General features: G+C 51.0%; 2 protein-coding genes and 2 long non-coding RNA genes across 14 annotated transcripts; 2 read left to right on the top strand and 2 right to left on the bottom strand.

Moving 5' to 3' along the window:
- Positions 1–9,708: 9,708 nt before the first annotated feature.
- LOC147360417 (uncharacterized) lies at positions 9,709–15,523 on the bottom strand. Its single transcript, XR_015139143.1, has 3 exons — positions 15,053–15,523; positions 14,182–14,774; positions 9,709–10,213 (listed from the first exon to the last, which is right to left on the bottom strand). It is a non-coding gene; the product is annotated as an uncharacterized LOC147360417 (long non-coding RNA).
- On the top strand, positions 15,281–79,668 carry ASXL1 (ASXL transcriptional regulator 1). Its single transcript, XM_086332433.1, has 13 exons — positions 15,281–15,789; positions 21,598–21,680; positions 22,654–22,656; positions 24,191–24,299; positions 68,775–68,895; positions 68,974–69,071; positions 69,633–69,726; positions 70,190–70,342; positions 71,569–71,732; positions 71,843–71,939; positions 73,291–73,396; positions 73,696–74,326; positions 74,812–79,668. Exons 1-13 carry the CDS (start codon positions 15,733–15,735, stop codon positions 77,704–77,706), a joined length of 4,611 nt encoding a protein of 1,536 aa, XP_086188559.1. The 5' UTR covers positions 15,281–15,732; the 3' UTR covers positions 77,707–79,668.
- Positions 79,669–86,717: 7,049 nt separating this feature from the next.
- Positions 86,718–214,170, bottom strand: NOL4L (nucleolar protein 4 like). Of its 10 annotated transcripts, XM_086332422.1 has the most exons (12): positions 213,710–214,170; positions 163,797–163,952; positions 157,023–157,134; positions 148,132–148,241; positions 110,419–110,560; positions 94,438–94,715; positions 91,914–92,099; positions 91,648–91,839; positions 91,354–91,476; positions 90,720–90,918; positions 90,131–90,232; positions 86,718–87,401 (listed from the first exon to the last, which is right to left on the bottom strand). In XM_086332422.1, the coding sequence occupies exons 1-12, from the start codon at positions 214,028–214,030 to the stop codon at positions 87,181–87,183; spliced, it is 2,142 nt and encodes a 713-aa protein (XP_086188548.1). In that variant the 5' UTR covers positions 214,031–214,170; the 3' UTR covers positions 86,718–87,180. The 10 variants fall into 10 exon arrangements, with proteins under 10 accessions (XP_086188548.1, XP_086188549.1, XP_086188558.1 ...); XM_086332423.1 differs by lacking the exon at positions 90,131–90,232 and having other exon boundaries at positions 213,710–214,166; XM_086332432.1 differs by lacking the exons at positions 148,132–148,241; positions 157,023–157,134; positions 163,797–163,952; positions 213,710–214,170 and adding an exon at positions 118,866–119,028.
- LOC147360415 (uncharacterized) lies at positions 147,326–150,429 on the top strand. Of its 2 annotated transcripts, XR_015139142.1 has the most exons (3): positions 147,326–147,443; positions 147,983–148,085; positions 148,174–149,257. It is a non-coding gene; the product is annotated as an uncharacterized LOC147360415 (long non-coding RNA). The 2 variants fall into 2 exon arrangements; XR_015139141.1 differs by lacking the exon at positions 147,326–147,443 and having other exon boundaries at positions 147,811–148,085; positions 148,174–150,429.
- Positions 214,171–246,109: the final 31,939 nt, after the last annotated feature.

The raw sequence follows: 246,109 nt of genomic DNA, 5'->3' as shown, positions 1-246,109 counted from the left end.
GGTGCTCCTGCAGAAGGGGCAGGGTAGCACCCCACTCCGAGGAGGAGGGAAGGGCGTGGCAGACAAAGACAACAACGTGGACAGCACAGGGAGGGTGTGCTGGAGTGAGGGAGCAGACTGCGGGAAGGGGCCAACTCCATGGCACAGCCTGAAGACAGAGGGCCGGCCCTTGGAGGCTTTTTTGGTGGGTGTTGTCTGTGTGTGAGGGGGTGACGCCCAGTCCTACCTACACTCCAGGCGTTTTCTCCTTAAGCCAGCCTCTCCTGCTCCTGTTTCTCCCCGAGATAACAGGAAGCAGTTTCACCAAGCGCTGCTTTAAGTGTGCCTGCTGTTCACACAGGTTTTCTGGGCTCAGTCGGCAAACTCCATTCTGCAAGGAGCTTTCCCTGGCACAGCTCAGAACCCAAGGAATTTCAAGGGTTGACTGTGACTCAGTTCCCTTGGAAATGGGGCTGAGGCATTTTTCAAAGCAGTAGAATGGAAGATGGTGCCTTTGCTACGTTTAGGAACAGAAATTAAACTTCTGCCATTGGTTTTGAAATTTATCTTCTTTGGCCAGTGACCAAAAGATTTACCAAATGCTGTTCAACACTCTATGCCAGATGTCAAGGGCTACATATGACTCAGGGCCCTGCCCTTCTGGAGCTCCCAGTCTGGTAGGGAATTATCATCCCACACAAATGCATACATTTCAAAGTGATCAGTGGTTCAGACACAGCACTCACGGGGTTGTAGACTTTTCAGTGCGCAGTGTGTTAAATGTGGTGATGAGTCGTCTTGCTTGATCTGGGGCAGTGAGAGGAGCCAGCACTTTGGTGTCAGATCCTTTCTCATTTTTTGAGTGTCTACTATGTGGGGGCAATTTTCTAGTCGCAGGGACCCAGGATGAAGCTCCTGCTCCCAGGGATGGCCCCGCAGGACAAGGCAGGGCAGGAGTGAGAGAGAGACAAGCAGGGGTTGGTGGCTGGCTCAGGCTGGGAGGCCAGCCAGGGCTTCTGTGTAGCATGTTTTCCATTTGAGCAGAGCCCCGAATGAAACTGGGGAACAAGCATGGGTTTCCGGCACCAGGACCAAGAGTATTCCAGGGAAGAGGAACCAAGGTGCAGAGGCCTGGAGGCTGGGGTGTGTTTGAGGACAAGTGTGGCTGGCAGGCAGGGACAGGTGGTGGGGGTGGGGGTGGGGGGGCAATGCCGAATTGTAAATGAATTTTATTTTTAGATCACTGGAGGCTTTTAAGCAAAAGAGGGAAATCTGACAGGAATGCTTTAATAGGATCCCTCTGGCTGCTCTGTGGAGAACAGAGGAGCGAGAGCAAGGGGAGAGGAAAGAGACTGCGTAGAAGGGGTGTGGTGGTTTGGAGAAGAGGGGGTGGCTTGGACCAGGCAGTGGGAGCCAGTGGGGAGAAGTGGGAACACGCCTTAGGATACGTGCTGATTGCTGATAATTGTATGTGAGAAGTGAGAGACAAAGAAGAGGCAACAGCGGTTCCAAAGTTTTCCAAAGTTTTTGATCTGAAGCCGGTGGAAATTCCACCCCTGCCACTTGCTTCCATGCTCCCCCACTTTAAGATAAAAGGCGATATTAAGATATAATCCCCCTACCGTGCATTTTACCCATTAAAGTGCATATAATTCATTGGTTTTTAGTATATTCACAGTTGTGTAATCATCAACCCCTATCAATTTTAAAACATTTTCATCACCCCCAAAATACCCATTAACTGCCCCTCCCCGTTTCCTCCCCACCACACAAGCCGTAGGCAACCACTAATTGACTCTGTCTCATCTGTCCGGTGCTCAGAGCTCCAGTTTCCTCCTCTGTAACTTCACAGGGTGATTGTGAGGTTGAAAAGAGAGCATGAAGAGAAACAGGACAGCATGCCTAATAGTTACCAGGCAGAGTGGCCTTGGCCTTCATAAGTGCTCTGGAAGTCCCAGCTCTCCCCCACTGCTCGCCATCTTGCTGAGGCATCGTGGCCAGGGGTGAAAAGCATGGGCGCTGGGCCCAGACTGCTGGATTCTGAATTCTGAACCCACCACTGACAGGTTGTATGATTATTGCAAGGTTTTTAACCTCCCTGGGGCTTCAGATTCCTCAACTGCCATAAAGGCATCATAGCAAGTACTTCCTAAGTTGCTCGGAGTCAAACCATGCGAAGCACTGGGAAGAGCGCCTGGTGTGTAGCAGCAAGCGCTCAGGGAGGGGTCAGTGTTGCGAGGCTGTTATCATTATTAAGTGAGGAGCAGGCAGGTGGCAGCTCCCAACATTGAGGCCAACTGGACATTTCTGAGTCCAGGCAGTTGCAGTGGTAATGGAGAGAGACCATAGATTTATTTTTAGTCTTGTCCTCATGTGGGATGGATCTCTACTTTTGGAAAAGTCACTTGTCCCCTCTGAGCCTCAGGTTGCCCATCTGTAAAATGGGGGCGAAAGATCTTACCTCGTGGGTCTCTGTGGAGGATTCAGTAACCTGTTCAGTACTAAGCACTGTTTTGAACACAACAGGGAAAAAAAGCATGCTTCCCTAGAGCTTGTGTGGAGCTAGTAGAGAGAGACAGCAAGTAAATATTAATCATAAAGACAATAGTAATCATAATACATTAAAAATACATGAATAAGAAAGCAGAGATGTAACGCACCTGGCGCCGGGCATGAGGCAAGCCTTCTGTCCACGGAAGCTGTTGTCATTATTATAGGAAAGCACTTTGAAACCGTGGACAGCGCTGTATAGAAGTGGTTCTCCAGGTGACTGCAAGCATGTTGCCTTCATCCAAGCCTACCCTCATCTCTGCTCAATTAAATTTCGCTCAGCCTCCAAGGCCCCTTTCGAGTTGCCTGGTTGAAATGTCTCTCATGGCAGAGCGTTCTTTATCCCTCCCTTCAGCTGGCATTAACTGAATGCCACTTTGGGCCAGTCCCGATGCTCAGGCTTTTGCGATGAAAACCCTGGGAGAGGTGTGGGCAGCAGCGTGGAAGGAAAGGCCCACGGCACTCTGTGCTACACCGTGTTGAAGCCTGGCGCCTTGGTTTTCGTCCGCCAGGGGAGAGCCCAAGGCTTCTGAACTCAGTGATCAGATTAGCAGATAAATTCAGACTTCTCAACATTTTTGTTTAAATACTTCATTGTAAAAGTAAACACCTGCAATATGGTCAAATGCATAATCTCTATTTAAGCACCAAGTGTGAAAGTGTTAGTTGCTAAATCGTGTCCCAGTCTTTGTGATCCCTGTAACCCACTAGGTTCCTCTGTCCATGGGATTCTCCAGGCAAGAATACTGGAGTGGGTAGCTATTCCCTTCTCCAGGGGATCTTCCTGACCTGGGGATCGAAGGGTCTCCTGAATTGCAGGCATATTCTTTACCATCTGAGCCACCAGTGAAGCCCCATTTAGGCATGATGATCTAACCAAAGAGCTACAAGATAGAGATGTAAGGACCTGTGGAGGAGCAAAGACTTCAGGGCAAAAGATTTCTCAAGGTGTAGACAGTATTTATTCTACCAGATAAGCAGGAAATGTGGCAAACTGGAACAGAGAAGTTTTGGAGCTGGGCTTCCCAGGCAACGCAGGGATAAAGAATCTACTGGCCAGTGTAGGAAATGCAAGAGATGTGGGTTTGAACCCTGTGACAGGAAGATCCCCTGGAGCAGGAAATGGCAACCCATTCCATTATTCTTGCCTGGAAAATTCCATGGACAGGCCATTTCCTTCTCCAGGGCATCTTTCTGACCCAGGAACCAAACCCCAGTCTCCTGCATTGCAGGCAGATTCAAGAGTCATATATAATTAAAATATTAATAACTATTAATTATTAGTAACAGTATAGCATTATGGAAAGAGCTCTTGTGTCAGCCAAGCTCTTGTGTCAACGCAAGAGACTTGTGTTCAGATTCTGACATTCCCATTTCAAGTTGCTTAAACTTTCTGAGCACTGGATTGTCTCCCTTTTCTGTAAAATGAATAATACCTTCCTTGTAGGATTGACATAAATGTGATAATAAGTTCCTAGGTTGTATAATAAGTGCTAAGTGCCATTTTAAAATCAAAATACAGAAAGCTTTATTGAATATTCTGATTATAAAAATCATATATTCTGATGATAAAACATTGAAACAATACAAAAACATTTAAGAAAATACTTACATATCACTGGAAATTCCATTTCCTATAGCTGATGGCGAATTTTTTAGGTATCTCTTTATGCAAACTCTTAGTTTGACCTTTATAATATACATGGGTCCACAGTACACACCTGTCCTGTTTTCACTCAATAATATGTTGTACACATATGTTCAGTTGGTAAATATAGATTTCTATTTTCATTTTTAATCGCTTCCTAGTAATCTATTGTGTGAATCACCAGAATTTATTTAATACTATAGATGATCATCGGAGAAGGCAATGGCACCCCACTCCAGTACTCTTGCCTGGAAAATCCCATGGACGGAGGAGCCTGGAAGGCTGCAGTCCATGGGGTTGCTAAGAGTCGGACACGACTGAGCGACTTCACTTTCACTTTTCACTTTCATGCATTGGAGAAGGAAATGGCAACCCACTCCAGTGTTCTTGCCTGGAGAATCCCAGGGACGGGGGAGCCTGGTGGGCTTCTGTCTATGGGGTCGCACAGAGTTGGACACGACTGAAGTGACTTAGCAGTAGCAGCATAGATGATTATTGAAGTAATTTCCGGATTATTTTCTGTTTTATATAACACTGTATTTTTTTTTTGGCTGCACCATGCAGCACATGGGATCTTAGTTCTCCAACCAGGGATCAAACCCTACAGTAGAAGCAAGGAGTCCGAAGCACTGGACTGCCAGGGAAGTCCCGATACAATACTGTGGTAAGCAACCTCATACGTAGATGGTTGTTCACTTGTTTAACGTCCTACCTGGGATAAATCACTGTAAATGAATGACTAGCCAAGAATTTTCCCATTATAATTTTGTTCCATTTTGGTAAACTGCCTCCCAAAGTAGACTATATGAATTTGTGCTTCCACCAGCATAAATTGTGCCCACTTCCATACAGCCTTGTTAACACTAGGTTCTGCCAATCTTTTTGATTTTTGCCAGTCTGACCTGTTGAAAAACGGTGTCTCAATTTTGTTTCTATCTGTGGTTACTAATGAAGTGGAATATATTTTCAAGTATTCATTTCCATTTGTGATTCTCCTTTTGTTAATTGCCTGTTTAGGCCATTGTTATTTGACGATTTTTCTATTCAGGTGTTTCCTATTGACTTTTTAAGAACTCTTTGTCATGAATATGACAGATATTTTCCTCCACTGCATTGGTTGTCTTTAACCTTGTCTGTGGTGTATTATTGCTGAATACAAATTTTTAATTTTATGAAGTCAAATCTTTTTTTTAAGTCAAATCTTGACTTGATTTTACTTGATGGATTAAAAAAAAAAAGTTTTAAACATGTTGAGAAATACTTCCATTTCCAGATTATAAAAATAGTCACTTGTTTATTTCTACCCAAAAAAGAAATAAATTTCATTGTTTACATACACCTCTTTGATCTAGGAGGTGAAATTTAGATTTAAGGAAGAGAGATGGAGCTCCAACTTAATTTTTCTCCAAATGGCTACCCAAACGTCCTGTTCTGTTTATTGACTTCCATCTTTTCTCCACCAATATGACATGTTACTTTTACTGTGCACTGCAATTCCTTATACATTTGGCTCTATTCCTATACTCTGTTCAGTTTAATGGGTCTGTCAATTCATTTTTCAAAATGGCACTGTTTTAGTTGGTGTCGTAGTAGTAGTGAAAGTCACTCAGTCATGTCTGACTCTTTCGACCCCATGGACTGTAGCCCGCAAGGTTCCTCTGTCCATGGGATTCTCCAGGCAAGAATACTGGAGTGGGTTGCCATTTCCTTCTCTAGTTGGTGTAGGTACATTTTAATATTTGGTAGAACAAGTCCCAACTCATCCTCAAACCTTTCTTGGCAATAGGGCAGTGGAGTGGGGTGGTTAAATTCACGGAGTTTGTGTTCATTCAGCCAGCCTGAGCTTTATAATTTACTCATTTATTTATTTATGGCTGAGCTGGGTCTTTGTTGCTGCACATGCTTTTCTCTAGTTGTGGCGAGCAGGGGCTACTCTCCAGTTGCAGTATGTGGGCTTCTCCTTGCAGTGGCTTCTTTTGTTGCAGAGCACAGGCTCTAGGGTGCTCGGGCTTCAGTGGTTTCAGCACGTGGGCTCAGTAATTGAGGCTCCCAGGCTCTAGCACACAGGCTCAGTAGTTGTGGCGCACCATCACGTGGGATCTTCTAGGGAACAGGGATTGAACCTGTGTCTCCTGCATTGGCAGGTGGATTCTTTACCACTGAGCCACCAGGGACAACCCAGCCAGAGCTTTAATCCCAGGTCAATCACCCACAAGCTGTGTAATCTCAGGCAATTTTTTTTTTCTCTCTGAAACTCTGCTTCTTCATCTGTCCAAAGTTAATTCTAACAGTATCTACTGTGTTTTTGTGAGGATAAGATGAAATGATGCATAGCAAGTCTGGCACATGGTAAATGGTCAGTAAATGTTCAGTCTTTTTGTTATGAAAAAGACGCATCTGTTTTTCCAGTTGAATTTTAGGATCACTTTAACAATAAAATCTTCCCGGGATCTTGATTGGGATGACATTTACTTGATATGCTAATTTTCAGATAACGAATGTCGACATGTTATAGCGTTTTCCAGTCCGAGGCAAGTTGTGCTCTTTATGGGTACGAGACTTTATGCTCCTTGGAAGAGTTTATAGTTTTCTTCATATAAGAGGTGCGATTTTATGTTAACTTTATTTCCAGGTGATATAAGTTTTGTTGTCATTTTGGTGAACGTGAATTCTTTAGTACATAAGAAAGTTATTCCCTTTTTAAATTGAGAGGTAATTGACATATAACATCTCTCACCATATGAGGGTCTAGTTAACATCTCTCACTATATGATTCATCTTTTTTCTTGTGATGAGAACTTTTAAGACCTATTCTCTTAGCAACTTCCAAATATACAATACAGTATTATTAACTATCGTCGCCATGCTGTGCCTTATATCCCCAGGACTTACTTTATTGGAACTTTGTACTTTTTGATCACTTTTACCCATTTTGTCTACCCTGCCTCTGGCAACCACTGGTCTGTTTTCTATATCTGGTCATTCATTTTTAAATGTTTATGTTGCACCCAAAGTAGCTATAATTGTTGATGTGGGGGATAATTTCTCCCTGCACAGTATCATTCCCTTCTCTCAGCTCTGGGAGCACCCCAGGTTTCCATCCCTTGGTTTTCTGTCACTTGAAATCCATCTCTCTGATGCAGAAACTGTGTCTAATTGGGCTGTTAGTCCCCAGGGCTCAGCACAGGGCTTGTATCAGTACAGACTTACCAATGCCACTTAAAGAAGGTGCCCCATGCTGTATTACTCTTTTCTGGAATAGAAGAGCCTCTCTTCTAGGACACAGGGCAGGGCAGCAAATAGTCCAGCAGTCCCTGACCTCATCTGGCTGACAGTCTAATTTGGGAGCAGACATTGAGGAAGTCATCATTTGGGTCAAGAGTGAATTACATTAAATATTTTTCCTCATTACATTTTGAAGGGAGTTTTGGGTGCTATAGGAGTGTAAAGGACTTAGTTGAGTACAGAGCAGCAGGAAAAGCCTTGCTGAAGAAATATTCCAGGAGCAGCCCAGGATGACTCTGCACCCAACATGTTCCCTCTCCAGGGCAGACTAGTGTTAGCACCCAGGCCTCCTTGAATAAATCCATTCAGCAAAGAGCATCTGCTCTGTGTCAGGTCCTATGCTGTTGGGTCTGGGGCCACAGGGTTGGGTAAGAGCCAGTATCTGAGCTCTAATCAGAGCTCTGTTGATTCTTGGGAGTTACAGGAGACAATTAGAACTCCTCAGCATGGGCATCTATCTCCTGTCTCTCCCTCCTGCCCCCTACTAGGTCCCAGCCCACCTCTTTGACCTCGTCTTCTCCTGCCCCACTGAACTGCTAGGCCCCCTGGCCAACTGAACACACTTGCACTTTCACACATGTGGAGGCTGCCATCCCCTGCGCCCATCATATTCACTGTCACTTCTACAAAGAATTCCCTTGAGCCTCTCCTTTTTTCTCTCGGCATTCAAGAACCAGAGTATCACCACCTCTGTGAAGTCTGCCCTCCCAGAGTTTGTTACTGAATCCTTTTCCAAAATTGATGGTCGTGTATAGTTATGTTTCCATGTGTATGATCCCATCAGACCAGGGGGCCCTCAGAGTCAGTGACCTTGACTCTTGTCTCTCTGGTGGGAACTAATATACAATGGATCACTTAGGAACTGCAATTAAAATGGGGTCAGAGAAAGGCAACTTCTATAAATAAAAGGGCAGAGTACAGAAAGAAGAGAAGGGGTGGGGTTAGTTAGCTTAGAGCAGTGGTTCTGAACCTAGGGCTCTGAGAGCAGAGGAGCAAGCTGGCAGAGTGTGAGCCATGTGCAAAGCTGGGCTGTGCTCAGTCGCTCAGTCATGTTGGACTCTGCGACCCCATGAACTGTAGCCCGCCAGGCTCCTCTGTCCATGGAATTTTCCAGGCAAGAATAATGGAGTGGGTTGCCATTTCCTTCTCCAGGGAAAGCTGGGTTACTTGGGTTTCAATCCTGGCTCTGGCATGTTAGCAGCTCCAGAGGTGGGACAAGTGTTTTATTTCTCTGAGCCTTCAGGGAAAGGTGAATACTGTGATTAGTATCACCATGTTGGCTTCAGAGGGTCTGGACACATGTTAAAATTCTATAAAGAATTTTGTTTAAATAGGTATAAGTTTTTCTGAAAGGATGGTTCCTTGATTTTTAAATTTCACAAAATGTACAAGCTAAGCAGGAGGAAGACATTTTCTGAGTTGTCTATTGCTATGTATTGCTGTGTATCAGATGACCTCAGAATTTAGGGAGTTAAGACAATGAACATTATCTGACCAAAACAATGTACATTATCTGACTGTTTCTGTGGGTCAGGAATCCAGGAGAAGCTTGTTTGGGTTATCCTGGCTGTGGATCTTTTATGAGATTGATCTCTCGAGATGTTAGTCAGGGCTGAAGTCATTTGAAAGCTTGTCTGGGGCTACCTGCGGTGTAGACGTCACCTCTCCGTATGGCTGCCTGAGTGTCCTCATGACACTGTGCCTGGCCTCCCCTAGAGCTTATGATCTGAGCGAACAAGGCAGAAGCTGCAGTGTCTTTTATGACCGAACCCCAGAAGCCACACACGGCCGTTTCCAAAGCACCTAGTTGGTTTCACAGTTCAGCCCTATTCAGAATAGGAGGGACTAAAACAGATGTGAATGTCAGGGCTGGGAATCACTGGGGGCCATTCTGGAGGCTGGCTACCACAGTGCCTTAGAAGGAATTTGGAATGAGGAGCTGTCGGTTTAAATCTTGACTCCACTGACAACTGTGTGATCTTGGGAAAGTTCCTTCACTTTACTGGCCCTGCCAGTTTTCTCACTCAGCTCACATGGTAATTGTGCTACTCAAGAGTTAAGGCCTGTGAAAGCCATTTATCCAAGCCCTGGACTTCACATTCGATTATTAGCAATCAATAAAGAGGAGGAGGAAGAAAAGCCATTTGGTGCAGTGTGTAAGTTAATGTTTTCAGTACAAAATAATAGCAAATGAAGAACTAACCAGCTCATCTACCAGTCTCAACAAATTAGCACCACTCTGACAATTTTGGTGTCAAAATGCACTTTAAAGTTTATTTTCCTTTTTCACAGAGGAAAGAATGGAGGAAATGGCTTAAATTAAGATGAAAAAGATTTATGGTAAATATGGGCACAACTCTCTGGCATTAAAGAGACTGAAAACTGGGATGGGTTCCTTCGTGGGGTCCTGAAATCTCCACCTGAAAATTTTAAAGAATTAGGCAGTATGCTGTTCTTATCTACAATTTTGGTATAAAATCACTCAGGTCATCCTTTGAAGCCATTTTAGGAGGGGATCCCAAAGATCTTTTAAAGCAAAGTAATGGTGGTTTAGCTGCTCAATTGTGTCAGACTCTTATGACCACGCGGACTGTAACCCACCAGGCTCCTCTGTCCACAGGATTTTCCAGGCAAGGATACTGGACTGGGTTGCCATTTCCTTCTTCAGGGGATCTTCCCGACTCAGGGATCGAACCCAGGTCTCTTGCATTGCAGGTGAATTCTTTACCAACTGAGCCATCAGGAAAGTCCCTAAAGTAAAATGGAAAGATGTATTATTGGGAGTTCCCTGTCAGTTCACTGGTTAGGACTCTGTGTTTCCACTGCAGGGGCCTGGGTCCAATCCCTGGTCAGGAAACCGAGATCCCAAATCCTATAAGTTGCACAGCTCGGCCAAAAAAAAAAAAAAAAAAAGTGTTCTTACATTGTTAAGCATGAAAAACTTTACTTTTTCATCATACTCAAATGAGTATGAGTACCACATACTCATTCTAGAAGATTTGGAAACTACAGACAACTGTAAGGAAGTGAAAAACATGAGATCTGCCACCTTAATCTAAATGCTCTGTTTTGTGGTTTAGATGAGAAATAGTTTTTTTCGGGAGTTCCCCTGGTGGTCTAGTGATTAAGACTCTGCCTTCCAATGCATGCCGCAGGTTCAATCCCTAGATGGGGAACTAAGATCCCAAATGCCTCAGAGCAACTGAGCCCAGGCACTCTGGAGCCCAAGTTTGGCAAATAGAGAGCCTGCCAGCAGCAATAAAGATCCCACATGCCGCAACTAAGACTCAACACAGCCAAATACATTTAAAAAAATTTTTTTTTCAAGTAAAAAAAATGTAATACTTTGTAAAACCCACTCTCCCCCCAGTTGAATGTAGTCTTACAAACCAGAAGTAACCAATATTAACAATTGGGATTTAAACACCTTTTTCAGCTTCATGGGAGACTGAAAAACAGGAATGGATTTAAATGATGGTGAAAGGCAGGTAAGCTGAATTGGTGTGGTGATGAAGTCCCCATCTCTAAGCATCTTTACAGCTTGCATAGATATGTTTGGGTGAATCCTGCCTGTTTACCAGTTCTGCTTGGGCAGATTCCAAATACTGTACAGGGCTCATAAATAGTACTTAGGGATTTTGTCCAATACAGTAATTATTGAGTAAGGTCATTAATTCCACAGATTAAGTGCCTACCACATGCCAAGACTGTGCCAGGTGTTGAAAGTGTGATGATGAACCCAAGAAGATGCTAACAAGAGCAGAGACACTAAACCAAAAATCATACAAAGAAATGAACTGGCTGGGGGGAAACCAGGAGGGGTGCACGTTTGTGAATCATCTGCTGTGTTGGAAGTTTAGCCAGTGTTATCTCCCTGGGACTTGAAGGAGATAATACGACCTCTCTGAACTTGATTTGAAAATGGGGATAGAATCACTAGGAGAGAACATGTGTCAGTGTGGCAAACTCTGTTCCAGGGCTTGGTTCACTGAAGTATAAAAATGAGGCACTTTTTACACTTCTGACTCAAACCTTCTTGATGGCCTTTAGTGAGTCTGCTGTGTTCCAGTGAGTCCGTTGTGATCTCTCTACAAAGATCCCACTTAATCCCAATTCTACCCATTTGAGTTTATGTACCCCATTATCCAAATGATGACTCGAGTCATTGAGAGGTTTCACAGCTTGACCAAGACCACACAGCTGTGGAGAATGACTACAAGAAGATTCAAACCCAGGCCTGCCAAAATCCAAAGTCAGTGGCAATGCATTATCTCTTAGTGAGGTTCCTAGGGTATATGTGTCCTCTTGAGAATGCTTAGGTTTGCTGGTGGTATGTTTGCTATTCGGATTCCTGAATGTGTGCTTCGCTCATAACTGTGCAGTTTGAAAACACTGACTCATCCCCAAACAGGGCAGGGCTGAATATCAGACCTGTTTATCTTATACTGCCCTGTGGCACCTGTGTTGACTTCAAAGAAACTTTGTAATAAAAGTACTGTGATAAAACAGAAAAACACCCCCCCCCCAAAAAAAATATATAGGCTTGTTTTTGGTGTTTCTGACAATAGAATATACTCATGAGTCTCATTAACTTTTAAAAAAATGACAGCTACTTAAGGTTTAATGACTAAAGCCAATTCTCTAACACACATCTTGCAGTCCTCTGAACATACTCCTTTCACATTTAACTATGATGTTGTCATTAGTTTCTGTTTGATTCTGCAAGGGCAGAGACCTTGAAACATTCACATCTGGATTCCCCTGTGGCTTGACTCAACTGAGCCAGGAAAAAAATTAGGTATCTCCACAGTCCCTGCATTAGCTTTCTAAAAAGCTACTAGGTTTAGTGGTTTAAAACAACATTCTGTCTTACACTTTCTATGGGTCACAAGTCTGGACTGTGTGGGTCAGCTGGTTCTCTGATCTGGCTAAAATCAGCCTGTTAGCAGGACTGGACTTCTCTCTGCAGGATGAGAGATGGGAGGTGGGGAAAACATGTTTCCAGGCTCATTCAGGTTATGAAATCTCAGTCCCCCACGACTGTTGAACTGAGGTCCCATTACTTGTGGACAGAGCTTTGTTCTCTGCTTCTAAAGGCTTCTGACATTCCCTGGCTCATGACCCCTTCAGCAACAGTGGGTTGACTTCCTCTCAAGCTTCCAATCTGATTCTTTTCTGCCATTTCTCTCCAAGGCATCTGTTTTGCCTACAAGGGTCCATGTGATTACACTGGGTTCACCAATATAATCCAGGATAATCTCCCTATTTTACGGTCCTTAATTCCATCCGCAATGTCCTGTTTACCATGGAATATAACATATTCACAGGTTCCAGGGACTGAGCATAGTTTTTCTTTTTTTCGGCAGGCAGGCAACAAGAGCATTATTCTGCCAACCACAGTGCCTATACTAAACATGTACATTTTAGAATAAATCTTCTCTAGTGGCTCCCTCGGAGAAGGCAATGGCACCCCACTCCAGTACTCTTGCCTGGAAAATCCCATGGACGGAGGAGCATGGTGGGCTGCAGTCCATGGGGTCGCTGAGGGTCAGGCACGACTGAGTGATTTCACTTTCACTTTCATGCATTGGAGAAGGAAATGGCAACCCACTCCAGTGTTCTTGCCTGGAGAATCCCAGGGACAGCAGAGCCTGGTGGGCTGCCATCTTTGGGGTTGCACAGAGTCGGACACGACTGAAGCGACTTAGCAGCAGCAGCAGCAGCAGCAGCAGCGACTCCCTGGAGATCAGGGGCGCAGGGGTGGTAGTGGGATGAAGCTACTCAAGAAAAGATTTTAAACACGCCAAATGACCTGTCAAAGGTTATACATTAAACCACTACCACCACCATCACCCTTTTGTGAAAACTTGGGTCAAACACTTTTTTTATCATGGAAGTGGGGTTCTTCTTTCCCCCCATTGGGGTGAAGTTAGAAGGGGACAGAAGATTAGAAAACACGCTTAGGAATTCCCTGGCAGTCTAGTGATTAGGACTCTGTGCTTCCACTTCAAGGTGCACAGGTTCCATAGTCAGGGAACTAAGATCCCACATGCCATGTGGTGCAGCCAAAACACCCCCAACAAAACCATGCCTTATTTTACCTTGCAGGATTTTGTTTGCTGCTGCTGCTGCTAAGTCGCTTCAGTCGTGTCCGACTCTGTGCGACCCCATAGACGGAAGCCCACCAGGCTCCCCCGTCCCTGGGATTCTCCAGGCAAGAACACTGGAGTGGGTTGCCATTTCCTTCTCCAATGCATGAAAGTGAAAAGTGAAAGTGAAGTCTCTCAGTTGTGTCCGACTGGACCTGAAAGCCTCCTGTGTGATGAGAATTTGAAGGAGGAGCACTGAACTCCATGGTGTTCCACGTGGGCAGCACCCTGTTTATCTTCCCTCATCACTGGCTCTCCCATGTGCTAACACCAGGGAGTGGAAGGTGTGCTTCCTCACTGCGGGAATCCTTTCAAATGTGACCAGTGACACCTCCTCTCTAATTTTAAAGAATTGGTCATTATCCAGTTTAGGACTGATTTTAGTGACGTTTCTGGACAGTTGACTGATTCAATAAATAGGCACAGAGAACCTATGTGTTGGGTACTCTGAACCTCATTTCATTTCATGCTTCTGCAACCAAAGCTTGGAGAGGGTAAGTATGTTGCTCATTGTCTCTTAGCCTGTACCAGTTATTAAACACTCTGTGCCAGGAGCCAAATTATACGTACCTAAGATGGCTGGATGGCATCACTGACTCGATGGACTTGAGTCTGGGTGAACTCCGGGAGTTGGTGATGGACAGGGAGGCCTGGCGTGCTGTGATTCATGGGGTCGCAGAGTCGGACACGACTGAGCGACTGAACTGAACTGAACTGAATGTCAGGGTTCCCCCTGCACGCCCTCTTCCAACCTGCCAGGTGTTTTGCGCTGATTCTCATCTCAAAAATACTGTGATAGCCACGGAAAGGTTCAGCCAGGATTCGGCTCAAGGTTCTTTTGACTCCATGTTCTGTGTTCCCTCTGGGATAGTGCTTCTAAAAAGGTCTCAGGTGCATTCTGGTAAGTATGGCCCCAAAGTCCAAGTTCTTTACACTACCAGTAATCTTATCATCAAGTTCACCAGGTGGTAAGAATGCTGTAGGCTGCGGGTGCAGCTTCTGCAAACGTAGAGCGGCATGAAAGCACAGGAGGAAATGGGGAACTGTTTAAGTCCATCAATCGTGCAATAACCGTTTTACTGGTATAAGTCTTCTGTCTCATTATTATGCGGCGGTGAGTCATTTAGGGGAGGACCAAAAGGGAAAGTCCTGTGTCTAGTCACCTACAAGAAGTGTCAGTGAGAACAGCTTAGGCGGAGAGGGGGAAAAGTGGGCGCTGGGAGTCGAGCTACCAGTTCTCTATTCCCACCCTTAGCCGCGCGTCGGCCCGAAGACGAGACGCGCCGAAGGGGTTAAACGTAGCTCGGAGTAGGAGGGCAGCGGGCCACCGCCCCTTCCCAGCATCACCTCCCACAATGCCTCGGGCCCCCAACCAGTTCCCGCACCTCGCGAGACTCGCCCAGCCCCTTCCCCGAACGACTGCCCGTCCCCCATTCCCTACCGAGCTCTGCGCGGGGAGGAGGAAAGGAGGGGAGGGCGGAAAAGACGGGACGCGGGGCACGTCGGGAAGTGTGGTCCAAGAGTTTCCTGCAGCCATATTCTTCCGGAGCGGGGGAGGCCAGAGAGGCAGCCGGGACTACGACTCCCAGCCGCCCTTTCGGTTTGTTTTTGTTCAAAAAAAAAAAAAAAAAAAACCCCACACTCCCCCTCCTCACTCTTCACACACACTCACACACACCCACGGCAGACACGCATACACCCGGGCGCCGAGGGGAAAGCCGATTCTCGCCTTCCCGCCCCGCCGCCAGTCGGGTCTTGTCCTCTTAGCAGAGCGGGAAAGCGGAGGCCGGAGCCGTGACCTCTGACCCCGTGGTTATGCGGAGCCGCCGCATTCCTTAGCGATCGCGGGGCTACTGCCTTCGTCGCCGCCGCCGCCGCCGCGGGCGACTGACGCAGCGCGGGCGCGTGGAGCAGCCACCCCTCCCCCACCGCCGCCCTCGCGCCGGGTCTCGCGCCAGCCGGTACTCGCGCGCCCGCCCCCTCTCCCCGGCCGCACCCGAGTCCTCGCGCGTCGCCGCCGCCACGCGCCCCCCGCCGCTGCCGCCGCCCCAGCCCCGCGCCGCCGCCCGCCCCGCCCGGAGGTCCCGCGTGGAGCTGCCGCCGCCGCCGGGGAGGAAGAGGATGAAGGACAAACAGAAGAGGAAGAAGGAGCGCACGTGGGCCGAGGCCGCGCGCCTGGTGAGGCTAGCCGCCGAGGGGGGCTCGGTGGGGGTTGTGAGGGGTGGGCTCGCCGAGCACCCCCCACAGGGAGGGGGAGGGGCGAAGCCCTGCCCACTGCAGGAGGGGGCGGGCCACCTTCCTCCCGGAACGGGACAACCCCGTAAGGCATTTGGTGGGGAGAGGTCCCCCGCCGGGTCGGATGTGGCGCCTTTTTCTGCACGCCCCCCCCCACCCCCCCCAAATTCCTGCGGAGGGGCGAGCCGGCGGGCCGGCTCCTCCTCCTCTGGGCGGCGGGGCCCCAGCCTCCCCTCCCCCACTATTTGGCAGCGTCTAGGGGGTCTGGGGAAGCTTCGTTTGTGCACTCGGGGGAGTTAGGTTTCCGGGAAGGGTCGGAAGCTCCTCCCTCGCTTCCTGGTGGGCAATGGGGTGGTGCGTTTGACTAGGGATGGGAAAGAGCCCCCTCAGTCTGAAGGACGCGAGTGGCATTTTGAGCTTTCGCAATCTAAACCGGTGTGTGGAGGGAAGCAAAGGCTCACTCCCAGCCTGAACCCTGAGCCTTGGTTCTCAAACTTTAGTGTCCTGTGGGGGCACCTGGGGGGGTTGTTAAGAATGTTCATCCTAGGGCCCTACTTAAAGACCTACTGAGTCTGATGAAATTCTGGAGTAGAACCTGAGTATCTTCATTTTGACCAGCTTCTCAAGTTGGTTGTAATGCAGGTGACCCACGGACCACACTTTGAGATCTGCTGACCCGAGTCCACAAGCTAGCTCGAAGATAGGCAGTCTGCAGACAGCTAACTACACTTTGTAAAGAATGTTTGTGTGTGTTCTCTATTCTTTAGTGTCCTCTTGCATGTATACATGAAGTGTTGGACAAAGACCAGGTGTCTGTTTGAAGATACTGCTCACTGAGGATTTAGCAAAGGAGAGAGTAATTTGAGTATTTGAAGCTGCCTGGTAATGCGGTTGTTGTGAATCTTCTGTTGTCCCAAAATGTCAGAGGACTTGCAAGTGAAATATATTCCTCTGGATTTGCACCCAAAAAGTGAAGACACTTCGAGACATGTTCTTATAAAATCTTGCTGGTGACAGTAGTAACAGGTTAAACTTGTCTCAGAGATGTCACTTCTTAGAACTGTCACAAAGCAGGGTTATAGTGCAGATAGCATCCTTGTGTCTTGACACCCTGTAGTTTATATGTAATTGCTGTAATTCACTTTTAATGATGAATGAAGCTCAGCCTTCTAATCTTTAATTTTATTGGGAAGTGAGGTTCCTGCCTCAGAGGTGTTGAGCAAAAAAGATGAATATGTGTTGGAGGTTTTTACAAATCTGTGGTACACTCTCCTTTCTTGGAGCCTTAAAACTCAGTTTTTGACTTAAAAGAGGGAATGCTGTTTGGTGTGTAGGAGAAATTTCACTGGTGTACCTGATCGTCTTTCTCAGACCTTTTTTGCCAAAGAAATGGAAGTAGCAATTAGTTTGTATGTTGAAGTTTTGTGCTTCAGTTACTTTGTTTGGGTTTGGCATATTTTGAAGTACTTAAGTATGTTTTTCAGATGCAGTCAAATTTGGAACCTTTGGTTAGCTTTCAGGATCTCTTCGAAGTTTGAGGATTTCTCCAGCATTGCTTCACCTGGAAACAGATTTAGGCCTAGAGGAGAGTAGTGGGACGTGCTCGTTTTCTCCTGGAGGTTGAGGCTGGCTGTTCATTGAAATTCTCCTCTGAGTTTCTGTTCTGCAGGTGTTTATGACTCTGGGCACCAAAAGGAAATTTGCTTGCCAGAGTTTTTACTTGTTAGAGGTAGGTGAAAGTACCTTTAAATCCTGTGTTATTTATGTCCTGACAGAATTCTAAAATCTGCCTGTCTTAAAGCTCCGTTGGCTCTTCCTAGTTGAAGGACTCTGGGAATTCAGGGGTCCACTATTATGCCTCTTTATAGTCTTGAGTTTACTGTGATCTACAGTCCAGTTCCAGGTTGCTATTTCTGTTTTATCATTGGCTCAGTTCATGCCAGTTTGTCCCCAGTAAGTTCTTTTTCTTTTATGATTCTTCGTTAAAAAATAGTATTTCCTACTGGGAATTACTTATGCTCTAAAACTCTTGCAAGATGACTTGTGGGAATATGGTGTGTAGTTTTATATATCTTTTATTGTTTTTTGTTTAGGATTTTCTGTCCCTTTGGATGGACCAGTTGGTGGGTGAGGGAGAGCTCTTAAGATTTCTCTGCTCATTTGGAAAAAAAAATTTGCTTTAACAAACCATGTGCTGGAGAGTTTGTGAGTGCTTACACTGGATAGGGAGTAGAGTGAGCTGTAATGGTAGGAGGGTAGATTAGTTCTAAGTACTCTTTGGACAGGTGAATTTGGAGTGCTTGCTGTGGCAATCAAGATGCACTCGCTTGGGGGCGGTTACATATTGCTCCCGACCTTGCTCAGTTTGGTGGTTAAAATGATACCAGGAACCCTTTTTAAGCTATACTGGTAGGAAAGAAGAGACTTCTGGACTATTTCAGTAGTGTAGTAAATCCCAGGAGATTGATTTTTGCAGCTGTTAATTATGTTGTTGAGAAGTAGATATTCTTTCTAACACTTGCTAGTATTGTTTTTCCTAGATGTAGGGAGTAGACTTTAGGTGGTTGGGTGGGTCTAAATTCTCCTGCTTGTTAGAAACAATTTGTTTGGGAGAAATAGCTGAGTGGATTTCCCTGTAGATTGAATGCCTTTAAATGGATTCTCCCTGGCTTTGAGAAACTTCATTGCATGTTTTATCTTTCACTTTGATTCATGACTGACCATTCTTACATCAAACATTTTTTCCCCCTTTGAAGTTGGAGAAGAGATACTTTTTGTATGCTCTAGAAAGACAGGGTGGGGATAGAACACTGCTGAATTGTTCTTACACTAAAAGCTGAAGGCATATAGTTTTAATAAAAGTGAATACCCTGTATCTTTTGATGTAACTTCCCTATAGAGATTCTGTTTCCTCTGTCTTAAGAGTCTCAGGCTCTTCCTGACTGCTGTTTAAATAATTGTTAACTAATTTTTGAGTCATGCTTCTTAATACTGTGAAAAAATTTACTAGCTCATCTCACAATTAGTATCAAAGAAGTCCTATCTGTGGCAGTGAACATTAGTAGCTTGTATTGTGGGTTTGTTCATCAGTGCTGCTTAACTTGGCAGTTAGGTTCTTGGAATTAAAGAGATGGATAAGGTCTGCCCTTGAGGAGCTTATGGTTTTTCTTGGGTTAGAGAAGGTCCAACCCTTCTCTAACAGGTGGGTAGAATTTCATTACAAGCATGGTAAGTGCCAGCATAGACGTATAAATGGTAATAGACATCCTGATTTCTGCTTACTGTCTAGGCATAATTATGAATTGTTCCTCCTTTTACTCTCAAGTGTCCTGCTTTGGAAGATGAATTATATGTGTTGTGCAACTATGGGGCACTGAAACAAGATGCTTAACTATCTGGCAGAGGGTAGAGAAGCCTTCCTGGAGGAAGGTGCTTTCCGAACTGAATCTTGAAGGGTGAGTAGGAGTTAGACTCCTCACAGAGGACATAAGCAGGAGCTGGAAACAAAAAATAGGAGAGTGTGTGTGTGTGTTTATCTGCAGGGTGGAGAGTGTGGGAATTGGGTAGAGCTGCACGTAGTTACTGGAACATAAAGTTTGTGGAGTATCAGAGAGCCAGGCAGAGACCAGATTGTGAGGGTCTGGCCAGCACACACTTCCTTTGTGTCTGGCACTGTAGGCACTTAACTCTGTTATCTCTGCAACAACTCTGAGAAGAAGGCCTCAGTATCCTTCCTTCACAAGTGAGGAAACCTAGACTCAGGGCGGGTAGGTAACTTGCCCAGGTTTTTTTGTTGTTCAGTCGCCAAGTTGTGTCCAACTCTTTGCCGCACAACTCTTTGCCCAGGTTTAGAAGACCAGAATTTGAATTTTAAAAACCATGTCTGTTTGCTTTTAAAACCCATGCTTTTCTAGTGGGCCAGTGGCCTCTCTGGAGCTTCAGCTTTCGCTGTATGGAAATAGGTTGCTGTCGAAGGACTTTAATGCGGAAAGTGATGAGGGCCCGTTTATTTTGTTGGACTGACCTCAGGCTATATAGCAGGTTAAGTTCTGCAGAGCTGTGGTCTTTTTTACTGATGAATGTCTAAAACTGTTCCTAGCACAGAGTAGTTCATGTATTTGTTGAATGAAGGATGGCAGCGGAGTAAGAATGAATTTGAGGAAAGCAGGGATGTTAGAGAAGAGGCTGCTGTGTCAAGTCGGGTCAGAAACTGGCTGGGGGTACTTCCCTGGTGGTCCAGTGGCTCCAAGACCTCGCACTCGCAATGCAGGTGGCCCAGTTTCGGCTCCTGGTCAGGGAACTTGATCACACATGCTGCAGTTAAGAGTGTGCATGCTGCAACTCAAGATCTAGAGTGCTGCTACTAAGACTTGGTGAAGCCAAATAAATAAAGTAAAAAAAAATTTTTTTTTTTAAAGGAAAGAAACTGGCTGGGAGAACTGGGGGACAGGTGAGCGTGAAGGATGATGCCTTGGTTTCCAAATTAGATGATGAGACAGACTGCCAACCAAGGAGAGGAATATCAGAAGAGAGGAGATGATCATGAGGGATGTCCAGTTCCGAACTGAATATCTGGGGCCTGAAGCTTAGGGAGAAATCCAGGCAAGAGGTCGAGATTTGGGAGTTAATTCAGTATTTTGGTAGTGTTGAAACTGTGAGAGATGATAATGATACCCAAGGAGAATGTAAACACTGAACAGAGAGATTAAGAATGGGACCAGAGGAAATAGGGGTTTTATATCAGCACCTGCTTCTCCAAAACTTGGCTTCTTTATCACGTCGAACTCGTGTTCTTCCACAGAGAGAACCTTCGCAGCAGTCCTGTTAGGCTTCTTGCTTTGCATTTTATCTGTGACACAGCCATGCAGTACTTTGTTAGGGCCGTTAAATGACTGTAAGATGTTGGTGTGGTTTGGTGTAACCTCAGCAGCTGCATTGCTAGAGATGGTACAGAGATACTGACAGCCTGTCTTTTTTCCTCCCTGAAAAGGATAACATTTCTAAAACAACTCAGCTTGTTCAAGTGAGAGAGCTCTGGTTGCTCACTAAGACATTGTTGCTGGGGCTTAATTATAGATGTCACTAATATAAATGGGATGTTCCATTTCTCCTTGTTTTGGTTGCACCAGTCATAAAGAATCGTAGCATTGTATTGCTGAAAGGCAAATTGTCCTGTACTAGTTAACACCAGAATTCCACAACCCAGTGGCAAAAGTCATCATTGAAAAAATACAGGTACCTGGACTTCTCTGGCGGTCCAGTGGTTAGGGCTCCATCATTTCACTGCTGAGTGTCCAGATTCAATCCCTGGTTGGGAAACTAATCCTGCAAGCCAAGCCGCGCCCACCCCCCGAAAGATAAAAATATTGTAACTAATCAAACTTACTTGGGAAGGAAAGCCTGAATGCAGTTCTGTCTTACAATTTATAGTGCTATGTATTCTCTAGTTTAGCTGTATTAAGAGCATCAGGTTAAGTGGCAATTAAAAGTTGGGAAGGCCCCACATACCATAACATGGATGCTAAAAGGATGTGTATTTTCAGAATTGAAAATTAGAGTATTTCTTCTAATTGCAGTCACTTTCAGCACCTAGTTAGATATATGTGTAATTTGGTTTCAGAAGTAATTTTGACTGTGGAAAAACTAAGATGTCAGCAGTGGTACCTCATAGCAGAATTGTAGCCCATGTTATATAGTGATGAATATAAATGGGAACTGCACACTGAAATCAGAACATTTATATTTCTTCAGGTACTGGAAAACTATTCAGATGCTCCAATGACACCCAAACAGATTCTGCAGGTCATAGAGGCAGAAGGACTAAAGGAAATGAGGTTTGTATGGCTCTTGTTGCTTAATGTGAGGGTTTTAGAGAACATGTGTCTTCCTGCAGTTGGGTAGTGAATGAGAAAGTCCACAAATGCATATATGTGTGCGCACACACACACACACATACACACTCGTGTTTGATGGTAGTGTGGAGCTGTCTCCGTGTCGTTTGTCCTCTGGCTGGAGGGCGGGAGTGGCTCCAATTCCGTTGGTTTTCGTCAGAGGTGCAGCAGGTTCCCCATTCTTGCTCTACTATACATTTCAACGTGGAGCTTCTCTTTTGCATAAGGAGTCAGCACATTTTCTCTTGTATTCCGTTTTGCAGGTTTCAGTAGTAGAGAAGGAACAGACTGATCTGCTCCATCATGTCTAAAACTATCCTTCTCTCTGTACCATGTCTCTGAAGTTCTTTGTTTTAGGCTCAGAGAAGGGTGATCCAGTCATCATAAAACTCACTAATTTTTTTTCCCCTACTGATTCTAGCCATTCCTGCTATGAGCATGCTAAATTTGGCGATGACCTTGATTTTCTTATCCTATATTTTTCCTAGAGAAGCAACAAATTGGAAACACAAAAAGAATTACAGGCACAAATAAAAACCAGGGACTGTCCTGAATCCTTTCTCTGCTCACCCCAACCTTTTTTTCAAAATTTAAGTGGGAGAGGAGAGCACAACACAGTTCCTTCTTGGGATTCAGAACAGTCCGCATATATTTTGCTGGTTAAGCTTTAGCTACTTAAATTGATCTTTTAGAATCAAAAGATCCTCACTTTCCAGTTGTCAGTTCACACATTCTCAAACTGACATTTTGTGGGAAGGGAAGGTCAGGGTTGTCTGGATCATGTTCTGGTGCTTCATTTAAATACTACCTATGCACGGTGTAGTGTTGTAACTGCATCTTTTGTTTTCTTTTGTTTTTATGGGCTATTTCCCGTCGTGCTGCTGTCTGCACTGCTGTTGGACCACTATGCCTATAGAAGGTAAATTAGTCCTTTTGGGACAGATGGAATCGAGAAGCTAACTTGTTTCTGCTTCTGGCTCTTACAGGAATTATGAAGTGGTCATGGTGGCTCGTGATGAGTGAGCAGCTCTATAATTTGTAGACAGAGGGATAGTGTGTAGGAGTCACGCTGTTGGAAGAAAGACTGCCAGCATGCTTTCCCCTGTAGCGGAGATGTTAGCACACCCACTTGACACTCCAGATTCTGCACAAGGTTTCTTACAGAGATTGGTCCTTGGTGAAATTTTTTTTTTCTTAAGCATCCGGGGTGTTCCAAAGCCGAATAAGTAATAGTTTTTTTTTTTGATGACTTTTTTAGACTCAAAATTTATTTTTAACGTGACATAAATTAGGGCCTCTAATTTTGAAAAATGCTGAGGGGTATTACTTAAGATATTGATATTTATATATCGTGCTGGGGAGAGGGACAAGAAGGTGCTAGCATGCTAGTGGCAAACTCTGCTGCTAAGTCACTTCAGTCGTGTCCAACTCTGTGCGACCCCATAGACGGCAGCCCACCAGGCTCCCCGGTCCCTGGGATTCTCCAGGCAAGAACACTGGAGTGGGTTGCCATTTCCTTCTCCAGTGCATGAAAGTGAAAAGTGAAAGTGAAGTCGCTCAGTCGTGTCCGACTCTTAGCGACCCCATGGCAGACTCAGTTAATATTAATAACGGGCATCTGTCTGTATTTTTGCCAGTTTTGCTTTTTGAGATTAAATAAGTAGTCTCTAACTCACTCGAGTTGTCATTGTTTTGCAACCTTCTGTTGTGGCATGGACAGTGAAACAATTTAAGATGCTGTCTCTTTTTTTTTGGTTTAATGGTTGAGCATTATTGCATACTAAATTCGTTTGACTTTTTATATTCAAATTTAAAGAATTGCTCCTGGGTAGATATAAAATAAAACGCATCTTTCCGCCTTCCCAACTGAGAAAAAGCAAATGACATACTATTCCTTTTGTGTGTGTATTAAAAAATAATTTAACTGGAAAAAAAAAGTATGCTTATTTTCTCGGGACAGCATCACTGATGCTTGGTCTTTGTGTTAAAAATGTTATGTGGCAGTTTCTGGGCGTGATGTGCAGGTTGAAAGATAGGGGCTAGGGAATCCTGGTTTTGTTTCTAATTAGCACTAAAATTTAATTTTAAAATTTTGAGTAGATAAAAATATTGGGTAATTTTTTTTTTTTCCAAAACTCCTGAGTGTACCTGAAAAATATGTGCAGTGTTTCTAAATTTCTTAAGAGTTTGGTTCATATTGTCAAAAGGCACTTAAGAATCATCAGGTGTGGAGTAGAGACATCGCGTAACCTGTTATCCCAGAGCTCTCTGGGTGGATTTATGTGAATTTCATGTGCTACTCCTTTGCCACTTTCAGAACAGAATTCTTGTCATGGGATGTTTTATATTTCTTCCTGTTCTTGATTTAAGAATGAGTTGAAGGGTAAGAGATCTTTGAGTAAGTAGATATCTTGGTTTGTATGACCTTTTTCCATCCTTGTATGTTTTTACAGTGGGACATCCCCTCTCGCATGTCTTAATGCCATGCTACATTCCAATTCCAGAGGAGGAGAGGGGTTATTTTATAAACTACCTGGCCGAATCAGCCTTTTTACACTCAAGGTAAGTCATGTAAATTCTCCTTTGTGCAGTGGTTCTTAAAATTTTAGTGTTTATAAGGATTACCTGGTAGGTCTGGAATGAGGCCCACGAATTTGCATTTCTCATAGGCAGGCAAGGGATGCTGCTGTTGTTCTGAAATGGCACATTGAGAGATGATCTAGTGTGAACAGGGTATTAGGAATTATTAAATATTTAGTTATATCAGCTATTGTGTCTATAATGTTTTTCCTTGTCTGTATCTTTGCAGATTATATGCAGTAGCGGGATAAGTATATGTGTGGGTAATTGCAAGTGTGCTTAATTATGAATTTGTTTGTAATAATGTTGTGAAGGATAAATTACCGGACAGCTGAGTAAGACCTACTCTATGGAAAATAACTGAAATTTGAAAATACTTGTGGAAATTCAAAAACTCATTAGCATTTACCAAGTGACACTAATTACTACCGGAGAGAAATCAGGTAGAATTCACAATAAAGCTTAAGTAGAGTGAATTGAACAGGCTAAGTGCCTTTCTACTGTTTGTGATATGTATCATTTAAACCAGGAGTAGGCAGATTTTTTTCTGTGAAGGACCAGATAATAATATTTTAGGTTTTTTGGGCCACACTGTCTCTATCATAACTATTCAACTTTACTGTTGAAGCGGGAAAGCAGCCACAGGTAATGCACAAATGAATGGGCATAGGTGCGTTTCAATAAAACTTTATTTATGAAAACAGACAGTGTGCTAGATTTGGCTTGGTGGTGGTGTTTGCTGACTCCTAATTTAGACATAGTTGACCTGTTGATGGCAACCCACTCCAGTGTTCTTGCCTGGAGAATCCCAGGGACGGGGGAGCCTGGCGGGCTGCCGTCTATGCGGTCGCGCAGAGTCGGACACGACTGAAGCGACTTGGCAGCAGCAGACGTGTTGATGGTGAAGGATGAAACTGAAAATCTGATGCTAATCCTTCTAATCATCCATAATGTAGTTATAAACTGCAGTAGTCCATAAAATTTTCTGTTTTAGTTTTGTTTTGATAGACTTGTTTATTAAAAATGAAGATTTGAACAAACAACAGCTGTATAACCTGTGGTCATAAATCTTGATCTGTAGATACACATGTGTATCTTATGTTCCTGTGTCTGTGCTATTTTCTATATTTTTATTTGTAATATTTCAGACTTTAAAAGACAGCATAATGTAATGTCAGAAACTGAGCCTTGAAAGAGATAGCCCTGAGTTCAATATCTAACTCTGTAATCTGGGACATATATAACCCTTCTTTATGGTTGTGTATGCATACCTGACACAGTTACTCCTTAATAAGTGGTAGCCTTTAAAGGATAGTCCTTTAGGTTCTTTAATCTTAATTGCTTGTTAATGGCATTTTTCTATTATATGTTATGTATTATAATTATATGTAATTTTGTATAGTTACAATTGTATGTATTACAAATGTGCTTGTTAATGGAATGTTTCTCTTTTAAGTAGAAGGAGAAATACCTATTTCTATGGACACCTAAGGGAAAGGAATTGAGTTTCATTTGTCTTTGTAATTTGACTCGGCAGAATTCTTGGCATAGTCCATGCTTAATAAATATTTGAACTGAGTTCAGTATCTTAATTTTCTGAGTGAACTCCGTTGTATGGATTTGCTGTGAGCTTGGGGGTGTTCTGTTAGTCTGCAGCCCATGTCCTTCATGCATTGATTGTTGTGCTCGGCACGTTCTCTGACCTGCATGTGCCTTTATGTTGCCCAGTCTTCCTAGCAGCTTGCTCATTGGAGTTGTACATCACCTCCCTAATATTTTTGAGTTCATGGTTTGCTTGTCTGGTTCCCCCAGTGAGACTGTATACTTGAGGGTGGAGAGTGGGTCTTATTCATTTCATTATCCACTTGGATAATGTACAAAGAGACTGTCAATAAGTGCATATTTAATGAATGAATTAGTGAATAATGGCTGGATTCTGGTACTTCATTATTATCCTTTGCTTTTGACATTTGGTAGTAGATACTACTTATAATCTTGATGAAACTATCAATAGACCTGCCTCTGGCATCTCACTCACAGCCAAAATGAAAGATGCTTATTCCTGTGGCTTTGGTAGACTTGTAGCTTGGTTGATTATCCATGCTGTCTCTTAACATTTTGACCTATCATAAAGTGATACATGGAAATGTAACAGAAAGTAAAATGCAACAGAGAAAGTGAAGGTAGCCTGCAAATTCTGCTACTTGTAACCTGATAATAATTTATATAAATAATATTTGAAAAAACTAGATTGTAATTTCTTTATGGCTTTGGTGCTTGTTTAGTTAATATGTTTGCTGTCTTGGTACATAGGGACACACCTTCTTCTCCCCCCGACCTCTACCCCCTTGGGCTTCTTGAGAGTGAATCATTGATTAGTCTTACTAGTTGCCTCATTGTCACCACGCTGTCTTCTAGAAGTTGTGCAGACATTTACTTTATTGTTATTTGGGAATGGATAAGAAAGGATACCAAAAATCTGAACCAACTGATTACCATCCCGATCACCTGAGGACCTAGGCCTGCTGACTAAAGTCCACGGTGGTGCATTTTTTCCCTTTCTTATCTCAAAAAAAATTTTTTTTTTTTTTTGGAAAAAATTTCAGACCTACAGAAAAATGGGAGTACTGCAGCCAGCTTGCTTTCTTCCTGATTGCTATAAGTTTGCTTCATTTGCTTTATCTCTCTATACATATGTATGCGTTTTTCCCCAGAACCATTTAAAGGTGTTAAACTAGTACTGGTATTTCACCACTACGTATCTCAGAATGTATTCTTAAGAACAAGGACATTATGTTAGATAACTATAGTATCATTAGTATGTAATATCATTAATTTTCTTGACTATAATAATGATTCTATAGTTATCTAACATAATGTCCTTGTTCTTAAGACATACATTCTGAGATACGTAGTGGTGAAATACCAGTACTAGTTTAACACCTTTAAATGGTTCTGGGGAAAAACGCATACATATGTATATAGTAATATAGTAGTATGTAATATCGGAGAAGGCAATGGCAACCCACTCCAGTACTCTTGCCTGGAAAATCCCATGGACGGAGGGGCCTGGTGGGCTGCAGTCCGTGGGGTTGCTAGGAGTCGGACATGACTGAGCGACTTCACTTTCACTTTTCACTTTCATGCATTGGAGAAGGAAATGGCAACCCACTCCAGTGTTCTTGCCTGGAGAATCCCAGGGACGGGGAGCCTGGTGGGCTGCGGTCTATGGGGTCGCACAGAGTCGGATACGACTGAAGTGACTTAGCAGCAGCAGCAGCAGCAGTATGTAATATAAGTTTATATTCACATCTTTTCTGGTTTTAAAAATATTCTTTATGGCTTATTTTTTAAGTCAGTCATTCAGTCAAGAATCATACATTCCGTTTGGTTGGAGATCGTATCTCTATGATCTCCTTTAGTGTGGGACAGTTCCTTTACCTTATTTTGTTTTTCATGGCATTGGTATTTTTGAACACTCCAGGTCAGTTACCTTATAGAATTAAGTACATTTTTCAGGGACTAATAAGCATGTAGAAATCTTGGTTATTTCCAGATGCCTTTACGTTTGTACTGCTACATCATGTCTCCTGTTCCAGGTTGTCACCCAGAGCCACTCAGCAGTGAAAGATGGAAGTGATGGGATGTTTTGTATGGTGTCTGTCTAAGGGTAGTTTCCTCCAAGTCTTGCTTGTAATAAGGGACAGGAAGGCACAAGTTATTTAACTCATACACTTGTTTTTCATTTTGAGGGTGTAGTGACACCTGTGAAATCCTGTGGTGTTTTTCCTGCCTAAGTGTTTTTCATATTGTTGAGGACAAGCACATGCAGAAAGGTTTGGTTTCTTTCTCCCTGCTGCTTGAAACTCTCTTCTAGAGGACCATAAAGGTCAGAAAGCATGGGATTTTGCTACTTAGTTGAAAATAGGAGTTTTTTTCAGTTCTAAATACGTTTGTGTAGCTTTATCTATGATTACCAAAGCTTTACTGATAAGCCAGAGTCTTCTGGGGCTTGCCAAAGGATTCCTTCTCGGATAAAATTTGTTCTAGGTAATGTGATGGTACATTTGACACTTCATACATAAATGCTTGCATCAGGCCTTAGAGCTAGTCCTCAGGGATGGATGGGGCAGATGAAATCTGTCCATGCTTTGAATTCTTGATTTGAGTTGCTTTCCTTAAGCTTTCTCTGAAGTTGGCTATCAGTGTCCATCATTGCCTGGTTAGAGATGGGATTTATATTGTCTTTTACACTTGGGATTTCCCATCCTTGTAAACCAGTGAGAGCACCTTTGTAGTGCTCCGTGTTTTTAAGAGTTTCATGCTGAACAGCTTTGCTTCTGTGACAAGGTGCTTCTGTGTCATTGGTGAGGTTAATCTGGTTTGGTGAGTGGCCATTCCGGCACTCACTGTGAGGCATGACTGCAGTCATCTGAACATTGTAAAGTTTTATTGTGAAATGATGTTCAAGTGAAGATGTCATGGCTTTTTGCACCTTATTATACCTCACGTGGTGATGCAGGGCTCAGCCTTAGGGGTCCTTTAATTCAAGTCTAGCTGAATCTTTTTAATTTGTAGAATATATAAATTTAAAGCACTAAAAAAATCTTCCTGGTAAAAGAAATAGATGTCTGCACTTGAAATATTCATCCATTAAAATTCACAGTTTGCAAATAAAAGCAAATGGAGGAAGAGAGGGAGGTGAGTTTTACAGTTTCACAATGTTATTTATAGAACAACAATTAAATTTTTCTTGTACAACTCCACAATTACATCAATTCTAGAGCTATTTACATTACCATTAAATATCAGGGAGACTTTGATACAATAAATTATAGAGTCATTTGAAAGGCAGTACCAGAATCCATTTTGATTTTTGATAGGTGTATATCAAGCAAAGTGGTCTTTTAAAAACACAAATCATATCATACCACTATCCTGCCTGGTCCTTGCCTACCTCTCTGATTTGCTCTCCTGATACCTTCTCCGTGGTTATTATACTTCAGCCACCTTGGCCTTCACTCAGTTTCTCAAAAGCCCCAAACTTGTGTCCACTTTAGGGCTCTTAGACTTGCTAGCCACTCTGTCCGGAAAACTCTGGAGTAACTTCTTGTCGTTTGGTTGTTAGTCCAAGAGTATCTTCCCAGTGAGGCTTTCTCTAAATACCGATTCTAGTTACACAGCGTTGACAGGGTTTTGGTTGTTTCAAAGTCCTGCCTTGTCTGTTTGGTTACTTGGTTATCACTAGCCTACCTCCACTAGAATATCAGTGCAGGGGCTTGTTTTCACTGTATCTCCTCTGTCTGGCAAATAATACATATGTAATAAGTAGTGGCTGAATGAAAAGTAGAGGATAGCATCATTAAAATCTTAAGCCAGATAGTTCTCCTGGTAATCTAGTCTTGTTTTATATGTTTTATTACAGAATACACATATTCTGGGTTATTTTTCCTTCTCAGCAAGTTGACTTCTTAGAATCCTGTTTTTTTCTTGCCCTCTTTAGTGCAGTTCTGCATTAATCTGTGAAAGAATCTGCTGACACTAGAAATAAATCTTTCCCAGGCTATGGCCATAATCTGCTTCCTCCAATTGCTGAAGGCAGAAACTGACATTACAGTTTAAATATTTTAGGTATGTTTTAGATATCATGTTGATCTTTTTAGAGTTTTGAACTTTGATCATCTTTCTTAGAATTTCTTTTATATAAAATGGTAATGATGTTTTTAGATATCTTTTATAATTTGTGTTAGCTTTATCAAATATATGATTTTTTAATGTGTAGAATCCTAGAATTTCAGTGTGGAAGAGCCTCTGAATCATCTAGTTTATTTGTATTTTGCAAACAGAAAATCGAGCTTCTAACAGTTTAAGTGACCATGTATCCTGCATGACCATGTATCCTATTCAAGACCGTGTATCCTTGTGACAAATGCATATGGCCTAGTTGAGACTAGAATCCACGTTTTGAGTTTGAGTTCTTACAGTTCAGTTGGTAAAGAATCCGCCTGCAATGCAGGAGACCCCAGTTTGATTACTGTGTTGGGAAGATCCGCTGGAGAAGGGATAGGCTACCCACTCCAGTATTCTTGGGCTTCCCTGGTGGCTCAGCTGGTAAAGAATCCGCCTGCAATGCAGGAGACCTGGGTTTGATCCCTGGTTTGGGAAGATCCCCTGGAGAAGGGAAAGGCTACCCACTCCAGTATTCTGGCCTGGAGAATTCCATGGACTGTTTAATCCATGGAGTCACAAAGAGTTGGACACGACTGAGTGATTTTCACTTTTCATTATGCCAATTTAAAATAGTTTTTCTTCAGGTTTTAAGACCTTTGGTTACTTCATCTTTTTGAAGTGTCTTAAGAGTTCCTTGATATTTCTCAAAATGTTAGTTTTATTCTCTTTAATGAAAGTTCTTATAATTGTTAAGCACAAGTGACTTTTCACATCCTTAAAAGTGCAGTCTTTAGTTATGGACAGTTGGTTTCCTTTTCTGCACTCTGCATTAATTGCATCAACATTTCTGATGGTGGTGGTCCTTTTCTGTACCAGAGTGAGTGGTAGATGGTGGCAGTGAGAGCACTGGACTGGAATGGAGCTCTGGGTTTCACACAGTGCCGCAGGTCCTATGGAGTGTCTTCACTTACACTGCTTTGTCTCCCACACTGAGAAGTTGAAATAGGTTGGTTGTTTAAAAAACTTCAGGTGTAAAACCTTTTTTCTCGTGAAACGGAGCTGCATGGTATAGATGATTGTGAAACTGCTCTGGTAGAAACAAGCATCTCTGGTGGACTCTACTATCCCCATCCTATGCCCCAAGCATCCAGGACATCTTTCCCAGACCCTGAAGCTCTGTTGAAAACCTCCTGGAGTCAGAATTCAGTGAAGGTCCTTTCTGTGCTCACATTCTAGCATCTAGACTACGTTGTGTGAACAGTTAAGTCAGCTCTGGATATTTTTCTTTTGTGGTGCATTTGGAATTTACTAGAGGCTGACTGTTTTATTGTAAACCTTCTCCACTCTGTACTGCATAGAAGATCTCTTGGTAGAGTGGTACCATTTGCTGTGGTTAATGGTAGTAATAGTTTGGTTTTGATGGAGGTTTTGACCCCTCAGTTGGTAAAAGTTTTCTTATTGGAGTAATTCTCAAGGGCTGCCTGGATCCACCTTTGAAAACTGGGGTATTCTATTGTCTGACAGAAGGTTCAACTCGCTCAGGGAGAAAAGAGAACTTGCTTGTCAGTGGAGCCCTGGTCTGACTCTGGTTTGATGCCTAAAAGATGACAAGCGGCCTTTTGTCCTGCTACCTCCTGAAGTTCCAAGCCGTGTAAGAATGAAGTAGTAAATGGTAAAGGTCAGGGAACAGAGGTTTGGAAAGCACCACCACTGAAATGATTTTGTGCAGTTCAGAGGGCTGGGCAGGATGATAATTTTTTTAAGGGTGATTTTTAAAGCACCAGCATTGTAGGAAAATGAAGACCTTGTCCAGGCTTTAGCCTTCCTTGGGACTGTGTGTGAAAAAATGCTTAAACTTTTTTGGTCAGCCAGTATGAAAACTACATTTGATCTCTTCTCAGTCCTACACATCAGACTATTTGGGATTGTTTGAGGAACTTGTTTAGTCTAAGGAAGTTTCTTCTTCTAGTTTAGTTAAATCTGGTAGAAAAGATGGAAACTGATGCTTGAGTACTGACTATATTCCAGACAGACATCATACTGCTCACATTGGTCTTTTGAAAACAAATATGTTTTCCTATTCCTGTACTAATGGGGGAAACAGCCTGAGAGAGTTTAAGTACAGTACATCAAGGCTGTATATTGTCACCCTGCTTATTTAACTTCTATGCAGAGTACATCATGAGAAAGGCTGGGCTGGAAGAAGCACAAGCTGGAATCAAGATTGCCGGGAGAAATATCAATAACCTCAGATATGCAGATGACACCACCCTTATGGCAGAAGGTGAAGAGGAACTAAAGAGCCTCTTGATAAAAAGTGAAAGAGGAGAGTAAAAAAGTTGGCTTAAAGCTCAACATTCAGAAAACTAAGATCATGGCATCTGGTCCCATCACTTCATGGGAAACAGATGGGGAAACAGTGTCAGACTTTATTTTTTTGGGCTCCAAAATCACTGCAGATGGTGATTGCAGCCATGAAATTAAAAGACGCTTATTCCTTGGAAGGAAAATTATGACCAACCTAGATAGCATATTCAAAAGCAGAGACATTACTTTGTCAACAAAGGTCAGTCTGGTCAAGACTATGGTTTTTCCAGTAGTCACATATGGATGTGAGAGTTGGACAATAAAGAAAGCTGAGTGCCGAAGAATTGATGCTTTGAACTGTGGTATTGGAGAAGACTGTTCAGAATCCCATGGACTGCAAGGAGATCCAACCAGTCCATCCTAAAGGAGATCAGTCCTGGGTGTTCATTGGAAGGACTGATGTTGAAGCTCAAACTCCAATACTTTGGCCACCTCATATGAAGAGCTGATTCATTTGAAATGACCCTGATGCTGGGAGGGATTGGGGGCAGGAGGAGAAGGGGCCGAGGATGAGAGGATGAGATGGTTGGATGGCATCACGAACTCAATGGACATGAGTTTGGGTAAACTCCAGAAGTTAGTGATGGACAGGGAGGCCTGGCGTGCTGCGGTTCATGGGGTTGCAAAGAGTCGGAGAGGAATGAGTGACTGAACTGAACTGAAGTCTCCTTGGTATGAATCTTCAAGTTGTGAACTTTCAAAGATGCAATGTGCATCCCATCAATGTCAGGCGTGAATGAATGAAACTGCAGCTTGCCCTCCATCTCCTACTGCTGAGTCTTTCATCTCTACCACCTTCCACCTTCTCTCTTCCAGTCAGTAACTCATTTTGCCTGTTCACTCGATGCCAGCCCCTGTGTGCCAGCTGTTGTACAGTGCTACTATAATTTTCAAGGCACTGTAAAGTTAAAATTGTTTTTTTTTTGTTTTTTATGTATTATTTGTATGAAAAGTATTATAAATCTATTACAGTACTAAATTCTACTAGTGTTAGTTGTACCTAGGCTAACTTTGTTGGACTTATGTACAAATTGGATATAGGAATGCACTCTTAGAACAGAACTTGCTCGTATGTAGGGGACTTAATGTAAATGATATGAAGTCACATTTTGGGTTATTTGAGACTGGTATTTAACACATGGAGGACAGGTTAGAATATTCTGCCAAATGAGTTGGTTCTCAAATGTTTGCAATGCATTCTCATGGTTCTGAAAGAATAGCTTCAAATTCTTTGTGCAGCATGAGGCAGGAGATGAATAGGAAGTCACAAAGGTGTCCATTTTCTTCTGGAAGATGCTGTTGTCTTTGATTCACGTGTAGTAGATGGGCTTTGAAGTGTGCATCTTTCAGTCAGGTAATCCTTTTATTTTAGTCTTCTCTTTATGCCAGCTTTTCTTTAGTAAATTAGCTCCTGACATTTCTTTTAGAATTGGTTTTTTTTGGTCTGCATTTCCACTGCCGCCTTTAAGTTGTCCTCATATGCCAGCTGCTGAAACAGCTCCTGCCTGGTCTACTTGCTTTCCCTTGTGCTTCCTTAGAATCCAGTTTCCTCTTGTGTGATCCGTAAAGCAGCTAGAGAGATTATTTTAAAAAACATCATTTGATCACGACACATTTCTGTTTGACTCCTGGCAATAGTTTCTTTTTTTATACTGTTCATGGGGTTCTCAAGGCAAGAATACTGAAGTGGTTTGCCATTCCCTTCTCCAGTGGACCATGTTTTGTCAGAACTCTCCACTATGACCCATCTGTCTTGGGTGGCCCTACACTGCATGGCTCATAGTTTCACTGAGTTAGACAAGGCTGTGGTCCATGTGATCTGTTTGATTAGGTTGTAGTCCATGTGATCCGCTTGCTCCTTGGAAGAAAAGCTATGACCAACCTAGACAGCATATTCAAAAGCAGAGACGTTACTTTGCCAACAAAGGTCTGTCTAGTGAAAGCTGTGGTTTTTCCAGTGGTCATGTATGAAAGTGAGAGTTGGACTATAAAGAAAGCTGAGCACCAAAGAATTGATGCTTTTGAACTGTGGTGTTGGAGAAGACTCTTGAGTCCCTTGGATGCAAGGAGATCCAACCAGTCCATCCTAAAGGAAATCAGTCCTGAATACTCATTGGAAGTACTGATGTCTTAATACTTTGACTACCTGATGGGGAGAATTGACTCACTGGAAAAGACCCTGATGCTGGGAAGGATTGAATGTAGGAGAAGGGGACACCAGAGGATGAGATGGTTGGATGGCATCACCAACTCAATGGACATGAATTTGAGCAAGTTCCGGGAGTTGGTGATGGACAGGGAACCCTAGTGTGTTGCGGTCCGTGGGGTCGCAAAGAGTCAGACACGACTGAGCAACTGAACTGAATAGTTTCCCTTGGTGTTTACCAAAAAATTCAAACTTTGCTCAGCCACACTGCCCTTCTTTCAGTTGTTGTAATTCCATAAGCTCTTTTCAGTTTTAGGGTCTTCTATTTGGAAGTATCTTCTCTCCACTTCTTGCCTGGCTCAACTAAGTGGGTCTCAACTTAATTGTCAGGCCCTCAGAGGAGCCTTCTCTAAGTTGGGTTTTCCTGTTGTGCCCTGAACTTCTTTTCACTTGTAAGTTTGTAATTATTATTATTTGGGTGATTGTTTGGTGTGTTTTCTCCTGACTAGGCCCTAGGGTCAGAGAATCTTTTATTTTGTTCTGGGTTATATCCTCAGTGCCTATCATAGTAGGTTTGTTAGACAAATGCAGTGGGAAAACACATAGAAAGAGGTTGTTCTGATTTGATTGGTAGCAGCTCTCTTTGCCAGACGGTTAAATTGATTCAGAATAGTAATTGTCAGTATTAAAACTGAAATATGTGGTACAGAATGTTTATCAGGATCTTTTTTTCATGGAATGGAGTGTTTGAAAACCTCCAAAGTATAAGCTTTGTTTTCTCAAAAAAGAAAAAAAGTGATAACGTCCAGTGTTACTGTTGAGCTCTAGTGACATACTGATCCCTAACATTGTGTGTGTGCCCCTCTTCTTTTTTTCTTCTGCCTTTCTCTGAAAGTGTTTAAGGTCTTATTGCCACGATTACATACTTTAGTGTTGGTCTTTTTTTTTGCTCCACATGCCTTGTTCAGATGTCTGATGGTTTTTGTTGAGGACCTATTCTGAGAGCCAGGCTTTTAAGTGCTGGCGGCAGATTTCAGTGCACTGTGGTTCTGTGGCTTCACTCGTCTTCTGCAGTGGTGGTGGTGGTCACTTAGATGCTTGCTGTTGGAGTAGGGGTGTCTTATCTCCTGATGCAGACTGAACAGTCATGATTTTCCCACCTCAAACCCGTTTCACCCTTACCTTGGATACGTCAATTAGTGAGAATTCCATCTTTTTAGTTGCTTAGGTAGAAACTTTGGCGTTCTCTTTGAGCTTTCTTTTTCCTTCACGGCACATCTAATCATCAATAAATCCTATTGGCTTAAGTTTCAGGATACACCCTATCTTACCATTCCCCCACCACCATTCTGGTTTAAGTCACCATCATCTTTCTCCTAGATTGTTGTAGTAACTTCCTAACTGGTCTCCATACCTCACTTTTACCACCCTCCTTAGCACTGGAGCCAGGAAATTTTATTCAAAAGGTCGTGTCAGATTGTGTCATTCCTCAGTGCTCAGCCCCCCAGACCCCCTTCACTCAGGGTAAAGGCCGAAGTCCTTTGAGTTGCTTGCAGTGTGCCCTTTCACCATCTGCCTGCCTCACTCCCATCTCTCTTCCTCTTGCTCTGGCCCCTCTCACTCATTCTGGTTGATGACACAGTGGCTTCCTTGGTGACCCTTAAATGTGCTGCCAGTGTTCGTCTCAGGGATTTTGCCCCTTTGCTTCAGCTGTCTGAAATGCTTCTCTCCCCAAACACCTTCATGGCTTGCTTCCACACCTCCTTCCAGTCTGCTCAGATTGGACCCTGACCTCCTCACACTGCATAGCTCTCCTAATACTCCCTGTTGCCTTAGATTTTTTTCTTGGTATTTATCACTGTCTGATATACTACATTATATATACATTGTTGTTATTTTCTGTCTCCTTTGACTGGAACTAGTCCACTAGGGAGAAGGCAGTGGCACCCCACTCCAGTACTCTTGCCTGGAGGATCCCATGGATGGAGGAGCCTGGAGAGCCGCAGTCCATGGGGTCGCTGGGGGTCAGACGTGACTAAGCGACTTCACTTTCACTTTTCACTTTCATGCATTGGAGGAGATGGCAGCCCACTCCAGTGTTCTTGCCTGGAGAATCTGAGGGACAGGGGAGCCTGGTGGGCTGCCATCTATGGGGTCACACAGAGTCTGACACGACTGAAGCGACTTAGCAGCAGCAGTCCACTAGGGAAGAATTTTAATTTTAGTTAATGTTGTTTCTTCAGCCCCTAGGAAAAAGGTAGGTACTCAGTAAGTATTTGTGTGAGTAAATGAATCATAGTTCATTTCTTTTATTTATTTATTTATTTTTTTGTTTTTTTTTTTTTAGTTCATTTCTTTTAATTTGGTAATACAGTGAATTATGTCAATATATTTTTTTTCCAGTGTTCAAGCATCCTTGTATTCCTAGGATAAACGTCACTTTGACCTGGTTTCCTTTTAAATACCACATAGTTGGTTTAGAGTATTTAGGATTTACATCTGTGTTCATGAGTGACCTATCTACATTTGATATTTTGGTTTAAACCTTGCCCTGTTTTGGCATCAAAACAAGCTGTGCTGTTTTCCCTGTCTTGATTCTTTGCAGTAGTGTCTTTAAGACAGTTTTCTTTTTTTGTAAAATTTGCCATGAAACCTACCAGACATGATGTATCTTTCTTTGAGAACATGTCTTTACTTTTAAGATTGTGAAATATATAAATTATGCAAAAGAGAATATATGCAAGTTGAGTGTTATTTTAAGTAATAATAACTAAGAAATAAACTGCACACTTCTGTATCCACTAGCCAGCTCAGGAACAGAACATCCTCTGTACTCTTTGAAGCCTCTGCTCAGATGCGTCTCTATCCCTGTAAGATAACCACTGTTCTCATTTTCATATTAATCATTGCCTTCCTTTATTTCCAGGTTTATCCACATGTGTATATATTGTAGAACATGCCTTTTAAAAATACCTTTATGTGAATGGAATCAAACTGTATGTGTCTTTCTCAGACCTGCTGTTTTTGCGCTTACTATTTCTGAGCTTGATCTGTGTTGGTGCATTTAATTGAAATACATCATGTTTTCTGCTGTGTGCTGTCTTAGGGTTTGAATAGTCCGTGATTTCTTTATCCATCCTGCTTTCGATGTGCACTTGGGTTGTTGCTGGTTCTCGCTGTAGCAAACACCGCAGCACTGATCCCTCCTGTGCCTCTCCTGGCGCCTGTGTGTGGTAGCTCCTGCAGGGTGTGTACATTGCTGGGATGGGGCTGGCTAGTCAGTCTTACACCTGAGCATCATTACTAGGCAGTACAGCTGATTTTCAAAGTAATTGTATGAATTTACATTCCTGTCATAGTATATGAGAATTCCTGTTGCCCCACACCTTGTGGAGGTAAAATAGTTTATTTCCCCCCGTTTTTAAATTATGATTTACATACAGTAGAATTGACTCATTTTGATGTACTACTGTACAGTTCTGTGAGTTTCAGAAAAAATTCATTTGAATTTTTTTTTTAGTTCACATTTGTTTTGACATTTTCTTTGGCATTTTAATAGTGCTATTTAAAAGTATGCCTTACGTGGCTTGAATGCGGTTGCTCCAGTAAATGTTGGTGCTAACTTGCTTCTCCCTCCCCTGAAAATTCGCTTTTACATTTATGGACAGTAAAATTCACCCTTTTCAGGTTACAGTCCTTTGAGTTTTGGCAGACAGAGAGAGATGTGTATTTGCCACCACCATTAAGCTATAGAGCGATTTCATCACCCTAGAATTCTCCCAGGCTTTTTTTCCTCCCCATGCTCTTTGGTAGTCACTTCTTCCCACCTCAGCTCCTGCCCAGCCATTGATTTGTTTTCTATCCTTGAAGTTCTGCCTTTTCCGGAATGTCATATAAATGGGCTTATCATTATGTAGCCCTTCAAGTCTGGCTTCCTTCGCTTTGTGTGAGGTGTTTGAGACTTAGCCATCTTGTAATGTATAGTATAGTCCCCCCTTATCCAAGGTTTCACTTTCTGGGGTTTCAGTAACTGTTGGTCAACTGCAGTCTGAAAATATTAAATGAAAAATTCCAGAAGTCAACAATTCATAAATGTTGAATTACACACTGATCTGAATAGTGTGAAATCTTGAGCCATCCTGTGCCCTCCCACCCGGATCCCCAGCCATTGACATTGTGTGCTCCTGGCATCCAACCGTTGATGCTGTCATGGCTCAGTGACGTAGGGTCACCCGAAGCAGATGATCTTCCTCTGGTAGCCTACCACTACGTCACAGTGCCTGTGTCATTCGCCTCCCTTCATCTCACATTGTCACAGGAAGGGTGAGTGCTGTCTAATAAGGTGATTTTGAGATAGAGACTACATCTACATAACTTTTGTTACAGTTCTCTTTATTATTGTTGTTAATCACTGTGCCTAATTAGTAAATTAAACACAACTATCACTGGTGTGTATGTGCAAGAAAAAACATAGTATACATAGAGTTTGACACTACAGCAATAGTTTGTTCCTTTTTATTGCTGAATAATATCTTGTTGTATGGATCTACCATGTTTTACTTATCCATTCCTTAGCTGATAGACATTTGGATTATTTTCTTTTGATAACCAATATTTTATTTTTATTTAAACAATTTAAGACTTTTTATTGACGTATCAGTTCAGTTCAGTCGCTCAGTCGTGTCCGACTCTTTGCGACCCCATGAATCGCAGCGCGCCAGGCCTCCCTGTCCATCACCAACTCCTGGAGTTCACTCAGACTCACGTCTATTGAGTCAGTGATGCCATCCAGCCATCTCATCCTCTGTCGTCCCCTTCTCCTCCTGCCCCCAATCCCTCCCAGCATCAGAGTCTTTTCCAACGAGTCAACTCTTCGCATGAGGTGGCCAAAGTACTGGAGTTTCAACTTGAGCATCATTCCTTCCAAAGAAATCCCAGGGCTGATCTTCTTCAGAATGGACTGGTTGGGTCTCCTTGCAGTCCAAGGGACTCTCAAGAGTCTTCTCCAACACCACAGTTCAAAAGCATCAATTCTTCGGCGCTCAGCCTTCTTCACAGTCCAACTCTCACATCCATACATGACCACTGGAAAAACCATCGCCTTGACTAGCCGGATCTTTGTTGGCAAAGTAATATCTCTGCTTTTGAATATGCTATCTACGTCGGACATAACTTTCCTTCCAAGGAGTAAGCGTCTTTTAATTTCATGGCTGAAGTCACCATCTGCAGTGATTTTGGAGCCCAAAAAAATAGTCTGACACTAGTATAGTTGCTATATAATATTATATGTTGAAGGTATACAGTATAGTAATTCACAATTTTTGAAGGTTATACTCCATTTGTAGATGTTACGAAATTCTGGCTGTATTCCCTGTGTTGCACAATATATCCTTGTAGCTTATTTTACACATAATACTGAATTGGCCAAAAAGTTTGTTCAGGTTCCTCTGTAATATCATATGAAAAACCTGAATGAATTTTTTGGCCAACTCAATAGTTTGTACTTTTTTTTAAATTGAAGGATAATTGCTTTACAGTGTTGTGGTGGTCTTTGCCATACATCAATGCCAATAAGTCATAATTATATATTTTTTTATATATATCTCTGTCTCCCCTCCTTCTTGGTCTCCCTCTCTCCCACTTCCCCAGGACATTTGGATTATTTTCTTGTTTGGACTATTAAGAGTAGTGCTATGAATATTTGTATACAAGTCTTTGTGGATAAACGTTTTAATTCCTTTCGGGTAGATACCGAGCAGTAGAGTTGCTGAGTTATAATTCCTGTTTACTAAGAAACAGCCCCTGTTTTCCAAAGTGACTGTATAACCTTACATTCAAGTTTATTGTTTCTTAGTAAAATTTTTTCTTCCCTATGCCCTAGCAATATTATTTTTTCCCTGAAATTATTTTGTTACTGGATACAGCGCATCCAGCTCTCTTATCATTAGTTTTTGCATGGCATGTTTTTTCCATCTTTTTGCTGTTAACCTATCTATATCTTTTCTCTTTAAAGTTTCTTTATATTTCTAGTTGGGCTCTTATTTATTTTTAACCAGTCTAATAATTCCTACATTTTAATTAGGATGCTTGAACCATGTACATTTAGTGTAATTACTGATAAGGTTGGATTAAGTCTTCCATCTAGTTCTTCATTTTCTCTTTTTCTGTTGAATTTCTATTTTTCTTTTCCTGCCTTCTTTTGAAAAAGTATTGTTAGTTTTACGTTTCTTTGAGACATTTATTTATTAAATTTTTTTTATGAAGAATAGTTGATTTACAGTGTTTCAGGTTTATAGTAAAGTGATTCAGGTATACATATACATATATGTATCTATTCCTTTTCAGATTCTTTTCCATTACTGGTTATTACAAGATACTGAATATATTTCCTTGTGCTATGCAGTAGATCCTTGTTCATTTTATATATAGCAGTGTGTATTTGTTAACTCCAGGTTCCTAATTTATCCCCCCCACCCCCGCTTAACCCTGGATTGAGTGTTTTTAATATTCCTTTTATCATCACAGCTTGTTAACTAAACCTGTTTTTTTTTCTTCAGAGGTTGCTTTATTGTTAACAAAGTGCACCTTTGATTTTACGTTGACTACCTTGAATAGTATGACACGTTTCACATGAACTGTAGGCTCCTCATGATGCTTCCATTTACTTCCTCCTAGCCCTTGTGCTAGTCTTTTTTTTTAATTGAAGGATAATTGCTTTACAGTGTTGCATTGGTTTCTACCAAACATCAGCATGAAACAGCCATGTTTATTCTTTTTATATATATGTGTGTGTGTGTGTGTGTGTGTATGTGTAGAATTTTATTTATTTATTTTTGGCTGTGCTGGGTCCTCGTTGCTGTGCAGGCTTTTTCTCTAGTTATATGCGGGCTGCTCATTGCAGTGGCTTCTCTCTTTGGAGAGAGTGGGCTCCAGGTGTGCAGGCTTAAGTAGTTGCGGTACATGGGCACAGTGGTCGTGGCTCACTGGCTCTAGGGCACAGGTTTAGTTGCTCCCAAGCATGTGGGGTCTTTCTGGACCAGGGGTCAAATCTCTGTCTCCTCTATTGGCACCACATTGTTTACTGCTGAGCCAACAGGGAAGCCCTGTGCTCTTCTTTTCATACATTCTACTTCTCCATAGGTTATACACTTCACAGAGCATTGTTACTTTTGCTTTAAACAATTCTTTTAGAGAAATGAGGGGAAGTCTTATTTTACCCACATATTTACTATTTCTAGTGTTCTTCATTTCTTTGTGGAAGTCCAGGTTTCCATTTGTTACTATTCTTCCTTCTGAAGGACTTTTAACAGTTCTGTGGTGCAGATCTGCTATTACACATTCTCTCAGCTCACAGTCTTTATTTTGCCTTAAAGACTATTTTATCTAGACACATTGAAAGGTTTTTTCTTTTCACCCCTCTCAGCATTTTAAAGATGCCCATCCTTTGTTTTCCGTAGTTTCTGATGAAAAGTTTGTGATAATTCTTACATGTGTTCCTCTGTTTTTTTCTGTTGCAGGTTTGAAGAATTTTTTCTGTAGTATAGGTTTTGACAGTTTGATTATGGACTGCAGTGGTGAACTTCTCAAGTCTGTGGGTCAAATTTGAAATATTTTCAGCCATTATTTAATCTTTTTCTTGTTATCCTATTTCTTCTGGGATGACATATGTATTTGGCCACTTTATATTATACCACAGATTACTGATGCTCTGTTAATTTTTGCCAGTCCTTTTTTTTTTTTTTCTGTGCTTCATTTTGAATATATTCTGTTGTCACTGGTCTTTTTTCCTGCACTATCTGTTTTTAATCTGATTAAGTTAATTTTTCATTGCAAATAATGTACTTTTCATCTTTAGAAATTCTTCAATTTTATACCTTCATTTGTCTTACTGTGTTCATGCTTTTAATCCTTGATCATAGTGCATGCATTAAAAGTAGCTGTTTTAAGTCTTTATCTACTAATTCCATCTCTGTCATTTCTGAGTCTTTTGCTCTTGACTCTTCTGCTTATGAGTCACATTTTCCTGCTTCTTGGCGTATCTAGTAGTTCTGTTTGGATGCTGACAATGTGAATTTCACGTTGTTGGGTGCTACAGTTTATCTCCCTTTCAATAGTGTTGGGCTTTATTTTGGCAAGTCATTGGGTTACTCCCTTTGGATTAGTTTACTCCCTTTGAGGCTAGTTTTTAAGCTTTGTTAGGGCTGGAGAAGGCAATGGCCACCCACTCCAGTACTCTTGCCTGGAAAATCTCATGGATGGAGGAGCCTGATGGGCTGCAGTCCATGGGGTCGCCAAGAGTCGGACATGACTGAGCAACTTAACTTTCACTTTTCACTTTCATGCATTGGAGAAGGAAATGGCAACTCACTCCAGTGTTCTTGCCTGGAGAATCCCAGGGACGGGGGAGCCTGGTGGGCTGCCGTCTATGGGGTCGCACAGAGTCTGACACAAGGAAGTGACTTGGCAGCAGCAGCAGCAGCAACAGGGCAGGTCAGAGTAGCCTTTTCTCTAAGAATGAATTTAATTCTCCTACTAAGTTTCTTCCCTTCTGAGGTCTCTACCAAATGCCTCAAATGATTAACTGTGTCCCTCCCCTCCTCTCTGGCTGGTTGTAACTCCTAAGTCCCCAGTCCTTATGTTTGGGGGAGTTTCCTCTGGGAATTACTCAGCCATTCATTGCCCAGCCTAATGGAGTTTCACCCCATACATGTGCAGAGACCCCATGCAGATTTTTCTGCAAAGCTTCCTTCTTTTTGGAATTCTGTTGTACAACCTCTAGCCATCTCTGCCAGCCAGAACTTTGATCTCTGTCTCAGCTCAGGAAACTGCTTGGGATGCCCTGTGTGTGTATGTGTTTTTAAAGATAAACTATTTCCTGAATTCTCTTTGGTAATTCACATTCAAGACTTTAGGTTTTTGGCCTGATCTTTTCTAATTTTGCATATATGCCTTCTTTGTGGAAATTTTGACTCTCATTAAAACCACATAATTATTCATTTGCTTTTCCCTATTAATAGTCTTCTCAGAATAACAATAGCAACGGCACCATCACCAATAAAAGTAAAGTGAAAGTCACTCAGTCGTGTCCAACTCTTTGCGAGTCCATGGAATTCTCCAGGCCAGAATACTGGAGTGGGTAACCTTTTCCTTTCTCTAGGGGATCTTCCCAACCCAGGGATCAAACCCAGGTCTCCCACATTGCAGGTGGAGTCCTTACCAGCTGAGCCACCAGGGAAGCCCTCTAAAGGGATTTTGTTGTTGTTGTTGGCCTTAGGGTGTATCTTACTAGGGATTTAACACATCATTGCAATTTAAAAATCACTTGAAATAATTTGTTTGTGGCCATTTCATTAACTTGATACACAGTTCAGTGTATTAATTTTATTCACATTTTAAAAATAGATTGCATGTGTAAATTTTAACTTTGCTTTATAATAATATAAGGGCTTCTCTGGTGGCTCAGAGGGTAAAGCGTCTGCCTGCAGTGTAGGAGACCTGGGTTTGATCCCTGGGTTGGGAAGATGCCCTGGAAAAGGAAATGGCAACCCACTCCTGTACTCTTGTCTGGAAAATCCCATGGATGGAGAAGCCTGGTAGGCTACAGTCCACGGAGTTGCAAAGAGTTGGACACGACTGAGTGACTTCACTTTCACTTTCATATTAATAAAAATATGTATGGTTAAATATACAACACAATATTTAGTGAATTTTATCTCCTTTCTGATATCCTTTATCTGCTCCTTCTTTTCCCTATGGGTAAGCATTTTATTTTATTTTTGTTATTTTCCTTTCTTCTCAGAAATATAAACAAATAACATACTTGGATTTATGTCTTCCTCCTGTCTTAGAATGGCACCATACTCTTTGCCACCTTTTTTTTTTTTTTACTTAGCAATATGGCCATGAGATCTTGTAGCTATGTTATGGAGATTGTTTGTTCCTCTTTACAGCTGTTTAGCACTGTATTTTGTGGATTTACCATTGTCAGTACTAATCAAAGTGTGATCCACAGATTGTTGTCAGTTTGTGAACTACTGTTCTTGTCTGTGATAAGTACAGAAATTAGGAATGTTTAGAAACTTACTGCAGCTTGGCATTGCCACAACATCTGAGCGTGATCGGTGGACTCATCCCCACTCTAGAGCAGAGTGTAGATCAGCTTGCGTGTCTTCAGGCTTGCACAGGGAGTAACGTGTACTAGTCGTGTGCAGTAGGACCACATACTGGTCTTCGATGGGTTGAGGCAAAAACAACAAAACTGGTTCTTTAACCCAGATAGAGTATTTTAATTTGTGTACCCTTTTGGTGTACATGGCCTCATAAGTTTTGACATGTATACTTTTTTTTTTGACATGCATACTTTTAAATTATTTCTTTAGTTCTAAATATTTTGGGAGTTCTGTTATGAAATTTTATTTAATTAATGAAGTGGTTTTTTTTTAAAGTTTCCAAATATATGTATTGTGTTCCCCTCCTTCCATTTTATTCGTTGTATTAAATCAGTGTCAAAAAAGTGATAATGTGTATTTTGGATCCTGTTGAGACTTCTTTTCTGGTTTAATATTATGGGCAGTTTTTTTTAATGTTTACGGTGTGCTTTGACTGTATATTTTTTACTTGTCTGTTTATGTTTACTATATTAGTGTTTATATATTACCTGTCAAATTTTAAATTAAGTTTTAAAAGGTATATCTTTAATTTTTAAGTCAAACTTTATGTATCAGTTTGAGAAATATTCTCATTTAACTCTAGATTTCTCCATTTCTCCTTGAGATCAGACAGTTCTTCCTTTATGTAGTTTGATTCTCTGGTATTTGTGTTTTTAGTTACATATTATGGTGGTGTAAGAAAGCACTGCAAAGCTTATCGTTTTAAAACAGCAACCACTTCAATCATGTCTCATGAATCTCTGGGTTGATTGGGCTTAGTAGAGTGGTTCTTCAGCTGTACTTGAGCTGAGGTTGCAGACATGTGGGGCCTCTGTTAGACTGAAAGGTCCAAGATGACAGTTTTGGCAGTGTGGCAGGGATGGCTGAAAGGCAGGGCTTAGCTTGGATGGTGCTGGAATGACTAGCTTTCTTTTCATGTGGTCTTGGGGTTTTCCCCTTTTCACAGTCCTTCCTATGCTGTTTCTCTGGCAAGGCTATCCAGCTCAGGGCTCTAAGAAGTGCAGACGTGGGACTTGCCAGGCATTCTTAAGGCTCAGGACTGGCACGGGGCCACCTCTTCCACACTGTGTTGTGCAAAGCAAGTCAAGAGATGAGGCCAGATTCAGTGGGAGGGAACTGTACAAGGATAGAATACCAGGCGGCTTCACTCATCTGGGCCAGCTTTAGAGACTGGCTGGTTACTGCAGTGTGCATTCAGGTTTCTGATTGTTAGAACCTTCAGACTGCCTAGATGGCCTCTTTCATGTCCCTCTTTATCTGTATAAATGCTTTTTGCTTTGGATTCTTTTGTCTTTTGGGTGGGATATGGTTGCTGTATTCTCTTCAAGTCTTTTACTTTGAACCTTTCTGTTAGTGTTTTTGCTGTTGCTGATGAATAGTTTATAGCTGGATTGTTTTTTAATATTTAAAGTTTCTACACTTTAATAAGTGAATTAAATCTATTTACATTTATTGTGATTACTAATATATTTTTGATCTTTTTTTAGAAACACCTTTAGCATGCTTTTTCTTGTTGCTCCTTTTCTGGCTTTTATTCAACTGATTTAAATAATTCCTCTTTTTTCCCCCTCTCTTACTGTGGTAAAATATACATAACAAAGTTTACCATTTTAACCATTTGAGAACGTACAGTTCTGTGGCGTTGGTAAGGGCACTCACGCTGTGCGTGTGCTGTGGTGTGTCACCACTGCCCACCTCCAGACCCTCCGCAGCTAAAACTCTGCCCATCAACCGCTCACTCTGTTTCTTCCTCCTCCGAATCCTGCTTTCTGTCTCTGTGAACCTGATTACCCTAGTAGTTACGTAAGTCAAATCATACAGTATTTATGTTTGTGACTGCGTTATTTCACTTAGTATAATATCTTCAGGGTTCATCCATGTTGTAGCATGGACTCACTTTTATAGTTCCTCTTTTTTTACTCTTGTTGACTTTTAAGTTATTTATTCTATCATACAGATTGCTTTTACAGTTTTCAACATGAACACTTAACAGCCTAAACTGAGTATGTGTCCCTCCTCATGAACAATAATTGCATTTTACAATATTTTAATTCTGAATGTTTCATCTCTCCCATGCTCTTCTCTAATTCCACCTTACTTCAGCTCTCTTGAAGACAGGCATTAAAAAAATGTTTAAAAGTTAATATTTATGTTGAGCTATTACAAATTTATTGGCTTACCATGGCTCCTGGCATCCTGTCCCTTCAGTTCTATGTTTCATTCCTTTCGTATTAATGTACACTGTTTATATAGCACTTTCAGTTTGGATCTGTAAGTAATAAACTACCTTTGTATATCTTAAGGCCGCTTTTGTCCTTACTCTTAGATGGCATTTTACCTGTGTGATTTTGTAGTTGACTGTTATTTTTCCCTGTAGGAAGAGGTCATTCGCTTGTTTTCTGGCATCCGTTGTTGCATTTGAGAAGTCTGGGATCTACTGCTGCTTGTAATAGTTCTTTCCTTCTGGTTGCATCTTACTACTTTTTGCTTGCCTTTATTTTGCAGTCTTGCTATAGTGTATACTATGAGTAAATTACCCTGGCAATCTGAAAACTTAAGTGTTCAATTTTGTTCAGTGTCCTTTTTTTTTCTTTCTCTAATTTTATTTATCTGTTTTTGTCCGTGTTGGGGGTCTTAGTTGCGGCACACGGGGTCTTCATTGCTGGGTGTGGGCCCTTGTCGCTCACGGGAGCGCAGGCTTAATAGTTGCCCCGTGGCATGTGGGATCTCAGTTCTCCAACCAGGAATTGAACCCACGACCCCTGCCCTGGAAGGTGCATTCTTAACTGCTGGACCACTAGGAAGTCCCCAGTACATCTTTGAATATCATCTTTCTTGCTTCCTCTTCGGAGATTGATACTTAACTGATATTTCAGTGTGTTAAAACTTCTCATTATGCCTTCAATGCTTTCATATTTTCTGTCTCTATTTTTTCGTGCTACATTCTGTGAGGTTGTTTCAGATCAAGAATACTAATTTCAGATAAAGTTTACTAATTTAGTTTTGACTGAGCATTCTGCTTTATAATCACATTTTCATTTCTAGATTTTCTATCTGATTCTTTTTGAAATTCGTGTAATGCTCATTCTGCCCTGTTCTTTTTAACTTTATTTCTGTACTTTGATCTGGAGGCCTGAATTTGCCTACTTGTGTCTACTGAAGATCCTTCCTGTCTTGGATGGCTCATTTCTTTATATAGTTTTAAATTTTGACTTATAAGCTTATCATTTGTGGAATTTTCTTTTTTTTTTGGTGGAGGTGTCGGTGTAAGGAAGTTTTGAGCCTCTCCTGAACCTGGCAGGTTTCTGTAGCATGATTCCTGTGGTTAGGCGAATTTCTTGGCATGGGGCTCCTGGACTGTTTGGGTACAGTGATTTTTGGAACTCATACTTGAGATGATGGGGTTTCATTTTCTCAGAGGTTATTTTTCACCTCTTGACTTCTGGCGAATGGGAGACTTCTATTTCAGGGACTGGAAATGAGAGTTCATGTTATTCCTGTGTAGTATTTTGGTGGCTTTGGTATATTATGCATTTGACTCATTTTCAGTTTCTTGTCTCTTAGTCTCTTTCAGGAACACCAGCTCCAAACCCTGAGTCCTGTATCTGGTTTTAGTAGCCCTGTGAGTTCTTTGGCCCAGTAGCTTGTATCTAGCCTCAGGGAATTTCCTGTCTTGCTTTGGGACTTGCCAATTTGTATGTGTTGTATTTTGCACAGTTTTTCTACGTATCTGGATTGGGAGATAAGTGCTGCTGTGTCAGGCCTGTCTGCCGTGTTCGCTGGAAGATCCACGACACATTTGCTCACTTGTTACATCCTGTAAAACAAGTGTAACTCACTAAAACATAGACGTTTCTGAGTTCTGTCGGAATCATACTACTGATGATGCAGCTGTGGTGTCGTCGGGATTTTTCACCTCACTCACAAAGCACTGTGTCAGATATACATCAGGGATATATCAGTTGACATCATTAATGGCCCTTTGCAGTTGTTTTGATTGCCTTGTGCTCCAGCACAGTTCTTCCTCATCACTCGTTCTTATGGGAAAGAATCACTGCAGTGGCCCAGTGTTGTTTTCTGAGTTTAAACATGTCTTCGGATAGAGAAAAGATCCTCATCTTTTCCTTTTTTTATCTTTTTAATTCTGCCACACCACATGGCTTATGGGGGTCTTCGTTCCCCAACCAGGGATTGAACCTGGGCAGTGACAGAGCCAAGTCTTGACCACTGGACTTCCGGGGAATTCCCAAGATTTTCTTCTTCTTTTTTTGTTAAGTGATCTAATCTGTGCCCCTTTGCACGTGGGATCTTAGTTCCCACATGCCTGGGGATCAGGGATTGGACCCACGCCCCCTGATTCAAAGCACAGTCTTAACACTGGACTGCCAGCGAAGTCGCTAGTGATCTAATCTTCAGCTATCACAGCCAAGTGGGCACATGCCCAAAGTTTTGTCTGTAATTCAAGAACTCCAGATCGCATGCCTAAAAGGACATTTCCATGTAAAGATTCCACTGTTAACACAGCCTCGCCTGTGTCTTTATCTAGCGTCCTCTTTCTGGCATCACAGATCAGCCTTCCTCTTAGGCTTCCTGCTTCTGTCTGTGCCCTCACCGTCTTCTCAGTAACCCAGACTCAGAAGCTGAGTTACTCCTGACTTCTTTTTCTTCTTTTACATGCAGTCAGCTGCTAGATCACGTTACCACTTTTTCATAGTAATCCTGTCTTTTCTCTTACCCTGACAGAATCAGGGTATATATTCTAGTTCACAGTCTCTCATTATCTTTCCTAATTTTCCTCTCTGATCACTCTGTTTATCTTATCCATTTAACTCAGACCAAGGTCTCACCTTCTTCTTCTCCTTTCTTATCCTAAACGTTTGGTGAAGTTCCACAAAATGGCTTGTTTGTATGGTGGAGATATTTTTCCTTTAGGCATATTACGACATAATAGAAAAAGAACCAGAAATGTATTTCCCATTTTTGTTCTGTTTTAAACAAGTTAGTGAGTCATTATGAAATTGTGTCTGTGGTGGTCAGGGAGTAGGGGAAAGGCTGAACCTAGAGACTGGACTTTTAGTCATTAACTAATAGAATGACTTTGGATAAATTACTTATTCTCTGAGCCTCAGTTTCATCATCTATAAGATGAGGAGTTGAATTAGGTGATTATATTATAGTTAGCATTTATTGAGCTCTTAATTTGTTCCAGGAACTGGGCTAATAGTATTTTCATGTATTGTTATTTGTTTAAAAAAAAAAAAAAAACTTTTTATTTGGAAATAATTCTCAACTCACAGAAAAGTTGCAAGGAGAAAATAAATACTACAAAAATACCCTTGTATCATTTACCCAGATTCAACTCTTGTTAACATTTGTTAGCAATGAAAATACATGCATTTATGTTTATGAGGTGTGTTGGACGGCCGTTTTCTTTTCACGTGAGAATAATGCTGTTCTTACAGAATGAGTTAGTGTCTTTGGGTTGCTATAGCAAAATAACCGCAGATGGTGTAGCTTATAAACAGCAGAAATTTATTTCTCACCATTTTGGAAGCTAGAAGATCCAAGGGTCCCCCATGGTAGGATGAGGGCCCTCTTCTGAGTTGCAGACTTTTTTTCCCCACCTTGGCTTTGCCGCATATCATGTGGGATCTTAGTTCCCCAACCAGAGATTGAGCTTGTGTCCCCTGCACTGGAAGTACAGAGTCTTAACCACTGGACTGCCAGAGAAGTCCCCTAAGTTGCGGACTTATTATACCATCACATGGTTGTAAGAGTGCTGATTCCATTCATGAGGGCACTAATAATCTACCTCATGCCTTAATCACAGCTCAAAGGTCCCACCTTTGAATACTGTCACATTGGACATAAGGATTCCAGTATTTGAATTTGGAAGAGGATGTGGGGGACACATTCAGATTATAGCAATTGAAAACTATTCCTTTTAGATTTTCTGAAAGAGTTTTTATAGAATTGCTATTATTTCTTCCTTAAATAGAGTTCACCTGAGGAGCCATCTGAAGTTGGAGATTTTTAATTATAAATTCAATTTCTTTTATAGATATAGAGCTGTTTAGGTTATCTCTTTCTTCCTGGGTGAGTTTTAGTAGTTTGTGTCCTTTTCATCCAGATTGTCAAAATTATTGTCATAAGGCTTTTATAATGTTTATTTCCTTATCTTTTTAACATTTGTAGGATCTGTAATAATGTCATTGCTGTCCTCCTGATACTGGTAATTTGTGTCTCTGTCTTTATTAATCTGCCTAGTGGTTCATCAGTTTTAATAATTACCTGAAAAATCAGCTTTTAGTTTCTTTAGCTCTTCTCTATGGTTTTTCTGTTTTGTTGATCTCTGCTTGTTTTTTATTATTTTCTTTCTTACGCTTAATTTTGGTTTAATTTGCTCCCTTCTCCCCATTTTTCTCATGATGGAAGCTGAGGTATTTATTTGAGATGTCCCTCTTTCCTAACGTAAGCATTTAATGTGTACAGCAAAATTTGATGTGTTTTTATTCTGTTCAAAATACCTTTATAATTTTTCTATTGCTTCTTTAAATTACTGGTTATTTGGAGGTTGATACTTAGTATATTTGGGAAATATCTAGCGATCTTTCTGTTACTGATTTTTAATGTAATTATTGTTGTGGTAAGAGAACACACCTTGTATGATTTGAATCCTTTTACTGAGGCTTGTATTGTGGCCCAGGATACAATTGGTCTGGATAAGTGTTCCACGTGTACTTGAAAACAGCGTGTGTTGTGCTGTGGAGTGGTGTGTTCTGTAAATGTTGATTAGCTTGTTGGTGGATAGTGCTTTTCAGATCTACGTATTTTCTTACTCATCTTACTGATTTTCTATCCACTTACGCTAGCATTATAATTGTATATAAGGAGGGGATATTGAAATCTCTAATTGTGGATTTATGTATTTCTTTTAGTTTTACCAGTTTTTACTTTAGGTATTTTAAAATTCACTTTAAAAGGCACAAAAACATTTAGGTTCCTCTTGATGAAGTGATTCCTCTGTCATTTTGAAATGATCATCTTTATCATTTATGGAGCAAAGGTAATATTCTTTGCTCCAGAATCTGCTCTATCTCATAATAATATAACCACTCCTTTCTTTTGATTAGTGTTTGCGTGGTATGTATTTTTTCCTTTTTCTTTTAGCCTGTGTCTTTGTATTATGTGAGTATCTTGGTAGGTTTGTTTATAGTTGGATCTTGCTTTTATGCTGTCTGTTAATGTCTGCCTTTTTGTTGCATGTGTAGACCGTTTACATTTAGTATGATTACTGATGTTATAGAGTTTAAATCTACTATCTTGTTAGGTGTTTTCTATTTGTGTCATCAAATTCTTTGTTCCTTTTTTCTTATTCTGCCTTCTTTTGCATTATGGATTTGAAAAAAATATAATTTTTCTTCTTCTGTCTCTTAGTTTTAGTGGTTACTTTAGTATTTATTGTATAGATATTTAACATCACAGTTTGTCTTCAAGTAATACTATACCACTTTACCTGTAGTTTAGGAACCTTATAGCAGTCTCCTTCCACTCCCCACCCCCCAAGTTTCTCTACTGCTGTGGTCATACGCTCTTCTTCCACAGATGTTATAAACGCCACACTACATTGTTATTATTTTTCATTTAAACAGTCCTTTTAAGAGTCTTTTTAAGAGATTTAAGAAATGTCTGGTGTTCTTTATCGCCTATGTGAAATTTTCATTCTGATAGAAGGACTTTCTTTAATGTTTCTTGTAGTGCAAGTCTGCTGGTGATGGTATTTTAAAGCATTTGTGCGTCTGAAAAATTATTTCTCCTTCTTTCTTGAAGGGTATTTTTCACTTGTTACAGAATTCTTCATTGATAAATTTTTTCTTTCTGTACTTTGAGGATTTACTCCTCTGTTTCTGGCTTCCATTATTTCTGATGAGATGTGTACTCGTATTTTAATCTTTGTTCCTAAGTATCTTTTTCTTCTCCTTTTTAAGATTTTCTTAAAATTTTTTTTCGTATTATTTATTACTTATAAAATAATTTATAAATTATTTATCTTATTGTTTATAATTTATCGTATTGTTTATTGCTGTGCTAGGTCTTAGTTGTAGCAGGCATGATCTTTTAGTCACGTCACTTGGGATCTTTAGAGTGTCCTGAGCAGAGAGCAAACCCGGACCCACAGCAGTCAACGTGTGGAGTCCTAGATTGTCAGCAGTTTCCTAAGATTTTCTTTCCGTTTCTGCTTTTCAGCAGTTTCATTACAATGTGCCTTAACACGATTCGATTCATGTTTCCTGTTGCCTGGGTTTTGTTACATTTCTTGGGTCAAATTTGATAAATATTCAGCCATTATTTCTTCAAATATTTTTCTCTGACTTCTACCCTCCCCCTTTGGGGCCTATAATTTATAGTTTGATCACTTGAGATTGTTTCAAAACTTACTGATGTGCTGTTTCTGTTTTTTTCTGGTTTCGTTTTGGATAGTTTCTGCTTCTACGTCCTCATTGTCACCAATCTTTTTTTTTCTGTAGTGTTAGATCTGTTTGGGTGGTGTTTATATTTTACATGTCTCTGCCTAATGTGCTTAATTTTCATCACATGAAGTATATAGACATACCTTGTGCTTTGCGTGGAATGTGTTTTGTTTTGTTTTACTTGAAAGTTTATGGCAACTCTTCTTGAGCAAGTCTGTTGGCATCGTTTTTCCAACAGCGTTTGCTCCCATCATATCTCTGTGTCACATTTTGCTAATTTTAGCAATATTTTAAACTTTCTCATTACTGTTATTTGTTATGGTGATCAGTGATCTTTGATGTTACTGTTATAATTGTTGTCGGGTGCCATGAACTGTGCCCAGATAAAACTGCAAACTTAGTGAGTTTTCTGTGTGTTCTGACTGTTCCACTGACTAGCTGTTCCCCCATCTCTTTTCCTCCTCCTTGGGACTCCTTGTTCCTGAGACATAACAGTATTGAAATTAGGCCAATTAATAATCCTACAATGGCCTCTTCTGTGTTTCTCACTTTAAGTCAAAAACTTGAAATGATTAAGCTTAGTGAAGAAGGCATGTTAAAACCCAAGATAAGCTAAAAACTAGACCTCTTGTGCCAAATAATTAGCCAGGTTATGAATGCAAAAGAATAGTTCTTGAAGGAATTAAAAGTTCTACTCCAGTGAACACAGAAATGATAAGAAAACAAAGCAGCCTTATTGCTGATGTGGAGAAAGTCTTAAGTGGTCTGGATAGAAGAACAAACCAGCCACAACATTCCCTTAAGTCAAAGCCTCATCCAGGATGTGGCCCAGCTCTCTTTAGTTCTCTGAAGACTGAGAGAGATGAGGAAGCTGCAGAAGAGAAGTCTGAAGCTAGCAGAGGTTGGTTTATTAAGTTAGAGAAGAGAAGCCGATCTCTGTAAGATAAAAATGCAAGGTGAAGCCACAAGTGCTGATACAGAAGCTGCAGCAAGTTATCCAGAAGATCTCGCTGAGATAAGTAAGAAGGTGGCTATACACTGTGGCCTTCTGTTGGAAGAAAATGCCATCTAGGACTTCCATAGCTAGAGAGGAGAAGTCAAAGCTCAGCTTTAAAAGGATAGGCTGACTCTTATTAGGGGCTAATGCAGCTAGTGACTTTAAGTTGAAGTCAGTGCTCATTTACCATTCTGAAAATCATGAGGCCCTGAAGAATTAATGGTAAATCTATTTGTGTTCTAGAAATAGAACAACAAAGCCTGGGTGAGAGTAGATCTATTTATAACACAGTTTGCTGAATACTTTAAATCCACTACTGCTCAGGAAAAGAAAACTCAGAATATTACAGCTTATTGACAACGCACCTGGTCACCCAAGAGCTTTGATGGAGATGAACAACACGATTAGTGTTTTCATGCTCATTAACACAACATCTGTTCTATAGCCGTGGATGAAGGAGTTATTTCAACTTTCAAATCTTGCTGTTTAAGAAATAGATTTTGTAAGGATAAAGCTGCCATAGATAGTTATCACTCTGATGGGTCCTGGCAAAGTAAATTGTAAAGGATTAGCAAAGTAAACTGGAAAGGATGAACCATTCTAGATGCCATTCAGAACATTCATGATTCATGTGAAGAGGTCAAAATACTGCCATTAAATAAGCAGGAGTTTAAAAGAAGAAGTTGATTCCAACACTCATGAATGACTTTGAATGATTCAAGACATTAGTGGAGGAAATAAATGCAGATGTGATGGAAATAGCAAGAGAACTAGAATTAGAAGTGCAGCTTGAAGATGGAACTGAATTGCTTTAATCTCATGATAAAACTTGAACAAATGAAGAGTTGATTCTTATGGATGAGCAGAGAAAGTGATTTCTTGAGGTGGTTTCTTTTCCTGGAAAAGATACTGTGAAGACTGTTGAAATGACAGCAAAGGATTTAGAATATTACATAAACTTAGTTGGTAAAGCAGTGGGAGGGTTTGAGAGGATTGACTCCAGTTTTGAAAGAAGTTCCGCTGTGGGTAAAATGCTATCCAATAGCATTACCTGCTATGGATAAATTTTTCATGAAAGAATCTTTTGATTTGGCATATTTTATTGTCTTATTTTAAGAAATTGCAGTGGCCACTCTAGGCTTTAACCACCATCCTGACCAGTCTAGCTATAAACATCAAGGTGAGACCCTCCACCAGCAAAAAAGATGATGACTTGATGAAGTCTTAGGTGATGGGTAGCATTTTTTAAACAGTAAAGTTTTTTTTAATTAAGATATGTACATTATTTTTTTAGTCGTAATGCTATCACACAGTTAATAGACTACAGTGTAGCATAAACAACATATGCGTTGGGAAACCAAAAACCTGGTGACTTGCTTTATTGTGGTAATCACTTTATTGCAGTGGTCTGGAACTGAACCCACACTCACAGTGTCTTCAAGGTTTGCTTGTAATAACTTTCTGTAGACTCTTCAATAGTCCAGCCATGTGTCATTTTGGGGTCTGTTTCTATTTATTTTTCTTGTCATTATAGGTTAAATTCCTCTGGTTTGCATTCCTAATAATTTTTTATTGGATGACAGACATTGTGAGTTGAACCTTGGATTCTGGATATTTTTGTATTCATATTAATATTTTTGAACTTTGTTCTGAAATGCAGATAAAGTTACTTAGAAATGTATCCTTTTGAGTCTTGCTTTTAAGTTGTTCAGTTCAGTTGGTCAGTCATGTCCCACTCTTTGCAACCCCATGGACTGCAGCACGCCAGGCTTCCCTGTCCATCACCAACTCCTGGAGCCTATTCAAACTCATGTCCATCATGTTGGTGATACCATCCAACCATCTCATGGTTCATCCTCTGTTGTCCCCTTCTCCTTCCACCTTTAATCTTTCCCAGCATCTGGGTCTTTTCCAGTGAGTCAATTCTTTGCATCACGTGGCCAAAGAACTGGAGTTTCAGCTTCAGCATCAGTCCTTCCAGTAAATATTTAGGACTGATTTCCTTGAGGATGGACTGGTTGGATCTCCTTGCAGTCCAAGGGACTCTGAAGAGTCTTCTCCAGCACCACAGTTCAAAAGCATCAATTCTTTGGTGCTCAGCTTTCTTTATAGTCCAACTGTCACATTCATACATGACTACTGGAAAAACCACAGCTTTGACTAGACTGAACTTTGTTGGCAAAGTAATGTCTCTGCTTTTGTATATGCTGTCTAGGTTGGTCATAGCTTTTCTTCCAAGGAGCAAGTGTCTTTTAATTTCCTGGCTGCAGTCACCATCTGCAGTGATTTGGAGGTGGAGTTTATCGTTCCTGTGTTTATTTTTAGAAAGATAACACAGATATATGTTTTCTTATTTCCTTTTCTTTCTTTTACAGAAATGGCCTATATGTGTTCTTTCATTCATTCTTCCTTAATGCTCATAACAGTCTTTTCCCTTACAGTTCTAACATTCTTACTCAGGAAGTAATTACCCTTGGCCTAACAATTGCATTAGTTTTTTAATTAGTGCTCTCTGGTATTCAGACTCTTTGCCATCTGTAATGCAGTGTTCAGATTCCTCTCAGAACGATTCTAAAATACAACTCTGATAATGTTTGTTGTTGTTGTTTAGTTGCTAAGTCGTGTCTGACTGTTTGCAACCCCATGGACTGTAGCTTGCCAGGCCCCTCTGTCCGTGGGATTTCCCAGGCAAGAATACTGGAATGGCTTACCATCTTCTTCTCCAGGGGATCTTCCTGACCAGGAGACTGAACCTGTGTCTTCTGCATTGGCATGTGGATTCTTTACCACTGAGCCACCTTGGAGGCCCTTAAGTTGTTTTATACCTCTGTAAAAATCAGTTGGCTGTATTTTGTATATGGTTCTGCTTTTGGTCTCTGTTCCATTTATACCTGTATGCCTTTTCCTCTGGCTGATTACTGTTGTATAGCCATATGGTAAGTTTTTAAAATTAGGTGATGTGATTTCTCCAATTTTATTCTTCTTCAGAACTGTTTTACCTATTATGGTATCTTTGCTTTTCCATATAGAACTGTCTTAACTACATCTATAAAATATTTTGAGATTTTAGTAGTAAATATATTAAACTAATAGATCACTTTGGGGAGAAATGGCAGCTATGTTGACTCTTCCATTTTATGGATGGTATGACTTTTCATTTACTTAAAATTGTTTTTGATATTTTCGTCAACAGTTTTGGGTTTTAGCATCCAGAGTCTATATATGACTTGTTAGATACATACCTTAATTTGTAAATAGTATGGTGCTTTTAATTTTGGTTTCTAATGGTTGATTGCTTTTTTTTGGTTTTTTGTTTTTTTTTTTTTAATGTTGGCCTATATCCTGTGAATGTGATAAATTCACCTATTCTAGGAGTTTTTCCTTTAGATTCCTTGGGATTTTCTATGTAGATTGTCATGTTATCTGTGAATAGGGCCAGTTATGTATATATTCTTTTTGATGTGTGTGCCTTTTATTTCCTTTCCTTGTTTGATTTCACTGGCTAGGATTTCAGGTGTACGTTAAATAGGAGTGGTGAGTGTGGACATCCTTGCCTTCTTCTCAGTCTTAGTGGGAAAGCAATGTAGCAGATACTGGTTTGACCCCTGGTTGGGAAGATATCCTAGAGAAGGAAATGGCAACCCACTCCAGTATCCTTGCCTGGAAAGTCTAATGGACAGATGAGCCTGGCAGACTGCAGTCCATGTCACAAAAAGCTGGGCACCACTGAGTGACTGAGCATACTCAGTCTTTTATCATTAGTGTGTTTGTTAGCCTATAGGTACTAGTAGGTGCTCTTTATCGAGTTGAGAAGGTTCTATTTTCTATTCTGTTCCTAGTTTGCAGAAAGTTTTTGTCATGAATGTATATTGAATTTTGTGAAAATTATACTGTGTTGATGAATATATGATTTTTTTTACACATACCTCATTTTAATTGATACTTTTCATGATAAATGTTGTTGAGTACCTTTTCTTCATGTTCTTACTGATCATTCGTGTCATAAAAGTTGTCTATTAAAGTTTTTCCCATTTAAAAAAGAATTTATTTTTATTTTTTAACAATGATAAGCTTTCAAAAAAATTTTAAGTACGATGCAAAAATTATCGCTTTTCCAGAACCATATTAGAGCCTTGTTATAATACTTAAATGTATAACTTTACAATTAAGGACATGTACTACATGTTCTTAGTACATGTATCAAATTAAAAAAATTACATTGTGGCATTTTTGCTATCTATTCTTTGGATTCTGTTTAAGCTTTTCTGAATTGTCCCTGTAATGTCCTTTATGCCTAAAGAGTCTAGTTCAGAATTTACATGTTGTATGTAGTTGCTATAAATCTTTGGTCTCCTTCAGTCTAGAAAAGTTCCTTTATCTTTCTTTGACTTTCATGACCTTGACTCTTTCGAAGATTATTTCATACTTACTTCATAAAATGTGGTCCATTTTGGGTTTTCTTAGGTTTACTCATGAGTCAAGTTATGCATCTGTATCAGGCACGTCAGAGAAGTGACGCTTCTTAGTGCGTCTTCTCAGTTTGCTCATTATTTCAACTTGTCCTTTTACTAGGGATGTCACTTGGTTAAGGAGCATCTGCCAGATTTCATAGCTGTAAAGTTCCTCTCTGCCACCGCCCCCGCTTTGAATAACTATTTTGTGGGAGGGGCTTTGAAACTGTGATACACGATTCTAAATTTTGGGTTGTTTATATGGATGTGATACCCTAGTTTACTGTTTCATTCAGTGTGTTACAACTTATTTATTTATGACTGCACTGGGTCCTCTACTGCTGTGTATGGGCTTTCTCTAGTTGCGGGGAGTGGGGGCTACTCTAGTGGCTGATGTTCATGTTGTCCCTGATTTGGTTGGTGGGAGTTTTGTCATTCTGGCTTGTGTGTCCCTTTGACATATTCCCATCATTCTTGGAGTGATGTCATCTTTCTGGCGAAAGATGATTTAGGCTCATTGTGTACTTTGCCTGCCTTGACACACATTCTTTTATTGTGTAGTGGTATTTAGAAGCCAAGACCTAGGTTCTAAATGTGCTTGCTGTTATTGGGGTATTGTTGATCCCAGTTCCTCTCAGTGAGAAGAGGCTAAGGAATATTTGTGTATATTTACATACGTATCTCTAATATATCTCCCTTAATATATTTACTTGTTTAATCTTCCCAGGCCCTTAGATAATTAATCTCTCCTATCACTGTTGCTGCCCTTCTCTCATGAACATGACCTCTTGACCCATCTTAGACTCCAACCCCGTCTCCTGGCTTGGCCCCCATGGGTGACGGACCCACCTGCACAAACTCTGAGCTCCCCGCCCCACGCGCGCGCGCACACACACACACACACACACACACGCACAAACACACACTAGGCTGCCTTCTTATGTAAACACTGTCCTCACCCAGTTTGAGCTTTGATACACTGTCTCTTGTCATTCCTTGTCTGGGAGTTTCACCCTTCTTGAGCTCACTCCCACACGGTGCATGCTACCCTCAGATGTGAATACCTTCTGTCCCCCACTCAGACTCTGACATCCTACTCTTGGCCACTGGGGCTCCTCTCTCCACCTTTCTCATACACACACACATAATGGAAGGAAGAAAATAGCAGCCCTTTCCTTTTTATTTCTAAGTCAAAGTATAGTCATTTTGGTTTTCATTTGTAGATTTTAAAAAACAATATGGTATGGATACATAGATTTAAAAAAACAATATGCTATGGATACAAATCCTTTGTCAGATATACATATTGCATATATTTTCCCCAGTCTGCTGGCTGCCTTTTCTTTTTTTTTTAAGATCTTCCCCCCTTCCCCTCACAGTATGTGGGGTTTTAGTTCCCTGATCAGGGATCAAACCTAGGGCCATGGCAGTGAAAACACCGTGTCCAACCTCTGAACCACCAGGGAAGTCCCTGCCTTTTCATTTTTATTAAGCTGTCTTTGATTAGAAATCTGCAATTTTGAGAAATTGCAAATTTTTATCATTTCATCAACATTTTTAAAGGATAAAGTTGGTGTGTTTTAGAAATCTTTCTTGGCCAGTGAATATTTACTATAGTTTCTTCTACAGAAGCTTTGTATTTTTTGGCTCTTAAATTTAGGTTTGGCTCCCTACTTATCTACTTTGTATCTACTTATTTGCTAAGTTCTAGAATAAACATTTAATGCTTCCAGAATTGCCAGCCTATGTGTATGTAGTTAAAATATTATCTTCAGGAGTTGCTACTTGCTTTAGATCCACCCTTGCCCTCCTTCAGTGTGGTTGTGTTACTTGAAACACATAAAGCAACAAAATTTAAAGTATCACAATGTTTTCTCCTTTTAAGGCTGTGGGAAAACAGGCATTGTCATACTTCGCTATAGGAACACGAATCAGTACAACTTTTTTTCAGGGCAACTTGGCTGTTAACAAAATTACTTTTATATCTACCTTCTGATTCATCGTTTCTACTTCAAGAATTTACCCTGAAGATACACCTTCAATAATATAAAAGCACAGATTCACAAGGTTATTCAAGGCGGTGGGGTTTCTATTTGTAAAATATTTAAAAGCCATCTAAATGCCTTCATGTGGGAAAGTAGTTGCATAAACAAACTTTGGTATGTTTGCATCGTGGAGCATTATACAGCTGAGAAGAGAATGAGGAATATCTATAAAATGAAAGAGTGATTTCCAGGATACTTTGTGGTTCTTCTGTTTTGTTTGGTTTTGTTTTGGGGTGCATCACACTGCATCTTAGTTCCCCGACCAGAGATGGAACCTGTGCCCCTGCATTGGAAGTGTGGGGTCATGCTGTGGAATGGGTCTTTTTCAATTCATTGTGCTGGGCATTTTGCCTTATTAAACCTGAAGACTCAGGTCTTTTAATTTTGGGAAAACTTACTATCCTCTTACTGTCCTTTTCTGTTTTTTCTTTTTGGAACTTCTGTTTGTTGTATGTGGGACTTTTCTTGATGCAGCCTATTCTCTTTTTCTTTTGAGTCACTTCTCTGGGAAATAACCTATTGGTTGCTGGTGTGTTTTTTTTGGTATTATTTTAAATTACTAGCACATTGCTCATGTTCTCAGATGTTTCTTCATTTTATTTTTTAAAATAGCATTTTGTACTTGTCTTTGTCTCTCAGAGTACTTGTTGTGGGAGCTTCATTATCTCTGTTTTCTTTCAGTTCCCCCTTTTGTTTATTTTGGTTGCTAGCCTTCATGTAGCATTAGTGCTTACTTATCTGGTGGTCCTCGATAGATCATTCACGGTGAGAACTGACACATTCTGTGTTGCGGGCACTACTTGTCGACTCTCGTCGAGTGGGGACCTGGATGTTGTGTTTTTGAAATTCTCCCAATTATCTGTACCTTGAAGGTGTTTTTTCTTCAGCTGGTCGCTGTTTGCCAGGTAGCAGAGAGCAGGCTGGGGTTGGAGTTGTAGGGCTGCCACTTGGGAGAGCTTTGGGAGTCAAGTTGAAGGAGAGAGCTAGTGGTGTCACCATTTTGTACAGGTCTTTGACTTAATGCTTTGGCTTACAGAGTGTGGCACCTCACTCTCTCCGTACTCCTTGAGCTAGTGTCTTCTGTTCCAGAAAAGCATTAGTCGCTCAGTTGTGTCTGACTCTGGGACCCCAGGGACTGTAGCCTGCCAGGCTCCTCTGTCCATGGAATTCTCCAGGCAAGAATACTGGAGTGGGTAGTCATTCCCTTCTCCAAGGGACCTTCCCAACCCAGGGATCGAACCCTTGTCTCCTTCAATGCAGGCAAGTTCTTTACCACTGCGCCATGTGGGAAGCCCTCTATTCCAGAACCTCTCTGATTTAGTCCATTCAGAATATAAATCTCCTGTTTCCTTCTGGATCCGGAGGAGGGTGTTGCCTGACTGGGGACAGAGAGGAGATCTGAGAGGTCTAACTTCTTAGAATTCCAACCAGTTCTCTTGTTTTCATTCCCATGCCTCACCTGTCTGCAGTGGCTCCTGCTGCTGCTGCTAAGTCGCTTCAGTCGCGTCCGACTCTGTGCGACCCCATGGACGGCAGCCCACCAGGCTCCCCCGTCCCTGAGGTTCTCCAGGCAAGAACACTGGAGTAGGTTGCCATTTCTTTCTCCGATGTATGAAAGTGGTACCTCTTAATTCCTGTCCCTGTGGGGACTTTACAGGACAGCTGGCTTGCTCATTGTGACCTTTCCTTCTGCGGCCTTAGACTCCAGTTGTCTTTCCTTGCTGAGTGTTCAGTCACTTCTTGTCTTCCTGCTATTCATCTTCTAGAATTCTGTTGATAGTTCTCATGTGCTGCCTTTTCTTCCTTCTTTCTCTTTGTGTGTTTATGCTTTTTAAAATACAGCCATTCCAAATGAGGCTGCAGGAGTTTGCAGAGAGCTGTGTGTGTGTTCATTTCACCCTGTTTAAATGGGAGCTGCAGCTTTTGTGCAGAGAAAGTGGGAAATGCCTTTGACTTCCATACCAAACCCTATCCTTATTCATGCCATCCAGGCCTGTGGCCCTTGTTCCTTCCCAGTAGCAACCAAAGATTGTCATCAGTTTAAAGTGCATCCTTCTTATTCATATGTATCCATGAAAAATGTGTGCTTTGTTTATATAGATGTATTTTTTATCCCTCTTATCTACCGTTTAGTAGTATATCATATCAATATTATCTATCCAGTACCCAACGATAGACATTTAGGTTTTCACATTTTTTCCAGTTTTGCCCAGTTACACACTGTAATAGTAAAACTGCTGTAATGATTGTCCTTTTACTTTTGTTCTCTTCATATGCAAATGTGTGACATTTTTCTAGGAGATGACTTCCCTATCTTTTAATGGGTAAAATGGAGCTGGTTTGTGGGGGGCTCAAAAATCTTTCATTACATTTTCTTTATATGTTATATCTATTGGTGAGAAAAGTAGAATTATAAAACTTCTAAATGTTTTAAAATTTTTATCGAGAAAAGTGCTTTTTAATGGTCTAGAAAGAAGAAAGAGATTATTGCTAAGTCGTGTCCAACTGTTGCGATCCCATGAACTAAAGCCCTCTAGGCTCCTCTGTCCATGGGATTTCCCAGGCAAGAATATTGGAGTGGGTTGCCATTTCCTTCTCCAGCGGATCTTCCCAACTCAGGAATTGAATTCAGGTCTCCAACATTGCAGGCAGATGCTTTACCGACTGAGCTACGCGGGAATCCCCGTGGTCTAGTGATCCCTTCTTTGGTCTTCCCAGGTGGCTCAGTGGTAAAGAATCCTGCCAATGTAGAAGATTCTGGTTTGATTCCTGGGTGGGGAAGATCCCCTGAAGAAGAAAATGGCAACTCATTCCACTATTGTCTGGGAAATCCCATGGACAGAGGATGTTGGTGGGCCATATAATAGTCCATGGAGTAGCAAAAGAGACTGACATGACTCACCAACTAAATAAATCCCTTATTAACAGTACTGAAATACGAAATATTTTGAGAATTGAAAAAACTTATTCCTAACTCATTTGGTAGTAAAAACCTGGCTTGTCTAAACTCATTTGGTGGCAAATCTCTGCTCTAGACTGACAGGGACACTTTAAACCTATTTCACTTGGTATGTACATATATGTTAATTCAAAAACCATTAACATCTTACGATTATGGATTGCTGATGGTGTTAATATGATATTTTGCCATTCTGAAATTCAGGAAGTCCTAACTTCTAAAGTACATCTAGACCCAGGGGTTTCAGAGGAAGGCTCATGGGCCTGTCAACTAGAAAGTTTGTTTGCAGCCATCAGTGGCACATCAACCAATTTATTTTGGTTGATGGAATTTATTTCTGGTTGATGAAAACTACTTTTTTGTCATTAGTGAAATCTCAGACAATTTCTTCTCTTTAAATTGAAAGAGTGTGTTCATTTTCAAAAGAATAGCTCTTCCTTTTCTCTTTGACAGCTGTAATATTGAAATTGCTTGTGATAATGCAAATGGATTTCAAATTCAAAGAACTTATTTTACATTAGGTATTTTAAAAAAGGATAAAGCCTTTTCTCAAGCATACACAGAGGTTGCTTTTTACTAGTTTTAATTTTCCTTTAGGGTTCATATAAGAAAGTTAGAACATAGTAATAGACCATTGTCTAATGATGTTTTACTTTGGATCTATAAGCTTTTTATATACATTAATGTTCTTTATTTGGTTTTTACAAATTTTTATTAGATTCGTTCATGTTTTCAAAGGTATTGAATTTAGTAAGCAATTTTTTATCCAGGTTTATTGGGATATAACTCACAGACCATATAGTTTACCTGTTTAAAGTGTACAATTCAGTGGCTTTTAGTATATTCATAACTGTGTGCAACCATCACCATTATCTAATTCCAAAACATTTCCATTCCCTGTAAAGAAACCCCACACCCTTTAGCAATCATTTCCTATTCTCCCCTTCCCCACCCCCTAGCACTGCTAATCTACTCCTTTAACTTGGGTGTGTAGTTAGTCGTTAAGTTGTGTCTGACTCTTTGGAACCTCATGGACTGTAGCCTGCCAGGCTCCTCTGTCTGTGGAATTCTCCAGGCAAGAATACTGGAGGGAGTTGCCATTCCCTTCTCCAGAGGATCTTCCGGACCCCAGGGATCAAACCTGGGTCTCCTGCATTGTAGGCAGATTCTTTACTGTCTGAGCCACCAGGGACCCCACTCCTTTAATTTATTAGAGCTTTATTTTTATTTTTTTAAAAAGCAGAGCCTCTCATCTTGTTCCTTTTTGAAAATATCTTTTGCTTATTTGTGGCCCATTGCTTGTCTCTGTACAATCAAGTACTACTAAAAAAAACATTCAGCTGAGAGTTTTATTGAATTTCATTGAATCTGCTAGTCAGTTTGAAGAGAATTGACTTCTTTACAGTGTTGAGTCTTACATTCAAGAACATGATAGAGCTCTTCATTTATTTTGCTTTTAAACCTTTCATGATAGTTTTGTTTTCTTCATAAAATGGTTATGTTTCTGTTGTGAGCTTTATCTCAGAGTAACTTATGTTCTTTGTTATAAATTACATTTTCTAATCATTGGTATTATTGCTGATGTTAGGATCACTGGCTTTTTTTTTTTCTTTTGATGTGATTTCAAATCTTACATCCTTGCTGAATACTAGTTTGGAGTCTCTTGGATCTTCAATGTAGCTAATTATACTTATTTAGAAATTATGATAGTCTGATTTCTTCTAATGTCTTCTTGTTTTTTTTTGCTATGCATTGGTCAGGAATTCTAATGTACTCTTGAATGGTTGGTATGTTCTTAGCTTTTAATAATACACGTTAAACAACCCTTCAATCAATCAGCCTTCACTAAGAGACAGTATAGATTTTTTTTTTTAATTTGACTTATGGGAAAATATTTTATCTGGTTTTATTTATTAATGCTGATTGTTCCCCTCACCCTCATCACTAGCCTCTTTGCCAGTTGCCTTCCGAACTAATAGATTTGTATTTTAAAAACATTTGTTTGTGGTACCGGGTGAACATGGGTAAAAATTACATGGCAGGTGCTCTTTGTACTGCTTTTATTCTTACAGCTTTTCTTTAAACGTGAAGTTGTAATGAACTGCCGATGTGTGCAGCAGCGCGGATGACTCACAGACGTGAGCCTGAGGGACTTCCTTGGCGGCCCAGCGCTGAAGCACTCTGTGCTTCCAGTGCAGTGGGCAGGGGTTCGGTCTCTGGTCAGGAGTCTTAAGATCCCACATGCCATTTACACATACAACCAAAACAGGCAAAACTGGTATTTAGTGGTAGAAATTGAAACAACCATTATCTCTTGGGTGAGAGGGGCAATGTTTGTCCGGATTGACTAGGAAGGGGCACAAAAGGAACTTTTAGGGGTTCTGGGTATGGCCTGTATCTTGATACGCATTTGTCAGAACTAATCAGGTGGTATACATTTCACTCTTTGTAAATTATCCCTCAGTTTTCTTTAAAAAAGGGAAAGGACACAAGGGGTGTACATTGATTCAAGGGCATTCTCCTACATGAGCACAGTACAGTTCATCCATGTTGTAAGTAACTGTAGTTCACTTATCTTATTATTGTGTAATATCCATTTATTGAGTATTGGTCAGTACAGTCATTGATCAGTCCATGTAGTGATTCTGTTGATGGGCACTTTGTTTATAGACGAAGTTACGGATGATGCTGTCATGAACATCTGGGTATGCTTCCTGATGTGGATATGCATGTCTTTCTCCAGGGAATTGAAACCTAGGCCTGACTTGCTGGGTTATAGGACGTTTATATCTTCAACTGTGTCAGATAATGCCAAACTGCATCCTCAAATGCTTGAATCCATTTTCAGTGTCCTTGTTGACATCCTCATTAGCACTACTTGGTATTGTTAAACTTTAATTTTAGCCATTCTTGTGGATGTGATAGCATCTCATTATGGTTTTAATTTGCTTTTTTTTGGTGTGTCTTCCTTACTTAGTGAGGTTCAGTATCTTCATGTGAACGTTGGCCATTTAGATATCCTCTTTGGTATAGTGCCTAATTCATGTCTGCCTATTTTTCTTCCTGATTGTCTTTTTCTTTCTTTCGTTTCCTTCTTTCTTTCTCTTTCTTTTTGACTGCACCTCATGGCATGTGGGATCTTAGTTCCCCAACCAGGGAACAAGCCTGAGCCCCCTTAGTGGAAGTGCAGAGTGCTAACCACCAGACTGCCAGGCAAGTCCTTGGGTTGCCTTTTTTTTTTGACTTAGGCAGTTTAGATACAAGTTCTTCATTGGTTATATGAGTTGAAGCTCTCTTCCTCAACTCTGTAGAGTAGCCTGCCCTTTTTACTCTATTAATGGAATTATTTGCTGAACAGAGAATATTAATTTTAATGTTCAGTTGATTGATTTTTTTTCCTTTTTAAAATAATGTCCTGTATGAATCTTAGAGATGTTGGGTTAAAAAGTATATTATTTTTAGATTTTTGCTCGTAGATTTCTTAACTCACTGGCTATATATAAACTTGTGTATACCGTTTTCACTCTCACCAACAGTATTTGTGATTTCCCCACACTTTTGCCAGAACTGGAGTTTTGGGGTCCTTTTTGACGATTAATAAACCTCTTTTCTTCATTAAATTGAGTATTTTATGTTAGTTTGCCTGTATGATTGAGGGAATAAATTTATTGCATCATTCTAAGAACATGGCAGCCAATAAGCATAATTGCAAGATTAATACTAAAAGTACTCTTTAGCTTTTGATCCTTGAGGCACATTTATGGTTGGTAGGGAAAAGAGATAAAGATATAAAAAGCCATTTTGTGTTAATTAATTTAGGTCAGAATGATACTGGCTTAAATTCATGAAAATAAATTGATGAAGACTTACTATAGTAGTCCCCCATTGTCTGGTGGGGAGTACATTCCAAGACCCCCCATGTGGATGCCTCAAACTGTGGATCGAGCCCAGAGGGGCTTTCTGCACAGGGATACCACTACAAGGCCAGGCTGTGTAAGAAGTGGTGTTTGTTGGACTTGTCAAAGAGCTCCTTCCCGTAGGCATTTGGAAACTGGGCTCTGTGCGCTCCGTAGGAGGCCAAGCCTAAGGCCCCAGCTCCGGACAAGGCATCCAGGCGGCGGAAAGCAGCCCCGGGACCGGCCATGGCTGTCAACAGTCAGGCGTTGAACAACACTGCCTGGGCCCCCCAAGAAGCCTTGCCTATTCTTTTTCACATACTTTTATTCAAAGAAGGCATCCCCACCCCAGTCTGTCTCTGCTCCCCCTCGTCCCCATCCCCAAGTATTCATTCATACTCCGTCCTGGTTTCAAGATAGCTCCTAAGTTTTCCTTGGAAATGGATATTGATTTGAGACTCTTCAACAGACACTGTTGGAAGAAATGTTTGTTAGGAGATGAAATTTGGAGTGGCGCTCTCCTCTACACTCTAACCTTTCTCCTGCTGTCTTACTTTAGATCTTTATCCTTTTCAAGGGCTTTCTGTCATAGTCTTAACTCTTCTTCCTGCCTCCAGGCTTCCCATGGTTAATGGAATGAAATTTCTAAAACTCAGATCATTCTCCTGATTACTATCCTTTAGAGACTGTAAAATAGATCAGTCTTAATCCCTCAGCACAGTGTCACGACAGTCATCAGCCCTCTTGCTGTCTCTGTCCTGTGCACACATCCAGTTTCTCACATGTCTGCTGTTTAAAACTCAGCTCAAGCAACCCATCTCCTGGGAAAACGTACCTCCCTGGTCCTAATCCCCTTTCTATACCTCCAAGCCCTCTCTGCTCCAGCTCAGTGAGTAGATACTCCCTGCTCTGGGCTGCCCCTGCTCTCTTCTATCCGCATGCTTTGTATTGTTACAGTTTGGACTTTCTCCTCTACTCATTTGGGGGCAAGGCTCTGATTCCTCTTCTTAGTCCCACCTCACCCCTCACCCCAAAACTAGCATGATGTAGCTTATAGGAGGCACCTCATAAATGTTTTATGAATGATTAGATGCAAAGTTATATCTAAATTTCCTGATGTATGTATGAAAAGAATTTTTGAAGAAAGCAGTCAGTTAGAAAGGGATGGGAATTTAATCGGTATTCTAAATCCCGCTTCTCCACAAGCAATACGCGTTTAGGAATGACTGCTGTGCTTGTAGGATTTGTAGGGTTTTGCTCACCTGAGTCATGTCTTGTTGTCATAGAAGGATGCCCTGCAGTGGTCTCGCAGTCCAGCTGTGGTGGAGGGAGAGGAGCCAGAGGACACAGCTGATGTGGAGAGCTGTGGGTCTAATGAAGCCAGCACTGTGAGTGGTGAAAATGATGGTAAGTGCGTTTGACAAGATGGGTGAAGAGCCACAAACAGTTGAACTGGGGACTAGCCTTTACTTCCCTCTCTTCCAGTTTCTCTCGATGAAACATCTTCTAATGCTTCCTGTTCTACGGAATCTCAGAGTCGGCCTCTTTCCAACCCCAGGGACAGCTGCAGAGCTTCCTCACAGGTGGGGGTGCTTCGTGACTGGGCTGGGTAGATAAAGAGGCAGGTACAAGACAGAACTCCTCCTGCTGTGTTCAGTGAGCGTGTGGAAGTGTGCAGAAAATCACTTTGGTCTCTACCTGTTAGTATCATTTGAAAGTGGGCCTTAGGGAAAGTGGGCAGTAGATCTGAGAACAGAGTGGTTTGTTTTTTCTTTTTACTGTGGATGGATGATTTCATTTGTATTTATGAAAAACCTAGGAACATGCAGGGAGAAGTAGAACAATGGGGAAAAAGAACATGAGCTTGGGAGTCAGTAGTTTGAATTGTGGCCCACCACTCACTAGCTTTGGGTAGATTCTTCATCTGGAAATTGGGTATAACAGTGCATTCTTTTCAGTATGGGATGATGCTTGGCACGGTGGCTCCATAGCCTGAGTCATTGCTGCTGTCGGCATTATCTGCCCCTACTGGTTGACACTAATTCTCTTTTACAAGACAGCAGGGGAGACAGTGGTCCGAGAGGGACAGCTGGTGTGACTTGCAGGTGACACAGTCTCCTTTTGTATTCTCTGTGGGGAAACAGGCAAACAAGCAGAAGAAAAAGACAGGGGTGATGTTGCCTCGAGTTGTCCTGACTCCTCTGAAGGTAAACGGGGCCCACGTGGAATCAGCATCAGGTACGTGCCACCTCGTGGTTGTGATGCTCCTTCCTCAGGTCCTGGGGCCTGCCTCCCTCTGGCAGCAGTTTCTGGCCCAGGTAGTGCCAAGCCAGTACAGTCAGGAGCCCTCCTCTGACAGGCGGCGCACCGTGGTGGTGAGACCCAACCTAGGTTCTGGCGCGGGCTCCGCTGGGCGCCCTCCCTTTGGCCTCACGGGGCGGTCGTGAGGGTCCGGTGAAGGCGTGTGCAGGTGCTTGGTAAAAGGTGCAGTGCTGTGCAAACTAAAGACAGCGGTTTGGCATTCTTACGTGATATTTTAAAGCCAGACCAGGAGGTGGTGATCTCTGACAGCCCCAGGCTGGGCCATGGAAGCACCGGTATTGCTGGCAGCATCTCAGGGAGAGCTGGGAGAAGTAAGCTTGTCTGAGAGCCGTGGGTGCGGCGCGTGATGCTCTTGACCCGTGGAATGCTGTGCCTTCAGGGTTCTCGGGCCGCCACGCCGATGGCGAGAGCGGCAGCCCGTCCAGCAGCAGCGGCGGCTCTCCGGCCCTGGGCAGCGCTGCTATCCGTGGCCAGGCCGAGCTCGCCCGGGACCCTGCCCCGCTCCTGAGAGGCTTCCGGAAGCCGGCCACAGGTGAGTGGCTTGGCACTCATTTCCCTGCCTGTAAGGGGCCCCTGCAGGCCTAGAGATGATGATGTCTTTTGCTCCACTTCCTTTGTAGTTTCTATGGTGTGTTATTACTTCTTGGGTGGCCCTCTGTTTTTTTTATTCCCTTTGGCTTTCAGCTTGTAGTTTGGTTATTTCACAGAGTTTTCTCTGCTAGCCTGAGAGGACTCGGTGTGGGCACAGATGGTTCACAGTGCTTCTTGTTGTCCCTGTAAGGGCCTAGCCTCTGCCGGCCTTGATATGGCTCAGAAAGTGCTCAAGTTGAGTGAGAATGGCTTCTGAACTTCTCAGTGGAGTATTCCAGCATTTGTTTTCTTTCTTTGGTAGCATCCTGCCAAGTTTGTTCTCCACATCTGTAGTCTCCATCAGACGCCCTTTTTTATAACCTAGTTAGTATGTGGGGTGGGAGCCATCCATTTGGGGCATGCAAATAAACTCAGTAGCATGCACCCCCTACCTGGAGTGGGGCTCTTAGCAAGGCTAGTATGCCATTTGCTACTTCTGGCTTTATGTCTCAAAGCCCACATGCTGGATTTTTGTAGAAGGGTTCCATGAAGCCATTAGGAAGACTAACTTTGGCTTCCGAGGATGAGAATAAGCCATTGCCCCCGTGGCAGCAGGGTTTGCTGTCCTGCAGCTTCTCCAGCTCCTCAGCAGTGCTCCATTTCAGACTCACACAGGTCTGTATCCCATTGGCCGAGGCTTTTGTGAGAGGCATTGACATTTCAGTGGGCTTTAAACACCTCTTACTACCTTTCTGCTTGGAGGTCAGACCTCTCCACTCCCTTCACAGAAGACTTCTGCAGATTTTTCTGTAGGACACTCACTAGGTTTGCTTTTCGACAACTTCATAATTTCTCCCATTGACTTCGTGGAGCCTGTTCTCCAAATTTGGGAGGGAAGCTCCGAATCTGCCCCTGGCCTGAGTTTCTCTGGGAAGAGTATCCCTTCAGGCTGTGACACAATGTGCTACAAGAGCCTTGTCTGAGGTGATGCCAGCCCAAGTGTTAAGAGTCTCAAGTTCGATGGTACCAATAGGTTAGACTAGATTAGACGATTGAGCAGAATGTGTGCAGATAAGTTCTGGGTAGTTTGATTGCTGCCACCAAAGTTTTCCCTCATTTGGCATTGGCTTTTTTGCTTTAAGAAGCTGAAAATCTACATTTTGTTTCTTATGGCTTGAAAAATTACAGGTCAAATGAAGCGCAACAGAGGGGAAGAGATCGATTTTGAGACGCCTGGGTCCATTCTTGTCAACACCAACCTCCGGGCCCTGATCAACTCGCGGACCTTCCATGCCCTGCCGTCCCACTTCCAGCAGCAGCTCCTCTTCCTCCTGCCCGAAGTAGACAGACAGGTGTGGATGGGAGGCTTCCTGTGCTCTCTGCACCAGCTTCTGTTCTTCCTAAGATTCTTTATTGTTTGTTTTCATTCATGTGCCTTTTTTTTTGGCCTCATTCCTTCTAGGTGGGAACTGATGGCCTGTTACGTCTCAGCAGTAGTGCGCTGAACAATGAGTTTTTCACCCACGCAGCTCAGAGCTGGCGGGAACGCCTGGCTGATGGTGAGTAGACGTTCTCATCCCAGTGGCTTGAGAGGTGCCTGCCATGTGTGGTGTCACTTGTCTCCTGGTGTTTAAAATCCAAACGCTCATTTTTCAATGATCTTTTTTTTTTTTTTCCCCCAAGGAGTATTGACTATAAGGCAGGCTTTCCTCTAATTGATGTAGATATAGTACCCCATAGCTCTGAAGAAGCTACAAGAGTGTTTTAGCTTTCACTGTTTTGTGTGTATATATATTCATCTATGTTGCCTCTTCATCATTAAAACTGTAAACTCCTATTCTTTCCAGTAACCATGGCATTGACCTGCTTTTTAAGTTCCACCAGGTACTCTTGTCTTTTTAGACATTGTCAGTTGGAGTGAGTATTAGCTTCTCTGTAATATTTTTTGGCTGCACAGTATGTGGGATCTTAGTTTCCTGACCAGGGATTGAACCCATTCCCCCTGCAGTGGAAACGCAGAGTCCTAACCACAGGGCCTTTTGCGGGGAGGCTACATGGAAACTGCGCTGGGAGGTCCCCAGGACCTCTCTCCAGGCTTGATGATTTGCTCGGAGGACTCGGCCTGTAGTTATTCTCACAGCTGTAATTTACTTCAGCAAAGAATACAGACCAAAATCAGCAAAGGGAAACGAGGGAAACCAGGCACATGTTTCCCAGGTCCTCTCCCAGAGAAGTCCCACCGGATGTGCTCAGCTCCCTTAGCAAGGAGATGTGAGCATGTAAGTGAAGGGTAGTCTACCGGGAGGCTCGTCCAGAACTTGGTGCCTCGTGTTTTTATTGGGAGCTGATCATGTAGGAAGCTTCTGCCTGGTGCATACCTGAATTCGAGAGTCCCCAAAGGAAAGCAGGTGCTCACCATTAAACCATCTGGTTTGCATAAACTGTTTAGGCACAGTGAGCCGTTCTTGTCAGCTAGGGGCTGGGAACCCTCCTGAAATCCAATTTCCCAGATGTCAGCCAAGGGCCCACCTCGTCAGCAGGCCTGTCTCAGCCTGCTCTGTTAACTTCTCCCTGTGTGTGGGGTAAGAACGGTTCTCTTGTTGATTGGTTTTGTTCTGCTTTTTTGATCAGTGTGTTGCTTGCTTTCCAAGGACTGAGGACCCTAGAGAGGAGTCAATTTCCCTTATAATAGACATGTTAGTTCTGTCCTGAGTAAGGGCAGGACGTGAGAGGGCCTGGGAGGGAACCAGGAGCCAGCATGAAGATAGTAAGGGGTAGGAAAGGATTTCCAAGCTCCCCAAAGCCACGTGTTGTTTTGTAAACTCCTGACATGGTAGAACAGCAGGATTCGGCTTTTCCTGAGGCATATTAATCTTAATATGCCACTCGAAAAGTTTTGTTTCTCTCTAGGTGAATTCACTCATGAGATGCAGGTCAGGATACGACAAGAAATGGAGAAGGAAAAGAAAGTGGAACAATGGAAAGAAAAGTTTTTCGAAGACTACTATGGACAGAAGTAAGGCCCTGGGAGCTATGAGTTGTGGTGTGGCTTCTGGGGATGGTGGGTGGGGGTGGGGTGCAGTGGGCAGAAGCAGGGATTCTCAAAGCTGTGCGTGTTGCTATGTTTCTTGAGAACTGGAGGTCGCCGGGACTCTCATTTGACTTGATGCCATTCGTGAGGAAGCTGACGTAGGATTTCGTATGGTTACCATGCAGATTGGTTTTGTTCTGAGAAGTCTAGTGTCTGAGTGTGTGTCATACGTAGAGGATGTGCTCTCTCTGCTCTGTAGCTGACAGTCTGACTTTGGTTTGCAGGCTGGGTTTAACCAAAGAAGAGTCATTGCAGCAGAATGTGGGCCAGGAGGAGGCTGAAATCAAGAGTGACCTGCGTGTCTCAGAATCAACACGGCCACAGCGTGGCCCGGCCACCCGGCAGCGAGATGGGCATTTCAAGAAACGCTCTCGGCCAGATCTTCGAACCAGAGCCCGAAGGAATCTGTACAAAAGACAGGAGCCAGAACAAGCAGAGATCGCTAAAGACGCACAGTCTGTGACACTAGACATCCCCCTCCACAAGGACGGGGAGGCTAAGACCGACACAGCAGGGGTGGGCAGCCCCCACCCACCTGGCACGTCCTCCGCAGCATCCAACCCAGAGAGTCCCGAATTCCCAGTGGAAACTGTGGCCTCCCGGCTCCAGCCTAGTCCCAATGACCAGGCACGTGTCTCCACGTCTCCAGACAGAATTCCCAGCTTGCTGCAGGAGACCGTGGATCAGGAACCCAAGGATCAGAAGAGGAAATCCTTTGAGCAGGCGACCTCTGCCTCCTTTCCCGAAAAGAAGCCCCGGCTTGAAGATCGTCAGTCCTTTCGTAACACAATTGAAAGTGTTCACCCCGAAAAGCCACAGCCCACCAAAGAGGAGCCCAAAGTCCCGCCCATCCGGGTAGGTGGCTGTGTGATCCTGGTTGCCCTGAGCCTGGGCCTTTGAGGGACAGGAGATTTGTGGGGCTCCTTTATAGGGACAGAAGGCCCTGGGCCCTTGTGCTAATTATGTGAGAGTGTAGAGCTCTCTACAGAGAGCTGTTCTTGAGACTTAACTTGAATAGCCCGGGGCTGAGGTTCTTCTCTTCCTCACTTGGTTGTTCACCATTATCTGTACAGGTCAGAACCCTGACGGGTTTTAAAATCTAGGTGGTGGTAGATTCTTTGTGTAGTGACTCACACTGTCCCACCAGAACTTAAATTTAGGAGTATGGAACTTAACAGCCCTTGAGCAGGGTCTTGAGAATGGTGTAATATCTTAGACAGCTATGAAACGATTTGATTCTCTAGGCCATGACTTTTAAGCTACTAGGATCCCAGTTTAGCTTAACAGTTTCTAGGTCAGAGCACTCAGTCAATTAGAACTGTTCTGTTCTTCTCTTGCAGATTCAACTTTCACGTATCAAACCACCCTGGGTGGTTAAAGGTCAGCCCACTTACCAGATATGTCCCCGCATCGTCCCCATCACGGAGTCCTCCTGCCGGGGCTGGACTGGTGCCAGGACCCTTGCAGACATTAAAGCCCGTGCTCTGCAGGTCCGAGGGGCGAGAGGCCACCACTGCCATCGAGAGGCGGCCACCACTGCCATCGGAGGTGGGGGTGGCCCGGGTGGAGGTGGCGGCGGGGCCACCGATGAGGGAGGTGGCAGAGGCGGCGGCAGTGGTGATGGTGGTGAGGCCTGTGGCCACCCTGAGCCCCGGGGGGCCCCGAGTGCCCCTGGAGAGTGTACGTCAGATCTACAGCGAACACAACTACTGCCGCCTTGTCCTCTAAACGGGGATCACGCCCAGGCCGAAACTGCTGCGTCCAGAGCCAGGAGAGAGGACCTGGCTTCTCTCAGAAAGGGGCAGAGCTGCCCACTGCAGAGGGTCCCAGATGGCCCTAGCGGCGGGCTGGAAGATGCCTCCCGACTCCCCGTTGCACCCACTCGGGACCCGCCATGCCAGGCTCTGCCCCCACTGCCCTCTAGAATCCCAGAACCTGAGAGGTTAGTTGAGCAGCTTGTGTCGCATCCAGAAGGCAGAACTGAATGTGGGTCTGGTACCACTGCCTGGGAAAGGGGTGATGAGAAGCTAGCACCTACCATCCCCTCAGAGAACAGTCCTGTTCGGGCTCTGGCCGGGCCTACTGGTTTAGAAGAAGGAACTGGCCAGGCTCCAGACAGTGGCAGTAATCCCACCATGAAGGATCCTGTGAACGTGACCCCCAGTTCCATCTCCGAATCATCCTTGGCCAGTTGCCTGCAAGACAGACCATTTGATGATGAATCAGAACTTGATGACTCGGGCCCACCCACAAGGGAAAGTTCTTCTAGACAGGAAAACTTGAAAACCGAGGCTCCTGTCTCCCCTGGTGCTGCTCCTTGGAGGCCTGGCATGTCAAATGATGAGGCAGGGGGACAACCTGAACCCGACTCCAGAGAAGAGGTCCCGTCCATTAAGTCCCAGGTCAGAGAGAAGTGGGAGAAAGCGGCCCCCCTCATCCCAGCATCACCTGTGGGCTTGACAGCGGAGGAGGGTCTGGATCCCCCCGTCCACTTGGGTTCACTCTGGACAGTGCACTCTGGCTGTGTTGACAGCAGCGGCAGCGACTGCAGACAGCTGGAAGGTGACAAGCCCAGAATCAATGGAGACTCGGAAGCTCTGAGTCCTCACAGCGAGTCCACAGACACTGCCTCTGACTTCGAAGGCCACTTCTCCGAGGACAGCAGTGAGGCCGAGCCTGGTGAAACCTTGGGGCCGAAGAGGTCCTTGGTGGCTGAGCAGGGTGAGAAACACAGTTGGAACCACTGTGCCTCGCTCTCCAAGGTGAATGGTGACCTGAGTCTGGTCACCAGGACAGATGGGATGGTTGCTCCTCAGAGCTGGGTGTCTCGGGTATGTGCAGTTCCCCCAAAGATCCCAGACTCCCTGCTGCTGGCCAGTCCCGAGTATCAGCCGAGACCCATGTCCCTGGGCAGGCCTGCATCCTCAGTGGAGGCTGCTAACCCCCTTGTGATGCAGTTGCTGCAGGGCCACTTGCCCCTCAAGAAGGTTCTCCCTCCAGCCCATGGCGGCAGCAAACCCGAACCCCCACGACTCGCACTTACAGCAGAGCAGAGCCCTGGTGGCTCCCTGGGGATGGGGTCATTGCAAGGTCCTGGGGAGAACAGATGCGAAGTTGGCAAGAGCAGTCCAGAGTCTCTGCTACCTGAGAGCTGTGAAGCAAGTACCGGCTTTGCCCGGCTGGAGGCTAGCCAAGGTCCTGGGGCGCCCCTAAAGATGTCCAAGAACGCCCCGAGTTTAGACTCCCTATATCCAGTGACCAATCCAGTGGCTGCCTCTGGGAAAGCAGAAGTGGATTTCAAAGAACAGTTATCTCCCTTCAGTTTTGAAGATCAGAAGGAAGCCCGTGACCTGTCCCAGTGCAGTATTTCAACTGCTGCCCCAGGTGTGAGTCTGGGAAATCTCACTACCTCGAGAGCCCCTCTTTTCTCATCTCCAAATGCGGTCTCCTCGGGTCCTGATCAGGCAGGTCGGGCCCTGGGGGATCAGAACAGTGCGGGAGGCCAAGGGAAGAAGCTCTTTGGCTCCAAGAACGCAGCTGCAGCCCTTCAGTGCCCCCGGCTGGTGGAGCCGACGCCACTGCCTGCGGAGGCCCCTCCCGCTTTTCCCAATAGGAAGTCAGGGCCAGGCAAAACCTCTCTGTCTGGTGGGATACAGACTGCCAGGGAAGACTGGGCCCCAAAGCCACCGCCTGCCTCTGTTGGCAGCATCAAGAGCGAAAAGACTCTTGATGGAGGGCCTCTCAAGGTGGATGCAGAGAACAGAAAGGCAGTGGGGCCTGGTCCCCGGGAGCTGGTGGATCACTTGCAAGGGATGCCCTTTGTCCTTGATTTGCCCTTCTGGAAATTACCCCGGGAGCCCGGGAAGGGACTCAGTCAGCCTCTGGAGCCTTCTTCCATCCCCTCCCAACTCAACATCAAGCAGGCATTTTATGGGAAGCTTTCCAAACTCCAGCTAAGTTCCACCAGCTTTAATTATTCCTCCGGCTCCCCCCCTTTTCCCAAAGGCCTGGCCGGAAGTGTGGTGCAGCTGAGCCACAAAGCAAACTTTGGTGCGAGCCACAGTGCATCCCTCTCCTTGCAAATGTTCACCGACAGCAGCACAGTGGAAAGCATCTCGCTCCAGTGTGCGTGCAGCCTGAAAGCCATGATCATGTGCCAGGGCTGCGGTGCATTCTGTCACGATGACTGTATTGGACCCTCAAAGCTCTGTGTATTGTGCCTTGTGGTGAGATAATAAATTATGGCCATGGGAAAAGTTGTATATTTAGTGTGTGTATTTTGATAATGATGGATCTTAAATCTGTATACAGAATATCATTGATAAAACAGACTCTGTCTCTCTAGGCAAGGGTTCTCTTGCTGCTCCCTGAAATCTATAGTGCTAAAGCCCCTTGGCCACTTGTTGGCCCTTTGGGTCTTGCTGGAAGGGTTTCCTGCAGGGCAGCTCGCTGGGCTGCCCAAGGCCGGCTGGCTAGCCCAAGCTCTCGTCACAGAGACAGAGCTTGGTGCGATGTGGGGGAGCCTCCCTGAGACTCGGAGGGCCTCGAAACTGAAGCGAGAAGGTTGTGTTCTCCACCCAGGGGACTAACGTACCCGAACTGAGTAGAAATGTCAGTCTTCCACTGCCCCCTCCGTCTTTCCTGCGGCTGCTCCTCTGGGGAGTTGGTGGGGAAGAAGCCAGCACAGGGTTAAAGCAGCTCCCAGCAGTGCCCAGCAGGGGGCTTAAGCACCTGCTGACCTCAAGGTCACAGCCAGTCATTTGCCAGTTGATGGAGCCAGTGTGATCTTCGGTTCTGTTACCGAGGCCAATTTGGGACTTACCTGTCTCCGAATAACCCACTGGCCTGCAGGAGCTTTTGGAACCTCGAACAGACCTGCTTGGACAACAGGTCAGGGCTAGGATTGTCTTTCCTCCTTGTAAGTCAGGTGTCCAGACGTTTGGCAGGTGAATTCACCTGCACAACACCTTGGGCATCACTTTGGACTCTGTGGGAGTGGGCATCTCCAACACCCCTGTGTATGTGAAAGTCATTTTACATTTCAAAGCAGTGTGTTTTTCTTATTTTTATATTTTTAACTCTTTATCCTTGGATGTATAAAGTGAACTTTTGGCTTCTGTAAGTATGCTCTATGCACCTCTGATGTTTTACCATATATTTATATGTTGTACACAGTACTGGCTGATTCTGTAAATGGATGTATTGTACAGAAAACACGAACGACTCTCCCTTATTCCACGTCTTCAGCATCGTTGCATTAAAGTGGTGTAATTGACTTCTCTCCACCCGTGTCAGAGCCACTGCGTGCTGTGCCGCCCAACGTGAGGGGTGGAGCGATTGACCTAACGACCTGCCAGTTGTCCCAGTGGTTGGTCACCGGTCAGCCAGTGGACCTGCTGCAGCTGCAGAGCCACTGGCACCCTGGCCACTCGTTGCTGGGCACACGTGTCTTGCTCCTCATCTCTTCTCCAGCCTTCACTGGCAGGTCGCTGCCGTGTGTGACAAATCGCCACCACCAGTGTTAAGTGCTTCTGGATTCTAGGGTGAGCGCCCTGGGCAGCCCCCACGTGGGCCTTCCTTCCGTTCCCAGCCCCAGGCGCGCCACCTGTCAGCAGTAACCCGGGACCACACTCTGCTGGGGCCACAGGGCTCCACTGGACACACCTGTGACAGCAGGTTAAGGAAGAAACAGCCGTGCCAGCCTCCGGCCTCTCTCCCAACATGTTCCCAGCAAGTAGATGTCTCCAGAGCTGTCTCACCTCCCTGCTTCCTGCCTTATCTTGTACCTCGAGTTGTGAGTTGAGCATCCTCCTTGTTGAACTTAGGTCTCCCTGTGCGAGTGCGTCTGTGTGAGCTGTGAAATTGGTATGACTTCAGCAAGCCTCATTTCATCTGGAAGGTCTTGTCTTTCCCCCACTTTTCCTCCAGTGTGGAGTTTGTGTCATCTGCAGCACGAGTGGGAAGTTGGCAAAGACATGGTGATTGAAGTGCAGTATTGGCCAAGTCCCGGTTGTCAACTTCCAGAGTCTTGTTTACCAAAGACAGGGAGCAGAGGCCCAAGCGTGTTTGATCCTCTTCTTCCTTCTGCTGTGACCTTTGGGGCCATTTGAGGGGACAGTTGGAAACTGGTCCGCCAGGGAAAGCACTGCTCTTGTATGTCTTTGTGGTCTTGGAAAAATAAACCTGTACAACGCGCACTGGTGGTCTCTGTTGTCTTCTGCGGCCGTCTCACTGGGCTGGGAGGAAGGTCAGGCCGAGGGGGAAGAAACGCTCGCCTCGCCTCGGCGTTGGAGCTGACGTTTTTGTGTGCGGAGTTCTTTTGTGAGGTGAGTTCCTAAGGCATGACTTGTCAGTGCTGCAGGTCTTCACACCCTGTGCGTGAGGTGGTGAACATATCCGTTATCCACTGTGTGGACTGGAAAGCAGAAATCCCATGTGAGCAGTGAGGTTCCTTTCCTCTTGAGAATCCAATTATGAACTGTGGCATCCCTCTACAGCTGTTCATCCTGACTGCCTCGCTGAACCCGAGGTTGCCTGAGATTCCTGGGTATCTGTGGGGAGGGTGACAAGCAGCAGTGAGGGTGGGGCTGGCCTGAGATACGGGGTCTGGTGCTGATTGATGAGCCTGAGTGGATAGAAGACCTTTGACTTTAAAGGTTAATTCAAGTACCTATCCATTCATTTCCCATGAATTGGAGAAAGTAGATCTTGCGTGTGGGGCAGTAACAAGCTGTAATTCTGTGGTGCTGCTGTCTGATCAAGGTGTGGGTGGAGAAGTCAAGGTCGGGGGCTTTGTGGTGTCAGATGACTGGTGGTGACGTGCTTGTGCCTTCACGTCTCGGAATTGGCTCACTTCTGCAGCTGCTTAGAACGCAAAGACTTGCATCTCATCAGGAGGGTGGAATGGTTTCCAGAGGGCCTGGCTGCCTGCCAGTACCGTGGTAGGGGCAAGTCACTCAACCTCTGGTAACTCTCTCATCTCTGATTTGGGTTACTAGTTGCCACTTCATAAAACTGTAGTGTGCGGTGCCTAGGGGGTGCTCCAGCCTGTTCACTTGCCCAAGGCCAAGACCCTAGCTCTCTGCATGCACGGGAGAGCACAGTACAGCTCCTGGTGCCTGTTTGACCTGCACGCCAGAGAGGAGCTGTGGAGAGGGGACCCATGTGGTGTGCTGAGTGCTGGTGCAGGCAGAGCAGACATCTATGGTTGAGTGTGTAGTCCTGGGTTTAGAGGTGGGTCCTTGGGAGGAGATGCTTGCTTAACTCATGGTCCAAAGGACGAGGAAACAGACTTTCAGAATTTGGAAGGAGTGCTGTCTTGCTGGCCTGGCACAGGGTCATCTGTTGGTTTCATGTTCAGTCTGCTCATGTGAAAGTCAGACCCTGCTTGAGAGGGGTGCTTGCATGTACATGTGTTCGTGTGTGTGTGTGTGTGTGTGTGTGTGTGTGTGTACACTCAGTCCCTTGGGCCTCAGGGACTGAAGCATCTGCCTGCCCTGGGCCCTGAGAGGAGGCGGCCCGGGCTGTATGTGTGGGTGGGTGTCATTTAAATTGATGGAGCAGATAGGCTCTGTGACCCTGGAGGTTAATATTTGGAACCAAACAGTGCCAGTGATCTGTGCGTCCTCATGTCTTTGCACATCATTTTTAGAGCCTGGAATGAACATCTCTTGAGAACCAGAAGGGGTGAATGGAAGTTCTGTAAGGAAAACAGTGACAGCTGTCAGTGCAGTGGTTCTTAACTTTCTCGGGAACACAGACTCCTTTGAGAGCCAAGTGGGAGCTCTGGACCTTCTTCCCCCAGGAGTGCACATGCGCGCGTGCACACACACACACATGCACGCACAAAGTGTTCTGTATTATTTCAGATGGGTTACGAGCACCCTGCACCCTGCCCTGGCAGCTGGAGCTCCTCACTGAAGAATGAAGAACCCCGCTGACTGACACTAAACCTAGTAAGAGCTGGGTTTATACAGAAGAGGGGAGAGAGGACTTTGCATCCCTCTGCAAGGGATTCTCCTTCAGTTTCCTGTAACTACTGAGCTTCCTCAATGCATTTAAATTACTTTAAAACTGCGTTACAGGCACAGTCTCCCACCCCCCTGGTCGAGTACGCTGAGCTTCGCCTGCTCAGTCACTGAGTGGCCTTGAGCTCATTGTTGACGCCAGGGGCACCTGTTTGATGTTGCACTCTCCACGCCATACCAGTGCTCTGGAGCCCCGTTTCAAGGAGCCAGACTGGAACCAGCACTTCTCTGTCCACAAGCGTCTCCTCGGATCCCAGGGTCCGTACTGCTGTGACGTCATCTGGAGGTAAGTGCTTCCCACTGGGCCAGTGCAGACTCTGTGCGTGTGGCCCGCTGTGTTGTCCCAGGAGGGGGTGTGGGATTTGTAGTCCCAGGGTCTAGACTAGAACTGTGGACTCCTCTCCTTTTATCTATTTGATATATTTGGCTACTGCACAGTTTCACTTTTTTAAAAAAAGATTGTTTTGTCATTACAAAAAAATGTTTTCAGAACAACTGCCATATAGTGTGTGTGCATGCATGCAATAGTAACAGTTGTATTTATGCTTTTAACTCATGCAGAATTGCTTTTAAACTTGTGACAATCGGATTTGGCCCCAGTCATTTGCTGCAAGTTTTCCTTAAAGTTTAACCTCAATTATATGTAGGATGAAAAAAAAAAAAGGCTGCACACAAGTCAACGTCTTTGAAAGAAAAAGCAGCTCTTTTGCTTCCTTTAAGATGAGATCCCAGGTTTTGGTCAAATGGAGTGTCAAGTCCCAATGGTTCAGGACCAGGGACAGTGTTTCCTCGGTTTCCCCAGCCTGCACTTAGAAACTGCCGCCTGAGTCTGGTTTCAGCCCATTGAAGAACTGCGCCCTTGCTGGGGATGGGAGTAGGGAAAGGATGGTTTGGGGGAAACGGCCGCATCTAAGACCTTGCTTGAGCACTGGCCGCGTTCAGGTGAGGCGTGCATTTGCCGTGCCCTCTTCCTCACCTGCAGGCGGGGCTAGAGCACCTCCCTGGGCAGGCGGCCACGAGACACAAGATTTCAATTTGGTATGTGCCTGTGCTGAGCACGTGACAAGGACCAGGAAGGGTCCATTTCTTTCCCTTTCTGATGGGTGAGGTGCCAAAAAAGTTCATTTGTTCAAAATCTAGCAAGGATCTTCTGTATGCTAGTTTATTGGCTACTGGTTGAAGGGTTTTTTGGGGGCCAAACAAGTTGGAGGGAACAGAACTGGCTGGCCATCTTGTGGACAGGACACCATAGAAATAAAGCATTCGGTTTGTTATTCAGTGTTTATTAAGTAGATTCAGTCTTATATATGATATACAGATTCAAAAGAAAAAGGATTCCACATACTTATGAAATCAGTGCATTTAGCAAGTAATACCATGGAGATAACAGCTCGATTAACAGCTCATTGGTCTTTTGTTAAGTGAGGGGAGAGGGAGTTGGCCTGTGCTAGTCATTCCACAAACGAAACAGAATTGAGTTGCATCACATAAAGAAGACACATTCTAAGAATTAAAATATTAAGCCACATTTACTGGAAAAACTCACTATAGAGAACACAAATCATTTTTATAGAGCGTTGAGGAGGAAGTCCTCACCTGCTTAGAAGAGCCACGTTAAGTTGCATAGGTGCATATCTGTAAAAATATAATTTAGAGGTGAAGCCACTGACGAAGTAATTGAGTCACCTTTAGAAATTGGTGCCATCTGCTGTTTGCCTTAAGTGCCATATGCTTCCTGTCTGGAGCCCCCTGCCCCTCCCCAGAGGTCATGCCTCCAGGGGACCCTGAAGAAATGCTTCTACCATCTGCATCGGAAAGTCTTAAAACTCATCTCAGGTAGAGAACTTGGCCTCTTCCCAAATATGTCTAGGGATTGGCAACCCTCTTGGGTTGTCCCTGAACCTTGGGTGGCTTGATCCTAAAGGTCCTGTGAGTGAGCATGACCTCCCCATTCCCAGGCTGCCAGGAGAAGAGCTCTTTCCTCCCCAGCTCTGCGGCCAAGTCCTGCTGTCCCACCTCACAAGCACACGTGGTTACCCACCCGCAGCCGACCAGAAGTCTCCCTTCTGAGCCTTGCTTTTCAATGGACCACATGACACAGGCATATGGCCATCTGCCGCACAGAGATTTTTCTGAGCTTAGAAAAGTATTTTTCAGCAAATCTGAGTTCTGTGTGGTGTAGGGTTTTTGTTTTTGTTTTTAGGTGGAAACGTAGGTAAAACGTGAGAGGTTTTTGTTTTGTGGCTTTGCTAAGCAGATGAGCTCAGTGAGGTGCACCTTCCTCCTCGGGAGCGAGTCTTGCAGGACACACAGGGACTGGGGCATCTGTACATGTAAACAGTACACTTTCACTGAGTCCAAAATTAGGAGCAAAAATACAAAGGTTCACATTGGTCTTAGGTAGATACAGGCGAAAAAGGACTGAGCTGTTTAGCTCATAAACAACAAAAACAAAGTTTCTAAAGCACCACTAAATTATATAAAAATCAGACCATGGACGGATTGAAACTGGTATTCTGGTGAAATACTTTACTATCTTGTAAAAAGTTTTACAAAAAATTACAAATTAAAAGTATCAACCCTCTGAGTTCAAAGCAGCATTTTGAAAATGAACTGGTAGTTAATCCTATAACCACCCCTGTAGTGGAAAGTGGCCCTTGGGGATCGGGATGGCTGGGTTCCTCCTGTTTAAAATCCTCTAAAACCTTTCTAACCCCCTGCCGGTCCCCCTCCCCCTCAACACTGTCCTCGGGTATAAGCTGAGTGGTGACGACAAAATGAACTGTAGATGGGTTATACTCTTCCTGGTCTACTAAGATGATCCACCACTAAGACCAAGTCCCCACTTCTCCTCTGATTCCAACCTCGTGGGATGAGCCCCCTGCGAAGACTCTGGAACTGGTGTACTACTCTAGCGTTTCCTTTTAAACTTAAGATCCCAAATCATCAATCTGTGCCCTGAGGCCCTCCTTAAGAACTGGCTGTGGGCGCTCCGGCGGGGAGCAGGCAGTCCCCGGGGTGGGGGAACAGCAGCGAGTGAGGTTCAGCAGAGCCAGCCTTTGGTGCTCTCCCAAGCCAGGAGGAGAGGGACGGGGCTGACGCTGTGTCTTTTAAAACAAAAACGAAACTGAACAAGTTCCCTGACTGGACTAGCTAATGGAATATCCTGTTTCCACACAGTAACTTGCTCCTGATCCTGCCATCACGAGAGCTTCACCAGGAAGGAGCCCACCAGAGGTGGGGTCAGCGTGACGGGCCCACTGTCCTGGAGGGGCTCTGGAAGCCCCAGTGGACCCCGACCACTAGCACTCATTTCCTCTGACACACACTGAACCTACGCTGTTTACAGCAGCGCTCAGGCTGCTGAAGGTGGTCAGTTAGGACAAGCCTGACTCAAAATCATGGCTCCACACTGTAGCCTACACCGATCTTCACATTGAATCCCTTGTGTCGGGGGTGGCGGGAGCCCCTTCCCCAATCTTTCTCACTCCTGTCTCTTAAGAGAAGCGAACCATTAGTGCCTGGCCCGGGTACTGCCTCCGGGAGGAGAAACGACATGTTAAGCAGTTGATATCAAGAACTCTTAAGTAAGGCGGCGATTGTCTCTGCCAGTTTTCAACATTAAGATTTTCACAAATTGCCTGGGGTAACATTTTGCAAAAGATCTACTGATTCGTAGTATCGTTCACACACAAAAATAAATATTTACATAAATTCAAACGTCCGGGAGTAGTACTGAGCAGGTGGGGGCTGGACGTGTGGACGCTGGGGTGTGGGGGTGGCCTCGGGCACCGGAGCTTGTGCTGTGCTGAGGGCGGCAGGTCTCGGTGTCCTGACCGGAGTCTGGGAACTGGTCAGATGGAAGGCAGAGGTGGTGTGGCCGCGTGGGGTGCTGGAGGCCACTTGAGAGAGAAAAGGCCACCCTCAACCTCCAGGGGCTGGAAGCAAGCAGGGGGGCAGGACACCCCTGCCCTTCCGACTTTCTGGAATCCGGGGCCCACAGCTCAAGTCCTGGATTTGAGGAGAGGGAGGCAACCTCGCTGGAGCCCTCTCCCTACCCCTCCTGAGGGCGGTCTGCCACAGTGCCGGCAGGCGGCTGGCTGCAGAAAAGCTGGTTTGGGAGGGGGTGCCTGCTTTGGGGTCGAGTGGCTCGATCCTAGGGTCCCCTTGGCCCGGGCTCCCCTGGGACCTCTTTGCTCTGAGGGAGGAAAGGCAACAGAGGGCTTCTGCCATCTGGGCAGGGGCGCGCAGCAGAGAGCTGCTGTCATGGCTACGGAGTGTTGCACGGAGAGGCCCTGCGGGCCTTGTGAGGTCTGGGCAAATCCCTGGTTTTAGCAGCACTGGTAGGTATTGCACTGAGCAAGAGGAAGTGCCTATTGGGGAGGAAGGAAACCAGGCCAGCCTTTTGTTTGCCCTTTCTCACACTCCAGGGATTATGGGTTTCTTCTAGGACTGGCCCCTTCAGAAGGGCTGATCCTTGGAGAACCCCAGTGGCTTCTCCATTTCTCTGATGGTCCCTTTACTCCAACCACGGGGGCAGCGGGGAGGGAGCTGCAGTCCGCCTGGTAGCTCACAGCTGCCTTTTCTGACAGCCAGGGTCCCTGAAGAAACTGCGGGCCCTTCAAGGCTGCAGGTGTCCGAGGGGCCAGAGCCTGTACAGAGAAGTGTGCAGACCTGGTCCCTGGGGCAGGCTGAGGGCAAGGGCCCTGCTGACCAGCTGCCATCTCCCAGCTCTCTGTCCCGTCAAGCGCCGAGGCCAGGGGACAGCCAGTGGTGACTCTCGTAGGCCAAGGTCCTCCCAGGGCTCCAGCTCCTGGCCTCCCCCTCTGGACTTAGCTCCCGGGCAGACACCCTTGAAGGGGAGGTGGGAGACAGCCATTCAGAACGGGCTCGGGGCACACCCTGGAAAAGCCCACGCTGGAGTGTGAGGTAGAATGCGGGTGGCCGTGTGCCTGGGGCATCTGTGGGGCGGGGGGGGGGGTGTGACCGTGTGCCTGGGGCGTCTGTGGGGTGGGGGGGTGGGAGCCACTTTTTTCTGTCTTTGCTCTGCAGTGGGTGTGGGTGAGGCCCTGCTGCTTGGCGGTGCTAGGCACTCAGGGCCGGCCGGCCCGGTGCCCCCGCCGCCCCGCCCTGCCGGCCCCCAGCCCGCGCCAGTGTAGTGATATGGAACATTAGGTCACAGGGACACAGCCTTCTGATCAGACACACACAGACTGGCAATCTGTACAAACACAAAAGAATCCATTTTCAGAAAAATAAATTACTAAGGGGAGAGGAAGAAAGGGTCCACTTTGTTTTTCTCAATAAATATGCGATTCTGCTCACCTAAGACTTGAAAGGTAATTATCTGGGGGTTGGGGGGTCTAACATCAGGGCCCACGAAGATGATTCTACATAGAGCTGTGGCCCCAGAGCCTCGTCGGGGAGGAGGAGCCCAGCCCTTCCGAAGCTGCCCCGTTGGCCTCTTCCAAGCAGGTCAGAGCACCCGTGTGGTGAGATTCCAAAAAAAAAAAAAGTGTCCTTGTGCCCAGAGTCTCAGGCGCTTGGAGTGTGGCTTAGAAACAGCTCTTTTGGATCCACCTCTTTCAAAAAACAGAAGGTACCAAACTGGTGAGGCGGGAAGCCGGTCCAGGGCTGGGAGAGCCTCCTTCCCTAGGGTAGTGCACTCCACCAGCCGCAGGGTCAGTTCTGCTGCAAAATGAGGTTTTCCAGTTCATCTGCCGAGCGCAGCAGGAAGGCGGCGGACTCTCGGTAGCCGGCGATGAGCTGCCGCACGGCGCTGATCTCGGTGGGGCTGAGCTGGGCAGTGGGCATGGTCCGGCTGGTGCTGTTGTTGGAGGGGGTGGGCGTGGGCGTGGTGGAGGTGGTGGAGGCCCCGCCTTTCATGCTGAGGTCCGTGGGCCCTGCAGAGAGGGGAGCCAGGGTGAGGTGAGGGGCATCCTTTCCTCTCTCCGGGGGCCCCGAGACCCTCATCTGTCTCCATGGTTGTGCCCCGAGTGCTTCAAAAGGGTGGGCGTGTGAGGGTTGAAAGGTAAGATGGGACCCAGAGGTACCCTCCAGAGAAATCACCTCCCCTTTGCTTGTGAACAATGGCAGCCAAGAGGGAGCCTGCAATCTAACTGAAACATACAGGGGAGGTGTGCGGGTGGCGGGGAGGCGGGGGTTTCTCTCTGTCTTTCCCAAATAGCTCTATGGGGTGGGCTGTGGGTTTGGAGTCAGAAACCCGGACCAGAGGCCTGTTTGGCCACTCTAGGCAGCTCCTAACTGCCCTGGGCCCCCGGCCCTCAGCTGCACCACCAAGAGGCTGTTATGGGGCTGAGCCATGCTGGTGAACCATGGCTCACGAGCAGTGAGGCCAGGGCTGCTCAGCCTATGGGAGGGCCACTGGGAAAGGGCTTCCAGGAAACACAAAAATGCCTGAAATTTGAAGAGCGTTCTTTCCAGGCATTCAGCAAGAAGAAAGCCAAAGGAGAGGGTCTGGAGCTCAGTGTAGGAGTTGGAGCTTCCCTGGGAGGCCTTTTCTCACCCAACTAGGTCCCTGTGCCCTGCCCTGCGCTGAGGTTCACATGGGTGTTTGAGGCTGTTCTCCCTGATAAGCCAGCTCCTCACTACCCCATTGGTTCTGACAGCTGGTTTCACTCATCATTGCATCTACAGTGGCAGTTTTTTTTTGTTTTTTGCTACACCGAAAGTCTTGTGAGATCTCAGTTCATGACCAGAGACTGAATCCACGCCATGGCAAGGAGAGCCTGGAATCCTAACCACTAGACCACCGGGAGCTCCCTACAGTGGCAATTTTTATGTTGCTATAGAGATGGATAAACTTGGCACTGGAGACAGACTGGAAGTAACATCTTGGGAGCAATTTTGGAAACGACTATCGGTAGTGGGAACCTGCTTCAGCCCCCATATGGGGAAGGAAGTTGGAGTCTAGGATGGGATGGTTTGTCACATGGGGCTATTTCCTCTCTAACCAGAGAATAGGGATGCCGTAAGTAGGAGGTCCTAGGAACTGGCTTGCTAAGGAACATGCTTGGAATTGAGGGTCGAGGGAAGTCTATTAAAATGCAGGAAGGAGGACTGGAGGTGTGAACTGCTGGGAAGAGCAGCCAAGCAGGTGGCTGGTGCCTACAGTGGTGGCTGCTGGGACAGGCTGGAAGCAGGCGGGGACTCTGCACTGGGTCCTGGCTGTTGCAGGGTTAGGTGCCCTCAGGACACTGCCTGGGGATGGCAGTGGAAGGCCAGAGGCACCTGCCACATCGGCGTGAGCTGGCCCTGGGCTTCCTCTCTTTCCTCCCTCCACCCCCAAGCATGGTCCTGTTTACTCCTGGGCTCAGAGCCGTCCTTCTGTCTTTCCCTGGGGGCTCTGGTTACTCAGGGTGTTGCTAGAGGGCAAGTTGCCCAGCACCCCAGGGAAGACAGGCGAGCCTCAGTCTTATCTGGGCTGATCTGGGTTCCTTGATCCACTCATGAGCTAAGTGAGGGGCTCTAACCCACTGACAGGACTACCCAACCAAGACGCCAGACTGACTGACCCCACGTTAAGGGCTGTTGCTGGGAGGGCAGTGGAACTGGGGCTGCGTGCGGTGTTCTTCCAAGTCCCAGACCCAAACAGGATGTGGCTGCCCCAGGCAGGAGGTCAGCAAGCAGAACTTGGCTTCCGTGACCTCACTGCCCACGCCTAAGGAACCAGGGGAGACTGAGCTAGTGGCCCGCCTTGAAGCCTGTCTGGCAAGTGTGAACAAGCAAGTAGAGAGGTGGAGAGTCCTGGCAGCTGTGCCCTGAGACCGGCCCTGCTGTGTGGCACCAGGTGGGGGCTTACCACCATCGCCTGCCGCCTGAGAAGGGCTCTCCCCGGGCACGACAGGGACTCAACTTCCCTGCCGCAGCTCCTTCTCTAGACCCACTCTAACCGGGTCCCCACGCAGCAGGGCTGTTGGACAGTGCTTCTTCCTGGAAGGAAAGCAGCCCGCCTGGGACAGCCCTCCCTACCCTGCCTGCAGCCGGCCACTCTGGCCTCAGCCTCAGGGATTAGGGCCAGGCAGCCTCTTATTTTAGGTTAAGAGGCATTAGGAAGGATGAGAAGTTAAGCCCAGGCAGGAATCCTTCAGGGACCCTCACATATTTTCCAGTGGTGGGGAGCAAGGGGAATGGCGGGTGCCTGAGCTCTCTGCCATGGGAAGGGACCCGTGAGGGGTCTCCCTCCTGCGGCCAAGGACAAGGGCTTGAGAGGAAATCTCAGGCACATTCAGCCAAGACCTAGAACCAGAGTTCCCTGGCCTCTGGGCGGCACCTTCCTCTAACCTACTCCTCAAGCAGCAGCTTGCTGTCACCATCGGCTCTTCCTCACCTCTGAATGCCCCCAAAGCATGCTGCTTCGGCCTCCTGGCCTCCACATTAAAATCTCACCACAAGGGTGGACAGCACAACTCACAGTCTCCTTTGCTTTGAGCCTATCTCAAAGCACATACAGAACAAAACCCAAATGCCTGACCCAAGAAGCCCCAGGATCGCCCCCAGCCGTCCTTGCCAGCTCCCAGGCTGCTCTCCACGGGGGCATTGTTCTTCCCCAGTCGCTCCCACCCCCAGGCCTCCGTATGAAAGGGCCCGAGGCCCCCACTCAGGGCAGCACCTGGCTCCATGGGGAGGTTTGTATCTTTGGGGGGCTGTTTCTCTCCGACACTGATCTGTGTCCGGTCTGCATCAGTCACCTGGGAAGAGTTACAGAGAGCACCTGGGGGTGGAGAGGGGACAGATGGCAACCCACTCGCTTCCCCCAGGTGACCTAGACGGGGCCCCACTGTGCTCCCCTGAACCTTCATCTCACACCTGAGGTCGTGACCTGTGGCCTGGTGGGGGAGGTGACCTGCCTGGGGCTGAATCCTGGCTCTGCCATCAACGCTGGAGACCTGGGCACAAGACCTGGTTATTTTCAGTAAGATGAGTGCCAGGTAAAGCGCTGGGACTCTGCTTGCAGTGGCGGGCGGGGGCAGGGAACCAGGGAAAGGCCCAGCAAGCCTCCTGGGAGGCGAGAGGAGTGGTAGGTAGCGGTTTATTTTAACCTTGCCTTCCGATCTGAGGACGACGGCTAAGATGACAAGACGGGGAGGGTCCCTGTAACACAGAGGAGTCACTTTCCCAGCACCCTCTGTCCCCACCCTCCCCTCCGCCCCCACCAGGCTGCTGGTCAGGGGGCGCAGAGCCTGGTGTCCCACACTCACCATTACTGTGATTTCCTGTTTGGAGGGAGGCAGGAGGCTGCAGGTTGCTGCCCAAGGCCCCGTAACCACGGTAACTGTAGTTGAGGCCACCGTTGACGTACACGGGGTCCTGGGAGTAGGAGGCTGGCAGTGAGTAGGTGGAGTGGGTGATGGCTGTGGGGTCCCGGGAGTGCTGCTTGTCCAGGGCTACGGGCTCGTCCTGTGGGGCGGAAGGGAGGTGCTGGGGAACCTCAGGCAGCCAGCCCTGACCAAGCTTCCTGGACGGGGGGTAGACAGTCGCCCCAGATCTGCTGGGACTCAGTGTGGGGACCTGCAGAGCTCTGCCTCTCTCCCTGGCTGCCTTGCCCAGGGCTTCCCCCAGACCCCCATCTCTCATCTGTGTTCCAGGCAGATTTGATCTGTTCCTGCCTGGCTGAAGACCCTCTTGGGGCTCGAGATGAAGTCCAGAGGCCCTTCCGAAGTCTGCAAGGGCTTTGTGTCTGGGCTCCTCGGCCTCCCCGCCCGCCCCAGCACCTCCCCGTCCGCCCCAGCACCTCCCCGTCTGAGGATGCCCTCCCTACTCCCACTGCACCCGGGGCCTGGGACCTGCGGGGTGGCCGCGGACGCCCCCCAGCAGCTGGCAGCAAGCAGGCACCTGAGAGGACTGGTAGATCTCCAGGCGCATCCTTTTGGCTGCTTTTCTCGTCTCGCTCTCGCAGGCAGCGGCCAGGATGTTTTCTGCCATGGCCGAGGTCAGGTGGGGAGGTGTGGGTCTGGTCTGCAGACAGAAATGGGGATGGAGCCAGAGTTGGGGTGCAGAGACCCCTGGCGAAGAGGTGGGCAGGGCAGGGCTGGGGTTTGAGCTCCTCTGTGAACCGGAGGCCACCGTGTCTGCTTCCAGAGGTGCTGGAGCGGGGCTGGGGGTGGGTGGGGGACGCTGGAGGCTCACCATCTCCATGCCATTCTTCTTCATGCGCCGGCAGGACTTGAGGTACGTGCGGATGCGCTTGCGGGCCCGTTCCTGGAACTCAGGGAACTGCCGGCTGCACGACTCGATGATGGCCTGGATCTTCTCCTTGGGCTGCTTGGAGATGGGCACCATGCGGTCCAGGTTCTCATCCACGAAGAGACGCACGAACATCTGTGGAGGACACGGGCAGTGGGCAGGGCTGGCCCGCTGCGCCCCCGCCCCGGCCACCCCAGGCGAGCACTCACGTTGAAGGCCTTGAGGCGCTCAGGGTCCATGCCCTCCGAGTCGTTCATCTTGTCATTGTCCTCATGGTCATCGTGGTCGTCGTCGTCGTCATCTGCCGTGGGGGCCCGGCCCACGGTCAGGTCCTCGGGGCAGCCACTGACCTCGGTTTTGATGGAGTCATAGCTCCCCGAGCTGTAAGGGGGGGACTGAAGAGGCCAGGGCAGGGGGTCAGGTCACGGCGAACGTGGGGACTGGGGGGTTTGGGCACACCCAGCTGCCCGGTGAGCCATGCTCCGAGGTCCTGACCGTGGGCCGGGTCACTTTCCTTCCTGCTCCCTTCACCTCTGAAGCGGGGACAGCGATGCGGCCACCCCTCTCTGGGCGGCTGTAGGCAGGACCCCCAGAACTGATGCCCTGGAGAAGCTCACTGGAGGGGGTTGCAGCACCCACACCACGACTTGCCTCCTCATGCAAGGGAAAGGCAGACACAGAAAGGGTTCCCGCCACCAGCCAGCCTCTTCTGTTTGTGCCAAGATCCATTCTGGCTTCAGGGTTTTCCTCCCTCGTCCCCAAGGGGCTGCAACCCCGAGCTGACAACCGAGCTGTCACAAAAGCAGCGAATGTGCTGTCTGTCGGGGATGGGGAACAGATGGGCTGGGAGAGAACCAGCCAAGGAGACGGCCATCAGCCAGAGCATCCCCGCAGTTCCCAGGCTGGGCTTCTCCCGTCTGCCGCCACCCCCGGAAGTCACCGGGAGCCTGATGCAGAGCCCGTGTGTAGAAAGAAGAGAGGGAACCAGGCCCAGCCCACGGGGCAACCACCCTGTCCTGCAGCAGGAGCAGAGACGGGACCCCTCCCCTGCCCTCCAGAATAAGGAGCCCTTCCCTAGCTCCCTGCTTTTCCCCTCTTTTTCATCCTTTATGGCTCAGCTCCCATCCTGTCTCCTGCCCCCTGCCACACATGCTCTGGGAAGGCCAAACTTTTAGAAAGTTTGTGGCTTTGGCGCGTCCTGACCGGCAGTGTCCTGGAGACACGGTCTCTGCTCTCATGGAGGATAGCTTCTAGTAGGTAGCCAGCCCCAGGAAACAGATCAGACCCTGCCACATGGTTATACAGTGGCCCAGGTGGTACCCAGCTCTTGCTGATGAACAAGCAGATAAAGACGGACACTGACTGCTGCCCTGTCCGGCAGCAGCTGCCACCACCAGCCTCCATGTGACCACACCCAGCAGGGCCAGCCTTCCCAGGGTCCCTGGCCTTGTGCCCATCTCTCGATCACACCTAGTACCCACCACACCTAGTCTCTGAAGGGCCAGGGACAGCCAGGTCCTCTGGCCTCCCGCCAGGCTGTGTCAGACTCGCACAGGAGGGTCAAAGGTGCCATGGGTCAGTCACATTCCCAGGCGCTCCTTGACAGATCCTCCGCCAGGGTGAGAGGAGACAGACTGTAGGAGACACTCACCCTCCCATCTCACAGTGGCCACCTCACACGTGCCAGCTCTCTGCCTGCCGTGCAGAGGCTGTGCCTGCCACTGGGACCCAAAGAGGGGAGGACGGGGACTTCCCTGGTGGTCCAGTGGTTAGGACTCCACACTTCCAATGCAGGGGGCACAGGTTCGATCTCTGGTAGGGGAACTAAGATCCTACATGCCACAGAGCTCAGCCAAAAAATAAATTAGAAAAATAAAAGTGGAGGGGGAGGACGATGCGCTGCCAGTCCTGGCTCTGTGGCCTGGGCTTGGGTACACTGACCGTATGATGAATGTATAGAGACTCTTGTATAGAAACGTCCCATGAGAGATACCACTGCAGGCCAGCATTGGTACCCACCCTACACCCTCTGCAGAAAAGGAAACAGCCCCGGGAGGAGAAGGAACCTGGACAGGGGCCTCGGCTGGAGCCCAGGAGAGTAGGGGTCTGAGAAGGCACCTCTGGCCCCCCAGCTCTGGCAGGAGAAAATGCCCTCTCCTCGGGGTAGCTCCCACACCCAAGGCCACGCTGCAGATCTTAGTGGTCTGGAGGTGACCTGCAGAAGTAACAGGAGAAGGTGGGGGAGGCCCAATGGGGGGCATCTATCTGCCCCCCTCAGACTGGTCTACTGGATTTTATACCTCCACGTCCCTGAGGCCACCAAGACCTCAATCTGCACCATCTGTAAAATGGGGACAAGCGTGCAGACCAGTCAGCAAATGGGAAGCCTGGGGCCTCTGCTGAATGAAGCCTGCCTGCAGCTGCTCTTAACAGCGGACCCTGCTCTGGAGGCAGAGGGGCCAGGCCACAGGTCCCTCCCCACCTCCACTAGGGCCCAGGCCAACAACCTCACTTCACAGATGGGGACGCAGGCGGAGAAGTGAGGGGCTTGCTCCCGTTTCAGGCCCTCCCCAGGCAAATGATGGCACAGTGGCCACGGCCACCACCCTGCCTCCGCTGGTGGTGGCCACAGCCCCAGGTAACATGCGATTTCACATCAGCCTCACACAACTCTGCCGTGTATGCAGGAGTGGCCAAAGCTCACAGCTGTGGGGAGCCCACAGCCCCACACACCTCGGGGGTGGTCTTCACCCCGTACTTGACACGGCTCCGCAGTCCATCGGCGCCACAGCCATCGGAGGGATAGGAGGGCGTGCCCAGAGTGGAGCCCTGCGGGAGCTTGTCACACAGGTTGATGGGCTGATCCTCGGCGCTGGCGGTGAAGTCCATGGGGGCCACGGTGCCGTTGCCGTTCATCTCGGGGAAGGCCGGGTCTCCCTGCGTGCTGCTGGAGGTCGAGGGGTTCAGGGTGGAGGAGCCATTACCGCTGCCGCTCTCAGAGGAGGAGTCGTCTGGAATGAGAGGCCTGGATGTGAGGCCCCACCCCAGCACCCACCAACCCCCGAGACACCCCCAGGTATGTGGCAGGGCAGCTCAGGGAAGTGGTACTTGCCCTGTGTAGTCCTCACAGGCATCCCTGGGCAGGAGAGCATTGCTGTCCCTGCTGGAGGCTCCAAGCCTTACCCCAGCCCCGAGGTGGGGGGCAGGGTCCTGCTGCCAGAAACCGGTGCCACCAGGAACAGAGCAGCCAGGAAGTGTGCAGGGCATGGTGGCTTCCTGCGGTCCACCCCCACAAACGCCACATTCAGCTTCGAGGGTCTGGGATGAGCGGCTGCAGCCTCCAGTCTGATCCACCCGGTACTGGCCCAGAGGTCCTCTGACACCCCTGGCTCACCACTGCCTAACCCCTTCACACCCTCTTCCCCACAGGACAAGTCCCCCCCCCGCAGACCCTGGAATTTCTCCACCCCCTGACTTGAAGGATGGCTCCACTGTGACACCCCTGCTCCTGGCAAAGCAGGCCTGGGCCCAACCCTGGCCAGCCCGTGTAGACACAGACCTGCCTCCCCGCATGGCCACACGACACTGGACACCCAGAGCCAGGACTGCAGGGGCTCTGTCCGTGGCCCCTCAGTGGGCCATCCCGCCTTTCCTGCGGCGACAGCCCTACAAAGCCCTGTGGAGGGCGCCCCCTGCTGCAGAGAGCACAGCATTGCCAGGGAATCCAGGACGACAAACTTAGAACTCGGGGGCTATCCGATGAGTTTCAGGCTCCTTTCCCCGACCCTGCCCCCTGCCTCCTGCTTGGTCAGCTGAGAAGGCAGAGGCCCAAGCTACAGTCTAGCTCCCGGGGTTACCGTCAGGTGAGTACCGCGTGGTTCCTGGTGAAGCCCAGGTGCCCAAGCGGCTCTGCACCTGCCACCACGGTGGGTGGGGGAGGGGCGGCCGCAGGGAGCCCTGACCGCATCCCAGGACACCCCTTCCCCCCGGGCAGGGTCGTGCACGACCCCACCCCCACCCCTCCCAGCCAGCAGATTATGAAGATTTAGTCCTTGGTGCTGGGCACTGGGCACGCGCACCTCCCGAGCGTCCCCATGGCGACCGAGCGGCTCTAGTGCGCCAACCAATCGCTGGCCTGCCGGTTGCCCAGGGGCGGGGCCAGGCTGCCCATCAAGCAGCCAAGGCCCAGGGCGGAGGGGGATGGGAAGGCCTCCGCGCAGCGGCACCCCTCCCCCTCAGCTGCCGCAGGTCCCCTGGGCCAGGCTGCCCCTCCTTCTCCTCTTCCTCTGGGCAGTCACTGCTCTCTCCATCCTCCTGCAGGGTCGCTCCAGGCTCTACTCAAGGCCGCCCCACAGATCCCCACCTTGCTCAGCTACATCCCCGAGTCCCCAGGCCAGCCGCCCTGCTACCCTCTGGAAGTTCACCGCCCATCCCCTCCTCCTCAATCACAGATGGGTCTGGTTTTCTTCTGACAGTGTCTCCAGTGACCAATCTAGACATTTGTGGGATAAACAAACTTGCCAGCAGTATTTATTGAGCACCTACTGCATGCTGGCCCGGTCCCAAGCTGAGAAGCATAGCAGAGACTATGGCCAAGAGGCCAGTCCTCCTGAGGGCACAAGATGCTCACTGCTGAAACACATGGGAAGTGAATGGGCTGCCAAACTGCCAAGCCACACCCACCCCCCACCTTCCATCTAGTCTTCTTGGCTGAGTTCCCTCTTCAGCACTCCAGCTTCCCTTGGTCACACCCTTGCACCTGTCTCCACCCTTCCCTTTCCCAGCACCAGCCCAATTATCACTGCCCTAGTCCCCACCTTCCTGTTGCCCACAGCCTGCCCAAGGAGAGTTTGCACTCTTGCCGGTGTGACCTCTGCAGCCTCCCCCAGCCCAGGTCACACTGTACTGGCCACTGCTGAACCTCACAGCTCCAGGCCTCTGTTAATCTGCCTGCCTTGTTGTGTCCAGCTCAGTAAATGTGAGTCCGCCTTTACTGGCTGGCCCAACGCTGCCTTCTCAGAGCAGACCTCCTCCCTCCACGGTCCCTGGGAAAGAGGTACTCACAGACCCAACCCCAGCCTGTGCCCAGCCCTCCAAGGGATATGTCATGCCTCCTCAACCAGCTCAGGTGCAGACCTGAGAGCTGCCTACCTCCCCACCAGGGCTCGGCCTAGCTGCCGGAGAAGCCCCAACATCTGGGGTTTTGGGAGTCTCTGCCAGGGCCCAGGAGATGGGAGAGCAAGGATCACGTCCATCCTGGCTGACCGTCTGAGCTCCCCTGAGCTCTGGCCAGTGCCTATTCTTAGCCCACCTGGCAGGCGTGACTTCACACCCTGTACCACTCTATAACCAGCCACTTGCTTGACCTCAGAGGGCCTAGCCTTCCTCCTCTGGAAGGAGGGGTTGCTTGGAGGTCAGTGGGTACCACACCAGGCACAAAGGGAGCCAATGTCACAATGCTCAGCCTGGGCATCAGGCCCAAGGCCTCTTGACACATCACAGTGGGCACAGGCCCAAGAGGTGGCACCCCAACTGCCTACCTCCCAACCAGATTCTCTCCAGGGAGGAAGGCCCCTCTTGCCCTGTGCATCTCCAGGCATGAGCATGAAGGAGGCCTGGATGCTCGTGTGTGCGTGTGTACGTGTGCGTGTGTGTTTTCCCAGGCCCTCCAGCTCAGGAGCTCAGGGTGCTGGCCTAGACTCGAGCTCCCAACACCCTTACCCCAGGGCTGTGCACCTCACCTGCCCACCCAGGGAGTCACAGGCAGTGGCTCCAATGGTAGCACAGCCCCTCCTCCGAGGTAGATGCCACCCCAGTCTGGCAGGGAAATGGCTGGGTAGATGAGACCCACAAGGCCAGGAGTCTGGACCTTGTGCAGCTATGTATTCCAAGTTTTTAGAAGAAAACTGGAAATAGGCACCCATGTGTAAATATCCAGGTTTTTAAATATTGGTGACTGACTCACATTGTTTACATTTTGAAGAAACTTGCTGGACAGACAGACAAACCAAACGTGGCCTAATTATGCAATGAGATATTCGGTCATAAAAAGGAATGAAATTCTGATACATGCTACAACATGGATGAACTCTGGAAATGATAGCATCAAGTGAAATGAGTCAGACACAGCTGGACAGATATTGAAAGAGGACACACGTGCAATATCAATATCGAGAATCATCACATCCACAGAGAATGAGAATATCTGAGGGTCTCAAGGGGCTTAGGTTTGGGTGGAACAGAGAGTTACTGCTTAATGGTTGCAGAGTTTCTATTTACAGTAATGCGAACTCTATCTTGGAAATAATGTGCGCTGGTTACACGACATGGTCAGTGTACTTAATGCTGCTGAACTGTACACTTAAAAATGGTTACAAAGTGGCAAATTCTGTTTTACACAATTTATCACCACAAAAAATTCCCCCAAAGCAAAACAAAACAAAAATCCTGGAGGAGGCCAGTGGGCCCCAGTTTACAAGCTCCATCTGCTGCCACCCCATGGACCCGCAGGCCAAGCCTCTCCCACCTCCACTCTGCACCTGGGGGCCGGGAAAGCCAGCCACACACACAGAGCCCACCTCAGGGGGCACAGGCGAGTCACAAGCACCCCCCGCCTCAACCCATCATGCCGCCCTCAACCTGCTTACAGACTGCCTGCAACTCTGTTGACCGGGAGGCCACGGGCTTTAGGCAGAAGGCAGGGGCTGTGTGTCCCTGCAGATGCCCCTTCGCCTCCTTTCAAAATGGGTGCCATGTCAGTAAAATAGGATTTATAAGGTGTAGACAGTACCCAACACAGCAAATCGGTGCTGAAGAAAAAGACAAACAACTGGTTCCCTGACCGCAGGCTTTCTCACTTTGTAACACATACTCTCCCAGACTGGACTGTGGGTTTCCGGGGGCCCCTCAGAGACCAGCTTGGTGCCAGATCTGAGGTGGGCAGGTGAGGGGAGGTGGGGGAGGGACAGGGCCACGAACCCCTGTGCTCGTCCCTCCCTGCCTCGAACACCTGCTGGGCGTCAGGCCTGTGTGAGGCACTGGGGACACAGCAGGGGAAGACGGGGGTGCTTGCTGCCCTCTAAGGAGCAAGAAACCAAACGGGGTCCACAGGACTCGGCTCTGGGGAGAGCCTTGTGTGCTTTGTGTCCTTGATCCCTGTCCCTGCAACCCCTCCTCCTCTGCTGCGAGCTCAAGGCCCGAGTTCCAGACCAGCCCTCTGTGGCGCTCCCCCCGGGGAGGAGGAGTCTAGAGTGGGCGCTGTGCAGGAGGGAGGCAGGGTAGGGTTTCTGGAGGAAGTAGCCCATGGAAGAAGCCTCTAAGAACAGCGCTGAGAAGGTCAGGGGCAAGTGCAGAAGCCCTCTAAGGCCAGCAGGTTAAAGGAGCTGCTGGGGGTGAAGTGTTACCTGTCAATGCCCCCCCACCAACCCTGGCAGTGGCTATGATCCAGCCGCAGCCCTTGGACTGAGTTCAAACCCCCAAACTGAAGCCAAACCCTCCCCAGGCCTCCTGCTGGGCCCTCCTGGCAGCACCCCACCCCCACCCCATCCCCAGATGTTGCCCCATCCAGCTGTGCCCTGGCCTTGGCACTTACTGTCCCCTCGTCTCAGGACACTCCGTGTCCCCTCCCACTCCAGGGCTTTGCTGAAAGGTCACCTTCTCAGCACGACCTCGCTGCCCCCACTCTGACACTGACTCCTTTACCCAGTTTTCCAGAGCATTTATCACCTTCTCACATGTTCTGTCTGTGGTCTGTGCCCAGCCCCCTTGTCAGCTGCCCCAGGTGGTTCCTGTCTCTCCAGAAACCACAGCCCTCTCCCTTTGGCAAGGGCACCCCGTGTCTCCCAAGGGTGAGCCTATGCCCCGAGCCCAGCCGGTCAGCACAGTCCATCACAGCGATCCGCGATGGGCCCACGGAAGTCAGTCCAGGCGCGTCTGCAGAAACGAAGAAATACTCTGCCATCAGCCCAGGGGCTGCAGAGCTCACTCAGCAGGGAGCCCCAGCAGGGCTGACAGTCCAGCACAGACCAGTCCCCCCAAAATCCATCCGTGCCTAAAGCCAAAGAAAGCCATAGACTTCTGGTTACAGGACCCAGTGATTTCCTTAACTGCAAAAGCTGGCTGGAGGCAGGTCGCATCATGTGGGCCTGGTCTGGACTCTGAGTAATCCACGGTTCTAGCCCTAGGAGGGCCCAAGGGAATGGAGCCTCCCCCCACCACCACCCCGGGGCTCTCTCCTCATCGTGGCCCTCCCTAACCCCAGGAGGGGCCAGCAGCAGGGCCCACCGCCAGCACCCTAGCACAGCCCCGGCCCAGAGACCTGCCTGTCACTGTCTGGGGAAAGAAGGAACAGGGAGAAACATCAGCATCGCAGGCCAGGGCAAGCGGGGTTCTGATCCACTCGCAACTCTTGCCTCGCCCACCACCCTCTCCAAAAACAATGTGATTTTAGGGAGACACGGTCATGGACCCAAACCCGTGCCCAAAGGAGCGGTGCCGGGGGAACAGGTGCAGGGCCTTGCTGCCTCCTGACCTTGGGCACAGCCCGCCTCCCTGGCTCCTCTTATCTGCAGCCTAGGGAGTTGCCGCTGACGCCCTCTTGGGCTCTGACACTTTATGACCCTGTGAAAGAACCCAGCTGGCCCCATGGGCACCTGGAGTGCTGGAGTCGGACCTTCCGGGGTGCAGGCCTCCAGGCATGTGACGCGGAGCTGGAAGTGACCCTCTTGTCTCCACCTGGTCCTGACCTGCGTGGCTGTGCAGGGGGCCCCTCCAGGGTGGGCACCCCACCCACGGCCAGCCTGCCAGAGCCCAGAATCACGCCAGCAGGACAAGACAGCCCCCAACCCGTGGCTTCAGTGACAGGGACAAGTGCGGTGCGGAACCACAGGGAAGCAGAGGGAATGCACCCCTTCTGAGCATTTTCACAAAACCAGGCCTCCCGGGCTCCGGCGAAGAGCAGCTCCCCAGACTGGGCAGGGACACAGGGCCCACCACCTGGGCCCGGAATGCCTCCGGGCAGGGAAGGACTGTGTGCCCATCTATGTAACGTGGGGCAATGTGCTGCTATTCAAATGGGGGAATTAGTGATGAATGGGGGAAATTGTTCCTCCTTCTGTCCAGTCTCCAGAAGGAGACAAAAACCCCTTTTACCTCGGCAAACAATGCCCTTATGTGGGCGCCAGCACCCCGCAGCCCGCACAAGCCCGGCTCTGTGCGAGCAGCCAATTGCCACACCGGGCCCTGGGGCCACAGCCAGTGGCACCCTCTCCCAGGGGCGACCCTAACTGGCTCCCAAGGAGGGCTGGGCAAGGGTGCAAAGGTCTGCTGGCCCATGGTCCCAGGGTGTACATACATATGGCCTCACGGGTTCTGGGTGCTGGCGGCCTGCTATGGCCAGAGGTGTGGCGAGGCAGGCAGCGTCTCCCTTCTCTGCCAGCTTCCAGGCAGGGGAGAGAAGGGAGCATCAATAATTCACACACACCAGAGACGAGCTGGGGAGGAGGTGGGGAAGCAAGAGAGCTGGAGCCAGCCAGGGGCGGAGGGGGCTGGGGCTGGATCTGGAAAAGCCAGTCCCTGCCCCTCACCCACGTGGCTTCGGGCTGCAGTCTGGGGGCACCGACTCTGCTCTGAATTTGGGGTGCGTCAGGCCAGGCCTGGCCTCCGCCTGCTCTGACAAAGGCCAGCGGCTGGGCTGTGTTTACATGATGCATAGTTCCCTGGAGCGCCAGGCTCCTGGCAGGCTACCCTGCTCTTCCTCCCGGAAGGAAGGGGGAGGGCCCCGGGGTCAAATGGGGGACACTGAGGAGCTGGGTGAGGTGGTGTCACTAGGACTCCCCCATCCTGGGTGGTGGGGACACACTGGGCACCTGCCCCACAGCTTGGCCTTCAGACCCCCACGGCCCCCTAGCTGCCCCTCATGAATGCCACCCTGCTCCATCCCTGTGGTTCCAAAGGCCTGGCCCAGTCCAGCTCTCCATCTGGCCTGCATTCTTGCCCCCGAACCACCCCCAGCACCTCTATTCTACAGCATCCATCGTCCTGATCAACCTTTTATGACTCATTCCTTAAGCTGGTGTCAACACCTGAGGGCCCTCAGAGTCCAGAGTGGCGCTGTCCAACAGACACTTAATGTGAGCCACGTAAGGAATTGTTAATTTTCTAGCAGCCACATTAAAAAATGTAAAAAGAAAATAAAACAGGTGGAGTAAATTTTAATAATCTGTTTTATTTAACCCAATATAGCCAAAATATTATCTTTTCAACACGTAATACTGTGTTAAACTCGAGCTACTTTATACATCCTTTTTCATAGAAAGCCTTGGAAACTCTGTGTGTATTTTACACCCATGGTACGCCTGAGTTTGCATGAGCCCTTTTCAATAGCGGTCTGTGGCTCCCACATTAGGGCACACCCAGATTTTTGTGACGTTCCCCCTAACCTGAAATCACTTCTCTCAGTGCAGGGACCCTGGGGTCTCAGTCCCAAGTTGCAGATGAGAGCTGGGGTCTTGGGCAGGTGGCCTGAGCAGGGCTTGTAGTGGGGACGGGGTTGGGGGCCGTCTTCAGTGGGGGTGGGCACCAAGTATGTGGCAGGCGCCGGGCAGACTCACTGTGCCTGCTTTGCACCCCACCTCCCCCAGAACAGACAGCAGGAAGGAACCAAAGGCCCCCAGAGGGAGGTCCTCACGATCACAGTGTGAACAGAAAGACAGACAGGCCCCAGTGTGGCCTGAGGCCCCAGAGCACCCCCACCCAGTGCTCTTTCTTCTCTGGCCTTGGCTTGCCCAACTGTACTACAGGACAGCCCTCCACCCCTGCCACTGCCCTACTCTCCACAGCCCCCTCCCCAGTAAATACTGGCCAAATGCGCCCCAGGGGAACCACTCTCTGTACGGACTGCCGAGGTCTATGTCTTCCCAGGCCCAAGTTTCCTTGGCCCCACCCTCAAGGACAAGCACGCACAGTGAGAACTCAATGCTGACTCAGTGTGCTAAGCTCTAGCTAAGAGAGCAGCTCCCCTGCATCCCTTGCCCCAACCCCACAACAAATGATGTGTTCAGAGCAAACAGAATGACTTCGGACAACCGTGTGTGAAGGAGTCACGGGGCAGGGCCCTGGCCCCGGAGCCTGTATGCTTGTGTGCAGGCCTTCCGCCAGTCTGCCCAGAAGCCGGTCTCGCTTCGGTGCATCCCAGTCCTTAGGTCAGAGTGATGACGCCGACGTGGCCCTGGTTACTTCCTGGTTCCCAGGGACGCCACCCTTGGACAGGCTCGGGTGGTGATGCCTCTGGGGCACACCCCTTCCCCGGCCTCCTCTCCTGTACGGCCGGCCTGCCTCCGTAGAGGGTCAGTGGGCAGCTGGGTCTCCATAGGTCCTGGGCTGGGGAGGGGGGCAGGGCTCTGACACCCCAGTGGCTGAGCAGGCCTAGGTGAATCTTCCAGGTGTGCAAGGGATCTCCCTTTCTCTTTCTTAGCAGGTGAACTTCACCTCTATGGGCATCTGGGGGCCTGTGAGGGCCTAAGACCCTGGCAGGCTGCACAAGGCCGGGGCTGTGTGGGGCCGGCCTGCTCCAGGGATAAAGGGATCTCTCGGTGCTGTCTCCTGGCCTCCCTTACCCCGTGGCGGCCAGAGGCCAGAACAGCTCAGCATTGTCTGAGCTGCCTGCAGCCCAGCTGATGATGGACACTTTCCTGTGACCCAGGACTGGCGGGGCAGCCCACAGCCAATCCCCAGAAGGGCTTGGGTCCTAGTTCTCCGCTCCTGGCCGGGGAGGATAAACGGCAAGAGGCCACAGCTACCACCTCTCCATCCGGTGTGGACATTCAGAGCCTTGAATAGGAGCTAAGAGCCACTAATCTAGAAGGAGCGAGGAAGTGACCAGTAGCCAGAGAATGAGGCCCAGACATAGCTTCCAGCCTCACCTGAGACAGGTGGTGTCAGGACCAAGACCAGCAGGCGTCGCGGAGGGGAGGCTCAGTTTAAAAGCCCACTGCGGGAAGCCATCCCAGGGAGGCCGAAGCGAAGCAGTCACAGCCTTCCCTACATGTCAACAGTGATCAGGGAGGATGCCCAACCACGACTGTCAGGGCCACTGGCCGCAGGCTGCAGCAGGCCATGAAGCTTGGGGCCCCTGCTGGGGTGGCCATCATGGGCAGATAACACGTGAAATGGACGAAGCCCAGGCGCAAACGTGGGTGACTGCCTCTGAGCCTGGTGGCCGGGCCCCGACCCCACTTGCAGGACGGCCTCTTGCCTGTTCCCTCAAATGAGCAGCTTCCACCCCTAGCTGGGAACACTCCTGAGCAGCCTGAGTGCCCACAGTGGCCAGCACCCAGTGGGTAAGCGGCTGCCCAGGTGCCTTCTCCTTGGACGGCAGTGTTAACTTGCAGCCAGCAGCATGGGAGCTTGGGATGGGTCTAGGTGTGCAGATTCCAGGAGATCTGCAGGGTCCTGGGAGATGTAAGGTGCCCCCACAAGTCCTGGTACATGTGGGTGGGGAGTGGGCTGGGACTTCAGGAGATGCTAGAGCAAGCTGTGAGCACCCAGATAGTGAGCTTGTAAAGAGAGCTGTGGTCCAAAGCCCATAGGGCTCAGTGGGCAGACGGGATCGAGAAAGACCTGGAAGGATGAGGAGACAGATTGGACCAGCGAAGGGTCCAGGGGATGGGGAAATGAGAAGGACCGCTCAGTCTTTCAAAGGAGGCCCCTGACCCACCTCCAGCCCCTCAGCCTGTGAGTGCCAGCTAGCCATGGCCTTCCACCTCCAGCTCTTCGTCAGGACCCCCTGCACCAACCTGACCACCTGAGAGAAATAATCCCATCCCCATCCAACCCAGCCTTCCTCGTTCACACATCGTCCGGTCCTCACCAGCCATCCAGTGAGCGGGAGTGACTGGCCACACAACAAGGTGGGAGCAGAGGCAGATCCGAGTCTGGGCTGGGGCAGCGTGTCTGGGTTGGGGCACACTCCCGCTCAGACCTGCCCTGTGGACACCAGGGAGGAGCCCACGACGGGGAGAGAGGCAAGGGCAGGAGAGGCAGCACTGCCGTAAATACGGAGCCTTGGGCAAGCAAGTCACACGCCTGCCCCCCAGTGATTGCCCCCGCTGTCCAGTTTGCATTTCTGGGTAATGGAGGGCCCCATCCAAGGGCAGCAAGAGCAGGAAGCAGGAAGCCTTGGGCCTCACAAAGGGCTCCTGAGACACACCAGGATTAATGGCTGCAGTCACCCAGGGCACACTACAGACCCAAGCCAGGGATCAGAGGTGAGCAACTTGCTTCAGACTGCACTGCAGGACCAGGGCAGGCCAGGACCTGCTCAGGGGAGCCCTGGCAGGGTGCCAAAGGCCACCAGCAGGGAGCCATGTCCGGTTGAGACCCCAGGTCCAAGAGGCAGCCTCATCTCTCTCGTTCCTCCTGGAACCCTCGAATGCCAGCCCCTCAACTGGCCGGGGCCCTCTCTCCTGGCTGAAGCTTGGGGTCACCAGGAGTTTCTGGAGACAAGTGACCCAAGAAGCCCCCTATCCTGCCATCCAGCATCTTCCTCTCCTCCCAGCCTCCTCCTGCCGTACCGCCCAAGCTTCCTGGGCTGCTATGCACTTGCCTGAACAGCACACTGTGGCCTCCTCCGAGGCGCCTCTGCTGGTCCCCCAGCTCCGCCACGGGCTTCTGAACAGCTGTTCGCTGGGCACCTGCTCTGAGTCGAGGGCTGGGGATAAAGCCCAGAAGAGGACGCTTGGCCCTGAGGCTACTCCATGCTGCACAGTTTGTGATAACGAGAAAGAGGGGCTGGAACGCCCTTCCCCATGAGTGGTCCAGACTCAGGCTCTGGGGTCAGAGCCACCCTTGTGGTCACATAGGATCTGGCCAAGTCGCCTCCCCATCTGTAGGAAAGGCCTAGTCACAGCTCTGAGCCCACAGCCAACTGCCATCAGCACAGAGTTCAGCAGAAAGTGGGGTCAGGACTGGGGCTTCCAATCACCAGGATAATTGGACCACCTTTAAAAATGCAGTATCAGTGCAGGGGAGAGGCGAGACAACTTCTAGGAAAAAAAGGTGACTCCAACACTACATGATCCCTCCTCTTTTTTTTTTTTTTTTTTTTAAATAAAGAAAACAAGACTGATTACATACACAGAAAAGACAAAGAAAAACATGTCCCAAACACTGATAATTTTGATTGCTTTTTTTTGCTCCTCTGTTTATTTTCTATTATCTACAATGAATGTAATAGATGTGAAATGACGTTTTTTCAGAGACACATCTCCTGCCCTCAGACAGCTTACAACCTGGCAGGGGTCCCCGGTTCTGAGCACCTGCCCCTCTCCTGCAGGCTCTTGGAAGGGACAAAGCCAGGAAGGGTTTATCAGCCTCCTGGGCCACAGGGCTCAGTATTCACGTGACAGACCCAGTGGAGAGTCCTGAAAGAACCAAGGGCTTAAGCCAGGACCCTCAGTGCCTCGGTCCTGACGTGGTGACGGGTCCTGGAGGGGAGGCTCCAGGCGTCCAGGCAGGAAGTTTTGGCACCATGTCCCCAGGGGGAGGCAAGCTGAGCTCCAGTGGGTCCCAGAGGCCTGAGACTGGAGGCGCCTCTCATCTGACAGGCACTAACAAGAGCCCCCCAGCAGCCCCCCAGCTCCTACCCAGCACCATCATCCCCCACCCCCCGCCACGACCCTGCAGGAAGAAAGAAGCAGGACCCTGGGTTCTGCCCTGGAGCTGACTTCCTGTCTGCCCGGGAGGTGAGTAATGTCCGCTCCCCACCCCCTGCATCCCTTCTGGGGGCCAGGCTTCACATTTTCCGCTCAGGAAGGGGCAGAGCAAGAGGCCTGATGAAGCACATCAAGGGGAAATGGAAGACGGAGAGGGCCCTAGCCTGGCCACGCCTCTGACGTCCAGGGACGCTGACTCACCTGCCCAGCCTGCACCCCCGTTCACTTACTCATTTAACAGACACTCTTCCACCTGCTCTGTGCTGGGCACCAGAGAACTGGCTCTCAGAGTGCTTACTCAGGATCTGAGGAAGAGATGGCCATCAAACACATCATCCCACTGACGGGGCGTAACTACACACAGATGTGCTGTTCAGTCCTAAGTAACGCCCGACCATAGCGTCTCTGGACACGGGCTCAACAGTTGGCTTTTTCCAACTGTCCTCCTCTCCACCTCCTAAAATGCAGCCCCTGGGCCAGAGTGTTTTTCCAGGCACCTATGATGAGACCAGGGTTCTGTTCGGACTCCAAAGAAAGTCCAAACCCTCAGCTGGTGCTTAGTGCCGGTCTGGGGGGACCTGGCTATACGTGGACTGGAGGCAGTGGTGGGAACAGCCTGGATCACTCGGCCTAAGAAGGCAGTGCTCTGATTTTCCAGGGGGGCAGCCTCTTCTGGTCCCCAGACTCCCATGCCCATCTTCTGGGGAACCTCACACATGGCCTCAATGCCTGCCAAAGAGGAAAGAGGAGGGGAGCAGCCTTGGCATCCCCCAACTCTGGCCAGATGGCCCCAGTTTGCTCACTGATCAGCAGTTCCCTCCTGAGCCGGGGTGAGAGCCAAGTGCTCACCCACAGCAGCTCCACCCCGATGAGGAAGCACTTTGGGGCTCCCCAGCCAAGCACCCCTGCTGTGATGTCAATAAGCTGGGAATGGGGTCCATAGAGGCGCTCTCTGATGTGAGGCCTCCCAGGTGGTGGCAGGCTTGGGGATGAAAGCACCAGCAAGCATGCTCTCACTCCCGGTGAAGCGCAGACAAGCTCCCGGGAGTGAGAACTGGCCTGCTTCATTCCTGGCCTGGGCCACAGGATCTGCCCTGCCGAGGCCCAGCTTTCATTTGCCTTGGTTAAAATTTGAAAGAGGAAGAGGTGGAGGAGGTGGTGGAAGAGGAGAAGGGCCCCAACACATCCACCAACAGGTGTGAACCTGTGCAAACTGCCTGGTTTTTTGAAATGCTCTGGGCTGCACTCCTGGTCAGCAGAGGTGAGATGCTCCCTGACACAGCCCTGGGAGCCCCCACATTTTCTGGCTAAAAGAAAAAGACCCAGGTACTCAGGCTGGGGGGGAGGGCAGAAATCCCACGAACAAAGAACCTGACTTGGCCGCAACAAGGAGCCAACCTCTATCCTCTCTGGCTGGTGTGTTCGGGGTCGGGGAGGGAGGGACTCAATAAATGCTCGTTCCTTTACTCATTTGGGCAACAGATATTCAGCAGGCCCCTATAATGCACCAGGCAAAGAACCAGAGTCACCAGGGACACAGCAGAGAGCAGGATCCACGTGGTCCACCCCTTACAGAGCTCACAATGGGGGCCTCAGACATGGAGTGCCGAGGGCCAGAGGCTGAGCACCAAGCCGCCCTGGGGGTTGGTGTGTGCTGGAGAACCCTCTGAATCAAGGCACAGGAGCAGGGAGTGGAGACGTGGAGACCATGGAGGGTTGTGGCTGGATTCAGACAGAGCCCCCGCCTGACCTGCCCCTGCCCAGTCCTTCCTTAACAACAGGGGACAGGAGAACACCCTGAAGACCCTGATAGTTTCCTTCCAGCTTTCACTGATGAGAGTGGGTTCCCTGTTCACATCTGCACTGCAGGCACCTTCAAAGAGGGGGCTATCTGCGTGCCTCCGTGCGGGCTGGGGGGCTGAAGAAGGACTCCAGGCTGGGTCTGTGCCCAGCCCAAACCCCTTGGGAGCCCACCAGTCTGGACAGACATGGTGGTCACCACCAGAACTAGGACTAGAAGGGCAGTAGGATGATCAGGTCAACTGGTCTCTCTGGGCCTGCGACCTTCTGCGCGGGGTGTGGGTCGGCCTCTGGCCAGCACGTCAACCCACAGCCTCCAGACACAGGCTCTGATGAAATAATTAAATTGATGGTATCATGGTCAACACCATCCTCCCTGTCTCCAGCTCTGGCTGCCCGCCCTGATGAACACCCTCGTCCTGTCAGCAGGCCAGCCGACCTGGGCCCCAGCACCCACAGCCAGGGGGGACCTGGGCAGCTGGGGAGGGGAGGTGGTGGGTGGGGCAGGGGAGGACATGTGTGAAGACACCTGGCTTGGCTCTCCCACCTGGCTCCTCTGGGGCCAGCTGCGGGGACACACTGACCCCATTAGCCCTGTAACCGAGGAAGTCCCGTGACCCTTCCCGCCCAGCCCCAGACCTGATGCTGGAGGCCCCCAGATCACCAGATCTCTCTGGAAAGTGTCTCTGCCAGACATGAGCCCCCCAAAAGGTGGCTGTAAGCAATAACAGCATAAGAATTGTTGAGGATGAGCTGGGGACCACGGCCCCCATTCAGTCCTACTTCTCCGGGCGGGGGGTTATAAATAAATGCTCCGGATCCTTCTTGGGAAGGTACTGTCCACAGCTTTGGGCTGAGCTTCGCTGGTGTGGCCCTTGGGTGTGACCCTCAATCAGCTCAGATGAGGCGGGAGGCCAGCTGCTGGGCACATCTCACCCCAGGGCCCCCCCATCCCCAGCACGTGGTGCCCCCACCCAGCCCCCACCCGTGGGAACGCCGGAAGGAGGTGCTGGTCTGGGAGGCAGCACGAGGGGGTCGCACTGACCTCCTGAGGCGTCAAGGGACAAAAGCCTTTTCTTTCCCAGCAGCCTCGCACCCCGTTCCTCACGGAACCACACCCAGGGCTCCCCAGCCGGTGGATGGGCCACCCCGGCTGTGTCTGTGCTGGGCCTCCTCCCAGACAAAGCCAGATTTCAGGCCTCTGAAGGCTGCGGGGAGCCAGGCACACAGGTTCCGCCATGGAGACGAACTTTGACCCAAACTGCAAGGCTCCTACTCCTTATTTACTCTTTAAGGCTAACCTATTTCGCAGAGTTAACACTACACCCCTTTTTAACCCTGCACCTTCCCTCCCACATTCCAGGCCCTGACCTTCGACCCCTCCTAATTGCAGCTCTACACCCCAGTTCTCTCCAGCTCTTTCCCCACCCACCTTGTGTCCGCCCGGAAAATCAAAGCCCAGCCCAGGACACTCTGCCCACAGGTGCCACCGCACACCCACAGCCACGTCTAACTGAGGTGGGCCCAGTTTGGGGGGCTCGACGCAAGAGTGCCAGAGGAGACCTCTGGGGTCTGACCCTGACCCCAACTCTCCCACCCCAAGAAGATGCTTCTGTTCCAAGGGAGGCTGGAGGAGGCTACGGGCTGGCCCTGGAGGGTGGGGGGGATGGGGGGGACCAGGGCAGATCTGGACAGAGCCTCAGCCGGCCCACCTCCTATCCTGAGGGGCCGGGGGCACACAACAGACAAGCACAGTGTCTGCTTGCTCACCAGGGACAGGCAGGGACCCTGTCTCAGAGCCTCACATCCGGCCACAAAGCCCAACTCCCGTTTTCATGATTGGGTGGTGGACTGTTCTGGGTCAGGCACACTGTTAACCTTCCCAGACCTGAATCATGATAACTTTGAAATCCACATCCCACCAGCCCGTGAGCATCAAAACAGACAAAGTGGCGGGATGTGGTCAGGCTGCCAATCCCCGAAAGAGCTCTGAGCCATTCACCTTTGGGAGGAACAACTGCTCTTCCTGGAACTAAGGGCTGGGGCAGCAGGGCCTGTGGAGATACTGAGAACGCTGGGGGCCGCTGTCAGCCTGAGCCTCGGCCACCCCTGGAGGCTCCAACCCAGAGTCTACCCCCTGGAGATTCCTAGGCTCCTGGCGCAGACACAACCCTTCCCCTGCTGGCCACGAAGGAACACTCACCGTCCTCTTGGCTGTGGAGGTTTTGTGGGCTCCGCATCCTCTCGTCCTGGCTGGGACTCAGGCTGGAGGCCAGGTGTGGGTCAGCTGACATCCATGTGGAGTCGTTCATATCAAAATCTTCACTGCTCACAGAAGTTTCATCCTGATCAGGGACAAAGAAGGTGGGCGTTCAACAGGGACGGGCTCTCTGCAGGCCCTCGGCAGCATACAGGATGAACCCAAGGGCCCGAGGGTGTTTGGGACTGCCCCATAGGCCATAGGGCACCCCCAAACCTTGCAGTGGGGATAGGCTTCTCCCCTTACCCCTCCACCCATGGAAGTGGCTGGGGCTCTGGTTCCTGTAGGAAGCTGGGGCTAAGGGCCGGTGCTGGCTGTAATTGAAGACAATTATGAGGTCTCGCATCCTGTAGGGGCGGGTGGCGGGGCCTGGCTCTTACCCACTGTGAGCCAAGGTTGAAGCAGCGCCGTAAACAAGGGCCACTGCTCCCCACTCCCTGCCAATAGCCTTGGGAGGAGGGTTCACTCCACGTAGGGCCAGGCGGGCAGACGTGGGCAGCAGGACACGTCGGGCACTGCTGAGGCCAGGCTGATGGCCCCCACCACGCCAGCCGCCCAACTCCCGTGGAGCATGCATGGAATTCCTTTCTCCCACTCCCCCAGCCCAGAGGACATTTCTGTCTTCCTCCTTCCTAACCTTTGCTGTGCTTCAAAGATATGCTCTTGGGCGGCTTCCAGAGCTGAAAAGGCCAGCCCCAGAAGTATAGCGAAGGAAGGGGGTGGGGCAGGCGAGGGTTTGGATCAGACCGCAAAGGGGGTTCGGCTCAAGGGCCTGGGGGGCCGCCAGGGCCTTCCAAACAGCCGGAGGGCCTGCAGGCGAGGAGCACGCCTGCCTCCTCTCCCCTTGCTGGCTTCAGCCAGCCCTGGGCCAGGCATCCGGGAACCCCCGGGGCGGGGCCCCTTCCACCCAGCCCTCCAGTGGGAAGGGACCCCACCTCCTTCAGGCCCTGCCTCTTTCAAGAGCAGCAGCTAGCAACTGTCTTTGGGAGCTGGCTGTAAAACGCAAGAAAGATGACCCAGCAGCTCCCACACCCTGGAGCTCTGGCTTTGCCCCCTCCCCTCCCCCATCTGGCAAGATACAATGGCCTCTGTGGGCCCCCAGTAAGGACCTCTGGCAGAGCACCATCCCCCCCAAAACCTCCCTCCAGGGGCCCCTCACAGAGGTCTCTTTTACAGCAAGCAAACACACTTCGGTTTGAACTTTCTTCGGCTGCTGTCCGAGGCAGACACATCTGCTCTGCAAGTGCTAGGGAACCAGTGGGTGCTCCCCCACGCCCTCCCCCACCAGCCCGGCTGGCAGGGAGTTTCCTGGAATTTACAGCTTCTGGGCAGCACAGAGGAGTGGGTACCCTCTGCGGCTGAATCAGGAGGATGACAGCTCTGCCCAGCTCAGGGGTCCCCACGCTGCTCGCACAGAGCCTCGGGGCACAGGGACCACGTGTGCCCTAGGGGCCCACCCCCCCCCACACACACACACAGCTGCCCTGCCTCCCTCCCACAGGCTCTCTGCTCCTCATACACAAGAATGCGCCCCCACAGCCGTCCCTGGGTGAAAGCCCGCTTACTCAGACTGGATTCTCATACCTGGAGGGATACACGCACGTTCAAAGGGTTCTCTCTTCAAAAAGGGCAACATGACTCTCCCTGTGCTAACTGGGCAGGGACAGGAGGGTAAGGGGCGGTGAGCAGGTGGGGAGAAGGACCCTCAGAGGGGTAGGGCCATCTGGGTTCTGGGAGCCAGGAACGAGGCCATCCTCGAGTGGGCTGTTGGCTCCTTCCTGGCTGTCCTGGGGTCACTGGACCCTGAAGTCCCGGCTGAAGTAGGAAGGCCTTCTCCTGGCTCTTGTGGAAACACTTGTGACTTAAAGGACCAAGTAATCTATTAACATCTGGAAGCACCACTCACTCAAAATTCTCCATCCATTCAACAAGTTATTTAATGAACATCTATGTGAAACTCGCTCAGTTGCGTCCAACTCTTTGTGACCCCACGGACTATACAGTCCATAGAATTCTCCAGGCCAGAATACTGAAGTGGGTAGCCATTCCCTTCTCCAAAGGATCTTCTCAACTCAGGGATCGAACCCAGGTTTACTGCATTTAGATGCTGGAAAATTTACCTGTGGACAAGTCATGGCCTTTCTGGTGCTCACTGTGGAGAGGGACACCGGGGGAGAGGGACCATCAGCAGAAAAACTCATAATATCAGGAGTGTTAGGGCAACACGATAAAGAATAAAGCAGGACAAGAGGGGCGAGGGACCTGCAGGACTGCGTTTCCCAGAGTGGCCAAGAAGGGCCTTGCCGTCAGACGACAGAGCAGAGGCTTGCAGAAGTGAGGGAGGTTGTGACAGGCGGTGTGTGTGGGGGGGCTGGTGGGTTCCAGCAGGCAGTCAGGAGGCCACTGGAACTAGGGGATGCGTGAGCTGCGTGGGCAGTGAAGCCATTCGGGGGTGTTTCCTCCTAAGGGGCACATAATCCCGGGTGGGCATCTTCCACTCAGAGAAAGGAGTTCCATCAAACACACAGGTTTTCTTCATCAATGAGCAAGGAAAATTCAGAACCGCTGGTGCAGTGCTGAACCTCACTCTAGCCCCTCGGCCACAGTTTAACAACGACAGAAGCCATGGTTTATCAGTTGCCAAGTGCACCATAGGCCCTTTGGGTGCATGCAGTTATCAGCCCCATTCTACAGATGAGGAAGCTGAGGCTCCAAGGGGTGAAGGCACTCGCCCAAGGTCATGAGCAGAGCCAGAAGCGTGCAGTCCTGAAGGCCCGGACGCTAGCTTCCTTCCCAGCCCATCACCTGGAATGCTCACGGTGCTGCGGCACCTCAGAACCCAAACTCCAAACGCACGTCCCCCTTCTCCATCAAGTCCAGCTTAGGGTCCACCGCACCTCGCCTCACATGGCCTGCTTGTCTGTACCATCAGCCCGGCAGTTGGGCAGCAGAGAACTCAGCTACAGCAGCCAGCACGGTGGCTCTCTGCCCTTTCTCCCCCGAGACAGCCTTAAGTCCTTCCAAGAGTGGGGAGCGGGCTCTGTGTTCTCTGGACAAAGCCAGTGAGACCAGTCAAATTGGCTGAGTTGCCTGGCATGACACTGGGGTTTAACGAGGATGCAGCATCAGTCTGACAAGCAGGGGCTTGGTCCTGTTACACATGGTTCCTGAATGGAGACCATATGAAACCTGGACCCTGGCTGGCAGGCGGGTGGCAGCGTGTTGCCGTGTGGCATTCCCTGCCTGCAGCTGCCAGGCGCCCCCATGCAGAGCCTCGGGTTTCTCTGGCTCAGCTCACTTAACTGTTCGCCCAAATGGCCCCTCTCCACATCTCCCTGCCCAGACAGGCCAAACTGGGCAGAGGTGGGCTACATTTTACACTGAATTGTGACCACCCAATAAGGAAGAGCACCCAGTGCCCATCCATGAGGGGCTCTGAGACGAGGGTTGTCTGAGCTTTCCTTGTCCAATAGGAACAGCAGGCACCCATGTCAGGCCTCTCTCCAGATCTGGTACTCGCCCTCCCCACCTTGGACCTGCCTCAGCTGCCCCAGGGCTCGTGAGATCGGAACCCAAGCAGTCTGCTCAGCACCCACATCACAGTCCACCACTCCGAGGGGCCGCCTCACCACACTTCCTCCCTTCAGTGGAAGGAACCAGATGCCTTAACAACAAAGCGTCTCAGGATGAGACCCAAAGGAAATTCACGGGAGATGAAGCTATATTTACACCCACACCTGGACCACTCTTATCAGTGAACAGATGTGCACTGATGGACCACCTACTATGTGCTGGTGCTGTGTTAGGAGCGCTGAGACCACAGCAGGACTCCTTCCCTCCAGGGCCCTGTTATTTAGGGAAGAAGAGACACGACTTTTGACCCACGTGTAGGCACTGAAGGAGAAGGAGGCTGGGGAACCCCGTCTCCACTTATTCACTATCAAGCTCTCCCCAGTGAGTGTGCCACAGCCCCCAGTGTTTTGCCACATGAATCCCTGTTCTGTGGGTGATGGTTCTATTAAGCTTTTGATACCACTGATACATAAACTTTTAAAACTTTATTTATTTTTATTTGGCCTTAGCTGTGGTCTGAGCTGTGGCCTGCTGGATCTTTAGCTGTGCCACGTGGGATCTAGTTCTTCCACCAGGAATCAAACCCTGGCCCCCTGCACTGGGAACGCAGTGCCTTAGCCACTGGGCCACCAGGGAAGTCCCTGATACAGTAAATTTTTAAGTAAGAAATCAAATTTATGAGGCCTAACTTAAAAAAATACACCAAACTATAAGTTCCAATCCAAATCAACTCCCACATCCTCACTTCCAGGCGGACCTACCAAGAGAAGTCTGCCCAAGCCCCCTTTGCCATCCATCTGCTACGGCAGAGCCCCCTGCAGACTGTCACCTCACCGGCTCACCCCAGGCCCAGGCTCCAGGAGCAGGCCAGTGACACAGGCAATTACCAGCACATAATTCAGAGCCTATCAGCGATGAGCAGAGTGGGACATAGCTGGGCTTGAGGGACCTGTAAGAGGTGATGGTGAGGGTTACGGAGAGCAGGCCCAGAGGTCACAAGTCGGGCACTCTGGAATCTCAAGGAAACCTGGTTTACTAATTTCTCTTTCTGTAAACAAACTTCATTGAAACTTTCATTAAAAAATAAAGGAGTGTGTACAATCCATTACTTCTGGGGCCCCTCTTCCTAGACCCCACGTGACTCCTGGCTCTGGCTTCAGACACCCTGCAGGCTGCAGCCTTGCCCACCTGTTGACAAAAGGTCATCATTTATTCGGCGCCAAAGGACCTGAGCCACTTGCGGGGTCACAGGGCGATTGGGTCAACTGCCCTTCTGGAAAGGGAACTCAAGAGCTGGGGTGGGGGGGGCGGCAGGAAGACACCACCCAAGGCTGCTCCTGGGACACACCCCAGTCAGGGAGCCCTGACTCTGGGCAGGAGGAGAGGAGCCGACCAGACCCTCCCTACTCTTATCTGCAGTCCAGAATTCACGGGCAGGTTCAGTTTCTCTCCACCCAGGCTCTGAGGCCCTTCCTCCTCTGCAGGCAAACTAGCACCAACCGCTGCCCAGCCCAGGAGGAGGAGAAAATGGGAGACCAGAGGGGAAATGGTGGAAACGTGCCTGTATCCATGGTGTGTAACCAGGGGCAGGTGCTATCAGTAACCTGATTATTTTACAACTGGGGTCAATTTCTCGGAAACTGGGTTCCTGGTGCCTCTGAAGTTGAGCCATTTGCATCCTCCAGGACAGGGATCCTGGGGTGTGCCTCACACAACATTTTCCAGGCCTCTCCTCAGAGCTGTAACTCTATCTCTACTGCTTGCTTTGAGAGAGAAAGGGAGAAGGATTTGCTGTGAATTCAGTGCCGTTGTGAGCAGTAAGCCTTGGGTGTGTGTGTTTCAGAGGAGGGGTGGGAGGCAGGAATGGGCCAGGCAGGAAACAGACCCCTTCTCTGTCCATCCCCTTGGGGTGGGTTTGATGAGAGGCTGAAGCTCTTGCCAGGAAGACCACCAGGCTCAAGGCAGCTGCCCTGGCACCGGCTCTACCCCAAACCGGCGGACACCAGGGTGGACAAAGTGAGCACCTCCTTCTGGAACACCTGTAGGCCCCTCCCAGGCCCTGGAAATTCTTCAGCGCAAGGCAATTCCCCTGCCTGTCTCCATGTCAGCGAGCATTACACACATAGCCTTCTGAGCATGCCAAGGAGGTACTGAACCACATTTGACCCCAACTTAACCACTTCAGCTCATCAGATGGCTTATTAATGGAAGACGAACCCCCTCCTTCCCCCAGGATCCAAAGCAACAAGGGTTCAAAATCCTGGTTGGGAAGGAACAGCACAAATGACATCTTAGGGTGGTCTGAGCCACAGCTCCTGGGGGCTAGGGAGTCCCCAGACTGCAGCTCATGCCCTCGTTCCAAGCTCACCTGGCCACCAGGGGCAGACGCCAGGCTCCTGGGGACAGACACTCCACTCAATTCCACTCCTTCCTGCCAGCATACCTCCTCTGCTTCCTAGCCATACAAGCTCTTCTGGGAAACATGAAGTGGGGAGGGCTGACATAGCCAATCACCTACCACATTTTAGGTTCTCTCTCTCACACACACACACACATGCACAGAGTCTGTCAGAGACGTCTGCATCGACACAGGGATGCTCTGTTGTCTCTGCTGTCATGGGTGCCTGGATGCTGGGGTGAGCATTTTCAACACCTTCCTACTAGTGTATTGAGTGTAAAACAGGCTTTTGTTTCCCAAGCAAAGGCAACTGGCTGTTTTCCCAGCACTCCTAACCACGAGGGCCTCATTGATACCCCAGACCCTGCCATGAACAGGGGTCTCTTTAAAAGGGAGGCTGGAAAGATGAGCTTCAGCAGACAAGGTTCTTCCAGCAGAAAAGTGGGCTTGAGAGAAACCACTCTGCACTAATCCCCTGCAGGAGTTTCCTTCCAAGAAAAGGACCCAGACAAGACAAAAAAAAAAAAAAGTTCTTGAGCAACTCAGGGCCAGCGCGGCTCCACACGGCCCCAGGGTGACTCAGGCCACATAAGTTCTCCCAGATCAGCCTTTCCAGCTGGGAGGAAGGCCCTGGATGCTGGGTTTCCTGCTGTTCCTCAGGACGGTGCTGAATGGGGTGTTGGCGCCCAGCCATGGTGCAGTGGATGTGGGAGGGGGGTGGTGCTGTCTCCAACCCCCACTCTCCAAAAGAAGCCCACCTTGAGATGGGGTTAAACTAAGCTTGATAGTATTTAACTAAGAATTCAGGCTGTAATGGGTTTCCAATGTAGGGGTAATTCACTACCTCCTGGCTAAACCATCACTGGGGCTTGGGCCCTATATGGGTCCTTCCCTCAGAACACCCGAAGACCAGAAGCAAGGGGCAGGCAAGATGGGGCCCCTGGTCATGACTCTCTCTGGAGCAATTGTGAGAGCCCCACAACCCTCTCCCCACACCCCCCACCTGGTAGGACAGGGGCCCAGGCTGGGGTTTCCAGCTCATTCTGGGATAAGTAGGGCTTTATCTCAAGGGAGAATCTATTTCAAGCCACAATCCTTCTCAGAAAGAGGAGGAAATCACAGAGTCCAAACACCATTTCAGGTGAAATCAGGAGGTTATTAATCTCCCCTCAGAGCAGACAGAAAGAAAAATCAATGTTTTAGAGGGGGGAAAAAGGTTCCATTTGAATTAATGGGTTTGTGGCTTCTCCATTGATCTGCGCCTCTTCACACTTTCTTTTTGTGCTTTTGTGCTCTTGGGGAGGAGGGAGGAAGAAGGGAATCGGGAGGAAGGGGGTGGGCCTCCCGATAAGGAAAAGGACGGTCTAACCTTAACCTTTCTCCAGGAATAATGCTAATTAGCGAGGCATAATGAGAACTTCCCCCAGGAAGCGCGGCCCGCTAGGGGCGACTGGACTCCGGCAAACGCGGCTCCAGGTGGGAGTAGGGAGGTGGGGGTCACTTCTGAACCCACGCGGCTGGAATAAAAACGTGAACTGCACTCCCCCAACCCCCGCCGCCCGAAAAAGTGTCCAGCCTCGGAGAAGCGAGAGCGGCGGACGGAGGTGTAAATCCAACTTAACCCGGGCGCGCGCCCAGGCTCTGGCCAGCTGCCCCCGACCCATGCGCCCCGGTCCGTAAGGAATGCCCCTAAGACAGGGGCCGCCGATACCCCAAGCTTCTGCTCCGATCATTCACTTGACAGGGGCATCAGGTCTGGTCCAGGGAGGTGCGGGGGTCTGCTGAAGTGGGCTCAACTCTGCAAATCCCGTCTCAACTCCCCGCGCCGAGGCAGGGAGCCCCTCCCTGCCACTCAACGCTTCCCGTCCTCACATCTCCAAACAGTCCACTTCCCTTCTCGCTACGGCCTCGGCGGCGGCCACTCCAACCCGGCCCCCACCCCGCCGCCTGCGAATGCCTGCCTCCACGGGACGCGGTGCCGAGCCCGCCGCAAACCGTACGGCCGCCGCACAATACCGCGGCGCGGCGCACACAATCACCGCCCCCCAGGACCGGCGGCGCGCACGGCGCGGGAGTGGGGTGCGCCCGGCAGCCCCCCGCACTCGGGGCCGGGCGCCCCTCTCGAGAGCCCCGCGGCCCCCGGAGTGCAGGCTTCACTGCCCCCACCCCACTCGGTCCCACTTACCCGCCCCCCGCCCCGCGCCCGAGCCCACTCCGCCCAGGGCGCAGCCGCTTCCGCGCGCCCCCCTCCTCAGCCGCGGCGCAGGAAGCTCCCCCGCGTCCCCCTCCCCGGAACCCCCCCAGTCTCCCGCCCCCCTAACCGCAGCTCAACGGCCGGCCGCAGCGGCGGGAGAAGGGGGGCGGCGGCCCGGGGGCCCGGAAACGGCCAGATCGCGGGGATCCGGGCCGGACTCCGTACCTGGGCGGGAGGCGAGGCGGAGACGCACGGTCGGGCTCGGCGAGTGAGCGGGGCGGGCGGCGGTGACAGCCCTCCAGCTCCAGCTGCTGCTGCTGCTGCTGCCGCCGCGGCCGCCCGGGGAGAGGGGCTGGCACCGCCGCGGCGCGTCACTGCCCGGCCCGGGGGCGGGGGTGGCCGGGGGGAGGGCCCAGGCGAGCGGCGGCGGCGGCGGCGGCGCCGCGGCCGGGAGGGAGGAAGGGGGAGGGGGGCACCGGGCACGGGGAGGCGGGGGAGGGGGGCGGGACCCGGCACGGGGCGGGGGCCGGGGGGAGGGGAACGCACGGAGGGCTTACGCTGGGGGAGTAGGAGGAGCAGCCCGAGGAGGTGGAGGGGCGGGCGGGCAGGCGGGAGGAGTGGGCCCGGGCGGGGGGAGGGGGAGAGCGGAGAAAGGAGGGAGGGGAGTGGGGAGGAAGAAGGAGAGGGTGCTGGGCCAGGTAGGGGGAGGGATGAGGGCGCGCTGGACGCGCCGCCGAGCGCTCCCGGGGGTGAGCGCCCTTAAGGGGGAAGCGCTTGGAGGAAGATTCTTGCGGGGGACGGAGCCCGGGAAAGAAGGCGATGGGGTCTGTGCCCGCCCCTTGCTCCCGGAGGACCCAGTCTTCGAGTCCGGGGTGAGGGTTGGGGGAGCGGCGCGCGGTCGGCTATCCGCGTTCAGGCCAGAAGAGGAGAGGCTTGACCCAAAGAAAGTGACTCAGGCACCTTTAGGAACTCTCGGCACCCTGGGCCTAAGGCAGCCCTCGACCCCTACGCGTCCCCTGGTTCCCAGGGGACGCGGGTACTCGCTGGGCGGGGCTGCTGGGCCAGAGGGCTGGGCCCCCCGGCGTTCAGAGCGAGCCCCGGGTCTGGGAAAGACAGGCATGTGGTCGGCTCTGTGCTGCCCGCCCCCCAGCCTCTGGGCCCCCACCTTTTCTCGTTCAAGTTCAAGCTCGGGCTCCTCGGCGTTGCTGCCCACTCGCTGCCCCCTCCCATCCCCCTCCTCTATTTCGCACCATCTCGCTTCTTCACTCTTCCTTTGTCTCTTTCCCACCACTTAGTTTCCACCCTCCCCTGCTCCCCTTCCCTACTGGCGGGCGCCTCGGAGTCCGGCTGCGCTCACCTGTGCGACCCAAACATTTCCACCATCTCCAGCGCCCGCCGCCAGCCTGCTCCCGGATCCGTCCCCGCTCCCCCTCCCGCCGGTCATTGTGCTCCCCTAAACCACCCTGCGCGGGCTCCTGAAGACGCGCAGGATACAGTTGTAAAGTAACAGGATAACATCAAGAATGCTGCTCCATCCCAGACCCGGGAGCGCGCGGTCCAGACACAGCATCGCAGTAAGGGGAAGACCCGCGCGGATCAGAGATGCGGTGCCGCGCGCAGACTGTCCTCGTCCACCTTGGGTGCAGGAGAAGACCGCACCGGTCGTCGCGGGGGTGGGGGACCCCGGACCTCTGAGGAGCCTTAGACTCAGCCTGGAACATAGAGCGCTCGTACCCCAACAGCAGAATTAGACGCCCCCCCCCCCCAAAGCAGGATTAGATCCCAACAGAGAAGACGGGTCAGGGGCAGACTCCCCCTCCCCAAATCCACACCCTCCAACAGGTCAGCCTTCAGAAAAACCCTGTGTTTTAACGGGGTTGGAGAGCTGCCCTCGTGGAATTCTGTGAGGAAATAGCAAAAAAAAAAAAAAAAAAAACACCAGTAACGATCCCATCTCCTGATTCCTCTGGTCGCATCCAAAGAGGAAGGGCAATTTCTACTGACTTTACGCTACAATTCATTCACAGGGAAACCAGCGAAGAAGAGAAAACGAGACAGCCAGCGGGATTGTTTGCAATTTTGAAACAGACTGCCTTTAACCCTCCAACTTTTTTTTTTTTTCTCTGTAAAAAGCCTTTTTCTTTCTTCCACTGAAAGCTTTGCATTGTGAACAATCCGAGGTAAACAAGGCTCCCTCTACAGGTACGAGTTGGAAATACAGTATCACAGGTTCAGGGCTCAGTATTCACCCATTAGAAAAATAAAAAGATGACAACACATCGAATTAACAGAGCACAGACTTCCTTCTGCACACGCTTAAGATTTCACTGTCAATATAAGACCCACACTTTATTTTTAAAAGAGGCTCTAAGCATGTTACTCATTAGCACCTTTCATCCCTAAAACCAAATGTGTTTTCAAACCAGTTCTCTTCCCTCTTTTCTCCATGAGATCTTAACGTCCCCTCCTCTGTGGTGGTAGACAGTTTGGAAACTTCACTGCCTGAACGTCCACACACAGATAATGATTTTTAGAATTAACTAGTGGCCATGACTCTTGAATTCATACAGGGAAATGTGGCTGTTTTCAACACGGGAACTGCCCTTCCTCACTCTGCAAATGACATAATTCAAGCCCAGGATTTCCCATCTCTTCCCCCCACATTTCTGGAGACCTTTGACTTCTGGCCTGAGTCATGATTTCACAGCAATGGTGGACATCTGGGCTTGAAATATAAACCCAGATCCAACTGGTGTTCAAAGGCGGAATTGAACCCAGATAACCTACCTCTTCTCACAAATAAGAGAGCTAGTGCCGCCCAGAAGGGCAGAGCAGTGATTTTCTCTAGGCTTGAAATGTGAACTCATTTACCATCCCTGAGATAAAACAGCCCCAGCCCCACTCGACCCACAGGAAGTGGCTGGGGGCCCTGGAGAAGCCTGGCTGTTTAGCAGCACTGCGAATTAGGGGAGTTTTCCTGTGTGCTGAAGCCTGCAGAAACCTCCTGGCTCTTTAATTCCTGCAGGAGCTGCCTACTCCTTGAGTAACCTTGTGTAGGTTGTTTTCAGCGTCTTTGCGCATCTCCTTAAAGTGGCCACAGCATGGGTCCCAACGAGGAATGGCATGACCTAGTTTCTTGACCACTAATTCTCCTGGTGATATGTCTCTTCTTCCAGCCCCAGTCTGGTGAGAGACCACAACAGAGAAAGGCTACTCTGGTCTGCTTAAGGGTGCAGTACTGCCTTCAGGTCCCCTCCAGGCTCTACGTACAGTGGGTGCCTTTGTAAATGGTGGCATTTGCTCTGTGGAGCTTCTTAAGCAGCAAACCACTCCGGGCAGATTCCCATATGAAATGAGCATGCTCCAGGAGCAGGGACCCGACCATGGGAACCAGTAGTTCGTGATCTGGAATAACAGGATCTTATCGTGACCAGAATAGATACTATTCAAGCATCTCAGTGCATTCAAAAATGTTTTTCCCTGCAAATTACTTATAAAAGACACATGTACCTGCACCAAGGCAAGGCTGGCAGACACTCCCCAACTAAGCAATCAAATCAGCAGACCCGGACGTGGAGCCCACCTGAAATGGTGTGCTCACCTCCTGAAGGGATGCAGTGAGAACATAGCATCACCTGTGTTGAGTTCTCCCCATGTCAAGTCCTCCCGCGCAAAATGCTTAACCTGAATCTGATCATGAAGAGACAACCAGACAAGAAATACTGAAAGACAGAGACTCTCCACAAGTGTCCTGGATTCCTCAAAGATTCACTGTCATCAGTCTGACAGTTCTCAATCACGAGACTAATAACGGAATGCGAAGTTTGACTCCTGGTTGGATCCTGCAGACATGGGATGAGGTAGTGATGGGGTGAAGGAGAAGCGGAGGATGAGGGGGTGAGGGGTGGAGGGCACACAGGGGAGACAAGGTGGGCTCTGGGCTGAGTAGTCAAGGAAGCCCCTCTTAGTTTGAGAAAGCCCACATGGGCCCTGACCCTGGGATGGTGGAAGTTGAAACCTGGGTGAAGACTTGGGGGCACGGTCTTGCAGGTAGAGGAAAACAGCTAGTGTATAGGCCCTGAGTCGGGAAGAGACTTGGTAAGAGAGAGGGGGAGGTTGGGAAGAGGGGAGGGGGAGAGGGCATGTAGGGCCCAGCACTCAGAGCCTTGGACATTACCGCAAGGTATGGGACTTTTATTCTAAGAGCGAGGAAGTCATGCAGTCTAAATTATGAGATCAGAGGAGATTAGATTCTATCTTATTATACATCAGGAGTGGTTTGGGGGTGACCATGAAGGAGGTAGACTAGAAAGAGTTTAGCCAAATGGGACTGGTTCCAGTTCTGGCTGTGACACCAAACAAGGTCTTGGGGCACCGGTTTCCTCATCTACGAAGTGAATAATAAAATAGTGTTTTTAATGTGTTTGACACCAAAATTTCCCCTTTGGCGTTAGAAACTGCCCGCCTCCCAGCTGTCCCAGGATGAGCCTCCCCTCCAAGTATCACACCCTGGGTCCCCCGGCACAATGGACAGGGCAGTGGAATTGAGGGTCTGTGACTTCTGAGGTCAGGTCATAAAACACAAGCTTGCTCCTTCCCCCAGAGGGGTGCTGGTTTCAGCAGCAGCTTTGTCGTCAGCACCAGGAGGCTGCTCCTCACAGTGCTGGCCGGCAGCCTCTCCACAGATGCCGCTGCACCCGTTTCCTCAGCGGCCAGTCGCGCCCGACAGCTCCCATTTGACTACACGCTTGTCAGCGCTTGGTATCAGCAACCTCTTTCATCTTCGCCAATCTGAGAAGTGAAAAATGGTGTCTCTCTTTGCCCTCTTCATTTGGGAATGGGAGCCTATATTTATGCATATCATGTGTTTACTGGTCACATGTAATTTTTTTTTTAAACAATCTATTCATATTCTTTGCCCTTTACTGGGTTATGGTCTTTTATTTTTTGTAAGAACTGTTTAGAAAGGGAGGATATTAGTCTTTTGTTATAAAATTTGCAAATATGTTTTCTTTTTGTTATTCTTATTTTGTTTACAATGCGATTTTTTGCCATGAAAATTTTACATTTTTATATCATCCAGTTAGTTTTTTTCCCTTAGGGCTTTAGGATTTCAGGTCAAAACAAAGGTTTTTTTTTTTCCACTCTAAGATTATAAATGTAATTCACCCATATTTTCTTCCAGAGCATTTATAGCTTCGTTAGAGTTAAATCTTTATTCTATATGTAATTTATCTCCATATAAGAAGTGAGGGAAATTGAGAAAATCATAATGCAAAAAGGCACATGTACCCCAGTGTTCATTGCAGCACTATTTATAGTAGCCAGGATATGAAAGAAACCTTGATGTCCATTGACAGATGAATGGATAAAGAAGATATAGTACATATACACAACAGAATATTACTCAACCATAAAAAGGAAAAAAATTAAGTAGTATGTAGTGATGTGGATGAACCTAGAGTCTGTCACATAGAGTGAAGTAAGTCAGAAAGAGGAAAATATCATATATTAATGCATATACATGCAATCTAGAAAAGTGGTACAGGTGAATCTACTTGCAGGGCAGAAGTAGAGACACAAACGTGGGGAATGGACTTGTGGACACAGCAGGGGAAAAGGAGGGTGAGGCGAATTGAGACAGTATTGACATGCGCACACTACCACCGGTAAAATAGCTAGCGGGAAGCTGCTATGTAGCACAGGGAGCTCAGCTCAGCGCTCTCTGATGACCCAGAGGAGTGGGGAGGGGGAGGGGAGAGGCTTAGGAGGGAGGGGATATGAGTATACACATAGCTGATGTTGTTGCTGGTTGTTGTACAGCAGAAACTGACACAACATCGTAAAGCAATTATACTCCAATTTAAAAATAAAGAAGTGTGGCAAAGCTCTAGCTTATTCTGTTTTTTTTTAATGGCTATCCAAACTGTCCCAATACCATCTTTTAAATAACTCATCTTCACCCACTGACTGGAAGCACCATGTTTATAGAATACTAATTTCCCATTATTTTGGGAATTGCCTATTCTATTGATCTGTCTATTCCTGTCTCGACAGCATAGCTCTGGAATATATTTTAATATCTGGTAGAACCAGCACTCACCTCTATGCCCACCATGAACTGTCCCTCCCCCAGCATAATAGAGACAGTTAATCCCTTCCCACAGCAGACAGTGCTCTAGGTGCAGCACAGTTATGACATGGGGGAGGTGTTTCTGATTAAGGGGCTGTTAGCGGGTGGTTCCTGGGTAGCTCAAACGGTAAAGAATCTGCCTGCAATGTGGGAGACCTGGATTCAATCCCTGGGTCAGGAAGATCCCCTGGAGAAGAGCATGGCAACCCACTCCAATATTCTTGCCTGGAGAATCCCATGGACAGAGGAGCCTGATGGGCTCTAGTCCATGGGGCTGCAAAGGAATCGGATACAACTGAGCGACTAACACCTGGAGGAAGTGACATCTACTCTGAACCAAAGAAGGCTGGAGGAATGTGACAGGTGGCCAGTGGAGAGGGCTTTCCAGCAGGAAGAGGAGCGCGGCTAGAAGCTCCAGGCTTTACCCATGCCTGGATTCAGAATACCTGGTCTTCAGGCTGGGCAGTAACTCAGCTTGTCCGTTTATTCCTCACACGCACTGATTTTTGCCCAGCTGGCTGCCAGCTCACAGTCAGTTTGACACCTTTGTGGAAATCCAGGAGAAGCTGTCCCACACTGTTCCCGCACACCTTCCCTATTCAGATAAATTTCCCATGATGCACAGAACTGAGAGCCTGACTTGTCAAAATGCGGTTTCCTAACAACCATGACAAAGGTAAAAACGACGATTTCATCAACCGCATTTTCAGAAATATGTTGTTTTAAAATGCCGTCAATTAACCCCTGTTCGTGACGCTCCCCTACTCCACACCTTCAATGGCTTCCCGCTGCTGGCAGACTCAGGTCAGAGCTCTCTGGCCTCGTGTTTTAAGGGCTTCCACGGCCCGGCTGGCCTGAGAGCCTTTTGTTTCAAACTGTGAACTCTACACGTCCAACAGACTCACGTCTTCTGTCCCTCAATCACCCACGTGTGATCCCCTGCAAGCCTTTGATCGAGCATGCTTCCAGACATGTTTTTTCCCCCACAAATATGTACAGTGCCCCTCCCCATGCCAGGCACCGTATGAGAACAACACAGGTCAGCCTACTCGGAGCCTGCGGGCCAGTCGGAGAGAGAAATTAAACAAAGGGCCACAAAGTTTCTAGTCACAGGATAAGTATTCAGTTTGCACTTGATAGGTGCAGGGCCCGCTAGGAAGGAAGTACCTAGTAGGTGAGGACACAGTGGATCCTGGAGGGTCCACTGAGGAGGTGACATTTAAGTTGGGCACTGAAGGATACATGGGTGTTCACTAGGTAGAAAAATACTTTGGGCAATCAACAAAGACATCCTCCACCCCTGCCAGATGTAGGCCCCTCTGAACTCAGAGTGGCAGTCTCACAGACAGCCCAGCTGGCTCTGGTGACAGGTCTCTGTCAGTCTGATGTCACAATGCACTGTGGTCCTTCCCATTTCCTGCATTATACATCTTCCCCAACTGGACCGTGAGCTCTCAGGGTCTGGGACAGGCTTTTAGATGGCAGAGTCCCAGTCCCAGGGCCCTGTCGGGTCCTGTAGGGACTCACCAATGCATTGCTCAGGACTCCGCCCTGCCCTCTGTCCAGCACAGCCCTGAGGTCTACAACAGAGCTCCGAGTTAAGTGCACTCCCCCCTTAACGCAGACCCCACTTCACAGCTCCCCAGAGAAGGGCAACCTACCTCCCCTCCTTTCTGTCGCAGCACGTCTGGAGAGGCTCAGCCAAAAAGCCAAGGCCAGCCCCAGTGGCAATACTCCTCCTACATGTGCAAGGGACAAAAACGAGCTCAGATGGTCCTCGAAGAACACACACTGGAATGGTCATAGCAGCACCACTCACAGCAGCTCTGCTCCGGGAACCACCACGTGTCCATGCAGAACGGACGAGGGTGGTCCATGTGCTGTGGAGTACTGCTCAGCAATGGGAAGAACAGACTAGCGGTTCAGGACATGAGGACCCTCTCAAACTCATGCTGTGGGCAAAAGGGACTACCCTGGTGGTCCAGTGGTTAAAAATCCACCTTGCAACGCAGGGGATTTGGGTTCAATCCCTGGTTGGGGAACTAAGATCCCACATGCCGCAGAGCAACTAAGCCTGCACATCGCAACTAGAGAGTTCAGGCACCACAGTGAAAGATCCCGCATGACATAAAGAAAATCCCACATGCCGCAGCTGAGACTTGAAGCAGCCAAGTGAATAAAAAAAGAAAAGCAATCTGCGCTATCAGAGGTCAGGAGAGTGGTCACCCTTGCTGGGCACTAGTGACCAGAGGGGGACATAAAGAGCCTTTGGGGTGCTGACCAAGTTCTGTTTCTTAATGTGAGTACTGGTCACAACAGGTGGATTCTGTTTGTAAAAATTTACTAAGCCATCCACTTAATGATATGTGCTCTTTTCTGTACGTGTGTTAAACTTCCATTAAATTTGAAAAAGGGGGAAAGAAGCTAAGGCCAGTTACTATGACCGAGGTCAGTGTAATCAATTACCACGACCCACACAACACTGGGCGCTGTGCTGGGTGCTCGGCTATGCGACCTTATTTCACCAAACAAGGGTGATATTAATTGCCACTTTGCACATGGAGAGTAGGGACTCTTGGAGGAAGATTAAATGACACATCCAGTCACCAACAGCTCAGAGACGAGGGGACATGCTCACAGTCACAGAACCAAAAGTTAGTGGCCATGCTGGGGTTTGAAACAGGGTGCACTGATTTCCAGAGCAGGTGGTGGACCCCAGGTGGGACCCCTGAGCCTGACTACGGAGTGCTGTGCTTCACCCATCTCCAGTAGAGCAGAGAGAGGAGCCCTCCAGGGAAAGTCTGGAGCTGGGTGAGTGGAGGCTTCCCTGGGCTGGGAGCTGGGAATGGGCTGGGGCTGCTCCACGGTGGGCTTCTCCGTGCAGCCCCTGAAGGCAGCTGAGCCTTGGGGTCTGCTGGGTTGCAGCTCTGGCTGCTCCTCAGCAGGTGACCGGAGGAGCAGTGGGGTCCCTCTGAAACTGGCACAGGTGGCACTTCCCATTTCAGCCCTGAATCCCTCCATGATGGAGCTGTGGGTGTGTTGGGGGGGGTATGTGGCAACCAAGGCTTTGGGGCCAGAGCTGGTGCACAGAGGCCTTTCTGGTGGCTGAGTCAGCTTCTAGGGTAGGGGTAGGGCAGGAGAGTAGGCGATGGGCTTTGTTTGCATTCGGGCCCTTCCTCAGTGTGATTTCAGGCAGGCAAGTTCTCCATGTCTCAGTTTTTCCATCTCTGAAATGGGGGCACAGTAACAGAAGCTTGTTTCTGAAGGCTGCCTGCTGTGCGGCTTAACCGCAGGGAAGCCTGCAGGGTGTGGACTGATGCCTGGTGTAGAACACCTGCCCAAAGCCTAGCTATTGTTAATAATGATGTTGATAGGAAAGATAAGTAATTAATGATACAGATATTGGTCAGCAAACATTTACTGAGACCCTACTGTGCGCCAGGGCCTAACCCTGGTGAACGACTGTGGTGGTGAGATAAGCAGACCTGGGCCAGCACTCATGGAGCTGCTGCTGCAGGGCCCTCAGCCTGGCCCTACCCTCACCATCACTTCCTTTCTCCCTTCCCTTCTCCCCACTACCTCCCCGCCCATCCCTTGGGAAATAACAGCGTTAACCTGGGAGGGAACACGGCTCTCCCTCCCACTCACTGTGACTTCCTACGAGCTTCCTGAGCTCCCTGACACCGAGCCTCAGTTCCCCCATGTTGTTTGTGGGGGACCTGGTACATAGACGGCCTCAGACAACAGTTCCTGCTCCCCTCCTCGCTACCCCCTCCTCCTCTCCTTTCTCCCTGCTTCCCCTCTGTTTCCTTCTCTTACTATTCTTCTCCTTGTCCGAACCTTTGGGAACTTAACACCCAAAGGCATTGTCAAGCTCAATTGATGGCGCAAAGGCCACGGCAGGTACTGTGGACTAACTTACTTGACACCCAGACTCAGTACTTCTCCCTTCTCGTCTCAACTACAGAGTGGGGAGGAAGTGAGATTCTTTCTTTCCCAGTACCCCCATGCAGCTGAAGGTGGCCATGTGACCCTGGCCAATGAGATGTTATAACCAAAGTCTGCTGGCAACTCTCCAGGAGTGTTTTTGCTTTGCTGAGCTAAGCTTATGCCACCCCTTCACACCTTCCTCTCACCCTGAATGTGGACAAGATGGCTGGAGCAATAGCCACCAACTTGCAAGCATGAGGAAAAGGTCAACAGCGTCACAGAGACACCAACCCAACCTGACTGACGTTACTACCAACAGCTGCTCCTGCACTCTTTCTGTTTCAGGTGTTAAAAAAACCTTCATGTTTTGTTTCACGGCCAGCTGAGCTTCTGGCCCAGTAGTCAAAAGCATCATTGTCTGATTCGTAGGGCTCCTGTTTGTGGATGGACTAGACAGCAAGGCCTCCCTCCCACGTGGCCTCTCCTCTAGTGTAAACTCAAAGAGACAGATGACCAGGGCTGTGTTGAGGCAACTGCTGTGGCTACTGTGGTGTGGCGGGGGCACTCAGCAGGGGGAAAGGTGCCAGGCTTTGCACCGGTGTGCCAGGCACTCCCCAAGCCACAGCAGTGTTCCAGTTAAAGCAGATCTTCTGTCTCTGTTTTTTCTCGAGGCACTTGGAGCCATTCCAAACATCCAAGCCTTAAAGCGACCATGGGGCTGGCACGGCATGGGCTCTGTCACTCATGGCTACTGAGGAGGAAGCTGCCGGAGAGATAGGAGCGGCCAGCCTGGGGCCGGGCTGCCTGTGGTCATGCTGGGCTGGGCCTCTCTCCTGCCTGTGTGCAGCGCCCCAGCCCACAGCTCAGGGCTGTCCAGGCCCTGTGACCGACTGCTGAAGGCAGGCTGGCGGGGAGCAGGAGGGCAGGTTGGGCAGCACTCCGGGGGTCCCTTCCCATCTCTGCCAGTGGCACACCTGCTTCCTGCTGACCCTCAACATGTTAACTTCCTTCCTAGAAGAGTTTTCTTGAAGAAAGGAGTTCCTCTGTCACAAAGCAAACTTTGAAAACCACTAAAGTCTGGCCCAACCTGCTGTTCCAGAAACAGGGAAGCTGCAGCAGGGAGAAGTGAAAGTCAGACGGCTGGCTGGGGCAGGGCCACACCTAGGGTCAGAGTGGTGGCTCTCCTAGCTGCTCATCCCTCCTGGCTGTCACCTCCAGTGAAGCCTCTGCCCTTCACACTGAGGCTCTCCACGCATGTGACAGGCGGGCCAGAGGCTGCTGTCCTCTGCAGGCTCCTCGGCTTCTCCCAGGCACGCGGGCCCCTTGCTCCCCTGTCCTGGCCCCTTGCTGTTCCCTCCCCAGGGCCTTTGTACTCGCTGTCTGCTCCACCTGGAAAGCCCTTCCTCCACGGGACCGGCCGCCTCTTCCCATTTGGGTCTGGGCTTGGATGCCATCTTTTCAGAGAGGCCTTCTCACACAGAGGGACAGACTATCAGTGGTCTCAGTTTTAATTCTCTGCCCCAAATCTCTCACTTTTGCATATCTGTTTTTTTTTCTTTTCTTTCTTCTTGACTTATCATCTTTATGGCCTATGAACTCCCTGAGAGTGGGCTCCTTGTCTGTCTCATTCACTGCTGTAGCCTCAGTGCTCAGGACAGTGTCTGGGATGTTGAAGGAATCTGAATGATGTCTGAATCAATGAAGGAGAAGATTTTTTAAAAACATACCAAAGAAAGTTAATTTGCTTATCTAATTCCTTCATTTCCAAGAGACAGTATTTAGAAAGTTAAACTTAGTGACATATAGTTTCAGGACTACATTTGATCATAGTGTCATAGTGCAATTTGTTGAATACACTATTTAATTTTAAAATACATTTTATAGAGAGAGATTTTTAAAAATTATAGCTCGAATTTTTATTGCTAGTATATAAGCATATATATACTTTTTAACATTACTGATATATACAAATAAATGTCATTTAAAAGCTTTTCTAACAACAACAACAAAAAAAACTATACAAACACAGGGTTACAGGGAGGGCAAGGGTCTGGAGGGCTGTGAGCAGAAGCTGTGGGCCCTTGCCTCCTCTGTCTAGGTGGAGGAGGGGGAGCTCCCAGCCCAGCAGGGGTCAGCGGCTGGTCACCCTATGAGCAAAAACGAGGCAGCCAGCACAAACTCACAGTGTGACACTGCTGTGCCACCCGGTAATGAGATAAACATAATCACAACCTGGAAAAATCTTGGCCATGCTTCTTCGAGTCCACCCAGAGCCATTATCTCTAATTGATCTCCAGACATCAGCTGCTGAAGCGTCGGGAACCCTCCTGCATTTTCTAGGTCTGGTTACAAAGCCCAGGCTGTCCACCCACGCACCCACCAAGGGGTGGAGGGGTCAGGTCTCCTGGAGCAGCTCTTTGCTGGGGGCTGGCACCTGTCTGGGCCCCACCTGAGAAGAAGCATCAGGCTGGCAGGGTCAAGGAGGTCAAGATGCTGGGTAAGAGCCACAACCCACCCGAGCCGAGCAGCCTGCATTGCGGTGCCTTAAGCAGAAGGCTCCAAAAGCCACCAGGGGTCTCGCTCTCAAAAACATGTGACTAAAAAATAGAAATGGAGAAACCGCCCTGCCCAAGATATCTCCCTTGTCCTAGATGATCTCCAAGAACTGCAGTCACGAGTGCCGTTGTTAAACACAACAATAACGGGACTCAGCCACGAGACAAGGCCCCTCTGGGTCTCAGGCAGGCCAGATCCAGAATGGACAGGGGCAGTCGAGGTGGGCAGTTGGTTCAGTGACTACACGGATGTTTTGACTTGCTTCTTCCTGGCCCAGCCGGGGAGAGACGCCTCTACCTTGCCCCACCTTTTCCCTTGACACAGATAAAAGCATCCCAGGGCTGGCCCGGCATGCAGGACTCTGCTCCAGGCACCAGGCAGCTCTCCTGCCTACACCAGTAAATTATGGCCACTGCATGCATTTTTCCCCCAGATAATGAGGTTGAAAGGCTGTGTCGGCATCCTCGTGTGCACGGGGCTGGATTCAGTAGCCTGGAAGGGGAGTGAGACTTTAGGAGCAGATGGGGACAATGAGCTGTTGGGGTCTGGGGTATCTACTAACTGCGTCAGGCAACTAACTGGCTTTCGAGACAGGGTGCTGGCTGTTTTCTGCTGCTTTCCCACATTCCTTCAGGGAAGCAGGAGGAAAGAAGACAGACACAGATGTCTCTGAACCCAGGCTGCCCTGGCATAACAGCCATAGTGCTCATTTGCTTAGAGTATGTGGAGACTGCAGCAAGTTTCTTGAAAGCGCTCAAGGACTGTCAGTGAAATAGTGACTTAATGTTCACTAAATAATGCCCACTGGGGGCTTCCTTGGTGGCCCAGTGGTTGAGAATCGCCTTGCAATGCAGAGGATACGGGTTCAATCCCTGGTCTGGGAAGATCCCACGTGCTACGGAGCAACTTAGCCTGGGTGCCGCAGCTACTGAGCCCACGTGCCTTAGAGCCCATGCTCCACAAACAAGAGAAGCCACTCCAGTGAGACACCCTTGCACGGCAACTAGAGAGCAGCCCACACTTGTCACAACCAGAGAAGGCCCTCTCGCAGCAGGGAAGCCCAGTGCAACCAAAAATAATAAATAAATAAATAATAGACATGTCCTGTCTTCCCTGTCACCATCTTCAGGCGGCTGGGAACGCTGGGCTACTGATGTTTTTAGCTCCCAGTTTCCTTCAAGGGACCATGATCCTCCTGGCCCCCAGCCCAGCTTGTTTTCTGGGTGAACAGAAAGGCCTGTGGTCCGTGTCCCAGCTTCATGCTTATGTGGCCGCATCAACGGTGCCTCTACAGTGTCTTTCCCTCATCAAGAATGGTGTATGAAGTTTTTTAGGCATTAGACATTTTTTTTTCCAAGTAACTCTTTTTCAAGCCAAGAAAACATCTAAAAAGAAAGACAACAAGGAAGGGAACCATTCCTGCTACATAGTAAGACGTATTAGTCATGAGATGTGTCGGATATTAAGACATATTAGTCTCGACATTTAAAGCAGTGTGGAGCTGGCACATGAATAGACAAAGAAACCGATGGACTGGATAGAAGTAGATTCTGTTTCAGATGGAAATTCAGTAAATTATAAAGGCGGCGTTTCAAATCAGTGGGAAGCAAATAGATTCTTTAATAAATGATATTGACACAAAAGGGTAAAGGAGGATACGTATCTCAATACATATAAGCTCCAAATGGATCAAAGATCAAATATGAAAACGTGTATTTTTTGCTGTGTCAGCGGAGAGGGTCTAAAAGAAAGGACACCCCAGTAGCAATAAGCATACTTGGCACCCAGATCTTGGTTTTTTTAAATATGATTCTATAATGAAAGGAAGATACAACTGATTCTAGGATTGGGGTAGAAAATATACAAGATGAGCCTGGAGCATCTTGTAGTAGTGGAAGGTAAAAAACACTAAAAAATAAAAAATATCCTATGAAAAATTAACCAACAAAAACCATCGATGGGGGTGTGTCAAAAGAGCACGAGAACCAACTGAAAGAGTTCCCAGTGGCGAAGCTGGAACAGTTTGAGCATCAAAATAGATACAGTAGTACTGGATTATAACACAAAGCCAAGAATAAACAGCCATATACATAAATGATTGAGTATATTTATAAATGAGGAAGGAGAGACAAACCTCCCATGCAAAAGAATTTGAAATAATGTATGTAGATACTTCACTCCCAAGGAGGGAAATTATAAACCCCATTCCTTAGCTGTGGGCTGTATATGGTTGACTCCCTTCCGAAGAGTACAGTATGGAAGGGGGTAAAAGAATAACCTTACATTGATCAGACCGGACACACATTAGGTTAGCCAGGTGCGATCAAGGCAACACCAATAGTCATGAATCACAGAGACGGTATGTACGCTTAATACGATGTGGTATGGGACTTCCCTGGCAGTCCAGTGGCTAAGAACGCGCCTTTCAATGCAGGGGACGCAAGTTCGATCTCTGGGAAGCTAAGAGCCCACGTGCCCCAGCACAACTAAGCCTGCACTTCACAACTACTGGGCCTGAGCCTTCTGGAGCCCGGGCACCACAACTACAAAGAAGCCTGAGTTCTGCAGTGAAGAGTCTGGGTGCTGTGACTAAGACCTGATGAAACAGAAAAGAAAAACGTGGTAAAAACAGCACTCTGAGTTTGGGATTAGCAAAGACAAACTATTATATATAGGGTGGATAAACAAAAAGGCCCTACAGTATAGTACAGGGAATTATAGTCAATACCTTGTGATAAACCATAGTGGAAAAGAATACGAAAAGAATAATACGTGTGTGGGCGTGTAACTGAGTCACTTTGTTGAAATTAAACACAACATTGTGAATCAACCATACTTCAATAAATTTTTTTTTTAAACGACCCTCTGTCTGTGGTCTTTCTCCTAATAAACCACAACCACAGTTTTACATTGAGAAAAACATCAGACAAATTCCGAAATTCTACAAAATATTTGACCAGTATGCTTTAAAACTGTCAAGGTCATGAAAATCAAGGAAAGGTTGAGAAACTGTTACAGACAGGAGGAGCCTAAGGAGATGTGACAGGTAAACGTAATACTGTATCCCAGGAAGGACTGTGGAACAGAAAAAGGACAGGAGGTAAAAACTAAGGAAATAAACTATAAACTTTAGTCGACAAAGCGCCGAAGAATTGATGCCTTCAACTGTGGTGCTGGAGAAGACTCTGAGGGTCCCTTGGACAGCAAGGAGATCAAACTACTCAATCTTAAAGGAAATCAGTCCTGAATATTCATTGGAAGGACTGATACTAAAGTTGGAGCTCCAATACTTTGGGCACCTGATTCAAACAGCCAACTCGTTGGAAAAGACCCTGATGCTGGGAAAGATTGAAGGCAGGAGAAGAAGAGGACAATAGAGGATAAGATGGTTGGATGGCATCATCGACTCAGTGGACATGAGTTTGGGCAAACTTCAGGAGATGGTGAAGGACAGGAAAGCCTGGCGTGCTGCAGTCCATGGGGTCGCAAAGAGTCTGACACCACTGAGCAACTGAACAACAACAATTGGTTTACTAATTGTAACAAATGTATCATACTAATGTAAGGTATTAATAAGGGGAAACTGGTAGGGATAAAGTGGGAGTTCTGCTCTATCCTCTCAGTTTTTCTCTAAAACTGTTCTAAAAAATTAAAAAACTAAAATACTGAGGACACAGAGGCAGAGTGGAGTTAGCCTTTTTAAGACTCAAATGCAGAAGCTACTAGAGAAAAAACTGATAAGTGTGAGTACATAAAAATAAACATGACAAAACATGCTCACCAGGAGCAAGATCAAAGATAGAGGGCTGCGGCTGGGAAAAAAGAGGCAATGGCTAACTCTGTGGAATCAAAGAAAGACAATGTGGCCTTTCTTAATGATCCAGTGGTTCAGCGTCTGCCTGCCAATGCAGGGGACACAGGTTCAAACCCTGGTTCGGGAGGATTCCACATGCCAAGGGTCAACTAAGCCCGTGCGCCACAACTACTGAGCCTGTGCTCTGGAGCCCATGTGCCCAGAGTCCACGCTCGGCAACAAGAGAAGCCAGCACAATGAGAAGCGGGCGCACCGCAGTGAAGAGAGGGCCTGCTCACGGCGACTAGAGACAGCCTGTGCAAGCAACGAAGACCCAGCACAGCCAAACACGAATTAGCTAAATTATTTTACAAAAGGAGGGACTTCCCTGGTGGTCTGGTGGCTGAGACTCTGGGCTCCCAATGCAGGGCGCCTAGGTTCAATCCCCGATCAGGGAGCTGGATCCCACATGCCGCAGCCAAGACCCAGCATGGCCAAATAAAGAAATAATTTTAAAAAATAATAAAAATAAAAAAGGAAAGGAAATGTAATGATAGTGTGCTAATCAACTCATTTATGAAAAATCTATACAGTCATAATAATATAAATACAATAATTTATCTAAATAGGGAAGTATGGATAATATTGAGGGATGGAAAAAGGAGAAATAATACATGTGTTTATGAGAGGGTATGATTGTGTACATATTTATCTCCTCCAGCAAGAAATTAAACAACAGTAACCAAAATAGTCCAAACTAAAAAATCAAGAACTAGCAGTGTGAACACATTTTTTAGAAATAGGAGATGAATACTAGAAGAGACAGCTAAAAAATAAGGAAGAAAAGAAGTTGTCTCTGATGGGTAGAAATTGAAGTGGGGAGGCTGGGACAGGATCTGCCATTTTTCTATATGATTTTTAAGATATATATTTTATTGATAAACATAAAAATGATTACAAGTAAATAAAAAAGATGAACACTTGCTAAGCTGTTTCTGAGGGTTAGCTGCCCTGGGGGGACAAAGGGGCACAGGACAGAACCTGAGAACAGCCACTACCCTCGCACATCTTCTCACAGCAGCAATGTGCCAAGGATCATTCTTTGCCCGCAGAAATCCAAACAGCAGCCTTGGTCAAGGTCAGTATTTCAGTGGCTTTGTGTTTTTCTCGCTGCAGTACAAACCTTCTGCAGTGCCAGGGACTTTTGGAGATGGGAAAAGGTTTGTGCTGCAGCTTCTCAGATTTTGAAAATGGTGCCAGTGGCATTCCAGGCCTTTCTTGGGTTCTCATGGGGCAAGCCCGGCCCCCTTGACTCAGCTCCATAAAAGTAACAGTGGGGGCTGAGAGAGTGGCCCAGCATATCTCAGTGGGTGAGCTCAGTGAGGAGAGGAGAGGGACTAAATTCAGGCAGTGAAGGCAGCAGATTCAACATTCTCAAAGTCCCACAGGGTCCACCCCTCATATTATTCTATGTAGACTTATAGAGCAGAGAAGGCAATGGCACCCCACTCCAGTACTCTTGCCTGGAAAATCCCATGGACGGAGGAGCCTGGTGGGCTGCAGTCCATGGGGTCACTAGGAGTCAGACATGACTGAGCGACTTCACTTTCACTTTTCACTTTCACGCATTGGAGAAGGAAATGGCGACCCACTCCACTGTTCTTGCCTGGAGAATCCCAGGGACAGGGGAACCTGGTGGGCTGCCGTCTCTGGGGTCGCACAGAGTCGGACACGACTGAAGCGACTTAGCAGCAGCAGCAGACTTATACAGAGTAGACACTGATGCTCAAAGTATGAAAATACTGGTCTAGAGAAGTGGCTACAGCAAGATAGCAGCAAAAAAATGCAAAGGTGCTATAAAGCAATTATCCTCCAAATAAAAAATAGGTTAAAAAATTAAAAATGCAAAGGTGAAGTGAAGAGAGTGATGATGAGAAGATGCTGATGGCTGGGAAAGAAACATGCAGCCTCTCACAGTGAAGCCCAAGTTACTCATAGGACCTACTGTCTTCCTTCACCTCTGCACAAGGCAGATGTCTGAGGTTAAGAGGTCTCAACCTCCCCAAGGGCAGACCTCCAAAGTCAAGAGGCTCTGAAATCTTACTGGGAAACTGTGCTTTCAATCAGCATAAAATATCTCACTTTGCCCTATTTAATTTTTTTTTTTTTGCCTTGAACTTGTTTGACATTAATAGTACTTCCCTTTCTTCCCTATGTTTTCATCTTTTTTTGTCATTAAAAAAAGTCTTTTATAAACACCAAGAGGATTTTACCATTAAAAAACCTCATTTGCGCATTTTTGACTCTTTCTAGTGGAACTTAACCCATTTACATTTATTGTGATTTACTAGTGTTCGATCTTGTTCCTGTTAGTTTATCTATGTTTTCCATTCATTACAACTCTTTTTGATTGCTTTTTCTTTTATTCTTTCACTTAATTACTCTTGCTTTGGTTGCTTTAATTACTTTCTTTGGTTCTGTTATTTTTCTCTAGCTATTTAGAAGTTCTACATTCTGTTTTTATTTTATGAAGATTGTTGCTTAATTTTCAAGAAATACATCAGCTTTTTCATGAAGATGGTGTCGAAGGTAAAGGAAGCCCCTGCCCCTCCTGAAGCTGAAGCCAAAGGAAAGACTTTAAAGGCCAAGAAAGTAGCGATGAAAGGTGTCCACAGCCATACAAAAAAGATCTGGACATCACCCAACTTCTGACAGCCCAAAACACTGCAGCTCAGAAGACAGCCAAATGTCCTCAGAAGAGCACCCCTAGGGGAAACAAGCTTGAGCACTATGCCATCATCGAGTTTCCCTTCACACCAAGTCAGCCATGAATAAGGCAGGGGATAACAACACACCAGGTTCACTGCAGATGCCAAGGCCAAAAACAAGCACCAGGCCGTGAAGAAGCTCCATGACACTGGCATGGCCAAGATCAACACCCTGATCAGGCCTAATGGAGGGAAGAAGGCTTCTGTACAGCTGGCCCCTGACTAGGATGGTTTGGATGTTGCCAACAAAATTGGGATTACCTAAACTGAGTCTAGCTGGCTGTTTTTACTATTAAAATAAGAAGAACAAAAGAAACACATTAGAACCGCTGCTTCCTAAAAAGACTATTAAATCCTCAGACATGGCAAAGTTTCCATTCTGCTATTTCTCTCTTGAGCTCACACCTTGCCTGGGCTTCGGGGCAGCCTGAGGATGGGGAAGAAGGAGATCATTGTTGCCATCAAGTTTACATATAATCTTATTTATTTATTTTTGGCTGTGCTGGGTCTTCACTGCTGCATGGGCTTTTCTATAGTTGTAGAGAGCTGGGGCTACTCTAGTTTCAGTGCATGGGCTGGGCTCAGTAGTTGCTCTGTGGTATGTGGGATCTTTGAGGCCCAGGGGTTGAACCCACGTCTCCTGCATTGGCAGGCACATTCTTTACCACTGAGCCACTAGGGGAGGCTGTCATCAAGCTATTAAATCTGGGTGCAAGGGAAAGAGACACGTGTACCCCAATGTTCATCGCAGCACTGTTTATAATAGCCAGGACATGGAAGCAACCTAGATGTCCATCAGCAGATGAATGGATAAGAAAGCTGTGGTACATATACACAATGGAGTATTACTCAGCCATTAAAAAGAATACATTTGAATCAGTTCTAATGAGGTGGATGAAACTGGAGCCTATTATACAGAGTGAAGTAAGCCAGAAAGAAAAACACCGAAACAGTATACTAATGCATATATATGGAATTTAGAAAGATGCTAACAATAACCCTGTGTACGAGACAGCAAAAGAGACACTGATGTATAGAACAGTCTTATGGACTCTGTTGCAGAGGGAGAGGGTGGGAAGATTTGGGAGAATGGCATTGAAACATGTATAATATCATGTATGAAACGAGTTGCCAGTCCAGGTTCAATGCACGATACTGGATGCTTGGGGCTAGTGCACTGGGATGACCCAGAGGGATGGTATGGGGAGGGAGGAGGGAGGAGGGTTCAGGATGGGGAACACATGTATACCTGTGGCGGATTCATTTTGATATTTGGCAAAACTAATACAATTTGTAAAGTTTAAAAATAAAATAAAATAAATAAATAAATCTGGGTGCAGAGTCGGCATTTGCAGGTTCTCCACAGGTGAAAGTCCTACGAGTCAAGCACTGTTTAAGCAAGTGACAGGATCTCACTGTGACCCATCAGCTGTGCTTCTTCTTTGGGTCTGCCCATTTAGGGGGGCCCTTCTGAGCAGGAAGAAGCCTGAGTATGTCCATGAGAAAAGCAAGCCATAAAGAGGGATGAGGACTCAGAGAGAGAATGAGCAGATCCCTGTTTTAATCCCTCCCTGTCCCACAGCCTGGTCTAAAAGATTAAAAAAGTAAATGTGCCTAGCCCCAAAGTGGAAACCACCCAAATGGCTGCCAACGGATGAACGGAAATCAACAATGTGGTCTATTTATACAATGGAATAGCATGCAGCCATTAAAAGGAATGAGGTTTTGACACATGCTGCCACATGGATGAGCCTTGGAAACAACATGCTAAGTGAAATAAGCCAGACACAGAAGGACAAATAATGTGATTCCACTTAAAAGAGGTACTTGGACAGTCAAATTTAGAAAGTGAAACAGTGGTTACCAGCGGCTGGGGGTGGGAGGAATTATTGCTTAACTGTTACAGAGTTTCTGTCTGGGGTGATGAAAAATTTTGGAAATAGGGGTAATGATTGCATAACATCATGAATGTACTTGATGTCACTGAACTATACACTTAAAATTATTAAAGTGGCACATTTCACATTTTGCCACAATTAAGAAAGTGAATGTCCAGAGCTTTTCAGAGTGGGCTTGTTTCCCTCTCCACTAAGGAAGATGGGAACCTAAGAAAGTTTCACACGTGGAATGTGCTCCTTTCCTGCCCCCAATCCTCGCCTGGCTCCCTGGTGCTGGCTGGGGAAAGGGCTCTCTCGTGACTTCCCTTCTAAGAGGCACATGTGCTGAGTCCCTTCGCCTCCTCTTTCTTCTTCCTTCTCCCCCTTTTCCCAAATTGGCTCTGGCCTTCCCCAGCCCAGGTCCTCCTAGAGCTGTTATCCCTCAGCATCCCTCACCTGGACCTTCTGGGCTGGTCCAAATCTCATTTTAAAATAAGCGAGTGTCCCCTGAACCACCTGGCAGGTTCCTGGTCTCTTCCTGTTTCTGTTTTCTTATCTTGGATTACAGTTCCACGGCCACTGTCTTGTCCTCTCTACTAAGAAGAGCTCCTGGAGACCAGCTATGCTGTCTTATTCATCTTTGTGGCCCAAGAACAATCTTGGACAAGGTCCTTCACTGTGTCTACTGAATCAAGTTGGCATAATAAGATTGCCATCAACAGCACCAGAGGTCACTGAGGCTTCCTCTGTGCTTCTAAGGTGTCCCAGCGCTGTGCTGCGCACTGCGCCTGCTTTGTGTCATTTAACTCTTGGGCTAAATCTGTGAGGTGTACTGATATTATACTGTTATTACTCTCAAGTAACAGGAGAAAAGGGCTTCCCTGGTTGCTTAGATGGTAAAGAATCCACCTGCCAAGCAGGAGACTTGAGTTCGATCCCTGGGTCGGGAAGATGGAAATGGAGGAGGAAATGGCAACCCACTCCAATATTCTTGCCTGGGAAATACCAAGGACAGAGGACCCAGCGGGCTACAGTCCTTGAGGTTGGGACGCGACTGAGCAACTAAACAACAGGAGGAGGAAAAAGGAGCCCAGAGAGGTGAAGTGATTAGCTCCAAGTTACACAAGGAGCCCGGAGAGGTGAAGTGACTAGCTCCAAGTTACACAGCCTGTAGGCAGAACTGGGACTGTCACTCCAGGGTCTTTGGTGGGTGGGCTGGAATCTTGGCTGAGAGCAGTGCTGCTCCACACCGCCTCCTGAAACGAGCAGGAGGGCCAGTACTCTAGGGGACCCCCGGCTCTCTGGGCAGGGACTACCCTGCAGGCCCCACATCTAGGGGGTGGGGGAGGGAAGTCTGCCCTTCCTCCCCCAACCTCCAAGACCCAGGGAAAACTCTGGGCCAGGGGAGAGCTGCAGAGGAGAGGGAGGCAGAGGTTAATGGAGACAAATAAGAGCCTCCATCACGCGGGTTTAAACAATGGAGTGCTGCGCCGCTTCACACACTGCTGCGAGAACCATTAAAACCATTAGCGGGACATTAGTGCTGCTCCAAGAATTGAAGCGAGGGAGGCGGGAAGCGAAGGAAGGTGCTGACAGGCTTCCCACTCTGAAAGGAGCAAGGAGTTGGGGAGGGAGGGTGGCCAGGGGTTGCCCTGGGGAAGTTGCTAAGCCTCCCGGGGGGGGGGGTCCCAGTCTCTGCTTCTATAAAATGAAAGTGTGTGTCGGGGAAGGAGCACATGATTTGTCTTTCTCCTTGGGATCTGGATCTGATTTCTACAATGGGGTCTTGATTCAAACACTGTGATCTCAGGAAAGATCAGGTTCATATCCCCTATAACATGGATATCAAATTCTATATGTACCCCAGCAGGTAATTGGGCATTCACAAGGCAGGGGGAGACCTCCACCCCACCCAGGCCCCCTACCAAACCCCTCCTTCCCACATTTCCTTAAGCTTCATCTATGTCAGGCGGCTCCCAGTTCCCAAGCCAAACAAAGCTCTCTGCCTGCTCTGCCAGCATCTCTGCCAAGGACGTTTTTTCTCTCCACTAGCCCCGCCAGCGACCCGGAGCTCAGGGCCCAGGTGACCCACCACCTCGGATTCTAAGGAGAACACCCTCACCCAAGAAGTCCATGGAGAAGCAGGGCACGTGGCTGTGGCAGGGGCACAGGTTTGGATGGAAAAGATCTGAGTTGCAGTTCATGTTAGCGGTTGTGTGACCTTGAGCAAATACGGAAACTTCTTGAGCCTCAGCTACGAAACCAGCAAGATGAGGATGATAACGTGACCCTGTTGAGCTGGGAGGGTGAGGGGCGATGTTTGTAAAGGGCTGGACACAGAACAGGTGCCTGAAACGGCATCCACTCTGCTTCCCTGTCCCACCTCTAAGCGCTTCTACAGACCCCAGAATGTTGATTTTGATTTTCCTCGTCTCTTTCACTGGACTGTGAGAGGCAGCAGGGCAGAGAGACTGTTCACCATGGTCTCCTTAGCACCTGCCAGCTCAGGTGCATGATGAATGGATGGATAGACGGATGGGGGGGATACGAGTGAGGAATGAGTGAGTGACAAGAGAATTATAAGATCAGCTTATCTGGTAGGTGGAAACATCAAGGGTTGGAGAGTAAAGAGACTGAATAATACAGGAAAGCAAAGCGGGTTGTAAAATGGTACGCACAGGATAATTCCGTTTTCTATTCAGTAGTCTGGAAGGTTGAACACCAAAATATTCAGTGATCCAGGTGGTGGGAGGATGGTGATTTTTATCACCATGCTTTTGTTTTTTGGTGACGGAGGCCAGATGTATTTGTGTAATTTTTTTTTCAGTATGAAAAATAGAATAAAATGAGACAGAAAACAAAACCAGTGTCTACATGAAGAGATCCTAACACTGCCCTTCATCTTGCACACAGCGCTGAAAGGGAATTTGAAAGGTCAGCGGCTGGGGGTGCGCTTGCTGGCCACCTCTGGCCTTATGAGTGTGGCCTGCAGCCCTCCCTGGGATCCCACCTCTGGCCTTATGAGTGTGGCCTGCATCCTCCCTGGGACCCCATCTTTGGCCTTATGAGTGTGGCCTGCAGCCCTCCTGGGACCCCATCTCTGGCCTTATGAGTGTGGCCTGCAGCCTCCCTGGGACCCTTATGAGTGTGGCCTGCACCCTCCCTGGGACCCCATCTCTGGCCTTATGAGTGTGGCCTGCAGCCCTCCCTGGGACCCTTATGAGTGTGGCCGGGACCCTTATGAGTGTGGCCTGCACCCTCCCTGGGACCCCATCTTATCAGAAGAATGCTTTGGAACATTCTTCATGACAGTCCACATCTCATGAGATCTTCACACCCAGCCCCCTACAAGAAAACACATTCGTCATCGGTAAAACTAAATGTGGTTTCAGTTGTATATCTTCATGATGCTTTCCCAAATAAGGGGGAAAAAAACCTGACTTTATCGGGTGCCCCTTGCCTATTTTCAGCTCTTTGTGGCCACCGAAATGACAGCTTGTGGGGGATCTTGTGTCTTAGGATGGAGGTCCCGGGAGGGTGGACCTAAATGTCCCACATGTTGAGATGCCATAATAAATATTCACTGCATTGGATCAGATGTCAATATTCTGTTTGGTTCCTGTGAACATTATTATTGGAATTCCCAGGTGACGCTAGTGGTAAAGAACGCCCCTGCCAATGCAGGAGACGTAAGAGACATGGGTTTGATCTTTAGGTTGGGATGATCCCCTGGAGGAGGCAATGGCAACCCGCTCTATTATTCTTGCTTGGAGAATCCTATGGACAGAGGAGCCTCGCAGGCTACAGCCCATGGGGTGGCAAAGAGTTGGACATGACTGAAGTGACTTCAGCACGTACGCATGAACATTATTATTAGATTTTCACATTACCTAATATCCTCTGCAGAGAAAGACCCATTTCTCAGCACATTAATCCAACACAACTGGACAAAGGTAACACGATTCCGTCCACTTCACAAACAAACCCCACCACCTGTTCATTGTCTGCTCAAAGCTGAGGGAGGGGAAAATGTCCTCCTCGCCTTACTGTTGTAGTGTCTCCTGGATACCTAATGCTGGGAAAAAAACGAATTCTTAGGTTCTTCTCACTCAGAGATTTTAGATGTAGAGCTTTGTTCAGCATTCATAAAATATCATTCATCCCAGCTGCTGTTATTTACAATTGGGTTTATCTTCCATTCCAGCCTTCATGAATGATGTGCAGACACTACAGGTGTCTTCTGTTGGCAGACCGTTCGGGGTCAGAGGGATGCTGCAGCGAATGAAACGACTCCCAAAGCCTTGTCTCGGGACATGGTGTTTGACGGCAGCAGAGTCAGACCCATGCTGCATTGGGACGGGGAGCCATTCACCTACTCAAAGGGGAGCCCTGCTCTGACATCACTACAGGAAGTGCTAAACGCCTAGTCATGTCCGACTCTTTGCAAACCCACGGGCTGTAGCCTGCTAGGCTCCTCTGTCCATGGGGTTCTCCAGGCAAGAATACTGGAGTGGGTTGCCATTCCCTTCTCCAGGGGATCTTCCCGACTCAAGGATCAAACCTGGGTCTCCTGCATTGCAGGCAGATTCCTTACGGTCTGAGTCGTCTAAGCCATTAGGGAAGCTACATTTGCGCTACAGGAAAGAAGCTACCAATTCAAGTAAGTGTATTTTTAGTTTTCAACTCAAGCTGAAAAATCAAAGACACCTGGGTCCTTGGCCCTTCCTTGCTGCTGCAGATAAATAACCTGGCGAGCAGTGTGACTTCTTGTTTTACCACGTGCCTGGCTATTGAGCCAGGATCACAGTGCTGGTTGAAAGGCTGAGGCCTTGAGCACTCACTGCGGTGCGTGCAGGGCGGGAGGCTGACAGCTGGAGGGCCCCAAGTGGAAGGGCCTCCTCACACACACTGCCTCTCCTGCCAGGCGTGTGCAAGGAGGGTCTGCATTTTTACCTTCTACCACACACTGGAGAAGGTCGGGGACATTCAGAGGGCCCCAGTTTGGGAAACCAGGGACGGAGGTGAAGAACAGTCAACTCCACTGTCAACTCAAGCCACCTCAATCTCAGCTTCAGCCCCACCCCCCTGGGGACAAACACCTCCCACACTCCCTCTCTATCAGAGTAGCCTGAACCTCACCAGGGCGACTTATCCATGAACTTCCGTTCATTCACAGATGACCATCAAGCGCTTACATGCTGGACTTCCTTGGTGGACCAGTGGTTAAGAATCCACCTGTCATATATTCAGAGAAAAACACGGCCCGAAAAGATCCATGCACCCCAGTGTTCACTGCAGCGCTGTTTACAACAGCCAAGACATGGAAGCAACCTAAATGTCCATCAACAGAGGAGTGGATAAAGAAGATGTACATGTGCACAATGGAATATTACTCAGCCATTAAAAAGAACGAGACAAGGCCATTTGCGGCAACATGAATGGACCTAGAGAATGTCAAAATGAGTGAAGCAAGCCAGACGGCGAAGGAGAAACATCACACGACGTCCCTTAGATGTGGAATCGAAAATGATATAAACAAACTTACTTACAAAACAGAAAGAGACTCACAGACTTAGGAAACGAACTCACGGTTGCTGGGGGTGGCGGGTCGGAAGGGATGGTTAGGAACTTGGGAATGTTCTGTACACACTGCCTGCTATATTTAAAATGGACAACAAAGACCTACTGTACAGCACAGGGAATTCTGCTCAGTGTTATGTGCCAGCCTGGATGGGAGTGGGGTTTGGGGGCGAGTGGATACATATGTATGGCTGAGCCCTTCTGCTGTTCACCTGAAACTATCACATTGTTAATCAGCTATACCCCAATACAAAATGTTCTTAGTGTTAAAAAAAAATAATAATTAAATTAAAAAAAAAAAAAAAGACTCTGCCTGCCAATGCAGGGGACACAGGTTTCATCCCTGGTTGAGAAGATTCCACAAGCCTGTGTGCCCCAACTACTGAGCCCGTGCTCTGCAGCAAGAGAAGCCACCACAATAAGAAGCCTACATGCCACAACTAGAGAAAGCCCATGTGGAGCAACGAAGACCTAGAGCAGCCAGAAATAAATAAATGAAAAGTGTTAAAAGTGTTTACATGCCCAATGCTGTGTTTCTCCCAGTTTTCTTTAGTTTCAGAACTGCTCACACTCTCTGCACCAGCCATACCAGCCTCTCAAATTGTCCTCCCTCAAGCCACAGGGCCTTTGCACAAGCTGTTTCCTCAGACTGGTGCTCTCTACCCTGAAGATCTAACTCAGCTCAAGCCTCCTCAAGCCTCCTCTTCTGAGGCAAACCTTCCTGACGCCTGCGTTGGTCCCCCCATCGTGCCCATCTAACTACTCATGGCACCACGTGCCTCCTGCCTGGCACTTGTCACAGCTGTACCCATGATGGCTGGTTAATCTCTCCCCCAACTCTGCTGCCTGCTATGACCTTAGCACTTGTGTATGACTTTTTCATTAGTGTCTGTCTCCCCTCAGATCATAAGAAGAGCTGGGAATGGTGCTGTCTTTGGTCATCCCTAGGGCCTGGCTCTTGGACTAGGGCTCCATAAATATTTGTTAAATGACTGAATCCTTGTCAATGCACCTAACCAGCTTCCCTGGTGGCTCAGACAGTAATGAATCTGCCTTCAATGCAGTAGACCCAGGTTTGATCCCTGGGTTGGGAAGATCCCCTGGAGAAGGGAATGGCAACCCACTCCAGTATTCTTGCCTGGAGAATCCCATGGATGGAGGAACCTGGCAGGCTACGGTTCATGGGGTCACAAAGAGTTGGACATGACTGAGCAACTAACACACACACACACACACACACACCCCAGTCTTAATTCCTCTTGGGTTCATGCATGTTAAGTCACTTTAGTCATGTCCAACTCTTTGTGGACCCGCCAGGCTCCTCTTCTCTATGACGGTCGCATCCCTAAGAAACTTCAAAAACAGCGGGGATAATGGTGTCGGTTTTCCACTCAAAACCGCAAAGTTGTTTTGTGCAGAAAATGCCAGTTATAAGGGTGTTGCTCTAACAGAAGCAACAGTTATAAAATCTAAGCACCACTACATGGGGTGAAGCACAAAGGCACTCAAACAGCCAGACAGCAGGAGTTCAGCCCCACGGCTTTTCTTTTCCCCACAAAACGGCGCTTGAGCCCAGTTCACCACCAGAACCGGCAGTGGTCAGTGCACCACACTGGGATCCCTCATGAACGGATCTTGGTATGTTTCCTTCGGTTATACAAACTCCTGCTGTCTCTGGGGCACTAAGGGGTTCCCCAGGTGGTGCTAGTGGTACTGAACCTGCCTCCCAGTGCTGGAGAGGTAAGAGGCGCGGGTTCCATCCCTGGGTCGGGATGAAAAGACGGGAGAGAGGCAAACAACTCCACCACCCAGAGCCCAGCTTACTTCATCCGCCCTCTTGAGGCTGTGGGGACGGGAGGGCCACCACACCTCCTCCTCAGGGCAATGCAGAACTCAAGCCAAATGGCTCAGATCCTCAGACCCCAGCCCCAGATGCTACCTGAGCACCTCCAGCTACATCCCCTCAGAGCTGACAGCAGAGCTGTCACCCTCCTCGGCGGACACACACCCAGGTTGTCAAGGAGACCAGCCACATCCTGGATGGAATGCACCCAGGGCTGGAAGTCAGACTTCCAACGGAGGAGAGAACAACCCATTTCCCTAGTCGCGCCTCAAAGATACGGCAGGTTCAAACGTCACAGCTAATGAGAAAGCTTGAAGCAGGAGGTGAGACACTCTGACTCTGGGTTGGAGCAGTGGTCGGGGAGAGGGGTGGCACTCACCCAGTCTTTCTCTGAAAGACAGTCAGGCTACGCGCCTTGCAAAGGGCTAGAAGGTGGGCTGTGGAGGGAGGTGGGCAGGAGCGGTTTTCTTTTCACAGCCTGTTTCCATGGTGCCTGACAGCCCTGGGCAATCCACAGCTGGGGAGTCCTGGGCAGCCCGGGGAGGCGGGGGGTGCGGGCAGGGCCTTATCTCACGCTGGGCCACCTTCCCCGGCTCACCCTCCAGGCCCGCCGGGTCCCCAAGAGTGACAGAGGCTACAGGCAGGCGTGGCCTCCCTCTTGCCTCCCCAGGGCAAGGAGACGAGTGGCGCAGTAGAGGGCAGAGCAGGGCAAGGGCAAGCCGAGAGCCAAGGCCAGCAGCTCTCACCCCTCCCACTTCCACCCCCTTACCCCTGCCCTTGAGGAAGGCTTCCCCGAAGACCTGGCAGGGCGGTCTACTCAGCAGACCTTCTCACTAGGAACACGTTCCTTCCCTCCTCTCAGCCAGGACTGCCCGGCCCAGATAAGCAGATAAGGGCCTCTTTGGTTTCCAGTGTGTTTACACAGGCTGTGGCCCCACATCTCGGAAAGGCTCAACCACATCCAGGCAAGTTAGGACGCCTCCGGTGGGGCGAGGGGGACGGATGCCTTACCTGCTCCTGGGAATTCATCACGCGCAACTTCATCTGTTTCAGGTACGTGGAGGTGAGGGGCATGTTGTAATCGATGATCCCGGAGACCAGAGGAGACGGAGGCTCGTTTTCTGGTGGATAGAAGAAAAGGAAGTCCCTTTCAGCCTGTGTGGGGGGCCACCAGCAACATGGCACCCATGGGGGGAACCCAACACGGGGCCCGGGGAGGAGGCCAGGCGGGCAGGCGGTCTCTGACTCATGGAGCACCCACAGTATCTGGCCCGTGGATGTGGACTGCATGGTGCTGAGAGTGTTTCTCAACTAAGTAACCGTGTTTAGTAAGAGAGGTCACAGTTGAAAATTGGGGATTTCTGGCTTCTTTGAAAAATGGAAGGTCTGGCTACACAGGGCCCTCACTCTCACATGGCAAACACCCACTGCTGCTGAGCCTCTCCTTTTACACAGGGCTCAAGGGCTCTGTTCTGCTGCAGTGTCCACCTGTTCCTATTGCCCTGCACACTTGCACTCAACGATGATGCTTGCCAGGCCCTTGAAGTCAAATATGTAAGTTTCCTACGCTGGTCACATGCCACACTGCCCCACGCTGACCCTCACCCCCCACAGCATCCTCCCTAAAGCCGCCATGGACCACCTGGCTCACGGGTCTGGGCCAGGCCTCCAGTCCACCCAAATTCTAGTTCCTCTTTAATCACATGGAGAGGAGCATTGTTCCTCCCTTTTATTGCTTTCTTGTCCTGAAGATCAAAGTAACGCATATTCCTTTTGTAGAGCATTTGCAAAGTGTGGAAAGATGTAAAGAAGAAAAAAAAAGTCCATAATTGCACCAAGCAGCTTGGCATATGCTTCTGTTTATTTTTTCCTCTGTGATTTCTTTTTTACATACTTGATATCATAATGCATACCGAGAATAACAGTCTGCTTTGAAACCTTTTTTTTTTGCTTAACATTTTGTCATAGGCATTTCCCCTACCATCAAAAATCTTGTTTTGCTTTGCAAATATAATTTTTATATCCCTGTATTATTTTATCATATGTTCTGTTAGTTACTCCCTTATGAGTGGCTACTTAGGCTATCTGCTATCAGGGGCTACTTATAAACACTGCTGGGAACATCTCTGTACGTGAATACTGGTCTGTATTTGCGATCATTTCCTTTTTAGACCAGATTCCAAAACATGGAATTCATGGGTCAAATGGTAGGAATATTTAACAACTTTTTTGTTTTTCCTTAACCTCACCCAGAGGCATGTGGCATCTTAGTTAGAACAAGGGATCTTAGTTAGAACAAGTTACTTATAGGACAAGGGTCAAACCCACGTCTCCTGCACTGGAAGCGCAGAGTCTTAACCACTGGCAAGTCCCTACTCAATGACTCTTGAAAATGTCTGGTCACGCTGCCTTCTGCAAAGGCTCCTGCAGTGGGCCCAGCTTGCCACTTTGCTGTGCATCTTAGGTACCTCTGTGGGTGCCATTTAGGAGCGACTGCAATGGCGCAGGAGTTAAGTCAACTAGACCGGAAGCATGATTCAAGGGAAGCCCATTGCCACTCTTTCCAGTCCAGCCTCCCCTTCAGATGTCTGCTGCTGTGACCAAGCTGGAAACCCTGAAGCCACCTGCTGGGACCCGTCACACAAAGCAGGGCCTCATTTTGTCATTTAGTCATTTGACCTGGCTTCACCCTCTGTCTGGGGAGTCATCATGTTTACCTGTTTTCTGGCTGCCTCCTCCCCCAGCCTCCAAGGGCACCGGGCTTTGACCCAAGTCCTGCTTGGCACCTAGTTCTATCTGTGGGCTGGGGTTGGAGTGGCGTGAGAAGTAGGGGCGACTTTCCGACGAGCTGAAGCCTGCCTGCCGCCACTGGCAACACGCCCAGAAGGACGGGCTGGAGGGAAGTCGGTGACCGGTGGGTTGGAGGAAGGCAGGGATCTGCTGAAGCTGCCACTCAGAGCCAGAGCCTAGGCCAGCAGGCCCCCACAACCTTGAAAACACTGCTGAGTGAAAGAAGCCAGACGCCACGGGACAAACACTGGGGGATTCCATGTGGATGCAGCAGCTGGAACAGGCATGTTCACACAGACAGAAAGTAGAAGAGGGGCTACCAGGGCCAGGGCATCTGGGGATGGGAAGTTACTGCTTCATGGGGCTGCAGGTTCTGTTTGGCAGGACGAAGAGTTTTGGAAAATAGATGGTGGTGATGACTGCTGGGCAGTGAGTATAACTATAATGCCACTGAGTTGTACACTTAAAATGTATTAAAATTGCAAGTTTTGCGTTATGTTTCACCACAATAAAGAAAAATGGCTCCCGCAAACAAGAGAGCAAAACTAGCCAGGGGGCACCAGGGCCGTTCCTACTTGGCGAGGATAGAACAGCCCCGCAGAGAACAGGGTCCACGCATCTTGAGGTGGTGCCCCTCTGGTGACTGTACTGCTTGAATAACATTTTCTATCAAGTTTTTTAAAAACACATAGCTTCGTTTTGCTATTTTTTTTCCTTAAGGAAAAAAAAAAAAGTGGACGCGCTGTGCGGCTTGTGGAAGGAGTTTAGTTCCCAGACCAGGGATCGAACCCGGTCCCCTGCAGTGGAAGCGCTGAGTCCTAACCGCTGGACCAGCAAAGGAAGCCGTTGTTGAGTTTTTGAAAGCCATGTGGTCATATGCAGAAATATTCGTTCTTCCAGGACTCACTAACAGGGAGTCTTAGGAACTGGCTTGAAAAATGGGCCAAACTTTTCCTTCTATTAAGGGAGCCTCTCCTGGTTCTGTGGCAGAGGGCTTTTCTGACACAGCGCACACTGGCCCCACCGGCACAGACACCCAATGCTGTGGGGAAACTAGAATTCGTTTTTGTGATTGTGGGTTCTCTTCTTCTTGCTGCCCCACCATCTACCCAGACCTGACCTCTTCAACCCGGGGCAGGGGGCACGCTGGGACCTGCCCACCCCCTCACCCCCCCACCCCCACAACTCCACGAGGCCGGACGCACTGTGTGAGGCAGACCCCGCAGCCACACTGAGATGATGTCATTCGAAAGAGCCATGGTTCCTGTTTTGGAGTGAGCGTCTTCAGATGGAGAAGACGGCCGTTTGCGTTTTGTTTCCTCAGAGACAAAGCTGTCTGCTGAGAAGCTGCTGGACAACGTGGTACGTGAGAAGGGCCCCCCACCCTAAGGGTCCCCGGTCAGAGCCTCAGATGAAGACTTCATCAGGTGACGTGGAGACGTCCTCTGCGTTTCGTTGTCCTAGGAGGCCGGACACTGTATTCCTTTACCAATGGTCACCTGTGTCCTGCCTGAAATGCCGTGAATCCTTACAAAGAGGTAACTTAAGAAAAAAAACAAACAGGGCCTTCCCTGGCAGTCCAGTGGTTAAGACTCCACACTTCTACTGCAGCAGGTGAGGGTTCCATTCCTGGTCTGGGAACTAAGATCCTTTGCGCCTGGCGGCACAGTCAGGAAAAAAAAAAAAAGTAATATGAAAAATATAAAAATAAATAAATAAAAAGAAAAAATTTAAAGCCAAGGTTCAGCTTAGTTTAGGGCAGGGAAAAACCCACAATGGCTGGGAAGGTGCTCCTGGGAAGTGGGAGAAGGGGTCTTCCTTGGCCTGTTCCCTCTGCAGCACATCCACAGTTCAGAAACTGCTTCTGGTGCCCAGAGGTGAGCCAGGAGAGCTCAGGAAGAGGAGGTTGAATGCCCTTGTCGGCTGCGGGGAGGGGACAGGGGGGTGGAGTGGAGCGGGACACCCTGGGCACACAGACGAATCCATCAGAGATCCGTGTGCCGTGAAATGCTTGCGTCCGCAGATCCAGAAGTGAGGGCTCTGTCAGGGAGACAGGACCTTGGCAGGCGGGAGACATTCCCGGGGAGGGAACGCGCCAGGGAGCTGGCTGTGGGAGGTCAGGGCTCGGGCCACACCGCAGCCAAGAGACAGGCAGGCAGGTTTTTGGCAGCAAGGGAGCTGCATGGTTCTGGGAGTGATAAGCACCACACACATAGACTTATAAGAAGGAGCTAAGGAACAGGGCCAGTGGGGGCTCCCTAGAGTCACGTGCTCACGTAGGGAGGTAGGGGATGAGCGAAGATGAACCCACGAATGAGGAAGAAGCAGCTTCCCCGGGTTCTGCTGGATGGGCCAGGTCCCTGCCGTGGTCAATAAACACAGGGGCCATGCCTGAGCCACTGCAAGGAACCTGAGACCACCAGTGAGTTCAGAGCTAGTAAGGGTCACGGAGCTGAAATAACCCCTTAGGTGGCTGGTGAGAGAGGCAGAGGAATCACCCGAAGAAATGTTTCAACACCTTTTTTGCCAAGGAAACCTGAAACCAGCCCCAGCACTAGACCCAGCTTTACAGGCTGTTGAAGAGTCCATGACGCAGAGGCTCTCCCCAGGCCAAGCCGAGCGCTGACCGCAGCCGGGCCTCAGTGACCAGGCCAATCCACACAAACTCCAGCTGAGGAGGTGGCCCAGATCGTCCAGGTGGAGCACAGGGTGGCAAATTCTCTTGAGTTTCCACCCACGGGAATGGAGGAACTCCTCAATCCAGAGACACCCAGAGAGTTTCTGGGTACCAGGGCAAGAGCTCTCAGGGTCAGGGCTGGGTGGGTGAAGGATGTGTGCGCAATAAAGGCCTGGTGCAGAGGAAACGTGGGACTGGCCAACCGGCCACGGGGTTCAGATTTGGAACTAGAGATCCCAGGCCTGGGGTTGGCTTAGAAGGTGATGAAAAAAAAAAACCCCTCTCTTCCAGGGAAGCGAATCAATAGGTCAGCAAGTCTTCAAGGAGCACCGAAGGGTGCGCATTCATGGCGGGGATGGTGGGGGGAAGAGCACAGGGCCGGCCCCTGGGCCCAGCAGGGCGGGACTGATGGCCAGTCCATTAGCGCTCCAAGGAGGAAGAGCTCCAGGGCTGCTGGCGTAGGTCCAGGCAGCTTTGTGGAGTGGGTATTTCAACAGGAATTCTGTTCAGTCACTGGGACGACAGCTACTGAGCCCTGCCAGGGCTCCATGCAGACCCTCCTGCGTGAGGCTCCCAAGGACTCCCCAGTTTACAGATGAGGCAACCTCCCCAGATTACACAGCGGGTGAGCGTGAGAAGGGACAGAGGGCAGGCCAGCGCAGGAGAGGCTGCAGGGGCAGAGGAACGAACCGGAATGGGGTCACGTGGGGCAGGACAGGAAGTGGGGGGCTCTGGAGCGGCCAGGCAGGGAGGGGGTTGAAAACCACTGCAGGGACGCCACCACCTGAGTGGACGGCTCTGGCTGAGGAGGGACCCTTTGGGGGGTAACCGGCGCTGCCCGCTGCTAACTCCTTGTCTGCCACGTAAACAGCATTTTGTCACATCAAAGAAAATTGAGATGTGCCCTCTCCCAAAGCCCCTCTCCACAGCGGCCCAGGGCTGGGACCAGGGCACACCCAGCTCTCATCTTTGCCTCCTCTCCGCCCAGACTCGCTCAGGGGCCGGTGGAGCTGGGAGGCCCTGGAATTTCCCATCCTTGGACTTCCTGATCCTTGCAGCCTCCTTTGTTTGTGCTCCTGGCGCTGGGGGAGGGCATGGGGCTGTCCAGCATACTCTCCCACCACCACCTCCGCCCCCTTCTTGCCCCCTCCCGGGACAAACCACCACTGAGCAGGGGAGGCTGCTCTGCTTCCTTTCTTTCTTTCTAACACGAGGCCAGGAAGCAAGGCACCCTCCCAGCCGCCCCTCGAGAACTCTCCATCCTGCTCTGTGGCCCCCTCCCGCCCCACCTTCCTGGGACAGGAACCTGGGGCCTGCCTCTGGGGCCAGGCGCAGGCTCTGATTTCCCGGAGGGCAGGCGAAGGAGGAGGGAAGGCTGGCAGAGCAGAGCAGAGCAGGGGTGCCTGTGAAAGGGCAGTCGGTGCAGCTGACCACATCCAGAGAGGCCAGCCTGGTGGGCAGAGACAGCGTCTCCACGCTCTCAGCTGGGGCAGGAGATGGGAGGACCTGCCAGCTGACGACAGGGGTCCAGGCACAAATGCCTCTGACCATTGAGAAGACAGCAGAGTCTTTCAGCCTCTAAGGCTCTCCACTAGCAGCCTCCAGAAACCCTTCAGGCCAGCGGCCACGCTGTAGGTGCTTGCTTGGGAGGGTGGCCGTGTGTCTCTTCGTGGGACACCTGGAAGCTGGCAGCCTTGCATTTGGCTGGGACAACAATACTGGGTGGAGTGGGGGACAAGCTGATGTTTCCCAGGCACCCGTCACACCAACTGCCCTACAGACGGGCTCGTTTAATTCAACTTCATCCTCCTGAAAACCCCAAGAGAGAAATGTTGCTCCCATTTGCTGATGGGAAGGTAAGTTCTCCTGCTTTCTGGGGGACCTTGGACAAGTCACATCACCGCACCACCTCTGCGCCTCCTCTCCTCAGCTGTGAACCAGGTCAGACACCTCCCAGGATCGCAGCAGCTGTCATGAGCAGCTGATGTCCAGAGAGGTTCTCTAACCTGCTGAGGGACACACAGCAGGGAGCAGGGCAGCACACCCAGGTCTGCCTGACCCCAAGCCCACCTTCTGAGACACTGAGGCCACGCCGCCTCTGGCTCCCTTGAGATCTCCTCCTCTCCCTGCCTGTGGGCAGCTCCACTCCTGGGGACAGGGAAGTGGCATTCGGCCTGAGGACAGGCGAGGATGGGCAGGGCACAGACTTACTCTGCCCTGCCGTCTTCCTGCTGGAGCCCCTGGACACGGAGGCTCCCGCACAGAATCCACGAAGCTGGACATGAGGACCGTCCTCCACACCAGCGGGGAGAGGAGAACACAACAGACGGAGCCTGCAGACACCCCAGAGCAGTCCACAAACACAGCCCTTCCTGCCTGCCTCTGTTCCCCCAGGTTCAGTGTCTGACTTCGCCAGTTGCTATGGAAACGATAAGGGCAGCACAGGAGGGGACAGGCGCATGGGTGGGCAGGGACGATGCAGCTACCACCAGGCCTGTGCCCCTGGGACGAGGACCCGGGCAGGGTGGGGAGGACAGCAGGGAAAGTCCCCTAGCCCAGCGGCAGGTGCTAAGGGGGCTGTCTTCGCACAGGGGTTGCAGCTGCCGAGCCAGGGCCAGGCCCTGTGGGGCAGGGGCCCTCCCTCAGGCCTCAGGCGTTATCACAGTAACTGCCACAGCCTGGGTTCCCTCGTCCTGTGCGGCAGCCCTGCCCTAGGTACAGGGTTTAACTCTCAAATTTCATCAGGACCCTGCCCCTCTCTCCCGCTACCAGGTAGGTGCCATTATTAACTCCATTTCACACATGAGGAAACTTAGGCTCAGAGAGGTGAAGTCACTGGTTCAGGACACACGGTTACTGAGCGGCAGAGCTCAGATTTGAACGCACTCAGTGCGGTCCTGGCGCGCCTGGCTCTTAAACCAGGAACCCAGCACTTACGAGGGATGAACTACGTTAACTCCTGTCCCTCATACATCAGCAGCTATCTGATGAACTCAGTGAAGTGGCCATGGCCTAATGGCCCCCAAGGACAGGAAAGCCTCTGGGTTTGTGAAGTGGCTGCTGTCCAAAGTCGCATCAGGGCCCGACTACCAGCCAGGAAAATGACTCTGATGCTGGGAAAGATCGAAGGCAAGAGGAGAAGGGGACAACAGAGGATGAGATGGTTGGATGGCATCACGGACTCAATGGACATGAGTTTGAGCAAATTCTGGGAGATAGTGAAGGACAGGGAAGCCTGGTGTGCTGCACTCCATGGGGTTGCAAAGAGTCAGACACGACTGAGCGGCTGAACTACCAGCCAGGAAGAAAACCCCACTGGCGTCTACATTCCAATGCCCTGCGGTCGCTGGGCGGTGCTGTTGGTTTTCACTACATTTGGTGGACGCCACTGGGGCACCGCCTGAGGAAGTGGCTCACCCTTCTGTTCCCATCCTCAGGCAAACACCCCAACACCCACCGACTTCAGCACCCTTTGCAGGCCTGATGCCTAGCAGCCCTGATAAGCCGCCCATCTGGGCACCATTCCTCAGGCTTGAGTTACGGTCACACCAGCCAAATGTAATGGCCCTTCTTGCTGTGCCAAAGCCACCTTCGAACAGATGGCCCAGACTTACTGGAGGGAGGCCTCTGGGACGTTCAGGGTGAAGCTTTGGGGGGACTGAGGTGGGGGTCCTTGCAGGGAAGAGCTAGAGAGCATGGATGTCTGTCTAAGGGACCAGCTTGGACTGATCACACATGCTCTGGGCATCTTCTCTTTTTTCCCTATTTTTTGGCTTCACTGTGTGGCATGCGGGATCTTAGTTCCCTGACTAAGGATCGAACTTGTGCCCCGTGCCGTGCAAGTGCAGTGTCTTACCATGGAACCACCAAGAAAGTCCCTCTGGGCATTTTCAATTCTAACCAATCCCCACAGATCTGGGTGTGCACTGGGGGTAAAGGGCAGGGGACAAAGACTTAGGGAAGCCTACTACTAACGGCAGGAAGGCGGCTGTAGGGTAGAAAGGCGCATGCAGCGAGGGCTGTGCTCCTGTCCCTAGCGAGGGCACAGTCAGGTCAGTGAGACCAGATCCACGTGGATACTGCCGGGGGTGGGGGGGAGGACCTGGGTGGCGAGGACTGCAGAGTTTAGGAAATGGGGTGAGGTGGCCATTTCCGTCTGCAACCTCGGTGGGAGAAGAGAGTGTTGAAGGGCAGTAGGAATGTACTGTTGGTTTTTAAGTGAAACTTGACATTAAAAAAAACAACCATAACAAACCAAACCTAAAATGAGGCTCTCTGGGCAGCTCCATGGACCCATGCTGGCCCCTGGGAATTATGACAGCTGCTGGTCATGCACTTTTCTGTCCCTGCCAGCAAAGGGCAGGCCCTGCTGGGGAAGAGCCCCTCCCCTGCACAGCCTCCCCCAGGCCTCCAGCCCGTCCACCTGCTCCCCTACCTTTGGGCTCCAGGCCGTTGGAATTAAAGTGCATCCTCTTCTGACACTCCGTGCAGCTCATCAGGAACCGGGTCACGGCTTCCCGTGGAAGGAAGGCGTAGGTCTCCGCGATCTGGGGGAGAGAGGAGGCTGGCTGTTACACGGATCCGTGCGGAGGCAGCTTGCTCACCGGGTCACCAAGGGATCTGCTTTGGTGGCAGGCACTTGGCCCTTGCCAGGAAGGGCAGGGATTTGAGGAGCAAGAGGCAGATGTCTTAAGAGTCTCAGCCATAGAAATGAGTCAGTACTTTCGCAGAATACCAGTAGTTTTAAAATTTTAAATGAAGGAAGCTTAAAAATTATAAAAGCAAAACACTGAAACATCATCTAGTCTATAACCTGTGTTCTCATAAATTGGGAATATTCCTCTCAGGTCATTTCATCACTGCTACTGAAGAATGAGTTGAGAAACACTGCTCCAGGGAGAAGGCAATGGCACCCCACTCCAGTACTCTTGCCTGGAAAATCCCATGGACAGAGGAGCCTGGTGAGCTGCAGTCCATGGGGTCGCTGGGGGTCGGACACGACTGAGCGACTTCACTTTCACTTTTCACTTTCATGCATTGGAGAAGGAAATGGCAACCCACTCCAGTATTCTTGCCTGGAGAATCCCAGGGATGGGGGAGCCTGGTGGGCTGCCATCTATGGGGTCGCGCAGAGTCGGACACGACTGAAGCGACTTAGCAGCAGCAGCAGCAGCAGCTCCAGGGTAGGAGGAAACAACTCCCACTTTCAGAGAAGGATAAAGTGAGCCCCACTTATAAATCTACCGGCTGCGGGCCTATAAACAGAGCCCCACGTTCTACAGGCTATTCCTTGACCTAGTCACAGACCCAAGACAGCTGTGAAATGCCTCAAATTGGACAGGCTTTCAGGAAGCCCCGTGTTCCAGGCAAGGTCACAAGGCCCAGAGAAGTGAACCAATTCACTTAAGGTCACACAGCTCTTTATAATAGTGCCAGACTAGAGCCGAAGCTCCAGGTCACCCTCAGAGCTGCCTCCAGAGGGCCTCCCCTAGCTATGGAGAAAGAGTCAGCAGTGTGGGAGGGAAGGTGAAAGCGATGTCAGGGAACACAAGAAAGCAGCTGGGTGGGGGAGTGGGGAAGAAGCGGGGTGTAGTCCCAGCAGCTCAGTCCTCTCCTCTTGCTCTGGGTTTTGGGAAAAACCAGGTTGGTCCTGGTTTGGCTGCCTGAGGGGGCTGGAGGGACCTCTTGGGCCCAGGTTCTCTGGCTGAAGCCGGCAGCTGCCCGGTTGCGGGTTTCACACATTTCCCAGAGCCTGGGCCGTCTCACTCTCTCCACTAAGGGGCAGCATCACCCCAGCGTTCCTCCGTCCTTGCCGCAGCCCAGCCGGGAAAGTTGGCCGAGGGCTTTGGTCAGCCCACAGCAGGGTATTGGTGGGGGGTGAGCTGCTCTCCAGGACACACCTGGTCTGTTCCTTCGGGATGCACACGCACCCTGCTCCATCTCTGTGGTGGCCAGGAAGGGGGGCAGGGTGGGGCAGAGAGAAGGGGACTCAAGAGGGTTGCCAGGCTCTCCTTCCCCGTGCCCCCCGCCCTGCGGCCAGGCCCTTGGAGGACAGGCTTGGGCTCTGCTGCCTGTGGAGCTCCATGGGCCAGTCCTGCCTGGTGGCTGGCTGCAAATGCAGAGTTAATTTTGGTGACACAATTGTTATTTCTCAGCTGATTTGATGCTCTGCGGAGCAGGCAGGCTCCTTGATGAGTTATCTCCCTTCCAAATTCTTTGTCTGATTGCCTTCCTCTGGAGGTCAGGAACAAGGGCAAACCCCTGCTCTCCAATTAGAACCAGTGGATGGGAAGGTCTGAGGGCGAAGACACGGGGCTGGGCTCTCCTGCCACACACGGGGACATCTTTATCCCTAGCCTGGGGCCGCCTGGAAGTCTCAGGGCAGCAGGTCCCTCTCGGGCCCAGGGGGTTGGGAGGGACGGGTCCTCTTGAGGGGCTGACAGCTATAGGAGTAAAGGGAAGAGGGAGGGACGCCCTCTGGGTCAGGCAGAGGGCTGAGGCTGAGTTGGGCCAACAGATGACCTCCTAAGGAACTGAGCTGGGGCATCCAGGTCAGGCCTCAGAAGAGCTGAGCTGAGCACGCGGAGGAGGAGGGTTGCAGTCTGCTGGGAGAGGAAGAAAGGTTGATACCATGGGGAAAGCCTGACTTCAACGCATGGAGCTCTTTGACCGCTGGGCAGAGACAGATTCTACAGGGCTTAGGGAGGGCCTGCCTGGCTGGGCTGCTCTGCTTAGGGCTGCCCGTGGCGTGGCCAGAGGCCCTGCTTGCCGCCTGGCCCACTGAGGATACAGGGGCAGTTACCAGAAAGTGCCCAGGGGCCTGGGCCTTAGCAGAGACCCAGCAGATGCAAAGGCTGGCTGGAGTGCCACAGGGCGCTGGTGCACTGGGTGCACAACTTCTGGCTCTGGATCCCACAGAAGGGCAGACGGGCAAACCCAAGGCAGGTGGGTGAGAAGCCCTTGGAGCTGTCCGAGGGCCCTATGCGGCTGGATGGTCTGCAGTCTCACTAAGAGCTCCCGTGGGGCGTCAGTAAAATGTCCAGCTCTGCGCTGCTGTAGGACCTGAATGGAGGAGGATGCCTTCCCTACCAAGGCCTTCAACCTCCTGTGGGCATCTTTTGGTTCATGCTCCTGCCTCATCCACGTGAGAAATGGGACCTCCCTTTCTGTTTGGCTGCACAGATGCCCGAGGCCACAGGACCACAGGGTGAGCTGAGACGTGGAGGATCATCCCAGCTGATGCCCTAGTCAGCAGGATGGTGGTTTTCTGATAGTTTTAGAGCTACAGACACTGTTCTGGAAATAGACTCTTATCCTGAAGCCCAAAACGTGACACAGATAAAGACAGAGCTGCTGCATTTAAGAAGGGGCCCATCCCCGCCCAGCAGCTCTCGGCGGCCCTGGACTGTCTGTTGCCTTGCTCTCAGGCCTCCAGCCTGGATGTTGAGACCGATACCTGAATCTGCCTTTTATGTTTTTCTTACTGGGAAAAGCTGAGTGAGATTTCATTGGGAGGGAGTGCAGAAGCTATTTGCAGAGTCGCTGACTTGCAAGGCCCCATTTTCACTCCCCAACTCAGAGGCCGACAAAGACAGATGAGGCCAATTGGGGGGATTTGCACCACTCTACAAGATCCTCCTTCTGCCCTGAGGGCGGATTAGCACGTGGTGGGCCTGGAGCAGCTGCTGACCACATCTGGCCCCAACTCCAAAGTGGTCTGGGCAGTCAGATCAGGGCTCCAAAGCCCGACCTCGCCTTCCAGCACCCCGGGAGAGAGGAAGGAAGCAACAACACTCACTCTGATTCAGGTGGGTGCAGACATCAGGGCTTCCCTGGCGGCTCAGCTGGTAAAGATCTACCTGCAATGAGGGAGACCTGGGTTCGATCCCTGGGTTGGGAAGATCCCCTAGAGAAGAGAACGGCTACCCACTCCAGTATTCTGGTTTGGAGAATTCTGGCCTGGGTCCAAACAGTTGGACACAACTGAGCGACTTTCACTTTCATGAGACATCAGAAACAAGCTTCCCTGGTAAAGAATCCACCTGCAATGCAGGAGACCCCGGTTCGATTCCTGGGTCGAGAAGATCCCCTGGAGACGGGATAGACTACCCGCTTCAGTATTCTTCAGCTTCCCTGGTGGAAAAGAATCCGCCTGCAATGTGGGAGACCTGGGATAGATCCCTGGGTTGGAAAGATCCCCTGGAGGAGGGCATGGCAACCCACTCCAGTATTCTTGCCTGGAGAATCCCCATGGACAGAGGAGCCTGGTGGGCTACAATCCATGGGGTCTCAAAGAGTCAGACACAACTGAGCGACTAAGCACAGACATTAGAAACACTCCTTGAAAAAGGACCAGTCCTCTATGTGGGCTCAGAGAACTTTGTAGAACACATAGCTCTGCCTTGGCAAGACTCCCTGGGGTCCTCTGGACCTTAGGCCATGTGGCATCAGAGGCAAAGTTAAGGCAGGGCTTCCTGCCCAAGATGGGGACTCCCTGTAGTGTCCATTGTCAATGGTCATCAACCCCTGGCTCATAGACCTAGTTTCAGAAAGCTCCTTACCTGCCCTCCCCGATCCACTGCTGGACAGTGGTAGGTGCTAAAAAGTTCTTTTCCTATTGAAGAGTGTGCCTCCTTTAATGCTTTGAACAAGACTGCCCATCTCTCCTGCAGTCCCCTGCTCCCTCGGGCACCCCAGGCCTATAAGACTTCATAAAGTCCCAGGTGCCCCCAGAGACAGCGAGGCAGTCCCAGAATTCAGGTTTGGCAAAGCATACACAGATAGGTCCAAAAAACCCTCCAAAGGGCCTGATGCAAACCCTGAGGTGCCAGGCTGTACCCCTCTGCAGCCATCAGCACCGAGTCTCCTAGCCGGCATGGATGGGGCTGAAGAGCTAGGCTTGGGTTGAGGCAAATGGGAGCAGGTAAAAAGAGGAGGACAAAAGCGTCCCCATCACCCTGCCCCCCCAAAAGGTAAAGGATGACAGATGGGGAAGTGGGGGAAGGGAGAGGAGGTGCACGGGGGAGGAAGGGGGTGCAGTGGTCCCCTTGGCCGCACACCCACAGCAGGAGGGCCTGGCCTGCTCCCTCTGCCTTGGCCCTGCTGCTGAAATTCCAGCTCTGAGCACAGCCCAGCTGGCTCGTTGCCAGTCATGTGCCAGCTCCAGGCTGGGCAGCGGGAAGTGGGGCACGCGGCGGGCATATGGACGAGAAGCCAGGAAGCGCAGAGCCAAGGGCTGGACGTCCACTTGGCCCAGAGACACAGAGCCTGGTGGGCGCAGCCAGCCTCGCCCTTTCTGCAGCACGGAGGTCACCGACCCCAGCCTTAATGAACACCCAGGAAGTGCCTGAGGGTAAGGTTTGGGGCTGGGTACCCATGGGACCAGAGAAATCACACAGTCCAGTCAGCCTAAGCCTATCCACTTTGACAAGCAAGTCAGTGGGCTTGCGAACTGGCCACAAGACGTCTGCAGCAAGGCAGCGTGTCTAGTGGTCAGGGCACAGGCTCTGAGCCAGGTGCCTGACTCTGAACATCAGCTGGGTGACCTCAAGGCAGGCTTAATCATCTCTCTGAGCCTCGCTTTCCTCCTCTGTAATGGTAGCGCCTGCTTCATCCTTATACCCTTCATCCGCGTGATGGCTCTGAGAGCCGGCGCAGGGGACGTGCTCAGCACACAGCCTGGCATGAGCCGGCTCCCAGCATGGCAACTTCAATGCTGAGAAAGTGCACGGGGTATCATCAGCACCAAGGGGCCCACATGGGCCCCAGCTCAGGAGTCCTTCCCTCCATTTATGATCCTCCAGTGGAAATACCCTCAGAACTCCCTTCCCACAAGTCACTCCCCATCACACAAGTCCTGAGCTGCAGGGCGGGGCAGGTGGTACAGTCATCTCCTGCTTCCCTCAGCCTGACCCCTCCTCTCTCTGAGGGCTTTGGCATGTGGGTCCATCCTTAAGACACATTTAACAAAGGTCATCTTCTGAGATCAAGAACAAACCAGATGGTTGGATTTTTTTTTTAATCAGGTCATATGGGGAAATTATAGACTTACACAGGCCACCTCTGCCATACTCCAAGGCTATTTAGAAAAGAACTTGGAGGGGTTGGCATCTACTTTGGGTAAGGAAGGCCCATCACAGAGGGGTAGGCCTCTAGGAAGCCAAAGAGAAAGTCAACACAGAGCGGGGAGTGAGACCCCGGCTGACCGCTGCCTCCGGGCTGTGTGGCCTTAGAGTGGTAGTTTAACTCCCTGGGCCGCAGTTGCCTTAACTGTGAAATGGGCCACGGCGCCTCCATCACAGGACTGGTGAGAGGCTTGAGTGAACATGAAGTGCTTGGCTTCCTGGTTTAGTGGTGGGTGCTGGACAAGCGGTTCAGAGCTGGGCATAAGCCATGGCAATGGGGGCCAATGCGGGGATGCGACCAGAACCCAGACAGGCTGTGGCCACCGTGCCCTCGACAGTCTTCCGTGTGATGTCTCCCATCCTAGGTGGCCACCTCTGCTCCCTTCTGCCTACCCAAAGCTTAGACTGCTGGCTGACCTGCCACCCGCTCCGTGAAGGCCGCTTCACGGACTGAACGTTGGTGTCTGGAGGGACTGCGGCTGAACGCCCAGGTGCCTTGGTTCTTGTTCCCCTGAAGCTAGTCTTGGAAACATTTCTGTTTCTCTCAGCCTCCCCAGCCCCAGTCAAGCTGTGCTGTCCTTGAGGGCGGGGCCCAGGTCCTCAGAAGTCCCCTGGGGAACTTCTGGCACTGACTTGCATTGTAGGGGCTTGAATGCACTCACACACAGGGAGTATTCGGACAGGTCTGGCACACAGCGAAGGCCATGGAAGCGTTTGCTCTGCCGATTACTATTATCTGGCCTCCCCCTCCTCCAACCGCGGCCCCAAGCTGGGGGGTGGGGAATGGAGCAAAGCAGAAACCAGGAAGAGGAGAGCTTTCCTCCTGCCCTCCTCGTCCCTCTCCTTCCCTCCCTCTCACCCCCTTCAACCTGCTTCTCCTTTGTGCTCTGACCACAGAGCCCGCCCCCTCGCCCTGTGAGCCATCTCTGGCTGCCATGCCCTTGCCCCGTGCCCCCCTGGATCCCCAAAGGCCGTTTCATCACGCCTCAGCTCCCTGCCCCGCCCCCTGCCCAACATGTGCGGAGCCCATGGCCTCCTGCCAAGGCCTGGGGCTGCCAGCAGAGGCCAAGAGACAGAAATCTCACCGCTCGGTAGGTTTTCTTCTGCCCAGCGTGCTTGGGGGCTTTGCCGGGCTCCGCTGAGCTCTCCACATGCATCGAGTAGATGATGTCAAAGAAATCTTCCACCACAGCGACCCGCTTCAGAGAGATGCCCTCCGGCTCCGACAGGCCATCTGCCCCCTGCGACAGGGTGGACAAGCTGTGTTAGTGTCAGGGATGACGGCGGGGTGAGAGCTGGGCCCTGCGGCCGGGCAGCAGGGCGGGGGCAGGCACGCTGCTGCTCGCTGACCCCCGCCAGGCCTTCCGAGGGTAGGTCTGGGGGGACCCGGGGGCGACAGGAGCCTGCTCAGAGGGCCACAGGGAGGGGGCAACCAGAGTCAAGGGTGGCTGCTGCTACGAAATCTACCAGAAACAATGGGCAGAGAGAAACAACAAGGAAAAATACAAATTAAAAACCCAAGAGCCTCCATGTTCACAATTTCAGACAGATTGTGCCAGACTCAGGCGGGGAGCTTTCGAATTGCACGCTGTGCCAAGACCATCCTGGAAGTCTCTGGGGAGGTGGGGAGGGGGGTGCTAAATAGATGCGTCCCCATCAGGAGCTCGCCAATTAGCAGTAACCTTTCACTGTGGTCCCGGGCTGGGGGCCCAGGGGAACGGCTCACATCACCTGGGTGACTCCTGCCTCACCCTGGCCTTTCAGAAAAGCTTTTCACCGCTGCCCGCCTCCCTACTCCAGCAGCTGAGCACCAGCAACAGCACCAGGGCTCTTTGTGTGTGGAGACACAGAAATAACACACACAAGGCCATGTGGAGGTGGCAGGCTGTGTGAGTGGGGTGGCCGTGGGGCCCCCCTGAGCCTCTTACTGGGCTGGCACGAGTGTTGTCAGCTGGCCCCAAAAAGGTGTGCCAGGATCTCAGGGGTACTGGGCTCTCTGCCACCCTCTCCGTAAGGGGAGACCTGGAGGGCTCTGGGGGGTGTCAAAGAGGAAGAGTAAGCAGAGGGGTGGGGAAAAAGGAGGCGGGCTTTTCTGTAAAAGTGCTTGGAACACAAATCTCCCAGAGGATTCTTCCCCAAAGGACCCCCCACTCAAGAATGTCAGCTCTTTGGAGGAGGGAGTGGAAGTGTGTGGGGCGGGGTTCTTCTGTCGGCTCACAGCTGTCTCCCTATCACCTAGAACGATGCCTGACACATAGTAGGCTCAATAAATAACTGCTGAATGACGGCCTGGTTATAGGCAGCTGCCAGGAGGGGTAGTTTAGCCACATGCTTCTTCAGTGTCAGTTGGGCCCCATCATTTAAGTGGCTGTGTGACTCTGAGCAGGTATCTTGCTTCTCTGAGCCTCGGGTCCTTTATCGAGAAAATGGGGAAAACAGAAGGCCCCTTCCCATGAGCTATGGAGAGGAGTAAATGAAATATGCATCCAACTCTTAGCATCAAGCCCAACCATGGGAACTCCTGGATAAATATTGTCATTAAGAAGTGTTTTGCCGACTGCCAAGTTTCCCCTAGCCAGGACGGGGCTGAACATCGCAACCAACCTGGGAGACTGTGAGGGTCAGGACCTGCCTGTGGGACGGTGGCTGGTAAGTGGAAGGGCTGGCTCAGGACGTTGGTCTTTGTCGTCAGAGGGGAATCGAGGCCACACTGAATGCGACGCTCACTCACAGCACATTCCAGCCAGTCAGGGTTTGCTTTTATCCTGCAACTTTCTCAACCTGCCCTGGTAGGATAGCGGGGCTGTCTCTTTGCCAGTGGCCCACTTGAGAGCAGATGGGAGAGGAAAGGCCTCTGGGGTGGAGGGACCAAACCCCAGGCCTAGTGGGCAGTGCCCATGAGTGATGGCGCTGGCTGGTGCCCTCACTGGCCTTGCACAGGCCTTCGAGCCAATGGCTTTCTCCCAAGTTAGCATCCATGGCAATGGGGACTTCTCAGCAAATATCTGGGGGGGTGTATGTGTGCCCACCTGTGTAGAAAGAGTTGCCTGCTGGTCCTGCTTGCCTGCTGGGAGATTGTAGGCAAACTCTTCAACTTCCCTGAGCTTCACTTATGAGGTATAAAATTCCATACTTTTCTCTTCTTAAACCCCCTCAGAAGTTACTGTTATCTCTTTCTTGAGGGTATCTGAAGTCCCCCTCTGAATTCCTGGGCTCATCAGTGATTAACTCATTTATTAGCTGACGTGTAACTACCAGCACTTTAGAGATCTTCAAATACTGCCATGGTAGAGCTGAATGGGACAAATATGAGAGATCAGTTATAACACACTTCTAACCAGAGGTTCATGTTGGCAAAAACAAACAACAGAACCTCTAAGAATGAAGGTATAACTGGGTTTCTATTTCTTGATCAGGATGGGTTCAGTTTATAAAAGGCCATTGATCTGAACACTTACAATTTGTATACTTTTCTGTGTGTCTGGGGCTTCCCTTGAGGCTCAGCTGTTAAAGAATCCGCCTGCAATGCAGGAGACCTGGGTTCGATCCCTGGGTTGGGAAGATCCCCTGGAGAAGGGAAAGGCTACCCACTCCAGTTTTCTGGCCTGGAGAATTCCATGGACTGTATAGTTCACGGGGTCACAGAGACTCAGACACGACTAAGCGACTTTCAGTTCCCTGTGTGCCTATTAATTTGTGTTTTGCTTTGTTAATTTATTTTTCTTAACACCAAAAGTGTCTGCTAATTTTAAAAGTTATATTTTTTAAAAGGTATAATGGGGTAGGTAGTTCTAAACTTTGATAATTTGAATCCAGAGGCATAATGATGGGTTTAGATGCCTACAAGTGAATAGACCTCTCTGGTCATAAAACTGCTTGAGGCCAGAACACAGACACTTATGGAAAAAGTTTACAAAATTGGATGAGAAGGAGTGGAGAAAGAAAACAATCTGATGAAAGATAATATTTTAGATTAGGTGGGATGGAAAAGTGTCCCCTAACCAACTTGGTGACCTTGCGCAGGTCACTTCTTGACCTCTTAAAACTCATTTTCCTCACACCTGTAAAATGAGCTTACAAAGTCCTAGTTGGATGTGGTTCCAAGGCTAAGTAAGAATATGTCAGGCATCTGCCACATACAGGCTTGAAACATTCATCTTTCCCCTTCAGACCCACCGAGCATGGACATTCTGTGTTTAGGGATCCATTCTCATCTCCTGTCCCTCTAATCCATTCAGGTTACAGAAGGGGTCCCCCAAGGTAATACCCACCAGCAGAAGAGATACAAAGTCTTATGCAAAATAACCTGCTAAGAATGTCACACAAACTTGGAATAAGCTTTCCTAAAGTCCAAGTATAATTAACTAACCCAGATTAAAAGCAAAACACACTCCCAGCGCCTGGCCTGCCTCTGTCCCAGTCCTCCACCTCCATTCACAGGCAGACGTGGGTAATCAACCTGGCCCAACGTGACCATAAAATTATCTCAGAGAAACTCTTCAGGGTTGCTCCCTCTTTAAAAATGGGTTATGAGGACCACTTCCCTGGTGGTCCAGCAGTTCCCATGCAGGGGATGTGGGTTCGATCCCTGGTCAGGGAACTAAGATCCTACCTGCTGTGGGTCAACTAAGCCCCTCAAGCAGCAAGGAGAGAAAGTCAGCATGCTGCAGCGAAGACCCAGCACAGCTTATAAAAAACAAAACAAAACACCAAGGGCTGTGCTCTTCCCTCCTGTTCAACCCTGAGTCCTGTAATCGGTCTATCTCAACTGCAGAGATGCACACAGGAAAGAAGAGGGCCCTTAGCAACCAGAATTCAAACCACACAGTGTCTGCAGAGCCACACCGTGAACTGTCCTCTGGTGAGCTGCGGCCACCTGGACACCATGCGTACTACACCCTGAGGGAGGAACATCAGGATATCTGTGTGGCCTTCAAGGAGAACCCTGGGAAGAGAACAAAGGGATCCCACGGCAGTCACGTGCTGCAGACAACTCTGCCATGCCCTACGTTCACAGAGGTAATAACCTTCATGCTAAATGCTGCAGGAGAGGCATGCTTTTCCTAGCTGAGAATCCAGACGCAGTACTACAAGGCAAAGGCTGCTAATTAAGGGATCGGACAGCACCTTCTCCTTAGCCTTGGGATGCCCCTGCCAACCGCCTCTGCTTAGTCCTCGAGTTAGCTTAGTCTGATCCATAGCCCTAAGCAACCTGGGCCCTGGGTTGACAAAGGAAGCTCACTTCATTTACAGGCTGGATAAACAGTGGGGCTGGATGGAGCTTCTTGACTATTCCCCGCTTCCTGGGAATGCCAACCAGGAGTGATGGCATGGAGCCCTGCAGCACCCCCTGGGAAAAGCCATGAAACACACATGGTCAGTTGTGCAGGACCAACCTCTGGGGCCTTCCTGCGTGGGGGAGAATATTGCCATGGTAACATACTACATCTTTTTGAAACAGCTAATTCCAAAACAGCCCATCAGACTTGGGCCAACAAAACCAGACATGGCAATAGCTTTTAAAAATTCAAGGAAGGGGGTTCCCTGGTGGCTTGGTGGTAAAGAATCTGCATGTCAATGCAGGAGACCTGGGTTCGATCCCTGATCCAGGAAGATCCCATATGCCTCAGAGCAACGAAGCCCGGGTGTCACAACGACTGAGCCAGTGCCCAGAGCCTAGGAGCTGCAACTACTGAAGCCCATGTGCCCTAGAGCCTGTGCTACACAAGAGAAGCCGATGCAGTGAGAAGCCTATGCACAACAACTAGAGAAAAGCCTGCAGGCACCAAAGACCCAGCACAGCCATAAATAAATGAATAAATTTTAAAAATTCAGGGAGGGGCTTTTCTGTTGGTCCAGTGGCTAAGACTCTGTGCTCTCACTGCAGCGGGCCAGGATTCAATCCCTGATTGGGGAGCTAAGATCCTGTATGACATGCAGCACAGTGCCCCGCTCCCCCCCCAAATACATAGAGCTGCAAACTTTCTTGGATATTACCATCTTCCTTAAAACCACCCTATTTGAGTTCTAAAGGCCAGATCGCGAGTCATTGAAGAAATCACCAAATGTCTACTTCAGTAAGGCTGGTATTTCAGAATATTTATAACAATGGTTGGGCTTCCCAGGCGGTGCTAGTGGTAAAGAACCCACCTGCCAATACAGGAGACTTAAGAGACTCGGGTTTGAGCCTCTTAAGTCTGGAGACTTTCAGAGACTCAGAAGAGGAGGACATGGCAACCCACTCCAGTATTCTTGTCTGCAGAATCCCTATGGACAGAGGAGCCTGGCGGGTTACAGTCCTTGGGGGTCACAAAGAGTCGGACAGACTGCAGCAACTTAGCATGCACGCATGTACAGGAATGGTTTGCAAAGTGTGGTCCCTAGGCATCACCTGAGAACGTGTTAGAAATGTGATTCTCAGGTCCCACCTCAGACCTACCAAATTTGACATGTTGAGGGTTTTAATAGGCCCCCAGATGATTCTAAGGCGGGACAGAGTTTGAGAACTGCTGATTAGAATGTCTCTGTGATTGAGACAGGGAGGTGGCTAGTAAGGCAACTGGCATTGGATAATGAATATAAATATTTTCTGTGCTGCTGGGCCTAATATGTTAATACTTTCTTCTCTAGTGAGTGCCCATTTTCCTAACGGTGGGGACAAAAGATTCTTATTGGGCAACTTGAGTATGAATTTGAAACACCTACCCAGAGACTTGCTGGGGATTATGGGTAGAAAGAGAAGGAGTGCCCAGCATCCTGACATTGGAGTTTTAAAGTCCTTCCTGGTGAAATTAATTCTTAAGCAGGTCATCCCTTGACCAGTCTTTTCTGGCTTCCTCAGTTTCCTCAAACAATCTGAATGCTCAATATAAGGAGGACTGCTGCGTCCAGGGCTGCAAACCTACAAGGAAGATGAGTATATCTTCCCAGGCCCCTGCCCGGGTAGCCTTATGGACTGTTGTGAGGAGTCATCCTCAGGTGAGCTCCTGAGTCTGATTGAATCTTGCCTGTCTCCTCACTAAGCCAATTAAATGGACTCCTCACCTTGATGGCAAGTAAGGTTCAATTGCTAAGGGATTGCAGTTCTGTCATCTCCACTGGAACTTCAAAGTCACTGGCTGGTAATAAGTTACATACCTATCAAGGTGGTACACCCTTTCAGGCCACCAGGGTGCCATCTAGTGCGCTACCACCACTATATTAGAGGCAGGTACCTTCCAGCAGCCAAGTGTCTATGATTAAGAGAATGTGGCTAAACAGTGGGGACATTTCTCAACTGGGTTCCTTCTTCAAGAGGAAGAAACCACAGAAACAGTCCGTAGGATGAGCCCTTTCGGTGCAGCTCTCAACAAAGAGCAAAAATCAACAAGATTGCCGTTACAGGATAAAGTCCACGAGGAGAATCCACCCCTAGTGAAACACATCTTTGGCGACCAGTTGTTTGGGAGCCCAGGACTTCAGGGGGTAGATTGTATGGGCAAGTGTGAGGATACTGCTCCATCCCACGTAGGCCAGCCAGGACAACAGGCAAAAGCTACAGCAAGTATTAGCTGCCTGCTCCTCCCAACTTAGAAGTGGGTAACAGAGGATGAGATGGTTGGATGCCATCACTGATTCAATGGACATGAGTTTGAGCAAGCTCTGAGAGATGGTGAAGGACAGGGAAGCCTGATGTGCTGCAGGCTATGGGGTTGCAAAAAGTCAGACACGACTGAGTGACTGAACAGCAACAACCTCCCAACTTCTGGAACTGTCCCTCTCATGCCCCAAACCACATTTTAATAAGTTCAGGCAGGACCAAGGTTTTGGAAATGGGGGTAACAGTTTTGGGGAGTTCCCACAAAAGTTCTCCTTTCCACAAAAAAAAAGTTCTCCTTTCAACTCCTGGTAGGGCTGAAAGAAGACCAAGGGGGAGGAGTCAGCTTCCTGCAAAGGGTCCTCTGAGAGAAACGGATAGGAGACGAAATTTTAAAAGCAAACTAAACTAAGAGAATGAAAAGAATAGGAAAGTAGAATGAAGACCTTCATCCAAATATCCAGAAATTTTCTCCTCAGAACCTCCCAGAGAAGCCAGTCATAGTTTATAAAAACGATCAGATGACTGACAGGGGCTACTGTTTTAGTGGGACAAGGACAGTATTTTAATTTCTTTCCTGTATGAATACTATCTACCTTCAGACTGGAAACCCAAACCAAAAAAACTCCAAGATAAAGATTCATGCCAGAATTTCAGGACCCATGGTTATACTGTAGCCAGAATTTCTGGACCCATGGTTGCACTAGCCCTGGACAGGACTGAGGGATGAGACCACCCCCCACCCCATAAATAAATAACACAAAAACAAGGCGTGGAAGACTCATTGTAGCACCTGCCTCTTCTCCATCCCGTGCACAATCTCCAACTGCTAGTGCGGAGCGGCCACCGCGGTGCACCTGCCATCTGGAGCAGGCCTCATATATTCCAAGACCTCCTTTCTGCTTCGCTGAACCTCCATCTTCTATCAAATCACGCCAGGGACCAAAAGGCACACCCCAGGCCACAGGGCAAGGTGCCTGGGATGGGGCCCCAAACAACAGCCATATCCTTCAGCTCTGAATATTTCTTTTTTTTTCCTTTTGTTAACTCTTGGGATGTCTGGAAAGTGAGGGGCGGGGGAGAGAGAAAGAGGGGAGCAGTGGTCCAAAGCGCTCCCCTCTTGGCCGCAGAGGAGCAATGACCCCGGTTTAAGGGATGGAGGGAGGAGGTAGCTGGGGCACTCTCAGGCCAGATAGAGTAGGGCCTGGGGGACAGGGATTCTGGCCTGGGGGTGCCAGGAGGGTGCAGGGGCTCCAAAAGTCAGAGGTCTGAGGACAATCCAGCCCGGACCCTGGGCCTCAGTTTCCTCCTGTGTAGAGGGGACACGGTATGTACAGTGCCTTTCGCCACCTCACAGGACGCTTATGGGAACCCAAAGGATGCACAAACAGCCCCTGCCCCGGGCAGAACTTCCATAAATGACCCGGTCACCACTACTATGGAGAGGCGCGCTCCAGGATTCTGGGGACCCGCCTCCCTCGGGCATTGCGGCCAAGGGCAGGGAATGGGGTCCCTGAGCGGGGGTTTCTAGGCGGAAGGGGGCGGTCCTGAGCCAAGCGGGGCCCCGCGGGTGGGTCCCTTCGGGGCTGCAGCGGGCCGCCCGGGCGCGCTAACAAGCGGGCCCCAGGTGCGGGCCCCACCCCGGGCTGGGGGGCGGGGGGAAGAGGAGGGGCTGGAGGGGGAGGGGAGAGGCCCGCGCTAATGACTGTTGACAGCGCGCGCTGGGGCTGGCCGGGCCGCGCGCGCCACTGACAGCTGCTGGGGCGGGGGGCGGGGGACGCGGGTGAGGCGGCTCGCGCTCCCCCCACGGCGCACGCGCGTGCGCCTCGGTGGGGAGGGGCCGGGAGGCGCGCGCGCGCCGGGCCCGGGTTCGGAAGGCCTGCTGGAGCGGTTCGCGCGGGCTCCTCGCGGGCAGGCAGGTAATGAGAGTAACCATGGCAACCCACCAGAGGAAGTGTATTCTGCAGGAGACGTTAATCCCCTCTCCCCGGAGCTGGGACAGCCTGACTTTCCATTCTCACACAGTAATTAGATACCAGCTGTCAGTGCAGGGGGGACGGCTCCGCGGCTGCAGCCCGGCTGGGGGGGCGCACAAAGGGGGTTGGGGGGGGAACGCGAGGAGAAGGGCATTAAAGACACAGGGACGCTTTCCGGCGGGTGGGCCGGGGCGGCGCGCCTCAGCCCGGTCTCCGGCCTCTAGGCGCGCGCCCGCTCACCTGGAGACCCCGCCCGCGCGGGACCCCGCCCACTGGACACGCACCTGCTGCGCGCGCGCGCCCGTCCGCCGGCCAGAGCGCTCCCCCTCTCCAGGCCCCGCCTCCCCACTCTCCGCGCACCTGCTCCGCTCTCCGCCCTCCTGGGACGCTGCCCACCTGTCCTTTGTGCGGGGCGGTACCATTCGATCTGGCCAGCTCTCCTTCAGGGAGCGCCCGCTATGTGCCAGGCGCCGTGCCAAGCCTGATCTGTGTAATCCTCCCAGACCCTCTGCGGTAGGCGCCTCTGCTGTTCCCCGCCCAGGGCGCAGCGGGGTGTGGCCATTTGCCCAGGGTCACTCAGACTTGAACCCCCATCCCGATGCCCATTGAACCACCAGACTACAGCGCCTCCCTCTCGCGTCCACATCCGTTATAGCTCCAAGGGCCTCCCAACCGCCCAGGGAGACAATCAACACCGGTGGCTGGCATCGTGGTGCGCTTACTGCGTGCCAAGCATTTGCTGCCTCATTTCACTTTCCCAGTAGCCGTGGGAGGATTGCTACCCCCATCTTACAGGTGAGGAAACTGAGGGACAGAAAGCTGAAGCGACTTGCCCACAGGCATGGAGAATAGAGGAAGAACTGGGATTCAAACCCAGGCAGCTAGACCCTAGTATCCATGCTCTCAGCCACGGGCACTATTAACTCCACCCCCAGGTTCCTGGTGGCTGTAATCCAGCCCAGGCCTTCTCCTTCCACCGTTCAGCCCGCCCACATCCTGTCCCAGCATCAGTGAGAAGCTGCCCCTCCTAGCCATACCTAAGAAATCGAAGAAGTTCCTAGGTCTAAAGCCACTGTCACGTCACTGATTTCTGCAGATCTCCCCAACCCTGACTCTCAGTGAGGACGCTGTCCTGTGATGAGTTGCTTCAGTGTGACTCTATGGACTGTAGCCCACCAGGCTCCTCTGTCCATGCAGTTCTCCAGGCAAGAATACTGGCGTGGGTTGCTGTACCCTCCACCAAGGGATCTTCCCAACCCAGGGATCGAACCCACATCTACTGCTGTTCCCACACTGTAGGCGGATTCTTTACCACTGAGCTACTGGGGAAGCCCCCCTCAGCGAGGATAGCCACTTGGAAATCATTGGGAGCCTCCCCGTTTCCCAGGTAGGGGAACCAAGACCCTCAAGGTGAAAGGCTAGACCAAGGAGGAGATGGCCTATGGAGCTTTTCGTGGGGAGTCCAGTGGGGAGTCCAGTCCCCACAGGCCCAGCTATGTCTCCTGCCCCCCACCCCACAGTTGGACCTGTGGGTGGGCACACCAAGGAGGGGCAGGAAGTGCTGAGAAGCAGAGCGGGCTCCTGTCCCCAGTGGCGGCGGGTGTCTGGGGCAGGAGGAGGCTATCTGATCCCTTCCCCATTGCCCCGGCCATGACCTCCTCCCTCCCTCCCTCCCTCCATCTCTCCCTCCCTCGTGGCCAGGGTAGCCGGCACCCTGGACTGCAGCTGAGAACCCAGCGTTCCCCCGACCCGGCCCACATTCCTATGGGAGGAGGGGTCGGTGGGGTGGTGGGGGGGAGTTGGGCCAAGGGCTATAGGGACAGGGGCACCCCTGGGGCTGCCCCACCCAGCTTGGGCCAAGGCCGGGCTGTCTCCAACCTCACCATTTCCTGCCTCCGCTCTTCCCATCTCTCACTAGCAGAGCTGCCTAAATTTGGCTCCAGGAGGGAATGGGGGAGGTGGCAGCAGGCGGGTGCTGTCAGAGGCCAGGGCGCAGCTCCCTGTCTAGCCGGCTGGCATTTTTGCTGTCTGGAGGAGGGCAGGGGGGCCCACCAGCCCTCTCCAGGAAAGGGAGATGTTCGTACCTTCTGACATGCACTGAGTAATGTGCAAACGACATGCAAACCAAGCTTCAAATCAGCATCTCAGCCAGGGAACAGCTTGGGTGCTGCTTTCGGGATAAGAACAGAAGAACCAGTGGCCCACTCCCCGGGGCTCCGGTGGGAGCTGGGGGTGAATGCAGGGTGGCCAGGGCTGGGAGTTGGGAGCCTCCGTTTCTTGCCAGGTGGAGTTTGGGGGCTTTAAATCAGCGGCTGGACTCTCTGCCTCACAGCCTAAGGGCAGGACCATGGCTTTCTCTGGCATAGTGCTTGGCACACCGTTCTATGATTAAGCACATGAGGTTGTAGTCATCCTGTCCAGGATTGAACCCTGGGTCTCCACTGGCCAACTCGGTGAATTCCTCAATGGTATACCTGGGCAAACAACTCATGTGATTGGCATCCCTTTTAGGACTTCCCTTCCCTAGAAGGTGGGCACAGGGGCAGGGCCCAAAAGAACACCGGTTTTGGAATCAGACCTGGATTCTAGGTCTGGCGTAGCCAGTGAGGCTCTGCAGGTCTCACGCCCCTCCTCTGGGAAATGGGTTCAGGAGCTCAAGTTCGACTATGATGTCCGTGTGGGGGCCTGGCATTCAGTGGATCGTCCAGAATTCTTCCCACCAGTGCGGTCTCACTGATGTCTGCCTTCATACAATTGCATTCTCTGTCCCAGTCCCATCTCCCCTCTCCCTTGGGTTTCTCCCTCCTCTTGTTCTCTCCATTGTTCTTGGTGATCTCAGGAAAGTCACTACCTCTCCGAGCCTCAGTCTGCACGTCTATCTGCTCCATGGGGTAATGGGAGATGGATGCTGTCTGGAGTCTAGGGCCCAGGAGGCATTTGATGGGTGGCAGCCCTTTACAAGGCCCATTTATATCCCAAATGTCCAGGAGGGGTGCGCTGTGCCCTCCAGCTCTATCAGGTATGGGGTGTTGGGGCCCCTCTTCTCGGTAACTCTGTTTAACCCCAGATAACTGCTCTCCTGCCCCTCGGCCGGGGCTGATATGTGCTGAATCCAACTTCCTGCCACCCAAAAGCCACTTCCTGCCAAACTCGAGCTGATACCAGAAGAACTTGTTTTCTGTGCACAGAGCAGTCCCGCCGCCGGGCGGCCACCGGCCTGCCCTGGGTGTGAACATTTTTTTCCATTTGCCGGTCTGCCTGGTGGGGCTGGGTGGGGAGGATGGGGACCCTGCTCTCTTCACCTCTGAACCTGCCCATCCTGCCCCACCATAGCCTCTGGGCCTGCCAGCCTGCCCAGGAAGGGTGCCAAGTGGCCCCTTTGGGCCCAGACAGACGCGTGTAGGCAGTGATACACAGTCTGTCACGGCCACACACCAACCAGCCAGTCTGACAGCCCCCAGAGCCACCAGGCGAGGACTCTGGGAGACAAGTGTGAGACCCCGTCAGACAACAGTCGCACACACTTTCAGAGTCACACACAGGTCGACGTGGACACCCAGTCTCAGAGTCACTCACACACAGGCACACAGAGCTCCCCCACACTTGCCCAGCGTCCATCCCCCTTCCAGGTGTTTCACTAATTCAGCAGACACTCTCTGAAGGGCCTGCTCTGTGCCAGGCCTTGGTCTAACCCATAGTAAAAACTACTGGAATAGTAACTAGCTGACCTGTGCTGTTCCTTCAGTTTCCTTATCTGTGAAATGGGGATAACAGCCCTGCCCCACAGGGCTGTTGGGAGGATTAATGAGCTAATACATGCAAGGCCCCTGTCCCCAACTGGCCCATAGACAGTGCTAAGTTAGGCTATCTTAGTTAGCCAGGAGCATCCTGTGCCCAGCTCTGCTGAGACCTTACACACTTATCATCCTGAGTCCTGACCCAAGCCCCTGGAGGCTCAGGTCCACACTCCCATTTCCACAGATGAGGAGACAGAAGCTCAGGCAGGAGGCCCACAGGTCCTCAGGGTACCACCACGACTCCTCTCTCCTCTCCTCCTACTCTGCTGCCCCCGGCTGCCTCACGACCCACCGCACCACACACACACACACACATACACACACACGGTGGCCTCTGTCTGGAGTGCCCTGGCCACTTGCTCTTGGTGTGACCAGCTCCTTCTGAGCTGTCCACTGCCCTGGCTCCTCCCCAGAGCCCTGTTCACTTTCCTCAGGACACTCATCACCCGTGGCGCACCAGACCCCCCACTGGATCATTTTGTCCTGTCTGCCGGCACATAATAGGGGTTCAACAACTTTGGAATGTAAATGAATAAACAGCCTGCTCCTCACACCTAGCTACTGAGGCCAGAGTCTGGAACCACACCAGGACACCCCTAAGCTGGAGCCCAACTCCAGGCTAGCCTGCTTCTCACACCTCCAATAGGCACTGCATAGCGTGTGAATGAATGAATGAATGAAATCAGGATTTTGGGATCCCAGTCCAGGGCTCTCTGGGCTAAACCTCCTTCACTTCCTGGCAGCGTGGACAGGAGCCAAGCTCCAGCCACCTCGGATGGTGGCGGGGCTGACGGGCCGCCTGAAGCCGGCTGTCAGGAGCTCGTCTGGCCACAGCCGCCAGCAGGGGAGACCAGCTGGCGGTGCAGGGTCCATCGGCCCAGGCCTGGAATCTGAGCCGCCCTGAGAGGCCCAGCTTCTCTCCAGGCCCCCACAAACTGGCCTTTGTTCCCCAGGCCAGCCAAGACCCAGGAGCCTGGGCTTTCTCTCTGCCTGCGGCACCCGCGCTGAGCCAGCGGGGTAAATGGGCCAGCCTCCCCTCTGTCCGGGCCCACGATGTCGCTTCAGGACTAAATGGAGATGTAATTTTCTATACAAATCCATGACAATTTAGATGGAGTGATTGTAATTGGCTTTTCAATGGGGGTTTTGTCCAGTGCTGGTGGCTAGAACTGGGTGGCCTGTTTGAGGCAGGCTCCATTTAAATGACAATAAAGCAATAATATTGAGGACTTGTACAGTACCCAGAGCCCCTCCTGGGCCCAAGTGGAGCCTCATGTTTATGGATCTGGTCCTTCCCTTGGGCAGTCTGGGCAACCAGCGGGGTGGGGGGCACCGAGCCGGGAGAGGGGCCATTCCAGACCTAAGGGCTCTGGGGCGGCCAGGGCAGGGCCCCAGGTCCCCTGGCTTACCTGCTCCGTCATTCACCATACAACCACCAACCAGTGCTGCCTGTGGGCTGGCTCCTATTCCAGCTGTTGGGGGTGCCAAGAGACAGAGAACCCTCCCGGGCAGGTCAGAGGTGCGAGGGAACAGTGGAAGGACAGACAGCCTGACCCAGAGCCAGCTGGCCGGGTTCAGATTCTACCAAGCTCCTGACTAGCTTTCTGGGCTTCAGCAAGTTACTTAACCTCTCTGTGCCTCTGGCTGGCCGGCCATAAAACAGAGCTGCAGTCAGTTACTGTGAGGACGAAACCCCTGACTAGGGCTCAGTACAGGGCCTGGCATGTGGACGGTGCTGTCGGTAAGTTACTGCCATTGTTTGTTAAAACCCCAGCTCTGGTGTCAGACTTGCTAGCGGTGACTGTGTGCTTGTGCTTGTGACTTAACCTCTTTAAACCTCCACTGGCCTCTCTTTGGGGCTATCCTGGTGGTTCAGATGGTAAAGAACCCACTTGTAATGCAGGAGACCTGGGTTCGATCCCTGGGTTGGGAAGATCCCCTGGGGAAGGGAATGGCAAGCCACTCCAGTATTCATGCTTGGAGAATTCTAAGCTTCTCTTTAAGGTGGGGCTTTTAGGAGAGCCAACCCCACGGGGTGGTGGGGATTTAAGGAGAGGATGCAGGAAGTGCTGGGCTCAGTAAACACTAGCTCTCACTTACAGGACGCTTTTTGGCCTTGAGAAGCTTGCCATTCAGTGATAATTATACTGTTGAGTGTTGGGAGACAGAAAGGGAAGAAGAGAAAAGCTCACAGGAAGCCAGGACAGAGCTGTTGGTCCCGGCAGGGGATGCAGGGGAAGGGAATGATCTGGAGGGGCCTCGGGAACAGGGTAGGGCTGTGGGCAGTGTTAAGGAAGGAAGGCTTCACAGAGGAGGTGACATTTGGGCTGGGCCTTGAAGGATGAGTGACAGGTTTCTGCCGACATAGGGCAGATCCCAGTGCCAGGCACCGTGGCTATAGCGTCACAGGCAGACCCTCCTGAACTGCTTCCTACCTGTGGGAGGAGTCGAGGTGGGATGGGGGATGAGGGCAGGCCTTCAGGGAGGCTGTCCTGAAGAAGCAAGGCTGAGAGCATCTAGGAAGGGAAACAGCCTGTGCAAAGGCCCACAGTGGGAAGGCATCATGGGCCCTGGTGAGTGGACAGCAGGGGAAACTGCAAAACATGGCTGGAGGGAGTGGATAGGGGCCGTGGTTTTACTCACAGTGAAGTAGGCGGCCACAGAGGGATTTTAAGCAAGTGAGTGACACCATGCACGCTATATTTTTAAAGGATCCCTCTGGCTGCTTGTGGGCGATGGGCTGCAGAGTGGAAGGGGTAAGAGGGAGACCCTGGAGAAGTGGTCAGGTCACTGAGGGGAGGGAAGTGGTTGGATCCGAGAAACAGCAGGCACTCAGTAACTGTTGTCTGGAGGATGGGCAAGTAGAGCACGATGCGGGGCTGGGTGCAGCTGGCACATACTGCGGTTGGTGAGAAGAGATGAGAGAAGAGATGAGGGCCGCCTCCCACCTCCCCTCATCAGGCTAAGGCTCTGGGGCTTTTTCCTGAAGGCAGCAGGGGAGCCAATCCAGTTTTTTTCTTTTTTCTCCAGGCAGAGAAAGACCATGCTGGGACTTGTGCTTGGAAAGATCATTCTGCTGTAGGGTGGGTGGGTGGGAGGTGGCAGGTGGGCGAGGCTGGAGGGAAGGATGTGGGGAGGGAGAGTGGCTGCTGGGGGCTCAGAGGCCTCAATAGGCATCCTAGCCATCCCCCAACTCCAAGAGCAACAAATTTCCTCTTCAGTGAGGTCTAAAATCCAGTCCTGGGTCACAGAGTGGTCACTGGCAGGGTTGAGATCCAACCCCAGGGCAAACTCAAAGGCCAGTGTTCTGTTCCCTTTTGGCATCATCTGCCTTGATTGCTAATACATTATAAATAGTGTTTCATGGTAACTGTCAGCTGTAGAACCGTTACTACAAACCTGGGAGGTGGGTATTATTATTCCCATTCTGCAGATGAGGAAATCAAGGCTCCGAGAGGCTGAGTCACTCATCTAAGGACTCAGAGCTGGGAATAGAGATCCAGGGTCAGAACCAGGCAGTCTGACTCCAGACCTTTACAGCAGAGGTCCTTTGAATTTATTGCTAATCCCTGGTGGCTCAGATAGTAAACAATCTGTAATGCAGGAGACCCAGGTTCGATCCCTGGGTTGGGAATACTCGACTCCAGTATTCTCATGGAGAATCCCATGGACAGAGGAGCCTGGCGGGCTACAGTCCATGGGACTGCAAGGAGTCAGACACGACTGAGTGACTAAGATACACTTAAAGGTTGGGAAATTTCATGAAGAAAACCTGAACTTTGCACAGAACCTCCTGATGTTGGCAGCTCCCAGACCCAATCTTTGAACCACGTCCATCTAGTGGCCCCAGGTTTACACGTCCAGCCCGGGCCTATCCTCTGCATCCATTCAGCCCATTGGACATATCTGAAAGCAAGTGCGTGTTTAGGGCCCCTGTAGAGCAGGAGTCCCCAATCCCTGGGCTGCACAGCAGAAGGTGAGCAGCAGGCAAGTGAACAAAGTTTCCTAAACTTCATCTGCTATTCCTCATCACTCGCAGTATCACCTGCACCCACCCTGACCCCCGTGGAAAAATTGTTTTCCACGAAACCCTGATGTCAAAAAGGTTGGGGACTGCAGCTATAGAGGGCCAGGGAAAGGCATCCATCTATTCATTCAATAAGCATCTGGACCACTGCCACCCCCTACACTGCCTGGCCTTCACCACCAACTCTTCCTCCACCGGAAGGAAGCCTTCTCCACATTCACTTTCTCAGGCCAAGCACCCAGGAGTCATCCTTGATTCCTCCCTCTTTATCTCACATCCCCCCATGCCCATCCCATCCATCAGCAAATCCTGCTGACTCTACCTTAAACCGAGTCCAGAATCCACCTGCTTTCCACCATTTCCCCTGCCCCTGAGCTCCCCTCCTGGGACTTGTGGGGTTTTGAGGAAAGGCACGAGCTAGCACTGGAAAGCCCTTGGTCCCTCTCCTCTGGGTCTCAGTCTCCTCATCTGTAGAGTGGGTGCATGCTAAGTCACTTCAGTCGTGTCGACTCTTGGGGACCCCATGGACTGTAGCCCTTCAGGCTCCTCTATCTGTGGGATTCTCCAGGCAAGAATATTGGAGTGAGTTGCCATACCCTCCACCAGGAGTTCTTCCCGACCCAGGTTTTGAACGCACATCTTTTATGTCTCCTACACTGGCAGGTAGGTTCTTTACCACTAGCACTACGTGGGGAGCCAAGGAAGTGTGGGCACAGTAGGTCATTTGACTCCCGTTATCCTCTCATCCTGGCGGGACAAAAGTGGGGCTAAGGAAGAGTGTGAGTGCAATAGAAGAAAAGTTAGACAAACTGGACCTCATTAAAACTAAAACCTTTTGTCTTTCAATGGATACCACCCAGAAAGTGAAAAGACAGCCCACAGGCTGGAAGCAAATATTTGCAACTCATATATCTGATAAGGAATTTGTATCTAGACTATATAAAGAACTCATAACTCAATAATAAAATGAATAATGCAATTTAAAAATAGTCAAAAGATCTGAATAGACATTTCTCCATAGAAGATACACAAATATCCAATAAGTACATGAAAAGATGCTCAGTATCATTAGCCATCAGGGAAAGGCAAATCAAAACCACAATCAGATACAATTCCACTCACACTGTGATGGCTCTAATCAAAAGGACAGTAGTAAGTGTTGACGAGAACGTGGGAAAACTGGAAGCCTCCTACACTGTGGATAAGACTGCAAAATGATGCAATGATTTTGGAAAACAGTCTAGCAGTCACTCAAAAGGTTAAACGTAGGATTACCCTATGACCCGGCAATTCCACTCCTAGGTAGAAAAAAACTGAAAACATATGTCCACACAAAAACTGTACAGGACAGGTCACAGCAGCATTATTCATCACAGCTAAAATCTGGAGATAACCTAAATGCCCATCAACTGTTGAACAGATAAATGAAATGCGGCACATCCATCCAGTGGAATATTATTCAGGAAGAAAAAAAGAAAGAAGTATACGCTACAGCGTGGACAAACCTTGAAAAAACTGTAGTAAGTGAAAGAAGTCAGGCACAAAAATCTACGTATCGTATGATTCCATTCATAGACAATGTCCAGGGAAGGTAGGCAAATCAACAGAGAAAAAAGTAGTTTCCCGAAGCTGGGGAAGGACACTGGGATATGGGGTTTCTTTCGCAGGTACCGCAAATTTTCTAAAATTGATTGTGGAAACATATAATTCTGAATATACCAAAAAAAAAAAACCCATTAAGTTGTATTTTAGATGGGTAAATTTTATGGTATGTGAATTATATCTCAATAAAGCTATTATAAGAACAAAAAGCAACCTACAGAACAGTGTACAACATATTTTGTGTAAAAATAGAAACAAACCCCAGAAATGCCTGTGCATATGTGCTTATACATATGTATAAAACATCTCTGGAAGGAAACCCAAGAAATAATAGAGGCTGCCCCTGGGGAGGGGAACTGGGTGGCTAGGAGGAAGAATTTTTTTTACATTGGTACCTGATGAATTTTTTTTTAAATAATGAGATTCTGTTACCATTTCAAAATGTTATACTTGAAAAAAACCAAACCAGTGGTTTATTACTGGCCCTCAGCCAGAGGATGGGTTAGGCAAGACAGCTCTGAAACACAGAAGCTAGAGAAACCCACCTTCACAGTTTTCCAAGCCTTGCTAACATCCATCACTGTTTTTATTCCTCATGCAAGTCCTGTTGGAGGGTTTCAGCACAAGTCCTGTTTCCACCAGCAAATACTGTGGGTCCTCCTTCAAAAAAGGGCTAGAATCCATCCACTTCTCACCCTCCACAGGCACCACTGTGGCTCAGGCCACGAGCCCCTTCCACCTGGCTGCCCTGGATCATGACACCAGCCTTCTCCCAGCTTCCACTCTCTCCAGTCTATACTCCACACAGAGCTCCCTTTCCTCCCACCAGTCCCCTCTACAGCCTGGGCTTCTGCCCACTGGCCTCCCCATGGTTCCTCAGACTTACAGGCACTTCCTGCCTCAGGGCCTTTGCACTCGCTCTGCTTGCTACCTAGAGTACTTTCCCACCAGATATCCACCTGGAGGCTCCCTCACCTCCAACAGTTCACTGTCCAGTGTTTCCTCATAAAGAAGCCTTCCCAGACCTCTCCATCTTCCCCTGCTTTACTTTTCTGTATAGTACTGACATATTTAATATTTACACTTACTTATCTGTGATCTGTCCCTCCCACCTCTAAATGTAGGCTCCATGAAAGGCAGGCTTCTGTTTCTTTCCCCAGCACCAAGAACCACTCACACTGTAGGAGTTCCGAAATATTTGTCAAAATAAAACTGGGTCCTAAGAAACCATCACAGACCAGAGGAGCTCAAGGAGATATGAAGACTAAATGTAACGTGGTCTCTCAATTGGGATCCTGAAACAGAAAACAAACCTTAGGGGAAAACTAGTGAAATCCAAAAAGAAAAAAAGTGTGAGCTCAGTTAATAGTGATGTATCCGTGTTGGTTCCTCAGCTGTAACAAACATACCATAATAGTGTCAAATGTTGACAGTAGGGGAACCTGGGTGAAAGGTACATGGGACTTTTGCGGACTATCTTTGCCGCTTTTCTGTAAGTCTAAAATTGTTCTAAAATAAACCATTTATTTAAATTTTTAAGATGTGTTAAATGAAAGCATACGTGTACAAACTGAGGCTCAAAGGTGAAGGCAAGGACTTCCCTGCTGGTCCAGTGGTTAAGGATCCACCTGCCAATGCAGGGGACATGGGTTCAATCCGTGGTCAGGGAACGAAGAGCCCACGTGCCTCAGGGCAACTAAGCCCACGTGTGCTGAATTACTGAAGCTCACACTCTAGAGTCCATGTTCTGCAACAAGAGAATACCCCCACTTGTCACAACTAGAGGAAGTCCGTGCACAGTGCTGCAACGAAGACCTAGCACAGCCAAAATTAATTAAAAAAAAAAATTTTTTTTAAGGTGAAGGCATTTGCCACAGGCTACATAGCCAATGAGAAGCTGTGGCTCGTGGGCAGAGATTAGTGAACATCCCACAAGAGAAGGAGGCCCCTGTTACTGGAAACCCATTTATGTTTCAACGAAAAGCAATGTGTTGGGGGAAGATGGAGGCTTTCTTTCCAAGCATCATAGGAGACTGAGACATTTTACTGAGAATCCACTCTGGCCCTGTGGAGCTCAAAGACAGGCACACTCTCCCAGCAACTGCCTGGGAGACAGTCCTTTTCTCCTTGGTTCCCAGGAAGCCCAAATGGCCTCTCCAAGTCACAATACTGTTTGCCAAGAGTTCTTGGCCCTGGAACTCAAGATGTCAAGCCAGGTCATACAAATCAGGTTAGGGGACAAGGTGGGGGGCCTGAGGGAGACAAAGGGTGGCCTAGGAAGGGAAGAGAGAAAGGACAAGTCTTCTTGAGCACTTCCAAGAAGCTGGTACAGGCCAAGACATTTGAAGTGTATGTGCGTGCTAAGTTGCTTCAGTCGTGTCCGACTCTTTGAGTCCCTATGGACTGTAGCCCGCCAGACTCCTCTGTCCATGGGATTCTCCAGGCAAGACTATTGGAGTGGGTTGCCATGCCCTCCTCCAGGGGATCTTCCTAACCCAGGGATCGAACCCACATCTCGTACATCTCCTGCATTGGCAGGTGGGTTCTTTACCACTACCACCGCCTGGGAAGCCAGGTGTGGCTTTTAGGTCTATGTGACCTGATTCCAGGCTCCCAGACCCACAGGGTTGGTAGGGTCATTCCCGTTTCACTGATGAGGAAACTGACGACTGGAAAAGACAGCAGCTACGGGGCGATGAAGCAGCCACAATGGGGTTTGATCTCTTGGGCTGCATCTTGATCCCCTCTCCACGTCCTTCTTGCCCTCTAGCGACACCGGCTTCTCTCAGAACCATATCTGCACCTGGCCTTCGCCCACACTGCACCCTCTGCCTGAAACAGCCCTTCTTCCCTATGACTAAGCTAACTTCTACTTGACCTTCAGGCCTCGGCTCCAGTATTACTGCCTGTTACGGGCCGTTCTGTGTACCCCCCATCCCCTCTCCTCTCACTGCAGTTTCCTGTGTTGACGTCTTAACTTCTGTACCTCAGACTGTGACTGTATTGGGAGACAGGGTCTTAAAAGAAGTAATTAAGTCAAATGAGGTCATTAGGGTGGGCCCTAATCCAATACGACTGGTGTCCTTAGAAGAAGAGGAAATTAGGACACGAGACGCACGGAAGAGAGGCCGTGTGCGACACGGGGAGAAGACGGCCGCCTGCAACCCAGGAAGCGGCCTCAGAAGAAGCCAAAGCCCCGGCGCCTGACCTCGGACTTGAAGCCTCCAGAATTGTGAGAAAACTGATTTCTGCTGCGTAAGACCCCCAGTCTGTGGTACTTGGTTTTGGCGGCCCCAGCAAATGAATAGACTGCCTCAGAGCAGCTCTCCTGACCCCCATCCCCAGGGCACGACCTTGGGAGCCCCCTTCCTTCACGGGGCCTGTCAGTGACGATATTCTGTTTATTTGTGTGTCCGTTTGGTTCATAGCTATTACCGTCAGCAGACGGTGAGCACTGTGAGGGTACAGAGGGGTCTGCCATGGTCTCCACCAGGGCCGAGCACAGTAGGTGCTCCATAAACAGGCACGACGTGATGCCATGGAGTAAAGGACTTGGTCTTGTCTCCCTTCGTACCTGTGTCCCTGACCGCAAAACAGCAATTTTAAGGCTTCTGGAACTCTTAAACTTCATTCCTCTCCTGAAGCAAATATTTCATTGCGGGGGAGGGGGGTGTGGGTAGGCTTTAGGTCAGTTAGGCTCAATTTTGCCCAACAACCTGGAATCAGATCCTTGCTAAAAAATGTAAAATTCATTCTTGGAGTCAACAAAAGAAATAAGGGCCACGCCCTTGACTACCTGTGCCCTGCCTCCCTGAACCCTGTTCTCCCGGCTCCCCAGCTCCAGCTCCGCCCAAATCCTGTCGACTGCCCAGGGCTACATCCAAAAGGCTCCCTCCCAAAGAGCTCATCCCAGAGATGAGGGACCCTAGAGACATAGAGTGGAGGCTCAGAAAGGGCAAGGAAGTGGCCCAAAGTCACACAACCAAGCAAAAACTGGTGCATCTGTGAACTTCAGCTCCGGACCCAATCCCATCCCTTGGGGCATCAGCTATGGCATCTGCCCACATAATGCCATCAGCCCCAAGGATGCACTACTTTTCTGACCTCAGGTGCAGCAGAGGTCATGGGGCACAGACAGGGTGTGACCTGCCCACGGTCACACAGCCGGGAAACAGTGGAGCCAGAGCTGGAAGTCCCGGAGCCCAAGCTGCCAACCATTAGACTACCCTACCCTTACATGTGGGCTACAGGAACTGGGTCATGTGATACTGATGGAGCGCTGCGGGCTGGGGAACCTCAGGAATCAGACAGACCCGAGTGTCTGTGCTAGTCGCTCAGTCATGTCTGACTCTTTGTGACCCCGTAGACTGTAGCCCGCCAGGCTCCTCTGTCCATGGGATTCTCCAGGCAATACTGGAGTGGGTTGCCACGCCCTCCTCCAGGGAATCTTCCCAACCCAGGGATTAAACCTGCATCTCCTGCGACTCCTTCATTGCAGGCAGATTCTTTACCGTGGAACCGCCAGGGAAGCCCCCAGACAGACCTGAGTTCAAGTCAAATCACCATGTAACCTTAGACAAGTGACTAAGGTTGTTCCCTCCACTGTAATGGAGTCCACCTGGTGGGGATATGGTGCAGCTTCAGTGAAACAAGGTTAATGTCTATTCATTAATGTTCATGTTAAGGGGATGAAGCCATCAACACAGAGCCGTCTACAGCATAAAGCAGGTCCGTCTGCTCAGCCCATTCCACAAATCGGGGTCTACCCTCCCCATCCCACCCCTGTTGAGGGGCCCCCTTGCTGCTACTCTGCACTGGGGTCCTGTCTGCTGAGTCATGGCACCCTCTCCCCCCATCATTTGCATTGTGGATGGTGCCGAAGGTTCACGGCTACTTAGGATGCTCTCAACAGTTCCTTGGTCTCTACTTACTGTGGGTACAGAGTCATGCTCTGAACGCAGGAGCCTCTCTGCAGGGGAGTCAGGAACAACACAGCCAGGTTCCTAAATCTGCCCACATGGACATGCCCAGTGCTTGGGCAGGGGGAGACTGCTGGAGACTCTACCTCCTACCAAGCTCTGCGGCCTCTGGGAATCGCTTAATGGTCAGGGGGCAAACACTCACACTAACCAGCTCTTTCGAGGTCTGAAAACAGGTTCTGTACCTCAGGCATCCCTGGAAGGACAGACAAGATGCTGATCTAAGTGGTGCCTTCGAAGGAGGGGGTGGGCAGGGGGGCTGAGCAGCAGGAGGAAAGAATGCAGGATATTTACCAAGTCTTTTTTATTTTTTTTAACCAAGTCTTTTTTAAACTCAAATTTAGAATCATACAAATGCACTGCGTATTTATTTTTTTAAGTCTTTTATTAAATTTGTTACAATATTGTTGTTTCTGCTTTATTGTTTGTTTGGTTTTTTTTGGCCTGAGGCATATGGGATCTTGGCTCCCCAAGCAGGGATCGAACTCACACCCCAGGCATTGGAAGGTGAGGTCTTAACCCACTAGACCGCCACAGAAGTCCCTGCACTGTGTCTTTAAACAAAATTAAAGTAATAATAACAGAACCTAGGATTCTGGATGGAAAGATTAAAACCCCCAGCTTCCCGAGCTAGCCTGACCCTTCTGCCATAACGGCAGATAACTGACACTGGCCAGAGAGGTTTGGCTACTACGTGCGTGCTACGTGGCTTCAGTCATCTCCAACTCTTTGTGCCACTATGGTTGTAGCCCGCCAGGCTCCTCTGTCCATGGGGATTCTCCAGACAAGAATACTAGAGTGGGTTGCCATGCCCTCCTCCAGAGGATCTTCCTGACCCAGGGATCGGAACCCACGTTTCTTGTCTCCTGCATTGGCAGGTGGGTTCTTTACCCACTGAGCCACCTGAGAAGCCCGTGGCTACTACAGAGGGAGCTAAATGCAGGTCATTTCACCTTATGGGCCTCAGGGTCTCCTCAGGATCAAGAGAGCTGTTGAAATCTACATCCTAACCTAGTCCTGACTTGCTAGTCTTCTCTTTGGACTAGATCTGGAGAGGGCAGGAAATAGTCCATCATGGAAGCCACTGGGTGAGGGGTGGGGGCGAGCCTGTGAGAGCTCCAGGGGCCCTGTACTCCGCATGAGATTCTCCAGGCACCACTCAGACAGTCCCTGTGTTTCGCTCATGGGGAAACTGAGGCATGGAGCTGGAAAGGGACTATGTGCCAAGCTGACCAGGCTGGATAACATCACTACCCACTGGCCTGCACCTGACTGCCACAATCAGGGGGCTCCGTTTGCATTAATTTCACCCCTGCACCCTTAAGAGGCTGCATGGGCAGGTGGAGGCTTTGGCCTGGACGTGGCCCTATCCACAGCCTGGGGAAGCTGGAGGGTCAGCTGCAACCGGTCTGGCTGGGCCTTTTTTCAGGCTGCGGTATGGAGTCTGGTCTTTGTCCTAAGAGCCCCTGGGGAGCCACTGAAGGGTTTTAGGCCAGAAGCTGATGTTGTCTGATTTATGTCTCAGAAGATTGCTCTGGCTGGAGCCCTGGGTGGAGAATAGACCGGAGGGGCGAGAGGGGGAGCTGGAGACTGACGCAGAAGCTGCTGCAGCCTAGACTGAAGAGGGAGAGGTGGGAGAGCTGTGAGTAGGTCCAAGGGAAGGCCAGCTGACTGCAAATGGAAAAAGTATATTCCTCCCTGGATAGTGAGTACCCCACCCCTGGACGTGTTTAAACCGAGCCTAGACCACAACATGATAGAACTGTTACTGAGAGGACTTAAGGTGGATCATAAGGCCAAGAGTCTAGGTCACCTCCTCCAGGAAGCCCTCCCTGACTCCCAAGCCTGGGTTGGCAGCCCCCAGGGCACTTCACATCACAGCACTGATTACCCTGCATCATAATCATCAGTTTCCACATTTTTGTGCCCTTTCCCGTTACAAGGGCAGAGACCCCTCCGCTCCTCTCTGGACTCCTGAAAGTGGAAGTATTAGTTGCTCAGTCGTGTCCGACTCTTTGCGACCCCACAGACTGTAGCCCGCCAGGCTCTTCTGTCCATGGAATTCTCCAGACAAGAATACTGGAGTGGGTTGCCATTCCCTTCTCCAGGGGATCTTCCTGACCTGGGGATCAAAGGGTCTGCATTGCAGGCAGATTCTTTATCTGGACTCCTGGACTCCTAGTGCTCAGCAAAGTGTCCGGCTCACAGCAGGACCTCATATATAACTTCCCCTCCTTTCCTTATGCTTCTTTCCTCAACACCCGCTTCTCCTAGGTCTTTCATCTGGGTATCCTCAATGCCCAGACCAGATTTTGGTACAGAGTAGGTGCTTAGTAAATATTGGGCTGGCCAAATAGTTTGTTCAGGTTTGGCCATATTACAGAAACTGACTCCTTGGAAAAGACCCTGATGCTGGGAAAGATCAAAGGCAGGAGGAGAAGGGGACGACAGAGGATGAGATGGTTGGATGACATCACTGACTCAATGGACATGAGTTTGAGCAAGCTCTGTGAGTTGGTGATGGATGGGGAAGCCTGGCGTGCTGCATGGGGTCGCAAGGAGTCGGACACGACTGAGCGACTGAATTGAAAAACTGAGCTATTTCTTGAAATGGATCATCTCTCCGGTGGCTCTAACACATAGTAGGAGTTGGGCAAATGTTCAGCCCCTACTTCTCACAAGTACAGTTAACACCACTGCAGCAACCCCCACTGGGTGCTTTTCTCGACCGTGTTAAGAGCTTAAGGTAAGACTGCTGTCGTGTTTATTTTGCAAACCGGTTAATGGAGGCCTAGACAGGTGTGGGAGTTTGCCTGGGCCACCCAGCTGTCAAACAGCAACAGGGATTTGAACTCAGACTGTGTGGCCTTGTGCTGAGGCCCAGCTGCTACCACCACAGCTCCTGATCCATAGGAGGTGCTGAGACCTGTCTGCAATGGGTCCCCCAAAGGACACAGTCACCCCGACCCAGCTGCCATGGGGAGCACCAGCCTGATACCACTCTCCTCCCAAGCCTGGGTCTCCCTCCCGCCTGAATGGGCCAGGCCATCCCAGGGGGCTGCAGCCAGCCCAGGCCTGCCCAGGCCCCGCCGCCCACGCGGCCTTCCCTGAGCCGCCAGCAGGCGGGCAACGTGGCCTGCCCCAGGGGATGGAGCCTCGGCCGCCGGGCAGCTCAGACAAAGGCCGGCAGCGTGCCCGCTCCCCTGGCACTTGGGCTGCCTCCTCCTCCTCTCCCTCCAGGGCCGGGGCTGGGGGTACTGGCAGAGGTTGTTTTCAAAAAGGGAGGTGGAAGGAAGGATAAAGAACAGGGCTGAGCAACCCCAAGGGCAGAAGCTGGAGCAATTAGAACGTCGGGCGGGAAGCAGGGCCGTCCTGCAGGGCCGAGGAACCCAGAAATCAGGTGGGTGGGGGGATGGCGAGGGCACGGCCGGGCAGGTCTGACTCCTCTCCCTGCCCCCACACTGGCACCCAGCAGGCGCCAATCCAGGTCTGTTGAATAATGACCACTCTCCGTACTGAGTGCTGTCAGGGTGGGGCCCTGGGCACACGCATCACTGATCCTCCCAACAAGAGAGAGTGCTTCGAACTTGCCCGGAAGAGAACAGGTATGGAGACAGCTATTAATTATCTCTCCAATGCAGCCAAGAGGAACCTGGGGTTCCAAGAGGCAAAATGACTTGCCTAAGGTCGTACCGTTGAAAGTGGGACAAATATGAACCCTACCTACCCAGATTCTATCTGATTGCTGTGGGCCACATGCTTCCCACTGCCCCGATGGTCTCTTTACACATAATTAATTACTAACAAACATAGAAACAACAACTAGTCCTTATTGAGCATTTAATATGTGCCAGGCTCTGTGCTTAGGCATTGCCTGTATTAAGTCATTTAATCCTCACGGCAATGCTATGAAGGAAGAACTATTATTGTGACCATTTTACAGATGAAAAAACTGAGGCTCGGCAAAATAGAATAACGTGACCAAGATCAAGCAGCAAGGAGGATTTCAACCCAGCCATCCAGAGCCTGCACAATACACCAGCGTTCTATCCGGGATGGGCATAGAAGGATGGGTGGATGGATGACGGGACGGACTGACTCATGAGTAGGAGCCCTGCCCCGTGTGCACCAAGCCTGCGGCTGGGCACCCAGTAGGTGCTTGGCCAGCAGTAGCCATGACAACACTGTACTTTCCCCTGCAGCCCCTGCCAGAGGGGCCTCGTGTCCCCAGCAGGGCTGGAGCTTGGGGGCCGTGGCCGTGTGCCCAGGCTGCTAGGGCCGCCCCAGCTCCCTCGCTGAGCCGAGCTGCGGCTTGACGGATGTGCCCGCCGCCGCGGGGAGCCCGGGGTAGAGCAGTTGCCTGGAAACAGGCTGCTCTGGCGGCCCACACTCAGACCTTTGTCACCATCTCAAGGACCTTTTTTTCCTCCTCCTCCTTTCTCGCTGGAGCCAGACCCGGCACGCAGGTGAGAAGCTGCAGCCGATGCCGCCAGCAGCCCCTGTCACGGGGACCCAGGGAGAGGGCAGGGGGTGGAGGTGGGGAATGGCCCCAGGCTGGGGAGAAGGAGGCAGATGTGGGAGAGTCAGGGGAGCCTGCGGTGGGGGGCACAGGCGGGGGGGGGGGTGGTGCGGGGGAACCGAGCTCTGCGGCGGCCCAGACAAGGCGTGGAAATATCCTGATGGTGGGGCGCTTCTCTCACTGGCTTGATTTCTCCCAGCTTCCCTGACAAAAACGAGCCTCTGTCCTTCTTCTAAACGGTGCAGTGCTGGAAGCATCGGCTTCTAGAGCTGAGGGTGGTGCCTGAGAGACCCGGGCAGGGCTGGGCCTCTGGGGGGCCCAGGGCAGGGGGACAGGTGTGGTGCCCCCGCGCAGCAGCTACTAATTGGCTCCCGTACTGGTGGGCCCTGACAGGGGATTGACTGCGCCCTGGGGAACCGGCTGGGGACAGGGCCACGCCCCAGCCAGGGCCCCGCCTGGGGACAGGGGTGTGGAGGAGCTGCAAGCAAGGACTCCGGGGCCAGACCAGCCTGGGCTCAATCCCAGCCCTCCCCATTGAGCAGATCATTTCTCTTTGCGCCTCAGTTTCCTCCTCAATGATCGGGGAAGGGCTGCCTAAAAGGGCAGTGGAGGAGGGCATGGCAACCCACTCCAGTATTCTTGCCTGGAGAATCCCCAAGGACAGAGGAGCCTGGCGGGCTGCAGTCCATGGGGTCGCAGAGAGTCAGACACGACTGAGCGACTGAGCACAGCACAGCACAAGAATGCAATGACATAACCTCTACAAAATAACCTCGCACATGGCGAGCAGTCCATGGAAGATTCCAGGGAACTTTTTGGCGAAATGTCGGGGTGCCCAGCTGCAGGCACAACATAAGATCGATTTCATTCTCACCCCAGGCACTCAGGGAGGCAGAAAGTCCACAGGCTACTTGGACACATGCAAAAGCTGAGGTTTCCGGAAGTTTCTGGAGGGATGGCATTTTTCTCAGGTTGGACACCCAGGAAGGTAAGAGGCCAGGCTGACTTCTACCCCATCAGGTTTCTAGTTTGTACAACCACTGTCTCAACCTCCCTGACAAATGGGGCCGCACCTTGACTTTGAAAATCAGATCTCAAGGCCGCCTGCCTCAAACCTTCCATGGCTCCCAGCCCGGATAAAATCCAGGCTCCTCTGCCGGGCAGTTGAGAGCTCTGTGATGTGGCCCTACTCACCCTGGCTTTGAAGCATGCTTGGTGCCTCTGCGAGGCTGTCTCCTCTGCTGGGATGGCCACTCTCTACTCGACTCCTTGCTGAGGAGTCCTGGCCCTAAGGCAGGCCCTTCCAGAAAGGCTTTCCAGCCCAGCAGTCCCCAGGCCAAGCCAGGGACGCCTCTTCCTGTGCTCCAATGCTCTGTTCACCAACACCCCTCTGCTCCGTGGGCCTGGAAGCTCTCCTCCCTGGAATCTGGGGCCAGAGGGGAGAACGCCCCTGGCCTGACATCCAAGGCCGCACAGTCAGACCCTATCTATCTTCCAAATCTCTGCACACCCCCCACCTGGACCTGCCCCAGGGTCCGGCGGCAGCCTGTGTCCTGGGCTACTAGCCTGAGAGCCTCGTGGCCCCTGAGCAGACTATCTACCCATTTGCGCTCCACTTCTTGGCTCACATAGAACCCCCACCGTGCTGCCTGCTGAGTCCAGTCGAGATCCTCCCTCCTCTGACCACCCCAGGCCACAGGCAGTCCTCCGGCCTGATTTTCCCACAGGAGTTGCAGCTGCCTCCCTCCAGCGTGTTTCTGAGGCCTGGGGATGGAGGGTGAGGGAGAGGGGGAGAAAGTGGGAGGGGGGCGGGAGGAGGAGTGGAAGGGGGAGGGAGGCGGGACCGGGAAGGAGCTCCATCTTCGTTAGGCCCTGTTCTAGGCACCTGACCACACAGTGTCTCAATTATTCCATTGCTTGGGGGAACAAAAGAGGCTCAGGCTCTGAGAGATTCAGCTTGTCTCTTGCTAAGGGCCTGAGGCCTAGCTGGGCTTCTCCTGCTGCCTATGACTCGGAGATGGTGCTGCATGGTCCCCAAGGGTTGTTACTGGGCTTGAACTTCTTGTATTCTCCACGTGGGCCGGCACAGGCCCAAGGCGATGGCAGCAGCGACACTATTTGCTGATCATGGACCCCATTTCAGTGCTGGGCTCCCAACCCACACAATCTAAAGTCCAAGGTGAGGAAACTGCCACCCAGAGGGGCAAAGCGCCTTCGCAGGTCACCCAGCCAAAAAGCCACAGAGCCGGGATCTGAACCCCATGATGGAAAGGCCGTGATGTCCTGGAGCCCAGGACACTGCCTGGCCTCCCAGCCGAGCTGGCACTGGCCTCAGGCACCGGAGTCCCAATTCCAGCCACCAGGTCCCAAGCCTGTCCCCAGCAGCCACCCGCTAATTAGCCAGGCAGCTTCTGCGTGCTCTGTGGCTGCTTCAGAGCAATTCTCCCAGGAAAGGTCGAGCTTGCAGGAGCAGGCAAGGTACTCGTAATCTGCACAAGAGGCGACAAAGGGAACAAATGGGGACAAAGGTGTCACTGGCTGCCCAGGGCAGCCTGAGCCGGCCTCGTGGCTACATCTGGGACTACCCACTGCTCGTCACCATCACAGCAGGCTCCCTGAACATCTGCTGTTGGCAGACACATCCATGCACAGTCCCGATCCAGTTTGGGTCACCGGGTCATGCCCCAGGAAGAGCACAAGTGAGCATTCACGTGGCCCCTGCCATCCTTTCAAGCACCGCAGGGAGGGCTGGACGGGAAGCTCAGAAGTTTCAAAACCTGCCACCCCTGTGCACGTCCTCACTCCCGGGGCATTCTGCGTGGCTGCTCCCCGGACCTCACAGCAGCTCGAGGGGTGATATGCCTCTCAGCCCCATTTACAGGTAGGAAGACTGAGGCACAGGGAGAGGAAGTGACTCTCTAAGGCCCCATTCCCCCGCTAGGACATGATGGGGCTGGGATTCACATTCAGCTTGTCTGTCTCCAGAGTTTCTGCTTTAAAGTGAGATCACCCAGTTCCAGTCTCCCATTTTGCTGCTGAAGAAACTGAGGGCAGGAGGGCTACATTATGGAAAAAGCACAAGCTCTGGAGCCCTAGCACTGCTCTCACGGCCCATTCATGTTAGGACGTTAACCTTTCCTCTTTGAGCCTCAGTTTCTTCATCTAGAAAATGGGCCGAGGGAACACCGCCTTGGTGGTCCAGTGGTTAAGAATCCTCCCTGCACTGCAGGGGACACGAGTTCGATCCCTGGTTGGGAAACTAAGATCCCAGGTGGTGCGGAGCAACTAAGCCTGTGTGATACAACTAGGGCTGCAGAGCGCAATGCAAGACCCCACGTGATGCAAGGAAGACCCCGCATGCCGTGACTAAGACCCAATGCAGCCAAATAAATAAATGTTAAAAAAAGAAAATGGGCCTAGAAACCCTTGCATTGGGTGGGGATGGGGCAAAAGCTGTCTGGGGCCTTAAATGCACTAAGGATGGGGTCCCTGACATCTCCTTCAAAGGGGCCAAAGGTGAGCCCAGTGCCCACAAGCAGCTGATACAGGGTACAGCTAAAATCCCACGAAGATCGAGGTGTGGCAACTAATGAGCAGAGACTGGTCTGCAGGGCCTTCTGTCAAGGGTGAGGAGGCCAGACTGTGGCCACGAAGGCAGGCCAAGGGAGGAAGGGAGCCTTCTGCACAAAGCTTGCCTGCTGGCCCCTGGCTGAGCCATGACCAGGAAGGGCCAGCGCTGGGGCTTGGCCAGGCAGTCCTGGGTCCGAATCCTGGCTCCCCGCAGGCCAGCTGGGCACACCCTTCTCTGAAGCTTGGCTTCCTCATTTGTAATGCACCCCTTCCCCAGGCTGTGCCGAGGCTCAGGGGCTGATCAGGTCAGGCGTCTAGATGACAAGGCACAGGGGGCCAGGCTGCTCGGAGACCAACCCGGAGACCCGGCTGGCTCTGGCCACAAAGGCCAGACACCGGATGGCCAGACAGGCCCAGTGAACAATCACATGAGCCCAGATCTCTTCCTCTTCGCAGGGACCTGCCCGCCTTTGCCCGCCTGCGGCCTGAGCTTCCCCACGCTCTGAGCCTTTCAACATCCTTACAACAGACCTCCAGACCAGCCAAGCCATGCCTTACAAAACCTGCTCAGGGACCACAAATCTGAAAGTCGCTATTGCTGCTTGGTGCGGGCGATGTGTGTGCGTGTGGACACACACACACACTCATGAGGGGGTGCGGGTGGGGTCGGGCTCTGGACAATCTCCACTCCCCTCGCTCCCCTACTTCCCTGAGCCAGGAGACCCACCTCTTAGCCCTCTATCGGCCCTGCCTCACTGTGACTTTGGGTCCTCAGTTTACCCACTATGAGTTGGGGCTGATACTTCCTCCCTCCCCCCCACTTCCTTTTTAGAAGACTCAAGTGATACGACAAATTCCCAACAGCTGTGAAAACAGTTTGAGGTCATATAAATGTTAGGTTCTAGCTTTTAACATATACTGAGCACCTCCTCCAGGAAGACCCAAGGTTGGACACTTATACACGTGCTTCGAGGTGTGTTTCCCGCCAAGTCCCATCCCATCAACCCTGATACACAGGCACTGGAGCCTCATTCTGCAGATGAAGACGCTGGGGCTCAGAGGAGGATTTACCAAAGGCCACATATTCAGAAAGCAGTGGGCCCAGGGTTTGAACCCAGGGCCGTGACTAGCAGTCATGTGGAGTGAGGAGAACCATGGTGTTCTCTTTTATAAGCTCTCACAGGTCTTAAAATTCACCCTTTGGGTTGAAGAAACAAGCAGCAAGGCCTCTGCCCTGGCCCCATCCAGGAGGCAGCATCACCCACTCTCCCCCAGATAGGGCTCAGAAATCATTGTGTCCTGGGGTCTGAGGTCCTGAGAGGTAAAATGTGGTGTTTTGATTCCCAAATACAGGCTGGGGGTGAAGTGGGGGTGCTGGGGACACTGGTCTCCTCACTGTTCCTCAAATCCTCCATGCACACTCTGCCTCAGGGCCTTTGCACTCACAGTTCCCTCTTCCTGGAACCCTTTTCCATCAGATACCCTCATAAATTGCTCCTGCACCTCCTTCAGGGTTTTGCACAAAATGTCACCTTCTCAGAGAGGCCCTCTGTGACACTCTGATTAAAATTCCAGTATCTCCCACTCCAGCACCTCGGATTCTCCTCGCTCTGCTTGGTTTTTCTGCACAGCTTTGCCAGCATGTGACAAGCTGGGAGCTTTCCTCATTTACTACATAGTATCAGTCTCCACCAGAATGTCAGCTCTCTGAGGGCAGAGGTCTTCATTTGTGTCTCCAGAGCCTGGCACAGAGCACCTGCTCTGTATGTATTTGAACAAAAGGATAAAACTGAGGTCCAGAGAGGGACAGTGGGGGAACCCTGTCCACACAGGAAGAACAGAGGCAGCATCTGTGTCCAGGCCTTCTGCTCCCAGCCCCCACCTCTGTCCCGTCTTTTTATTGGCATGGGATCACTTAGGTCTGCTAGAACTGGGTGGGGGTGGCTGGGGCCTGGGTCCCAGAGGCACGGCAGTCAGCGGTGAGTCCAAGGGGAACAGTCCCTTCCCTGGGGCCTGTGCTGGGGAAGCAACAAGCCGGGGTGTGCACAGTGTGTCCGGCCATCTCGGGGCCCCTGGCTCCCATGTGCCCCTCTCCATCGCAGGTGGAGCTGAGTCTTTCTCAGTTGCCTCCTAATTAGGGAATGGGCTCTCTCCCTGGAAACGTCAATTGCTACAGTGAGGGTGGTGTTTCCTTGACTTTCTGGTGGCTTCCCTGGAGGATGGTTCTCCTCTTTCACAGATGAGGTGCTGAGGGCAGAGGAGCCATTTGCTCAAGCTTGCTGGGGCAAAGCCTGACCTCAAACCCTGTTCAGGCAAGTCAGACTCGTGCATTCTCCCCGGCGCTGGGCGCTGTGCTAGATGCTGGGTCCAGAAGGCAAGGAAGGGGCCTGACAGTCATGACAGTGAGGGGGAGCTGCCTGCTGGAAGTGGCAGGTGGCCATGGCTAGGAGCAGCTTGCTGGTCAGCCCGCCTTTCCTGGGTTTACATCTGGGTTCCACCCCTTGACTCACAGGGGCCTCAGGCAAGTTGCGTAAGATCTCAGGGCCTTGCAGGAGCCCAGAGTGCAAACACACAGGAAGCAGTTAGAGCAGGCCGGCGTTCAGCGAGCACTCAGTAACGTGGGAACCAACACACCACCAACCTCAGCATCGCATCATCACCATCACCATCACCATCATCACCACCATCACCATCATCATCACCATCACCATCATCATCACCATCACCACCATCACCATCATCATCATCACCGTCACCACCATGATCACTACCACCATCACCACCATCACCATCATCACCATGATCACTACCACCATCATCACCACCCTGCTACCACCACCATCGCCGTCACCACCACCATCACCATGCCCCATGGCATCTTTCCCACAATGCATCCTGAGCTCTGCCAGGGCAAGAGCCACATCTGTGAGGCTCACCACTGCACCCCAGGAAGCTCTCTCCAAGTTGTTGATGAGTACATGAGTGAACGGATGAATGAATGATGAAGAGGTTTTTATCAAGAAAAAAGCACCTAATACAAGGAAGACATTGTTAGATCCATTCTTCTAGCCCCTCCCCAGCCTCCTCCACTTTATTTCTGTAGCTTCTGCTCCCAGTTGGGCTACTGTGCCCAAGAACCCAGAGCTTCTCTGGGTCTCAGACGCCAGTCTGCGCACATACTGGACCAGACTCAGCTCCCTAAACCCCTCCTTCCCCAAGTTCCCCTGCTCTGTGATCAGTATCTCCTACTGCCTGCAAGCCGGCTTTCTGGGGCCCCATTAAGGGACCACCAGCCACATCTCCTCAATCCCAGACCTCCCTTCAGGCCTGTTTCCCCTCCCATCTTCCCACAGTTGTGTCCCTGTCCTGCTTGGGCTTCCCAATGTGACCAGGATGAGTCCAGATGCCTCCACGTGGGGCTTGGAGCCCTCCCTGATCACCTGCTGACCCTGTCACCCTCTTCTGGCTCTCTCAGCTCTGAGACCAGAGGACCCTGCTTGTTGGGTAGGTCAGGTGGCCTTTCATGGGACCCTGGCCTGCACACCAACCCTCAGGTAGGCCGTAACAGCTCTGGTTCATCATTCTACAGAGGAGGAAACCGAGGCATGAAGAGAATGGAAAGGCTAGAGGCATCATTTAACAAATACTTCCTGAGGGCATGCCATGCAGGGGGTCTCTGGGGCTCACAGCTCTGGGTGGACAGAGATCAAGTCTACCCTACTCTCCACTCCAGGCACATAGTAGGGACTCATAAAATCTTTGTGGAATGAATGAACAGGACCTGGTACAGAGCAGGTGCCAATCAAAGTTTGCTGAGTGAATCAGTGAATGAATGCAACCGGTGCTGGGAACACAGCAGTGAGGAAGACAGAAAATATCCCTGTCCTCTGGGAGCCCAGGGGCTTCCCTGGTGGCTCAGGGGTTAAAGTGTCTGCCTAGAATGCAAGAGACCCGAGGTTCGATCCCTGGGTTGGGAAGATCCCATGGAGAAGGAAATGGCAACCCACTCCAGTACTCTTGCCTAGAGAATCCCATGGAGGGAGGAGCCTGGTAGGCTGCAGTCCATGGGGTCGCAAAGAGTCAGACATGACTGAGCGACTTCACTTTCACTTTCACTTTCCTGGAAGCCCAGGGGAACACACAAAATGCAGCATTAGTCTGTATCAATAAGGGCTTTGGAGTTGAAGTAAAGGGCTTGAGAGTGATGGGGAATTTAGGGCATTTTGGAAATGCAGTCAGGGAAGGCCTCCCTGAGGAGGTGATATGTCAGCAGGGCCCAGTGAGGGCTGGGGGACAGCCTAGAGGCTAGGGGAGATGAAGGGCAGTGAGCAGAAGCCCAGAAGGTGGAAAGAGGGGCAGAGCTGGGCCATGTGGGCTCGGTGGCTTTTGCTCAGACAGTGATGGGGACCCACAGAAGGGTTTGAGCAGAGAATGAACATGGTCAGGTATACATTTTTAACATCACACTTTGGCCTCTGTGTGAAGAGGAGAAAATAGGAAGGACAATGAGCTCTGTTGCTGGGGAGGAGGTGATAAGACTGGAGCAGGAGGGGCTGATGAGAAAGCTCTTGCACTGCACCCCCGCCCCCATTCCCTCCTGAGTTCCACTTCTGGGAAAGCGGGAGTCAGAGGGACCAGCAGGACTAGCTTGGGGACACCAGGCAGAAGTGGCCCCTTGAGCTCAGCAAGGCCATTTCAGTGGGGACAGGGGCCCAGCCATCTGAGCCAACCTGCTGGATGGCACACCAGGCCCTAGGTGCCCCCCGACCACCAGCTAGTGGAGGTGCCTGGAACTATCAGATCTAGGAGGGCAGAGATCAAGTCTGCCCTACTCCTGACACATAGTAGGTGTATGTCTTGGTGGAATGAATGAACAGGAACTGGTACACAGCAGGTGCCAATCAAAGCTTGCTGAATGAATCGGTGAATGAATGGATTGCCTGCAGCCCTGTATTGTTTGCTGGTGGTTTCTCCAGTTCATTCATCTCAGTTCCTTAAAATAATTGCAACTGCTGCCAATCACAGAGCCTTACTCTGAGGCAGACCCCTGGCTCTGTTTCTTACCTGCGTCCAACAACGACACAGAGCAGGTTCGATTTCTATGCCCATTTTACAGAGGAGGAAACTGAGACCCAGAGAGTTAATTAATCCCCTTCCTCTTAAATTTCCCCAAGGTCACTCAGCTTCTAAGCAGCACTTTTAGACCTTCCAAACTAGGATCTTATCAATAACACCACCAATGCACTTGTAAATCCCCTGGGGGCAGAAACCTGAAGGTGGGGTCCTAATAAACAGCTCAAGACTCCATCACATCTGAGGCGTGGCCCTGGCTCCTCACTGCAGCCTGGTACCACCTTCCTGATAAGAAAACCAAGGTCTAGAGCCGGGAACTCTTTCAAGAAGCTTAGGGGTGAATTGTGGCAGAAACCTCATCTTCTGGGGCCTGGCCAAGGGCTCTCTGCACAGCCCCTTCATCCTTACTGTGCCCACCACCACCTCATGTCCCCAGCGCAGGGGCAGGAGATGGAGTCCCCACACCACAAGCCCTGAATGGGTAGGTAGTGAATAGTGTTAGTCACTCAGTCGTGTCCGACTCTTTGCAACCTCATGGACTGTAGCCCGCCAGGCTCCTCTGTCCATGGGATTCTCCAGACAAGAATACTGAAGTGGGTTGCCATTCCCTTCTCCAGGGGATCTTCCCGACCCAGAGATCGAACCCAGGTCTCCTGCATTGTGGGCAGATTCTTTACCATCTGAGCCACCAGGGAAGCCCAACCAATAGGTGGGTGGCCCAGCCAATGACGTTAGGTCCCTCCCCATCACAGGCCTGTCTCAGGATGCAGGTACACCAGGATGACCTCTGGGTGGACCTCTCACCTCTGCTTCTTCCTCAGTGGGCAGAAGCAATGAAAACTGAGCTTCAGGACCTGCCGGGAGAGCTGGGCACTTAAACTGCACACCCAGTGTGCATAGCTGCGCGTGCACAGCAATCATGGCAGTGGCAGTAACAGCAACAGCAGCAGCGACAGCCAGTGCTGTGGGGGCACTCAGCCACCAGCCCTGCCCTCTGCTAGGCTTTAGGAGCCCTGGTCCTTGTAACAGTCCAGAGAAGCAGGTCCTGTTACTATCCTCTGCTTTTTAGACATAGACACAGAAGCACAGAGAGGTGGAGTAAGTTGCCCAAATCACACAGCAAGTATAAAGCAGGTTCGGGATTCAAACCCAGGCAGCCCAGCTCCAGAGCCAAGCATACAGGAAGGATACATAAGGGACTGGCCTCCTCTGGGCAGGGAAACAAGGCGGAGGGGGTGTGCTGGGCACTTCTCGCCCTCCTAGGGGGCTGCTGTTTGGTTGCTGTGGTTGCGTTGTCGGGTGTCTGCATCACCTTGAAAACAAGCCTCTCTTGTGCTCCTCGGTCCATAGCACCCCTTCCTCGTCCTGGGAGGCCCTGTTCCTTCCTCTTCATGACTCACACCTCCTCTAAGAGCCCTCCCCGGTCCCTCCCTCTCTTCCATGGGTGCTGCCCACACCAGGCACTGGCCACCTGTATCCTCTGGGACCCATTGGCAGCTGCCTGTGATCTGGTGGCCAAGCCATGCCTTGTCTCATGCTGGTGGGCACAAGGCTCCCCGGCCTGCGTTGGATGAAGCACGCTGGCTGGCTGGCTGGCCATGGGGCTCCATGCTGCAACCTGGCCCTCCCTGAATCACAGCATCCTTCAGTGATCCCTGAGGGTCAAGCTGACCAGATCCCATTTGCGCCCAGGCAGTGTGTTCCAGAGTCAGGCAAACTCTGACAGACAGACTCACCCCTGCCTCCCCACCGGAGAAGAGCCATCATCCAAGCCCAGGTAATACCAAAGGGGACCCTAGGCTCTGAGCTTCACTGTCAGCAGGATGGGTGATTCAGGGAGCGGAGGACACAACACTTCCCCACTGTGTGGGCTCAAGCCCCTGCTCTGCCTTTCACTAGCTGTGTGGCCTCAGGCATGTGACTTAACCTCTCTGATCTTCAACAGCCGCATCAGGAAGATGGGGATCCTAACAGTAGCCATGTTCCAACAATCACACAAGAGGCCGGGGTATAACCTATTCAGCAGAGCGCCTGGTATTTCAAAACAAGCACTAGCTGTGCCTTGATTGTCATTGTTTCTGCTCAGCAGCAGGCATTGACTGAGTACTTTACGCATCTCAAGTGATCCCTGTAACAACCCTAAAAGGTGGTTAATATCACTATCCCCATTTTACAGATGTGGAAATGGAGGCTCGAAGTTGAGATGCATCCAAGTTTGCACAGCTGGCTGGTGAGGCAGGATCTGAACCCAGGGCTCTCTACGGTGGGGAGCATGCGCACTCTTGGTACCACACCTGGACTCAGGGAAGCCCATACTCCTCTCACCCACCTCTCCTGACAGCCAGCTGCTGACTGGACCAGCAAGACTTCTGGCCTCTCCTTCCCACCTGCCGTGGCTACTGCCTTCTCTCTGACCTCTCATCAGATCTGGGGGTGGGGGTTCCCCAGCCCTCAAGGGCAAACCCGGCTGAGCAGCCCTCGTCCTGGAAGTCCTCCCCTCCAGTTTCCTTGCACACACTCCTTTCCACCTCTGTCCTCTGCCTCTTCTGTTCCTCTCTGCTCCAGCAGCCACTGGCCCTACCCTAGGCTCCAATCCCTACTCCACCTGCCCCTGGCCATGCCACAGATCCAAGCACAGAAACGCTCCCGTTTCCTGTGCTGAGCACTTGACATGGAGTCTCTCTTCGCCTCCCCACAGCGACCCTGTGAGATGGGTCAGTCTCAGAGAAGAGGAAACTGAGGTTGAGAGTGACTTGTTTCAAGGTCATCTAGCTAGTGAGTCACAGCTCAGTGCAAACCTGGGGCCAGCCTGAGCTTCAAAGCCCAGCTCAGCAGCATGGCTTGAATGGCCTTGTCACGGATTTGAGGGTTATTGATTGGCTCACAATCATAATCCTAATTATAGCTCCTTTTTATTGAGGGCTTGATTATGGCCACCCCCTGTACAGATGCTTCTAGATTATAGAATATAGTATGCAGTATATGTAGTGTATACACATGGTATAGAACACGGTGTAGAAGGATATAAGTGAAGCCATGGCTATCATCATCCCATTTTACAGATGAGGAAACTGAGGCTCAGAGAAGGTAAGGGACCTGCCCAACCTGCACAGCAGTGTATGGCAGAGCCTGGACCCAGCCTCTGCCTTCACACTCTCCATTCCTCTGCTGACCGGCAGGGGCCTCCCATTCAGCACAAAACCCGTTGCCCCTCAGTCTACTCCTATCCCAGCCCCTAGATCTCCCCGAGAGGCCCTGCTCCCCAGGGAGCTTCCCGCCTGAACTCTCTGAGCCGCCTCCCCTCCCCTTGAGAGGTTAACAGCTGTCTGGTTTGAAGATCTTTGCACTGGAGTTGGGGGAGGGGGGCGGTTCTCCAAGGGACCCTGAGAAGGAGCTGCAGCCCCTACTCACTGGACTGTTTGTCAGGCCTGGTGTTATGCCATCTTCCCAGTACCCTCCAGGGTGTGGGTCATCACCCACTGATGCCTAAGTGGGCAGGAGATCAGAGTAGGCAAACCATTTGCCCTGAACCAGGAGCTGGTGGCAGAGCTGGGACCTGAATGCAGGTCTATTGGCCACCTTACCCTCTGGCCTTTCCTAGGGCTGCTCCATCCAGTGGAGAGCCCTTGTTGACTGGATGGAGCCCTCTTCACATCCTCATGCAAATGACATTTCTCATAACTCTCTCCTTCCATTTTCCCAACAACCCATAGGGGAGGGACAATCATCAGACCCATCTCTCAGATGAAGAAACTGAAGCACCACCAGGCAGTTACTTAGCTGGGTGCCCAGCACAGGCTGTGCCTTGGTTCACTGACCTGTAGAATGGGGTCATGACAGCTTCCTAAGGTGATTGGGGATGTGTGAGATTGTGGAAGCCTGGGGCTCATGGAGACATGCCCTCGGGATGCTCTTAGACAAGGCCGGAGGCCCGAGTGTGTTATTCTCGACCTGCCAGCATCTAGCGAGGGCCTGGCCTGCCAAAGGAAGGGCCGCGTGTCTCCTTGAACATTTCCTGAGCCTGGGGATGCCGAGAAAACGATGAGTCATCCACCAAGCACCAGCCTCCCAGGAGCCGGCCTCTGGTCCCAGCCGGGGCAGGGAAGGTTCCAAGCTGGGAAGGGGCCCCATGAACAGGATTACTCCCAAACTGTCCCCACTGAGACCTGAGTCACCAGGTCTCCTCCGCAGCCTCCCACTGCCATTTGCTACCAACCTTGGGGACAGTTCTTGGGTTCTGCCCACTAGACCCTGCCTCTGGGTCATCACCCCAGATCTGTGGGTCTGCCTACATTCCTGGCTTCCTAAACGCCTCTCTCTCTACCCAAGAATACTGTGTCAACCATGACCATAGACCATCAAGCTTCCCTCCCCACAGCCCCATGCCACCCAGTCCCAGACACTCAACCTCTTGTCCCAAGGGAACCAGCCCCTCCTCTTTGCCCCAGGCCAGCCTTCTCTCTCCATGTGTCACTATATCCCAGCCTCCTATTTTACCTTCTCTGTAACACATCTCCCTCTTGCCACAGTTTCCTGAGGCTCCTTCTAAAACCTGAAGCTGACCTCATCTCCCCTCTGCTTGAAAATCCTGCGAACCCCTAGGTCTCCTTGACGGTGACGCATTAGCTCCTCTGAGTGGCTTTCCAGATCCTTCTCTTCCATGTGACCCCAATTGATTTCACCAGCTAATCCCCCTCAGGATCCCCAAGTGGTTCTCCAGCGGATCTGACCATTCACCGCCCTCCTCCACCCACCACCCATCTGAAATGCTCTGTAGAACACGCTTCTCTGGGAGAGTGTCCCTGGTCCTCACACCCAGTCTGCGCTGACCCTCCAAAACCTGTCCCACTCTAGCCCTTGCTCATGTTCTTACCCCCTGGAGGGAGCCTTCCCATGCTCTGTTCTTGCTGAATAATTTGGTTTGCCCCTCGAGGTCCAGCTTAAATGTCGCCTCCCCCAGGACTCCTTGGATGCCCACAAGAAGGCGGATGGTCTGAGCCTTGGGGCTCCTGAGGCCCTGAGTGCGGAAGGCCTGGGTGGTTCACAGACGCCCGCTCTAAGGCACCTGCTGCCCCCACAGTGGGGAAGCCCCTTAGTGGCAGGGGCCCTGGGGATACGGCAGTGAACCAAGCCAACTGGTCAGAGCTCATAGCCTTATGGGAAGAAAGATATTCAACGTGTAAACTCGTAAAATACATATGCAATGTCAGAGGCGGTAAGGGCTAGAGAGAAGAATGAAGCAGAAAGACAGTCCAAGGAACCTAAGGCGGCCCTGGCTGGGTGACCAGGGAGGGCTTTTCTGAGGAGGTGACGTTTGAGCAAAGATCTGAAAGAGGAGGGGGAGCAGCCATGCAGAGAACTAGGGGAAGGGTGTGCCAGGCTGGGGAAACAGCCAGTGCAACGGCCCTGGGGCAGGTTTGCAGTTGGTGGTTTTTAGAATCGCAAGGAGGTCAGTGTGGCTGACACTGAATGAGCGAGGGTGGGGCAGCGGGGCCAGATCACTTAGGCTTCAGAAAAGACTTTGGCTTTTGCTTTGAGTGAGATGGGAATCTGAAAGGGTTCAGAGCAGAGGAGGGAGAGCATCTGATTTGCGTTTTGCTTTTGCTGATTTTGCTGGCTGTGTGAGCCAGAGGGAATACAAGGGGGCTGGAGAGGACCCAGGGAGCCCAGTGGGAAGGCTGACGCATCGCCAGGCTTGGACAAGCTGGAGGCTGTGGAGGTGGTGAGAGGGTAAAACTTGAGATGCATTTTGAAGGCTGAACCAACAGAATGTGCGATTTGGATGGGGAGGGAGGGGTGGTAAGAGAAAAGAGTCAAAATTGACGCCTGAGTGTGCCCTGAGCCTGGGAAGGGTGGAGCCCTGTGATGGGGAGGGCGGTGGGAGGAGCAAACGAGTGAGTGAGTGAATGAATGAATGAGTGAGTGAATCAATGAATGACCCCCTGCTTCGGAACCCGATGGGGTCACACTCAGCCTGGTGCTCTGTGGGAACTGGAGCTCCCCGCCTCCGCCTTAGTCTTCCCAGCAGCTCAGGAGCCCTGAGTCCAGTCAGAGTCTGGATGCTGAGGGAGTCATTGACCTTGTGGGAACAGGACAATTGTTCTCTCTCTGCCCCCGGCAACCTGCCCAGGCCGGGCCAGGGGAGTAGCTGTCTGACCCTCTGAGCCAACGGGTGCCTTGGCTCTCCCCTCCCCATGGTGACCCCTCATCTGGGGGCACCCTACCAAAGGTGAGAGGGTGAAGGTGTGGGCGACAGGGCGGGGCGGCATCTGTCTCCAGGGTCCAGACAGGGAGGAGGGCTGCCTCAAGCTCTGGACAGCTTTTGTAGGACCATGGTGAGCTTGGGGTGAGGAGGTGGGGAGAGCCAGGGCACCCGTGGTCTGAGAGGGTCAGACAGCCACAGAACCCAGGCCCTGCCACTTTCTCACTGCAGGGCTCAGGGAGACACTCCTGGGAGACACTCCTGGGCCTCTCTGCTGCCAAGGTCTTGTCCACTTCATGGAATCCAGGGGAGATGAAATAGAGTGTCTGGCACATGGCAGGGGCTCGAGAACACGAGAGAGGTGCTCAGACCACTGCCCCACGGGGACAGTCACGACACCAGCCTCACTGTTTTCTCTGTAAGAGCCCAGAGCTCAGGTTCCTAGCCAAGGACTAAGGCAGGGCTCGGGGGAGTGTGTGGCCGGGGGCAGCGGGGCCGGGGCGGGGGCGGTCACTGAGAAGCCTCTGGGAAGCACATCCTTCTGCCTTTCTACCTGGCAGGTACCTCAAGGCCTGGGTAAAGCCCCCACTCTCACCTCTCTAGCACCTCTCCTTGAGCTCTGGGATTGGACACCCCCAGCACCAGGAAGGAATTCAAAGGCAGGAGGGACCACAGGAGGCTTCCCTGTGCAACAACTAGGGAAACTGAGGCTCAGAGCAGGGCAGGAGCCAGTCAGGGCAGAGAAGGACCCTAAGCCTTCAAAACCCCAGCCCTAGGGGCTCATGCCACACCTATGGCCCTTGCCAAGACCTTGCTGACTTTTTAAAATTTATTTAACTGAAGGATAATTGCTTTACAGCATTTTCTGTAAAATTTGTTTTTCTGTCAAACCTCAACGTGAATCAGCCATAGGTGTACATACATCCCCTCCCTTTTGAACCTCCCTCCCATCTCCTCCCCATCCCACCCCTCTACTGCTGGTGTTTTGTGCAATTCAGTACAACATGAACCAGGCCCCAGTGGCACTGGAGACACAGAAATAACCCAGACACAATCTCCAGGGAACCAATAGCTGCCTTCCACCAACTACATGCCAGGGATTTGGCTTGGTATGTTATTTCCATGATCCAGTTTAATATCCGTGACATTTTATTACCATCCCCATATTTCAGATGAGGAAACTGAGGCTCAGGGAGATCACACAGCAGCTGACATTTCCTAAGACTTGCTATACTCTTTAAGCTCTATATGCATTAATGCATTCATCTTTGTTACAGTCCTATGAGGAAGATAGGATTATCAGCTCCATTTTACAGATGAGAAAACTAAGGCCAAATTGGTGGAAGGGCAGAGCTGGGATTTGAATCCAGGACCCTGTGGCTTGACACGCCAAGCCCTTCACTTCCCCTCTATGTCAGGGTGGGCCAGGGGCAGAAAGTGGACTCAGGAGTCCTTGTTCTAACAAGCCTGGGTGGGCTCTCTCCCAGCTTTCTTCAGCTCCCTCTCTGGCTTTGGTACCCAGGGCCCAGGCCTGGCTTTGACTGAGGTTAGCAGAGTGACCTCCTGAAATGACAAACAGAGCCATTTCCAGTTTTCCAAGTCTCCTGGAAGTGGGACTTTGGAACCCATTTTCCAGATAAGTAAACTGAGGCTTGAAGAGGTCAAGCAGGCTATTTGCCTGAGATCACATGGCAAGGAAGCGGGTGCTTTAGGATTCCACCAGTCCTGGCCCCCTCACTTCAAGTTCGGAACCCTCTCTCTCCCACCCTGCCCCCCATGGTGCTTGGCTTTGGGTGCCGGAAGTGCCACCATGGCCAAGGTCACAAACTTTCCCTGTCGCCCTTGTGGGGCAGGGGGTAGGGGAAGAGGAGGAGGAGGAAGGCTGCTGGAAACAAGGAAGTGCTCTGGCCACTGTCGTGGGGACCGGGACATGGCCCCACCCCTTGTGTCCACTCCATCCCTCACACTTGGCTTCAGCAGCTGCTGAGACCCCAGGGGCAGCAGGGGCCAGGAGCACAGCGCCGGCTGACTTGGTTATAATGAAAACGCCCCGGCAGCTCCACACTGCCAAAGGACAGAGTGTTTTTCAGTAGGATCCTGAACATGTGGCATGCACACAGTCACACTTGTGGTCTGCCAATGCCCACACCCCAGGTGCTTGCACATCTGCCGACTCAGACACTCACAGTCACACACACTCACATGCAGTCTCTCCTCCACCTGTACACACGCGCGCGCGTGTGCACACACACACACATACACAAACACTGCCCCGGGCACACAAGCATCCCCAGCCTGCACAGGACAGGCACACGCACACTCACATCCACACAGCCACACTCCTGCACACATACCCACACGCACACACATGCTCTAGCCCAGGAGTGCTCACGCATGCTCAGCATATTCAATCTGTCCACAACCTCCCAGGTAAAAGCTGGCTTGGAGAAGCCCAGGTTTACCTGAGGCTGGGTTGGACCCTTGACCTTTGTCCCTTGGCAGCCCCAGCCACAGCTCCCCTCCACCTCCCAGTCGTCCCCAGCAGTATTTCTGGGGTCCCAGTTGGGCCTCCTGACTCCCAGGCACTCAGAGATGGGAAGGCAGCCTGTAGGGACCATGAAAGAGAGGATGCTCATGCCAGGCCTCGCCCAAGGACAACCCCCCACCAGCAAAAGGTGACCCAGGATCCAGAAGAGAGGCCAAGGGAGGGTAGAGCCTGGTCCAACAGGCTCCAAACTGAAGCCCCTCCCCCAGAGATCCCAAGACCACATTCACCCGAATCACCGTGGCTTCATAAACGAAATAGCCCACTCTGCCATTCGTGAGAAATCCAAAGAGGGCCTGTGTCATTGTCAACCTTCTCCCTGAAAGTCCCCCAGGACCCAGGACCACAGAGGCCTTCCTCCTCTTCTCCTCACCCCATATCCATCCTGTCGTGCCCCGGAGAAAGTCCCAGACAGCAGACACCGAGCCAGTCCTGCCTGAAGCGCCAGCCTTGTTATTATAGACATCACGATGAGAGTCTTCTACACTAATTCAGACTAAAGTGTAATGGACTGAAAGCTTGTCATGAAAAGTCCTATGCTTTCAAAGCACATCAGGCTGTAAGACATCTCACAGAGAGTCAGAGTGGAGGGGTGTACAGGCAGTACCCAAACTCTGCCTGCCGTGCCGGTGGTGTGGCCTTAGGGAAGTTCTGAACCTCCCTAAACCTGAGTTCACTCATCCGAGGGATGGCAGTGACAGCACCATCGACCTCTGGGCCGTGGTGAGAGCCTGACACACAGAGATAGGCACACAGTAGGTGACTCAAAAAGGTCACTGTGGTGACACTTCAGAGAAAAGTAGGAAATACTGAGGTGTTCGATGGAAGGTCGCATGTTACGCTGTGCTAAGTCAGAGGCCATTTCCCGCCTAGACCAGTGGCCGCAGGTGCCAAAGGTTTACACGAAAGCTCTGGGGAGAAAGGCTGAAGACTGTGAAAACGCTCTCCACTAAATGAACGTAGTCTGCAAGCTGGGAAAAGACCACCATTAGTCAATTTGGCCCGCGGAACACCTGGGGTCTGGCTCACAGAAGCCGGGTGCTGAGAGTGGAGTTTGGCAATCTGGTGCTTCCCTCGGGGGAGGGGGCTCTAATGGGGGGATTCCTGGCATGTGACGGACCCCTAGAGAAGCCTCAGGGCAGTGCAGAGATCTGCGTTCCAGGCCTGGCTCCCCACCAACAGAGACTGCCTCCCTCGGGGCATCAGTTTTCCCATCCGGAAAATGGTAGAACTGGGCAGAGAACCTCTATCTGTAAGGAATCTGGGGGTTCTCCAGTCCTGGGAGCTGACAGACGGCCTGGGGCCCCACCCCAGACATAACCTGTGGGCCTTGCAGGCCCCTAGGACAGCCCCATTCCTAGAGACCAGAGGAAAAGGGTTGGTTCACTCTGCGGCCGAGGCTGGAACGGAGTCGGGGGTCTCGCCTCCAACGGGCTTGCTTCCCTCTCTTGGCAGCCCACTGAGACCAGAGCAGCCCAAATGCAAGAAATTATAAATCCAAACCAGGCTTTGCCCAGTCAGGAGGCCCGGCTGGCTCTTGTCACAGAAAAATCTTGTCCCCAGGAGCGCCCCGTGCTGCTGCCCAGTAGAGAACTCCGCCCTCCTCCCCTCAGCCTTCAGCCTCCGCCTCCACTTCTATTTCCTGTGACAACCTGCAAACTGAAGTCCAACTTGTCTGTCTCTCCCCCCACTCTCCACGCCCAGGCTTCTGCTTGACCCCCGCCCCACCCCACCCCACCCCACCCTGCAAGCGGGGCCCCAGCTGCAAGAGGCCCCGGCCGAGTGTAATTCCCCGTACCCTCCTCTCCACCCTGGGCCCGTCCGGACAGATTAAGCCTTTGTCACACACACCCAGAAAAGCTCAGGGCCAGATGGGACGGGACAAGCGGTGTCAGATCATCGACCCTCCACGGCCAGGACTAGGAAGGGCCCTGACCGCAGCACCACATATGGCTGTGAGAGGAGGAAAGGGGGCCCCCCGCGGGGGACGGCCAGAGAGCAACAAGGACGCGAGATGAAACACCATGGCCACCCTGGGGACCCAAGCCCACATAGAAGCGCAGGGGACCCTTGTTCCACGGCTGGGTGACACAACTCCCACACCCCCTCTTTGCTAAAATTGTTCTGCCTGCCTGCTGGCCCTCCCCTGAAGCTTCCGTTGGCTTCTTGACCAGATCCTGGGCTATCCCCACCTCCCCCACCAGCTGGTGCCCAGGGAGCAGGCTCAGAGTCCAACCCGCTCCAATGCCCCAGGGCCCCCACAAGGCCTGTGGATGCTAGACAAATGTCTCACACAAAGGTTTGTGGCCCAATGACCTTCACAAAAACCCACCCAGGACAAACGACAGGATCTCTTCCAACTGACATCAGAAGCAATGATAACTTTAACTGTGTGTGTCATGTGTGTGCGTGTGTGTGTATGTGTGTGTGGTGTGTGTAAGCCAGTGAAGGTAGGGGATGTCCTCTGCACCTTTCAAAGATGGGCCCATTCAGTTCCTCCCAGGAAGAGGCCATGGCTGCCCCAGAATTCCCAGCAGGACTTGTTCCTCTTAGATCAATGAAAAGGAAAATGGAACTGTAAAAATAATAACTGAGCCCCAGGAAGGCACTTGGAGCTGGGGGTGGCAGGACTAAGGGCATCTCCTGTGGCTGGCTCCGGATGGTTGAGTGAGTGGCAGGTAACTAACAGGCTCTCTGGGGACCCCTGGGCCAGGCAGGTGGGTGTGGGTAGCTTGAGGGCACGTCTGTTGTGTTCGTCGTCCCCCTGGTAGCCCGGGCTGGGAGGCCTGGGTTCCCTTTCTCTGCCTCCCAGGCAGGTGGTCCCTCGGGAGGGCTTATTATTGGTCTGGGAGTCCGGGTGGAGTCTTTCCAGGCTCCTGCTGCCAGGCAAGACGGGTCAGGGTGGGCTTTGCGGAGGATCTGAAGGCTGGCAGGACCTGGGGTCCAGGCGGAGCACCCAATTTCTGTATGTGGCCTGGGCAGGTGTGTGTCCCACTTGCTCCCCCTTGACAGCTGTGGGGCTATAGGGGCAGGGGGACTGTGCTCATTCCCTAGGGGAGAGGTCGACCAGCTCAGAGAACCAGTGAGCTAGCTGCCAGGCCTGAGGGCCACCTGCTCCCAAACTCCAGGAGTGGGTGGAGTGGGGGCTCCTGCCTCAGACAGAAGGAGGTCGGGCCAAGATGCCCAGCTCCCTGGGGAGGGATAACAGGGATGGGGTGGGGGTGAGGGGCACCAACTGACCTGGGAAGCCTGGATGGCTCAGGGCAATGACCCAGGGTAGGGAGCGCAGACCCAGCCAACCATCTGGTGGGTCACTGACCTCGAAAAAACCACACTTAGGCTGGGGACACTAGCCCAAGATGGAGGAGAACCGAGGCGGGGTACGCAACTGGCAGAGAGAGAGCTGACCTAGGCAGGGGAGAGGCAAGGACCCCTACTCCCTGGTATGGACAAGTGGGCATCAGTTTGGGCTCCCTGACCCGATCGGGTAGGAGACAATGACCCAGGCTCCCGGGGTTTGGCAGAGAGCACTGATTTAGGCGGGGAGGTCCCGACTCTGGCGGGGTGGGACCCTGACCTAGACTCCCCCGCCGGGAATCCGGCCCCGGCGCGCCCCCCTCGGCCCGGCCCCCAGGCTCGGGTCCGGCCGGAGGCGGCAGCGGGCGCAGATGGGCGGCCGGCGGCCGCAGTGGCGGCGGCGCGGTTATCAGCGCTCCTCGCAGATGGGCCGCCCGCCCTCCGCGCTCGCGGCTCCCCACTCCCCGCGGCCTGCAGCCCCGTCCCCTGGGCGCGGGGCGGGTGGCGGGGAGGCGCCTCTGGATCCGCTCCCCGGCCCCCGCCTCCCTCCCTCGCGGCCCCCTCACCCCGCGGGCCCGGCCCGGGCGGCCGCCGGAGGGGGAGGGGGAGGGGACAAGTGCACTTTTCGTAACGACCGAATCAATTGTGTGTGAAGAGCCCGCTCCGGCCGGGGACGGGGCTGAGCGCGGGGCGGGCGGGCCGGACGGGGGAGGAGCGCGGAGGGGGGAGCGGGGGAGCGAGGGAGGGAGGGAGGGAGGCCGGCGCGGGGCCGCCCCGCTCGCTCGCTCGGGCCGGGCGAGGCCGGGGAGGGAGCGAGGGGGGCAGGGAGGGAGGCCGGCCTGGCCCGGCCGGGCCGGGGGCTGAACGCACTAACGGAGGGTCTCCGCCACGGAAAGTTCAAAGCTCAGCAGCGCCCGGGCAGCAGCCGGCCCCCCCAGCCCCCACCCGCTGCAGAACAATGAGGTCCCGGCGGGGGAGCCGCGGGGCCCGCGCCGCACGCCCTCTCCAGGGCGCCCCGGGCCGGAGGGGACGCCCCCGCCCGGCCGCCCGCCTCCTCCCTCTCGGCGGCTGCGGTTCCCCGCCCCCTCCCCCACGCCACCCCGCCCGGACCCGGGCCGGCCCCGGGGACGGGGGAGGGGAGGGGAGGGATAGGTCAGGCCGCCCCCGTCCCAGGGAGGGGGGGAGCTAGGGGCCCGGGGGGCGGAGGGGGCGCCCCACCCACCCGCGGGAGGCGGCTGCTGCGCCAGGCTGCGGCTCGGGCTGCCCCTCCCCGGGCCAGCCCCGGGTGGGGTCGGGGAGACGGTGCCCGGGCGGGCCCCCTCCCCTGGCGCTGGGAAGCCGAGCGGACTCCCCGTCCCGTGGCTCCCCTGCCCCCCTCTCCCGCGGCACCACCCTCCACACACACACAGACACACACACACACACACACCCCACACCACCCAGCCGGCCCGGGGGCGGGAGCGCGGGGCGCCCGGGACAGGCAGCCCCGGGGCGGGCGGGGGGAGGCTTGGGCTTCGGAGCAGCCGCCTGCTGGCGGGGGGAGGGGACGGGAGGACGGAACATGCTGGGGTGAGCAGCCCGGGACAGCCCGCTCGGCACGGCCACGGCCCGGGCAGCAGCGCAGAGGGGGCAGGGACGCCCCGAACCCGGAGCGCTGCCCCGGGCGGGCTGGGGCGAGCGGGCGAGCAGGGACGCGGGCGCCCCGGGCGGGCCAGACCCGCGGACCACCTCAGGGATACACGTTCGGACACACATCCACACCCCCACCCCGCCCCCGCCCGCCCGCCCCGAGCCCCGCGGCGGGACCGGCCCGCGGCCGCCTCGCGCGCACTCACCGAGCCCGTCTTGACCGGCACATACACCACTTGGCCCATCTTGGGTTCCCGGCCGCTGCCCAGGCGGAAGCCCTTGGAGCGCACCCAGAACTGGAACTTGCCTTTCTCGCCGGCTGCCGGGCCGCTACCCGCGGCGGTCCCGCCGCCGCCCTGCAGGACCTCGGCGATCCGCTGGTATTTACTGCGTGTCACCGTCTTGGTTTTGGCCGAGTCGCCGTAGGTGCGCAGGCACCAGTCCCGGAACTGGCGGCCCAGCTCCGAGTCCCCGGGGCTGCGCTCGCGCTCCCAGCCCCCGCGCAGCAGCAGCGTCGGCTTCGGCATCCTCCCGCCGCGCCCGGCGCCCTCGGGGGCGGGCCGGCCGCCGGGCCGCCCGGTGCCGGGACTGGGCTGGGCTGGGCCGAGCCGAGCCGGGGCGCGCCGCGGCCCCGGCTGTCCCGCGGTGTGGCTCCGGCGCGGAGGCTTGATGGGCACGGGCGGCGGCCGGACGCGCGGGGCTGCGGCGCGCTCTGTCCTGCTCGGGCGGCGGCGGCGGCGGCGGCGGCGTTGGCGGCGGCGGCTCCGGCTCGCCTCCTGCTCCGCCTCCTCCTCCCCCCCGGCCGGGATGCAGGAGCGATGGAGGCAGCTCCGGGCCCGGAGGTGCAGAGGGGGCGGGCCGCCCCGCGGGCGGCCGGGGGAGGCGGGAGGCGGGGAGCGGCCCCGGGCGCGGGGAGCGAGACCGAGCTCGGGCGCGGGCGGCGGCGGCGGCGGCTGTCAGCTCGCGCGGCTCATCCTGCTCCTGCTCGGGCTCCCGCTGCCGCTGCTCTTCCTCCTCCTCCTCTTCCTCCCGCGCCCGCCTCCACCACGCCGCGGGATCCCACCTGTTAGAGCGGCGCAGCCTTCGCCGCCGCCCCCCACCCCCCGCGCGCCCGCCCGCCCGCCCGCGGGGCCCAGCCCCCGCCCCGGCCCGGCCCCTGGGGGCGCGGGGGCCGGCGCGCCCGCAGCCGCCGGGAGGGCAGGAGCCGCAGGCGCACAGTGCCCAGCCCAGGGACCGAGTTCCCTCCTGTCGGGCCTGGCCCCGAGCCTCGCAGGCCGCGCTCCGCCGGGCGGGGAGAAGGGCGCAGACCCCGCCCGGCCACCGGCGTCCCTGCCTCTCCAGTCGGCCCCGCCCGATTTTAGCCCGGCGCGGGTGGGACCGGGCAGGGCCCCTATCCCTTCTCCCAGCAACTGGCCTGACCTCTCCGGTGCGAGCTCGGCGCCAGAGGATCAGTGTTCCCCTGGGGAACCCCAAACCGCCAGCCTTCAGGGGGCCCCCAAACTTCCTCCCCTCTCGCCTCACCCGAATTCCCCGAAGTTTGGCCAGCCTTGCTCCTGCTAACCCCACCGCTCTGGGACTGCCTTAGGCCCCAGAGAAGTCATCAACATTGACCAGTGGCCTCACTTAGGCTGGCCTCTCACCAAGGTTCGGGGCAACGCTCAACACACCCACAAATTCATCTCGAGACACCCGGCCTTCCTGGGAGCACAGTGGCCTAGAATCACTGGCTGAGTAAACTCAGGTGGATCTGCCAGCCGCCTCCTCCCTGGGCAGGACTGACCTTGGGTAGGGCCAGCCCCCTCCCCCTTCACAAGATAATAACATAAATAAAGGCACAGGTCAACTCCTGGGCTTTCAGCCCTCCTTTCTTAACAGGCATGAGAAATTACTGAGCTTCTTTTCCTGTTCTTCCTGGGGTCCACCTCCCGTGTCCCCAGGCCACTCCTGCAGGCAAGTCACCACCAAGCCTGAGTCCCCAATTTTACCCAGTGCAGGACCATTTTCTGCCTAGGAACTACTGGCTACCCTCATCCCAAGGTTCCCTGCCCTGGTATCTACAGATTGCCAGGTCCAGGCAACTCTGAGAGGCAAAGGCGACTGGCTCATTTCACAGATGAAGGCCTGGGACTTGGAGAGGTGGCCTGACCTGGTCAAGGTCATGCAGGGAGGAGAGGAGGGTTCTGACTCAGGTCTGTGTGGCTCCTGCTGCCACATGACACATGAAGTCTCCTCCTGACGTGCCCCTGGGAGGGATCCCCACACTGTATGTGGCTGCCTCATGCTCCCCAGTAGACTGGGAGCTCCAGGTGCTCAGGGTTCATGTCTGTCTCATCGGTAGACCCCAGGCCTTAGCACAGCCCCTGGCACACAGTAGGTGCCAATAACTGCTGAAAGAACCCAAGAGGTCTTCCTAGTCCCAACCTCTCTCAGTATTTCACATAGATGTATTTTTAGATAATTTACATTTCTGTGTTACTTTATATATACCAACAACTCCACACTCATTTTTCCTCTTTATCTTCCTAAGAACTCTATTTGGTTCCATACTGGCATGCCCATTTTTCAGAGATGACCACTGGGGCTCAGAGAGGGCAACACACCAGGCAAAGGCCACGCAGCCCCCTCCCCCCTCAGTGGGGAGGGGCTTCTGCATGATTTGGAAGCCCATGCCCTGACTTTTCCAGTACATCCCTTGGCGCATACCCCCACCGTTGACTCCCTTCCTAAGAACAATGGTGCTTTAGCCTAGCTATGCCAATGCTCACTTTCAGCAGTGGTGCCCTGGTGCCGAGGTAGTGGGGCCCCCTGTTTGCGCCTTGTCTGTGTCTATTCCAAGACACACCAATAACCAGTAAGCCAGACCACCTCTCTATGCAGCCTGGGTCTGCCTGCCTTCCAGAACCTGAAAACCTGATTGTTAACCTTGGGCTGCATTCTAGGGTGGCAGTGTAGTATGATGAAAAGAATATAGGTTTCAGGGAGTCAAACAGACTTGAGGTTGAATCCTGACTGCCATTTGCTGTGGCATTCTTCGTGCCCACAGATCCCAGTTGACTGCTTCCCACCTGAATTAGCCCATCAGTTGACCCTTTGCTGGGTGACCTCTGGCAGGTCACTGAACCCCAACTTCATCATCTGTATAATAGACTGTAAAGGTTCAGCAGAATAAAGTATATGAGAGAGCCTGATATATATAACAGGTGCCCAATAAATGCCGTTTTCACCTCCATGGAGGTTGTGAAGTATTCAAAGAGGAAGGCAAACTTTGTTAATACATTTTGTGTTTCATTCAGTCAACAAACTTTTCTTGAGCAGCCACTATAAACCAGATGCTGGGGATGTAGCCAAGGGATCTCCAAGGTCCTTGTCCTCTCAGAGCTTACTGATGGGTGGGGAGGAGGGTCACTGAACTATCAATTATTATAGCTTAGGGTAAGGGCCGGGCCTTCCTCTGTGGCTCAGTGATAAAGAATCTGCCTGCAATGCAGGAGTCACAGGAGATGCAGGTTTAATCCCTGGGTTGGGAAGATCCCCTGAAGGAGGGCATGGCCCACTCCAGTATTCTTGCCCTGGAGAATCCCTGGTGGGCTATAGTCCATAAGGTTGCAAAGAGTTGGGCACGACTGAAGCAACCTAGCACATATGTAGCTTAAGGGCCATGATGGAAATAGCAAGTCGTGATAGCAAATAAGAGACAAGAGGGACTGCTATTCTTGGGGGCCAGGAAAGTCTCCTTTGGGAAGGTAGATTTGAGCAGTGACATAAATGGCAAGGAGCCAGCTATGTTATGTTCCGAGGGAAGAACATTCCAGGGAGAGGGAACAGCATATGCAAAGGGCCTGGGGTGGGAAAGAGATTGCTCTTTTCCAGAAGTTGAAAGGAGGCCAGTGTGGTACCGTGAAGTGAGTGAGGAGGGGCTGGAAGGCAGGAGACCACGGGATAAACATTGGATTGCAGTCTAGATGTGATGGGAAGTCACTGGTGAGTTTTAAACAGGAGAGAGACTGAGGAGTACTCGAGCGGAGTGGAGGGCCGCTATGGGGACCCAGGGATCTGTTTTCTGGGAGCTTGGAGGTCAGAGGCCTTGGTTTCTCCTCCCATGTGTCAGCTCACTTTACAGCAAGCACTTCTCAGCCTCTTGCCCCAAAGGGTGCTGGGAAAAGATTGGAGATGGCTGAGCCAAGGATGAGAATGGCCTCCTGCAGCCCATCCCCACTTGTGCAGAAGCAGGTCCCTGATCGTGTCAGTAGCATCTGTTAGCAGGGATCCTGCCCCATAGCATATTGGGTGGAAGGTAAGTTTCTCTTGGGGAAGAACAGGGCAGTGAATGGGCAGTCATGGTCCTAGGGGGAAAACTGTTCCTCCTTTCTTCCCATTCCAGATAGCTGCCAAAAGGACAAAGTAGGCTGCACCATTATTTGTAGGTTATTGGATCCCTGGGTTTTTTTTTTTTTTAACCCTTAATCCAGATGTCCAGTGGAGGGTAGGACTGAAGGAGTCCAGACCCCCAGGGTTCATGTCCACTTCCAATACTGACAGTAATGTACTGGGTCACAGGAGGTTAAGTGAGAAAGGGTCTGCAGAGAGTATACAGTCTCAACCCTGCCTTTTACAGATGGGTAAACTGAGTCCCGCAGAAGGGAAGAGGCTCAGGGCTACTGGCAGAGCAGGGCATCTGGCTTTTGCCTGGTTTGGCCCAGATCACCTACTTTTCACTGAGCTCTGACTCTGGGCCCAGATGAATGGGAATGCCTGTAACTCAGAGGTGAGGTGGCCCCCACCCAGCCAGGGGTAGGGCAGAGTTCCAGGCCTGGGTAGGGCAGAATGACTCAGGCCCCCACAGAGGCCTGACCACCAGAGGCTAGGAGGAGCAGGAGGTCCTGGGTCCTTGGCATGTGGTGTGGGGTGGCTTCCACTGTCAGGCCCTGGTGCCACTTGCATCAAGGACTATGCCGCCACTCAAACCCCGACTCCCAAGCGTCTCCCCCTGTGGTCTGCTTGGCCACAGTGACCTGCTGCCTCAGGTCTACTCCACCCAGAAAGGCTTCCTGACCCCTCAGTTTGGTTCAGGGGCTTCCATGTCTGCTTATAGACCCCTGGGCTTTCTCCATCCTGGCTTTGATCATGAAAGCCTGGGTACCTGTACCCACCAGTGCCCAGCATGGGGGCCAAAGTTTAATAATGATGAAATAAATGAGAGAATGAAGAAATGAATGAGTGGGTTAGTTCTCGAAATGTGCATCTCAGATGGACAACTACAGCATTTCCCACCACTCTACTCTGCCTCCCCTATAATCAATCAGTCTATTAGCATTTAGTGTGCTCCTCCTAGAAGGCTCTTTTGTCGAGTGACCTGATGTAGGTGCCTTGATTTCTCTAAGCCTTGGTTTGCAAAACCAGTAAAGTGGGGATAATGATCATACCTAACTCACGGGGCTGTTGTGAGAATAAGCCCTCAGTGAATGTTAGCTCCATTTATCACCACGTCCATCTGTCCTTCATTCGGATGTTTGTTTGAGTGGCCTCTGTGTGTCAGATGCCATGCCTGGCCTCGGGATCACAGCCGTAAACAAGATGGACCTGGCCCCAGCCCTCGTGATGTTCAGGGACCAGCTGCCTTTGAAAAGATCAGGACAAATGGGTTGAGAACTAGAGAACAAAAAGCTGCCGTAACACATGAAGGGGGCTCAGATGAGCATCTTCTGAGAAACCCTGCCTAAGGGTTCCTTGGATGGAGGTGCTCAGAGCAAAGACGGGGGAAGGAGGAAAATGTCTCCACACCTACAGTGGCCTTGGCTGTGGAACCACACCCGAGTGGGAAACATTGACTCACCTCGCAGAGGTAAGGAACCCTTGAGCCCAGCATCTCCTATTCTGCAAAATAAAGCATAAAGAGATAAGGATTTCATTCAAATGCCACTGCCCCAGTAGAGCCCTCCTTGACCACCCTTTCAAAAATAGTTTCCAGTGTCTCTCTATCCCCTGCGCTGCTTTATTCAACTTCATAGCCTTGGCACCATCTTCTATTATAATGTGTATTAATTTGTTTTTTCTATTATAATGTGTATTTATTATAACGTGTGTTTATCTGTTTCTCGTACACTGCAATGTATGTATCAAAAAGGTGGGAATTTTGTCTTGTGACTGTAGTATCTCCAATTCTCAGAACAGCCTGGCAGATAGTAGGTGTTCAACACATGTTTATTGAATAAATGAGTGAATGAAGAAACCCTAAATGTGTGTGTGTGTATTTGTATTCACATGCATCATAAATAAAATGCATAATGAGAGCCAGGAAGAGTTATGTTGAATTGAAAAGGAAGGAGGCTTTTCTTTCTGTTGCTAATTTTGTCTATTGCAAGTTACCTTCCTTCATTGAGCCTCAGTCTCCTCATCCATGAAATGGAGCTAGTACCTACTTCACAACATCATTGTGGGATGTCAATCAAATGTGGTGCCAAGTCCCCAGATGGGACCAGGCACACAGTACGTGCCCGTAGGGCGTCTCTTATTCTGATGGAGCCCTTAGTGGAGGAGGCTCCTGAAGGGGGATCCCCAAGGCCTGAGCCTTCCCATAGGACGCAGAAGAAGCTCACACTGGATCTGTCCCGTCACCTGAACTCGTCGGTAATTTATTGATGCTGGATGCTGGCACCTAGCAGCTTGCCGGGTCAGCCTCAGGGAGCAGGTGTGGAGACATCAGGACCTACACTCAGCCTCACCCAGGAACAGCAGGGTGGGAAGAGTGCATCTGCCCAGGAAAACTGATAGCTCAGTCCTTATAAATCCCTTACTATGTGCTAGGCACTGGGGGACTAGGGAAAAAACCCAAGTGTGTTCCCTGCCTGACCAGAGCTGATAGAGGGTGTTGTTGTTGTTCAGTCACTAAGTCGTATCCGACTCTTTGCGATCCCATGGATGGCAGCACGCCAGGCTTCTCTGTCCCCTGTCTCCCAGAGTTTGTTCAAGTTCATGTCCATTGAGTCGATGATGCTATCTAACCATATCATCCTCTGCCACCCTCTTCTTTTCCCTTCAATCTTTCCCAGCATCAGGGTCCTCACCTTGATAGAGGGCAAGAGAGACATAATTCATAATTTGAACACCTGCAAAAATAGTGACAGCTGATGAGGGCCTACCATATGCCAGGAACTTTATACACATAAGCACATTTAAGCCTCATATGAATAGACCTTGAACAGATTCTACAGGTCAGAAAATGTCACCAAGGGGAGGTAGGATGATGAACTCAAGCTCACATGGCTAGCTAGTGGTGGCAGTCTGAACCCAGATATGATTGGCTCCAAAGCCCACACATATGTTACCACCATTCTGCCCACCTCGGGCTGGCTGGACTAAGAGGCATATAAACAAAAACCCTAAATAAGGAGCTCTAGGAGGTCAAGGTGAGCAAAGGTCCATCCCACTAAGCTCCCTGGAGATCCCTTCTTTTAACTGGCCTTCAGAAAGTGAAAAGTGAAAGTGAAAGTCACTCAGTCCAGCCCAACTGTTTGTAACCTCATGTACCATACAGTTCATGGAATTCTCCAGGCCGGAACACTGGAGTGGGTAGCCTTTCCCTTCTCCAGGGGATCTTCCCAAACCAGGGATTGAACCCAGGTCTCCTTCACTGCAGGTGGTTTCTTTACCAGCTGAGCCACAAGGGAAGCCCTTTAGAAGCTGAGTGAAAATACCAGAGGAGGGTGAAACTTAGGGTAGGGAGACAGTCAGAGCAAAAGTTTGAAGGTGGAAAAGGGACTGACGGGTTTGGAGTGTGTGTGGTGGGCAGGCCCACTTGCGAGAGCAGAGGCCTATTAGGGGCAGTGGGTATGCAGTGCTTTGAATGCCTGGCCACCTCCGGCCTCCCTCGGTGGGCCACGCAGAACCTGGGAGTTGTACAGTGATAAAGCCACCATTTCCTGTTGACCTGTGTATGCTAAGAGGCCTGGCCTTCAAGGACCTGTAACACCTGGTTCAGCCTCACTTGCCTTCCCCCCGTACCAGCCCTTGGGTCCGGCACACTCACCGACTCCAGAACACATCTTGTTGGCTCTCACCTCCATACCTGTGTTCTCCCAGATCCCAACTCCCGCATCCTACCCACTGGTCAGGCCTCACACCTACGTCTGCTTCCTCCAGGAAGCCTGCCCTGACCACACCAACCCTTGGTGATATGCCTCAGCCTCAGAGACCTGGGCTGGGCAAGGGCCCATCCTCTGCTAAAAGCCATAAACAGTCACCAACCATAGTGCTCGGCTGGTGCCTTCATCTGCCTAGCATCATTCTTCCCCTGGTAATCCGAAATGCCTTTGAGAAACTGCCCCTTCCCCTTCTTTAGAGCAGTAGCTAGAGCAGGACAGGCCTGAACCCTGGCCATCGAAAACATCCCCTCACCTTGACCACTGTGATGGTGGCCAGGTTTCTGATCTTATTTGAGCCCCTTGATTCAGTCATGCCTGAAGGCCCTTTGTATTTTTCACTTAGGTCTCTTTGGGCTGGATTGCAACCAGCCAAAGATCCTTGTCAGAGTGAACCCAGGGTTCAATCCCTGGGTTGGAAAGAACTCCTGAAGAAGGAAATGGCAACCCACTCCAGTATTCTTGCATGGAGAATCCCATGAACAGAGGATCCTGGCAAGTCCATAGGATCGCAAAGAGTTGGACACAGTTGAGCAACTGAGCATGCAAGACTTCTCAGACCCTTTTATCTGCTATTGGGCACTATGAGCCTATGCGCCAGCTTGCTCCATTTCAGGAGTGAGGAAACTGAGACCCAGAGAAGGACAAGGACTCATTCAGGCAGTTGACAGCAGAACCGAGCCCAGGGTCCCGGCCCCTGCCCCCACCCCGACCCAGTATTCTCCCGTCTACACCTCAGGCCCCTTCTAGAAACAAGTCACCTCTATAGTGGAACGTCAGGAGCAAGGGCTCCTCCTCTTGCCACTTGTGTGGCCTTGGCCAAATGACTTAACCTCTCTGAGTTTCAGTTTTCTCATCCATCAGTGAGAAAGTGCCTACCTCATGAGGTTCCTGTGAAGGTTCAAATCCACTCAGGAACACTTAGCACAGCGCATAGTAGGCCCTCAGTAAATTGCGACCAGCACCTCAGTGGCTTCAGCTTCCTCAGGAAATACTGGGTACACCGAGCCCTGACATCTTTGGGGAGTTGTGGGTCTCTCTAGAGAAAGATGCCAACACAATGCTAGGTCTGGGCTGGGCTCACCTCCACAGGGTTCAAATCTGGGTCTCAGCACGGGGTCTGCTCATCTGGATGCCCAGGTGTCAGGCCTTCCTCCTCCCTGATTTGAAAAGAGGCGCTTTTTATTTAGAGGAATTCCGCCCCCCGCCCCCCATTTCATATTGGCTCTATAAGCTGGATTTTGTTGGGTGGTTTCTGACAAGCAAGTCGACCAGGCACGTGAACGGAGGAAATGCAAGGCTGCTTCTGGCCACGGGGGCGGATCCAAGGCCTTGAGTTCGGCTGCTCGCTGGCCACGAGCTCAGGCCCTGGGCAGCTGCATCCTGGGGAGGGTGTGTGTGTCCTTGGGGGAGATCCAGAAGGACTTCTTCCCCAGGGAATTCTTTCCAGAGGTTTCCCACAAACTGCCCTTAGAGGAAAGGCCCCTCTGGCATAGGGACCTGGCTCCCTTTGTCCTCCAGCCAGCCTGTACCGCCTGGATTCAGATTTATGGTGGCCAGGGGCTGTCCCCGAGTGTCCTACCCCAGATCAGGTCTCCCAAGTTGACAGTCAAGTGTTTCTCCAAGTCACAGTGTTTCTACATATCTTCAGCCACCAAACAAGGGGCGACTGACACAGTAAAGCAGGAGAGATTTCAGTTAGACAGCAAGAAGGACTTCCTCCCTGCCAGATGGCTCAAACTTGAGCTATGCACGACCTTGGAAAGAGCACTTAATTAGAAGGCAAGACAGCTTTGTTACTGTGGAACTTTAGGTCAGTGCCTAAATTTCTCCTTCCCTTGGTTTGCTCATCGATAGAATGGGGATTAGAATTTCTGTTCACCCTGCCTCCACGTCTTCTAATGAGACAGTGGAATGAGGCCTTGAGGGCAGTGGCAGGGGGTTGGATCAAATGACCTCCATAGGTTCCTTTTCCTTTCTTTTTGGGAAGGAATTCCCAAGGCTGCGGCCCTGGCCTTAGGCCCAGGGACCAGGTGGTGAAGTGTGTGTGTGTGTGTGTGCACGCGCACACACACATGAACAGGACTCTCGGTCACGTAGTAGGTGCTGAGTAAACGTTTGGTTTTCTCTCACTTGTCATGGGCCGGTCTCCAGATACAGAAAGAGCCCTGGGGAGATGTCAGGAAGCCCAAATTCTAACCCTGGTTGCTTTGACCTTGGCCATGTCCCTTACCCAACTGACTCTCCATTTCCCCATTTGTACCAGGAGGACTTCGGATGGTTTCCAAGACCCCTTCTCTCCTGAAACCATGAAACTCATGACTGACCCAGGGAGGTCTGACTCCTGCCCCCTCATCTTCCCCACCAGCCATCCCTCGGGGGTTCGGATGCACTGACGTTCCTTTGCTTCCTTGAATTTGTCAGGACCTTGGGAACAGCCTTAGGCCCCTCTCACAAGTTCTGTGACTCTGGATGTTTCACCCAAGGGTCTCTGCCCAAACCCTTCCTCTCTTGCCACAAATTCACCTCCAACTCATCCTTACAGCTCTCAGCTCAATCATCATGTCCTGATGACCCTGCTGTCCCTAAGATTCTCCTCCATGACTCACTCTCCTGGGGGACCCCTCTGCACCCCTTCTTTATAACACTTAACCGCCTGTACCTCTCACGTTTATGCGGTTTCTTTATTGGTATCTGTTCCCCCCGCCCAAGACTGTGAATTCTATGAAGACAGGAACTGGCTGGGTCTCAGTCACCACCGTGTCTGGGTGCCTCAGCACCGAATAGATGCTCGAAGAATAAATGGAACTGAATGAATGGATGGGTGACCTCCTCCATTCTTGGTCAGGGGCTGAGCGGCTGACAGGCCCTACCTGCAGAAGATGGGCTGGGGGTATACCGAAAGCCCCTCACACCCACACCCGGACTGTCCTGTGAGGCTCTCCCAGCAGTCCTGAGACCTCAGGACAGGCAGATATGAAGTATCGGCTCCGTTTTTTCAGATAAGGAAAGCAGCCTCAAAGGCATGCTGGCTGGAGCAAGGTCACATAACAAACGCATGACAGGCTTGGGGTGGGATCCCAGGGGTGACGAAGCTGGAAGGGTTTCCAGCCTCCATTTGACAGAGGTGGAAACTGAGGCACGAAAGGGGAAGGGATGGGATCAAGGTTTTCCTGGCCAGGCAATGGCAAGGTGGGGAGAGGAATCTGTGGTTCTTGAACTCAGAGGCCTTTCTCCTGCTGGGCTGAGGAGAAGGATCCATGGGCTTGACCCCAGGATGACCAGAAGGCTTCAGATAACTGATTACACCACCCTGTGGCCTCTGGGAGTGGACACCACTGAGGAGAAGCACCCTAAGGGTTTGGGTGTCTGCACAGAACCAGGCTGCCTGGGTTTGAATGCCAGCTCTGCCACTCAACAACCATGTGAGCTTGTTTGGGTCACTTTACCTCTCCGTGCCTCAGTTTCCTCATCTGTAAAATGGAGGAGACCTGGGTTTAACATGTAAACAAAATGAAGCACTGAGAGCAGGAAGTGGTCTGGGACGACTGCTAACACATGTGAACGGCAGAGCTGACCTGGCCAGAAGCAAGAGGAAGTGATTCATTCTCTGTGCGCCGGGGAACTGGGGCCAAGAAGTATCAGCCACCTGCTTCTCACCCCTAGGTCCGCTGGAGAGGATACACAAGAAGGGCTTCAATTATTGCAGCAAAGTTTTCTGAGCCCTCTGGTACTTTACAACCCACTGAATCCTCAAAGCCACCTGGGGAAACAGGATCTGTCATTATCCCATTTTACAGATGTGAAAACCAAGGCCCAGGCCCGTCACCTGCTCAAGTCTCACAGCTGGTGATGGGCAGAAACAAGACTCATGCCCAGAGTTCCAAGGATGAAGGGTCCAGAGGACAAAGGAAGAAGAGAGATGTGTTGGCCAGGGGAGCAGAGTCCTGGACCTCAAAAACTGAGGAAACCTGGCCAGTGGTGGCACCGACAGAAGATGCAGCTAGAGCCCCCGTCTCCCCTGGGGAAGGATTGTGGGTGAGCCTTGCTTGGGAATCACACCATGTCGAGCCCCCACCCTGGCCAAGCTCTGTAAGGGCAGGGCTAAGCCTCTTACCCCCACCATCAGGGCCCCCAGCCCAGCCCTGCCCAGATACCGTGAGTGCTTGTTAGGTTAGCAGTACAGCAGACACCCTATCCACTGAGGCCAAGCCTCTTGACCATCACCAGCCCCATTATCCAGGTGAGGAAACTGAGGCTCAGAGTGGGAAAGGGGCATGCCCTGGGTCACACAGGTCTGTCTAAATCTTCACTCTCCTAGGGGACGTGAGCCCAGGGACCACGTCTCCCTGCCTCCAGCAGTTAGAGCCTGCAACAGACCCTGGAAAGCAGGTAATCCTGAAGGGGTGGGGAGCATGAAGCATCTCTCTAAGGTCTCAGCAGGTGGGAGAGTAGAGAAGGGCAGCTTCTCCATGCCTTCCCAAATCCCCAAAACATGGAAACGTAAAGACCGTCTTTAGGGCTCAAAGAGTCCAAGCTTCCCCTTTTACAGTTGGAGAAACTGAGGTTCAGAAAAAAGGATGAGCCACATTCAGGGCCATCAAGCAGCTGAGGAACTGACCAGAGCCCAGCAGGGCAATTCCAAAAGGCCCTGAAGTTGGCACAAAGTGAGAACTAAGGCTGGCAGGCTGAAGAGAGGTGAGCGGAGGTGTGCTGGGACCAGGCCAGGCAAGAAGTCTGGTCTCCAGGGCAGAGCAGTGGGAAGTCATTGAATTGGAAAGGTCTGTCCACCACCTGGTTTGGTGCTTAAGAGACCCAGCTGGCGGCCGGGGACTGACGGGCCTGCAGGAGGGCGGGATGGGAACAGGAGACCCGGGAACCGAGCTGACACTGATCCCAGCCCGCTGTTCTCCCTTACCCTCTAGACCCGCCTGTGGGGCTGCCAACTCGGCCTCACACTCAGAGGACTGAGGGCATCCTAGCAGCACGTGTCCAAGCCCAAGTTCCTGAGTTCCACCCCAGATCGGCCGCTCCCCCGCCTTCCCATCTCGGTGAACACAAACTCTGTTCTTCCCGTTGCTCAGGCCAAAACCCCTGGAGTCAGCCCCACCCCGCCATTCTCTCGCCCCCTCCACCTGATCCGTCAGCAAATCCCTTTGGCTCCACCTTCACAATATGACCAGAATCTGACCACTTCTCACCACCGTGCTGCTGCCCCTGCTCATCAGCAGGATGAAAGCGCCAGCTTCTCCCAGCCCTGCGGTACCCCTTCCATCAGGCTGCCAGATCCCTCGGCTCCAACACAAGTCGGATCACGTCCCTTCGCTGCTCCAAAGCGCCCTGTGGAGCCTCACCTCTCTCAGAGTGAAGTCTTGACCTTGGCCCTCACGGCTCTCAAGCTCCAGCCTCCCTGTCCCTGTCTGGCCCTCTCTCCCCAGTCCCTCAGCCCCAGTCTCTGCGGCAGCAACTCCGTGTTCCTCTCCTGACCTCCAGGCATTTGTACCTGCTGTGCCCTCTGCCTGCAGTGCCCTTCCCCGATGTCTGCACTGGGGCTCTCTCACCTCCTTCATGTCATCAGAGGTCACTTTTCCAGGAGGCCTCCTGTGACCACCAGCTTAAAACGGCAGACCCCTCATCCCATCACACACACACATAACGTCGTTTGTCAGCTTTATTTTCTCCATCATTTTCTAACATACTGCTTAATCAACCTGTTTGTATTGTGTTTTCTTGGTTCCCTTGGTACTCCTCTTACCCCACTGTAGGATTTCTGCTTCCTGAGGGCAAGACTCTTTGGCTCACCAGTACTGAGAACGGCATCTGTGCACAGCTGTTACATTTGATTCACTCTTGCGTGGTTCAAACTCAGGGTGGAAGGCCACCTTAGCCTCCGATCACAGACAAGGCAACGGAGGTCCAGGGAGGGAAACCGTTTCCTGGGGGTCACCAAGCCAGGACACAGTGGGGCTGGGATCTGGACCCTGGCCAAGCCTCCCCCAACCCCATCCCGGCCAGTGCAGGCCGAGTGTGGGCCTGGAGCAGAGCTGCTGAACTGGCTCTTGGGGAGGCGGCCACAGGGCAGTGGCTCCTGCCAGCTCCCTGCGGTCAGTGCCCTCCCCAAGGGGGCCACAGCAGCCAGCAGCCAAGCAGGGAGAAGGATCCAGGGCGGTGGTGTAAGAGGGGCATTGGGAAAGGCCCCGGTCCATTCTACGGTTGCCCATGCCTCAGAGCCTGAACGGCCATGGCTGAGAAAGGAAGTCAGCAGGATCCAAAATAGGTCTGTGTTTTGGGAAGTGAAACCGGTGCTGGGGACACTTGGCTAGAGGAAGACCCAGGCCTCCTGGGTTGAAGTTGTCAGGCTGGGGTCGGGGGTCTTCCCCTCCCTCCTCTGCCTGGGGGTTGGGTCTTGGGACTTGGGTTCAGGCCCCTCTCACAAGCCAGGTGACTCTGGAAGTGTCATTCTCATTTTCTGACCCTCAGTTTTTTCATCTGTAAAATGGGACTAAGGAAAGTACCCACCTCACTGGGGACTGGGAAAGTGTGATGAGACCACACCCTGAAACCTGAGGCTGTTGCTCAAGAGGTGGTAACAGTCACTACTGGTATTCCAGATCTGTCTCTGGTGCATCCTCCTCCAGGAAGCCTCCCCAGGTCCTTTGGTCAGAATGAATAAACGAATCTCTTCTCCCTGGTGTCCCAGCCCCTCCTAACTTCTATTTGCTTCTGTTCATATGTGTCTTTTCCACTAGAGGAGGCCAGGCCCTCATCTGAGTCCTCTCCGTGTCTCCTGTGCCCGGGACAGGAGCGATGGGAGATGCCACACAGTGGGGCTGAATGGGGGAACCAAGGGCAGATGCTGATGTGTGCCCTCAGGGCTCTGGTGTCTGTGTCCTGAAAGCTAGCTCTGGCTGGCCTGGAGTGGAGGCAGGAGGTAAGTAGATGAGTTAGGATTCCTCTGAGTCTCAGTGTGCTCATCTTGTAAAATGGGGACAATTGGAAAAGAGGAGTCATGGTTTCTTTGTCCTGAATCAGAGTGAAACGTGGGTCACCCAAGATGCCACCACAGGCACCTCAGAATGGGCCTGGGACAGGGCTACCCTGGGGGAAGGGAAGACCATTCAGACCCAAGGGACCCTGCAAGCTGCTTGCTCCTGCCTCCATCCTACTCTGGTGAGAAGCAGGACTTTGAAGCTGAACAACACCCCAGGTATAACTGAGGACTCGCCACCTAGTGAAATCAGGAGGCTCTAAATGACAACAGAGTCAACAGTCTGTAGAGGCCCTCACATCACCCAGGTTTTACAGATAAAGCCCAGAGAGGTCAGGTTACTTGTTCAAGATGACACAGCAAATTAGGGCACAGAAAGTAGGGTGTCCAGCCTTCATAAGACTCAGTCCTGGGGCTCACTCGGCACCTCTCCACAGAGTAAGGCTCAGGACACCCATTCTACAGATGAAGACCTCAGACTTTGAGAGGGGAAGGGTCTTTCCCAGGACCACCACCCAGAGGCTCCACTCTTGAAGTTTCTAAAGAGCTCTTGGGGGTCCCTTGAGGGCTGGATCTCGAAACCCAGGGACTGAATGTAGAACTGAGGCTCCACCAGGAAGGACCTCGAAGGGTCTGTGTGGCCGAGTTTCCCATCAGCCCTCTTGTCCTGCCAGGTTCACCTCTGGGTCAGCTACAGTGCATGTTTGGGAGTTGCCACTATGCACCCCACCAGGCAGACTCAGAGCAATGAGGCCCACATGGCATTTCCTGGGTGCCCCATTCTAAGGGTTTTACTGCATCAACTTGCTTGAGTCTCAGAACTCAGTGAGGTCAACTCCACGACTGGCCCCATTTTACACAGAGGAAAACTCATGCACCTCCCAGACTGCGCTCAGCATCTGCAAAGCTGCTCCTCTCCCAGTTCCCAGCCCAGGAAGTGGCTTCTGAAGCCCCCAGGAACCACGCTGAGAACAGGCATCACTGCTGATCCCCACGCTGCCTCTCCCCGAAATATCCCATCAAGTCAACCTCCTTAGCTGGGCACTGGAACTGAGCCAAGGAGCTGAAGCTCTCTGGGTCTTATCTGTCAAGCAGGATAACAGCCCAGTCCTGTGAAAGGCATGGCAGAGTCGCGGAGATGGGCCATCTCTGCCCAGCTGGGTGACCTGTGGCTGGAGGACCAACCTCTCTGAGCCGCAGCTTCCATATAAATGAAGTGGAAATGATAACACGGCCTACTCCTGGGGTCTTAGGGATGATTCAGGGGCTCCTTCCCTCCATCCTCCTGAGACATTGCTCCAGCAACTATCCCCTTCGCTGAGAGGTCCTCAGCCTTTCCCTCTCGACTGAATCAACCTGAGCAACGTACAAATGGCTGATGCGTTTCTCTGAGCCCACACCCCACCCCTGCTGCCTCACTTCTCCTCTGCCCCACATGGGAGCTCCCTGAAAGGGAGTCTGTTGTCACAGTTCCCACCCACTCCTGCCTTGAATCCTCTGCCCTCGGGTTTCCATCTGCCTCCTCCCAGGACAACAAGGACTGCGGAGGGGCTAAACCAGCACCATCACAGCACCATCACCTTGTCCTTCTGGCCCCACACAGCATGGATACACCAACCCTCCCTGCCTCTTCGATGCCTTCCTTGCTGGCTGTCAGAATGCTCTGGTTTCCTCCAACTTCCCGCCTGCCCCTTCTCAGCCCCTTTTCTGCTTCTTCCTCCATTTCACTCCCACCTCTTAAAGTCGGGCTCAGTCCATGGTTCTCTGGTTCTCTCCATCTGCCTTCCTCCTTGGCCGACTTTCAAGACGGTTTCTCTGTGAGTTCCCCACCCGGACGTGGCCAACCTGGACTCTGCCCTGAGCTCCAACCTCAGCACCCACCCTGCTCCTCTGCAGCACCTCTTGCTTTCCCGCTTCACCCTGTTTCAGTCTCCTCTCCCGATACTTGCACGTCGACCTGTTTCACCCACAACCTTCATCGTTCCAGTGAAGGGAAACTCCATTCGCCCCATGGTCCAGGCCGACACCCTGGCTGCCATCCTGAGATTCCTCTCTCTGACTCTGTCTCTCACATCCCACATGAGATGCATCTGTGAGTCCCGCTGCTCGAACTCCTAAATCCATCTCAGTTTCCAGCATTCCACAGCCTCCACAGGTCAGCCCCCATCATCTCGCTCTCGAACCTTCAGCACAGCTGCCTCCTGTCCTGCTTCCTGCGCCCTCTGCTCTGTCCTCCATACAGCAGCCAGAGGGACCCCGCTCTGGGCAGAGTCAGACGCAGCCTGCAGGGCTCCACCCTCCAGTGGCCCCTCACTCGGAGAAGCCCCAGTCCTTACGAAGTCCCCCAAAGCCCTGCCTGTTCCCCATCCTACGGCTCCCTCTGCCCTCCTGCCCCTCCCCCGGTCCACCCCCACCCCAGCTTCTGCCGCAGGGTGCTGGCTGCCCGGAATGTTCCACCAGCAGCATGTGGGCAGAAGGCTCCTCCTGGGATGGCCTTTCCGGTGCCCTCTCCACCATTTCAACCTGCCACTGCCACCCCCTCGGCCTGCTCCCCACTTCTTTCTTTCCCGGTAGCACTTTCACAGATCTCACGCATCATGTGTGCTAAGTCGCTTCAGTCGTGTCCCACTCTTTGCGACCCTATGAACTGTAGCCCGCCAGGCTCTTCTGTCCATGGGATTCTCCAGGCAAGAATACTGGAGTGGGTTGCCATGCCCTCCTCCAGGGGATCTTCCTGACCCAGGGATGGAACCCATGCCTCCTGTGGCTCCTGCCCTGCAGGCAGATCTTTTTACCACTGAGCTACCGGGGTAGCTTTACCACGCACCATATGCTTCACTTACTTATCTTGTTTAGCATGGGGCTCTTCCAGGAGGGCAGGAATTTTCTGCCCTGCGTCCTGTGTGCCTGTCGTCTCCCCGCCTAGAACAGGGTCTGGTGGGCGGTGGGGACTCCTGGGGGCAGCGCTGTAGGGATGCTGGGTGAGTGCTCCCCGAGCCTGGGATGAGCGCGGCCCCCTCCCACCCCCAGCCACGCAGGTCTACCAGGTGTCTTGGTCTCCCAGGGCCTTTCCGTCTTCCACTGCATCTGCCTCCCATCCATCCCTGGGCCCACTGAGATCCACTCCCTTCTCCACAATGGACGCCAGAAGGGTTGTTAAAAGCTTGGATCTAATCATGTCATCCGCTTTCCCAAGCTCTTGGATGGCTGCCCTTGGCCCCAAGGCTAATGACCCAATTCCCTACCTGACATAGGAGGGCCCTGAGGGTCAGCCCAGCCCCCTGGAGCCACCTCCTCCTCCCCTGCTGTGCCCTTGGAAGGTTCCTTCCACGGAGCATCCCCCAGCAGGCTGCCTCCCACCACTGGCCCCTGGTGACTGTGGACATGCTTCCTGAGTGCCTCGGTGCACAGCCCTAGGCCAGAGGCCCTGCATAGCCTGTAACCCTCCAACCACCCACCGTGCCAGCTGTGCCAGCTTTTGCTAAGCACTTACTACGTGCAGGGTGCCAAGAACGCAGCAGTAGTGAAGATGCGCCTTGTCCTCACCTGCTGGAGACACATTCTAGAGAGGAGAGCAAAAGTGCCCCCTCAGGGCCTCTGGCCCCGACACCTTCCCCGCAGAGCCCTGGGCTCTGCCTCTGCTTCATCAGAGCCTCCTGCTCTACTGTGACTGTCTTTGTGAGCAGCCCCCAGCCCCCTCCTGCTTTCTTTGTCTTAGTGCGACTCGCATGCTAGAATGTGCCCCCTGGGAAAAGCCAGGAGGGGATGTCTGCTCTGTTCTCTGCTCATCCCCAGCACCTAGGACAGTGCCAGGCACAGGGGAGCCATGTGGTGAGTAAAAGAATGCAGTCTAGGAGGTCCATGAACACGTAAAGCCCAGGACAGGGGTATGGGGGAGTGAGATGGCTCTGTTCTGATTGAGATTGGTCCAGGAGGCCTCTCCCAGGCGATGGCATTGAGCAGAGAGACTCAAGGCTGTGAATCCTGAGCCTGAGGAAGCAGTAAATTGCAGGGCCCCGAGATAGGCTTCCCTGGTGGCTCAGATGGTAAAGAATCCGCCTGCAATGCAGGAGACCTGGGTTCGATCCCTGGATTGGGAAGATCCCCTGGAGCAGGGCATGGCAATCCACTCCAGTATTCTTGCCTGGAGAATCCCCATGGACACCAGGGGAGCCTGGGATTATGGGGTCACAGAGTCAGACCCGATTGAGCGACTAAGCACAGCACAGAGATAGGGTGTTACAGAGCAGCAAGGGAGGCTGGAGTTGAGTGAACCAGAGGAGGGCTGGCGGGCAGGGGGAGGCTTCCTGAGCTCTTTTCCAGGAGGGTCCACTGAGGCCCAGGGAAACTAAGTGACTTGTCCGAGGCCATAAAACAAGGAAGGGGCAGAGGTGGGCCTGCTGGTGGGATCTGGGGTCCCCCTCCCCAGTGGGGGCCCCTCCCCGTGGCTCTCTGGGGCTCACCCAGGCTCTGCTCAGTAATAACTAACCCGACCCCGCTGGCTCAGGAGCCTCCAGGTATTGGCTCCGCCCAGCAGCCTCTGGGGCAAAACCCGGGGCATGAGCGAATGAGCAAGGGGCCTGCTGGGCAGGAGCTGTTGTCCCCTGCCCCACCCCGCCCCACTGCCGAGCCATCGCCACTCAGGGGAGGCTCAGTTTGCTGGAGTCGAAGCTGACTGGCTAGGGCAGGAGACATCACAGCCAAGTGCTAGTGCATAGAAACTACGCGAAAGTCAGGCCAGGTGGCCCCCACCCAGAACCTTCCCGGCGCAGGCGGACCTGAGATGAGCCGCGGGCTGCCTGCACCTGGGACTCGAAACTGCGCCCTCTCCGCAGCCCTGGGCTCCTGCCCTACGGCTGCTGGGCTTCCCCACTGCTCCCAAGCTGTGGTGGCCATGCTTCTGCCCCTGTCCTTCCCTCTGCCAGGGACTCTCCTCACCCGGTGCTGCCTGGCTGGTTCCTGCTCAGCCTCTGCCCAAACATCCCCTTCTCAGAGGCCTTTCCTGACCACCTGTCCAAAGCAGGTCAGCCCCCACCCCCTCTTACTCTCCATCAGAGGGCACCCCGAGGCCTTTCAGGACACAACAGAAATGACAGTCATCCTACGTGTTGTTATTGTCAATGTCCCCATTCCCAGCCTGGGGTGTGATAGCTTTCCTCAGGAGTCTCCTTAGGGCCTATCCCAGCGCCTGGCGCACGTTAGATGATCGATAAACGTTTGTGGGATGAGGGCAGGAGAGCCTACCCTCCTCGTTGTACAGAGGCAGTAATTGAGGCTCAGAGAAGGTGAGTCACTTGCCCAAGGTCACACAGCAAACCAGAAGCAGATCCAAAACAAGGGCCCAGCTCAGCTCACCTGACTCTGTCCGTGCTCTTCCACCTGCATCGTAACTAGCGCTGAGGGCTCAGCCAGGCCCACTCCAGTCTCCCTTATAGGACCTCTACCCTCACCACGGTGTCTCAGCTCTGGGAAGAAGGAAGCAGTGGGTAGAAAACCCAGAAGACAGCAAACAAGGGAGACTGAGTGTCAGAGACAAATGGGTCCTCAGGAGTCACCTCGTCCCACCTGACCAGGCCCAGCGAGGTTGGGCACCTGGCCCGGGGCCCCAGGCCAGTCTTGCCCTTGCTTCCTGAGCTGGAAGGGGTTAAATTTTGTGCTTGGCTCCTGGCTCGCTGTGGACCGTGGCTGGGACAGAACATCTGTCTGTTGCTATGGTTGCCGTACACTTGAAGGGGATGGCTGGATAATTATGGCAAATGCTGCTGAGCAAGTGAGCGGGTGCCCAGAAGCGGCTCAGGACCCCTGCCCGCCCAGTGCAGTGGAGGGCACAAGCCGCTTGCCTGGCCGGTTCACTGTAGGCCCTGTCTGCAGCCTTTGGCTCCCAGGCCAGGTGGAGGGGGGTCAGCCAGAGCCATCTTGACCTTTGCACAATGAATGGGCCTGGCCACGGGGCTCCTGGGAAGCCGGGAGCAGAACACTCACTGGCAGCCTTGGCACTGGAACCTGAGGGCAGTGGGCTGGCTGGGACAGGGGGTGGGCTCTGATCGTGTCCCAGTGCCTCTGTGTCCTCCCTCTAGGGGAGATGCCCTGTCATCTGTCCCTTCTCTGCAGGTCCCATGGAGCCCAGGAGGTGGCAGGTGGGGACTGGCTGCCTCGGCCCAGGCCTCTCTGCTCTGCACACTCTCTGGGCAACGCAGGCGGCCCACCAGCCCCCTGAGCCTCAGGGCCCTCATCTGCTCGTGGTGGTGGAGCTGAAGCACTGGGACTGGGGCAGGACAAAGGTGGCTGCCCCGCTCTGGCTCACCAGGCCACTTGTGAACCTCACTCAAGCAGCCACGGATATGAATTCTAACCCGTGAAGTGAGGTCCCCTGGAAGGGCTGGAGGCGGCTCAGCGCTGCAGCCAACCACACAGTTCGTCTTTGGATCCAACCACTGCCCGCTGAGCTGCGGGCATTGGGGAGGGTCAATCCCCACCCCACCCTCCCCTCTCAGTTTCCAGAAAGCTCTGTACAGACTCCCAAGCAGACCCACAGGCAGACCTTAAGGCCTGAGACTCCCTCTGGCATGGCAGGCAGAGGGCAGGAGATGAAGGCTGGCACCCCTACCCAGGGCAACCCTTACAGGTTCCTGGTTCTCCCCACACCACAACCCCCTCCTCCGGCAACTTCTCTTCTGTCCCCCCATCTGCTTCCCTCATATAAGAATTGCAATAATAATAACTGATATCATGCAGGTGCCCAGCACCGCATGTATCAGCTTATTTACTTCTGTCAACAGTCTATGGTTAAGATGTTTCTAATGCTGTTTTCAGATGAGGAATATCAAGGCACAGAGCAGTAAGGAGATCATCCCAAATTACCCTGGTAGGTAGCATCACCCCGAAGCTCAAGCAGAGCCCACTCCCAGTCCTTCAGCTCCACTCTTGAAGTTTCTAAAGAGCTCTTCCCTGGTGGTCCAGTGGTTAAGTCTTCACCTTCCATTGCAGGGGGTACAGGTTTGATCCCTGGTCGGGGGGACTAAGGTCCCACAGGCCACATGATTCGGCCAAACATACAAAAAACAGGGGCCACTCTAGGCACCAATTCCTCTTCTGTCGCCCTTCCCTCTGAGGATGACCTCTTTGGTGTCAGAGGAGGAGGGTCCAGTTCTTTGTCATCAGTCCTGACCACACAGGAGGAGCAGACACGCAGTTAACTTTCTGTTCAATTCATCAAGCGCGGACCACACTTTACCGACCAGGCCCTGGCCTGGATGGAGCAATGATCTGCGGATCCGGAGGTCTCTGAAGACAACTGACCCCAGTGCACACAGGTGGATTCAAATGAAGGCTCGGAGTCACTCTGGCAGTCTGGATGCTGCCACTGGCTTTCTCTGTTAAAAGAAGTTCACGGAGACCAGGTGCCCTGCCCAAGGAACACAGCTATGTCCCAAGTGAGGCAGCCCCTGGGACCCAGAATGTTGCACCCCAGGGAGCTGTCAGGGTGGGGTGGCCTTGGTCTTGGAGTGCTCACAGTAGAGCTACCAGCAGGTCCTGGTTTGCATCCCCCAAACCCAGGCAACCTGGACAGGACCTTCACAGACTCCAGCCCAGGTGCCGCAGGCCCAAGATTCAGAGTCAGGCTACCCCATCTGAGCTCCAAGCTCCCTCTCTTCCTGAGGGTGTGGTCCTGGAAAGGGGAGGGCCCTTCTGGGCCGGGTCCTCCCTGCCCTGCTCTGACCTGTGGGCCCCGCCCCAGGCTACTGTAACAGGTTAGAGTCAGTAATTCTGTCTTGGGAGACACCAGGCCTGCCTAGTTCCTGTTCCTCAGGGCACACAGGCAGAGCAGGGAGGCCCAAGCCGGCCTTAAAGAGACAGGCGCAGGCCACAGTTAAGCTCCTATTTAACAGGCAACTCCTGCGAGGCATGAATCAGCAGCCTTCTGGGCAACACCAGAAGCACTTTCCCAGCCAGGCCCCTCTTGCAGCCATTGGGGTGGGGCGGGGAAGGGGATGGCAAGGAGGTCTGCTAGGAGGGGCCTGTGGGCCCAGAAGGCTGCTCCCCTCCCGGCTGCAGGGCCTCCTTGGAGTCTGACAGGCCCCAGCCAGGGCTTCCAGGAGACCTGCAGAGAGGGTCTTCGTGAGAGGCGTGGGGTCCAGGCGCGGGGGACCCTGGTACCAAGCCTGGCTCTCCTGCTTCCTGGCCATGTAAACTTGCGTGGGGACCTGAGCTTCTCCAGGCCTCAGTATCCCTAAGCAATGGCATCTGACGTCTGTGACCTCTCTGGCCCCATCCAGTCTTCCTGAGATTCTCAAACTGAAACCAAACTTCCAGATTTCCAATGACATCAGCTGAATCCTGCCTGGGCTTTCGTGTCCCGAGGTCACAACATTCAGCCTGATACACAGTGCTGATGGCTGGCTGGCTGGCTGGATGATAGGAGATTGGTTGGGAAAATGGATCTATGGATGGATGGAGAGAGAGCGAGACCTCTGAGCCAGTGGACTCCTCAGTGCCCAGTGAGGGGACTGCCTGGCTCTGCTTGGGTAAGGGACGACCAGTGGGTGAAGGAGTCCTGGATTCCTCCCAGCTCTTAGCCTCACATCCACAGCCCCGTCAGGGCCATCGATTTAACCTCTAATTTCCTCTCCATTCTGGTACCTTCTGGCTGAGGCCACTGCCCTCTTAAGCCTGGACGACTGTAGCACCATTCTCACTGGACACCCTCACCCCACCTCAGATTATTCTCTAAGAACTGGAGGAGTGAGAGTGGAGATTAGCCACTACTTCCTCCTGCCTCAACTCTGCCCCACTCCCGCCCTCCTTACCCTGGTCCACAGGCCTCACATAACTGCACCCCCAGTTACCACTGGGCCTCATCTCCTGCCACTCACAGCCCCACCCCATCCCATCTGTCTGTGCTCCTTCACAATGACTGGTCTCCTCAGGTGCACCCTGCTCGTGCCTGCCTCATAGGCTGGGAACGACCACCCCGACACCTCATAACCAGTACACGCACCCTGTACTCACTCACCTTCCCTCCCCTTCAGATCTCAGTTCAGTGGTCACTTCCTCCAGGAAGCCCCCCTTGACTCCCAGCTTGTACCAGCCACTCCCAGACCTTTTCATTTCTAGCTCTTCTTGTCACTGGAAATGTGTGCTTATCTAACTAATAGCATCTCTTTTCCTAGCTATGTGGACCTTCACGAGTCCTTCCTCACTGGGTCCCCTGCACCCAGGACAGGGTCTGGCACACAGTCAGGACTTACCAAGTATTTGTTGAGTGAATGAATGAACAAATGAACAGATGGAAGGAAGGATGGATGGAAAGGAGATGGGCAGACAGAAGGAAGCAGAGTAGAGGGTAAAGGTTAAGGTGATGACTGTTTAGACTGGGGGGTTGGGGACCTGAAGTCTCGATAAAGAGGTAACCTTTGGGAAGAGTCACGGAGATGGTGGGGGGCAGGTGGGGGGCATCTAGGCAGAGGAAAGAGCACTGCAAAGGCCCCCCCGGAGGCCAGCATGCATGTCCCAAGGACACGGGAGAGAGTGGAGTCAGAGAAGGCAGAGGGCGTCTGGCAGGCCTGTGAACCCTGGAGCTTGTCCAAAGGGAGGTGGGCGGTGGCGGAGCGGGGCAGTGCAGGGAGCCTTTTGAGGACTCTGAACAAAAGAGCAGTAGCTGCGTCCCTTTCTCCCCCTAGCTGCGTCCCTTTCTCCCCCGGGGGCGGAATATTCGCTCAGCGAGGGCAGACTCTGCTCCATCCGGTTGAATCACAGTAGTAAGTACGGTTTCAGGGAGGTAGCTGAGTGGTCCTTGCACAGGGATCCGAGGGAACGTCTGCCATCCTCTCTCTGGTGTGTCCGGTGGGAGGACCCTCTCGTGGCTTCCAGATCACTTGGAGTAAAAGCACCAGCCTTCTGGCCCCTCAGCAGGTCTTCTCCAGGCGGTCCCGAGCACCGCAGGATGGTGGCTGCAGCCAACCTGGGCTCCACCTGCTACATACCAGTAGCATCCCACCCCTCAGCTGTGACAGACAGAACTCTGGGGACACTGCCAAATGTCTGTCTCTGGGGACAAAATCTTCCCTGGCAGGGAGGGGCAGAGGGGGGGAGTAAAAACCACTGCCCTACCAGATCTGTGCTGTCCCCCCATCCCACCTCTGTCCTGGACCTCCTGCTGAAAATAGCCCCCACCGCCACTTCCCAGCCTGCCCCAGCTTAATTTCTGTCATAGATCTTAGCAGCATCTGACATTTCTGCAGTTCCTTTGTGTGTTTAGCTGGTCTGATTCCCCACTTGCCATGAATTCCATGAGGGTGGGCACCAGCTTGGATCCCCAGTGCCCAGCACAGGGCACTCTGTGCGTGATGAGTGGATGCCTGAATGTGGGTCATGACTCCCTGTTTTATGGATGAGAAAACTCGATCGGGAGAGGACAAAACTAGATCAGAGAGGTTTGGTGACTTACCCAAGGTCACCCAGCTGAGTCTATGACACCAGTAAGACTAGAACCAGGGCCTCTGACTCTAAATCTGGGTTCATATAGGGACTTCCCTGGTGGTTCAGTGGCTAAGACTCTGCTCTCCCAATGCAGGGGGCCCAGGTTCCATCCCTGGTCAGGGAACTAGATCCTACTGAAAGATCCCACATGCTGCAACCAAGATCGAAGATCTCACATGCCGCACCTAGGACCCAGTGCAACCAAATAAATAAATAAAAATAAATATTTAAAAGTAAATCAATCCATCTGGGTTCAGTTAACTCCATCTGTGCCCTCAACAGCCAAGGCTTGGGATGGGGTGGGCAATACAGAGTAGCCAGAGTCCAGGAAACAGGATTCCACTGGGGCTCAAACCCACGACCATCTGAATGTGAAGCAGATACATGCTTGTCACAGTGTGGGGCTGAGGGAGAGGGGGTATCCCTGGGGGATGTGAGCAAAAGTCTCCCAATGATTAATCCATACTAATGAACAGGGTTTTATTGAATTTTTAAAAGACTCAGGTTGGGCATTTCGAAAAACATGGTTGCAGCGTCTCCCCAGGAAATGTGCTTCGATATCAGGCAAGCAAGCAGACGCTCTTTAAGATAAAAGTTCAGTGAATTTACCCAGTAAACCTTTCAGCTGGGGTCGGGAGAGGCGGTGCTCAGGAGAAAGGGGTATGATTTCCTGAAGAAGAGAATACGCTTTTCATAAATTACCAGGAGGAAAATTGTATGTGTCGGAATAAACTCTGTCAAGAAATATAGCAGGGCTGCCGGATAGTTAATAATTCAGAGCTGTTCCCCAGCATGACATGGGATTTTAAAAATATTTCCTTGGGATTGTTGTTTAAAAATACTGTTAATGGTGGGCACCTTCTCATCACATTAGATGGCAGTAATGCCAGCCATGGGTGGGGCTTCTGGTGGAAGGCAAAGGACAGTGACGCAGTGACCCACTGTGGTGTGTGAGTGAAGGACCAGAAGAGGACCACAGACATGCATCCCATTCTCCTCGAAGTCCCCAGAATGGAAGGTAGGGACTGTGGGACTCAGGGAGGGCAAGAGCACAGCTCCAGACCACACAGCTAGGAAACGGCGGGCGGGGTTGAGATGAGAAACCAGGTTTCGGTGGTTGAATGGCAACAACCTCACCCTGACTTTGAGCCATGGATTCCCCTCCTCTGTGGTTCAGTTTCTCATCTGTAAACAGGAGATCTGTTTATTTGCTTCAACAACAAGTATTTATGGGGTACTTGTTAAAATCTAGGTATTGGGATGGAGTGTGAGCAAGACAGATCCAGTGCTCGCTTCCATGGGGTTCTGTCTGATGGAAGTCAGGCGATGAACAAATACAGCCCATCACAAGTGGTAATCAATATTCTCAAGAAAAATAAAGGCGAGTAAAGGGACAGGCTGGGTGGGAGGGTAGACACCTGAGTTAGGATCAGATGACAGTTGGAGAGAGACCTGAAAAAGAGGGAACTGAGAGGATTTCTGTAAGAACAAGACAGAGGGGACAGCAAGTGCAAAGGCCCTGGGGTGGGTGGCTTTGGGGCTGTACTAGAGGAGCAGAGAGAGGGCCATCGCAGCTGGAGTGGAGGGAGTCAGCTGAAGACAGGAGGGAGGTAAGGTCAGAGATGCCGGCAGGGGCCAGATCACAGAGGACCCCACAGAAATTTGGGGGTCATTCTGAGAATTCTGGGGACCCACCAGAGGGCTGGTTTGCAGGAGAAGGACCAGTTATAGTGTATGTTTTAAAATGACCCCCTGGGGAATTCTCTCCAGCGGTCCAGTGGTTAGGATTCTGAGCTTACACTGCAGGGGGCACAGGTTTGATCCTTGATCAGGGATCTAAGATCTCTCATGTCTCAGTGTAGCCAAAAATCAGTCAATAAATAAAAATTAAAAAATAAAACAGCCCCCCAAAATTCTTTTGTGCCAAGTGAAAAAAGCACCGGATAAAACCACGTGCTTGTATGCTATTGTCTGCCTTTTTTTTTTTAAAAAAAAAAGGAGATAAAGGTATGCACTGATTTGTATATGCATAAAATTATCTCTGGCATGATAGATGAAAATAGGAGGAAACAGTGTTTGCCTCTGGGGAGTTCTGCCAGGCTGGGACTGGGTGGGAGGGATATTTTCTTTATTCTCTCTTGCACCTTTTGAATGTTGAGTCATGCAAATTTGTTACCTATTCAAAAAATAAATAAATACATTTTTGGAAGCAAAAGGAAGAAAGGGGGGAAAAAAGGCCTCTCTGGCTACCGTGTGGATAATGGATTATAGATGTGCCAGGGTGGCAGCAAGGAGGGAGATGGAGGGGAATGCTAAGGCCCCTTGGTCGGTATATTCAGCACCACTTTACAGGTGAGGACTGTGGGACTCAGAGAGGGCAAGTGCCAAACTCCAAACCACACAGCTTGGACGTGGAGGACGGGCTTGGTGGGGAAGGCAGGTCTGTTAGGTTCCTCCATTCCTTCCATTCTCTGCTCTGCGTCCTTGGATCCTGGAGGTGTCCTCCCCCCAGGTCCCGATGTGAGGGGTTTGGTTCCCAGGCCCTGTATCAACAGCAGATCTTGCCCTCAGAAAGCGCTCATAAATATTTGCTGAGTGATGAATTTGTTCACCCATTCATTCATTCAGTGGTGGTATTGGGTACCTTCTCTGGGCCAGGCCCCAGGATTCAACCATGAACAAAACAAAGCCCCCCTTCCTTCCTGGAGCTCACATTCCCAGGGTGGGGTCGGGGGAGGATGTGGGGCTGCAGACAATTAGACGTGACCTGAAATATATCTAATATCAGCACCAGGAAGAAAAAGCAAAGCAGAGATGTAACAAGCGAGAGGGGAGGTGCCTTTAGATGATCAGCAAGGGCTGCTCTGAGGAGGGGGCGTTAGAGCAGAGGCTTCGAGGAAGTGCAGGAGTTTGCCCTGTGGGGCTCCGAGGGAAGAGCCTGGCAGGCAGAGGGAACAGTAAGTGCACAGGGTGGAGCTGAGCGCTGGAGGGGGAGGCAGCCAGGCAGAAAACCCCAGAGTGGGGAGGCCAGAAAGGACTGTCCCATCCTCTGAGCCTCCTGAGGTGTGCTGAAGAGGATCTGGCCATGTAGACAGAAGCTGATGTCCTTTCCCAGGCCTCAGCTGTCTGCTTTGTCACAGGGGGACAGGGTCACGGATGGAGGAGAGCTCCCCAAGGCTGGCCACACTCTACGCGCGAATATCAGCAGTGCCTGATAGAGACTGACCTGAGCTTGGAGGCCCCTGCCATCGCCCGTCCCGCTGCAGTCCGGGCTCTGGCTCTGGAGACTGGCCTCCTGTGCTTCCACCATCTGTGCATCACGGCTGGCCAGGCGTGCCCGACTCTGGGGTGCCCATCTGGACACCAAGCTGACAGCACATCCGGCTCAAGCAGGGCATCTCCCAGCGATCAGTCACAGGTTCATCAGGCTTCCAGGGGTCTGGTTTTGTTTTTCGGCACATCTCCTCTCCCGGTTGAGCTGATAGGGAAAGCAGGGGCAGACAGAGCTCCCACTGCCTGTCTCCTCCTCCGTGCAGGAGCCGCGTGGGCCTTGACCGACACCCACGACCCACCCCCCGCCTCCCCACCATTTACAGGTGTATAAACTGAGGCTCAGAGAAAATGGCAGCCAAGTGTTTAAAAACCAAGCCAGGATTTAAATCATCACTTTCTACCAAATCCCAATTCCCGCTGCCAGCAGGCGGGGTGGGGTGGGGGTTGGGGATGACAGCGCAACATCTTCATTCCCAGGTTCAAGGGAAGGCCACGGTTCCTCCATAACGGTGAGGAGGCGAGCCGGCCAGCGGGCTGTGTGAACACGGCTCCCTCCTCCCCGTGGGGCAGCTGTGCCCCGGCCACAGGTGACACAGCGCCTGCAGTTTGAGTCACCACCTGCCTGGCCGGCCAGCTACAACACCCCAGGGCAGCGGGCAGGCAGGCTGCAGGCCTCTGTCCACTGGCCCGGCCTGGGGAAGCCCAAAAAGGGAGGTCAGGAATGCTGCTGCCAGGCTTCCAGAAGCTTCTTCAATTTCGGCAGCCCTAGTCACTTCTGGAATGGACCCCAAATTCTTGTTGGACCCCCAATGACCCCAGTGGACCCCTGGCAGCCTGACCCCGGCCCAGATCCTCTCACAAGTGCCAGCTCCCACATGGACACACATTATCACCAAGGATGATGCTTTCTGCCCTTGGCTTGTGAGGGGCTTTGGAGATTCCAGGGAAAACTCACAGAGGTGCCGCCATCCTGAAATCCACCCTCAGCCAGCATCATTTTGGGTTAAGAATTGCTTTTTCCAAATTTTTTCCTTAAAAAATTTTTTACTACGGGGAGGCCAGTATGGAGCACAGGAGGCCAGTCTCCAGAGCCAGAGCCCGGACTGCATCGGGACGGGCGATGGCGGGGGCCTCCAGGCCCAGGTGGAGGCCTGGTGGTCTAGTGGTTAAGACTTCACCCTCCAATGCAGAAGACTTTAAAAATGGTCCACATCAAAACATCTTAAAAAAAAGAAAGAAAATGCCTATAATCTCATGAGGGAGACAATGATAAGTCTTTAACAAATCAGTGAAATAGGGAATTCCCACGGTCCAGTGGTTAAGATTCCGTGCTTTCATTGCCAAGGGCCCAGATTCGAACGCTGATTGGGGAACGAAGGTCCCACAAGTTGTGCGGCGTGGTCAAGAAAAATTAAAAATAAATAAAGCCGGCTTGCAAGGAGGAGAGAGCAACGAATTTCTGTTAGACTCATCGTACTTGAACTCAAGCTGTGACCCACGCCTTCACACCAGAGGCCTCTCTGCTCCTCCGGCCTCATATCCTCTCTGGGTCCCCCTCAAAGGCATCGCTTCCTCTGCTTCTCCAGACACTCCTGCGGAGTCCGTCCTTCCTCACCCTTCTCGCAGACTGTTGCAGTAGCCTTGCCACTGATCACAGCCACTCTGTTTACCCTCCTCAGAGGCCATGGAAACATCTCTCTCAAACGCAGCTCTGACCCACCCCTCCCCCACTCAGAACCCTACTACGGTTTTCCAGAAACCCCAGGAGTGGGTCCTGACGCCTTAGCTTGGACTTCAGGGGCTTTTGTGGCCCAAGTTGCACTGTCTGTCTAATGCCACCTCTGGGTATTTGAGAGCATGGGCTCTGTGGTTGCCGTGTGACCTTGGGCAAGTGACTTAATTTATCTGAATCTCAATTCCTCATTCATAAAAGTGAACTAGGCCCTTGCTGCAAAGAGAGCAGAGTTTAAATTGTGTGATTTCAGTGAGCTCATGCCTGCAGCGCTGGGCTGGGCATACTGTCAGAGCTCAATAAAGGGAGCTATCTTTATTTATCCACTGGCCCTAAGAAACAAACAAACAAAAAATAATTCCCCGCCATTGCATTCTGTTTCCTGTCTCTGAGACTTTGCTATGTCCTCAGCTTTGACAGCTTGGTGAACTCCTATTGATCCCTCAGTACCCCTCTCAGGCAGTGCCCTGACCTATATCAGCTCTCTTTCCTCAGAACACTCCCCCGTACTGGACAAACGGCTGATATGGAATTTTTCTATTTACTTGATCCTCCACTATATGATTGGGGGTTCCCAAGGCAGCAGCTGACAAATGACTGAACCAAACCAGCCGGGGAAGGCTAGAGTGATGGGGAGGGGGTTCGAGAGAGGAAGGAGGGAAAGGTTGGGGGGCAGGGCTCTGTGGTTGGCCAGTGCAAAACAAAACTTCCATTCTTTCAATCATTCATTCATTCATCCAACAAATGTCTTTGCCCTCCTTTTCTACCTAAAGTCACTTGCTAACTTTCCACAGCTTTTAGAATCACATCCCCAAACTCCCCTCCATGGCCCACAAGGCCCTGAGAGCCAACCCCAGACCACCTCAGTCTCCCTGTCCCTCTGTGCTCCTGAGATAACTGACTCCCTTTGGTTCCTCAGGCAAAGCCACATTCTAGAATGTCCTTCTCCTGACCTTTCCAGGCCGGCCCTCTGGAGAGGCCTTCCCCAAACACTTCTGTGTAAATGGAGGCTCAGTCCGCCTGGCACCGGCTCCTTCTCAGCCCAGGTCTGTCTCCTTTCTCACCCTCACAGCCTACACCCCAGACACACTTGTGGGATTAAACAATTAACACCGCCTCCTCGCCAGGCTGTGAACTCCCCACGTCCCAGCTCATGATCCTGACTGGTGCCTTCCAGAGAGGCCACGCCTTTGGAGAGCTGCCTGGGGAGCCTGGGGAGGCTGGAGCCAAAAGGGGCCTTGGTAGCATGTAAGTCCGCCTCCTCATGTTATAACAACAATAATAAAAATAATCATATTTCCAACAATAACAACAGTTAACACTGCCCACGTGCTAGGCTCTGTTCTTTTCTACCCACTGTTTCCCATAATCTGAACAACAGCCCACCAGGGGTGTTTCCAGTATATCCCCACTTTACAGAGGAGAAAACTGAGGCTGAGAGAGGGGGACTCACATCCCCAGCCCACAGAGCCTCTACTTACTCTTAGCTAACCCCCGGGCCACACTTCCAGATGACAGGGGGACAGGGAACAGCCACAGTGAACACCGCAGCAATGGCAGGGCAACGACAGACTGAAGTGGGTTGAGGCGACACCTTTTTAGTGTGTGACCTTAGCCGGGTCACATAACCTCTCTGGCCTCAGTTTCCTCATCTGTAAAATGGAAATAAGCACAGTCCCCTTCATAAGATGGATGTTCACAGAAGGGAGGCCCCCAGGGGAATGGGTGCTATGAAGGCAGAATTCTGGGAGTCCCCAAACACTTCTCCAGGCCCAAGGCCTCTCCTACAGCCAACTCCCCACAAAGCCAGCCTTGCTCCCCACCTGGCTCCACCAGGACCCGGGCAGGGCAGACAGGTGAGTGGGTCATAAACACCCTTCCTGAGAAGGCCCAGAGATGCCATTGTGGGTGGTGAGACCTAGGGATCCTGGGGTGTGCCATGGGCACCCAGGTGGCAACACCAGTCCTGAGTTGAGCCCTGAGCCACAGGGACCCC

Source organism: Bos grunniens, chromosome 13 (assembly GCF_055505025.1).
Source record: "Bos grunniens cultivar Pamir isolate PY7600 chromosome 13, Bosgru_T2T1.0, whole genome shotgun sequence".
NCBI lineage: Eukaryota > Metazoa > Chordata > Mammalia > Artiodactyla > Bovidae > Bos > Bos grunniens.
This window is presented reverse-complemented; position numbering and strand designations above follow the sequence as displayed.

Coding starts and splice junctions, on each gene's coding strand:
- ASXL1 (XM_086332433.1), top strand. CDS start 15,733: ATGAAGGACAAACAGAAGAGGAAGAAGGAGCGCACGTGGGCCGAGGCC. Junction 24,300..68,774: donor TCAGCCTTTTTACACTCAAG/GTAAGTCATGTA, acceptor TTGTTGTCATAG/AAGGATGCCCTGCAGTGGTC. Junction 68,896..68,973: donor TGTGAGTGGTGAAAATGATG/GTAAGTGCGTTT, acceptor CCTCTCTTCCAG/TTTCTCTCGATGAAACATCT.
- NOL4L (XM_086332422.1), bottom strand. CDS start 214,030: ATGCCGAAGCCGACGCTGCTGCTGCGCGGGGGCTGGGAGCGCGAGCGC. Junction 91,840..91,913: donor AGCGCCTCAAGGCCTTCAAC/GTGAGTGCTCGC, acceptor TGTCCTCCACAG/ATGTTCGTGCGTCTCTTCGT. Junction 91,477..91,647: donor AGAAGAATGGCATGGAGATG/GTGAGCCTCCAG, acceptor TTCTGTCTGCAG/ACCAGACCCACACCTCCCCA.